Raw genomic sequence first — 222381 nt, 5'->3', positions numbered from 1 at the left:
GGCACCCATTGCCGGCGCCGCTGCCCCGTTGCCTCCCCCCATCCCCGGTGGCATAATTACCTGGGTCGGGTCCGCGCTGCTGCATGCCTCCGGCGTGCGTCCCCTTCGTCGTTGCTATGCGTTGCACGGCGCATGACGTCAGTGCGCTGCGCCGTGCATAGCAACGACACAGGGGACGCACGACGGAGGCCTGCAGCAGCGCGGACCCGACCCAGGTAATTATGCCTGGGATGGGGGGAGGCAATGGGGCAGTGGCGCCGGCAATGGGTGCCGCTGCCCCTTCTCTCCCCCTGGCTATCGGCGCCGGTACCGATAGTCAGGGGGACAGAACGGGCAGCGGCGCCGATAGCCAGGGGGTGAGAAGGGCCGGCAGCAGGGCTCTAGACCCAAGGGAAGGCAGGGGAAGAGAAGCGGGCAGCGACGGCCTCTCTCCCCCTGCCTTTCCTGGGGATGTATTGGGGTATACACGCGCACACACGCACCCTCATTTTACCATGGATATTTGGGTAAAAAACTTTTTTTACCCAAATATCCTTGGTAAAATGAGGGTGTGTGTTATAGGCCGGTGCGTGGTATACCCCGATAAATACGGTAAATATAGTTAATGGACATAACTTACTGGATTGCAGTGGATCTAAATATTTATATTTGTTATGAATAATCCAATCTGGTATAAAGGGATGCATATTTATAATAAATATGTTTAACTGTCTAAAATCCTGCGAGAGGAATAAGGCACAATGCTCAATGGAACAGTCTACCTCAGGAGTTGATCACAGCAGGAACAGTTGTAAGCTTCAAAACAGGGTTACATACATTTCTAATACAAAATAGCATTTACGCACATGCAGAATATAGAATCACATCCTGTCCCCTTCATTTACCCGTACCCCTTCCCTTAGCCTCCTTGCTTGAACTTGATGGACATGTGTCTTTTGTTAACCGTACTAACTATATAACTATGCAATCTTTGGGGGAGATTTATTACTGCCTAGTTCAGTGTTACTAGGTGCACTTATTTAAAGCTCTGGTCAGTTTTATTGCGCTGAATTTACTAAGAGGTGTAAACACCCCATTCTTACTATTTTTTTAATCCCTTCCCAAACCTATAAATGAAAATTTTTGGCTTACGTTTTCTTCCATCTAACCTCCTAAGGCTACTTTCACACTGCAGTTGCGCCCCGTCAAGAATGGGCGTCAAACTCTTTTTTTTTTTAGTTTGACGGCTGTCATTTTGACGTGGCGCAACAGGCAACAGCGTGTTCCGATGGACCCCATTATAGTCAATGGGGTCTGTCGGGTGCCGCTGTTTTTCAGCAGAAGTAGTGTGAAAGTAGCCTAAAACTAATAAAATTTGTATTAGTTGTATTAGGGCTTACTTTTTGTGGAAAAGTTTTGCTTTTCAATGGTACCAATTTTTTTGCCCTATAAAAACTAAATGTTCTTTTCATGACTCGGTTTCTTTTTACATTGTGTTAGCTGTGTACATTTACCAAATGCACTGGGAAGACACTTGGCATATATGTTAAATGTATCCTTAGACCTCCCACATGCCCAACAAAGAACAAAAGAGTGTGATTTGGATCTCTGTTCAGTCAAAACCTCAACAGTTGATAGTGGCTGCATAATTTTGACAGCAATATGGTGCCTTACCGGCAAAGTCGTGCAGCCATTGGCCTGCCCATATGGGTATGGTTTTGCCTGCACACAGTAGGTGCAACATGGGACTGTACTGTACATATTTTCATTCTCAAGAACAAATTAAATACATCGGTGATCATAAACCCATTAAAGAGGTACTCCGCCCCTAGACATCTTATCCCTTATCCTTTGGATAGGGGATAAGAAGTCTGAGCGCTGGGACCCCTCGCGATCTCTGCTGCGACACCCCAGTCACCCGGTGCATGGAGCAAACTTATCTCTGTGCCTTTGCTCCATGCCCGATGACCAGCGATGCAATGCCGGAGGCTCGAGACGTCACGGCCACACCCTCGTGATGGCCACCACGCCCCCTCCCATAGACTTGCATTGAGAGGGTGTGGCGTGATGTCACTAGGGGGCGTGGTCATGATATCACAAGCCTTTTGCGCCACAGCCGGTGTTCTAAATTAACGCCGGGTGCTGCAGGGAGATCGTGGGTGTCCCAGCGGCGGGACCCCCGCGATCAGACATCTTATCCCCTATCCTTTAGATGTTACTCAAACTTTTCAAGAGGTAAAATGAGAAAAAGCACCCAAAATTTGTAACCAAATTTCTCCCAAGCATGGTAACAAACCATATGTGAACGTAAAGTGCTCTGCAGGCACACAGCAGGGTTCAAAAGTAAAAGCGTGCTATTGGGCTTTCGAAGAGGGAATTTGGCTGTACTGGATATTGGAGGCCATGTCGCATTTATAAAGCCCCCATGGTGCCAGAACAGTGGAAATCCCTCATGTAACCTTAATTTTGAAATAACACCCCTAAAGGAACGTAACAAGGGGTGCAGTGAAAACTTACACCCCACAGGTGTTTGACAGATTTTTTAAACAGTGGGCTGTGAAAAGGAAAAAAAATCTTTTTTCCTTTTTTTTTTTTAGCTTTTATGTCAGAACCTCTGCAACGAACAGCCACCCTTGTTCAAATCACTAATTTATTTCAGTGTGTAGTGTAGGTGTAGTGTAGTGCTTTTTTACATTTACTGTAATGCAGTAGGCTTTTTTTGCAGTGCAGTTTTTGTTTTGCCCTTTTTTGAAAGAGTTTGTGGACTGTGCCACCAGCAACTGTTCTGCGCTGTGTGGTCAGACCGCATACTACCCCAAAAACAAATAAAAAAAAACACCTGTACCATGCATGAAGCACAGAGCTGTGTATGTGTATTGTCGTACTTATTGTATGCCCCAAAAATAAATCACTAATGATGTCAGACATTTTTTGATGTGTCCGCCATTTTGTGTATATTCTAAGTACAGTATGCCCAAGTGAGTTTATGGAAAGACCATGGTTTATTCTAAGGTCTATTCTCTACAAATGTGCCAGTCTGAAATCTGAGAGGGGGTACCTCTCTAGTCACTCCAGATTTACGACAGTGATAAGACAGAGGAGTTTAAGTTCTCACTAAAGAATAGAGCCATGTCTGGTATCACCTCTACAACTTACTGTTAGGATTCGGCTAGCTGGATGTGGATCCTCTGTGTCAGTGAGGGATTGGCGTGGACCGTGTCGGTGGACCGGTCCTAGGTTGCTACTGGTTTTAACCAGAGCCCGCCGCAAAGCGGGATGGTCTTGCTGCGGTGGTAGCAACCAGGTCGTATCCACTGGCAACGGCTCAACCTCGCTGACTGCTGAGAAGGCGTGGGACAGAAGGACTAGGCAGAGGCAAGGTCAGAAGGTTGGGGCAGGCGGCAAGGTTCGTAGTCAATAGCAATAGTAGAAGGTCTGCAAACACAGGCTTTGGACAACACTAAAAGGTTTCTCTGGCACAAGGCAACAAGATCCGGCAAGGAAGGAAAGGGGAAGTGAGGTTATATGGACAGGGAGCAGGTGGAAGCTAATTAGACTGATTGGGCCAGGCACCAATCACTGGTGCACTGGCCCTTTAAATCTTAGAGAGCTGGCGCGCGCGCGCCCTAGAGAGCGGAGCCGCGCGCCAGAACATGACAGCCGGGGATCGGGACAGGTAAGTGGCTTAGGATGCGATTCGCGAGCGGGCGCGTCCTGCTATGCGAATCGCATCCCCATCGTGAATGTCAGTGCAGCGCTCCCGGTCAGCGGGTCTGACCGGGGCGCTGCAGAAAGGAGAACGGCGTAACAGTACCCCCCCCCTTAGGTCTCCCCCTCTCTTTGTCTCCTTGTCCCTTTAACTGAGAAGAGAACATAGGGGGCGCCTCTTGAGTTTCCTTCCGGAACAAAAAAAAGTCCTGGGTAGCTACATCAGCGGCCGGTAATCCAGAAGAAGTGGGAATGGGGAGGGGGGCAGAGAGTGAAGCTTGTCATGGGGCAGAGTGTCACCAGGACGGGGGCTATGAGGAGGCACTGCACAGTCCTGATAGGCCTTGGGGAGGCCAGGCACAGGAGGAGACACTGAGGCCCGACAGACGGGACTGGGAGCAGACGTGAGGCATTTCTTGCGGCAAGCAGGACCCCAATTCTTGATCTCCCCGGTGGTCCAGTCAAGGGTGGGAGAATGATGCTGGAGCCATGGCAAGCCGAGGAGGACTTCAGAGGTGCAGTTGGGCAGGACGAAAAATTCAATTTTCTCATGATGCAGTCCAATGCTCATAAGCAAGGGCTCTGTGCGGTAACGCACAGTGCAGTCCAACTTCCCTCCGTTGATCGAAGAAATGTAGAGCGGCTTGACGAGACGGGTCACCGGGATGCAGAAGCTATTCACCAAAGAGGCCAGAATAAAATTTCCAGAAGAACCAGAGTCCAAGAAGGCCACGGCTGAGAAGGAGGAGAAATCCGAACGGGCACAGTGAGACGTGGAGAAGCAGACTTCGTACCAAGAGACGCCACACCCACGTGAGCTGGGTGCGTGCGTGCGTTTCCCAGACGTGGAGGACGAATAGGGCAATCCACCAAGAAATGTTCGGTACTAGCGCAGTACAGACATAAATTTTTATCCCTACGGCGAGTCCTCTCTTCATGGGTCAGGCGAGACCGATACTCTTGCATAGCCTCCTCGGCGGGAGGCACAGGGGTAGATTGCAAAGGATACTGTGAGAGAGGTGCCCAGAGATCAAGGTCTTTTTCCTGGCGGAGCTCCTGGTGTCTTTCAGAAAAACGCATGTCAATGCGGGTGGCCAAATGGATAAGTTCTTGCAGGTTGGCAGGAATCTCTTGTGCGGCCAGCACATCCTTGATGTTACTGGATAGGCCTTTTTTAAAGGTCGTGCAGAGGGCCTCGTTATTCCAAGATAATTCGGAGGCGAGAGTACGAAATTGGATGGCGTACTCGCCTACTGAAGAATTACCCTGGACCAGGTTCAGCAGGGCAGTCTCGGCAGAAGAAGCTCGGGCTGGTTCCTCGAAGACACTACGGACTTCAGCGAAGAAGGACTGGACTGTGGCTGTGGCAGGATCATTGCGGTCCCAGAGCGGTGTGGCCCAAGACAAGGCCTTTCCAGACAGAAGACTCACTACGAACGCCACCTTAGACCGTTCTGTAGAAAATTGGTCCGACAACATCTCCATATGTAGGGAACATTGAGACAGGAAGCCACGGCAGAGTCTAGAGTTCCCATCAAATTTGTTCAGCAGGGACAAGCGGAGGCTAGGAGCGGCCACTCGCTGCGGAGGAGGTGCAGGAGCTGGCGGAGGAGATGGCTGCTGCTGTAGCAGTGGCAGAAGTTGCTGTAACGTGGCGGTCAACTGCGACAGCTGCTGTCCTTGTTGGGCAATTTTCTGCGATTGCTGGGCGACCACCGTGGATAGGTCCGCGAGACTTGGCAGCGGCACCTCAGCGGGATCCATGGCCGGATCTACTGTTAGGATTCGGCTAGCTGGATGTGGATCCTCTGTGTCAGCGAGGGATTGGCGTGGACTGTGTCGGTGGACCGGTTCTAGGTTGCTACTGGTTTTCACCAGAGCCCACCGCAAAGTGGGATGGTCTTGCTGCGGCGGTAGCAACCAGGTCGTATCCACCGGCAACGGCTCAACCTCGCTGACTGCTGAGAAGGCGTGGGACAGAAGGACTAGGCAGAGGCAAGGTCAGACGTAGCAGAAGGTCGGGGCAAGCGGCAAGGTTCGTAGTCAATAGCAATAGCAGAAGGTCTGGAAACACAGGCTTTGGACAACACTAAACGCTTTCTCTGGCACAAGGCAACAAGATACGGCAAGGAAGGAAAGGTGAAGTGAGGTTATATGGACAGGGAACAGGTGGAAGCTAATTAGACTGATTGGGCCAGGCACCAATCACTGGTGCACTGGCCCTTTAAATCTTAGAGAGCTGGCGCGCGCGCGCCCTAGAGAGCGGAGCCGCGCGCGCCAGAACATGACAGCCGGGGACCGGGACGGGTAAGTGGCTTAGGATGCGATTCGCGAGCGGGCACGTCCCGCTATGCGAATCGCATCCCCATCGTGAATGTCAGTGCAGCGCTCCCGGTCAGCGGGTCTGACCAGGGCGCTGCAGAAAGGAGAACGCCGCGAGTGCTCCGGGGAGGAGCAGGGACCCGGAGCGCTCGACGTAACACTTACTATCTGTTGATGGAACGGGAGGGAGGAGGGATATGTCTTATCCAAAAGAACCTTAGTTTCTGATATATAAGGTAATCACTAGGATATATGATATTGTTATATACCGTTAAGTATTGTAAAGGACATCAGTATGTATATCTATTATCTTATATATACGAATCTCACTGAAGAGCGTTGCAGTCATTAGCATCTGTGAACATTCCAGGTGTAAACTGTGACCTCGTCCAAAGTTGTGCCATAAGTATGAGTATGTTCTAACATTAATTGGTAGGAAAAATGAAGTTGTGTCTCCATAGTGAGGAGAGATACACTTGTATGTGTGGCAGACTAGATATTTATCTCTTTCCCATAAATTTGGTCCTCCCTTCTTCTTAGACCCCCTTTCTTCCCCTCCATGCCTCCCTTTCTCTCTCTCCTTCCCCAGCTTTCCCCTTGGCTTTTCCTTTCTTTTATCTTTTTTTCTCATGGAATCGATGAAAGGAAGTGTACAGGTGCTCATTGGGACCATTCTGAGAATGGCATGTGACACAAGGACCATCTGCACGCCACGTGACTACCGTATATACCCGATACGGGTATATACCCCCGTATATACCCCCCTCGGCTTATACTCGAGTGAACTCTCCACCCGCAGTGGTCTTCAACCTGCGGACCTCCAGAGGTTTCAAAACTACAACTCCCAGCAAGCCCGGGCAGCCATCGGCTGTCCGGGCTTGCTGGGAGTTGTAGTTTTGAAACCTCCGGAGGTCCGCAGGTTGAAGACCACTGCGGCCTTCGACATCATCCAGCCCCCTCTCACCCCCTTTAGTTCTGTACAGTACTCGCCTCCGCTCGGCGCTGGTCCGGTGCTGCAGGACTGTCCGGTGAGGAGGTTGTCCGGTGGGATAGTGGTTCCGGGCTGCTATCTTCACCGGGGAGGCCTCTTCTAAGCGCTTCGGACCCGGCCCCAGAATAGTCACGTTGCCTTGACAACGACGCAGAGGTACGTTCATTGCCAACGTACTTCTGCGTCATTGTCAAGGCAACGCCTTTATTCTGGGCCCGAAGCGCGGAGAAGAGGCGCCCCCGGTGAAGATAGCAGCCCGGAACCACTATCCCACCGGACGACCTCCTCACCGGACAGCCCTGCAGCACCGGACCAGCGCCGAGCGGAGGTGAGTACTGTACAGAACTAAAGGGGGGCGAGAGGGGGCTGGATGATGTCGAAGGCCGCAGTGGTCTTCAACCTGCGGACCTCCGGAGGTTTCAAAACTACAACTCCCAGCAAGCCCGGACAGCCGATGGCTGCCCGGGCTTGCTGGGAGTTGTAGTTTTGAAACCTCTGGAGGTCCGCAGGTTGAAGACCACTGCGGGCGGATGATGACAAGAGGATGATGAAGGGGGGGGTGTGGGATGATGAAGGGGGGGTGTGGGATGATGAAGGGGGTGTGTGGGATGATGACAAGGGGATGATGAAGGGGGGGGGTGGTATGATTGCAAGGGGATGATGAAGGGGGGTGGGGATGATGAAGGGGGGTGTGTGGGATGATGATGAAGGGGGGTGGTGATGATGACAAGGGGATGATGAAGGGGGGTGAGGATGATGACAAGGGGATGATGAAGGGGGGGTGTGGGATGATGACAAGGGGATAATGACAGGTGATGATGATGAGGGTCTGGATGATGACGGGGGGGATGATGTATTTCCCACCCTAGGCTTATACTCGAGTCAATAACTTTTCCTGGGATTTTGGGTTGAAATTAGGGGTCTCGGCTTATACTCGGGTCGGCTTATACTCGAGTATATACGGTACATTTCCTTTCAACCCAAACTTGATTGCTTGGCAGCCTCTGTTTTTGTTGGCATTTTGCGCCTCTATGTCTTGTCACACTCAGCAATTGCCTGTAGAGGCTCTTGTTTTATGTAGGTTTTCGCAATGTTTATGCTGACATATTCCGTTTTTCATGTTGACTGCTCCTTGTTGTTAATGCTTAATTATATTGCAAAATAAAAAAAACTTTTTCTTTGAAAAAAAAAATTTGATAGTTGGGAAATGTCTAAGGTTAGGTTCACACTACGGAATCTCCGGGCAGAAAATTTCCACCCAGCACTGACTGAATCAGTAGGCACTAGGACCGCGTGGACACTGTAGTCTCCAATAGACTGCAATGTGTTCCGCGAGTATTTCCGCCTGAAGAATGAGCAACGCCATTCTTCAGGCGGAAATTTCCAAGCGGATTTTCCGTTCACAAATTCTGCTTCACACATTCCGAAGTGTGAATTTGTGAACAGAAACCCATTCACAATACAGTACATTTTAGCAAGTGGAATTTCTGCCTGCAATATATCAATGTTTGCTTTTTTTTCAGTTATTTTTTCTTACAATTTTTTTGCTTATCTGGTTTCAGCCTGTTGATAAATTTTTCACATAAGCAATTTTTTTTTTCCTTTGGTAGTGGCTTTTTCTGCTCCATGTCTGAACTGGAGTAAATTTAGTAGGTTCTTTTTTGTGACTTTTGTACTTGATAAATCTCTGACCACTGCAAGTCAAAAATCACTTTTTGCTTTGGTAAGCAAGTTTCTTTTTTTTTTTTTTTTGCTTAGGGCACTGCACAATCAAAAAGTTGCACAAAAAATAGAGTAGTTGAACATGCGACTTTTTTGCGACAATTTTAAGCAAAAAAAAAACCTACTAAATGCTTTGATAAATGTCATGTTGATTACTTATATGTGTCACAGTTAATTCCTATACTTCTAATTTAGGGATCCATTCTTCATGTGTGGAATGTGGGTTTGAAACTAACTTTGGACGGTTAATCCTTAATGGTAATTATGCTGATTTCCTATGCAATAGCACCCCATATGGCATATGGGTAGTTGACATTACACCAACAGGAAAGGCATTATGGGTGATGTACCCAAATGCATTGTGGGTTAACTTGATGTCATAGTCATTATCATATGAAACCGCCCAACCTACATTCATTGGGGAATTCCAATTTAGGAGGGTTTGTCTAACTGATTAGAACATGGTAATAATAAAAATATCAACAACAAAAAGAACCCAGGGTGGGTTAGGGTAATAATCACCAAGAAACACCTTTGACCCTGGGAAACCCATGGTCACTGATACCCTTATTAAATCCCACCCCTAAAACTTAACTTTTATTTGTATTCAGATTAGAATTAAATAATAAGTGTATATTAAATGATGAGTGTATTCACTTAAAATCACGGGTTGGTGTGCTTAATAATAGTATTTGGATTATATACAGTTAGCCACTGTGTATGTATCAAGTATCCCAGGTGGGCTGCAGTACCACCGTAGATAGCACACCAACTCCCGCTAGTTAAAAGGCTGTAAATGCCCCCTCTACATGTTTCACTACATGCGTAGTGTCTTCAGGAAGGAAAATGGGCATCGACTTCCTGATCCACCATCTCGGTATTTACACCTATTAGGACCACCTACTTACATCATTCCACCTATCATGGCTTCACAGGTTGCAATGCACCTGTGTGCCCGATATTTGGACCAATCCGGTCCTTTTCGCCAAAATTACCTGTGCCACCGTACATCCTATCACCATCCTGGAACGCCGCCTCGTCATCAGCCAACTCAGCGCTGAACTCAGCGCCGGGCGATGACATCAGTGTCACCTGTTCACTGACAGCCAGTCACGCTTCCTTTGCGTTCCAAGAGTCCCTTGTTTGCGCTCCACATCGGAGCGATGGCTCACTGCGCATGCCCGGAAACCGCGGCTGCGCATCAGCCTGTTTGCAGGACTCAGTCGGATATTCACAGAAGGTACTGCGCATGTTCCAATGTTAATCCAACTTCAGAGCCACTCTTCTTCACATTCATGGGTACCTGACCATTATCTAGAGTTGGGATATTTTGATGGTAATGGATTAGGTGTTCACCATAGGGATATTCAGGACTCTATCATCTGTAGAATGTCCAAGATTGAAATAATATTATATGGTATTCACAGTTGTATGTGTGAGATCTCTCAGTACGGGTTTACTATAATTTCTGATATCTATATGAATAGGTGAATAACCACAGATCTGGGTTCACTATATAGATGTTACATGTACCTCCCCTCACATGTGCACAGTGTACCCACAAATTAACTATGGTGTGGCATCAATCCCAATGCTGTGCACCCCGGGTTACATTCCAGGGGGATTGGATTGGGGCATGCTCTTAGCCATATATATTAGTGGTTAGTCATATTATATGAAGAATATATTTATCCCTAGGTTTTATAATTATACAACTGTTTCCTCCCTTAGGTGTGGTGTATCTCCATCTGGCGACCCCATCTGTATTCTAATCTGAATACAAATAAAAGTTAAGTTTTAGGGGTGGGATTTAATAAGGGTATCAGTGACCCTGGGTTTCCCAGGGTCAAAAGGTGTTTCTTGGTGATTATTACCCTAACCCACCTGGGGTCTTTTTGTTGTTGATATGTAAATTTGAGATTTAGTTCTCATACCAACCCCATCTTCAAGTATATTCCCGCGTGATGGCGGGTTTCCTGTCACAACGTATTAACTTAGATAGCCTGGTAACTGAAGCATCCCAGGTTTTCTCGACTAATAGACTTCCCTTGGATTCAAGCAATATACACCTAGCCTTTAAAAATATATCTAAGACCTACAAGAATTGTATAAGATCGTGGTGAAAAGTAGCCAGCCTTGAGTCATATTTGCAACAGAAGTTGGTTTATAGAGGGTTGAGAATACACATAACCCCTAACTCCAACCGCGAGGATACCACATTTATTAAGGGCTGGGAGCAACTGCAAACGGAAAACTCCCTGCGACTTATAGCCTATCTACTTGAGTATGAGAAAAAGTATCTCGTACAAGTAAACACTGAATTAGAAGGACAAGTGAAAGACATTCAGAATCTTGCATCACACCCTGAGTTTGTAATACTTGAGAATAAATTAAAGGTACATCTAGATCAATATAAAACTGAGATTAAAGAGAACAAACATAAAAAATTTGTGAGAGACTATACCGATTTTGCGACCGATCAGGTCTATACATATAAAAGTCAAAATCGTGGCCGCAGTGGATTTCCAACACCTGCGGGACAAAACAACTCTGAGGACCTTCTCTGAATCCGATACCTCGGGGACAGAGGGGTTTACTTCAGACACCAGTGGGGCTTTACGCCCACAAAATAAGAGGAAGGCTAAGTACTATAAAGGTAGACAACAGGGCAACAAGAGAGCACAAACCAAACCATACACAGTGCCCTTTCAACAACAGGCACCCCCACAGCAACGAGTGGCTTATCCAACACCACAGCAATTACAAAGTAATACTTCCTATCAGCCAGTATGTGGAAACTTTGGTGGTGTGGGTGGATCTTTATCTACCAACATAACTGGTGTGGCCACGAATACTGCCCTGAATATGGGGAGCCAGGCGACCCCCACCCGATCAGACAACAGAATGAAGGCTATACCAGCAGGTCTACCGACATTGCCGATGTTTTTGCCACAAGCCACACAAGGACAACCAGGTGGAATGTCTTTTTTAGGGGTGACATCAGCAATTCAGGCGGGGAGGACAGAACAGGCCTAAACGGGAGATTGGAGGATGACCTGAAAGTCATCAATCTATCATCCAAGGTATTAACAAATTTAGAGGAGAACCTGTTACGCAAAGGGTTAACCTTTGCGCCTGTACCCAAATTTGACAAATTTTCCTGGATAAAGGATATAAATCTCTTTGCCAGAAAAGTGGCACTACATAAATGGCATTCTCAGAGTGACCATGATGACAGAAGAACGTTAGAGAGGGATGAAAGAGTACGACATGATCTACATGAACTCTGGTTGGAAAGTGAGGGCCATGAAATACGATTCTCGGCTCCCTTTACGGAATTAAAACCGAAATCACAAACTACTCCGCAATTTTCTCAGTTCCCTAATGTGGAGACATTTGTAGATCTAGTAACACAGGACATTGAGAGAATAAATCCGAGGAGATCATCTACCCCAAGTAATCTGACCCATGAGGAACAGCAAGCCCTTGATTGTCTGAGGGATGATGACTCCATAGTCATCAAGCCCTCAGACAAGGGCGGCAATATTGTCGTCCTGGATAGAACCAAAGTATATAGAAATGGTGATGCGTTTATAGGTGGATAGGGAGAAATATGAGATCTTAAGTTCCGACCCTACGACTACATATCTTGTGGAATATAGGAAGTTATTGATCGAGGCCAGAGATAAGTCACTGATCTCAGAGTCAGAGTTCAAATTCATGCTAAATCCACACCCCACCATAGCCACCTTTTATGCACTCCCTAAAACACACAAGTCCACTGATCCCATCAAGGGTCGCCCCATTGTGTCAGGTAATGATTGCTTGACACAGGGGGCAAGTATTTACCTTGATGAAGTTCTGGCACCTTTTGTCACTACACTACCTTCACACTTACGAGACACTAAAGACACCCTCACTAAGATTCATGATATCACTGTCACAGACTCTATGATTCTAGCCAGCATAGATGTAGAAAGCTTATATAGCAACATTCACCATGAGCTAGGCATGCAAGCGGTCAAACACTTTTTGAGCACAAGGAGCACATATTTTTTGGAGCACAATGAATTTGTTTATTCACTTCTTCAGTTTGTGTTGACACATAATTATTTCATTTTCAACGGTCAATTTTATCACAAAACACAAGGCACAGCAATGGGGGCGTCATGTGCACCTAATTATGCAAACCTTTTTTTAGGGTGGTGGGAGGACACCATGGTTTTGGGGACACCTTAAGCACATACACTGAACACATCTTATTTTGGGGACGTTACATTGATGACGTCCTCATTTTATGGGATGGTGACGGGGCACTATTTAAGGATTTCATTTTGGCACTGAATGATAACAACATTGGTATGATGTTTACCTATGAAATAGGTGGCCGATCAATTAACTTCCTGGACCTTAATATATTTGTAGATGAGAACAACTGTATACAAACCAAGATATATAGAAAACCCACGTCCTCTAATTCATTACTTCATTGGACTAGCTGGCACCCCTGGTCCCTGAAGAAAAGCGTCCCAACTGGCCAATATCTAAGGGCCAGGAGGAACTGCTCAGAGGAAACTTCATTCCAAACTGAGTCTAATGAGTTATTCAGAAGATTCAGACAGAGGGGTTACCCCAGAAGACATCTAAAGGCAGCCTACCATCGTGCGAGAGGTAGTGCTAGATCCGATCTACTGAGAGACTCACGACCAGAGGATGTGACACAGCCGATAAGCTGCATAGGCACATATGATGGCCAAAGCGATAAAATAATGGCGATATTAAATCGTCATTGGCACCTATTATATAGGGATCCTGAACTGAAAGAAGTAATTGGGAAAAAACCCAAGGTCACATTCCGCCAAGGACCCAATCTGCGGAACTTGTTAGTAAATAGTCACTTGAGACAAGAGGATAGACCGACCAACTGGCTAACCAGCAGTGTTATTGGATCCTTCGGCTGTGGGAACTGCAGTTTTTGTAAGTTCTTGCCCAAAACCAAAAAATTTACTAACCCAGTAGATGCACGGGTTTATGAAGTTCGACAGTTTGTAAATTGCAAAACAAAGAATATAGTCTATGCTGCCCAATGCGAATGTCCGAAGCTCTATGTGGGTAAAACCACACAGGAGTTTAGGAGACGCATAAGTCAACATCTAAGCAACATCAGGACGGGAGCAGATACACCTATCTCAAGACACATGCATGTTATGCATGGTAACAATCTGTTTGGTCTAAAGTTCTGGGGCATTTGCAGCCTGAAATTAGGCCAGAGAAAGGGCAACATAGACAGAATGCTTTTAAGGGAAGAAGCCAAGTGGATATATAGACTCAAATGTCTATCACCGAGAGGCCTTAATGAAGGCTTCTCTTATGCGGCGTTCTTGTATTGAAATAATAGACAGGAACATCAATAGCCTTATGTTGATGAGTGAGAATGGAAATGATCACCATGAATAATAGGACAACCCATATAGCATAAAACATCAACCTACCTACATACTTACCTGTAAATGCAGCAACCAATTAAATAAACTCCCTATTGCACAAGCTAGTCACCTTCAGCAATTGGTGGTGAGTGTAATAGAGGCAATAAGTTAAAATAGATTTAACATCTGGAAAAAAAAACATAAGACACTCATCATGTGGGATTTGCGGTCCGAGGTAGGACCTAGAGTTGTGGAGTGGAGGTAGGGCGGTCCGAGATGGGGTCGCCAGATGGAGATACACCACACCTAAGGGAGGAAATAGTTGTATAATTATAAAACCTAGGGATAAATATATTCTTCATATAATATGACTGATCACTAATATATATGGCTAAGAGCATGCCCCAATCCAATCCCCCTGGAATGTAACCCGGGGTGCACAGCGTTGGGATTGATGCCACACCATAGTTAATTTGTGGGTACACTGTGCACATGTGAGGGGAGGTACATGTGACATCTATATGGTGAACCCAGATCTGTGGTTATTCACCTATTCATATAGATATCAGAAATTATAGTAAACCCGTACTGAGAGATCTCACACATACAACTGTGAATACCATATAATATTATTTCAATCTTGGATATTCTACAGATGATAGAGTCCTGAATATCCCTATGGTGAACATCTAATCCATTACCATCAAAATATCCCAACTCTAGATAATGGTCAGGTACCCATGAATGTGAAGAAGAGTGGCTCTGAAGTTGGATTAACATTGGAGCATGCGCAGTACCTTCTGTGAATATCCGACTGAGTCCTGCAAACAGCCGCGGTTTCCGGGCATGCGCAGTGAGCCATCGCTCCGATGTGGAGCGCAAACAAGGGACTCTTGGAACGCAAAGGAAGCGTGACTGGCTGTCAGTGAACAGGTGACACTGACATCATCGCCCGGCGCTGAGTTCAGCGCTGAGTTGGCCATGATGACGAGGCGGCGTTCCAGGATGGTGATAGGATGTACGGTGGCACAGGTAATTTTGGCGAAAAGGACCGGATTGGTCCAAATATCGGGCACACAGGTGCATTGCAACCTGTGAAGCCATGATAGGTGGAATGATGTAAGTAGGTGGTCCTATTAGGTATAAATACCGAGATGGTGGATCAGGAAGTTGATGCCCATTTTCCTTCCTGAAGACGCTACGGATGTAGTGAAACATGTAGAGGGGGCATTTACAGCCTTTTAACTAGCGGGAGTTGGTGTGCTATCTACGGTGGTACTGCAGCCCACCTGGGATACTTGATACATACACAGTGGCTAACTGTATATAATCCAAATACTATTATTAAGCACACCAACCCGTGATTTTAAGTGAATACACTCATCATTTAATATACACTTATTATTTAATTCTAATCTGAATACAAATAAAAGTTAAGTTTTAGGGGTGGGATTTAATAAGGGTATCAGTGACCCTGGGTTTCCCAGGGTCAAAGGTGTAACATGGTAATAAACCGCATGTTTGAGAGACAAGGGACAAAGACAGAAAGAAAGACAGATAACTCTCTCACACACAAAGGAAAGACACACCTAGAGGAAAGAGGGCGACACAGACCTAGAGAAAAGACAGACAAAGACAAAGAAGTCTGCCACTCAAAAGAGGTCCAACAAGCTCAAGCCGGACTGATCACACGGTACTGAACTATGGCTGCCCATGACAATGCAATGATGGACCATCCAGCTTTCCTAGGAACAGAAACGAGATTCTTACATAGACTTGGTAAGAGACACAAAAAATGGTATTCCATTTAATAAAGACTAATTTGGATAATGTGGATGAAATTATATCATTTAGACGAATAATTTAATTTAATTAAAAAAATGATTATGGATATTGTGAGACTTCATTCTACCTGCAGAAGAATCAAGATTCATAATCTATCAAAGCATCAAATTACTGCTTATAGAGATTGATAGAACTCCTACTCGCCAATCTAAGTGTTATAAGTATATTTCCTTCAAGTTCTTCCTCCTGAAATATAGAGCAAGATCATATATTTCTGCTATTAGTCTTAATAGTCTTACCAAGATCATGTGTAGAAAATAGTCCAGAATGGGGCGGAAGTATATCATAGTTCTTCCATGTTTTAAGAAAAGTGGGTATCCCGGCTCAATCCCTGGTCTGGACACTGGGCGCGGAGTGGGTGCGGACCTCACCCAGAGTAGTCACACTGAAAGAGGAACTCCAGCTCAGTTCAGGAAAATATGGCTTTATTCACATCAACGAGGCAACAGGTACAGGGAGGAAGTGACACGTTTCGGCCAGGTGCTGGCCTTAGTCGTACAATGATTAGGAGTTCTAAGAACCCTTATATATGGTTCCGAGAGTGAGGGCAGGTGCTCAGAGACAATCAATTGCCGGCAACTCACATTCACACTCGGATCCATTCTCATAGAGAATGTCACGAATGGGCAGGAAAGGAGTGCTCGCTACACTCACCCGCACCCCTGTCCCTGCCTACTTGTCCGCCTATCCTAAATGATCGGCCGGAAACTGGTCGACAATCCCTTCCTAAATAAGTGAGGGGAGTCAAATGTCAACACAATAAAATACAATCCTGTCAGTTGTCAGGAGCAACAGGGAAACAAGCAACTAACAAAGACAAACTAAACATACACACATAAAGTCGATGTCAGTCAAACCGAGTCAAGCCAGGAGTGGGAAGAGGTGCCAAAATGCTATAACCAAAGAGAAGTCAGATAAGAAGCCAAAAGTCAAGTTGCCGGGTATACAAGAAAATAAGGGATTGCTAGCTACTAGGGTAATGACCGCTTTCACAGGCCTCTTCCCAGTGTCTGATGCCTGGTAATATAGGGAGATGCACATGTGGTCAATCAGTAGCTAGCCACTCAGACAGCAGGGCGTAACCCGGCAACCTTGCAACAACACCTTGTCAGCACCTGTTAACCCTGCTGGTGCTGACAGAGAAAACAAGCTATTTGGAAAATGTACATGTCCATATCGTATAATGTGAATAGATAGTTAAAAAACTTTTTCTTTATTGTCTGTCTAAAATATATGAAAGTACACAATCGATATTAAAATAGATATTATTACGGTGCACGTGAGCAAGGACACATGCAACCTTGCTCAAGTGCACCGTAATGTCTATTTTAATATTGATTGTGTACTTTCATATATTTTAGACAAGAAAAAGTTTTTTTAACTATCTTTTCACATTATACGATATGGACATGTACATTTTCCAAATAGCTTGTTTTCTCTATGTGAATGGATCCGAGTGTGAATGTGAGTTGCCGGCAATTGATTGTCTCTGAGCACCTGCCCTCACTCTCGGAACCATATATAAGGGTTCTTAGAACTCCTAATCATTGTACGACTAAGGCTAAGGCCAGCACCTGGCCGAAACGCGTCACTTCCTCCCTGTACCTGTTGCCTCGTTGATGTGAATAAAGACATATTTTCCTGAACTGAGCTGGAGTTCCTCTCTTTCATTCTTCCATGTTTATATCCTTAGATGGATTTGCCCATTCATGGAGTCATGTTATTTGTAGTTGGTTAGAAGGGGGCGGGGAGTGAATTTAGCATTCCATATTGATATGTGTATTATTAGATATTGCCCATCTTGATATCATGAGGTTTCCTCTGGACAGAGTGATGTATAAACCTTGTTCTTATATGATATCCTGATCTATTAGCTCATCTTTCATTGTAACAAGTTACTCGCATGTATTGTTCTACTGTAATGTAGTCATCTAACAAGCTTGTAATGTTTTACTAATATATCTAATTAATATTAATTTGCATATATATATTTGTGTTTGTTACTCATTTATGTTTATAACCTTATAACCAATAAATCTGTATACTACATATAAAACCTGTGTATTATTGTATATTTCAAAACTACATCCAGCGTTAATGTCATCCCGTCATAAAAAGAACTTGTTGATATCTGAGGAAATAGTCGGACTCAGATGTGAATTGTATTGATTAGGCTTGTCCACAATTCACCAGGTCATAATTTTAACCCCTTGGGGACGGAGGGTTTTTCAATGATTGCACTTTAGTTTTTTCCTCCCTACCTTTTAAAAATCATAACCCTTTAAATTTTGCACTTAAAAATCTATATGATGGCTTATTTTTCGCGCCACCAATTCTACTTTGTCGTTATCGACATCAGTCATTTTACCCAAAAATCTACGGCAAAACGGAAAAAAAAATCATTGTGCAACAAAATTGAAGAAAAAACACAATGTTTTAAGTTTTGGGGGCTTCCGTTTCTATGCAGTACATTTTTCAGTAAAAGTGACACCTTATCTTTATTCTGTAGGTCCATACGATTAAAATGATACCCTACTTATATATGTTTGATTTTGTCGTACTTCTGGAAAAAATCATAATTACCTGCAGGAAAAAGTATACGTTTAAAATTGTCATCTTCTGACCCCTATAACTTTTTATTATTTTTATTTTCCGCGTACGGAGCGGTATGAGGGCTCACTTTTTGTGCCGTGATCTGAAGTTTTTAGCAGTACCATTTTTGGATGGATCTGACTTGTTGATCACTTTTTATTCATTTTTTCATGATATAAAAAGTGACCAAAAATACACTATTTTGGAATTTGGATTTTTTTTTGCACGTACGCCATTGACCGTGCAGTTTAATTAATTACATATTTTTATAATTCAGACACATATGTTTAAATTTTTTTTACACTGCTTTTTTTTTATGGGAAAAGGGGGGTGAAACTTTTATTAGGGAAGGGGTTAAATTATCTTTATTTACTTTTTTTGCAGTGTTATAGCTCTCATAAGGGGCTATAACACTGCACACACAAATCTTTTACATTGATCAATGGTTTCTCATAGTAAACCATTGATCAATGATTCTGCTGCTTGACTGCTCATGCCTGGATCTCAAGCACTGAGCAGTAGGGATGTAAGAAAAAATCGATTCTCGCGATAATCGCGATTTTTTCATTTGCCGATACTGAATCGATTCAAAATATTTTTGAATCGATTCTTTTAGGGATGTGGAATTTTTATCTCCTGACGCCCGGAACAGCATGTCCCGGGCATCAGGAGATAAAAGTTCCACATTTGTGGAGCCGGGCAGGCCGGATCTGACACGGCGTCGCTCTGGGTGTATGGAGCGGGCTCCGACTCGTGCCCGCTCCGTACTATGCGACCCCCGGCTGATTTCAGTAGCCGGGGGCCGCCGCTAATAGCCAGCATGCGGCGATCGCCGCGGCTGGCTATTAAAGGAGTACTCCGGTGCACACTTTTCTCATGTTATGCAAAATAAAAGAAAACGCACTTTATCTTACCTGCCAACGAGCCCGCGGAGCTCCGGTACAGGTGTTCGGTCCCTGGGCTGTATTCTTCTTACTTCCTGTTAGCCCGGCACGTCACATGGAGCTGCAGCCTAACAGGAAGTAAGAAGAATACAGCCCGGGGACCGAACGCCTGTACCGGAGCTCCGCGGGCTCGTTGGCAGGTAAGATAAAGTGCGTTTTCTTTTATTTTGCAGCCCGGACGGGATAAAATGAGAAAAGTGTGCACCGGAGTACTAGATCGCCGCTGTCAAAGCTGACAGCGGCGTCTATTGGGATCTATGAATGCTCCCAGGTGGGCGATTTATCGGGATATATCGCGATGTATCGTCACCTAGACGGTATCGCGATATATCGGGATATATCGAATCGCCACACTGGTATCGCGATTCGAATCGAATCGCCAAATTCTTGGCGATTCACACCCCTACTGAGCAGTCATTTGGTGATCGGACAGCGATGAGGAAGGTAGGGGACACTCCTGCTGACCTACAGCTGTTCAGGGTGCCGCGATTTTGCCATGGCGATCCCGAACAGTCCACTGAGATAGACGGGAGCAGTTTACTTTCATTTTAGACTCTGTAGTATTCAGCAGCTAATAAGTACTAGAAGGATTAATATTTTTTTATAGAAGTAATTTACAAATCTGTTTAACTTTCTGGCACCAGTTGATTTAAAAAAATAAAAGTTTTCCACCGGAGTATCCCTTTAATGTATAAAGTGAGTATGTGTGTATAATAGGTAGAAAAAGGAAGCACAATACAGCTCCGGTAACATTCCGATGTGGAAGTCTTTGTTCTCAAGCTGCAAACTCCAGTTGCACAGAAAACACGTAGTATGGTACAGATAAACAGGAAAGATCCACATCTAGGAGAAGTCCCATGAGGAAAATATCCAGCACATCCAGAGTAATAAAAGTATAAAGTCTTTATTCCAGCTCTGTAGAGATAAAAAGCATATAACAGCAAGCGGTAATGGATAAAAACACTGACATGTTTCGTTAAAGGACAAGTCTCACAGTAAACAATTGTTCAGCTTTTAGTGCAGAAGGTAAAGTTATATAGGTTTGTAAATCACTTCCATTACCAATGCTGCTTAGAAACAAGCTTTATCTGCATTCTTCTGTCTGACAGGAAATTCAGCTGTTCCAGGTTTTCATGACTTTCGACCCCCTATTCAGGCTGTTATCAGCAGCATCCAGGGGCCGTGACGTGACAATTACCCAGAAAACCCCTATGCTGCAGAGAGCTGCCTGAGCTCGGCCTTAGCCCCTCCTATCTGATGAATATTCACACTGTCCTCCCTCTGTTCTGCAGTGATTGGCTGAGCAGCACTGCCTATATGCCGGCTGATTCAGATCATAGTTCTCTCCCCTCTCCTTGCTAATGTTTTTATACTGAGAACGGAGGAGATGGGGGAGGGGAGGGAGCTGCCAGCGTAGGGCTGTCACACTGAGAATGGAGGGGAGGGAGAGTAGAGTTGTCACACTGAGCACTGGGGAGAGAGGAGTGCAGGGCAGAGGAGGGGGGAGGTGATTGTGCCACTGTAAAGCTGTTTCATTGAGAGGAGGAGGGGGAGGGAGTGATTTTACAGTGTAAAACTGCAGCTTCAACTCCAGGGTCACTCACTCTGAGCACTGAGATTACATTTTGTTTCCTCTTGGCCACCCTGCTGTATTGGGCTATGATTGGAGCTCAGTGTTATGTGGGAGAGGCTAGCAGAGCTGTGGGAGTGACTAACATAAGTTAGGGGTGGTAACAAGCTCTCTGCTAAGGCAGCTGAGAGCAGGAAATGTGAGCAGTGCATGCAGGGAAATGTAGTCTTTAAGATCACAGGCATAGCCACCATAACCAGGAAGTAACTGCAATTTATGAGCTGAATAGCTGGTGAATGGGGGGCGGAAAAAAAATCACAAACATGTCAGAGAGGTGGTAGGTGAATATACTATGGAATGGCTAGGTATTTTTTTTTTCTTTGCTGCATGGGATATCTTCTTTAAGTCCTTTGTCAAGGTATAAATGCTATCAACCTTTGGAAACGAACAAATAACAACTTTCTTGGTCCCCGCCTATTCATTTAATTAGGTAACCACCTGTGCACTCGTATTCAAACCCGTGGTTAACCCCACAATTGCCAAGGAGAGTAGTAATGGTATAGTCACTCAATAGAGCAAATGAACACCTGTGTAAACATTCATGTAAGTGCACATGTATGAGAACATTATTTCAGATATGCATGCATATAAAATGTTTAAACTGAACTATATAACACTTATACATTTGTCTGCACAAGAAAAAATAATAGGAATTATCCTGGCTGGATGATCTTCTCCAGCCACTAGTGACTAGCCCTCTGGGGTACATTAGGGATACGAAGGACCTGTTAAATATCATGGATAGTTTAAAATGGGAAGGAGACATGTCATGGGTGTCATTTGATGTAATCTCGCTTTATAGCTGTATGCCTCACAATAGAGCTTTATTTGCACTACAATACCACAAGAACAAATATAGCAATTACTCTGAGGTTTTAAAAAACTACATATTGGATTTAACACGTTTTTTGCTTACAAACAATTTTTCCGCCTTCAAACCAGGGGGTTGTCCGATGGGGACTAAATTCTCACCCTCATTGGCCAACCTCTATATGGGATGGTGGGAGGAAAGATGCATCTTCACCCCGGACTGTCCTTTTCTCCGCCGCATCACCTGGTATGGACGATATATAGATGACGTCCTGGTGGTGTGCCGGGGACCCTGGAATTTTGATTTACAGGACTTATTTTTGGATTATGTTAATACAAATTAAGACAATTAAAAATTTACTGTAGAATCAGATTCCAACACAATTTTGTTTTTGGATGTCACATTTACGGGAAACCCGACAAAAAATGTAAAAGACACTTGTCTATATAGAAAAAATATATCAGGTAATTCATTACTACACACTGAGAGTGCCCACAAAAAGCACACTATAAACAATTTACCATTAGGAGAATTCACCAGAGCCCGTAGATTATGCTCAACTGAAAAAACTTTTTTACAGGAATGCAATATTATTGAAACCAGATTGAGAGACCGGGGATATCCACAGGGTATCATAATCAAGCTAAAAACAGAGTCACAAATAGACCCCGTTCAGATTTCCTACAAGAACGACCTCCAAAAAACAATTCACAAGAAGCTAGAGGACCATCTCGCCCTGTAGTGTCAACTAAATACAGTAGAGAATACACAAAAATTAAAAAACATAGTTAACAAATACTTACCTATACCTATATGTAAAGACGGAAGAATTGTCCGGCACCAGGTATGCTCTAAAAGATTTCTTTTATTCATGCCATAGCAAGGAAACAGACATCACAGGACTGTGGTAATCTGACGCGTTTCGCTCTCTCTTGAGCTTAAACGTAGACTAAATTCAACAGACCAACATGCAAATTTAAAATAGAGACTCGATGGTCACATGATAAAATACCTGACATAGGTAGTGATTATAAAAACCCGGCATGGATATCATCTGTTAGTATTACAGAATGGGTTGGATCCTATCATTAGTGCGTTATTCGCTGTGTGTATATCCTATGAGTGTAAATATACTCCAAATATTCCAAATATTAAGTGCAAAAAACGACAGATATGCACAAAATAGGTTGCGGTATGTTGGTATCGTGCATGTATAAGTCAATAGTAGAATGGGATAATTTATCTCCATAACTAAATAACTCAAAAAAACTACATACATGGATATATATGTGTTAAAATTACATGCATTGGATGGATTACGGCATGTCAATATCACACATGCACGGGTAAATAATGCAAAAGGATAAGCAACCTCTTTATATGTGTAATTCTGTAACCTACGTGCATGTATACATATACTAAAAGATGATATTTATACCATGAATTACTGGATGTACATAAATAAATTGAAACACTGCACAATTTGCTCTGTTTTGGTTTACATATATATCCATTGCGTATTAATACCATAATTTTCAGTAACCGCACTCTAATAGGTATCAAAACACACTAGGCGGAATCACCCTCCCAACCCTCCCACTAAGAGAAATTATTGGTCTACCAAAAATATGAATTGATAAAACATAATAAGGGGCTGCGGCGCTCGGGGCATCTGGGGAGGCATATAACGCTAGACTATATTCTTATGTACAGGTCATGATTAAATCTAAGCGTTTGTTCATTCCCCGCGGGTATCTGGTATCCAAAAGAAATATCCAATATGTCTCTCTATTGAAGAGGCGTTTTCTCGCATCCCCTCCTCTAATACCTATCTTAACCCTTTCTATACCAGACACCCGCAGGGAATCCAACTCCCCCGCGTGCACATCCCGAAAATGGCGTGATAACATGGAAATACCTACTCCTTCACTCCTACTGTCGGAGATATGTCTCCTGATTCTTGTTTTAAGGGTATTAGTAGTGCACCCTACATATTGCATGTTACAATTGGTACATGTGGCCACATAAACTAACATCGTAGTATTGCAGTTAATGTATTGACGTAGTTGGTATGTTTTTTTAGTTACACAAGACATTATTTCTTTAGAGTGGTGCATATATTTGCATGTAATACATCGGTTGTGACCACAACCCCAATTCCCTACAATATCCAACCAATTACCATGTTTAATTTTGTCCTTTGTCCTGTATTCTCCTTTTTTAGAGTTAAATAGACTTGGTGATAGGGAGGAGCCCAATGAGGGTGCTTTTCTGGAGACCGCCATAATGCCCTCTTTAACTACCTCCCTCAATATTGGGTCTCCCTCTAAAACTGGTGTATACTTATGGATTATATTTTTAATTTGGGCAAATTGCGCACTGTATGTGGTAACAAAAACTGCTCTTTTTTGTTTATTTTTGGTATTTTGTGGACTATTAGCCCTTTTTCTTTTTCCAGTATATTGGATCAATTGCTCTCTATTAATGCCTTCTACTCTTTCCTGAGCCTTATTAAGACAGTCCTCTGTATAGCCCCTTCTGACAAATCTGCTTTTTAGCTCTCCTATCTCTTTTTCCCATTGTACAGGATCAGAGCAGTTCCTCTTGGTTCTGCACATCTCCCCAAAGGGGATATTCTGGACCACATGCTTTGGGTGGCAGGAGGATGCCATAAGGACTGAGTTTGTCGCCGTCTCCTTTCTATAGGGGACGACAACAATCTTAGACTCTCTGCTGGATAGGGAGATGTCCAAAAAATTGACTGAGGTGCTACTAAACTGAGCTGTAAATTTCAGATTCAAATGATTATTATTAATATAAGAAATAAACTCAAAAAAACGACATTCTGTGCTCCCCCAAATAATCAATAAATCATCTATGTAACGCCCTATCCAGCAGATGTTCTCAAAAAAAGGGTTACTGGGTGTAAACAAAAATTGCTGCTCCCAATAAAACATGAAAATGTTAGCGAAGGAGGGTGAATATTTGGCACCCATGGACGCTCCCCGGGTCTGAAGGAAGAAATCGCCATCAAACATGAAATAATTGTGCTGCAACAAAAATTCAGTAACCATGACGATAAAATCCTTCAGACCCGGGGAGTAACTACTAAATTGATCCAAATGACATGCCAGGGCAGTAAGACCCGCATCCCATGGGATGGATGGATATAATCCCACTACATCACAGGTAGCCCAAGACCGGCGGGTCCGTGACAGCACAGGTGTGTCGGAGATTCGGCTCCGGAGGTGAGCGGACACCACTGCATTTGGACGTTTACTGTTTCCCGATCGTCCTGCTCCCATTGCTGTGGAGGAGCTACACACCTACGCCAAGCACTAATCATGGAAACACTCTCCACAGGAGGGGGAGAGCTACTAAGTCAAGCGGCACTGGGAGACCGACAAGTATTGGGTCCAGACCGAGCAACAAAAGCACGCTCGGTGTTCCAAGATTTTGCTGCACCTGCTATGAATGTAGCCCCCCCAGACATGCTGACTCTAACCCGGCAGATGGAGGACCTCATGATAAAAGAAATGAGAACATGGTGGGATCACCAAACCTTAACCACGTACCTGGAGAAAAGTTTGGTCCCACGTGGCCTAAGACTGAAAAAAAGACCAGTCAAGAACTATTCCCAGAAATTTATTAACAAATGGGATTTGGCTCTCCTGGATTGCTCTGCGAAACTGATATCCTATATCATTGAAGAAGAGGAATCAGAGCTTCAAACCATGCAAAAGGAGCTAGACACACTAAAGAATCACTGTTGCCATATAAGAATCATGAAGAGTTTGCCAAGTTGGAACAAAGTATCCTCAAGAAATTGGATCTAGTGGAAAGTAATATCATGGAGATCAAAAAAAACGAAATTCCGCAGAGATACGGAGGATTACAATAATGATCAAGTTTTTTCTTGCCACCTTCATAGAGAGGCGCAAGGTGACACCCCGAAATCCATCTTGCGTACTCCACGCTCCAAATCTAGGCGCAGACGCAGGCCAAGCTCAAGATCCCCCAGAAGAGTGAGCTTTTCTGAAATAGGAAGCCCACAAGACGTGGGATCTTCAGCAATGAATACGGATTCCAATGTGAATAGAAACATGGAACAAAGTGCGGCTCCAAAAAACCGATGGGGCCAAAAAGGAGACGAAAAACCAGGAGGGCCGGCCGCCGACATCGGAGGCAAGAGATACGCCTTGAGGTCACTCCTCACTCCGAGGTGAGCACAGTTATTAATTTATCTGCGTGTACCCTCACTACTCCCCAAATTACCCTGCTGAGCAAAGGACTGAACTTTGTACCTACTTGCACATTTAATTTATTTAATACCTTGTTGGATGTCAATAGACTAGCACGAGGATTAACATTACAGAGACACTTTTTTTCATTAGAAGATGATAATCAGCTAGCAAGCTTGGAAGTGGCACCCTCACCATTACAACAGGTGGACTTGTGTATGAGTATGGACTTTAAAGATCAGATGAATATGGTTCACCTGCGCAGTTTGCAATGTGAAAATTATGTGGTTAATGACGCATTGGATGTTCCGTTCCACTCCACCAACCCTGGGTTCTATCCTGTGGCCTCCCGATCGGAGGCCCTGGATAGATTCCAGGAGTTGGTGGAGAGGGACCTTGTGCACTTGCATGAAAAAATAGTGTCAAAACATACACCTGATAATTTGAATAAAGGAGAAAGGATGGCACTAAAACAACTGAGCGAGAATAACTATATTGTCATACGTAATGCAGATAAGGGGGGTAATGTGATAGTGCTTGATTCTGATCTGTATAAACAGTTAAACATAGAGCTCCTTTCAGACGGTGACACCTATAGGAAACTCAGTAGCGATCCAACAAAAACAATTCAAACTAAGTTAAAAAGAGTTTTGGAAGAGGGTGTTGCTATGGGTGTTCTCAGCAGTAAGTTGGCAGAATATCTACATGTAGAGGCCCCAGTAGTTCCTGTGTTTCACTCACTCCCCAAGGTGCATAAAGGGGTATTTCCACCTCCCCTTAGACCGATCGTGGCAGGTATAGGATCGGTCACCGAGCGCCTTGGAGAGTGGGTGGACCACTATTTGCAACCCCTCACTAAAATCACGCCCACTTTTTTACAAGATACTAAACATGTTATTAATATTATAGATCAGAAAGAGTGGGGTGAACATATGTCTTGGGCTACCTGTGATGTAGTGGGATTATATCCATCCATCCCATGGGATGCGGGTCTTACTGCCCTGGCATGTCATTTGGATCAATTTAGTAGTTACTCCCCGGGTCTGAAGGAATTTATCGTCATGGTTACTGAATTTTTGTTGCAGCACAATTATTTCATGTTTGATGGCGATTTCTTCCTTCAGACCCGGGGAGCGTCCATGGGTGCCAAATATTCACCCTCCTTCGCTAACATTTTCATGTTTTATTGGGAGCAGCAATTTTTGTTTACACCCAGTAACCCTTTTTTTGAGAACATCTGCTGGATAGGGCGTTACATAGATGATTTATTGATTATTTGGGGGAGCACAGAATGTCGTTTTTTTGAGTTTATTTCTTATATTAATAATAATCATTTGAATCTGAAATTTACAGCTCAGTTTAATAGCACCTCAGTCAATTTTTTGGACATCTCCCTATCCAGCAGAGAGTCTAAGATTGTTGTCGTCCCCTATAGAAAGGAGACGGCGACAAACTCAGTCCTTATGGCATCCTCCTGCCACCCAAAGCATGTGGTCCAGAATATCCCCTTTGGGGAGATGTGCAGAACCAAGAGGAACTGCTCTGATCCTGTACAATGGGAAAAAGAGATAGGAGAGCTAAAAAGCAGATTTGTCAGAAGGGGCTATACAGAGGACTGTCTTAATAAGGCTCAGGAAAGAGTAGAAGGCATTAATAGAGAGCAATTGATCCAATATACTGGAAAAAGAAAAAGGGCTAATAGTCCACAAAATACCAAAAATAAACAAAAAAGAGCAGTTTTTGTTACCACATACAGTGCGCAATTTGCCCAAATTAAAAATATAATCCATAAGTATACACCAGTTTTAGAGGGAGACCCAATATTGAGGGAGGTAGTTAAAGAGGGCATTATGGCGGTCTCCAGAAAAGCACCCTCATTGGGCTCCTCCCTATCACCAAGTCTATTTAACTCTAAAAAAGGAGAATACAGGACAAAGGACAAAATTAAACATGGTAATTGGTTGGATATTGTAGGGAATTGGGGTTGTGGTCACAACCGATGTATTACATGCAAATATATGCACCACTCTAAAGAAATAATGTCTTGTGTAACTAAAAAAACATACCAACTACGTGAATACATTAACAGCAATACTACGATGTTAGTTTATGTGGCCACATGTACCAAGTGTAACATGCAATATGTAGGGTGCACTACTAATACCCTTAAAACAAGAATCAGGAGACATATCTCCGACAGTAGGAGTGAAGGAGTAGGTATTTCCATGTTATCACGCCATTTTCGGGATGTGCACGCGGGGGAGTTGGATTCCCTGCGGGTGTCTGGTATAGAAAGGGTTAAGATAGGTATTAGAGGAGGGGATGCGAGAAAACGCCTCTTCAATAGAGAGACATATTGGATATTTCTTTTGGATACCAGATACCCGCGGGGAATGAACAAACGCTTAGATTTAATCATGACCTGTACATAAGAATATAGTCTAGCGTTATATGCCTCCCCAGATGCCCCGAGCGCCGCAGCCCCTTATTATGTTTTATCAATTCATATTTTTGGTAGACCAATAATTTCTCTTAGTGCGAGTGTTGGGAGGGTGATTCCGCCTAGTGTGTTTTGAGACCTATTAGAGTGCGGTTACTGAAAATGATGGTATTAATACGCAATGGATATATATGTAAACCAAAACAGAGCAAATTGTGCAGTGTTTCAATTTATTTATGTACATCCAGTAATTCATGGTATAAATATCATCTTTTAGTATATGTATACATGCACGTAGGTTACAGAATTACACATATAAAGAGGTTGCTTATCCTTTTGCATTATTTACCCGTGCATGTGTGATATTGACATGCCGTAATCCATCCAATGCATGTAATTTTAACACATATATATCCATGTATGTAGTTTTTTTGAGTTATTTAGTTATGGAGATAAATTATCCCATTCTACTATTGACCTATACATGCACGATACCAACATACCGCAACCTATTTTGTGCATATCTGTCGTTTTTTGCACTTAATATTTGGAATATTTGGAGTATATTTACACTCATAGGATATACACACAGCGAATAACGCACTAATGATAGGATCCAACCCATTCTGTAATACTAACAGATGATATCCATGCCGGGTTTTTATAATCACTACCTATGTCAGGTATTTTATCATGTGACCATCGAGTCTCTATTTTAAATTTGCATGTTGGTCTGTTGAATTTAGTCTACGTTTAAGCTCAAGAGAGAGCGAAACGCGTCAGATTACCACAGTCCTGTGATGTCTGTTTCCTTGCTATGGCATGAATAAAAGAAATCTTTTAGAGCATACCTGGTGCCGGACAATTCTTCCTTCTATACGCTGTTGAAGCCGGGGCGGGACCGGCGGGTCCGTGACAGCACAGGTGTGTCGGAGATTCGGCTCCGGAGGTGAGCAAACACCACTGCATTTGGACGTTATATGTAAAGACACCACACTTGAAGGTATTCTAAAAGAAGGCTGTAGGTTCGTTGCTAAGAGACACCATACTGTTTTATTAGCTATATGCTTATAATACTGGTAGGTACATATCACTAATACTATTGCTCTTTTTCATTTTTGGAGTAATAAATTATTTATAATAATCTATATATATAAAACTCAGTGTGTGTGTGTATGTTCCAGGATAACGTTCAAACGGCTAAAGATATTAACATAAACCTTGGCACACATGTTACTTATATGTCAACAACAAACATAGGATAGGTGATTTAACCCCTACTCACCCCCATTTGCCAGGGGCAGGGTTTTTGTTTAAGGTCCCATACAAGTCTATGGGAAATGTATGTTCCCACATAACTTCCCTACGGCTGGAGATATTTCCATAATACCTGGTACATATTACTTATATGTCAAATAAAAAGATATGATAGTTAAATGAACCCTTACCTACACCCTTATATAAAAGGTGGGTTTCAAGTCCCATGCAAGTATATGGGACTTCCAGTACCTTACTCCACAAGCTCCATTCTGCATCTCCTGGTGAATGTGTCAATCTGACTTGCAAGCCACACCCCATTTCACAAAGACACGTCCACTGTTTAAGCCCCACCCCTTTTGTTTTCTAACCTTTTTGTGCATCAGTCTGCCTTGCAAATTACGCCCAGTCCCACAAGGCCACGTCCCCTTCTATTTTCAGTTTACAATATCTTCATCACAAATCAGTCCCACCTGAGGACAGGATATGAGGATGGGACATAAGGACAGGATATGAGGTCGGGATATGAAGACGGGATAGGAGGACGGGATAGGAGGTCCAGATAGGAGGGCGGGAAATGAGGTCGAGAAATTAGGACGGGATATGAGGTTGAGATATGAGGTCAGGATATGAAGAGGGGATAGGAGGTTGGGATAGGAGGACGGGATATGAGGTCGAGGTAGGACGGGATAGGAGGTCAGGATATGAGTATAGGATATGAGGTCGAGATAGGAGGTCAGGATATGAGGACGGGATAAGAGGACGGGATATGAGGTTGAGATATGAGGACGGAATATGAGGATGGGATGTTTGGATAGGATATGAGGTTGAGATATGAGGATGGGATATGGGGTTGGGATATGACAACAATACATGAGGATGGGATATAAAGTCAAAAGCTTCCTCCTCTGTTGATTTTCCTCCCCAACAAGGATTAGGAAGGAAAAACCAGGCAACACCGGGTACTCAGCTAGTAAATATATATATCTATATATATTCATAGTGAGTTATGTTATGACCGGATTTCTTGTACAAAATCTTTTTGCAAGTATACATATACTTTTTTGCATTATATATATATATATAGATATATATATATATATTTTTTTTTTTTTTTTCCTTGTATACGTTTTTCCTTTGCCCTATGAATGTAAATTGGATGGATATGACTACTCTGAGCTATATTCACACTTTGCGGTTTTTGATATGATTCATATTTTTTCTTGTGCAGACAAATGTATGTAAGTGTTATATAGTTCAGTTTAAACATTTTATATGCATGCATATCTGAAATAATGTTCTCATACATGTGCACTTATATGACTGTTTACAGGTGTTCATATGCTTTATTGAGTGACTATACCATTGCTACTCTCCTCACGGGTGGGGACCAAGAAAGCTTGTTATCCGTTTCCTAAGGTTGATAGCATTTATACCTTGACAAAGGACATTAACGAAACGCGTCAGTATTTTTATCCATTACCGCTTACTGTTATATGCGTTTTATCTCTACGGAGCTGGAATAAAGACTTTATACTTTTATAACTCTGGATGTGCTGGATATTTTATTCATGGGACTTCTCCTAGAGGTGGAGCTTTCATGTGTGTATAATATATGACGTACAGAGCCGCGTGTGCGTATAATGCATGTATGCAGAGTGCACGTACACTGCTGGCAGTACGGCTGCGCACACGTCAACCACTCTCTGCACAGACTCTCACAACCTACACCAAAGCCCTCCAGTAGCAGAGCCCCGAGACAGACTCCTCCCACTCATGTGACTGATCACATGACCATGACATCACCAAAGGTCCTTTCGCACACTAGGATGTTCCAGACTCTGGCATGTAGCGGAGGCATGGTCGTGACGTCATCACAGGTCCTTTCGCCCAGCAGGCTGTAGGCTGCCACATCTCCTGTCCCAGCCGGCAGTCGCCCGTGCGCCCACGTTGCAGCTGTCGTGATTGTGCAGCTCAGGATCTGCTGACGCCATGGACTGTGACATCATGGAGAATGACATTCTGGAGGCGCTGGAGGATTTAGGGTATGGCTGTGACCTGTATACTGTCATATCACTCAGCTCCCTGCGTCATGGACGGTGCAGTCATCACTGCTGGCCCGGGATCCTGCTGTCCATGTGTTCTCTGCGGGTCTATAGGCTGATCCCGGTGCCGGTGGTGACAGCTGTCATACCCTACAGGACGGACACTTTGCCCCTAAGTCTATATATAGCACTGAACATAGAGATTGCTGGAGATCAGGGTGTATCCTGAGACCTGTGTTACTATAATGGGGTGTCTGGTGCCATCATCCTGTATGTAGATGGCACAGCTGGGGCCCCCTTGGGTGCACAGGTGGCAAAGATGGCTATGGTGCTGAATCATAGCTAATGAAAGTGAATGCGGGCACATTTCCATTCTCTGTGGCCTGAAATCTGTTCTGGATAGACTTCTGCCAAGTGTCAGGTGGCAGCAATGTATGTGCCGCAATATGGTCGCTGTCTACAGCTGTGATCCTGAGGGGGGCACCCTTATCGGTGACCATGGAACCCTAACCTAAGCCAAGAGGGTTTATCAGTAAGCACCCTTTATTCCAGGATGCCTCTGACAGTTGCACTACTACAACTCCCAGCATGCCCGGACAGCCGATGGCTGTCCGGGCATGCTGGAAGTTGTAGTAGTGCAACAGTCAGGGGCAACCTGGTTGGGGTGCATGCACACCACGTTTTTGCAATACAGTTCACGTATCGGGTTCTTGATGGAAAAACGGATTCCTCAAAACCTGACTAAATTGTATCAAAACGTGTGTACAAATGTCAACCCGTATACAGTTAAAAACCGTATACGGTTTGAAAAATGATGTCCGGTTGCATCCGTTTTGTAAGAAAAAAAAGTATACGATTTTAATGTTTCACTCCATTTTGAATAAAGTTTCAATTGTTTGATTGAAATTCCAAGAAAAAAAAACTGTGCAAAGTCAAAATCCATATGGTGAAAACCGGATGGAACCGTATGCACATACGGTTCTGTATGGTTCCCATTGACTCCCATGTAAAAATGTAAAAAAAAGTATATGGTTTAAGCTGCATTCACATCTCGTTTTTGCAATACGGTTGCCGTATCCAGTTTCATTGTAAAAAACGTATCGAACCGTATTGCAAACTGTATATATAGACATTTCATTGTAAACTGTACGCCAACCGTAGCATCAGGTTGTGTATGTTTTGCATCATTTACGTGTTTATATGTTTTTTAACGGTACACCAAACCGTAGTCTACTACGGTTTTGTGTCCCTGTCAAAAACCGTATCCAACCTGTATACGGTTATTTTAAAATGGAGTTCTATGGTAAACATTTAAACCGTATGTGCGTGGAAAAAAAACCAAAAAAACTTTATTTAAAATGTTGACAAACATAAAACCGTATCCGTTTTTTTTCAAGGAAAACTTATTAAAACGTATGCAAACAGACATACGGTTTAAAAACGTGGGGAGGCATATACGGTTGTATACGGTTGCATATGTTTTGGTCCAGTTTGGAGACATACGTTTTTTGTACAGAAACAGGATACGGGACCCGTATTGCAAAAACGAGATGTGAATGCAGCCTTAATACAGTTTTTCACAAAAAAAACGTAGTAGACTACGATTTTGGGTACGGGAAAAAAAACTGACAAAACCGTACAGGATGCAAAACGGACACAACCTGATGCATCTTTTGGCATACGGTTTTCAATGGAGAGTCAATGCATACGGTTTTCACATTGAAAACGTATACGGGAACTGTATTGCAAAAAACGTGGTATGAATGTACCAGTGATCTAATGCCGATGCAAAGCTACAACCCAAAATATGTCCAAATACTGCGTGCCTGAAGCTGTAGTTTACTAGGGAGATGCAGATTAGAGATCACAGGGGAGATTTATCAAAACCTGTCCAGAGAAAAAGTTGCTGAGTTGCCCATAGCAACCAATCAGATTATTTCTTTCATTTATAAAAAGGCCTCTGGAAAATAAAAGAAGCGATCTGATTGGTTGCTATGGGCAACTCAGCAACTTTTCCTCTGGACAGATTTTGATTAATCTTCCCCCACATCCTTACACCGCCCATCTGGGCCGACTGCACGATAGTGATAGAAAATATAAAGCTCATGGGGGGGGGGGATTTATCAAATCCTGTGTATTGGAAAAGTTGACCAGTTGCCCATAGCAACCAATCAGATGGCTTTATTTTTTAAAAAGACCAGAAATCTGATTAGTTGCTATGGGCAACTGGTCAACTTTTCCAATACACAGGATTTGATCAGTCTCCCCTCATGTACACAGACCACTGCAGAAACGATTGATTTATAGGGAACCTGTCGATAGGAGAAATGTTATTAAAACAATACAGAATACCTGTTATAATACAGCGTCTGCCTGGAGAGCTCATCCCGATCCTACTCCATGTTCGGAAAATGAACTTTTAAATTGACCCGCTCTGTATGTCAATGCCCTGTGACTAGTCATCGAGGAGGGCGGCTCCTAAGAACTAGTCGTGATCTCGTGACTGACAAGCCACAGGAGCCCACATCATCCACTAGGCATGCTCAGAGCTCTGGGGGAAAGGAAGTGGGGGACTTAGGAAACTATCTGACTTGTCAGACGTATCTCGGGCAGGATTACGGTTGTGAGGCCGTGACTAGTTCTCGGAATCCGCCTGCCCCAATGACTAGTTATGGGGCATAAGCATACGGCGCAGGACAGTTTCAAAAAGTAAATTTGCTAAATGTCACATGATCAGGCTGAGCTCCCTGGGATATCATTCGGCGCAGTATTATTAGAGGAATTAGGTATTCCTGTTAGTTACATAATGTTTTTCTTAGTGACAAGTTCGCTTTAAATCAGTAATTTCTGCAGTTGTGTGGACACCATGGGGGGAAATTTATCAAAACCTGTGTAGTGGAAAAGTGGGGCAGTTGCCCATAGCAACTAATCAGATCGCTTCTTTCCTTTTTTTAGAGGCCTTTTTATTTTTTTAAATGTAAGAAGCAATCTTATTGTTTCCTATGGGCAATTGCACCACTTTTCCCCTGTACAGTTTTTGTCAGCCCAGATGGGCAGTGTAGCGATGTGATCTCTAATCTGCGGCTCTCTGGCAGCTGAGAAATGACATACCGTATTTTTCGCCCTATAGGACGCACCGGCGTATAAGACACACCCAATTTATAGGTGCAAAATCTAAAAAAATTTAGATTTTGAACCCAATAGTGGTCTTCAACCTACGGACCTCCAGATGTTGCAAAACTACAACTCCCAGCATGCCCGGACAGCCGTTGGCTGTGAGTTGTAGTTTTGCAACATCTGGAGGTCCGCAGGTTGAAAACCACTGGTATAGGAGGTAATACTCACGTGTCCCCGCCGTTCCGGACTCGTCACCGCTGCCCTGGATGTCGCTCCATTGCTGTCGCCGTGTCCCCGTTGCTCCGGAACGTCTCTGCTGCCGGCCGGGTATCCTTGCTCTCCGTCGCCGCCATCACGTCGTTACGCACGCCGACGCACGTACGCGACGACGTGATGACGAGGAAGGAGCGCACCGGCATACAGGGGATCCCTGAACGGAGAAGATACCGAGGAGGCAGGTAAGGTCCCCCCCGGTGTCCTGGAAGCACTAACCCGGCTATTCAGTCGGGCTGTTCGGGACCGCTGCGGTGAAATCGCGGCGGTCCTGAACAGCCCAACTGAACAGCCGGGTTAGTGTCACTTTCCCTTCAGACGCGGCGGTCAGCTTTGATCGCCGCGTCTGAAGGGTTAATACAGGGCATCACCGCGATCGGTGATGTCCTGTATTAGCCGCAGGTCCTGGCCATTGATGGCCGCAGGCGATAGGGGTGTATTCGCCGTATAAGACGCACCGACTTTTCCCCCCCAGTTTTGGGGAAGAAAAAGTGCGTCTTATACGGCGAAAAATACGGTAAGTCATGCAGCATGTGGAGGTTGTAGCTTTGCAACACAACAGCTGGGGATCACTGGTATAAGGGGTACCTGCTGATGCACCCACGAAAACTGTCATCTGTGCACCTACACTGAACCCAATACACTGGGTTATAGTGTGGGTGAACAGGAGACCGGTGAGGGGTTAATGGGTTAAATACATACCTGCTCTCAGGAGATCTGTCCCTCCGAAGATCAGCATCTATCTTCAGTGAATTGCACGCTTGAGGTGGGCCCGCCGGCCCAATTTAAATTATTCATTGTTGCGGGTCATGTGAGCACTCAGTCAGCGCAGCGCTCACATGACCCGTGACAATAAATATTCATATATAGCCGGCGGGCCCGCCTCCAGCTCAGCCTCCAGTTCTCCTCACTGAAGATAGATGCCGCTCTTCGGAGTGCAGGTATGTATTTAACCCCTCATCGGTCTCCTGTTCATCCACACTATAACCCCGTGTATTAGGTTTAGTGTGGGTGAACAGAGAACTGTTTTTCTTTTTAAACTAGGGACAGATGGTCAGAAATGAGGGTGCACCCCTCAGAATCACCACTGTAGAAACTGAAGTTGGTCATGTTGCAGCACTTACATTACTGACATTAGGAAGAAGTCCATCCAGAAGAGCTCTCCTCGACACACGGTTGGGTGCAGTATTAGAAGTATAGGTACTATAGTGGAGATTTATCATTGCATTTAAAGCTTTTTTTCTTTTTCTTACACCGGGTGCACAAAATGTTGCACATCCACCTAAGCATTTTCTTTTTGTGGGTGCACAGATCCAAACAGCCTTACCTGAGCAACTTTTCATTTAGGCATAAAAAAAGTTGAAAAACCCAAATCTGGCTTACAAAACTGCTTTTGAAGGGCACTTTTATTTTATTTATTTTTTTCTTATGTGCGCCAAATTTATCAACCCTTGATACAGTAAAATCTCCCTTAGCGGACACCTCCCAATAGTGGACAGTTTTTAATTCCCCGGCAGAGTCCCATAATACTTAACATATTTGCCCCCTACAAATAGAGAACACGTCCAATAGTGGGCACGCACACTCCCAATAGGGGACAACCAGGCTTATGCTCTGGCCCTACCTTGTACACAGAATCGCTGTCAGGGGGTATAGCCACTACCCCAGTATGGGGCCCAGACTCCCAGGGGGCAGTAGCCCCAGCACACAAGCAGAAGAGCCCTGTTTAAACAGTGGTCTTATGCTTCTGTACATCCACCGGCCACATCATTCACTCCCTCCTTCCCTGATTTCCCCCCCCCCCCCCCCCCCCCGTGCCACATTATTTCCTCTTGATTCCCTCTGTGCTATTTCATTGCCCCTCTATTACTCTCTGGACAAATTCATCACCCCTTCTTTACCACCCCCTGTGCCATTTTTTAACCCCCCCTCCCCCCCCGTGCCATTTCATTCCCCCTTTATCCCCCTTTGCCATTTCATAAAGAGGGGGTGATGAATTTACACAGAGGGTAGTAATGGGGAATGAAATGGCACAGGTGGGATCAAGGGGAAATTATGTGGTACAGGGGGGGCAGGGAATTTGGCACAAGGCATAAGGTTGCACAGGGTATAAAGGGGGATGATTAATCGGCACTGGGAGATTGTACTGTAATATTGCTTTTTATCATGTTTTATAGGTAATTACACTCTGGAGTGAGTACAGTACAGTATTCAGACATTTAGAATGATTTTCGAGCCTTTTTTCCCAATAGCGGACACTTTTTTTATTCCCCATGAGTGTCCACTATTGGGAGATTCTACTGTAGTATGATAAATGTGTCGCACACAAGCAAAACCAAAGCACAAAAAATGACTGCAAAACTCGCTTTTTAAAGACAACAATGATAAATGTCCCCATTGCGTTCTTGTTGGTTTAGTAAAATTTTTCCTGATAACAGCTTCTAAGTAGCGCAATGTACTATTATGTAAGGTGCGGTATTATCTGTGGGATGTGCCAAGTTTATTACCATCTACATTGCTGTCTTCCACAGATACAAAGGTTCCTTGATGGATGAAGGAGCCTTGATCCAAGCTGCCGCCCAAGGAGCTCTTTCCCCAGAATATACCAAGCTGTGTGCTTGGCTTGTAACAGAGCTAAGGTTGTTCTGCAAATTGGAAGAAAACGTAGAAGCAACGAATAGTAAGCAGATAATGTAAAGCATATTGATGTTTATCGGCAGACTAGCTCACATTTGACAGATGCTTTGCTCAGATGTTTTGTCTCTAAAATGTACTGCCATGTGGAAGAGGACACCATGATACAGGGACAGGTCTATTCTTCTTATAAGAAAAAGAAGAAAAAGTTTGTGCCGTTTGGCTGACAGGAGCAAAGAAAGAAAATAATGGACTTATAGTTACCAGTCCAGTGTATTCCTGAGGGGAGGATTCCTCTACCACTTTTAATAGTCATTGGCAGGCTGCTGTATATAGATGTGTGTGTATATAGCCGTATACAAGGAAGTCTGTCAATCACCACTGAAAGAGGCAGGGAGAGTGCTCCCCCTATAGACACACATGAGAATACCTCATCAGTAAAGTCTTCCTTCTTGGACCACCACATGTCCAAGTCTGTGGGATGCTGAACCTGCTTTGGCACTGCTCAAAGATTCTTCTTGTAAATCTAATACCATTCTAAATGCCCCATACACATTAGACATGTGTCGGCCGGCCCCACCATTTCTGTACAGGGCCAGCCTACCATCTAATGTGTATGAGGGCCACACTATTCTCCCCCTAACAGATGTGTTTGAGGAAGAGAAGGATGGGATATGTTGGATTTCAACTGCTGGCTATTTGTCTGCCTTAATATAAATTATATATAAAAAATAAAATAAATATATATATATATAAGTACTTTCTGGTTTTGTTTCTTCTCATTCTTTGTTTTTATTACAGGCCCTGCCGAAGCAGAAGGGTTCCAGTTAGAAATGAGTGGCCTACTGACTGAGATGAACTGTCCATATACATCTTTGACATCTGGAGATGTCACCAAACGTCTTCTCGATAAGACTAACTGTCTTCTCCTCCTGAGTAAGTGATCTAGTTTCTGTTTTATTGTAAGTTAGTTAGCATAGAACAATCATTAGTCTATTATTTAGTGACTGCAACCTGTACTTAAAGGGAACAACCCATTCCAAATGGCTATTAGGGACTCATGCACGAGTTAAAATGTAGCCTGAGACAAACACAGTCAGGTGATGCAAGTCTATGGGACTTCTGGAAATCACCTGATCACATTACTCTCAGGCTACTAGAATTTTAAACATATCCCGAACCTCAGAGCCTGTGTCCTGGTGAGTTAGTGTGGTTGGGTGATGAAAAGGGGGCAGTGGTGATGTACTTAGTACCATGTGAGGGAAAGAAGGGGTCCATCACTACTGGAGCTTTAGGAGACTGGGAAAGCTGTTTAAAAGGCAGTACACAGTGTATGGCTCACTATACTTCCACAGCTTTATGTTTACTGCCTGTCACCCAGCTTTCCTGAAGAGACTGGTGAAGCAGCTATATTGCAGAGACATGAATATTAGTACCAGATGTCACACTATGATTTTACCATTAAGGAAGCTGGGGAAGTACTGTGAGCCCTGCACTAAGACATTGAAATGGCAGAATACTAGTGTGACATTTGAAACAAGGTATTAATACTCCTACTCAGTCTGGAACGACCCCTACCCTCCACTGTTAGCTTGAACAAAGAATATTTTTAAACCTGTAGACTTGGGACAAACATTATTACGTGATCACATGTTCATTTAGACCTAATTCTACAGATATTACTTACCTTTTCCTTGCTACAGTGGCCATCCACTAACTTTCCTGGCAATATCCTCTTGGACATGAAGGTGTCATGCAGTTTACTGCTGTTTAGGGCTGCAACAATTATTCAATAAAATCGATGAAATTCAATAACTGGATTCGTTGTCGATGAATCCCGTTATCGAATAATCGTCCGATTCGTTGTCCGGGCGCCGGCGGTCATGAGGCTGCTACGGGCACGCGGTCAGATGCTAGGCCGCGCCCTCTGTACGTTAAGTCCCACCTTCTGCTGACCCACTGCTCACCAATCACGCGTGCTGCTACTGCTTCTCAACTCCACCCCCTCCCCCACTGCTTGTGGACGCTCTGTACATTGTGCCTCCATTTTATGGAGCCTCGGGCTGGCCTGGACCTCACCTGTACTACTGCCGCCGTTAGGCCAGTTTCCTGCTGTTTAATGCGCCCTGCCACTGTTACTGCCGCATTGCATATTGACATGGGGGGTATCTGCAGAGCATCATCTACAGACACTAGGATGCAATGCTCTGCACATACTACCATGTGTGTATATAGTACACACTTCCACTACTATACACATGGGGTCATGTGCAGAGCATTGCATCCTGGTGTCTGTAGTACAGACACTAGGATGCTATGCTCTGCACATACCCCCATGTTTATAGTAGTGTAAGTGTGTACTACATACATACTGCTATACACTTGGTAGTATGTGCAGAGCATTGCATCCTAGTGTCTGTACTACAGACACCAGGATGCAATGCTCTGCACATACCCCTATTTGTAAAGCAGTGTGTATGTAGTACATATACACTGCTATACACATGGAGGGGTGTGCAGAGCATTGCATCCTAGTGTTTGTACTACAGAGTCTGTACTAGACATGGGTCGGGTGCAATGCTCTGCAGTCTGCACATACCCCCATGTGTATAGGCTTGCTATATAAAAAGTGTAAAGTAAAAAAAAAAAAAAATGTAAATAAACCACTCCTTCAATGAAAATTAGCTCCCCATTTTGCTATTGCTATACAAAAAAAGTAAAACGTGTATTTTTTTATTTTTATATATATATATTTTTTTTTACATATCTGATACTGCCACATGGCTATCTGTCTGAACTATTAAAATTAAATTTTTGTAAATCATTAACATTTTATTTTAATAGTTCAGATAGATACCCATGTGGCAATATCAAATTTAAAGGAGAACTCCAGACCATAAAAATTGGCCCCCATAGTGCTTGCAGTAAAAAAATAAAGATACCTTCCTCCACTCCCCCGGGGCCTCCGGTAACCGACTCCGGCAGGTGCCGGTGTAGTGAAGAATTTTTTGTCCTGAAGTGTTTTCAAACTGCCGCTCAGCCTATCGCCGGCCAAGTCGGATTGCGCTGCGGCTGGTGATTGGCTGATTCATCCGACCACCGGCAACCAGGAAGTGGATCGCGGCAGAGACCGGAGACGGTTACCAGAGGCCCCGGGGGAGCGGAGGAAGGTATGTACATTTATTTTTTTACTGCCGGCAGTATGGGCGACAATTTTTATATTCCGGAATTCTCCCTTATGCTGGTTTCTGTACAGGATCATTAATAATGATCCTGTACAGCAACCGGCGTAAGCATAAAAAAAATAAAAATAAACAAAATAAAAAAAGGCCAAAATTGCTGCTGTTTGGCCACATCACATGCTAGAGCCTTTTAATATGGCCATTGTACATACTTTTTCAAGTAGAATCAGCTTTGGCATTTTGACGTTTTTTTCCGATTAATCGATGAAATAACCGGCAATTAATCGATTATTAAAATAATAGTTAGCTGCAGCCCTACTGCTGTTAACAATGTAAAATATTACGACTTGTGACAACCTTGGTAAATATCTTGGGGATTGTAATGTCAGACTGTTGTATTAGGCTGGGATCACACTGCCATTTCAGTTCAGCTCTCTTTTTGGACCGATGGAGCATAGCAGACACTGCTGGGTCCTGGCAGAGTTGAGCGGAGAAAAGTGTTTTTTTCCTCTGCTCAGTTCCCGTCCTTCCAATGGACTGGGTGTCAGAGCTCCTTTTAGTGAAGCACAGCGGCAGTGTGAACGTAGCATAGGAAAATATTGTTTTAGATATTCTTTGTCTGACTAAGGTAAATATAAGTTTCAATATAATCCTGACTCTCCACAGCGTATTTGATATCGGAACTTGAGGCTGCAAGAATGCTGTGTGTAAATATACCTGCAAAAAAAGAGCAAGATGGTGGCAGTGACGTCTTCAAGGAGCTCAAGACAATATGTATGACTCTCGGAATGTCCAAGCCTCCAGCCAATATAACTATGTTCCAGTTTTTCAGTGGAATTGAGAAAAAAGTAAGTTTTGTCTTACTCTCAAAGGTAATACTTTTATCTTGGCAAATGCTTGAGAGAAACTGGGTGTGTGTTTGTTATTATTGACCATTATGTAGATCACAATGGGCTGTTTAATATGCAGTTGCTGCATGTGGGCGACACCATGTCTGTATGTGATGGCCAATGTATGAAGAATGATGTATGAACAATGATGTATGAACAATGTTGCGACAACAACATTTGTACATTGGTCGCCACATGTGGGAAGTGCTCCTTCCACATGCAGCCATCGCGACATAGAACCTGCCCAACCATCTTATACTGTCCCCTTCATGCCAGGTAAGTAGGTCTTAGCCTGAGAAGAGATCAAAAAGGAAGAGAGCCCCCAGGAAGCGAGGAAAGGTAACCTCTTTTTTTTTTTTTTTTTTTTGCTTTAACCACATATATGCACTACTGCCACCTTTGTACAAACATGGCATTTGTGTTACTGATTCATCTACCACATATTTTGTTTTCTCCTTGGCAATGCTTATTAACCCCTTAACGACCACGGACGTATATATTTACGTCTGTGGCCGGCTCCCGATCTGTGAAGCGCACTCAGAAGCTGTACGTGCTTCGTATCTGCGGGGTCCCGGTTGCTATCAGCAACCAGGACCCGTGACATTGCCGATCGGGCTGATGTCTGGTATTAACCCTTTAGACACTGCGATCAAAGTTGATTGTAGCGTCTAAAATGGGAGAATACACTGCCGGTTAGCTCAGCGGAGCTGTTCGGGACTGCCGCAGGGAAATTGCGGCCTCCCGAACAGCTGAGAGGACAGCGAGAGGTGTCTTACCTTCTTCCCGGCTGTCCGACCGGCATTTCATTGCTCCAAGCCTGAAATCCAGGCTTGCGCAATCAAGCACAGAAAACACTGATCAATGCATTCCTATGGCAGTGCGTTGAACAGTGCCTGCAATCAGTATATGAAATGTTACAGCCCCTAGAGGAGACTATAACACTGCATAAAAAAAGTAAAAAAAAAACTTGTTAATAAATGTGATTTAACCCCTTCCCTAATAAAAATCTGAATCACCCCCGTTTTCCCATTTTAAAAAAAGTGTGTAAATAAAAATAAACATATGTGGTATCGCCGCGTGCGTAAATGTCCGAACCATAAAAATATCCTTAATTAAACCGCACGGTCAATGGTGTATGTGCCAAAAAATTCCAAAGTCCAAAATAGCGTATTTTTGGTCACTTTTTATATCCTAATTTTTTTAAAATAAAAAACGATCAAAAAGTCCAATCAAAAATGGTACCGATCAGATCATGGCACAAAAGTTGAGCCCTCATACTGCCCTATTTGTGAAAAAATTAAAAAGTCATAGGGGTCAGAAGAGGACAATTTTAAACGTATACATTTTCCTGAATGTAGTTATGATTTTTTTTTTTCCAGTAGTACGACAAAATCAAACCTATATGTTGTGTATCATTTTAATCGCATGGACCTACAGAATAAAGATACGGTGTCACTTTTACCAAAAAATGTACTGCGTAGAAACGGAAGCCCCCAAAATTAACAAAATAGCGTTTTTTCAATTTTGTCGCACAATGATATTTTTTTCCATTTCGCAGTAAATTTTAGGGTAAAATGACTAATGTCATTAAAAAGTAGAATTAGTGGCGTAAAAAGAAAGCCATCATATGGACTTTTAGGTGCAAAATTAAAAGATTTATGATTTTTAAAATGTAAGGAGGAAAAAAACAAAAGTGCAAAGACTGAAAAACGCTTGGTCCTTAAGGGGTTAAAGAGAGAGACCTAACACATCCAAAGTTAAGTGGAGGTATTGGACTTCCTAACTGTCTTATCACGTCTGTCTTATTCTAGGCACATTTGTCACTATTTGTCCAGCTATGATTTACTAACGAACAATATATCTTGGTATTTGTTCTCATTGGAGCGAAGCAGTTAAAGGTAATATGTTCATAGGAAAGACTTTTAGGGGTTGGCTACCTTTTTATAAATTTTTTTTTTTTTAATGAACCACTGCAGTAAGTATAATCTATTAATTACACATACTGTGAGCCTTCCATACAGTCCCATTCTCTCACATTACATGGCTCCGCTTCCCCTCTATCCCAAGCCCCTGTATGCAGCCGGTCGGCTCATCATCCCCACATGGCTGCTTATGGAGGAGCATGTGACGATACATGCTATTGTTCTTACTCCATAGCAGTACACTGCTCTTAAGCAAAGATTGCAGCACAGTGACGTGTATTGTCATGTGCTTCTTTATAGGCATCCATGTATGGATTATAAGCTGTCCGGCCGCATACAGGGGCAGGAGCAGAGCCGAGTGATGTGAGATAACAGGCCGCACAGAAGACTCGCAGTATGTGTAAGTAATACTTACTGCAGTGGTTTATTTATAAAAATGTGTGAAAGGCGGCCAACCCCTTTTAACTCATCTAAGAGATGTACCAATAGAAACTGACAATGAATTTGGTAAGCATTAATATGTAAAATGAAAGATTTAGTAGATGAATCAGCAAAGCTGAAGTGACAATGTTTTAAGGTGAATGAAACGGAGAAAAGAAAAGACATCTGACACCACTAGTAGTAAACAGCTTCAATGCTATGCAGTAGTAATAAACAACATTCAGCACGTGTGTCAGTCTTACTTTACTCTGGATCGTGGAGGTGCCCTTATCCCAAGACTGAGAGACTTCAATATAGACAAGTACTGTAGAAAATGAGGACCATGCACTCACCACCAACTTGATAGATGAATGATCCAGACCAGGGGTTGGCAACCCCTGGCACACGTGCCACTCATGGCACGTGGGGCACCGGGTGGAGAGGCACTCACTCTGCTAATAGGGATCCAGGACACTTGTCCCAGATCCCTAGGCGAGCGAGCGCCACTTTAAGCTTTGTGCGCACACACAGCTAAAGCCTCCTCTTGGTGTGAGCCGCAGGACCTGCGGCTTCACTGAGAATAGACCTGTGAACTCTGCCGTCACTCATCGGCGCCTGCACTATAGCAGGAGAAGAGCGCAGCTAGCTTGTGCTGCTGAGGAGATCCCTGCCTGCGTATAGGTGAGTAAAAGTATTTTTTTTTTAATCATCCTGGCATCAGCTGGAGAGGGTAGGTGATGAAAAGTTGTGCAGGTGAGAGGGGGTGATGATGTGGAGGAGGTCAGGGGGGGGGGGGGTTGTGCAGGTGAGAGGGGGAGGGTTATGATGTGGAGGAGTTGAGGGGGGATGATGTGGAGGAGCACTGGATACTTCCCTACCTAGCTACCTACCCAATTACCTGCCTGGCTACTTCACTCCCTGGCTTCCAACCATATTACTTTCCTGGCTATCTGCCTACATAGCAACCTAATTACCTAGCTACCTACCTACATAAATTTGGGCACAGCACTACAAAAATGTTGCCTACCCCTGATCCAGACTTTATTCAACTTGAACATAAGAATACTTCCAAACAGACGGACACACAGGGAGCATAGATGGACAGGTGAGGCGGTGGGGGGGGGGAGGAACAGGGGACCGCCCCCCCCCCCCCCCGCCTCACCTGTCCATCAATGCTCCCTGTGTGTCCGTCTGTTTGGAAGTATTCTTATGTTCAAGTTGAATAAAGTCTGGATCATTCATCTATCAAGTTGGTGGTGAGTGCATTGTCTAATTTTTTACAGTAAATGTTATAAGGTGATCCAAATGGAGGAAAGGGGGGGGGGAACTCCAGCTCCGCAATATGAGTAAAAATTAACCTTTAATGATGCATGGTTAAAAAATTTCCATAGTCCAAAAATTAACAAAAAAGACAGTTAAAACCCACGTCAACCGACGTGTTTCGGACCAACTAAGGGTCCTTAGTCATGGTCCTTAGTCATGGCAGCACCATGACTAAGGACCCTTAGTTGGTCCGAAACACGTTGGTTGACGTGGGTTTTAACTCTCTGAGCACTGTCTGTCTTTTTTGTTAATTTTTGGACTATGGAAATTTTTTAACCATGCATCATTAAAGGTTAATTTTTACTCGTATTGCGGAGCTGGAGTTCCCCCCCCCCCCCCCCCCCCCCCGCCCCCTTTCCTCCATTTGGATTATCCTACTTCACCGAGGATATGGCTCGGCTTTCCTGCTCTCGTGCTCCCTGCAGATGTATCTCCTTGACCTAATGATTTACGGTGAGCTGGAGTCCTTTTTGTTCTTACTTATCTTGCTATGTATAAGGTGACTTACTTTATGATTCCCATGCCAGTGTCATTTCTTTTCTCTCCCTACTATAATATTGCGTATCAATCCAAGGTTGTTTATCCAAGGACTGCCTGCAGCCTGTTGTGCAGCAACAGTAAAAAAAAAAATAAAAAAAATTCTATGTCTGCTTCAGTACATGAAACTACATGTATTCAAAGGGTAGTCATCCAGACAGAAAATCCACTGCGTGACAAGCTAAACTCGCACACTCTACAAAAGTCTAGAAGAAAAACTTAAAAGAAAAAACAGTAACATGATGTTAAAGCCTGATGTATCATGGGAAAAAAATGGTGCAAAAATTATTTCAATAACTGAACGCGAATTTATTTTTTTTATTTTTATTTTTTGAAGCTTAATGAATTTACATTTACTCAACAAAGAATCTGAAAATCTGTCTGGTCTGAAAGGGGGGCTAATGAGCCTGGTCTGGAAGTGGTTAATTCTAGTACAATGTCAATAAAGTTTCTATTTGTACAGGCTTTTTTTGTTTTTTTTACCTAACTTTTATCTTTTATGTTTCATCCTAGTTAAAAGAAACTTTAGCAAAAGTGCCACCTAGTCATTTAGGAAAGCCTCTCCTAAGCAAGACGTTGGGGCCATCTCACTGGGTGAGTACCTTCAATATCCTAATTCAGATGTGTTGTATTGCGAATGAATGGCTGCCAATTTGTTATATTAAACTAAAACATCAGCAAAAGTGCTATCAGCTATGTCCTATTAGGACGTAAGGAAACTTAGATAAGGCTCTTTAGCCTGGAAACCCCTTTATAAGCCATATCTTAGAGCTGCTCTGTATTAGCGGTTCCCATACCAGCGGACTGACATTTGAGTGTTTACCATGTAATACAACATTTTCCCTGCAGTGGCCTCTACAGAGGAAATGCTTGACTGGTCACAACATTCCCCTGCAAAGTAATTGGATTTCTGGGGGTGCCCGAAGGAGACTGATCAGCTGATCTTGCGGGGCTACATTCTGAAAGGGGACATCCCCTTTAATTTTCACAGAGACCTAGTAGTGTCAAGGGAAATTACTATAAGCACAAAACACATTGCTGATATTTTCTATCTAGATTAGAACAGTACTGCAAAAGTTAAGGATACTGTTGGCAAATTCTCAGTCTTAAAAACCCGAGGACTCTTCAAGTGTCCTTCTCTTCTTTGCAATGAATGCCTTTAAGGGGGCCTCCGCCAGTTCTATTCTCATGGTTCATCAGCAGTGTGGATAGTAATGTCTTTTCTTGCCCATGAGCCCATTGTCAAGAATTTAAATTGCACAATTCTAGCCCTGGGAGTAAACAAAAGAAGAATTTCTGTATAATATATATATATATATATATAAATATAATATATTTTTTTTTTTTTATACATGGCCAAAAGTGGTAAATGTTTTTGCTTTGGGTTGAATAAACATTTATATCCTCAATTTGAGATAAGCAAGAGAAGGCTATGTATACACTGGGGTAAATAGTAAAGGGGTTGTCAGGTTTAGAAAACTATTTCCAAGTACCATTTGAGTTCACAGACTGGATCACTCAGTCAGGACCTCCATCATTTGCTCTGAGCTGCAACAGATACAAGGAGCATCTATCTGTTCAGGAGCCTGAGAACATTCATGAATTATAAGCCACCTATATTATTAGTAATGTACAACGTAAACCCATTTATTTCCGAATGTCCCGAAGCAAATATATATAGAAATGAGCGAATAAAAAAAAAAAAAAAATGTTATTCTATCCGAATAAAGTAAGCGATATTTACTGCTGCTCTTCCTAGTGGGTGCCAAACTGCAACTCCCAGCATGCCCAGACAGCCAAAGGCTGTCTGGGCATGCTGGGAGTTGTAGTTTTGCAACATCTGGAGGGTCACAGTTTGGAGACCACTGTTACAGTGGTACCCAAATGGCAGCCCTGCAGATGTTGCCAAACTACAACTCTCAGCATGCCTAGACTGCCCAGGCATGCTGGGAGTTGTAGTTCTGTAACATCTGTCCCTTCAGATTTTGCAATTTTCATGAAATTTTTGAAAATTGCCGCTCTACTTTGAAGCCCTCTAGTTCTTTCAAAAAGTAAAAATATGTCCATTTTATGATGCCAACATAAAGTGGACATATTGTATTTGTGAATAAAAATATAATTTATTTGGAATATCCATTTTCCTTACAAGCAGAGAGCTTCAAAGTTAGAAAAATGCAAAATTTTCCAAATTTTCATGAAATTTGGGGATTTTTCACCAAAAAAGGATGCAAGTAACGCCGAAAATTTACCACCAAAATAAAGTAGAATGTCACGAAAAAACAATCTCTGATTTAGAATATTCGGTAAAAGTGTTTTTAGAGTTATTAATGCGTAAAGTGACGGGGATCAGAATTGCGAAAAAGGGCTCAGTCCTTAAGGTGAAAAAAGGGCTGCGTCCTTAAGGGGTTAATAGACAGATCGCAGTGGGTGTCACTTCTGACACCCGATGTGATCATGCTGTATAATGTATAGATGTGGGCGGCCGGCCGCTCTTCTCTGGTCCCACTGTAGTAGGAGTATCCGCCGTATATATACCTATTATTCATATTTCCCGCAGAGAGCTGTGATTGGCTGGAACCATCTGACTAATCACAGCTCTCTACGGGAAATATGAATAAGTGATGGTAATTCTATTCACATCATTTTTTCTTTAATATGTTTTAGTTAGTACTACTACTCCCAGCGTGGAACACACTGTTCCATGATGGGAGTAGTCTTTCCTGTACTAATAGACAGATTGCCCCGGGTGTCACTCCTGACACCCGATGTGATTATCCATAATATAGCAGAGATGCGGAGCGGCTCTATACAGCACTCCGGGCCGGCCAGTAATGTAAATAGAAATTCACATCACTCATTCATATTTTCTGCCCAGAGTGGGGATTGGCCGCATGGTTGCAGCCAATCCCTGCTTTCAGCTGGAAATATGAATGGTGAGTGGCTGGCCGGAGTACGGAGCAGAGATGCGAGCACAGGAGAAAGCCGCTCCGCATATCAGGAATGAAGGATGATCGCAGCGGGTGTCAGGAGTGACACCCGCTGTGATCTGTCCTTAACTGCAGGTACTACTGCTCCCAACATGGAGCACACTCTGCTCGATGCTGGGAGCTGTAGTACCTGCATTAAAAGACAGACCGCAGCGAATGTCACTCCTGACACCCGCTGTGATCCTCCTGTATAATGTATGGATGCAGGTGGCCGCTCTTCTATGGCCCCCTACACTGACATAAATATGATAGAATACTTTTTCACATATAGCGCTGCGGGGGCACATTATAAATGCACCGGTGGGGGGCACATTATAAATGTGCTGGCGGGGGGGCACATTATAAATGCGCTGGCGGGGGGGTATATATTTATAAATACGCAGGCAGGGGTCATATCTTTATAATTGCGCTGCGGGGAGAATATTATAAATGCATTTGGGGGCTAGATATATAGTGCTATATGTCTGCCCCCCTGCAGCGCTATATATCTTCACCCCCCCACAGCGCTTTTAATATACATATGGCCCCGCTGCGACTCACAATGTTCATTTTAAAAACCCGCCGGGAGCCCTGAATGGCTCCTCTGTATGGGCCATTCAGGGCTCCGGCGGGGGATTTAAAAATGAAAGTAAAAAAACACACGATGCATCGCAGAAGAGCGCAGCATGCGGCCAGCTTCCCTGTTTAATAACTTCTGTCTCAGAAATGAGGCCCGATGCAATCAATCACTCAGCCCCTGTACTACAACCCCCATCATGGAACAAAGTCTGTTCCATGATGGGGGTAGTACAAACACTAATGTAGCCTCCCCAGCAGCTGGCAGACTCCCGCAGCCAGGGAACTACTACTCCCATCATGGAAAGAAGTATATTCCATGATGGGAGTAGGAGTAGCCCCGGCTGCAGGAGTCTACTTACGGATGAAAAACTGGTGCAAATGGATGCAAGTCTCCCACCTAAAAAGATGATGCACAGTTGCTGGTATTTTGGCCCATTCCTCCATGCAGATCTCCTCTAGAGCAGTGATGTTTTGGGGCTGTCGCTGGGCAACGTGGACTTTCAACTCCCTCCAAATGTTTTCTATGGGGTTGAGATCTGGAGACTGGCTAGGCCACTCCAGGACCTTGAATTGCTTCTTACGAAGCCACTCCTTCATTGCCTAGGCGGTGTGTTTGGGCTCATTGTCATGCTGAATGACCCAGCCATGTTTCATCTTCAATGCCCTTGCTGATGGAAGGAGGTTTTCACTCAGAATCTCACGATACATGGCCCCATTCATTCTTTCCTTTACACGGATCAGTTGTCGTGGTCCTTAAGCAGAAAAACACCCCCATGCTTTACAGAAGGTATGGCGTTCTTTGGTTGCAACTCAGGATTCTTTCTCCTCTAAAGACGACAAGTTGAGTTTTTACCAAAAAGTTCTACTTTGGTTTCATCTGATCATATGACATTCTCCCAATATTCTTCTGGATCATCCAAATGCTCTCTAGCAAACTTCAGACGGGCCCGCACATGTACTGGCTTAAGCAGGGGGACACATCTGGCACTGCATGATTTGAGTCCCCAGCAGCGTAGTGTGTTACTGATGGTAGCCTTTGTTACTTTGGTCCCAGCTCTCTGCGGGTCATTCACTAGGCCCCCCCGTGTCGTTCGGGTATTTTTGCTCACTGTTCTTGCGAGCATTTTGACACTATGGGGTGAGATCTTGCGTGAAGCCCCAGATCGAGGGAGATTATAAGTGGCCTTGTATGTCTTACATTTTCTAATAATTGCTCCCACTGTTTATTTCTTCACACCAACCTGCTTGCCTATTGCAGATTCAGTCTCCCCAGCCTGGTACACGTCTACAATTTTGTTTCTGGTGTCCTTCGACAGCTCCTTGGTCTTGGCCATAGTGGAGTTTGGATTGTGACTGTTTGAGGTTGTGGACAGGTGTCTTTTCTCATTATGTCTCTCATAGTTGAGGTATACATATGATGAAAATTACAGGCCTCTCATCTTTTTAAGTGAGAGAACTTGCACAATTGGTGGCTGACTAAATACTTTTTTTGCCCCACTGTAGGTATAATAATAATAATATTTTTTTTTTTTAATTCACCGTGTGCTAACTATAACAGCTATACCAAATTTGTGTAACTTTTTTGTTTTACTATAGGAGAAAATTGAAGCAATTAACCAAGCCATAACCAACGAGTATGAAGTCCGGAGGAAAATGTTAGTGAAACGTCTGGATGTGACCGTGCAGTCTTTTGGCTGGTCAGAAAGGGCAAAGGTAGAACTGTTGTCAACTGCATTATAGTTTTTTTTGTATGTTATCACTGAGGTCACATCATCCTGCTATAAGTAGTGAGGTTTGATGGGCAAATAGTTCATCTTCTTACATAGTGTCTCACATGATTAATGCACCTATCCGGAATGGGTTGGGTTTTTATTTCCACATTTTCAGCCTTGTTTTGTAATTAAAGGAAAACTGTCGCCCTGATGACCCACACTAAACCCAATATGATGGCTTATAGTGTGGGTGACCAGGAATCCAAAGAGGGGTCACCTACTATAATCCGTGCTGTGGTTCCCGAAATATTGGCTGGTGAAGTTCCTTTTCTGAATTCAGGGAGTCGCTCTAAGGAGGCAGGGTCCCGTCGGCTGGCTGCCCCTGCTTCTTTCCGTCTTCTCAGTTAGCCATCCCCCTAGTTAGCATATTCATATTCTGCGACTCCACGTCCTAGTGATGTGAGTTGCATGTCACGTGAGCGTTGCGCTCTGTTGGTAGAGTTCATGCATCGGCAGTTTACATACAGCTCTCATGTCCTGAGCTCTGACTGCTGAAAGCAGTCATGTGAGAGCTGTTGAGCTGCCGGTGCATACACTCTACCGACAGAGCGCAGCACTCACGTGACATGTGACTTACGCCACTAGTATGTGGAGTTGCAGAATATGGTCGCTGGGACCCCCTGCAATCTCCAAGCCGACACTGCGACATTCTGAACACAGAATGCTTGGAGCTTCTGTTTCTGACGTCATGCCATGCCCTCTCCATTCATGTTCACGGCTTCTTCTATAGACATGAATGGAAAGGGTGTGACACTGGTCGCCTGTCATCCGGCATGGAGTGGAGTTTGCTGTGTGCACCGGATGACTGGGGTGTCGCGTCGGAGATTGGGGAGGGTGCCAGCGGCTGGACCCTTGCATTCAGACATCTTATCCCCTATCCTTTGGATAGGGGATAATATGTCAAGGGGCAGACTACCCCTTTAAAGTCCTATTCTATCTTATTTTTATTTTTTCAGTGGGATTTCTTGACAGACTAGTAAATATGCCATATAAGTCTGTGTTGAGAAAATCGCTTTACTACACCACCATTGCAGTTGTTGTGAACATTGTTTTGCTCAGTAAATGTCAGACTTCAGGCAACACACTAAACCACTAGAGAGCGTCAGTGAATGTAATATTATTCATCTGTTCAAAAGACATTCCCAGAAATGCTTCTGTCATCAAATCTTTTAACATTTGGAAACTCATGGATCATTCCCTTCAATAACATCTGAATTGCTTCTTTCATCGTTCACAGAGTCATACTGAAAAGCTGGCAAAGGTTTACCAGCCGAAGCGTGCATCCTTATCATTGAAAAGCTCAATTTCTGTGGCCCACCTGCTGGCAGCTCGGCATGATCTTTCAAAAATCCTGAAAACTAGTAGCGGTTCAATCCGGGAGAAAACTGCTTGTGCCATTAATAAGGTAGGTAGAAAGAGCTAGATCAGAGTCTATGGGGGAGAATTTTCAAACCCCCGATTGCTTCTTTTGATTATTATTTTTCTCTCTTTTTTTTTTTTTTAAATAAAATAAGTGATCTGATTGGTTGTTATGGGCAACTGCGCAATTTTTTTCTCTACGCAGGGTTTAATAAATCTCCCCCTATGTACACATATATGCTAATAAAAGTATATGTATTGGTTATAATACCTTATTTGAAAGATTCAGATAATATAATTGATATTTTTTATGGGATATTATGTTTTTTTGCCTGTTGACTGAATTAGCACAGTTGGGAAGCAGTTACCTAGATGCCATGACTGATGATCAATTTTCCCATACACTATACTTGAAAAAGTCTTGACTTGAATACCTAAAATGCTCTTGCAGTGAATCTGTCAGCTGTATTCGTTGCTTAGGGCTACTGGCAACATTGGATAGCTGTTGGGGAATAAAAGCTAACTGCTTTTCCTGGTGCTGATGGCTGTTGGCAAACTTAACCTCTTAAGGACGCAGGGCATACCAGTACGTCGTGTGCCCAATCCCACGATATAACGCAGGGTCATATCTGGTCGGTCCAGGCATCTAATGGTAGCCGGAACACAGTGCTAATACCGGACATCACCGATCGCGGTAATGTCTGTTATCAACCCTTTAGATTCTACGATCAAAGTTGATCGCCGCATCTAAAGTAAAAAAAAAAAAAGCATTCCCAGCTGCTCAGTCAGGCTGATCGGGACCGCCGCGATGAAACAGTCATGTCCCCTCCCATAGACTTGTATTGAGGGAGTGGAGTCGTTACATCACGATACTCCGGCCCCGTGGTCGTCACGCTACACACTCGGAGCCTCCAGCGCTGGGGAGAGCTCACAAAGGTGAGTACGCTATGACAGTTTGCGGGTATCCCCAGCGGCGGGACCCCCCGCGATCAGACATCTTATCACCTATCCTTCGGATAGGGGATAAGATGTATTAGGGCCAGAGTACCCCTTTAACAGTCAACCTCTAACTAATGCATTGAAAAATATGTGCCTCCACTACTACTGATAAAACTACTCTTCAATCATAGAGGAAGATTATCCCCTTAAAGGGAACAAATCATCAGATTTTACCCTATATAAAGCTTGCGAAATTATAAGGAAATAATTTCTAATTCCCTGGGGAGGTGTATTAATACTTAACTTTTAATAGGTAAAAGTTAAAATATCACCAAATTATAGTGCTCAAATATAACCCAAAACAAAAGATTAAATATACTGGTCGATATAACGCTCTCCGGCATGTGATAAATACAATTTAGTAGGGTGTAGTTCTCATAGCTCTCAACGCGTCTCGGCCACCAGTAAGTGGCGTCTTCAGGAGAGGCAAATCCGCAAAACTCAGATACCCTATAATAATTATTTTCGATATCGAGAGCACCCTGTTAACAAATGGTAGGTGAAAGAATCTTAAAATCACGGCAAAACTGTAGAAGACCACCTGTAATAGAACAGGACATCAGGAGTCCATCTGTAAAGAAAAACAGACACAAGTTCCGATATAATGTGCTGCCTCAATTACACATAAAGGTACTACACTCACTGTTCTGGTGACTGGGTCAAGCGTACCTAAAGGAGAAAACACATATAGGAATCCCCCATCAGTATAATCCGGTTTTGTACCTGAAAAAAAGGTTGTACTCCGCTAAGCGACTACTTACAATTTAGATGCGCCGTTCCCAGGACGGAGCGCACAAACCCGTAGTGACGGGGAGCCTTGCAGTAATTCCGGCTACTGTGCGCTACCGTACCTGGGATCTCGGCCTGTGACGTTATATGCGCTCGCCGCATGACCGCCGCGGTTTGTAAACAATAGGTCACGTGATTGAGGCTATGTAGGGAGATAATGTGGGAAAAAGCCGGTACAATGGAGGCGCTGATCAAGTGGTGAAATTACAGGAATACTCAGGCGTGCAGGATAACAAAATGTTATTGAAAGTATTGGGACAACGCGTTTCGGCATCTGCTGATGCCTTCCTCAGGTCCACTTAACAGTTCCCAAACTCCATTGGTGTTCAATGTGAGAGAGCTGAATAATGATCCTGTCCGGCGTCCGCACCGCTGCTGGTGATTGAGGCTAAAGTCAAAAAGCTTTTATGCATAACCTACAAAGCTCAGCCAGAGCTTCTACTTCTATGCACAGGGAGGAATGCAGAACGCAAGAAAGTAAAATCTAATAAGGATATGTCAGATACATTATATAGAAGTCAGGCTTAATTATAATTTGGCAACTATCTGGTTCACATCTCCACATATCCAAATAATGAACACCAGTGGAGATATGAGTCAAGGCTACAATCTTGATTACTAGATTGCATGAAAACATTGAAAAAGCACAATAATGACAATCTAGGTGCCTCAAAAAACTCAGTGGGCACTCTTGCCATAAAGCTCTATGGATTATGATATGACTTCATAGACAGCCCATATTTGCCCATTAGATAGCTCCAGAAGATAGAAGATTTTAATTGGATAAAACCAATGCTCGGAGATGGATGACCACGCAGAGGAGGGTAGATGTATAGCTCATATAATAGTTAGTGTTTTATGTTTTCTCTTTTGTTTTATCCAAAGAGTGTACATATGGGGTAAAACCCTAGCTAGTACCTCCCTATGTGGGATGGTTCCCTAAACAGGAGGGGGAGGAGAGCAATATAGCAAGGACCTAGGGAGCCTGGACTGACCCTAAGATATATCTATGGGCCCTATCCCTAGGCAGGATGTCCCGCCTTAAAAAGGGCGGACCTGCTCTCGAACCTCCTACTTGCCTCGAGGAGTCCCTGGTATATTGTTGACACTTACTTAAGGCTAGCTACAGCCTCCACTGACTGCCTAAAGTCACCAAGTAGGGAGGTACCCACTAACTACAGAAAACAGGTAAAATTGACTTGATCATTTAGACCCAAGGGGGTACAGGTACCTAGTGTATAGATCCATCTGCACTCCCTCTGTAGCAGGACCCGATCAATATCTCCACCCCTTGGTGACGGCCACACTTTTTCTATTCCCATAAACACCAGGTTGTCTGTCTGTCCGAGATGTTGTTCAGACATATGTCTGGCTAGGGGCTTTTCCCTTCGGTGCCTAATATCCCCCAAATGCTCGAGGATTCTGGTCTTCAGGGCCCACTTGGTCTTACCTACATATAATGCTTGGCAAAGCGTTATATAGAGTAAAATCATTCTCCTCACCATCCCTGGGGGATGCTCTTGCCCCCAGGGATGGTGAAGATATGAAGTTATAAACTGCTCCCCTCCGGCCCCGTAAGTAGTTCCCTGGGCGGGGAGCTCCTCTCACCTAGTCCTGTGTCTTCGGCCGGCAGCGATGCCCCCTCCGCTTGATTGCTCTGCTCCATCTGTTCAGTGAGCAGAGCGATGACATGGGCCGTCAATCAAGCATAGGGGACCACGTACGGGGCCGGTGGGGAGCAGTTTATAAGTTCATCCTCACCATACCTGAGGGCAGTAGCATCCCCCGGGGATGGTGAGGAAAGATTTTACCCTGTATAACGCTTTGCCAGGCGTTATAGAGGGTAAAATCTGATGATTGGTTCCCTTTAAGTTCACAGCCTATTTTGGCCTTAAGGGCACAGCCAATTTTATTTTAGTGTTTTTGTTTTTTCCTCCACGCCTTCTAAGAGCCAAAACTATTTTATATTTCTATCCACAGACCCATATAAGGTTGCAATAAAATCCGGGCTTTATTGTAGAATGTCCATATATAAAACAAGCTTCACCCGGGTGCAGGGAGGGAAGGCAGCCCCAAGCCTGGAGACGGAGTGTATCACTGGAACAACACCACCGTTTCACGTCACAGACGCATCTTCCAGTTCTTGTATATGGACATTCTACAATAAAGTCTGGATTTTATTGCAACGTTATGGTGAGTGCAGACATATTCATTCTTCCTCGTTTTGGATACTTATGTGGAATTGCTTGTTCTACTAGTGTCTAGCACCCCATACATACTTCACCGGGACCTCTTCTATTGGTCTAAATAGAGATGAGTGAAGTTACAGTGATTCGATTCGTCACAAACTTCTCGGCTCGGCAGTTGCCGACTTTAGCCTGCATAAATGAGTTCAGCTTTCAGGTGCTCTGGTGAGCTGGGAAAGGTGGATACAGTCCTAGAAGAGAGTCTCCTAGGACTGTATCCACCTTTTCAAGCCCACTGGAGCACCTGAAAGCTGAACTAATTTATGCAGGCTAAAGTCAGCAACTGCCGAGCCGAGAAGTTTGTGATGAATTGAATTACTGTAACTTCGCTCATCTTTAGTGCTAAATAAGGCTACCACTACTAGTGTTGCAGTGCTCATCCCCCACCTCTATACTATTTGGAGACCAATATAAGGGCTTGTTTTTTTGCCATAAAATTCATGGCAAACCTAAAAAAAATATTTGTATGAGGAAATTGAATACAAAACCGAAACTTTGCAAATTTTGGAGGGTTTTGTTTTCACTCTTGTAAAAATGACAGGGTATTATGTGGGTCAATATGATTAAAATGATTCCCATATTTAAAAACTTTTCTATTATCGTATTGCTTTTATAAAACTCAAACAATTTTCACAAAAGTATGTTTAAAATTTCCCTAATTTGGCCACCTATAACTTTGTTTTTTTTCCCTATACGGGACTGTATGAGGGCTAGTTTTTGGCGCCGAGATCTGTAGTTATTTTGATACCCTTTTTGTGTACATGTGACTGACATTTTATTCTAATTATAATAATTTCTTTATTTCTTTTATTTTTTAGAATGTGATGTGCAATTTTGGACTTTTTGGGGTGAAATAGGAAAAAAGGGACCATTTAAATCTTTATTGCGGGAGGGGCTTTTTAAAAAAAAAATGTTTTAAACTTTTATTTACTAATTTGCTTACACTTTGTATGTCCCCATAGGAGACTATTTTTTGCAGTCTCAGCAGATTTCAGGTGTTAGATGAAATGCAGAGGGATAAAGTAAACTCTCCGTTAAATGTCAACTGTCTAACCAAGGAAAAAGTGCAGATCATCTGGTCCAAATAGCATTCACCTTTGAATTCTGAGGGTAAATGTATGACCCCATATTTGCATGGGTTTATGAGGGATCTCGCGGGCGTCCGCCATTAACCCCTCAGGTGCCGGGATCAATACAGATCCCGGAATCTGCGGCAGTGTGCGATTTGAATGAATGATCGGATCGCCCGCAGCGCTGCTGCGGGGATCCGATCATTCAGAACGCCGCACGGTCATCAAAATAAAGGGATTATAAACGTACTAATTTGGTTAAAAAGTTTGTGATTTTTTTTTTTAAGCACAACAATAATAGAAAAGTATGTAATAATGGGTATCATTTTAATCGTATTGACCCTCAGAATACAGAACACATGTCATTTTTACCATAAATTGTACGGCATGAAAACGAAACCTTCCAAAATTAGCAAAATTGCATTTTTCTTTTTAATTTCCCCACAAAAATAGTGTTTTTTGGTTGCGCCATACATTTTATGATATAATGAGTGATGTCATTACAAAGGACAACTGGTCGCGCAAAAAACAAGCCCTCATACTAGTCTGTGGATGAAAATATAAAAGAGTTATGATTTTTAGAAGGCGAGGAGGAAAAAATGAAAACGTAAAAATTAAATTGTCTGAGTCCTTAAGGCCAAAATGGGCTGAGTCCTTAAGGGGTTAATACGGGAACAGGGCGAATCGCTCGATATAAAACTTGCAGAGGGTTGCAGAACATACATTGGGTCCCGCAAAATCCTGCACACTCCTGTAAAATCTGTGCAGCAGCAGTCTGGGCTGTGATGATGCTCCCTTCCAAACTATGATTGAGCACTGGGAGCAAGTGATCATCACATCCTATTACGTCCTTCCAGTGCTCAGTGACTCATCACAGCCGCGCAGGGGGGATCGGGAGTCAGAAAGTGACAATAGTCACAGACACAGCCCGCTGAGCCCTGGTGTGTGATGAAATGGCTTAAGGGGAAGTGATGAAATGGGCCCAAGTTATTTGTCATGTGTGGCGCTTTACTTTATCTTGACATAAATATGTTTAGCCCTAATATTTGCATAAATTCTTCACTATCTCTAAAAGCTGTAACAGAATGTTTGTGAAAGCGACGGGATTGTACATACATATTGTTGCAGGAGTGGAACACACGTTGGAGGTAATGGTCAGGAATTCAGAAGGAGCGGAATTAAGAAAACCGTCCTGCGGGCTTTACCAACTTACATGGGGAAAAAAGTTAGAAATTTTAGTTGAAATTTAACTGTAGCACCCAGTATCAGTGTTTTATTTATTTTATTTATTTTTTTTTTGTTTTGTTTTGGCCTTATTCTGGATCAACACATTGTAGGCTTAAATGTATGGATTGATGAATGTTTTTTTTTTTTTTACTTCCCCAGCCTTACAAACTATACTATGTTAAGGGCAGTCTCACCTTGGACCCCAGACATCCTGAAGTCTGGATCATAAAGTGTGAATTGAAGTAATAATATTCCCGACACAGACTTATGAGTTTTAATTAACATCTTTTAACTAAGTCTTCTTACTGCTGTGAATTGGTTTCCTGTGTGGGGGGGCATTGGTGTCTGTAATCTGTTAGCATGTGGCATCTAGAATGTATTTGGCTCAAGAATATCTACATAGGTGTACACGTTCTACATTCATTTCGATAATTTGTTATTAGCATACACTAATATGATAACTTTATCAACATCATACAGTTGTAAAAGGAAGACAAAGCAACATGATGCAAGTAAGCCACTGTGTCTAAAAATGACTAGTACTAAAGTATTTAATCCATAACTAATAACTAAGAAATTTTAACAAAAACCTATAAAAATGGCCATATAATCACAGAGTAGGAGTTATTGCTGCAGCCAATGTTTGTTAGTTTAAAGCTATAGCAATGTCAGTAGCAAAGTTACATGCACAAAGTACCTGCAGTTCAATATAAAGAAGGTGTATATACTGTATATAGTGGGGCACTGTATGATTCCCTAAACAGAGCTTTTCAATAGGAATACCTCCTATTGCCATATAGGTTTTCTTTCAGCCACGAACTTGTAGCTGTTTTTTTTATGTAGATCATATGTACAATTTTGAAGGAAAGGCCTTCAATATAAGATTGGTTGAGGTCTGAATCCTGGCACCTCCACTTATTGAAGGAACCACAGTGTTCAGCAAGTGTTTTATTTGTACACAGGTTTAATTTACAATGTAAAAGTTTTGTAACCTTTTATAAGTAATATATGTCTTTATTTGCAGGTTTTAATGGGAAGAGTTCCTGATAGAGGTGGTAGACCAAATGAAATAGAGCCTCCTCCCCCTGAAATGCCCCCTTGGCAGAAGAGACAAGATGGACCCCCACAAGGTGGTAGAGGTGGAGGACGAGGTGGTTATGAACAGTCTTACAGTGGTCGAGGTGGCTATGAACATGGTGGTGGTCGGGGTGGCTATGAACATGGTGGCGGCCGAGGAGGCTATGAACATGGTGGCGGCAGAGGAGGCCATGACCATGGTGGCGGACGAGGTGGCTATGAACATGGTGGTGGTCGAGGAGGCTATGAACAAAGCGGTGGTCGTGGTGGAGGACGTGGAGGCTATGATCAAGGTGGTAACAGAGGAGGAAGAGGAAGCAAAGTTCAAGGAGGATGGACAGATGCTGGTGGCAGTAATACTGGGGGGCACTATCAAGACAGTGGCTATAGAGATTCTGGATTTCAAAGTGGTGGATACCAAGGTAGTGGTGGATACCAAGGTGGTGGTTATCAAAATTCAGGCACTTACCAAGGAGGAGGAGGAGGAGGATACGGTGGCTATCAAGGCTCATCCTACTCTGGAGGTGGATTTCAGGGTGGAGGCTATCAACAAGACAACAGATATCAAGATGGTGGCCATCAAAATGACCGAGGAGGTGGCCGTGGAGGTGGCAGAGGAGGTCGAGGTGGCCGAGGTGGAAGAGGAGGACATGGTGGTGGTTGGGGTGGTCGTGGGGCACAGAGCTATAACCAAGGGGGTCAATTTGAGCAGCACTTTCAGCATGGAGGCTATCAATATAATCAATCTGGTTTTCAACAAGGAAGGCACTACACCAGTTGAGCTTATTCCATCTATGATCACAGTAGAGCTCAGGTAATATGAGTGATGCATTGATCAGAAAAGGTTTTGTTTTTTTCATTCAGATCAGTTGAAATATAGTCAACTGCATGTGTGGAGTAAATAAAATCTCTAAAAAATTAATTTCCTTTTAAAAGTTCTTGATTATATTCAGTCTAAACACACACCTTTCATACAATACAGGATCTGGTGTCAGTTATCAGCCTGCTTTTACTATTTAGCAAACTGCATCAAGTGCAATTATAATTAGCAATGACCCACCTTACATCACAAGACTAAGCTAAGGCCGTGTTCACACACTGCTGCAAATTAGCAGTACCACTAATGCACATTTTTACCATTATTGCTTTTTGGCTGTAGCATGTGAACACAGTCTTAAAGGGTTACTCCGGTGGAAAACATACATTTTTTTTTTAATCAACTGATGCCAGAAAGTTAAACAGATTTTGTAAATTACTTCTATTTAAAAATCTTAATCCCTCCATTACTTATCAGCTGCTGTATGCTCCACAAGAAGTTCTTTTCTTTTTAAATGTCTTTTCTTTCTGACCACAGTGCTCTCTGCTGACACCTCTATGTCAGGAACTGTCCAGAACAGGAGAAAATCCCCATAGCAAACCTATCCTGCTCTGGACAGTTCCTGACATGGACAGAGGTGTCAGCAGAGAGCACTGTAGCCAGACAGGAAAGACATTTAAAAAGAAAATAACCTCTTGCGGAGCATACAGCAGCTGGAAAAAAAATCAAAATAAAATGGAGCATACAGCAGCTAAGTACTGTTTAACTTTCTGGCACCAGTTGATTTAAAAAAAATAGTTTTCCACCGGAGTACCCCTTTTTAAGCTCAGGATCTCTGCTGTCCATACAGGCATATTATGTGCAGGGCTGCATGTGTCTCAGGTGTCGTTTTGCTCTTTATGGCAATAGATCTTCCATGGCTTCCTAATATTTCAGTTGTTTTATTTATTTTTCCAAAACTTGTTGCAACTGGCCTAATATGTTCATCCCTGGTGTAGTACAGTGACTGACAAGTCATTTTGTATAGAATTTTGTTACTGAAAGAGACTGACAACAACTCTACTCCATAGGATCTATTAAAACCTATTTATGTCACAGAAGGGAGACCCCCACCTCGGACTTCCTTCATTAGAGTTAAGAGCTGGTAACAAGAACCTGCTATCTTGAATCTGATCCATCTATGTGTGACTAGCCTGACCATTTTGAAAGGTGAATTGTCCAGGGGTCTCGGGAGCCGAAAACACTAAGAGGAGTTGATCCCAACAGTGACTCTTTATGTTAAAGGTATAATTGTGAATTATTGCAGAACCACATTTTGTTCTTCTTGAAATCTTTGATAATGCCTTAAACCCAATCCGAAGACATTATTAGACACAAATGGACAGAAGGCATTTATTCTTCTGGCTTAGCTCTTTTTGTGGAAAAGAAGCATATTTTTAACACCAAAAAATACATCTCATTGAATAGACTTTTAAATCCACAGAATGAATTGCTCAAAGCACTCATGTCAAAATACATAAAGGAGAACTCCAGTGAAATTATTTTTTTAGCCGCTGTGCGGGCTGCCGGATAATAAACTTTAACTTACCTTTTGTCGCTTCCCTGGTGCCACTGATATTGCCATTCCATCCTCTGTCCCTGGTTTTCTTCCAGCTTTAGGTGCCCGACACATCCTACTGTGCTCAGCTAACTGCCAGCCGCAGTGATGTTCCACCTCAGCCGGTGATTAGCTGAGCCGCAGTGTCATGTAACAGGCCCATCTATCTTGCTGGTGCCTGGGTCTGTTGCGTGACACTGCCATTCAGCCGGACACCGATTGAGGTGGGAGATCACTGCGGCCAACAATTATCTGAGCGCAGTAGGATGTGTCTGGCACCTAAAGCTAGAAGAAGACTGGAGCCGAAGGACAGGATGGCGATATCAGCAGGACTAGGGGGAGCGGTGGAAGGTAAGTTAAAGTTTCTTTTATTCCAGCAGCCCGGGAATAATGGATAAAAAAAAACTTTATCCTTTAAAGGAGTTATCAAGTATAAAAAAAAAACGTATCCTCTATTTGCAGGATAGGGGGATAAGTGTCAGATCAGTGCCTGCGATTTCCCACCTGCTTACCCAGCTTTTTGCATTAATGAAGTGTCCCATATCTTTATGGGAGAGCGGGAGATACACAAACACTGTATCTCCGGCTCTCACATAGAAGTACATTGAGGGGGTGTGGATCGGGCACCGCTTTGTGCTGTGGTTGACACACTTCATTCATGCAGAGAGCCGAGGCGCCCAGCGGTTGGACCCCCCGCGATCTGACACTTATTCCCTATCCTGCAGATAGGAGGATAAGGGTTTTTCTTAGATTTTTTATTTTTTAAAATTTTTTTAAAAAATATTCTGGACTACTTTTAAGTTCAGAATTATGAGGGGTGTTTTGTTGGTCTAATTTTTTCTTTCCATTTCCAGAAAACCTGTGTCCTCTTCAAAAAACAAACATGTGCTGTCTACAGATTTAAGAGCTGTTTTTTTATTTTTCTTAGGTCCTCATTTTTCTAGTTATCAGTGATGTTAAGTTTTCAATGGGGATACCGTCAGGCTCATGTCCGAGGGTCACCACCCCGGTGACAGTCTATGGATATAGTTGCAGTCTGTGTATTGTCAGCGGACAGTCACCACTGCTCTCAATGTGGCATGAACTGGGGGCACTCCTCTTAAAAAAAAAAAAAAAAAAAAAAAAATTGGTCCTCATTGGCATGTCAGGCACTAAAAACTAACACAGCAACGATGATTATTGGACAGATGCAAAGTAAAAAAAAACTAAAAACATGCAGCTTCACAGAGATGGTGACAGTACATGTTTTTTTGAAAAGGCCACAGGTACTCATGACTGATAAACCTTTATTTTTATTATTCCTCCTCTGCAGCCCCTTTCCTTATTTTTGGCTTAATATGCAGAGGGAGTATATGGTTTTAAAATATGCTCCTGTCATTAAGTAAATTCCTTTACTATTTACATCTGTCCCTGGACTTCACTCACAGTTCTCCAGGAGTGTATGTGAGTATTATGGGGATAGTGCTATAGCAGCTAGTAAAAGGCAAATCACAACTAATGCATTTGTGTATGGTGTATTTTCAGCTTTATTTTTTATTGCTTTGTTTTGGCTATTTCTTTTCTGATCAGTTAAACTTTATTACTTGAGCTCTACTGCAGCAAGGCAGTCCAGAAAGTCTCTAAAATGCCATAGGAGACAATGCAATGCTGTGTAACGGTATATTGGTGATCAATTTCAGACTTTAAGTGCAGTTATAAAAAAAAAAAATTTGGTTAATGTTATGTAATGTTACTTGAAAATCTCTCTCAGAAAACTTTGTAGTTTGTCCATTTAGACGAACCAAGTGAGTTGGAGTTGGGTAGAAGTTCACCATTTTGTTTTTTGTTTTTTCCCATCCCTTAAGAAAATCTCAACAATTTGGGTTAAAAAATTCTCTACAAATGCTGCAGGAAATAAAGCCTGTTTGAGTTTGTAATCTTTATTAAGCCTTTACCAAGAGCCACATATTGCTTCTTGCTGGGTTTTCTTTGTACATAACGCATTTTGAAGCTGTGAAAAAAGCCTATTCAGAGAATGCTGATTTGTATGAAAGGTGAGCAATAAAGTTCCTGAATGACTGCTCCCTCTTACTTTTCACATTATTCCATCGTAGTCTATTAGCCAAGACCTTTATATAGGAAATGGACCAGAGGAATTGAAGGGCTACCCCTTCCCTGTTGTGGCTGCCTGACTTTAGTGAGCAGTAAGGAAGAGGCCCAGCACTCACCAAAGTTGCAATGAAGGTGGATCTTTTATTCACATACCTTGATACCAAAGAAACATGACGCTTTTCGGCAGGATGCCTTCCTCTGTTGTTAAGACAGTAGAGGAAGGCATCCTGCCAAAAACGCATCCTGTTTCTTTGGTATCAAGCTATGTGAATAAAAGATCCACCTTCATTGCAACTTTGGTGAGTGCTGGGCCTCTTCCTTACTACTAGTGCTATATTGCCACCCGCACCACCACTACAGAAGTTCTGACCATTACCTTCCTACTTTAGTGAGAAGCAAAGCAGAGTCTGGGGGCTGTATTGCAGCACATCGCAGATTGCACACAGTGTTGTTGAAAGCTCAGGTCCATCCTGTCAGTGTCATGGTGTGGCTGTTCTGATTTGGCGAAGTTTTCATCCCCCACTTCTGTGTGTGTGTTGGCAACTTCCCCCTATTGCCATGCCCTCTCACTTCAGTCCTTAGAAGTGTCATTATTTCTCTGTCCTGGAAGCAAGGAGTTGCAGTGGCATCTGCAGCCTCACACCCTGTGGAATGTATTTTTTTTTCTGGAGTCTGTATGAGTTTTGGGTGGTCAGGCCTGGGGTAAATTTTTTTAGAGGGTCAGGTCTAAGTGTCTAAGGCCTGACACTCATCTGTATACATACCCCAACCACAACTTAGCACACAGGCTTAAAAAGAACACAAAAGTTTGCATAACAAGAAAAGGCTTTAATACATACTATTGTAACCCATCACACCTCTAAACTAAAGAAATGTACACAGCAATATCATTGTTTTTAAATAAAATATATCCAAGATGGTGATACATAAATATTGTTAAAGAGGATAAACGTTGGCCCCCTTCCCTCTAATACCTCCAGCCAGCTGACTAGCTGGTTGGGCTAGCCAGTCAGTCAGCTAGCTACCTATCCACCCACCTTCTGTTCTCTGGTCATCCTCTTCTGGAGGGTCGGGTCAAATAATACACCCACCCTTATGTCTTCATCTAGCTCTTCTATTGCTGTCATGGAGAAATAAGACCTGATGCCACTGCAGCCTTTTATAGGCCCTGAGTGTTCCATGATGACATCATCAGCTGTCATGTCGCAAAGAAATGTTTAGTTTCACCAGTCCAGTATTGAACCCCCATACCTCACCTTGATCAAACCTGTTTACTTCCTGTCTTTTCTAATAGTTATTATTAAAGTGTGACCTCTGGTACCACTTTTTTTTTTTTTTTTTTTTTGCATATTTATAATTTTTTTTTTTTTTTTAATCCTAAAACAAGGCCCCATTTAGCCACTTCAATTAAAAAAAATTGCTTTCACTGCTCAAACGCAGAGGGGGAGATTTATCAAAACCTGTCCAGAGGAAAAGTTGCCCATGGCAACTGGGCTGGAAAAGTTTAGACTTAACCCTTAAGGATTCAGACCATTTTCACCTTAAGGGTCTATTCACACATACAGTATTCTGTGCAGATTTGATGCACAGGATTTCAAGCTGTGTTCAGTCAGTGTTCTGATTTCAGTCAGTTTACATTGAAATCTCCAGCAGAAAATCCTGCACATCAAATCTGCGCAGAATACTGTACGTGAGAATAGACCATAAAGACTCAAAGCAATCTTTGTTTTTGCACTTTTGGTGTTTTTCCTCCTCATCTTCTAAAAATCATAACGCATTAAATTTTACACCTACAGACCCATATATATGCTTTTTTTTTTGCGTCACCAATTGTACTTTGTAATGACATTACTTATTTTATAATATAAAATAACAAATTATTTGTGGGGTGAAATGAGAAAAAAACGCACTTTTGCAGGGTTTAGGGTTTCAGTTTCTACGCAGTTAACATTTCAATACAATTGACACATTAACTTTATTCTGTAGGACCATACGATTACAGGAATACCCAATTTATGTGGGTTTTATTTATTTTACTACTTCAAAAAAATTATTACTACATGCACCAAAATTAGTATGTTTAAAATTGTCATCTTCAGACCCCTATAACTTTTTTATTTTTCCGCTTATGGGGCTATATTAGGGCTTATTTTTTTGCGGCGTGGTCTGTAGTTTTTATCGGTACCATTTTTATTTTGATGGTACTTTTTGATCGCTTTTTATTAATATTTTTATGGTATATGAAGTGACCAAAAATTCACAATTTTGGACTTTGGTATTTTTTTCATGTACGCCATCAACCGTGCAGTTTAGCTAACCTTTATATTTTAATAGTTCGGACATTTACGCACGCGGTGGTACCACATATGATTTTTTTTTTTATTATTATTACATTATTTTATTTGGAAAAGAGAAATGGAGCAGTAGATCGCTGATCAGACGAGGAGGCAGGTGAGGACCCTCCCATCGTCCAGTAAGCTGATCGGGACATTGCGATTCTGTCACTATAGTCAAAATCAGCTCCACTGTTTCAACTTTGAGCACGGCGTCTAAAGGGTTAATGCTGGGCATCGGCCCAGTCGGGGCTGCCCGCAATTAGCCATGGATCCTGGCTGCCCGTAGAAACCGCGGGACCCACAGGGTTTAACCCGTTCTACACTCGTGAGAACAGTTTAAACCCTGTTAGCGGGACTCAGGACGTACAGGTACGTCCTGCGTCCTTAAGAGGTTAAAGGGGTACTCCGCTGGAAAACTTTTTTTTTTTTTTATCAACTGGTGCCAGGAAGTTGAACAGATTTGTAAATTACAATGTGGGTTTGGAGAGGCTCTTGTCAATCAAATAACCATACGACCTGGGCTACCCAATTGTATCACCTATACCCAAGGTGATGAATTAGTTAAATGTAAATAGAAGGTAAATTGGGGCTCAAGGTCTTGAACAAATGGCCATAGAATATAGTTTGATAAAAAACTGTTTATTATATATGTAAAAAACTAGTGGAGATAGGTGTACCACAGGGCCCTTGTGATGACACCACTCCAACAAGTATAACAATAAAATGGTATAGTAAATAATATAAAAATGTGACCACTATAGGAAGGTAGATAAATTCCTCTAAATGATGCGCTCGTTTTTTTCTTTTTCAATTGTCGCAATACTATAAAAATAGCAACTTAAAGGCTGTAACCCGTAGCAACCATATGTGAGACTGTCAGCCGGCAGTAGTAATTCTTAATAAGTTCCTTCAGTCCTTAATCAACGATATATATAAAAAAAGGATATAGAAAATGCTGGCCAGCATAAATATTTCGTTTCAACACACACTTTGAGTTCAAGTCTCTCGCGCAGTCAATTTGTGACAAGTTGTACAGATTTATACTGCTGCAGCAAATAAAGTCTATGATGTTTGTCAACTATGCAAGAGATACTGGCAGTTATGACAGGTAATTTTGTATCTCACCACTCCCGGGTATGTTCGGTTGCGATCACCTCTGCGATCCCTTCTAAGATGCAGTCCTCGCAGTATATTGTATACGCATCAGTGGCGGCGGATGCCGGGTCGCGGACCTGCAGCGCCTGCAAGTGGCGTCAAGACAGCGGTCTCACAGCTCCCACGTCCGGACAGCAGAAGGTGGCGGTGATCGCCAGATGGTGAATCCCCAGATGGTGAATCCGCAGCACCGCCGACAGCAGGTAAGTGGCAATGCTGGTAAGTGGAATGTAGCTATATGAATTCCATATGAAAATGGTCTCAGTGGTCACAGGGGGACACTGGACGCGTTTCAGGACTGTCTCAGTCCTTTCTTCAGCAGCTATATAGATATAGATATATAGCTGCTGAAGAAAGGACTGAGACAGTCCTGAAACGCGTCCAGCATCCCCCTGTGACCACTGAGACCATTTTCATATGGAATTCATATAGCTACATTCCATCTCTAAAGCAACTAGAGAGTAGCGGAGATACCTGTCAATCAACCTACTATCTCTACGCGCGCCTCGCTACCACGAGGACGCTACCAGCATTGCCACTTACCTGCTGTCGGCGGTGCTGCGGATTCACCATCTGGCGATCACCGCCACCTTCTGCTGTCCGGACGTGGGAGCTGTGAGACCGCTGTCTTGACGCCACTTGCAGGCGCTGCAGGTCCGCGACCCGGCATCCGCCGCCACTGATGCGTATACAATATACTGCGAGGACTGCATCTTAGAAGGGTTCGCAGAGGTGATCGCAACCGAACATACCCGGGAGTGGTGAGATACAAAATTACCTGTCATAACTGCCAGTATCTCTTGCATAGTTGACAAACATCATAGACTTTATTTGCTGCAGCAGTATAAATCTGTACAACTTGTCACAAATTGACTGCGCGAGAGACTTGAACTCAAAGTGTGTGTTGAAACGAAATATTTATGCTGGCCAGCATTTTCTATATCCTTTTTTTATATCTATCGTTGATTAAGGACTGAAGGAACTTATTAAGAATTACTACTGCCGGCTGACAGTCTCACATATGGTTGCTACGGGTTACAGCCTTTAAGTTGCTATTTTTTATAGTATTGCGCCAATTGAAAAAGAAAAAAACGAGCGCATCATTTAGAGGAATTTATCTACCTTCCTATAGTGGTCACATTTTTATATTATTTACTATACCATTTTATTGTTATACTTGTTGGAGTGGTGTCATCACAAGGGCCCTGTGGTACACCTATCTCCACTAGTTTTTTACATATATAATAAACAGTTTTTTATCAAACTATATTCTATGGCCATTTGTTCAAGACCTTGAGCCCCAATTTACCTTCTATTTAGATTTGTAAATTACTTTTGATAATCTTAATCCTTTCTGTAATTATCAGCTGCTGTATGCTCCAGCAAATCCGCATAGCAAACCTCTCCTGTTCTGGACAGTTCCTGATATGGACAGAAGTGTCAGCAGAGAGTACTGTGGTCAGACAAAATAAATTTAAAAAGAAAATAACTTCCCGTGGAGCATACAGCAGCTGATACCTACTGGAAGGATTAAGATTTTTAAATAGATTTACAAATCTATAAATAAATATACTATCTTGGTGCTTTCCCATCTGTGGGCGTAAACTGCACTTTCCCTACGATTCTGTGTACCCTTACTGCTGCCGGGTATATACTATGGGTCCCTGTCTACTATAGATGTGTACCGGAGTACTAGTAAAATCAATAAATAATCATATACCAGCGCTGAAAGGGTTAAAAATAGAGAGAACTTTTATTGTTGAATGCTGATGTAATCTACAGATAGTGGTAGTAATCCTCAATGTGTCAACGGTCTAGATAAAAATAAAATGAATGCATGTATAATCGTTAATTTCTAACAATAATTTGTTTTCCCTTAGTCCGAATAGTGGCATAGATGGGATATTCCACCCCCCCCCCCCCCCCTGCAAACTGGTTAGGACAAATGGAAGTTTTATTGAAATAAATCAATTAATTAAACACACCCACAATACCCTGTATAAGTAGGAGGTTCACCCTCTGTCCCCTTGTGTAGTAAAGAAGAACTAAAAGAAAACTAATAATTAACAATAAATAATTAAAAATAATAGAATTAAAACTATTGAAGGAAAATTGTGCTACTGTTAGGACTAAGGGAAAACAAATTATCGTTAGAAATTAACGATTCCCTTACGTCCTAACCAGTAGCACAGATGGGGAAATGGCAGGCAGAAGACCCTATGAGGGAGAGCTCCCATGCCTGGTGGAAGATAATACTGTCTTCCCAAATGAGAAATCGGCCAATCTACTGTCAAGTCTTTAGTGGGTGACAAAAGTGGAGAGTGAACTCCAAAATGCAGCTTTGCATATATGTTCCAAAGGAACAAGACTCCTTTCCGCAAAGGAAGTTGATACAGACCTGGTGGAATGAGCTTTTACAAACTCAGGAGGCTCCATACCTTGGGATACCATGGAAATACGAATGGCATTCTTTACCCATCTGCTGATGGAGGATTTTGAAGCTTTGAAACCTCTCTTGGATCCTGCAAAAAGAATTAAAAGATTTTCATCCTTCCTAAACTCCTTAGATCTCTTCAAGTAGATCTGGAGGCATCTCGAGATATCAAGGCAATGAAGAGCCCTTTCTTCTTCGAAGGATGGATGTGGAGTAAAGACTGGAAGACATATGACTTGGTTTATATTCTGAAAGGATGGAACTTTAGGGATGAAAGTTCCATCCTTTCAGAATATAAAAGATAATAATAATCAAGCAAAAATTTAGTATAAGGCTCATGCGTGGAAAGCGCTTGAAGTTCTCCAATCTTTATGGCTGAAGTAATTGCCAGTAAAAAGGTTATTTTAATGGTGATAAATTTAATGTCCACATCCTTCAAAGGCTCAAAGGGGGAGATGCTAACCCCTTGAGCACCACAGATAAGTCCCATGCAGGGACTGGTTTCACAATTGTAGGTTTTAATCTTGAGGAACCCCTCAAGAAAGTTTTGACTAGTGGGTCTTGAGATAAAGGTTTATTGAGAAAAGCAAAAATGTCTGACACTTGAACATTCTGAGTGGAAGGAGATAGATTCTTGTCAAGTCCTTCTTGGAGAAAGCTGAGGATGGTAGAAACAACTAAATTCAGTCCAGAAACTTGTTTACTGGAGCACCAAGACTGAAAAATTGTCCAAATTCTTCTGTAAGCTTTGTTTCTGGATTCCGCTGTAGAATGCAAAAGAGTATTCAAGACCGCACTAGAAAGCCCTTCTAAATGTGGAAGGGACTGATCAACCTCCAGGCTGTCAGATTGAACATTTGAAGATTTGAGCAGCTGTGAGTGTCTCCCGACACTAGTGCTTGCTCTGGGGGAAGCCTCCAATATTGTCCCTGATTTGTCCCTCATTTGAAGGAGTTGGGTAAACCAAGCTCTCTTGGGCCAAAATGGAATTATGGCTATGACAGAGGCTTCGTCCTGTCTAATTTTCATCAATATTCTCGGGATCAAGGAAATTGGAGGGAAGATGAAGGCCAGCCTGAACCTCAATGGGATTGAGAGAGCATTGATTGATTCTGGGTTGTCTTCCCTGTACAGGGAGCAAAATTTCACAAACTTGGTGTTGAACCTTATTGCCATAAGATCTATTTCTGGCACACCCCATCTAAGCTTTATCTCTGTGAATATTTCTGGGTGGAGAGACCACTCTCCATTTGATGGTCCTCTACTCAGGCGATCAGCAATCACATTGAGAGACCCCTGAATGTGAACTGCTGAAAATTGCCTCTCTGCCCAATCCAAGATCAGACCCCCCTCTTAGGAGGCATTGTGATCGAGTGCCTCCCTGTTTGTTGATATACAGTACAGCCACCATGCTGTAGGATTGAATCTTTACTGCTTTCCCTTGAAGAAGAATAGCAAAGTGGAGGAGTGCTAACCTGATAGCACGAATCTCGAGGAGATTGGAGGTTAACACACTCTCCTGTGGAGACCAAGAACCCTGCACTGTTAGATCCAGGAGATGCGCTCCCAAACCTACAAGGGATGCGTCGGTAATAAGTATGGTCCAAGAGAGTTGGATCATTGATTTGCCGTCCTCAAGGTGAGACCTCTGAATCCTTAGAGGAGCAACTACTGCTACCACAACTTTGGTAAACGTGTGTGTGGGGCTGAAGAAATTCCAAACAGGAGGGCTACAAACTGGAAGTGTTTTAGAACTCCCCCTACCAGAACTGCGATCCTTAGATACTTTCTGGATACAGGATGAATGGGAATATGAAGGTAGGTATCCTTTAAATCAGGGTAGCCAGGTAATCCCCTGGGGTTGACCACAGATTGAATAGTTTCCATACGAAAGCGTTTGCGCTTTACGTACTGATTGAAGTATCTCAGATCTATAACCATTCGCCAGTCTCCTGTTACCTTGGGAACTAGGAATACTGGAGAATAAATTCCCGACCCCCATTCTGCAAAAGGAACTTCCTCTAGAGCATTCTTCTGGATGTATTCCAGAATGTAGGTTTCTAGCGGAGCTTGTTTGATTGGTGGAAGAATTCTTGTCTCCACATACCTGGATAAGGGAATTGATTCAATGTCTATCGAATATCCATCCAAGATTATTCTCAGGACCCAAGGGTCCTGAATGTGGAGAGACCAAGTGCTTAAAAAAATTGTGAAGGCGACCATGGGGGGCAGGATGGGAAACTGGAAAGGTCAAACCGGCAGGGAACCCAGAGCTTTGTAGAAGCCCATAGTCAGAGTTTTTTGTTTAGTTTTTTTCTCTTGAGCCACGGGAGCGCTTACCGCCCCAGTGTTGATTGCCCCAATCTCTTTGAGGTTTGGGAGGATGAGCTGCCCCTAGAACGCTGGCCCCCGATCGCGAAAGGACGAGTAAGGAAGGGACTTGCCCTTCTTGTCCGAAAGCCCTTCCATTATGCGGTCCAAATCTCTCTGCAGAACATTGCACCAGGCATTTCATTTAAGATGCGGATCTGCAGTGCATAGTACCGCAACTACATATCTAGGATTATACTACAGTATAAATGTTAAAAAAAACTAGGGGCCTCCGGAGCAGAAGCTTACCAGCAGAACATTACATCAAGCACTTTATTGAAGGTGCGAATCTGCCTCACATTGCACCGCAACAATAGATCTATGCATACATAGAGGTACTGTAAGCACAAGGTTGTGTAAGTGTATTACATTGTAGATCTTCTTGTAGTTCTACCTGGGCACTACAGCTCATTATACATGTATTCATTTTATTTTTCTCTAGACCATCAACACATTGAGGATTACTACCACTATCTGCAGATTACATCAGCATTCAACAATAAAAGTATCTCTATTTGTTAACCCATTCAGCGCTGGTGTATGATTATTTATTAAATTACAAATCTGTTTAACTTTCTGGCATCAGTTGGTTTAAAAAACAAAGTTTTCCAGCGAAGTACCCTTTTAACAGATTAACATGTATTATTTTCCTATTGTCCCCAGCTGCCTAATAAAATACCAAACACTTTAACTCCTTCCTTCACTCCCTTGTAGCTCCAATATTGGGATGCCCTGTCCACGGCCTGTGACGCTGGTTTCCCAGGAGCTGCAAAGCGTAGGGTCTACAGCTGGAGGAACTGACAGTGCCGATAAGTGGCCGTGGGGGACACCGCTGCGGCTAGTTATTGGCTGAGCGATTCTGTGACATCACATCTACAGCTCCAGCAAGCAGACTGTTTGCTGACACCAGCCAGAGATGGGACGTCCTGATCCCAGAGCTATGAGGAAGCAGAGGAAAGTGAGTATAAGTATTTAATCAAAGGGATAGTAATATGTTTAACCAGACAACCCCTCTTATTCGGGGGTTATCAAGCTGGACAGAGCTCATAGGGCCCTCTGCCCTAAATCTACAATAGCACCCCTTAAGATGTTATCTGCTGTGTGCATGATTTTCAAGTTAAAGGGGTACTACCGTGCTGACAACTTATCCCCTATCTAAAGGATAGGGGATAGTGTTGCCTGATTGCGTGGGGTCCCGCCGCTGGGGACCCCCGCGATCTCGCACGCAGCACCCTGCTCTCATCAGGCCCCGGAGCGAACAACCGCTCCAGGTCTGATGACGGGGCCGGTGATCGTGATGTCACAGCTCTGCCCCCGTGTGACGTCACGCTCCGCCCCTCAATGCAAGTCTATGGCAGGGGGAAAGACAGCTGTCTTGCTCCCTGCCATAAACTTACTTTGAGGGGCGGAGCGTGACATCACATGAGGCGGAGCCGTGACTTCACGATACTCCGGCCCCGTAATCGTCAGTCGTCAGACCTGGAGCGATGTTCGCTCCGGAGCCTGATGAGAGCGGGCTGCTGCGTGCGAGATCGCGGGGGTCCCCAGCGGCGGGACCCCGCGCAATCAGGCAGCTTATCCCCTATCCTTTAGATAGGGGATAAGTTGTCAGCACGGTAGTACCCCTTTAAGGAGGCCTTCATGGCTAAAGCTTGATCCCTGAGGTACTTTGATTTTGACAGGGCCCCTATTCAACTATTCCAAGACCTGTCCTGGCTGACGCTAAGGAAAATATGGATGCTCAAACCCCTCCTGGAGGTCCTACGCTCTCACCAAGTCCCTTATAGGTGGAACTTTCCATTTGCTCTACATGCATGTTGAAATGGATGCTCTGCTGTTTTATGCTCCTTCTCTGAACTCCCGGCCTTCTGCACTACCTTGGACTTGCCGGTACCCCAGATGGTGGACTGGGACCTGACGTCTCCTCCACCTCTGCCTCCAGTGTGGCAGCCTGTCCGGTCCCACTAGCCTGGAACCCAGAGGAAGTCTTCCCCTTGTGACCCTGGGCCCCCCTCCCCTCGTGTTCCCCCTTGAGAGGCCGATTGAGGCCCTTTGTCTCCTCCATGATGCTCCTGGCTTGGGACATTCTTTGGTTCCTGGCCTTTCTCTGAAAACAAAGGAGTGTCTCTTCAATACTGCATTGCCCTGTTGTTGATAATTTCTAATGTTATTGTAACATTGAATTTTTGGTCACCAGTAGTTTATTTTTCCTGTTCAGACTATGTTTTATTTTTGCTGTGGCCTCGGGACTGGGGGGTGGCCTCTTTTGTGGTCGTTCTTTGGTGGTGTCCTTCCATCTCTCCCCTCGAGGCTGTAGCAATGGGCTGCCTATGCTTTGGCTACTGGTCCACTTTGGTGGTCTTGGACTCTGCATTGGCCTCTCGGTCAATGGTTCACATTTTTGCTCAGTATTACACTATGTTTGTGTTATGTTGTCCCATCGGTTTGTTGTCTGTATGTTGGTCTTTATGTTCCCTCTTGTTTCCCTCCCATTTCCGTCCTCTTCTTCCTCTAGGTCACCTCTTCCTGCACTACTTCATCGGCATCCAGGTTCCCCAATCATCTCTCCTTCAGTATGATGTGGTCCTTCCGGGATCCCATGTGAGTATGTCTCTTAATTGGCTATATTCTTCCTCTTATCATCCACCATGGTCAAGTGTGTCTCCATGAATGTTAAGGGCCTGAACTCTCCCTCTAAGAGGCGTTTACTGCAACGGGAGTTGGTCGAGCTGCGGGCTGATATAGTTTTCCTTCAGGAAACACGCTTTGACCGTTCTGGATTCTTTCAATTCCTTCAGTATCTCTTTCCGCAGGCCTACTCTGCTGTTTATGACAGGAAGATGGCTGGGGGTTGCTATTCTTGTCTCTAGATCCTGCCCGCTACAAGTTTTTCTTAGACCCACAGGGGAGCTTTGTGGAGGGGGTCCTGGGTGGACTCCCGCTTCTGCTTTGTAATATTTACGCCCCTAACACTCCCCAAATCCCATTCTTGCGAAAAGTCCTTGCCAAACTTCATAAATACCCTTCCTCTGCCTGGCTGCTTGGGAGAGACTTTAATCTTATCTTTTCTCCTTCTATGGACCGCCACTCTCTTTCTGCTACCCCTGCCCAACTGCGCTTAGCTACCATTTTCCGACGGATTATTAGGGCCTTCTCGTTATGCGACTTATGGCGGATAAAGCATCCGACGGACCGCACTTTTAGCTTTTACTCCCACCCCCATAAATTGCATACGCGCATAGACTATTTCTTTGGCAACCTCCCCATGGTACGCATACTCTCAGCTACCTCGCATGAGCCGATCTCCTGGTCTGACCACTGCCCCATTCTCCTTTCTTTTTCTTCCTCTCCTTCTTCCTTCCGGAGCGGTCACTGGCGGCTTAAGGATTCCCTTCTTAAATCACTGTCTTCTCGGGAGTCGATACAGAAGTGTCTGATTACTTTGCTACCAACAAGGGCTCTGTCTCTTCGCAGGCTGTCCTCCTGGAAGCTCACAAGTCTGTCGTATTGCTCTGGATGCGCGACTTAAGCGTAATGCTCTGACTCGCTCCCAGAAACTTTGTGTGCAGATTGTCCACTTAGAAGCTCTCTTACTGTCCTCCCCCTCTCTATCGACCCTGTGGCGCTTGGTAACTGCCCGTGCTCAGTTGGGTGACCTGGCTCTCCATAGAGTTGAGCGACAGCTGATGTATGCCAAGCAACGTTTTTATGAGGAAGGTAACAAAGCACATACCATGTTTGCCAGGTGCCTACATGACCGTGCAGTTGCTCAATCTCCCTCTGCCCTGAAGAATTCCTCTGGTGTTCTTCACTATCATCCATCTGATATTTCTCACCTCTTTGTTGATTACTACACTGGTCTTTACTCCCTTCAGCTTCCGTCTGATCTGGTGGAGCGTGCAGCTGCCCTAGATTCCTATCTTTCCTGATGCGGCTTACCTACTCTGTCGGGGACCGATCATGAAGTCTTCAATGCACCTATTACTGGGGAGGAACTCCTTGAGGTTCTCAAATCCCTTCCTGTTGGTCACTCCCCCGGCCCAGACAGCCTGTACTATAAGACTTATTCTTCTATACTTGTACCTCAACTTGTTCCTCTTTTTAATTCTTTTATGGGGGAGGGGGTGAGGAGATCCCACAGTCCTTCTTGCACTCCCTAATTACCCTGATACCTAAACCTGGTAAGGATCCTCACGATTGCTCTAGTTACAGGCCCATTGCCTCCTTAATTCTGACTTTTCCAAGGTCTCAGCGGTCAGACTCTGCTCCTTTCTCCCTTCTCCATAAGGATCAGGTTGGGTTTATCCCGTGTCACCAGGGAGGTAACAACACCAGTAGGGTGGTAGACCTTATTGACTTAATCAATCGGAGGTCCGAACAGGCATTAATTCTCAGTTTAGATGCTAAAAAGGCCTTTGATAGACTTTTGAAGGCCGTTTCTTTTTGCAACCCTTCAGAGATTCGGGCAACTTTCTAACTGCACTGCGGGGTCTCTATTCCTCTCCTACTGCCTCTCTCAAACTTCCTCACGCTTCCTCCCCAACCTTACCTTTGTTTAAAGGGGTACTTCTGCACCCCTAGACATCTTATCCCCTATCCAAAGGATAGGGTATAAGATGTCAGGTCACAGGGGTCCTGCTGCTGGGGACCCCCGGCATCTCGGCTGCAGCACCCACCTGTACGGCTTCCTCCTCACACAGGCAATGCTGGAGGCTTCGGATCCCGACCACAATGGCGGAACGTGACGTCAGTGGACCCCATGTCTCGTTCCCCCCTGCCTTTTGACCAATTGATGGCTTGATGGGAGCGCCCCTCGTCTAAGCACTTCCACTATCTACAATTGTAGCATTTTATGTCTTCCATGACTGACTCCGCAGTGGTCTCTCTACCCACCGGCTTCGAAAGGTTGTGCCGAGGTGGGCCTCAGGTGATGGGCCTTCTCTCTGATATTTATTCCTTACTTCCCCAGGCATCTGATGGTGACCCTCCGTAGCACCGTTACATTGACCGTTGGGAGGATGTTCTGAATACCACCATTACCCTGCCTCAGTGGCGTGTTATCTGGGAGAGGGCTTCCGTTTGCATTGCCTATAAGGAAACCCAGTATAAACTGATTATGGGCTGGTATCACACTCTGGAACTATTGAATAGACTAAACCCTGACATCCCTCCTCAATGCTGGCGTTGGGTGGGTGGGGCTGGGTATGGTGTTTCATATTTTCTGGTCCTCTCCTCTCATAGTAGATTATTGGAAAAAAGTGCAGTGCTTAATATCTGACGCCCTAGGTGTTTTGGTCCCTCTGGATCCCCTTGTTTACCTTCTTCACCTCTCTCACCCCTCTCTATCTAAGAAGCCATTTAAGCGTTTCATGCATATTGCCTTGGCCGCTAAAACTTATTGCTAAGTGTTGGAAGAGGACCCTCCCTCTGAGTCCGACCTGTTAACCCATATACGTGAGATCTGCTCCATGGAATCCCTCACGGCCTCTTTAAATAATTCCATCCCCACATTTCTATCTGTTTGGGAACGTTGGGACCGCTTTTCTGATCGACAACCACCTTGATTCTTCTACTTCATCTTCTCTCTCTTTTCCTTCCTCCTCTTCTTTCCCCCCTCTCCTCCTCTCGGGTCTCATGGTTCATTGTGTTTGTCTTTGATGTCCATTTCTGTTTCTATTGTATCCATGAAAAATTCTTAAATAAAAATTACAGTTGAAAAAAAAAAAAAGGCCCCTATTTTGTGCCAGTAGCAAGTGTCCAATAATGTGGAGAGCCAGAAGTCATCACGCTGCCGAATGGTGATAATTTGGCAGTCACTACGGAAGCAAGTGAGCATGCATCGTGCCATTTGTGCAAGTGACTCGGAGGGACTCCCTGCCTCCATCTCCACTGCATACTGTCACTGTGTGTCTGGGTCCTGTGTCTCGCTTTCCTCATGACCCCCTAGCTCCTCTAGCTGCTCCCGCTCCTCCTCTCCTATCAGATGACTAGAAAAACCACCCATGAAACCTAAACTCTGCTCCACTTTGCTCCTCCCCCTCCTCCTCCAGTTCAGCCCTCACAGGGCTTATGTGGCCATGAGATGTAGGCGCCACATCTCCAGTGCCCTGACCAGCCTTCGTTTCCAACAGGTGTTGTAGTAAATGAAGCAGTGGAATGACGTTCATCCCATAATCCTGGCGACTGACTAATAAGGTGGCTTCCTCAAAGGGCCTGAGCAAACGGAAGGTGTCACGTATGAGCTGCCACTGGTTGACATTGAAGTTACACAGAGGAGTCTCCCTATCCACTTGGATCATCAATAAATCAGTGATGGCTTTTCTCTGTTCGTATAGTCGGTCCAACATATGGAGGGTGGAATTCCAACATGTGGAAACGTCTCAAATCAGACTATATTGGGGGAAAACGTTCTGACACTGCAGCTCAAGGAGGGTGTGCTTTAGGGTGTTTGAGTGGCTGAAGTGCATGCAAAGTTACCTTCCCATTGTTAGGATGTCTTACAGATGGGGAGAACGCTTCAGGAACTGCTTGACAACCAGATTTAATACGTGTGCCATGCAGGGCTCATGTCTCAGGCTTCCATGTGAAGATCAGTGTGACACCACCGTGCCCTGCACAGATGGTATGCTGGTGGGGCACTGAGACTTGTCCATGCAGTGGAGGCTGTGGACATGGTGAAGGATGAGGAGGCGGAGTCGCACACTGTCACAGGTAACATGGCCTGAGAGCGTGGAGGCGGAAGCGGTGTGACCTGTCCAAGTTGCTGTTGTGGTTGTGCAGAAACCACATTCACCCAGTGGGCCGTAAAGGACATGACAGTAGTTAGAGCTCAACACGTCGGCACTGCCGTGCACTTTGGTACACACTAACAGGCTTAAGGACTGGCCCACCTTCTGTTCCACAAAATTGTGCAGGGCTGGTACAAATCCCATAATTAAATTTTCCTCCCTTCAGCCACCCCACTCATTGAAACATAAATGAGCTTCATCGATTCAAAAAGACCTGTGGTTTTCAATCAGGGTGCTTACAGCTGTTGCATTTGTTGTAGATTGATCTCCCTCCCACCAAGCGATCCCTCCACCCACTCAAGCAGACAGGCTCCCTGTCATCAGCTGACTAGTGAGTCAGGTCTCGGCCACATTGCAACCTGGGAAAATTCTGAGACAACAGTCATTTTGTATGCTGTTAAAAATAAATATTTGGGTGAAAATCACATAAGAATTGTGAGAAAACCGTCACACACAGGTAAAGACATTATATTATGAACTACACTAACTTTACAGCACCTGTAGCACAGTTAAATAAAAAAAATTCCTGGCAATTTAATTTGAGCAATGATTTATCCGACATATCTAGTTCAGAAGATTATTACTGTTAAAACAGAGAAGTTGGTTCTGATTCTCCCACATGTTTTTCCTTTTTTGATAATGAATAAAATATTAATCCTTTTTATGTAAAAAAAAAAAAAAAAAAAACGAATAGTTACTTAAAGGGAAACTGACAGCAACATCAACCACACTAACGTATTTATACAGGTATATAATGCGGGGGATGCTGAGTGAAATGCTCTTTTCCTGACCAGAATCCGTCCAGCCATTTAGGGGATATCAGCCTTTTGCTTTTATGCAAATTTTCTTATCTGCGCAATAGGTTTAGGGACTTTGTGCAATGTCTACGCCATCCCCTGTGTCCCATTCTTGACGCCCTATTCAAAAATATGCATGCCCTTCTCTCTGTCTCAGGTTGCCATCAGGCAAAAAAAAAAAAGTTATGAATCTTAATGTAATGTAGCGACACTAATTGTTATTTTTGTTTTTTGTTTTTTATAAATGATTCTATTGGGGCAATGAACTGAAATGTAAAAAAAATAAAAACCTTTATAAACCTTTATAACCCTTATTAAATTGGTATTGACATCTCAAAAGTTTTTCCAAATAATCGTTGGAGAAGGTAGTGAAGAGTCTACATCCCTACTGGAAAGCAGGACTTTGCTCCCCTGCGTCACTTCTGGCTGGATGTCCAATCCCTCATTAGTGATGTCGCGAACATAAAATTTTCGGTTCGCGGACCGCGAACGCGATCTTCCGCAAAAGAACTTTCGTGAATCGGGTGAACCGCCATTGACTTCAATGGGCAGGCGAATTTTAAAACCCACAGGGACTCTTTCTGGCCACAATAGTGATTTAAAAGTTGTTTCATGGGGACTAACACCTGGACTGTGGCATGCCGGAGTGGGATCCATGGCAAAACTTCCATGGAAAATTACATAGTTGATGCAGAGTCTGGTTTTAATCCATAAAGGGCCTATTATTCACCTATTATTCCTAAATGGTTTGGAATAACGTGCATTAGCCCCCTTTAGGCATCACATAGTTAGATTCCCCCCTTTAGACAGCACATAGATTACTCCATATTAGGCAGCACATAGTTAGAGCCTCTCTTTAGGCAGCACATAGTTAGATCCCCCCTTTAGGCATCACATAGTTTCCCCCATGTTAGGCAGCACATAGTTAGAGCCCCCCTTGAGGCAGCACATAGTGGGATTTGATCCCAAGGCCCCAGCGCTGCAAGGCAGCAGTGCTAACCTCTGAGCCACCATGCTACCTTTAGCATACATCTAATATCCACGGTTGCTAAAATGGACAGAGATGTCAGCAGAGAGTACCAGAAAAATTAGGCACATGCCTGAAAAATGTGGTATTGTTGCAGCCACTTCTGTAGCAGCGGCCAGAAAAATTGCAGCACCATAACAAGTGCAGCAGCAGAGGCCAGAAAAACTAGGCATGTACACATGGATGAAAAATTGGGTATTGCCGCAGCTGTAGCAGCAGCCAGAAAAATTGCAGCACTAGAAAAAGTGCAGCAGCAGAGGCCAGAAAAATTAGGCATGTACACTTGGCTGGAAAATTTGGTATTGTCGCAGCTGTAGCAGTGGCCATATAAATTGCAGCACCATAACAAGTGCAGCAGCAGAGTCCCGAAAAATTAGGCATGTACACCTGGCTGGAAAATTTGGTATTGTCGCAGCCGCTGCTGTAGCAGCGGCCAGAAACATTTCTGTTTGTTTCGCCAGGCAGAAAGTGCCCTAAAACATTGTGGCTTGAACCCTAGTTGGTGGCGGATAAGTCACGCAAGTCATCCGGCATTCAGAGTTCAAATACAGCAGCTTGTGGACCATTTTTAGCCCAAGGCAGCTCATCTGATCAAGCCTTGTTCAGTCAAATGTATCGCCCATTGTCAGTCCCTTCAGGATCCATCCCTCATTCATCTTAAGAAAGGTGAGGTAATCCAGACTTTTTTGACCAAGGCGACTCCTTTTCTCAGTGACAATACCTCCTGCTGCACTGAAGGTCCTTTCTGACAGGACACTTGAAGTGGGACAAGCCAGAAGTTCTAGCGCAAATTGGGTTAGCTCAGGCCACAGGTCAAGCCGGCACACCCAGTAGTCAAGGGGTTCATTGCTCCTCAGAGTGTCAATATCTGCGGTTAAGGACAGGTAGTCTGCTACCTGTCGGTCAAGTCGTTCTCTGATGGTGGACCCCGAAGGGCTGTGGCGATGCGTAGGACTTAAAAAGCTCCGCATGTCCTCCAACAACAGCATGTCTGTACAGCATCCTGTCCTTGCCGGCGTGTTCGTGGGAGGAGGAGGATGATTACTTTCACCTCTTCCCCTGTTAGATCCCTGTTGTGCTGTGACATGACCCTTATACGCTGTGTACAGCAAATTTCTTAATTTATTTTGGACCTGCTGAATCCTTTCCGCCTTGCTGTAATGCGGTAACATGTCAGGCACTTTATGTTTATACTGGGGGTCTAGTAGCGTGGACACCCAGTACAGGTCGTTCTCCTTCATCCTTTTTATACGAGGGTCCTTCAACAGGCACGACAGCATGAAAGACCCCATTTGCACAAGGACGGATGCCGAGCTCCCTGGGATGCCTGCTGTGGTTGGTCTTCCTCCTCCTCTTCAAAGCCACATTCCTCCTCTGACTCCTCTTCCTTACAATCCTCTTCCAGCGTTGCCGCAGGTCCAGCAAGCGATGCTGATAAGGCTGTTTCTGGTGGTGATGGTGTCCACAACTCTTCCTCTTCACGCTCATCTACTGCCTGATCCAGCACTCTTCGCAGGGCACGCTCCAGGAAGAAAACAAACGGTATGATGTCGCTGATGGTGCCTTCGGTGCTACTGACCAGGTTTGTCACCTCCTCAAAAGGACACATGAGCCTACAGGCATTGCGCATGAGCCTCCAGTAACGTGGCAAAAAAATTTCCAGCTCCGCAGATGATGTCCTAGCACCCCGGTCATACAAATATTCTTTGATGGCTTTTTCTTGTTGGAGCAGGCGATCGAACATTAGGAGTGTTGAATTCCAACGTGTCGGGCTGTCGCAAATCAAGCGCCTCACTGGCATGTTGTTTCGCCGCTGGATATCTGACAAGTGCGCCATGGCCGTGTAGGAACGTCTGAAATGGCCACACACCTTCCTGGACTGCTTCAGGACATCCTGTAAGCCTGGGTACTTGAGCACAAAGTGTTGTACAATCAGATTACACACATGTGCCATGCACGGCACATGTGTCAACTTGCCCAACCTCAATGCTGCCAACAAATTTGTTCCGTTGTCACAAACCACCTTGCCGATCTCCAGTTGGTGTGGAGCCAGGAGCGCTGGTGCGACTCTCCGCTTTGAGGCAAGTCAACCCCAAGATGGCGTGACACTGCCGTATCCGGGATGTGGAATAGCACCTGTGGAGCTGAGGGGGTGCTGGTGGAGCAAGACGCAGCAGTGGAAGAGGACTCGGCCGAGGATGTTATGGAAGAGGATGGAGTAGGAGGAGTAGAGGAGGTGGCAGCAGGCCTGCCTGCAAGTCGTGGCGGTGTCACCAACTCCTCTGCAGAGCCACGCATTCCATGCTTGGCAGCCGTCACCAGGTTTACCCAATGCGCAGTATAGGTGATATACCTGCCCTGACCATGCTTTGCAGACCAGGTATCAGTGGTCAGATGGACCCTTGCCCCTACACTGTGTGCCAGACATGCCATAATTTCCTTTTGCACAATGGAGTAAAGGTTGGGGATTGCCTTTTGTGCAAAAAAAATTTGTCCGAGTACCTTCCACTGCGGTGTCCTAATGGCTACATATTTTTTAAAGGTCTCAGACTCCACCAGCTTGTATGGTAAAAGCTGGCGGGCTAGCAGTTCCGACAAGCCAGCTGTCAGACGCCGGGCTAGGGGGTGACTTTGAGACATTGTCTTCTTGCGCTCAAACATCTCCTTGACAGACACCTGACTGTGGGCAGATGAGCAGGAACTGCTCAAGGCGAGAGACGGAGAGGCAGATGGTTGAGAGGGGGCAAGGAGGGCAGCAGTGGTTGACCTGGCTGAAGATGCTGGACCAGGAGGAGGATGGCGGCTTTGACTTTGTGTGCTGCTTGTACTGACGTGTTGATCCCATTTCATGTGACACAAAGGCTTCGCAAAGCAGTTGTCATGTGCCTTCGCAAAGCAATTGTGCCTAGGTGAGTGTTGGACTTCCCACGATTCAGTTTCTTCTGGCACAGGTTGCAAATGGCCTCGCTGTTGTCAGAGGCAGACACACAAAAAAAAATGCCACACTGCTGAGCTCTGCGATGAAGGCATTCTGGTGGTGGCAATAGCATGCGTTGATTGGCGTCCCGTCTGGCTGACCCCGGGTGCCGATGCATGCTGTCTGACTGTGCCACTAGGTCCTTGCGACGACCTCCTCCTGCTTCCAACTCGTCTCCTCCTCCTCTCTGTCTCCCCATCTGAACTTTCCCCCTCTTCTTCTCTTCTAGCGGGCACCCACGTGGCATCCACGGACACATCGTCATCATCAACACCTTCACCGCTATCTGACACCTCAAGAAAGGAAGCAGCAGTGGGTACAACATCATCATCGCACCGTACGTCCATGTGTGTAATGCTGCCCGACTGAGACATATCCCTGTTAACTACATCCTCTGGCAATAATGGTTGTGCATCACTCATGTCTTCAAACTGATGTGTAAATAACTCCTCTGACTGATCAAGTAAAGCTGCTGCGGTGCTAGTGTTGGTGGTGGTGGCAGGCGGGCAAGTGGTAGCATGAGAGATGCCCGAAGCTAAGTTAGAGGAGGAGAAGGATGGTGCGTCAAGGTTCCGAGCGGAAGCTGTAGTAGATTGGGTGTCATGTGATAGCCAGTCAACTAAGTCCTCAGAACTTTGGGGGTTCAGGGTACATGGCCTTTGAACACTGGCCATTCTAGGGCCAAAGGGAGTCCCAGCACCACGAAGGCCCCTGCGGGGTGGCCTTCCTCTGCCTGTCATTTTTTTTGTAAAATTTGCACAACTGTCACACCTAATGTGATTTGCACTAGGGTGACACAATTTGCCCTGCAGGCAAAAAAAACTGGCAACTGTGACGTAAACTGACAGTGACGACTGATTTTATTTAACAGCCAAAAAAGGTATTTTTTTTTTTAAATTTGCCCAACTGTCACACCTAATGTGATTTGCACTAGGGTGACACAATTTGCCCTGCAGGCAAAAAAAATGGCAACTGTTACGTGAACTGACAGTGACAACTGATTTTATTTAACAGCCAAAAAAGTTTATTTTTTATTTTTATTTGCACAATTGTCACACCGAATGTGATTTTCACTAGTGTGACAGTGATCAAAAAAGCTTGCCAGCGGAGTTCCCCTTTTAAGCAGTGGTCCCCAACCAGGGTGCCTCCAGCTGTTGCAAAACACACGGACTGATATCTTTCAGCCCTTTGAATACTGTAGTAGTTAGTTTCTTGAAGGAACTTAAGTTTGATTCTGGGGTACCCCTTTTAACCAGCTGTTCCCTCCCAACCAGGACTGATATCTTTCAGCCCTAAAAAGGGCTTTATTGGGGGCTGTCCTTAAAGCAGATGTTACACTAGTCCTTTAGAAGTAAACTGGACCCTGAATACACCACCTAGCAGCAACCTAGCTATCGCTTTCCCTATACAGCAGGAGCAGCTTCTCTGACCCTCCACTTCCTAAGCCTGCAGCATGCTGAATGAGGCTAAAATGGTGTTCGTGCAAGAGGTAGGAGGGTCTGGAAGGGAGGGACTGCTTCTGATTGGCTGTAATGTGTCTGCTAACTCTGACTCATAGGGTCAAAGTTTACTGCAATGTTAAAGTATAGGGGGCGGATCGAACTTCACATATGTTCGCCCGGCGATGCGAACGCGAACATGCTAAATTCGCCGGGAACTGTTCGCCGGCGAACAATTCGCGACATCTCTATCCCTCATTAGGAGACTACTTGGAGTGGACATCCCTCTACTCCCAGAGACCTACTTATTGAACCTTTCTCCTCTTAGCCTATCTAATTGCCAGACCAAACTACTTTTGTCTATCTTGACAGCCTCTAAATGCTTAATAGCTCGGTGGTGGAAACGCTCAGACGTCCCATCTCTCCAGATATTAATCAACAGGATTAATGAGGTTAGGATGATGGAATATCTATCTCCTCTGCTATTTCACACTCTAAGTTCCCCCTCTTTCAGAAAATCTGTCTAATGTGGGACTCTATGGATGATAATCAAACCCTATTGGGGGTGACGCCATGCTGACCTGTATTTTTGTTCTTGTTGTTCTTTTTCCTTCCTTTCTCTTAATTCTGTTTTCCGTGTAGACTTGAAGTATACTACCTCTCTCCTAATCGACCTAGCTTGAAGTTTTTGACATACACATCTAACAACCACTACTGCGTTTTAAGTCTTTCTAACTGGCAACCAATGGAATTGTGCTTATGAAAAAGAACAATATCACCAGGTGTGAGTAAATTTAAGTTGTAAAAGACTCTCAGTAAACCTTTTTGTTTAATTTATTTCACATTCTTTACAATATGTTTTTAGCTACTTGCTACACCCATAAAGTGTCCCTTCCTTTTTTTTTTTCTCTCCCTTTTTTTCCCTCATTCCTGACAGCATTAGGCAAAATCTAGGATGGATTGTGACACTGTAATAAAGTGTTTTACATAACATCACTGAAGTCAAGCATATAAATGGTGAAATATGATAAGAAATAAACGGGCAGTCTATTACTGAGACATCTGTAGGCATGTATTTATTTATATATTGTTTCCCCTTTAAAAAAAAAATGGTACTCTTACTTATTTAGGTTTTTTCTGTATGAAAAAAGGGTACAGTCCATCTAAAGTGGTCTGCGTTCTACCAATGTAAAGTTACTATTTAACAGAGTTTTCCCAGCATAGATTTGCTTTGGTGGTTCTGCATCTCTCATTGATTTTTGGATTTCCTGGAACAACTAGCCAATATGCCATGAAAATCTATGATGAGATAACCCCTTTGATGTACCACTATAGGTTTGTTGTGAACATTGTTTTGCTCAGTAAAAGTAGAGCTAAAGATAACAAGACACAAAACTTGTCTTTACCACTAGAGAGCGCCAGTGGATATAAAATTCTGTTCCAAAGACATTTGTGAAAATGTTTTTGTTTGCAAATCTTTTAACATCCAGAAACACTACACATATTCATTCTAGTCAATAAGATCTGCATTAATCGAGTTAACAGAGTCGGTCTAAAAACTGCGACAGATTCACCAGCCTAAGGCTATGTTCACACAAAGGAATTTCTGCTGCAGCAGAGTCTGATTGATTTTAATGAGATTTTTCTGCACTGTTCACAAGGCAGAATTTTGGTGCCATGTTTCTGGTGCAGAAATTCAGATTCCGTCGTCCGCAGAACGAATAATTATGGCTCCTCTATCTGCGGAGTCTGCATGGAAATGCATTGCCGTCTATGAGGCAGCGCATTTCCGAGTTGTCCTAGCGCTAGCATGTTGTGCCAGGGCTTTGCTGTCGATGGAATGTCCGCATGGAAATTTTCCGTTGCAACATTCCACCATAGCCTAAGTATGCAGCTTTGATCAACCGTGCATGATCTGTCAAAAATGCTTATAACTATTAGAGCTGGTTCACACTACGGAAAATCAAGGTGGGATATGTGAGAAATGTCTATTTACAATTAAACTGACTTCAGTGTGTTTTCCGGTACTCAACATAATTTCCATTAGTGTTGAGCGGCATAGGCCATATTCAAATTCGCAATATTTCGCGAATATATGGACGAAAATTTGTCATATATTCGCTAAATTCACATATTCGTAATATTCGCGTTTTATTTTCACATATGCAAAAATTAGCATATAAAAATTAGCATATGCAAAAATCACATATGCGAAAATTAGCATATGCAAATGTTCGCATATGCGAAAATGCGCACGCCGGTCTCACACATTAGTATTAGAGCCTTCTTTATACCACACAAGCTGGAAGCAGAGAGGGATGATCACTGTGAGGTGTACTTAAAAAAAAAAAAGAATATTCATAATTATGAATATATAGTGCTATATTCACAAATATTCGCAAATATGCGATATTCGCGAATAAAATTTGAATGCGAATATTCGCGAGCAACACTAATTTCCATGTGGACATTTCCATGACTGATGTAAATTGCAGCAGAAGTATGAACATGTTAATTCTTCTGTAGGAATTTTCCAATAAAATCCCATAAGGTCAATGAAGACTGCAAATTTCTGTGCTAAATTCTGTAGAAAATTTCTTTGGAAAGTAAGCACCAATTCCACATCCCATGTGCACAGCAGAATCCCGTTGAATTGCTCTGGAATCCAATGTGAAATTCCGCACAGAAATTCAGAGGTGTGAACATGGCCTTAGTTATGTGTTTAATTAGGGCATTTTATTAGTATTTACTGCTGCTAATTCCCCAAATCCTGTTGTATATTGGGCAATTTTACAGCGATCTGCATAATCACCATAACATTGCATTACTCACCGTAAAAATTGCCAAATTTTTACCACGATTTTGAAAAAAGGGGTCGCATTTTTGCAATAGTCAGCTGTGGTACCGCTAATTAAATGCCCTATGTGAACACAGCTTTACTGGCTAAGAAGTGAGCGCAGTTCCGGCGCGCGCATCATAGACTCACTGTACAATGTTACGTACATGTATGTCACTGAACGCTAAGGACCAGGAAGGAGCAACATAAATATGTGTCACATGTTCTTTAGCGGTTATCATAGTTTTGTATGTTTTGTTTATTCAAATGTTGAATATTTATTTACTTTTCCTTTTTTTATATAGTTAAGAATCAGCCTTTTATTAATACATTTAAAAATTGGGGAAAGTGGGCACCAGACATCCTGAAGACTGGCTCATAAAGTGTGAATTGGATTTTCTAATAAGTAATAATATTCCCGGCACAAATTTAGGAGTTTTAATTAACATCTTTTAACTAAGTCTTCTTACTGCTGTGAATTGGTTTCCTGTGTGGGGAGCGTTGGTGTCTGTAAGCTGTTAGCATGTGGCATCTAGAATGTGTTTGGCTCTGAAATATACATAGGTGTACATTGTACATTCATTTTGATCATTTTTGGTAGTATACACTAACAAATTCACAAATATCATGCAGCTGTAGAAGAATGATTCAGAATGAGTAACACAATGCAAAAGAAGCCAGTCAATGTTCAGAAATGAATACAAAGTTACAAGTATTAACCCCTTAAGGACGCAGCCCTTTTTCACCTTAAAGGGGTAGTCCAGTGGTGAAAAACGTATTCCCTATCCTGAGGATAGGGGATAAGTTTGAGATTGCGGGGGGTCCGACCGCTGGGGCCCCCGACGCGATCTCTCTGTATGGGGCCCCGGCTCTCCGCCGAGATAGCAGGTGTCGACCCCCGCATGAGGCGGCGGCCGACACGCCCCCTCAATACATCTCAATGGCAGAGCCGGAGATTGCCGAAGGCAGCGCTTCGGCTCTGCCATAGAGTTGTATTGAGGGGGCGTGTCGGTCGCCGCTTCGTGCGGAGGTCGACACGCCCCCTTCCCGCGGGCTGTCGGGGCTCCGTACAGGAGATCGCGGGGGGCCCCAGGGGTCGGACCCCTCGCGATCTGCAACTTATCCCCTATCCTTAAGATAGGGGATAAGTTGTAAACCACTGAGTCACCACTGGACTACTCCTTTAAGGACTGAGCCCTTTTTCGCAATTATGACCACCGTCACTTTACGAATTAATAACGCGAAAACGCTTTTACCGAATATTCTGATTCTGAGATTGTTTTTTCGTGACATATTCTACTTTATTTTGGTGGTAAATTTTTTGCCTTAATTGCATCCTTTTTTGGTGAAAAATCCCAAAATTTCATGAAAATGTTGAAAATTTGGTATTTTTCTAACTTTGAAGCTCTCTAATTGTAAGGGAAATGGATATTCCAAATACATTTTTATTTTTCTTCACAAACACAATATGTCCACTTTATGTTGGCATCATAAAATGGACATATTTTTGCTTTTTGAAAAAATTTGAGGGCTTCAAAGTAGAGCAGCAATTTTCAAAAATGTCATGAAAATTGCTAAATCTGAAGGGACAGATATTACAGAACTACAACTCCCAGCATGCCTGGGCAGTCAAGGCATGCTGAGAGTTGTAGTTTGGCAACATCTGGAGGGCTACTGTTTTGGCACCACTGTAACAGTGGTCTCCAAACTGTGACCCTCCAGATGTTGCAAAACTACAACTCCCAGCATGCCCAGTCAGCCTTTGGCTGTCTGGGCATGCTGGGAGTTGCAATTTGGCCCCCCTAGTGGTTGCCACAGTAAAGATCGATTTACTTTCACTTTCAAATACCCCCCCCCCCCCCACTGTCGATTCCCTACCTGATCAGGATCCTGCAGGCTCCAGTGAAGATCCCAGGTCCCCAGGCATCTTCTCCTGCAGGTACGGCCTCCATCTTCTTCCCAGAGCCCCTCGACATCCAGGGGCGGGCAGAACGGGGGGTTGCCCTGTCCTGCGCTGCCATTGGTCAGAACTCCGTTCTGAGTAATGGCAGGGGATAGGAGTAGATCGCAGCTTTGCGACCTCACTCCTATCCTTTAGGCTGATCGGGGCTGTTGCTGACAACTCCGATCAGCCCTATTTTCCGGGTGATCGGGTCACCAGAGACCCGATCAGCCCGGAATTGGAGAAAATCGCATGTCTGAATTGACATGTGATTTTCTCCGATCGCCGACATGGATGTGCCAGGGTGCCTGCTGAATGATTTCAGCAGGCATCCGGCTCCGGTCCCCAACCAGCTAGCGGTGGGGACTGGATTTCCCACGGGCGTATGGATACGCCCTCGGTCCTTAAGGACTCGGAATGCAGGGCGTATCCATACGCCCTGTGTCCTGAAGAGGTTAAACATATACACATAATTCCACCTACTACTATGCTGCAATACGAAATAAAGAAAACTGCAGCATTTAGATATATATATATATATATATATATATATATATATATATATATATAAAGCAAAAGTAGTTTACTATAAACCAATTGTGGTTAAAGTTCCTGAATATTGGGCTGTACACAATAGGAAATATATAATCCCCTGTTCCAGTGCAGATTGGCAAAATTGTGCAAAATGCTTTAAGGGACATAGGAATTTGTGCACAATATTTTGCAGAAGCAATACGCTTTCTCAGAAAATTTGCACAATTTTGTCACACTGCACTAATACAGGGAATAATAAAACATATTTCTAAAAATATTTATATATGATTGATTAAAGGTATTTAACCTGTTGGGGACCATGGACGTATGGATCCTGGTACTTAATTTCAATCCAAGCCGGAATTTCAATCCCCTCCGCTAGCCGAACAGGGATCGGAACAGCCTGGGGGGGGGTACTGAGACCCCCCCATGTCGGCGATTCGCCGCAAATCGCCAATCTGAATTGATTGATTCGAGGCTGATCAGGTCTCTGATGACCCGTAAGCCCGCAAAATAGGGATGATCGGAGCTGTCAGAGACAGTTGCCACCTCCTCCTATCCCCTGCAATTGGCCGATAAGGACTGATTGGCGAATCGCAGGGGTGGGGGTGAACGTTAATTTCCCCCGCTCTGCCCGCCCCTGGCTTTTCACCCAATTGAATTAATACTGACTTGATATGAGACTGAAAATTTGTTCCAGGTTGCTAGGGTTCTGGCAAGGTCCTGTAGCTTTCTCGACCAGGCTTGAATTTCTCTATGCAGGAATCCTTGCAGAATGGCTGGATAAGACTTAAAGGGGTTATCCAGCATGAGGTGATTTTAGTACGTACCTGGCAGACAGTAATGCACATGCTTAGGAAGGATCTGCGCTTGTCTTGGGGCTAAATGGCTATGTCATGAGATTACCATAACACTGTGACTAGCTGTTTGTGAACTAGTATTTCCTGTTTGACTTTTCATTTTTTGACTACAAATCCCACAATTCCATCTTCCTCCCTCACAAACATCAGCCACCCCCCATTGAAACATAAATGAGCTGCATCCATTCAAATCAGTGTGGTTTTCAATCAGGTTTCCTACAGCTGTTGCATTAGTTGTAGATCCCAAGCGATCCCTCCACCCATTGAAGCAGACAGGCTCCCTGTCATCAGCTGACTAGTGAGTCAGGTCTCGGCCACATTGCAAGCTGGGAAAAATCTGAGACAACAGTCATTTTGTATGCTGTTAAAAATAAATATTGGGGTGAAAATCACAGAATAATTGTGAGAAAACAGTCACACACACAGGTACAGACACTATATTATGAACTACACTAACTTCACAGCCCCTGTAGCATAGTCAAATAAAAAAAAATCCTGGAATACCCCTTTAAGATTAGATTTGTTCTGGACTTCCCTCAGAGCTTCACCACATACAGCTCACACCTTTACCACACTTGAGCTTAGACTGATCTGGGGTAACTCCTCCTCCACAACTCTATATAGCTAGCAATTTAGGGGTTCCCATTGGGCATACAGGGTCACATGGGCCTGCACTGCTCCTCTCTCTTAAGGGTATAACACATATATAAATAACATGTAACACAGTACTTATGAAAAATGTATTAAAACATTTGATAAAGTGCTTGAACATAATAACTATAACAACCAGTCTTTTAGGGGGCCAAACACCTGTGCCACAGGTCTGCCAGAGGAAGTCTGAAGCCCACAGGACAGCCTTTGGTTCTGGGACACCACACAGTTATGTAGCAGTTTTTTTTTTTAACCAAAGCCAGGAGTGGAATCATAAATAAGAAAAAGTAAAAAATAAAAATGCAGAGATTGAGTCACATTAATACTTTTTTTTAATCTAGTAAATATATGGGGCAGGATAACAAATTTTTTTAAAATATTTTTTAAAATTAAATATTAAATGAGTAAAAAGTTGCCCTCTATGAAGGTATATGGCACCTTCAATATTTATTCCTTCTGATATTCTCTCCCAGGTGTTCACAGTTTTAGAAGGCTTTTAAGTGTAACAGCCCTGAATATAATGGATTGTGACAGAAATGCACGTGGGAACCTACTCCACACTGAACTTGTATTAAAAATAAAATCTTGCTAACAGCAGTGTGGGCTAAAGTGGCATATACTAGAAAAGTGATGCAGGATTTATAAAAAAAAAAAAAAAATAATCAGCTGCAGGCTTATTTTTTTATGTATTTTTGGGGAATAATGGATAATAATAATTTAAGACACAATAAACATAAGGGTTATTTGAAGTGTCTTTATTCTAAAAAAATATTTTTTGAATATTTCTATTTTGCGTGATTAATGGCATGGTGAGACAGTTGCTGAGCTATGTTTCCCCTTATCAGCTGTTAAAAGGGTCATCCGCCCCTAGACATCTTATCCCCTATGCAAAGGATAGGGGACAAGATGTCTGATCACGGGGATCCCACTGCTGGGGACCCCCATGATCTTCCTGCTGCACCCAGCGTTCGTTTAGAGCATCAGGTGCAGTGCCGGAGGCTCGTGGCACCATGGCCACGCCCCGCTTGTGATGTCATGTATGTATGTATGCAGTGACGGAGCATAGCACTAGTGGGACTGGTAGTGGTAGGCATGGTGGGGATACTGTAAGGCATCATGGTGGATGTGCTGAAGGGGAACAAGGTGGCCACGATCACACATCAGAAGTTCTTAACGAGAGGAGTGGTGAGTTTAAATGGGACGATGTCAAGGCCTTTAGGTCTGAGCAGTTCAGGAATAAGTGATGATGTGGTGTCAGGTGAGGGTAATGTGCAATTAACCGTCTTGTGATGCCAGGGCGTGGTTAACCTATACACCACCCAAGGTTGAGTCCGCTTCTCCTGGGCCAGGCACTAGGCAATAAGTACTCCGATCTATCTGACTTTACTGAGGCAGGATAGATGGTAAAAATCTGTTACAGTCCAGATTGGTATAAAGAAAGGTACAAGACGAACCTTGGAAGCTTATCGGCTTACTGCGACTTATAGTTGATTGTGGTGTATATGACTGACTTGCTGTAGGCAACCCAGGCTTAACTTTAGTGAGTTGTATGACTGACTTGACTGACTTGAATTGAATCCCTGGGACTTTAGTCCAGATGCTCTGTGGCAGTGATTCTAATAGTGATGCCTGTAATCTGCATGTCATACTGAATAACAGTATGATTTCCCTAACACAGAACACTCCCTATGTGTGTTAGGACAAGACAAAGTGTTCTACACCCCAATTGAGACTATATGGTCTCCTCATGCTTCCACCACCTCCAGGCTGTGTCATTCAGCCACTATATGGTCTCCTCATGCTGCCGTAAACTCCAGGTTGTGTCATTCAGACACTATATGCTGCCCCAACTCCAGGCTGTGTCATTCAGCCACTATGTGGTCTCCTCATGCTGCCACCACCTCCATGCTGTGTCATTTAGCCACTATATGGTCTCCTCATGCTGCCGCCACCTCAAGGCTATCTCATTCAGCCACTATATGTTCTCATGTTGCCGCCACCTCCACGCTGTCATTCAGCCACTATATGTTCTCCTCATGCTGCCGCAAACTCCAGGCTGTGTCATTCAGCCACTAAATGGTCTCCTCATGCTGCTGCCACCTCCACGCTGTGTCATTCAGCCACTATATGTTCTCCTTATGCTGCCACCACCTCCAGGCTGTGTGATGCAGCCACTAAATGTTCTCCTCATGCTGCCACAAACTCCAGGCGGTGTCATTCAGCCACTATGTGTTGCCACCAACTCCAGGCTGTGTCATTCAGCCACTATGTGGTCTCCTCATGCTGCGGCCAACTCCAGGCTGTGTCATTCAGCCACTATATGGTCTCCTCATACTGATGCCACCTCCAGGCTCTGTCATTGTGCCACTCTGCGACAGTGATACTAATAGCAACGCCTCTGATCTGCATGTCATACTGAATAACAGTATTATTTCACTAACCCATCACACACACAATGCATGTTACAGCAAGGCAAAGTGTTCTACACCCCTATTGAGGCCAGAAATAGCCATTTTTAATAGTGATTCACTGCGAATGAATTCAGACCGAACTACATTTTTTCGGAAAATTAGTCAAATCGGCCAGATCTAATTTTTCAAAAATTCGCTCATCTCTTGTCAAAACCATTTTATTCTGAGACCCTGAGTTTTCAAACCAAAATAGATAAATGAAGGTAGATGGGTGGTAGATGTGGCATACAGTGGGGCAAAAAAGTATTTAGTCAGCCACCAATTCTGCAAGTTCTCACACTTAAAAAGATAAGAGAGGCCTGTAATTTTCATCATAGGTATAACTCAACTATGAAAGACATAATGAGAAAAAAAATCCATAAAATCACATTGTCTGATTTTTAAAGAATTTATTTGGAAATTATGGTGGGAAAATAAATATTTGGTCACCTACAAACAAGCAAGATTTCTGGCTCTCACAGACCTATAACTTCTTCTTTAAAGGGGTACTACGGCACTTAGACATCTTATCCCCTATCCAAAGGATAGGGGATAAGATGTCTGATCGCGGGGTTCCCGCCGCTGGGGACCCCCGCAATATAGCACGCAGCACCCACCTGTTACTGCTTCCGGCAGCGCTGGAGGTTCTGGCTCCAGACCACGGGAACGGAAGATCATGATGTCACGACTCCACCCCCGTGTGACATCATGCCCCGCCAACTCAATGCAAGTCTATGAGAGGGGGAGTGACACATGGGGGCGGAGCCATGACAGCACAATGCTCCGGCCCTGTGATCGACAGTAATCAGACCCGGAGCGAACGCGCTCCGGGGACTGATTATAACAGGGTGCGGCGTGCAAGATCACATGGGTCCCCAGCGGTGGGACCCCCATGATCAGGCATCTTATCCCCTATCCACGATCAGGCATCTTATCCCCCTCCTCTGTCCTCCACTCATTACCTGTATTAATGGCACCTGTTTGAACTTGTTATCAGTATAAAAGACACCTGTCCACAACCTCAAACAGTCATAAACCAAACTCCACTATGGCCAAGACCAAAGAGCTGTCGAAGGACACCAAAAACAAAATTGTAGATCTGCACCAGGCTGGGAAGACTGAATCTGCAATAGGCAAGCAGCTTTGTGTGAGGAAATCAACTGTGGGAGCAATTATTAGAAAATGGAAGACATATCAGACCACTGATAATCTCCCTCGATCTGGAGCTCCACACAAGGTCTCACCCCGTGGTGTCAAAATGATCACAAGGGACCAAAGTAACAAAGGCTACCATCAGTAACACACTACGCCACCAGGGACTCAAATCATGCAGTGCCCGATGTGTCCCCCTGCTTAACCCAGTACATGTCCGGACCCGTCTGCTAGAGAGCATTTGAATGATCCAGAAGAGTATTGTGGAGAATATGTAGGTATGTATGGAGAATGCCATATGGTCAGATGAAACCAAAGTAGAACTTTTTGGTAAAAACTCAACTTTCCGTGTTTGGAGGAGAAAGAATGCTGAGTTGCCTCCAAAGAACACCATACCTACTGTGAAGCATGGGGGTGGAAACGTCATGCTTTGGGGCTGTTTTTCTGCTTATGGACCAGGACGACTGATCCGTGTAAAGGAAAGAATAAATGGGGCCATGTATCATGAAATTTTGCGTGAAAACCTCCTTCCATTATCAAGGGCATTGAAGATGTGTCACGATGCCGGCTGGCAGGTAGTGGATCCTCTGTGCCAGAGAGGGATTGGCGAGGACCGCGCTAGTGGACCGGTTCTAAGTCACTACTGGTTTTCACCAGAGCCCGCCGCAAAGCGGGATGGTCTTGCTGCGGCGGTAGTGACCAGGTCATATCCACTAGCAACGGCTCACCTCTCTGACTGCTGATGATGGGCGAGGTACAAGGGAGTAGACAGAAGCAAGGTCGGACGTAGCAGAAGGTCGGGGGCAGGCGGCAAGGTTCGTATTCAGGGTGGATAGCAGAAGTACTGGTACACAGGCTTTAGACACACAAAACGCTTTCACTAGGCACAAGGGCAACAAGATCCGGCAAGGAAGTGCATGGGAGGAGGTCAGATAAAGGCAGGGAGCAGATGGAAGCCAATCAAGCTAATTGGGCCAGGCACCAATCATTGGTGCACTGGCCCTTTAAGTCTCAGGGAGCTGGCGCGCGCGCGCCCTAGAGAGCGGAGCCGCACGCGCCAGCACATGACAGCAGGGGACGGGAACGGGTAAGTGACCTGGGATGCGATTCGCGAGCGGGCGCGTCCCGCTGTGCGAATCGCATCCCCAACGGCCATGACAGTGCAGCGCTCCCGGTCAGCGGGACTGACCGGGGAGCTGCAGGGAGAAAGACGCCGTGAGCGCTCCGGGGAGGAGCGGGGACCCGGAGCGCTAGGCGTAACAGTACCCCCCCCCCCTTAGGTCTCCCCTTTTTTTTGTCCGGTGACTGCCTCCCCTGGGATGAGGACACCGGGAAGGAATGGATGGTTTCCTCAATGGCAGGCAGTACAGCAGGAGTGGGAATGGGGAGGGAGGGCAGAGGGCGAGGCCTGGCACGGGGCAGTGTGACACCAGGACGAGGGCCATGAGGAGGCACCGAGGCTTGCCTGAGTGGACTGGGAGGGGGGGAGAGGCATTTTCTGTGGCAGGCAGAGTCCCTAACGACCTTAGGGAGACCGGATACAGGAGGAATCACAGGGTCACGGCAGGGAGTACTGGGAACCGGTTTAAGGCAGTCCTTGGAACAAGAGGGACCCCAACTCTTGATCTCCCCAGTGGACCAGTCCAGGGTTGGGGAATGGTGTAGAAGCCAGGGTAGTCCAAGGAGAACTTCAGAAGTGCAATTGGGGAGGACCAAAAACTCAATTTTCTCATGATGAGGTCCGATGCACATTAGGAGGGGCTTCGTGCGGAAACGCACGGTGCAATCCAACCTGGCTCCGTTGACCGCGGAAATGTGGAGTGGCTTGACAAGACGGGTCACCGGGATGCGGAATTTATTCGCCAAGGACTCCCGAATAAAATTCCCAGAGGCACCAGAGTCCAGGCAGGCCACGGCTGAGAGGGAAGAGCTGGCTGAAGAAGAAATCCGTACAGGCACCGTGAGACGTGGAGAAGCAGACTTAGAGCCAAGAGACGCCACACCCACGTGAGCTGGGTGCGTGCGTACGTTTCCCAGGCGTGGAGGACGGATAGGGCAATCCACCAAGAAATGCTCGGTACTGGCACAGTACAGACAAAGATTCTCTTCCTTACGGCGATTCCTCTCTTCCAGGGTCAGGCGAGACCGATCCACTTGCATGGCTTCCTCGGCGGGAGGCCTAGGCGCAGATTGCAGTGGAGACTGTGGGAGAGGTGTCCAGAGATCTAAGTCTTTTTCCTGGCGGAGCTCTTGATGTCTCTCAGAAAAACGCATGTCAATGCGAGTGGCTAGATGAATGAGTTCATGCAGGTTAGCAGGAGTTTCTCGTGCGGCCAGAACATCTTTAATGTTGCTGGATAGGCCTTTTTTAAAGGTCGCGCAGAGGGCCTCATTATTCCAGGATAGTTCAGAAGCAAGAGTACGGAATTGTATGGCGTACTCGCCAACGGAAGAATTACCCTGGACCAGGTTCAGCAGGGCAGTCTCAGCAGAAGAGGCTCGGGCAGGTTCCTCAAAGACACTTCGAATTTCCGAGAAGAAGGAGTGTACAGAGGCAGTGACGGGGTCATTGCGGTCCCAGAGCGGTGTGGCCCATGACAGGGCTTTTCCAGACAGAAGGCTGACTACGAAAGCCACCTTAGACCTTTCAGTAGGAAACTGGTCCGACATCATCTCCATGTGCAGGGAACATTGCGAAAGAAAGCCACGGCAAAACTTAGAGTCCCCATTAAATTTGTCCGGCAAGGACAGGCGGAGGCTAGGAGTGGCCACTCGCTGCGGAAGGGGTGCAGGAGCTGGCGGAGGAGATGATTGCTGCTGAAGTTGTGACTGAAGTTGGTGCACAATGGTGGACATTTCCGACAGCTGGTGGGTTAGATGGGCGATCTGTCGGGATTGCTGAGCGACCACCGTGGTGATATCAGAGATATAAGGCAGAGGGACCTCAGCGGGATCCATGGCCGGATCTACTGTCACGATGCCGGCTGGCAGGTAGTGGATCCTCTGTGCCAGAGAGGGATTGGCGAGGACCGCGCTAGTGGACCGGTTCTAAGTCACTACTGGTTTTCACCAGAGCCCGCCGCAAAGCGGGATGGTCTTGCTGCGGCGGTAGTGACCAGGTCGTATCCACTAGCAACGGCTCACCTCTCTGACTGCTGATGATGGGCGAGGTACAAGGGAGTAGACAGAAGCAAGGTCGGACGTAGCAGAAGGTCGGGGGCAGGCGGCAAGGTTCGTAGTCAGGGTGGATAGCAGAAGTACTGGTACACAGGCTTTAGACACACAAAACGCTTTCACTAGGCACAAGGGCAACAAGATCCGGCAAGGAAGTGCATGGGAGGAGGTCAGATAAAGGCAGGGAGCAGATGGAAGCCAATCAAGCTAATTGGGCCAGGCACCAATCATTGGTGCACTGGCCCTTTAAGTCTCAGGGAGCTGGCGCGCGCGCGCCCTAGAGAGCGGAGCCGCGCGCGCCAGCACATGACAGCAGGGGACGGGAACGGGTAAGTGACCTGGGATGCGATTCGCGAGCGGGCGCGTCCCGCTGTGCGAATCGCATCCCCAACGGCCATGACAGTGCAGCGCTCCCGGTCAGCGGGACTGACCGGGGAGCTGCAGGGAGAAAGACGCCGTGAGCGCTCCGGGGAGGAGCGGGGACCCGGAGCGCTAGGCGTAACAAGATGAAACGTGGCTGGATCTTTCAGGATGACAATGATCCCAAACACACCGCCCGGGCAATGAAAGAGTGACTGCATAAGAAGCATTTCAAGGTTCTGGAGTGGCCCAGCCAGTCTCCAGATCTCAAACCCATAGAAAACCTTTGGAGGGAGTTGAAAGTCCATATTGCCCAGCGACAGCCCCAAAGCATCACTGCTCTAGAGGAGATCTACATGGAGGAATGTGCCAAAATACCAGCAACAGTGTGTGAAAGCCTTGTAAAGACTTACAGAAAACATTTGACCTCTGTTATTGCCAACAAAGGGTATATAACAAAGTATTGAGATGCATTTTTGTTATTGACCAAATTCTTATTTTCCACCATAATTTGCTAATAAATTCTTTAAAAATCAGACAATGGGATTTTATGGATTTTGTTTTTTTCTCACTATGTCTCTCATAGTTGAGGTATACCTATGATAAAAAATTACAGGCCTCTCTCATCTTTTTAAGTGGGAGAACTTGCACAATTGGTGGCTGACTAAATACTTTTTTGCCCCACTGTATACCAAGAATTACATAATCCACACACACATGAGGCCCACAATAAATTAGGTATCTGCAGGTTGACGCAATCAATGGACTGATGACCAGGGCCATCATCTCGATGACAACACTGGCATTGCCTGGGATATAAACTAGGGCATAATGCTGCCCTTTCCTTGCTTTCTGACAAGAGGCACTGCAGAGTCCCACGATTTCTTCCTGACAGTACTGGCACCACACATGGTGCAATCTGTCATTGGTTGCCCCCCAACTTTTTTCCCCTTTAACCCCTTCAGGATGGAGCCCATTTTGGCCTTAAGGACCGGAGCGTTTTTTGCACATCTGACCACTGTCACTTTAAACATTAATAACTCTGGAATGCTTTTAGTTATCATTCTGATTCCGAGATTGTTTTTTCGTGACATATTCTACTTTAACATAGTGGTAAATTTTTGTCGATACTTGCATCCTTTCTTGGTGAAAAATCCGTAAATTTGATGAAAAATTTGAAAATTTAGCATTTTTCTAACTTTGAAGCTCTCTGCTTGTAAGGAAAATGGATATTACGAATACATTTTTTTTGGTTCACATATACAATATGTCTACTTTATGTTTGCATCATAAAATTGACGTGTTTTTACTTTTGGAAGACACCAGAGGGCTTCAACGGTCAGCAGCAATTTTCCGATTTTTCACAAAATTTTCAAACTCAGTATTTTTCAGGGACCAGTTCAGGTTTGAAGTGGATTTGAAGGGTCTTCATATTAGAAATACCCCATAAATGACCCCATTATAAAAACTACACCCCCCAAAGTATTCAAAATGACATTCAGTCAGCGTTTTAACCCTTTAGGTGTTTCACACGAATAGCAGCAAAGTGAAGGAGAAAATTCACAATCTTCATTTTTTACACTCACATGTTCTTGTAGACCCAATTTTTTAATTTTTACAAGGGGTAAAAGGACAAAATTTTTACTTGTATTTGTAGCCCAATTTCTCTCGAGTAAGCACATACCTCATATGTCTATGTAAAGTGTTCGGCGGGCGCAGTAGAGGGCTCAGAAGGGAAGGAGCGACAAGGGGATTTTGGAGAGTACGTTTTTCTGAAATGGTTTTTGGGGGGCATGTTACCTTTAGGAAGCCCTTATGGTGCCAGAACAGCAAAAAAAAAACACATGGCATACCATTTTGGAAACTAGACCCCTCGGGGAATGTAACATGGGATAAAGTGAACCTTAATACCCCACAGGTGTTTCACGACTTTTGCAAATGTAAAAAAAAAAAAAAAAATTTTACCTAAAATGCTTGTTTTCCCCAAATTTTTTTATTTTTAAAAAGGGTAATAGCAGAAAATACCCCTAAAAATTTGAAGCCCAATTTCTCCCGATTCAGAAAACACCCCATATGGGGGTGAAAAGTGCTCTGCTGGCGCACTACAGGTCTCGGAAGAGAAGGAGTCACATTTGGCTTTTTGAACGCAAATTTTTCTCTGGGGGCATGCCGCATTTAGGAAGCCCCTATGGTGCCAGGATAGCAAAAAAAAACCCACATGGCATACCATTTTGGAAACTAGACCCCTCGGGGAACGTAACAAGGGGTTAAGTGAACCTTTATACCCCACAGGTGTTTCACGACTTTTGCATATGTTAAAAAAAAAAAATTTTTTACCTAAAATGCTTGTTTTCCCAAAAATTTTACATTTTTAAAAAGGGTAAAAGCAGAAAATACCCCCCAAAATTTGTAACACAATTTCTCCCGAGTACGGAAATACCCCATATGTGACCCTAAACTGTTGCCTTGAAATACGACAGGGCTCCAAAGTGAGAGCGGCATGCGCATTTGAGGCCTAAATTAGGGATTGCATAGGGGTGGACATAGGGATATTCTACGCCAGTGATTCCCAAACAGGGTGCCTCCAGCTGTTGCAAAACTCCCAGCATGCCTGGACAGTCAACGGCTGTCCGACAATACTGGAAGTTGTTTTGCAACAGCTGGAGGCTCCGTTCTGGAAACAGTGGCGTACCAGACGTTTTTCATTTTTATTGGGGAGGGGAGGGGGGCTGTGTAGGGGTATGTGTATATGTAGTGTTTTTTACTTTTTATTTTATTTTTTGTGGTAGTGTAGTGTAGTATTTTTAGGGTACAGTCACACGGGCGGAGGGTTCACAGTAGTTTCTCGCTGGCAATTTGAGCTGCAGCAGAAAGTTTGCGGCAGCTCAAATTTGCAGCTGGATACTTACTGTAATCCTCCGCCCATGTGAGTGTACCCTGTACGTTCACATTGGGGGGGACATCCAGCTGTTGCATAACTACAACTCCCAGCATGCCCGTTGGCTGTCGGTGACTGCTGAGAGTTGCAGTTTTGCAACAACTGTAGGCACACTGGTTATGTATCACTGAGTTTGTGACCTAACTCAGTGTTTCACAACCAGTGTGCCTCCAGCTGTTGCAAAACTACAACTCCCAGCATGTACGGTGCATGGTGTACGGTGACTGCTGAGAGTTGTAGTTTGCAACAGCTGGAGGCACACCGGTCGTGAAACAATGAGTTAGGTAAAAAAAACTCTGAGTTTCACAACCAGTGTGCCCTCAGCTGTTGCAAAACTACAACTCTCAGCAGTCACCGACAGCCAACGGGCATGCTGGGAGTTGTAGTTATGCAACCAGCAGATGCACCACTACAACTCCCAGCATGCACTTTAGCTGTTTGTGCAAGCTGGGAGTTGTAGTTAGACAACAGCTGAAGGTACACTTTTCCATAGAAAGAATGTGCCTCCAGCTGTTGCAAAACCATAAGTCCCAGCATGCCCATAAGGGAATGCTGGGAGTTGTGGTGGTCTGCCTCCTGCTGTTGCATAACTACAGCTCCCAGCATGCCCTTTTTGCATGCTGGGAGCTGTTGCTAAGCAACAGCAGGAGGCTGTCACTCACCTCCAACGATCCAGACGCTGCAGGTCAGTCCCTCGTCGTCTCCGCCGCCGCAGCTGCTCCTGGGGCCCCGATCCCAACAGGGGCGCTGGGGATCGGGGTCCCCAGCACCCGGGGTGCACGTCCCACACCCGCTCACGTCCTCCGGAAGAGGGGCGGAGCGGGTGCGGGAGTGACACCCGCAGCAGGCGCCCTGATTGGTCGGCCGGTAATCCGGCCGACGAATCAGGGCGATCGTGAGGTGGCACCAGTGCCACCTCACCCCTGCAGGCTCTGGCTGTTCGGGGCCGTCAGAGACGGCCCCGAACAGCCAGTAATTTCGGGTCACCGGGTCACTGGAGACCCGATTGACCCGGAATCGCCGCAGATCGCTGGACTGAATTGTCCAGCGATCTGCGGCGATCGCCGACATGGGGGGGCATAATGACCCCCCTGGGCGATATGCCGGGATGCCTGCTGAACGATTTCAGCAGGCATCCGGCTCCGGTCCCCAACCGGCTAGCGGTGGGGGCCGGAATTCCCACGGGCGTATGGATACGCCCTCGGTCCTTAAGGACTCGGGATTCAGGGCGTATCCATACGCCCTATGTCTTGAAGAGGTTAACAATGGGCACTGCAAGGGTCCCCCTATTTCTGGAGCCACTGGTGTAGTGGTCTCCAAACTATGGACCTCCAGCTGTTGCAAAATGACATCTTCCCGCAATGAAAGCTGTTGGTTGGGAGTTGTAGTGTCACACTAGTGTCTAGGCATCATTTGTCTAACTTCAAACACTGACAAGAAAATTAGCAATTCCATTCCAGTGTCTGACAAATCCAACTCAGGCACACACCTCATTGTACATGATAAGATTCTGTTTAGGTGAATACTAAAACCAAATTTTATTTACATAGACATGAATGGAGGGGGCGTGATGTGATGTTATGGCTCCATCTCGGGAGCAGCGCCCCACACAAATATTCTGGCTTTATTTGCAGAGGAATACAGCGAGCATTATGTTGCTTCCATCCTGAAAATTTCAAAGATGACGGTTCATGAGAACAAGGTCAAGCAAAAGACATTGCAGACAACAAAGCTACAGAGTGTGAAAATAACTGTCCACTGACCGAGATGAGCATCAGCTCAATGGAATGTCATTCAACAATCATAGGATGACATCAAGTGACCTACAAAAAGAATGGCAAACAGCAGTTGGGGTGAAGTGTACCACAAGGACGGTTCACAACAGGCTCCTATGGGCAGGGCTGTAGTTGTACAAAGCCATTTATCAATAATAAACAAATAAGGAGTAAGGTCATCTTTACTGAAAAGCCAAATTTTGAGCTTTCCCAACACTTAGTTGTCTAATGGTTAGATGGAGACCCAGAGAGGCCTACAAGGCACACTGCGGGAGATTTATCAAAACCAGTGCAGAGGAAAACTTGCCGAGTTGCCCATAGCAACCAATCAAATTGCTTCTTTCATTTTTAGCAAGGCCTCTGCAAAATGTAAGAAGCAATCTGATTGGTTGCTATGGGCAAATCAGCAAGTTTTCCTCTAGACGGGTTTTGATAAATCTCCCCTATTGTCTTACACCCACTGTGAAATTTTGTGGAGGATCGCAGGTGATCTGGGGATGCTCCATCAAGGCTGAAATGAGGGAGATTTGTCTTTGTGAAGGATTCATAATTCAGGCCAAGTACAAGGTTACACCTACTTCCTTCTTCTCTGACAATAACCCTTAAAGGGGTACTCCACCCTTAGACATCTTATCCCCTATCCAACATATAAGGTATAAGATGTTGAATCTCGGCTGCAGCACCCCAGACAGGCTTGGAGTGAACCTTGCTCCGTGCCGGATGACTGGTAATTCAGGGCGGAGGCTCATGATGTCAAGGTCACGCCTTGCTCGTGATGTCGTGGCTATGTCCCCTCAAAGACGGCTGTCACGCCCCTTGCCATAGACTTGCATTGAGGGGGAGTGGCCGTGACCTCATGAGCAGACGCAGTCGTGACGTCACGACCCTCCGGCGCTTCACCCAATGCTGTAAATGAACGCCAGGTGCAGCAGGAAGATCGCGGGGGTCCCCAGCTGCAGTCCCGCCCTCTGCTATCAGGCATCTTATCCCCTATCCTTTGGATAGGGGATAAGATGTCTAGGGGCGGAGTACCCCTTTAACTCTTAGCATTTTTTTCATGCCATACAGCCAGGTCAATCAAGATGTGGATAAGGGACTACCAGATCATGACCTTGTCATGGCCAGCACAATCTCCAGACCTGAACCCCAACCTCTGGAATTTGATAAAAAGAAAGATCGATCAAATTTACACAAACCCAAGCCACTTGAACTTTTGGGCCAGAAGTGGCATAAAGTCACTCAACAGCAATGTGACAGATTGGTGGAGAGCATGCCGAGACATATGAAGGCTGTGATTAATAATCAGGGTAATTCCACCAAATAATAATTTCCGAATGTTAAAACATAAGTATTTTGTTGTTGAAAAATCAAGATGTTTGCATTATTTGAGGTGTGAAAACAATGCATCTGTTTTTCCTTAGTTTGACTAGCTGTTATTTTCTACAAATAAATGCTTTAAATTACAATATTTTCATTTAAAATTTTGGGAAAATGTCAGTAGTTTATGGAATAAAGCAAAACTATACATTGTACTCAAACATATGTTTATATGGTTTTTCACACATAATACCTCAGAAGGATGCCATGGAGACATTGCACCTGCTAAAGTCAAATGCAAAAGACAATTTCAGGGATAGTAGGGTTAAATAAAATAGTTATAAATGAATGTTCGGATGTGAGCGGGAAAAGTTGTTTGCCTTGCTACCAGATATGGGATCTAATAGTGAATTGAACATGAATTAAAATTTTAAGCGATAAATTGGGGTATATCACTGGCTTCTCTTCTTAGTCCATAGGACCTTATATGTGTAAATACGAAATGATGAAAACTTTGATTTTCCAGAAAGTAAAACCATTTTAGATTAATATATTTTAAATATATAAAATGTAGGTAAAATAAAAAAAAAATATTTGACCATCTGTTTTTTAATTGCTGTATGTGAAAGTAGAATAAGTTATAATATTAAAAAGTGAATTTAATGTAAAGAAATAAAAGGACATTTAAATACAGTATCTCCTCTTACGAAGATTTATATCTCTTCATAGATAAAAAAAAATGTCAGTATCATGTTGAATAGGATCACTCTCATGGATTTGATGGGACTCCTGTAGATATCTGTCTAATAGCTATCATCTCTAGGGCTCCACAGCGACAATATTTCCTTACTTGGAAAATAGTTGCATAAATTGTTGACCACAAGTGCATCGGCCATAATGTGGTGGTTAGGAACAAAGGATTGGAGAGTCAGCATTTCTCCCTTTCTCACATGATGGCTTTAAACTTTGCGTAATTTCATGTGCATTTTAAAGAAGACAAACAATAAAGTTCAAGGTCACAATTGTAAACCTGAGCAGTAATCCACCTCGCACATTAGCTTCTCGCTTTCTGTGTGATTTTTTTTCTTACAAAAAGCCCTAAAGATTTCACAGTTTGAAGAGTCACACTGAGTATCTAAAAGGCAAACTGATGGCACTTCGGGGAATTGAATTTCTCAGCTACAACATCAGTTTTTCTCTATACTATATATGTAAAAAACATGATATAAAGTAAATATTATTAGATATACATTACTGTAATGTTTATGCATTTAGATTTCTGCAGTGATTTATTTCATATAGTAGTTTGTAGTAATAGTTAAAGAGGTATTCCAGGATTGAATTTTCTTCAGCCTTTGAGCCCATGATCCCAAGTCATAATACTGTGTAATATACTTCTATTACCTCTGTGCACTGCTTTGCCCAATTTTCATGCACAGAACCCACACCCGGAAGTTCTGCAGTCCAAGTATTTTTTTTTTACTATTGTCCCTGACCTTTTCCAGCATTTCATGTGACCAGAGATAATATGTCATAAGTCACATGGTCTCCAGGGAGTGTGGCTATGCTGCAGTTGGTAGACAGCATTACCCGCCAGAATGCACCTACCTTCTGTAGCATAGCAGTATAGTTATATTACACCTGTGCTATACATATAAAGGGAAACCAAAGTAATTTAATACCTTGACTCCCTGGATTAATATTGTATCAATAAAATATAGAATTGCTTTGTAATTTTATCATGGGGGCCAATGTGGTACAGAGGGAGCTGCCGCAGTGACTATAGAAAATGTTATCTGAGGAATAAACTGCCAGGATCAGAGTTATCTCTCATCTTAACCATTCTAATGGAGTGTCAGCTGTAATATACAGCTGACACACGCTGCTCATGGTGTGGGCTCGTAAACTGAGAATGTGCAATGGTTTGCTTGAACTTGTTGGTGGCCGAGTGGCCCAAGGGAGACAGTTTCAGACATTTAGTAACAGGACCTCTACTATTCTAGTCTGTTGAATGCTGGGTAAAAATGCACTCCAATGCAGGGAAGTTGGTAAAAATATGCAGGAAGCAATTTCTATAACAGGAAATTTGTAGCTATATTAAGAGCAATGGTAGTATTATATTGATAAAACTAAGCAAGGGAGTCTTGTCCTGAGAAATTCTCACACTGAAAATCCTGTATACTAAACAACTGACTCAACAATATTGGGAAATTCACCCAGAATGAGTTCACTCACAACAGGTGGAACTCTTGGAGTTTGGCTAATGTAACATATCTATATTGTTTTTCATGTGGATGAGCTTTGTATTTGTACATCAGGTTTGGTCCTTCAATAAACAATAAGAAGCCTGTGCATTGTCTAGTAGATGGCAGACAACAGTGTACAAATTTGAATTTCAAAGAATGACTCCCGTTAATGTCAGACCTAAGGAAATCATGGTTTTAAAAGTTAGAGTTTGGCTTGTCACCAAAGAGAGGGTGTAGTTGGGGAGAGGAAAGGCTTTGGTGACATCAATAAGGCAATTAGTTTATACCAACTTGCATATACACATACTGACAATAATAAAATATTTAATGTGTAAATGTAAGGATGATATATTTAGGAGATTACAATATTAGAATAAAAGGACAGAGCTGTGTGAGAGTTTGTTTTTTGTACTAGCAGACTGTAACTCATAAGTTTTACATGGCAGAAACAGAGGCCTTTAGAAGACCTCAGGCTGCTATGCAAATCAATTAGTTTGAATGCTGATTCGACCACAGATGTGGCTTCTAACTATTCATATGCTGCTGTCAGCATTGAAAGTAGCATTTAGACGGTTAAATAACCAGCATCACACTAGCCCGGATGCTGGTTTCTGACAACCCTTGGAAGCAGCCAACAACCACTGGGTATGGAGCCAGCTCTTGAGTTTGTTCCATTTACACCACAATTATGTGCATTTTTGTCATCATGATGCAAGCATGGGTGCCCTGAATCTTTGAAAAGGAGGAATCTATCATGTGGACTTGCCATAAAGGTAAAGTTGGGGAAAATGCTTGAATCAAGGTTTTTTTTGCTAATGGGATGTCCCAGTAGGCCCTGTCAGGTTGAGTCCCTCAGTGACCTGGGGGCTCCCCTGCAAGGTCTCCCCCTGTTGGTTTTATAAAGGTGTGTGTGTCACTTTAATGCCTAGACAGGAGCCCTATGTATAGTTAGTATAGAGGGCCTGTGGGAGGTCTCAAGGACCTGTGTAAGTTTGTCACATGTTATGTTATGCAGTCACATGATTTGTTGTCACATGTTCTCCCAGAGAGCACCAGCTTAACCTATGACCCGCAGCTTGACCAATGCGCTTTAGTCCAGCCCCCCACTATATAAAGGGGCGGCCATTATAGTTCATGCTCTTTGAGAACAAGTCTTTGCTGAGCCCAGCAACCACCAGAGATCTCAGTGCAAGTGATCAGCATCTGAAACACCCCAAAAGCTACAGTCTCTCCAGTAAGTCTCAAGTCTATGCCTGCTGTCACTGAAACTAGTCAAGTCCTGCACATAGTCAACAAGTATAATTTCAACTCAAGTTAACTACAAGTGTATTGGTCCAGCAAGATGCGAAGTTCCCTTGGTCCTGGCCACCTCTCTGGGGATTCTGGCTTTAGCTGTGAAGATAATTACACCTGTCTTCTACTCAGTAAAGCCTCTGTTTGACCATAACTGGTTGTGGACTCTCATTTCACTTCTAGCAATTGGGATAGCGGAGAATCAGGGCATGTGGTGTTCCGGAACCCGAAAACCACACTGGCGTCACGAACACTAGGGGTTAATACCATCTGATCCCACCACTCACACACCTACACCCGTGGTCCCGCCAATTCACCTGGTGGTCCACCACACTAAACAATTTTTTGTTTAATTTAATTAATCCTGACATTTTGCAACCATCACCCTGGCCACTAATCCTAATAAACTGCTATTTCCTTTTCTGTTGAAAAAAAAATGTTTTAGCAGTCACCTTACATTTAGGATAACAGTTAAAATTGATACCTGTGTTTAGATAAGACAGAATCAGGCCATTCAAAACAGGTAATGGTCAGAGCTCAACCACCCCTCTCCCCTGTACAATGAACTCTATACAGTGATCATAGATCATATCTAGTAAACCCTTCCATAGAAATCAATGAGTCAGCTCCTGTGTATGGAGCTTGCTATAAAGCATATCTCAAAATTTTGTGCAAAAAGTTCATGCAGCATGTCTGCTCCTCCAAAAATGTGTAAAAAATGAAAAAAATGAAAAAAAAATAAATAAATAAAAAATATATATATATACACACCGTATATATTTTAGAAAATATCGAGCTGTGATGCTGAGCCTTGACAAGCGACGCCTAAATGTTTTGTGTGGCTCATGAACTCCAAAATACTCATGAAATACACTTATCTGTGGGGATTGGTGATGCAAAAAATAAGCCATAATATGGATTTTTAGGTGGAAAATTGAAAGGGTTATGATTTTTAAAAGGTAAGGCGGAAAAAACGAAAGTGCAAAAACGGAAAAACCCTGAATCCTTAAGGGGTTAAAGGGCCAGTGCGCCCATTAGTGTAGTACACCTGTGGCTCATTGATAAATTCCTCCTCCTACCACACTTCCCTGCCAGATCTTTGTTGCCTTGAGCCTGAGAGCAAGCATACCTGAGAGTTGCCTTACCGTGTATCTGATCCTTTGCTCTGTGATCTGAACTTGCTGCTCTGCCGCCTTCCTACTGATCTCCTGCTATGTCCTTACTACGCTACTGTGTCGCTGGCCCTCACCTTCTGCTATCCTCACTACGAGCTGCCTTATCCTTCCTGTGCCTCGCATCTCCTCAGTCGCCTGTGTGGCCGAGCCATGCAAAGGGTAGCGACCTGGGTGCCGCCTGCCGCAGCAAGTCCATCCCACTTTGCGGCGGGCTCTGGTGAAAACCAGTGGCACCTTAGACTCCGCTCCCTGGTACGGTCTGAGTCATCTGCCACACAGGTCCAGCGGATCCGCATCCACCAGAGTTCCTGTCTTCTGAAACGTGAGTGTTACAATTTGTTCATTGCATCATAGCCGCACTCTCCACCCGAATCCTCATTTACATTACTTTTTGATGAAAACAACAGTTAAACACTTCTACATAGTTTTAATTTACCAATGTTATTGAACCATAATAGTTTGTAGAGCAAATGGCTTGCTAATACAACAAAAATAAATAGAAATAGTGTGAGCATTGTTGTGCCATTCACATGAGAAGTAGCTACACTATGTTTGGTTGGTACTATGTTCTTTATATTAAACTGTAGTTGATATAACAATGACATTTTGCAGCCGCCTACTGTTGCGCAATGTAGTCATAAAGACTGGAAGAGATCACAATCTAGCAATCGAATTTACATGTTGAGTTTCTGAATATGTTGGCCCCAAGGAGCACCTCTGTACACTGTGATGTTTCTCTCTGTTTGTAACCCCCCCTCCACATACTCCCCCTCCCCATACTCCACCTGTACTTTGCCTCCTGTTCTCATTTTTCTAGAATTACTACTGATATTACTTTGATGCTTAGTGTAATCTGTAATCTTATGTAATCTGATTGACTTGCATGCATTATTATGCCTCTGTAGTTTGCTATTTCTTTAATAAAAAGAGATTTATAATGATGACAATGTGAATTTGAAGTCAAACTTTTAGATGTTCAAAAGGAAAATTTTCAAATGTTCAACTTTCCTGAGCCAGTCTTATGGGAAGACAAAGTCTGTCAAGCGTAGAACATTGACATCTACCACCTTTAGCCTTTCTTGCTATTTAAATGTTTAGGACAGAACTGAGAAGGGTCATTTCCTAATGTGATCCTGACTGTTTGTTTTTTATTTGCACCCAAACTGTGACCTAAAAATCCAAAATCCTAACCAACTCTCCATTTTACTTAGAAAACCTGAAATGGGAGCATGGTCGCTGGGAAAAGGGGAGTGGTTGCTAAAAGAGGACGTGCCCCTGACAGTTGAAATATCCCAACATATTTACCAATGTTCCCACATAAAATGTTTGTAAATACAGTGAAAAATTCTGGGTCATTTACGCATGTTACACTTTTCTGGACTAACAGTTGAAGATCCCCTCCTATATCCCGTCAGCACCCTAAGTGGTAAATAATAAAGTCTGATCTTTCTTTGACTAGTGTGAACGCCCTCTTATCTTGTCACTAGATAGGATGTCATCTACTAACATTAGATTCCATCATGCACCAGCTTTGTGACAAGCACTTTGACTCATAAAACAACAGCATATTGAGATTAACTACTTCTCCTAATAATGATTTTGTTGTGAGCATTCTCTATGTCTCATATGTATAGATTTATCTATTTGACAGCACAACTATATAGGAACGTCTGTGATTCTCCTATGCAAGAATAAGATGATTGATAACTGAATATCACCAACTGGAATCACATGAAATAAAAATTTTAAAAAAATCGAGCTACCTGTAGTATACCTGACACTGCGGACATAGATCCTTGGGTCTTATAATTATTAAATAATATTTAATGACTCTTCACTTGCTCTCCTAAAAATAAATACCAATCACATCTTTATGCACAGTCTCTACAAGCCTAAAGCTGTAATAACACACTGGACTATAAGTGGAGTCTGACACACAAATGGGCCAACTCCAAGATCATATGTGGAAGTCTATTAGTTGTGTCTTCTCTCCAACCGTTGCTACACTTCGTTTTTCAATGAGAAAAGTCCATCTGTAGCTTAAAGACACAAATAGTGCATTTCACCAGACACCTGTGCTATGTCTTTCTTTTCATTACCAGGTGGTCCAGGTCACTTTTCTGCTGTCACTAGCTACTTCGAAGGAATTCCCATCCTCAGCCAGTGCCAATTTCTTTTTCCTTTACAGAAAACCAGAGAATCAACGGTCCTGTGAACATAGTATAAAATAAATATCAAAACATATTTTCATATGGGTATTATAGGACCCAAATTATAATAATAGTTACATAGTAAGTATGGTCGAATAAAGACATACGTCCATCAAGTAATGGGTGGAAACCTTCAGACAATTGAAACAGAGAAGCCCCCAAGCTTTGTGACATGACCACGTTATTCAGTGGCTCTAGAACTGTCAAGCATTTGGATGTGTATAGCCAGCTCTAGACCCATTGGACAGCACCACAATCCAGAAATAGTGTTTCCATGGTCTACTTTGCTTTTTTATTTTTTATAAAGTTAATAGTATGGGACTTTTTCTTTTCTTTTTAGGTTATCAGCTTTCATTCATTAATGATGGTGTCCCAGAATAGCCCATGTATTAAAGGGGTTTTCTGAAACCATATTATGTAAAAAGCCTCAAAGGTGTATTCCACCCCTAGACATCTCATCCCCTATCCAAAGGATAGGGGATAAGATGTCTGATCGCAGGGGTCCCGCCACTGGGGACCCCTGCAATATAGCATGCGGCACCCACCTGTTTCTGCTCTGGAAGCGCTGGAGGGTCTGGGTCCCGACCACCAGAACGGAAGTCCGTGACGTCACGACTCTGCCCCCGTGTGACGTCACGCCCCGTCCCCTCAGTGCAAGTCTATGGGAGGGGGCGTGATGGCCGTATAGTCGAAAAAAGACATACGTCCATCAAGTAATGGGTGGGAACCTTCAGAAAATTGAAACAGAGAAGCCCCCAATCCCCCAAGCTTAGTTATTCAGTGGCTCTAGAACTGTCAAGCATTTGGATGTGTATAGCCAGCTCTAGACCCATGTAGCTGCTAAACGTGTCCGTCACGCCCCCTCCCATAGACTTGCATTGAGGGGACGGGGGCGTGACGTCACACGGGGCGGAGTCGTGATGTCACGGACTTCCGTTCCGGTGGTCGGACCCCGAGACCCTCCAGAGCTTCTGGAGCAGAAACAGGTGGGTGCCGCATGCTATATTGCGGGGGTCCCCAGCGATGGGACCCCCGCGATCAGACATCTTATCCCCTAACCTTTGGGTGGAGTAGCCCTTTAAGATTAGCTTTAGTGAAAACTATGCAATTTGTTCTGGTGAGTTTTTGGAATCTTATAGTGTGTTCTTGTAACAAATTCAATGGGAGCTCAGCTCCTGTTACCACTATATAGTACAATAAATTGTGCAGAGTTTCCAGACACATTCACTGTTTAGCCCAGGGCGCCGATCAGCTGATCTGCGAGAGTGCCAGGTGTTGGCTGTGGATAGACATCAGTAATATTGTTCCAGAAAACCCCATGAACACGGTGCGAATCACTAGAAAAGTAATTGGTTATTCAGCTCAGACATTGTATGACTCCAATCCACAATATAGATATCTAATAGTTATTTTAGTTTGAGCAGATCACTTGTGTATTAATGGTATGGAATAAATATTCAACACTATAACATCTCCTTATGACTCTGATGGTAGAATGCCTTAGTAATGTAGCATCTGAAGAAGCAACTCACAATATTTAAATGATGAGTCCAGCTCCGAAGATTAAATAGCAAAACTTTAATAACTCAACTTAAAAGTTGAAAAAACGAACAAACATTGACATGAAATTCTAACGCATTTCAAGCTTATACAGCTCTTTAACAAGGCATGCCATGATTAAGAGCTGCATAAGCTTTATTTTTATTTTTTATGTTAATCATTAATGTTTTGCTTTTTGTACTCAGGAGCTGGAATCATCATTTGGATGTAGTCTATTAGTTCATATAGAACCTGGTCTGCTGCTTTCTTTGTGCTGCGTATGAATTATCTATGTTCCCTTCTTTTCATAAAGGTGCTGACTTGCAATTTGTTTAAAAATATTTTTGTAACCCATAAAGTTATTTAGGAATAAATATCTCTAACACATGGTGTCAATTAGAACACCATAGGGGCACACAGAGTCCTTGTAGCTTAGTATTATGGAATCTGCCTCGTTATAATAACATCTGACCTGAATAACCATATAACAAAGCTACATGAACTCCATGTGCTACATATTGGCCTAGATTTTATCAATCTGTGTGAGAGAAAAAGTGGAGAGATTTCCCTATAACAACCAATCACAGCTCAGCTTTCACTTTACCAGAGTTTATTAGCTGAGCTGTGATTGGTTGTTATGGGTAAATCTCTCCACTTTTTCTCTCACACAGTTTGATTAATCTGGGCCATTGTGTTACATCTGACCCCATATGTAAGAGGTTTTCTCCCCTAGAAGTAATACTTTAAGGGGACTCCATGTGCAAATGGTCATAACAATACAATTGTAAAATATTATGACTTGAACCATCAGATGCAGGATAAGAAGGGCATTCTTCCCTAGATTATTATTATTTTTTCCTAAATAGAAATATGTATGTGGCACCACAAAGCATAGAGCACCATATAGTGGCACACAAGATGCCTGTAACTCTGTAGTGTGCAGCTGCCTATACATCTGTACAAGGCTCTGATCTGTGTGCATAAAGCTGTGACTATATTTTAATGAACACAGCAGGTAAGCCAGATACATTTGGTTAACTTCTATTTTTTTTAAACATTAAGATTTACAAATTATACCTCAGTACTGCTCAATTCCTCCTTGGTCTCTGTCCCATTGTGGTCTCCATGCTGCTCTAAAATCTGCACTTCCATGATGTCCATATTTGGATGCCTGTTTGGTTTTTCATTCTCCCATTTAGCAAAACCTTTGTTCTTGGTTGATTTACTATAAAATTTGCACTTCATTTTAGGAAATGTATGAGATCCTATATCACTCCAGCCAGAATCCGTCCACTCTGGATCTGTCTGTGTAGCCTGGCTGGTTGTTGACCTCTGTAATCGGACTGAAATTTTTCTAGAAGACCCGGTGACCAAAGTGATTGCTCTTCCATCCAGATCATGACTTTCTCTTCCAGAGGGGGGAAACGCAAACACGTCATCTTGTGCTGCAGACAATGATAGAGTTTTTGTTTAGCATCTCATTGACTTCACCCTTCCCTTCTACATGCATTGCAAAGCTTCCAAGTACAGACAGTAGTGATGCTAGTTTTAGGTATAAGCTGTGACTAAGTATCTATTTATTTGACACACATAACCAACTATATTTCACTTAATTTGGTTGTCCCAAAAGGACAGTTCATACACTATAAGTGTGGCTGCCAAAACCCTTGGTGGTCAGGGAATTTCAAGTGGCCATACATTTCCCTAGCGGTAATAGGACGATGAGATACATGCTTTCACAAGGATACCGCAAAATGGTTACTGTTTATTTCACTGGATATCCCCTCTGGTAAACAAAGGAGGGATTCCAAGTGGGAGAATTCTCTTTTTAACATATATAAGCAATGGATTATCCAGTATAAACAACTATTTTAAGATAAGGTCTTCATGATGACATGTACCATGTCATTTTCTATTAAACCAGCTCCATTATTTGACATTTATTTAATTTCTGTCAATTTTTTTCATTTTACAAGACTAGATGATAGCATTCGGCCTTCTACATATCAGAAATACCTTATATATCTTAGCAGAAAAGAAAAAACCCATAGTAGAACAGGAATTTTTGTGTCTAGATCTTTTTTGTGGGTTGTTCAGTTAAAAAGAATCTTTCAGCAGATTAATGCTGCCCTAACCATATCATACTGATAGGCTACGTGTTTATAAAGAAAGACAACAGTTATAAAAAGAGCTCAGTGGTGAGTGTCTGCTGGGTAGCTTTACTCTGACTTTGCTCTGCCTAGCTTGACATTTCTCTTTCTACTTACATTTAGGCTAGGTTCATTCTACCCTAATATGGTCGTATTTTCTGATTAGATTTCGGCCTCAAGTCCTAGCCCAACCATGGGTCAAATGATGAATTCAAGCATATATCAGGGAAAGTCCACTCACCTCCTCCATTATATATTACGCACATAATGGTTATTCCAATTGAACATGTCACAGCATCAAGCAAGTTTTTTCCAGGCCTCTAGGCAGGCTGTTCACCAGCTTCCAACCTTGGAGCAAACGTAGGGAAGAACTCCACTCTCAGCTCTCTCTGGCAGTGTAAGCTGCAATTAGCAAACATCCCCTCAGCTGGTGAAACAGGTTGCCTCTAAGGCCAACAAAAGGCGGCCTGGATTGTGGGGAATGACCCCCACCCTGCACTTGGTCATTCCCAGTAAGAGCCGTCCCGGATTAGCCTTCCAGCCATACTACGGCCATAGTGTCAGGACCTTGAAAAAGGCTTTGTATGCCGAAATGCGTCGGTCTGGTTTTACCCCATTTTTGTACCCTCTATATGCTTTTAATGGAGGCAAAATAAAGATCATATGTTTTATATACACTCGTGTCCAGAAGGATCCATACTCCTCAGTGAGCGAATCTGGTTTCTTTGGGTCTATTGACCTAAACTGACAGCTGTGAGATTGGGTCATCAGACCCACAGTCGGGCCAAGGATTGCAGCCATAAAATAGATGTTAAATATGTCAATATTAGACTAGTGTGAACCAGTCATAGGGAAAGACCTGAAAGAAAAGCCTCTTTCTAAAATGAAGTTTTCTCCAAAATACTGAAGTTCTTTTGTGGAAGCCTGCCGGAATGTCATTTTGCCCGTGGTTTGGGCAGCATTTATCAGCTGAGAAAGTAATGGTTTCCATAAACAGAACTAAAACCTACAAGTGTTTCTCTTTAAATATTCATGTGCCTTATTGTTTATGAAATATAAAGCATGCTGCTGTCTATAAGAGTGGGATGTGAAGTTATTTTTAACACTTTCTTGTTAACGTGTAAAGTATTGTTTTCACTGTCCTATGTCCTTTATATATACTGTACCTGGAGCTATAGATGGACTGTTGGGAAGGGAACCGTGGCTGCTGCCGATAGATGCTGCTCTGGAGAATTTTCTGCAAGCTAGTACAAGTAGGTCTTTACACTGTTTATGGCAATTGGCTCCACAGTCTGGAAAGGAAGACATTTCAAGTTTAACAATATATCTAGCTATAAACCACAACTCAGTATAGACTTATGGAGTCATTTGATCCTGTGAATCATATCATATGTTACTTGTCTTTTTATGTGATATTATGGAACTTTCACTAAACAAACTGACTTGCTGTGCACTACATTTATTACGTGTTTAGACACTTTTAGCGCCTCCTAAAATAAAGTGCGTGTCAAACAGCCTGAACCTCTGTAATACATGTGGTGCATTCTTAGACTGTCTAATCTAAGTTTACACTGATTATTAAACAGTTTTAGTAAAGATTGATCACAGAAGTGCGCTATTTACTGTTCATTATTTACAAGCCTTTGCATGCAAAATATTAAGCTTAAAGGGGGACTCCAGTGGAAAACATTCTTTTTTTTAAATCAACTGGTGCCAGAAAGTTAAACAGATTTGTAAATGACTTCTATTTAAAAATCGTAACCCTTCCGATACTTATCAGCTGCTGTATGTTACAGAGGAAGTTCTTTTCTCTTTGAATTCCTTTCTGCCTGACCACAGTGCTCTCTGCTGACACCTCTGTCCATGGTAGGAGCCATTCCCCATAGCAAATCTCTCTTGCTCTAGACAGTTCCTGACAAGGACAGAGGTGTCAACAGAGAGCACTGTGGTCAGAAAAGAACTTCCTCTGTAGTATACAGCAGCTTAAATGTACTGGAAGGATTACGATTTTTAAATAGAAGTCATTTACAAATTTGTTCAACTTTCTGGCACCAGTTGATTTAAAAAAATGTTTTCCAAGGGAGTACCCCTTTAACGTAGAATGCAATATACCATTGAAAGACACAATTGTTTCTGACAGGTCAACATGTCATGGGTGACCTGGCAATATGCCGTACAACATGAGGACCCTTAAGATTTACCTTTGCACTTGTATCCTTGTTTGATTATACCCCATAGCTGAAATGAAATATATAGCAGGTTAATGGAAGCAGTAAGGAAAGCCGGGTCAAAAAGAAGGAAGTAGCAATTGCTATACTAACAAAACAGGATATACCAACACCCTTCCTGACATCAACAGCTCCATGTCATGTGAATTCTAACTGAAGTCTTTCCAGATTTCTCACTATGTCCAAGTATGTACTTAGAAATCTTATTTGGTGAGAAAGTTTTGGTCATGGTATTATAATTACAATGATCAGTCATAACATTAAAACCACTAATAAGTGAATGACACTAGTTATCGCTAGGCAATGGCACCTTTTAAAGGATGGGATACATTATGGGACAAATGAACAGTCTGTTCTTGAAGTTGATATCTTTAAAGGGGTACTCCGCTCTAGACTTCTTATCCCCTATCCAAAAATAGGGGATAAGATGTCTGATCGTGGGAATGCCGCAGCTGGGACCCCCGCAATCTCTGTGCAGCACTCAGCGTTCTTTTAGAAAGATGGGTGCCAGCGGTGGGGGTCATGACATCAGGTGGGGGTCATGACGTCACGGCCTCTCCCCCTTGTAATGTTACGCCACGTCCCCTCAATGCAAGTCTATGGGAGGTGGCGTGGTGGTCACCACAACCCCTCCCATAGACTTGCATTGAGGGGGCATGACGTCACGAGGGGGTGTGGTTGTGATGTCACGATCCCCACAGTCGGAACAAAATGTTTTGAATGCTGGGACAGCGGAGTACCCCTTTAAAGCAAAAGTAAACAGCAAGACAAGAGGATGTAAGCAATTTGTAAAAGAGCCAAATTTGGATGGCTAGACAACTGGGTCAGAGCATCGCCAAAACTGCAGGTGTTATGAGTTTTTTTCAGTATGCACTAGTGAGCGCCTACTAATAGTGGTTCAAAGAAGTACTTTCAGTAAACCAGATCTTTGGCCGCATGAGGAGAAAGGCTATCCCATCTTGTCCAGCATGAATTGCTGAAAAGGTTCATGTTGGTTATGAAAGAAAGGTGACAGAACACAGAGGGCATCACTGTCTGCTATTTATCGGGTGACAGAGCCACAGACCAATAAAAGTACATGCTGATCCCTGTTCACTGGATAAAATAAAGCACCTACAATTAATATTAGTTCAGGAAAATGAAGCAATGGAAGAAGAAAGCCTGGTCTGATAAATCAAGTTTTATTCTACATTAAGTGGATAGCCAGGTCCATGGGAGCTCTAGCTAACGGATGAAATGTGATGCTCTAGATTATGTTATGAGAAACCTTGGGTCCTAACATTCATATGGAAATTACTTTGACACATACTACCTACGTAAAGATTGTTGCAGACAAAGTACACCGCTTTATGACAATGGCATTGCATTATCAAAGTGGCCTCTTTCAGCAGGATAATGCACCAAGCCACAGTGCAAAAGGACTGCCACACCCCTTCCATATAGCTATATGGGAGAACCATTCGTCAATCTTCGGCACACCAATAGAACTATATTGAGGGGGCGTGGCGGCCCTCACTTCGGGCGGGGGTTGTGACGTGCCGCTGTAAAGGAGAGCCGGGGTCTAAACAGGAGTTCTCAGGGGGGCCCCATCGCTCGGATACGTTTTTTCACATGATACTTGTCCTTTAATATAGTAGTTAGTCTCTATTATTTGTCACCATGATAACCGTGACAATATCATTTTGGAATCACCAACTTTATGGTCGGAATAATCTGCAGGGCTGCAGAAACAGTGGAATGTAGCACCAGTAACACTGACAATTTTACAAAGCATGAGTTATCAAGAGTGGGTAGGGTGCTAGATATGGCTTACAAGGGGTGTTGCTGGAGTGTGTTTGTATAGATGATAAATGGTCCACAAGACGTAGGTAATTTATACAACTACAGTGTATGCCTTTTCCTGTGCTCTAACAATTGTATTGGATTGGCTTAACATTTTAAATACCATACATCACAGTAGTTTTTTTTAGATATATTATTGAAACTTGTCTACTTTTTCATCACTTTTTTCAGTAACACAATCATGTCTCCATACAGATAAAGATGCCTACGTTCACATTACGTTATTAACTCACTTTATGTCTCAAAAAATGACACAAAAGTTTTTTTCCCCACTGAATTATAGTTTTGGGTCCACACAGATTATTTATGCGTCCGCAAATATATTTTGGAACACTTTGAGGGATGTAAAAGCTCAAAAAAGTCTCTGTTGCAAAGAGCCATTTTGGGGGTTTTAGGCTTAGCTCAAAAAGGCTAAAAAATTTACAGATTTTTTTTACATATACAAAAGAAAATGAACCTCAATAATTTGAATGAACATGTCCTTTACCTCTACGTATTATTAAGGTAAGGAAGCATTTCTCCTTTTCTCTATGGTGGAAACTACAGTGCTGACTATTTTTTAGAATACAAGGTAACATGGTGTACTAATGTCTGACTGTAAACCATACAGTGATCCTCCGACCTATGATGGCCCCGAGATACGATCATCGCAACATACGATGGCCTCTAAGAGGCCATTGCATGTTGAAGGCAGCATCAACATACGATGCTTTTGTATGTCGAGGCCATCGCATAAGCGGCTATCCGGCAGCGCAGACTGCTTCAGCTCCAGCCGGATAGCCATTTAATGTGCCCCATGTGCTCTGGTGAGTGTCACTCACCTGTCCCCGACGTTCTGGACTGTCCTCTTCATGCTCCGCTGCATGGCCTTCACTCTCCTTCGTTGTCATCACTTCGCCGCTCACGCTGTCCCGTCATCCAATAGGAGCGGCATGTGCAGTGACGTGATGACAGCGATGGAGAGCGACGATCCAGGGCAGCGGTGACGGTCCAGAGCGGTGGGGACACCCCGGGGACATGATGTCGGCAACAGAGAGAGACGATCCAGGGCAGCGGTGATGGTCCGGAGCAGCGGGGACACGTGAGTAGAACTTTCTATATTATTATTGCACAGATCCATCAACATATGATTGATTCAAGGAATGATGGAATGAATTACCATCATATGTTGAGGGATCACTGTATTTACAATACAATTAAAAGGAACGTACAAATCCAGCACAGTGCTCGCAGAAGGTCGGCTTTAGATAGTTCATCTCCTGGAAGTTGTGGATAAAGCCTGGTCCCATTTTGCAATGAAACTGAGATTTTGCCCTTAGAAAGTATGCCATCATTTCTTCTTTACTGATTAGACCATCTCTATGGAACAAAATAGAAACACAAGAGAAGTTGTGACGGTGTCCATGATGCTTGCCATAGAGCATATCTGTAAATGCTGTTAAAAACAGCTCAGGACACATAGCTACCCCATTATAATATAAACAGTATGAAATAAAAGATGTATAATTAGAAAACAGATACAGATTGCAAAAATAAAATAAAAAATGCTCCAGTCTCTGACTCTAATCGTAAAAATTATATATAGGTGACACATTCATTTTGAGGACTTTTATATAATAAAAGACCAAAACATCACCTTGTTCCCTGTTACATGGATCTGGGGCAGATTTACTAATAGATAGCATAATTATACAAGGCAGTAAGAAAAGGTGCCAGATTTAACATAACAGCTCAGGTATTTATTTATTTTTTTGTTTGGTGCAAGTTTTGACACTTTTCTAAACTAACTCAGGTTATGTTCCCTAACTACTCCTAACACCCCACCCACTCTTTAAAAAAAAAAAAAACAGAACTTTTTTCTGTAAAGAGAGCTGATAGGGAGACAGGCTGAAGCTGTATCTCACATGATACTCTTTTGGGAGAGTTAGGGAACAAAAGTCCTATGTCACTGATCTATCACTTGCAAACCTTTAGGCATGATAGTAAATGTAAGCCACACTAGGAGAACCATATTCAAGGGCAAATAAGTATCAATACAACCCCAGGAGTTATTTAGCATTTTAAAACCTACTCCAGTGGTTGGACCCCATGTGATCTTCAGAACAGCACCCAAATCTTTTTGTGCACGTGAGGGTTGACATAAACTTTTTGTGAGGGTTGACATACCCTCTCTATGCATCCTCTATTCTAAAAGCCTAAATTGCTTCTTTACGCTTAGTGGTCGTGCTAAATTTTTATCAATTAAAAGCTGTGGTATGACATAAAAAAAGAGTCTGTTTGTTTTCCAGGAACAGTGTCTGTCTTGTCCATTAGTCGGTTGCCCCTGGTTTTGTAACTGAACCACATTAAACCAGGCACAGTTCATGCACAAATGTGGTGTCATTCTGAAAGACAACCTCATTCAACCCCTTTGCATCTGTGGTTTTATGGGAGGGGTGTTGCTGTGTATCACAGAATTATGAAGTATGAAATTGATCAGCAAAGAATTTCGTCCTGAAATATGAAGTTACAATAGAATTACTTTGTCTCACTGAACACCATCAAGATCTATAAAGGCTTAACAAATTTGTGTAGTGATCCAACTCATAAATAGACAAAACATAATAATAATAATAAATTCAGATTCAGATTCTTCCTCTACAATTTACTTTTACAGTAAATAACCCTTATAGCCATATTTTCCATCGGTGTGGTACCATACGTTAGAAAAAGCTGTTTAGTTGATTTAATTTTTTTATGGTTTGGGAAATATTTCATTTTCACTTCTTATGGTAAATTTGAAAAAATAAAGCTTTTCCTATTGTTTTTCTACCTCTTACCAAATAGAATCATGTAATGGCCCCTTGCCAACAATGATATCATTATAGAATTAAACAAAGTGTGAGCCAACTTACTGATCCTTGTCTAAAACGCAGAAGGAGTCCAGAAATGGGAAGTTAGCAGCGATGCTTTCAAAGTCCTCTTGAGAAATATAGCCATCATGATCGTGGTCATAATTTCTGAAAACAGACTAAAAGAATATGTTGAGTTTTAACTGTGTTCAAGTTAAATTTTTGACTTTTTAAAATCATTTTGGACTTTTTCAACTCATTTTTTATTGCTACAATTTTTCTCAAATGAAAAAGGATGCAACTTTCCAAGTATTTCTGATTAAAAATGAAGGAGGGAATTTATTAAGACTGATGTCTTCACTAAAAGTACTCTGGTGTAAAATGCATCATATATATCTCAATAAATCTGTTGCGTCTCTTGAACTGTCCATGCAATGGAGATGCAGCTCTATTAAAAGGGCGTGACTTAAAAAGTGTCAAATATTTGGCCCAATATTCAGGCACAAATCAAGCCAACCTATCAGGGTACGATCACACTAAGTTTCTGCCTCCGTTAAGCCTGGCCTTTGGCCTCCGCCGAAAAGGGGATGCCAACGTATACTGTTCTATGGCCGAAAGGAATTACCTAGTGACTCCTTTCTGAATGTATGCATCATTTCAAAAGCGTAATGGCCCCCATCATGAGTCCGTTAAAAATTGTGCATATGTCCTGAACTGAGTCACTAAGGGTGACTCAGTTCGGTCATAGAAGTGAATGGGGTCTGCTGCTCCCGTTAACAGTATATGCCAGCATGATGTTTCGGGGATGCCGACGGATACGATTAACAGGAGCAGAAACGTAGTGTGGTTGAACCTTAAAGAGGCACTGTCATTGTTAAAAACTTTTCATATATTGCAGGACTCATTATAATATGACATTTCACAATATACAACAGTTAAAAAAAATTACATTTTCACCTGAAATTCAAGCTCAAAATAACCGCCACTAGGGGGTCACCTGTCTTTTATCCAGAAAGACTAGTCTAGATTTTACAGCATACTGGATACCAGCCGTAAAGCATACCGGTATCCAGTATAGGAGATTTCTATTGAGTGTATGCAAAACTAGAGATAAAGGATGTGTGGACATGCTGGGAGCTGTAGTTTTACAACAGCTGGAGGCAACACTGCTCTAACACAGTTATTTACAAACATTGCAGCTTCAGTTGTTACTAAACTACAACTCCCAGCATGCTGAAATAGACAAAGCTTTCTCTGACTCCTGAATGACAAAGAAGTTGATCAGACATTCAGGAGTCTGTGAAAGATGAAGGACACAAATAGTGACAGCTATGCTGATTAGCATCTCGCTTTACTAGGAAAAGATAAAAAAGATAGAAAATGTATTCATAAAAATGCTGTACTTTTATCTAAAAAATCCTTGCACTAATTTTATAAAGATCTATTCTTATATTTATACATTTTATCCTGTTATGAACTTGCCATAATGTCTTAGGAATACTGCAGGCAAGCTCCAAGCATTTTCCTCTGTGTAACATGTACAGCATGAAACCAGAGAGGAAAGGGTTACAGAGTAGAGTGCGGTGATTGGCTGACGGCCCAGGCTCCTCCCTAGACTCAGAGCAGATGAGTCATCACAGTGAGGGAGAGAGACAGACACGCCCCCTCCAGCTTGCACAATGAAAAAGTTACTCACCAGCATATAAATGCTTATATCTCTGGATATATAGGTCCGAGACACATAAAAATGATATGCACATGATCAGTATTGGGTACTGAGTAACATATCCCTTTTTCCCCCTTTTTTTGTACTATGACAGGTGCGCTTTAAGGGGTGTAAAGTTAGACTGATGTGTTTTAAAACATCAAACTTATTAAACTGCATGAGCCACCTTAATAATTCTGGTGCATTTGTAGGCCATGGCAAAATGTTCAAGCTGAATTCCACAGAAATATTCTGCTCAGAAATTCTGCTGCAGTAGAGTCCCATTGATTCTGCTGTACCGAGCATATGGCAGAATTTCCACTACGGAAACTCCTGCCTCAGAAATCCTCTATTTCAGTGTCAGCAGGAACAAGGATATTGTTTCTGCGGATTCTGCTCGGAAATGCACTGCTGTCTATGAAGACAGACCATGTCTAAGCAGCCCCAGGGCTAACAGAACATGCATCGCGTGTTTTCTAGGCAGACATTCTACGCATTTTTTTCACAGTTTGAACATAGCCTTAGACTGTCTACTATAAATTTACAAGTTCTTATTGTAAAACAGTTTTAGTAAATATTCCCCATTGAGTTGTGCCATTCCTCTTAGAAATGTATGATTAGATGCCCTGTAAAAAGGGATTTCTGACTGTGTAAGACAAGGAGAATGCTAACACCCAGTGGGCAATACATATACAAAATAATCACAGAGGGATGTAGAGTTCCAAGAAAAAGTGTCTATGTCAACCGCTTTCCCGGAGCAAACCCCAAACACATTCAGATTACGAGATGTGAACACAGCCCAATTTGAATAAATCATGTTAAGTATAGAAAATAAATTCTTATTATAGTTTAGTCTTTGAATAAATATTTATTTCATCTGTCAAATGTGAGTAACATTTAGCGCTCTCTAAATATACATGTAATCAAATCAAACAAGCAGATTATAATAATATACCGTCAAACCATAATCACACTTATTGAAATATTTTCCTTCAGCTATGTAAATGACTAGAATATTTTATTCCATTGATTTATTTTCAGCCTTATAACATTATGTTCTCTGCCGTGCTTTAGAACTGTGGGATTTCAGCAACTCTGAGGTTGGTAACACAAAGGCTTTATTTTACAGAATCGAAAACACTATGGTTAATTGCTAAATAATGACTGGTTACCCGTGCTCAGAAATGGAATATTTACAATGGAATATTCAGTCATAGGGAGTACCAGAATAAAGAAATGCTACATTATCACGGTGTGATGAGCTGGCCATATCAACACCACAGAACATTCTGCCGGCCACATTTTTATCTTATCATTGGGTGGTAGTACAACACCAGCACCTATTACACCTACACTTTTTTTTCTTTCTATTAATGAGTTTAAGAAAACATTCAGAAGTCATTGGATCCTGTATTAACATATAAATATTAGTTATGTAACTTCTTTATTCAACATAGAAAGCTGACTGGGGATTTAAGAGGAGATTCCTAGGTTTTTCGACAGAGCTATGCATGTTAATCTTGGCCAGAAATAGGGTCCACAAGAGGGTCAGCTGTCACTTGAATATACTGCCCTATGTCAGCGGCAACATATTACAACTACAGATCTATACTAATAGAAAAAAACAGTCTAAGGTTAGGTTTCCAAAAGTTTTTTTTTTCTAGCGTTTTTTTTTGGGGGGGGGAAAACTGCCACCGCAGTTTTTGAGTCAAAGCCAGATGTGTATTTAAAAGGAATGGGGAGTATATAGGAAGGACTTCTATTTCTTCTTCCTACTTGATCCACTTCTGACTTTGGCTCAAAAACCGCAGTGGCAATTTTCCAAAAAAATGCCAGAAAAAACCTATGTGGAAACCTAGCCTAAGGAGGCATTTACACAAGTTGTTTCCAACTCGCAGCGAGTGTGAAAGGGATGGGCTCTCCCCCGGCTTTCCACAGCAGATTTTCAGCAATGGAATATCTGCTGTTGACAATCCGGGACATACCCTATTGACTTCAATGGGGTCTGTGGCAAATTTTTCACAGCAGAGATCCCGCTGTCGAAAATCTGTGAGTCCAACCCTCTTACACTCGCAGTGGGAAACACACTGCGAGATTGAAAGGAAATCCACTTGTGTGGACGAGCTCTTAACCTTTTTTTATAAAAACTTTTATTTTTTTAAATCAACTGATGCCAGAGAGTTTAACGGATTTGTAAATGACTTCTATTTAAAAATCCTAATCCTTCTAGTACTTATCAGCTGCTGTATACAACAGAGGAAGTTCTTTTCTTTTTTAATTTCTTTTCTGTCTGACCACAGTGCTCTCTGCTGACACCTCTATCTATGTTAGGAACTGTCCAGAGCAGCAGAGGTTTGCTATGGGGATTTGCTCCTACTCTGGACAGCTCTGAAAATGGACAGAGGTGTCAGCAGAGAGAACTGTGGTCAGACAGAAAGGAAATTCAAAAAGAAAAGAACTTCCTGCGGAGCAGACAGAAGCTGATAAGTACTGGAAGGATTAAGATTTTTAATTAGAAGTAATTTACAAATCTGTTTAATTTTCTGGCACCAGTTGATTTAAAAAAATATATTTTCCAGCGGAGCACCCCTTCAAGCTTTGGTAATAGGAGCAGTAAAAGCACTGATAACAGTGGACTCCTAGTTATGTGTCTTGTATGCATGAGTACATGATTCTACCGATGACTCCCCATTCTCACCCTTCAGGGCGGTGATTGACAAGCTATATGTGCATATGTCCATCACAGCTAGTTAAGGCCCTTCTACGCGACGCGGCATGATAACAAGCGCCAATCCCAAAGATCCTGAGCTTATTTAATGATCCTTCACATGGGTCAATCATAGGCCGGGCAGCGAATGATGGCTGGATCATTCATACAGCCCTTTAAATTAGTCAATTTCAGTCACATAGAGATAATACTATGGTTCCCATAAAAGCATCTATGTATTATTTTTTTTTTTTGCCATTGCAGTGCTAATAAAATAGCGCTGTCAAAATAGTTATTACAGAAAAATAAATCATCATCATGTTATAGAGCAGGAGGAGTTAGGCAGATTGATTAATAGCTCTGTGGGAAATACTCCAGGATAATTTGTCATTGAAAACTATTCATGGAAAACTCTGCTCTGTAATGTAGTCAAGTGGGCGGTCCTACTCAGTGATTGACAGCTATCTGTGTAGAGGTGCATGTAGAAAGCTGTTCATACCTAGTGTTGCTCGCGAATATTTGCAAATTTTATTCACGAATATCGCATATTCGCGAATTCGCGAATATTCCCGAATATAGCACTATATATTCGTAATTACGAATATTCTTTTTTTTTTTTTTTTCACAGTACACATTACAGTGATCACCCCTCTCTGCTTCCAGCTTGTGTGGTGTAAAGAAGGCTCTAATACTACTGTGTGAGACTGGCGTACGAAATTTAGCATATGCTAATTTTCGCATATGCAAATTTTCATATATGCAAATTTTTCGCATATGCAAATTTGTGCATATGCGAAAATAAAAGGCGAATATTACGAATATGCGAATTTAGCAAATATATGACTAATATCGCAAATTCGAATATGGCCTATGCCGCTCAACACTATTCATAACTAGGACTAACCATTTGTCAGTCTGCTGTGTGCATAAAGACAGTGCGCACCCTTCCTTTTTTCTGCATTGACTTAAGGCCCTTTTACACAGGCTGAATATCTGGCATATGAGTGTTCCTAAGAGCCCTCATTCCCGATTATGGGCCTGTTTAAAAGGGCCAGCGATCAGTTAATGAATGAGAAAAATGATTATTCATCAGCTAAACAGATCTTTTATGCCACCATTAAAATCTTTCCCGGGCACAAATTGCTCTGTGTAAATAGGTAATTTGTGTCTGACAATTATAACTTTTGGGTGGCTCTTGCTGCTCAGTCTGGGCCACTAAAGAAAATACATTTTGTAGGGAGGGATGCCAAAATGAAGCTTTGCTTTTCAACCGTAGTGAGATTATTTGTAGCATATTTTCTTAGAAAGTATGATCCTAAATGACTTTAGTGACATTGGGGGAGATTTATCAAAACCTGTGCAGAGGAAGAGTGGTGCAGTTGCCCATAGCAACCAATCAGATTGCTTCTTTCGTTTTCCACAGGCCTCTTTAGAGGCCTGTGGAAAATGAAAGAAGCAATCTGATTGGTTGCTATGGGCAACTGCACCACTCTTCCTCTGCACAGGTTTTGATAAATCTCCCCCATTATGTTCCAGAATTAAAATAGTCCAGGTACCGCACTACAATGTGAACTGGTCAAGTAGGATCAGAGGAGTCGGTCTGTATATATTCTATGCTTGGGCCCCTCAACCTAGTCTCCAGGGGGCTACTTCATGTGCGCAGCTGCATTCGCTGACAGTACATAATATTGATACACTAAATAATAAATGTATCTTTTAGCTATCAAGCACAAGGTTTATAAATGTTTAATAGCCAGTTATTTTAAAAGAGACCCACAAGTATAAAAGAATAGTAAAAAGAGAAGTCATCTTACCTCAACCAATTTCCTTATATGTTTGCTAATAACTGTAGGATCGGGCTTTGGCGTCACACCAGAAGCCCAATCAAGTGGTACATCAGGTTTAGTAGGAGTTGTGGGGGAAGTTGGCTGTGAATAAAAAAATAACCAAGGATAAGTGTTAAAAACAGGCATAAGGTAAAAGTTCATATTTGGATACATCGCACAAACTGTACTAATCATCCAAATAAGATCATTTTAAAATTTAATACTGACATACATAAATATCAAAGTATCAATTGGCTGAGTGAAACATTAAAAAAAGATGTTTTCACATTAAAGGGGTACTCCCCCCAGGACATCTTATCCCTTATACAAAGGATAGGGGATAAGATGTCAGATCGCGGGGGTCCCGCCGCTGGGGACCCCCGGGATCTCGGCTGAAGCACCCAACATTCATTACTGCACAGAGCAAGCTCGCTCTGTGCGTAATGACGGACGATACAGGGGCCGGAGCATCGTGACGTCACAGCACCGCCCCCTCGTGACATCACAGCCCGCCCCCTTAATGCAAGTCTGTGACGGCCGCTGCCACGCCCCCTCCCATAGACTTGTATTGAGGGGTGGGCCGTGAAGTCACGAGGGGGTGGAGAGGTTTGCTATGGGGATTTGCTCCTACTCTGGACAGTTCCTGACAAAGACAGAGGTGTCAGCAGAGAGCATTGTGGTCAGACTGAAAAGAACAACTCCACTTCCTCTGTATATACAGCAGCTGATAAATACTGTAAGGAATAAGATTTTTTAACAGAAGTAATATACAAATCTGTTTAACTGTCTGGAGCCAGTTGATATGAAAAAAAAAATTGTTTTCCTCCGGAATACCCCTTTAATATAGAGAAAAACTGACACAGAAGAATGATTTTTCCATGTCTTTAGGCACAATAATCCTAGGGATTTCATTTGTTCACCATTGGACTGAATAACTACTGTCGGTCTGTTACTTTTTCTATTACTTTCTGCAACTGTGCAGTATAGAGTATGTACTAATATTTAGTATAATCAAATTGACATTAAAAAAGTTTCCTACCGATTTTGGATTCCGCGGCTCAAGCACCAATGAAAGTTTATAAATATCATCTTCTGTGTGGTATAAATCAAGTGATAACTAAAAGGAAAGTAAATACATTGTATACAATTTAATATAATGTATCAGACTGTAGATGGTAAAAAAAGTATGTTGCAATTTTATTGTTTCTGAAATATTTTCTTCATTACATATCTTGTTAACTCCTGCCCAAGTGACTAATTACAAGCAGTAAACTTGATATATATACACACACATATATATATATATATATATATATATATATATAATATAAAACTCCATGGCCCTCATTTACTAAGAGTGAAGTGTAGGTTTCTTTGTGGGTTTTAATTCCCTACAATTAATTTTTCACGGTATTTACTAAGGTTTCCCTACATTTTCCACTTTCCCTACATTTTGCTTTATTTACACATGCTCTTATATGTCTGGTTTTCCTCAGCTCAAATGCACCACATTTTATGTGGAAACCTTAGTAAATATGTTGGGTTTTTGTGAAAATGTCAGGAACACGCCCCTTTTCAGAGACCACGCCCCCTTTCCCCCGCTGTCATGCCCCTTTTTCGGTTTTTTTTTAGCAAAAGGGAGAGTTAGTCAGGGTTTTTTCAATTCTGGCGCAATTTCTGGCGCAGACAGAATTTTTTCAATCTGGCACAGACAGAATTTCTGGCTCAATGCGACAGAATCTGGCACACAACCCGACAAAACATGTCGGGTTTGCAATAGTAAATGAGGGCCAAAGTGTGTATGTGTGTATGTATGTGTGTTCCACAAAAACGTCCAAACTGCTAAAGATATTAACATGAAACTTGGCCCACGTTACTTATGTCAACAACAAACATAGGATAGGTAATTTAACCCTTACTCACCCCCATTTTTCCAGGGTCGGGGTTTTTGTTTAAAGTCCCATACAAGTCTATGGGAAATATATGTTACTGCATAACTTCCAAACAGCTGGAGATATTTCGATAATACTTGGTCACATGTTACTTATATGTCCACTTAAAATATAGGATAGTTAATTTAACCCTTAACTACCCCCATTTGTGAGGGTTGGGGTTTTTGTTTAAAGTCCCATGCAAATCAATGGGAAATGTATGTTCCCACATAACTTCTGTACGGCTGGAGATATTTCAATACCTGGTACACATATTACAGGTTGGGATATGAGGACGGGATGGAAGGTCGGGATATGAGGTCGGGATAGGAGGTCGAGATATGAGGACGGGATAGGAGGTCGAGATAGGAGATCAGGATATGAGGACGGGATAGGAGGTAGAGATAGGAGGATGGGATAGGAGGTCAGGATAGGAGGTCGGGATAGGAGGTCGAGATAGGAGGTCGGGATAGGAGGACGGGATAGGAGGTTGGGATAGGAGGTTGAGATAGGAGGACGGGATAGGAGGACAGTATAGGAGGTCAGGATAGGAGGTCGGGATAGAAGGTCTAGATAGGAGGTCGGGATAGGAGGATGGGAAAGGAGGTCAGGATAGGAGGTCGGGATAGGAGGTCGGGATAGGAGGACGGGATAGGAGGACGGGATAGGAGGTTGAGATAGGAGGTCGAGATAGGAGGTCGGGATAGGAGGTCGAGATAGGAGGTTGAGATAGGAGGTCAAGATAGGAGGAGGGGATAGGAGGAGAGGATAGGAGGACGGGATAGGAGGTTGGGATAGAAGGTCGGGGTATAAGGACGGCATATGGGGTTGGGATATAACAACAATATATGTGGATGGGATATGAAGTCAAAAGCTTCCTCCTTTGTTGATTTTCCTCCCCAACAAGGATGAGGAAGGAAAAACCGGGCAATGCTGGGTACTCAGCTAGTATATATATATATATATATATATATATTTTTTTTTTTAGAGGTTCTGTTCACATTTTTAGGGTACGTTCACACGGGCGGATTACCTGCGGAATTCCACAGCGTATTTACTGCGGAAAATTCGCAGCAGATTTTGTTACCAGTGACTTTAATGGGTCAGCAGAAAATTCGTAATAGAGGCAGATTTGCAGATTTTTCTTCTGACCCATTTAAGTCAATGGTAGCAAAATCCGCTGCAGATTTTCCGCAGCAAATACGCTTCGAAAGTCTGCAGATAATACGCCCGTGTGAACATTCCCATGAGGTGGTTTTGTTTATCTCAGAGGTCCAGAGGCTCTGTCAGATTCATCTAATGGACACCAGTAGAGTATGAGTAGTTTTTACAAGAACTTTGGCTATTTTCCCCTAAAAACAGAGACTCCTCATGAATATATGAAAAATATTGTATTTCTGTCTAGATACATGACATCTTTGTTGAAAAGGATAATATTAGTGGTACAAATTAAAATACCAAGTACTTCATGTAAGGCTGGGTTCACATCACGTTTTCCCCATACGGGAGTGCATACGGCAGGGGGAAGCTAAACTTTGCGCTCCCGTATGCCTTCATATGCGCTCCCGTATGTCATTCATTTCAATGAGCCGGCTGGAGGGAAACGTTCGGTCCGGTCGGCTCATTTTTGCGCCGTATGCGCTTTTTCCTCGGACCTAAAACTGTGGTCAACCACGGTTTGAGGTCCGGTTGTAAAAGCACATAAGGCGCAAAAATTAGCCGACCGGACCAAACGTTTCACTCCAGCTGGCTCATTGAAATGAATTACATACGGGAGCGCTTACGAAGGCATACGGGAGTGCGAGGTTTTAGCTCCCCCCTGCCGTATGCACTCCCGCATGGGGAAAACGTGATGTGAACCCAGCCTAATATGGAGTACTAATAATGCACTCTATGAAAATCTGTTTATAAGCAATTGTCATTGCATACATTGACAAAAAAAATCTGTAATTTCAACATTAGGATTGCAGGCATTTTTGTAAACACTGACAAAGATTAACTTTTCCATAGACCATAGACCTTCAAAGGGTGAATTATTAGATTAAAAAATGTCAGTTTATTTTTTTTCCATACTTGTTTTATGGCCATATTTTCATATAATTTTACAATGTATGAACCCAGCCGCAGTCTGAACTAAAAATATTTACAACTTTTCCTGTGTTGTGGGCAACATTTGAAAGCATTGTGAAAATATTTGCAGCATTTGAAGAAGCTCTCCAGTTTTGCATATTGTGTAGAGCTGAATACATCTCAGCTATGTGAATCTTTATTTGTTTCTTTAAAATCCAGAGCACACCCCAAACACCATCACCATGCCAGCAAGCAACTCACATGGACGCGTTTCGGACGCATGCGCGTTCTTGATCACCACAACACCTGTGTGCATCCTACCTCCTAAATACCTGATCCAGGAGGGAGAAGCACATGCTTAGTGAAAAAATGTGTAACAAACATTGTTTTTTAAAATTCAACACAAACAGGTATACTTTAAAACTTACTGCTGCATATTCCTAGCTGGGTATCTCCCTTGTCACCTCCCATGTCTCCGGCATAAACTGCCAAACTTGTTAATAAATATCAGAGACTACGGAGGTGACGATTCAGGAGTCGCACTGTGTGAATTCTTACCCAACAGGAGCTGTATTCAAATATGAACACATAACAATATAAAGAACAATGTTTGTTACACATTTTTCACTAAGCATGTGCTCCTCCCTCCTGGATCAGGTATTTAGGAGGTGGGATGCACACAGGTGTTGTGGTGATCAAGAACGCGCATGCGTTCGAAACGCGTCCATGTGAGTTGCTTGTCGGCATGGTGATGGTGTGTGGAGCGTGCTCTGGATTTTAAAGAAACTAATAAAGATTCAACATTTTAAAGGTACTGCTGGACTACCTCGTTCTTCAATTGCTTACACGTATGAAGCCGGGCCAGGCTTGAAGTCCGTGCAGACCGTGGAGGAGGTGAGCTGAAAGAACTTTTTGCTTTCATCTCAGCTATGTGGACTGTTAGTTTTCAGCCAGTTTTACGCCAGCGTAATACGGCAACATTTTTTGTATCCATATTATGGCCACATGTCCCAGCCCAACTGAGGATCTATATAGGATAGTATACTGTGGTGCTCCATACTGTGATTAGCGTGCGTCATTAGATCCGTTGTAGGACCAGGACTTGTGGTAGGGCCAGGACAGGGAGGCAAAAATGTGACTGCAATAAACCTGTGGGCCATTTTCACAAGCATCAAAGAGATCTTTTGTAGAAAAGGCCAGCAATTAAGCAACAAATTCTGAAGCATATGATTAGGGTTTAGTATAAAACTTCTGCTCTATTATTATAGTGCAACACATGTCCATAGTTTGGGTCTACGTTGTGTTAAGTGTGCAGTGAATAGGACAAGGTTGCAATACCACAGAAAACCTACTGTTTTACAGTATAACTCCTCTTTTAACATGATAAAAGTTCAGGTGTAGAGGAGTATTATTGATAAATTGACAAATCGTACCAATGCTGGAAAAATCAATACATACCGTTAAGAGGTTTATTAAATCCATACTGGTTTCTAGGTGATGGGACACACTCTGCAGTGACACCAGTTCATTGAGAGTGACATATAACTGCTGCATCTTTACTGTATTTACTTTATTGTCATCTACCCAGTCGGGGAATATAACATGTACTGCTATTAAGTCTTTTAAGTGAACGCCTAGAATGGGAATCTTGAATCCTTCACACTCTGCAAAGGCTTTACGGTAGTTACAGTAGTTTCCATTAGATGAGACCAACTCAGTCATTTCATCCCACACCTGCAAGGGAAGTGAAAATGTATATTTTAATTGATAAACTATAACGTGTATTATTTATTTATTTCAAAGAATAATAAAAGAGTCTGATCAATTGATTAAAGAAATTGTTAAAATAAAAATAAAACGTGCAATGTCATGTACCATACATTGATATTTGCCTTTATTTTCTTAGGTTTCATGCATACAACTTCATGACAACCCATACAGTCCCTACAGGTCTATATAACATACCTAAGCACCCCATGTGCAACCATTTTGTGCTTTCATGATCAATGCTGTAAGAGCATAATATGGCATGTCTTAGAATGTGACACAAAGGCCCTGCATGTCCAGGTGGTATGGATCAGTGGGCACTATCTTTGCCACTGTATGTAGCTTCTGTACAAAATGATATGCAAAGTGGCTCTCTGGTGCCCCCTTTTGGGAGTACCAACTTTGCATATAATTCCTGGTGGGTGGAGTCTCCACACACCTTTTAGTGCTCTCCCTAAGGAGAAACAATACCTTGATTCTGTAAGGCACTATATCCTTCATACTATAGAAAGTGCTAAAGCAGACCACAAACCTCTGACAGAATCTGTAACAATTCAATTTATTCAAATATAAAAGACAGTCAATGCCTCCATGTCATACTGCTTCCTATGTTATGGCGGATTTTCAATTATATATTATATAAAATACCTTTGTTACATCAGAACTGAGATGCGCGTGCGTATCCTTAAGGCGGGATATAGAACTATGGCTTAGTCCACCAACCACAGACATCAGGGTATTGAAATTCTGGAGGTCCAGGAGTTTCTGCAGTGAAATGAATCAATGAGTAAGAATCGTATTAGTCTTCTATAATGCTGGCCAAAGTAGATATAGCAATGCTATAATATCAGGTAAATGAATACAATAGTCAGAAAATAAGTTTTACCTCAGCCACATTGATGTACTTTGTTATGACTTCTGCTCTTTGTTGTGGGGTTGGCTTACTGAGAACCATGAGCTGAACCCACTTTGAGATTCCATTAAATAAAGCTATAGACCTCTCCAAAGTTGGGTTATCCACTAAACTTCCATGAATTACATAGCTTTGGTAATCTGTAAACTTGGGAACAGAAAAGCATACAATTCAGTGTGTGATATAAAATGAATTAAAGCATTTTAAAGATTTTTGTAAAATTAAAAGATTTAAAAAACAGTAAAACCTAGTCAATGACAAACCTGTAAGCTGATCATAGCGTCCTTACAAGGTCTACCTTTTTACTATTTTTAAGATGCAAATCAAAAAATGTTGTATCTTGTAATACCTTTTTTTATTGGACTAACAGCATTTTGTAGAGACAAGCTTTCGGGATTCCTCCCTTTATCAAGTCCAAAGCAATTCTATGCTCAGAAGCAGAAGACACAGGTTACATCTCACAAATATGCAGGGGTTAAGACAATAGATGTGGAGAATTCACACTAAGATGGGCCATAAATTGTCCTGCTATAGGAACATAGACTAAATAGATAAGGATGAGAAAAAGGGGGAGGGAGCAGGGAGAGACTGGTAATTAAGCAGGACAAAGTGAGAAGAGATTCAGGTATAGCACAGGTTATAAGACATTTTGATAATGAGATAAAAAGCTCAAATCCACATTAAGTCCCCTGTTTTTGGAATAAAAAACAGTATAATTTTAGCTTCAAATATCTTTCTCTCTTGTGTGTTTTTGAAATTCCCTCTCAGTATCTTGATCATAAGGTCATGTATGGAGTGGCCTGTTTGGGTAAAATGATTGTCCTTTTCTTTATGGCGGTTGATGGAATGTCTGTGTAGATTCATCCTTTCGTTGAGTTTCCGACATGTAGCATCCCATGTCACACTTGGTGCATTGTATCATGTAGACCACATTTGGGGATGTGCAGGAGTATAGTCCCCTAATGTTATAGGTCTTGTTGTTGTGGGTGGCTTCCATCTTGGTGCAGATGTGTTGGCAGAGTTTACAGCGAGGTTTTGTGCAGGGTTTGGTCCCATTGTCTGTGTCTGTTCTTTCTGTAGGTAATTTTCGGCTGACCAGCTTTCGTTTTAAATTGTATGGTTGTCTGAAGGCCAAGATGGGAGGTTCAGGGAAGATTTATTTTAGCATCTCACCTTCCGCCAATATCGGCTGCAGGTCTTTGATAATTTAGCGTATTTCTTCAAGGGCCGGATTGTAGATGGCTACCAGTGGTACGCGTGGTGATGGTTGTATCTCTCTTTATTGTAGCAGGTGTTCCCGTGGTGTTTAAAGGGCGAAGTGTATTTTCCTATTGATTATCCTTGGTTTGTATCCTTTTTTGTTTTAATTTCTCAGACAGTGTTTGTAGATGCATTTCTCTGTCATCAGGGTTGGAGCAGATGTGATGGTACCAGTATATAATGCCTTTCTTTGTGTGTGAAGGATGGAAACTGGATTTATGTAGATAGCTGGATCGGTCTGTGGGTTTTTTGTGTGAAGACGTTTGTAGTGTGTTCCTGTTTATTGTGACAGTAGTGTCCAGGAAGTTCACACTTTCTGTAGAGAATTCCATTTTGAGTTTGATAGATGGATTGAATGTGTTAAACGCATCATGAAACTTTCTGAGTTTTTCTTTTCCTTCTGTCCAAATGATGAAAATATCATCAATGTAATAGTATCTGTAGGGTTTGTGAAGTTGTGTGTCTAGAAACTGTTGTTCAAGGTCAGCCATGAATAGGTTGGCATATTGTGGTGCCATCCTGGTCTCCATTGCAGTGCCCATCATTTGTAGATATATGTCACTGTTGAAGCTGAAGTAGTTATGTGTTAGGATGAATTCTATGAGTTTGTTGATGACTCCAGGGCTGTATTTCCGATTGGGGGTTTGGGATGAGAGGAGCAGGCATCAATTCCATCTCTGTGTGGGATGTGCTATACAGGGATTCTACATCCATTGTTACTAATATGGAGTTGTCAGGCAAGTTTGTAATCTGACTGAGTTTGTTTAGAAAGTCAGTGGTGTCCAGTATGAAGCTGCTGGAGTTTTCGACAAAGGGCTTTAATAGGTTTTCTATTAAGCCAGAGATCTATTCCGTTAATGTGTCCATACCTGTTATTATTGGTCTGCCAGGGTTTTGTGGATTTTTGGAAGCATGTAGAATGTCCTCGTTATGGAATTTGTGGGTATGAGTGTCTCTAATCCTTTCTGTGACTCTTTTGGGAAGGATTCGATCAATTTCTTCAATTCCAGAGTGCATTCTTTGGTGGGGTCTTCTGTCAGTTTCTTGTAGTATGTAGTGTCTGACAATTGTCTGTTTCCCTCTTTGATATAATCCTCAGTGTTCATTATCACTACTGCTCCTTCCTTGTCTGCTGGTTTGATTGTTATGGTTTGATTATTCCTTAAGTTTTTAATGTTGTTTGCTTTGGACTTGATAAAGGGAGGAATCCCGAAAGCTTGTCTCTACAAAATTCTGTTAGTCCAATAAAAAAGTTATTACAAGGGGGCATGGCCTGGTAGCCGTGGTGAATGCCCGCTTGAGAGGAGAGCTCCGAGTCCACAGCTCCTACTAACAGCTCATCCTAGCAGTTACCGCCATTAGAATCTGACAGCAACTCTTCTGCATCTCCCTCAACCCTGAATGCCGGTGTGGAGAAAAAAGGCCACCAGACAGGAGAAACTTTCTAAATTCTACTTTTCTTGTGCGCTGACTACCCTGACCGCCCTCTGTCTCCTGCTACGCAGCTTGCTGGAGCTCGCAGCCCGTCGCAGCTTACCTCCCAGCTGCCGTGCCGCTCCACTTCAGACCCGGTATTTCACAGAAGGACAGCTGAAGAATATCGAGATCCTTGCTTTTCGGCTGCTTCTGTGTCCCCAATGAGAAGCGCAAGTGCACTGCAGCAAGCCCAGCACTCTCCATTACCTCATGCCGCAGTTTGGGACTCCCCTGCCGGTACTCCTCTGAACAGCCCTGCTAAACAAAAGCCTCGGATGATGGAACCTGCAAGCTCTCTGGAGGTATGTGACTGGGGCTCACAAAACCCTACCAGCACCCAGGGGGTGGAGAAGCTATCCACCATATCAGTATCTGACAAGTCCCTAATGGATACCAGTATGAAAGAGATGTTACTAGTGCTCCAAAAGGCATTCCTCACTGATATGCATAAAATGGTGGCCCCCCTGAATAACACTGTCGCTGACTTCTCCGGTCAAATACACCATGTTGAATCAAAGTTTGCTGGCTTTGCTGAATCCCACAATGCCCTCATTGATACCATGAATGATATGGCTGACGATGTGGCAGCTCTTAAAGCAAAAGTTGCAGATCTAGAGGACAGGAGCCGTCGCAATATCAAGTTGTGGGGGGGGGGGGTACCAGAAACTGTCCTCCCTGCTGATATTCCCAACTACCAACTATGTGAGATCCCTCCTGAAAGCTACTTTACCCTCTTGCTCTGATCAAGAACTAGAAGTGGACAGAGCACGTAGAATCCAGATCCACTTTTTTACTATTAAGGAAAAGAAAAAACAACGGACTACATGCACCCTTCCATAGAATTTCCATCTATTCAGATCTATCAGCTGCAACGTTGCAAGCCAGCAGAGATCTCCAACCAATTACCATGGCACTCCGGGACACCAAGGTGGCATACCATTGGGGGTTCCCTGTTCGCCTCTTAGTTAAGAGGGGTGACACTATTCATGTTATCTGCATCCATTGCAGAAGGACAGCAGATCCTATCCTCCTGGAACATCCCCATGCAATTAGACTTTGAGTGACTGAATAAAGTTTCCCGCTTTCGCCCTCGAAAAAACCTGACTGCCTTACCTGTTGCTGTGGTGGTGACATTACTTGTCTTTGTAGCTCTTCATCGGAGGAGCTAATTTAGTGGTCCATTTGCTGTAGGCTACAGAGTGGACTTACCCCACCAAAGTTTGCTGGCTCGCACACTTGGAGCCGCATGATCCACCATTTTTGTTGCTCTTTTTTTCTTATTTTTTATGTTTGGTTGTTTTGTTTACCTGCCTATGCACCACTGTCTAATTCTACTGATGTGCTGTCTACTACCATTAAGGAGGGACGTACTGAAGGATGTTCCTTATTGTTGTTATGCTTTAATGTTCATGCTGATTTGTACTTACCTACACTATGGTTATACATATAGCTAGTATTAATGTTAATTGCCTAAACGTGCCTCATAAGCGCTCTCATTTCTGGAGGGAGGTTATCTCCTTAGGTTGTAATTTTATATGTGCTCAGGAATCTCACCTGATCGCCAAGGATGCATTCAGGTTAAAACACCCAGCTTTCCCATATATCTACCAGTCTCATGTTTTTCCAAGTCCAAGGGAGTTCTGATATAGGCATAAAAAACACAGTCTCCTTTCAACTGGAAGAAGTGATATCAGACTCTAGAGGGAGATACCTTATCTCAGTGTTTGCCAACCCAGTCCTCAAGGCACACCAACATTCCGGGTTTTTTCAGTTACTCCATTGGAATAGAACAGGGAAAAATTAAAATCCTGGACTGTTGAGTGCCATGAGGACTGGGTTGGGAAACACTGCCTTATCTTATACTGTACTGTTAATTCCCTGAAACTTAGCTTAGTTTCCCTGTATGCACCAAACTCAGGCCAACTTAGATTTCTCAATTCTTTACTCAGAAAGGTAGAAAAACAGACCTGGGGCCCCCTTCGTTTACGTGGGGATTTTAATGCGGTCATGGACCCTGCGCTAGACTCCTCCTCCCACTCTCGATTATCGGCCACTAGCTTAGCGTCTTAGGCATGGGAGAACAATTTATACGATATGAAGTCTGGTGACTGCAACACCCTGAGGAAAGAGATTTCACCCATTTATCTGCGGTATACAACTCCTATTCCAGACTGGACATGTTTCTTGTGGGAAATGCACTCATAAACTCTGACCAAAAGTCCTGTATCAGCATGATCTCCTGGTTAGATCACGCAAGTGTTTCTCTTAAAATTGCTGACTCTGTATCCTCAAGAGGGGCGTACCTATAGCGTATTAGCCAATTCCTCTTATCCCACAAGAAATATTCCCAGCAACTATCCGCTGATATTTCCGAGTACTTCACTCCTAATGCCCCATCCACGAAGTGCCCTATAACGCTATGGTATTGCCATAAGGCAGTGATCAGAGGTCTATGCATTAAATACAGCACAAATCTAAAACACAAGAGAGAAAAACAAATCTCCTCGACTCTGACCCAACTTAAAAGCCTGGAAGCAGTAAATAAACACCACCCGTCAGAAGTGATAACTTCTAATATAATACCCCTTAGAAGGGAACTACGCTGCCTTATGCTTACTGAATATGAGAAATAATTTTGTAAAACTAAGTTGCTCTACTATTCGCAGGATAACAACGAGGGAAATCGCAGGGAAATGATTAACCCACCTCCTCAAAATAAGATAATTAAACTCGCGCATACCTCTCCTCCACCCCACTGATAATAAAAAAAAACTGCTTACACCTAAAGACATAGCGGATAGATTTCAAGCCTTTTACGCCAATCTTTATAATCTAGAAAGGTCCATCCCTGTCCTTCCTGACACCGAGTCGGCACTCCAAGCCTACGTAGATAAGCTGTTTGTATTATAAAACGTTTAGCTCTCTCCTCTCCCCCCCCCCCCACTTAACTGATTTCTGTACAGTAGCTATGCACACGGGTTCCCTACCCAAAGAAAATCTACAGGCCCTTATAACCACCATCCCCAAACCAGGCAAATCTACTGACTTACCACAAAACTACAGACCCATATCCCTTTTAAGGATTTAAAGACTTTTGCCAAATTGTTAGCCACACGCCTCTCCATCTATATCCCACACTTAATTAAATTAGATCAGTCAGGTTTTGTCTCAGATCATCAAACTTCTGATAACACGAGAAGATTACTCAACATTTTTCATCATGTAGAGTCATGGCATTCCTAGTTTTTGCGTTGGTGTTTTATCGCCTCAAATGGTCTTTTGTCTTCACAGTGCTTAGGAGGTTGGGCTTTGAGGGGAATATTCTTTCCACAATTGCCTCATTATATTTGAATCCAACTGCCAGAGTACTTGCCAATGGGACCCTATCCAATTAATTTTCTATCTCCATTGGATCCAGGCAAGGCTGCCCCCATATATATATATATATATATATATATATATATATATATATATATATATATATATATATATATATCTCTTATCCCTACTGTCTGAGTTTGTTTGGGTGGGAAAGAAGCTGAGAATTGCACCCAAAATCCCCATTGCTGGGTGGATTGGGTTCTCCAGACATAAAAGGTTATTGTCACGATTCGGCTTACAGGTTGTGGATCCACTGTGTCAGCGAGGGATTGGCGTGGACCGTTCTGGTGGACCGGTTCTAAGAGGCTACTGGTGTTCACCAGAGCCCGCCGCAAAGCGGGATGGTCTTGCTGCGGCAGTAGCAACCAGGTCGTATCCACTAGCAACGGCTCAACCTCGCTGACTGCTGAGAAGGCGTGGGACAGAAGGACTAGGCAGAGGCAAGGTCAGACGTAGCAGAAGGTCGGGGCAGGCGGCAAGGTTCGTAGTCAATATGGATAGCAGGAGATCAGGTAACACAGGCTTGGACAACACTAAACACTTTCACTGGCACAAGGCAACAAGATCCGGCAAGGGAGTGCAGGGGAAGTGATGTGATATAGCCAGGGAACAGGTGGAAGCTAATTAAGCTAATTGGGCCAGGCACCAATCATTGGTGCACTGGCCCTTTAAGTCTCAGAGAGCTGGCGCGCGCGCGCCCTAGAGAGCGGAGCCGCGCGCGCCAGCAGATGACAGCCGGGGACCGGGACGGGTAAGTGACTTGGGATGCGATTCGCGAGCGGGCGCGTCCCGCTATGCGAATCGCATCCCCGCCGGCAAAGTCAGTGCAGCGCTCCCGGTCAGCGGGTCTGACTGGGGCGCTGCAGGGAGAGAGACGCCGTGAGTGCTCCGGGGAGGAGCAGGGACCCGGAGCGCTCGGCGTAACAGTACCCCCCCCCTTAGGTCTCCCCCTTTTTTTGTCCGACAACTGCTTTACCTGGTGCGAGGACACCGGGAGTGAATGGAGGGTTTCCTCAAAGGCAGGCAGTACAGCAGGAGTGGGAATGGGGAGGGAGGGCAGAGGGTGAAGCTTGGCACGGGGCAGTGTGTCACCAGGACGGGGGCCATGAGGAGGCACTGAGGCTTGCCTGACGGGAATGAGAGGGGGGGAGAGGCATTTCTTATGGCAAGCAGAGTCCCAGTTCTTGATCTCCCCGGTGGTCCAGTCAAGGGTGGGAGAATGAAGCCGGAGCCACGGCAGACCGAGGAGGACCTCAGAGGTGCAGTTGGGAAGGACGAAGAATTCAATCATTTCGTGATGGGGTCCAATGCACATTAAGAGGGGTTTTGTGCGGTAACGCACGGTGCAATCCAATCTAACTCCGTTGACCGCGGAAATGTAGAGCGGCTTGACGAGACGGGTCACCGGGATGCAGAATTTATTCACCAAAGACTCCAAAATAAAATTCCCAGAGGCACCAGAGTCCAAGCAGGCCACGGCTGAGAGGGAGGAGTTGGGTGAAGGAGAAATCCGCACGGGCACCGTGAGACGTGGAGAAGCAGGCTTTGAACCAAGAGACGCCACACCCACGTGAGCTGGGTGCGTGCGTGCGTTTCCTAGACGTGGAGGACGAATAGGGCAATCCACCAAGAAATGCTTGGTACTGGCACAGTACAGACAAAGATTTTCTTCCCTACGGCGATTCCTCTCTTCCTGGGTCAGGCGAGACCGGTCCACTTGCATGGCCTCCTCGGCGGAAGGCCCAGGCGTAGATTGCAAAGGATACTGTGGGAGAGGTGCCCAGAGATCTAAGTCTTTTTCCTGGCGGAGCTCCTGATGTCTCTCAGAAAAACGCATGTCAATGCGGGTGGCCAAATGGATAAGTTCTTGCAGGTTGGCAGGAATCTCTTGTGCGGCCAGCACATCTTTGATGTTACTGGATAGGCCTTTTTTAAAGGTCACGCAGAGAGCCTCGTTATTCCAAGATAATTCGGACGCAAGAGTACGAAATTGGATGGCGTACTCGCCTACTGAAGAATTGCCCTGGACCAGGTTCAGCAGGGCAGTCTCGGCAGAAGAAGCTCGGGCTGGTTCCTCGAAGACACTACGGACTTCAGCGAAGAAGGACTGGACTGTGGCTGTGGCAGGATCATTGCGGTCCCAGAGCGGTGTGGCCCAAGACAAGGCCTTTCCAGAAAGAAGGCTCACTACGAACGCCACCTTAGACCGTTCTGTAGGAAACAAGTCCGACAACATCTCCATATGCAGGGAACATTGAGACAAAAATCCACGGCAGAGTCTAGAGTCCCCATCAAATTTGTCCGGCAGGGACAAGCGGAGGCTAGGAGCGGCCACTCGCTGCGGAGGAGGTGCAGGAGCTGGCGGAGGAGATGGTTGCTGCTGTAGCAGAGGCAGAAGTTGCTGTAACATGGCGGTCAACTGCGACAGCTGCTGTCCTTGTTGGGCAATCTGCTGCGATTGCTGAGCGACCACCGTGGGAAGGTCAGCGAGACTTTGCAGCGGCACCTCAGCGGGATCCATGGCCGGATCTACTGTCACGATTCGGCTTACAGGTTGTGGATCCACTGTGTCAGCGAGGGATTGGCGTGGACCGTGCTGGTGGACCGGTTCTAAGAGGCTACTGGTGTTCACCAGAGCCCGCCGCAAAGCGGGATGGTCTTGCTGCGGCAGTAGCAACCAGGTCATATCCACTAGCAACGGCTCAACCTCGCTGACTGCTGAGAAGGCGTGGGACAGAAGGACTAGGCAGAGGCAAGGTCAGACGTAGCAAAAGGTCGGGGCAGGTGGCAAGGTTCGTAGTCAATATGGATAGCAGGAGATCAGGTAACACAGGCTTGGACAACACTAAACGCTTTCACTGGCACAAGGCAACAAGATCCGGCAAGGGAGTGCAGGGGAAGTGATGTGATATAGCCAGGGAACAGGTGGAAGCTAATTAAGCTAATTGGGCCAGGCACCAATCATTGGTGCACTGGCCCTTTAAGTCTCAGAGAGCTGGCGCGCGCGCCCTAGAGAGCGGAGCCGCGCGCGCCAGCAGATGACAGCCGGGGACCGGGACGGGTAAGTGACTTGGGATGCGATTCGCGAGCGGGCGCGTCCCGCTATGCGAATCGCATCCCCGCCGGCAAAGTCAGTGCAGCGCTCCCGGTCAGCGGGTCTGACCGGGGCGCTGCAGGGAGAGAGACGCCGTGAGCGCTCCGGGGAGGAGCAGGGACCCGGAGCGCTCGGCGTAACAGTTATTACATATCTACACTGCTCACACAATTGAAACATTGGTGAGATGTGGACTCCCCCCTCCCCTGGGTACAAATGGAACAAGCTTCTTTGTCTTATTGTGCCCTTCATGACCTCCTGCTTCTACCCACATGGAATCTATCGATTTCACCACTATCGAATCCATTAGTCAAACTGTCCTTGGTCACCTGGACTTACTTCCTGACTAACCAACATGCTCCACCTCACATAAACCTCGATAGTTTACCGCTCTCGCTCTCACAACACATACTTAAGCCTCCACAACTGGATATCAAATGGCATAACTAATATAGGCTTTCTCTATGATAACTCCTCCCTAGTGCCTTTTAGTACCAAACAACGTGTCTATAATATTCCTAGAACAGACTTCTATAAATATTTACACTTGAAACATCTTCTCACTATTGTTGAACCCGCCCAACTAGGCGTAGACGAATCCCTCAATGGTCTTAAATACAGTTATAAATCCCTGATACAATCAGATAAATGTATTAAAAGCTACCCTCTCAGAATGTGGGATAGCGACTTAGCAGTTAATATAGACATTGTTGATTGGCTGGACGCTTTTAGAATCATTAATAAAGCCTTCCAATGATCTTCTTACAGAGAATATGCTTATAAAACCCTACTCAGATGGTATTTCACCCCTGATAAAAATAGCTAGAGCGTACCCCGGAGCCTCCATTCAGTGTTGGCGAAATTGTGGTTGTAGAGGCACCCTATTTCATATATTGTGGACCTGCCCTGTAACACTCCCCTTTTGGAAGCAATGTCACACTCTACTGGCTAGTATCTTCCGTTCCCATTGGTCTGGTCGCCTCAATCGGTTTTGCTATTTCTCCACCTAGGATATATACCCCCCCTCATTGAGACCTTTTCTGTATCATCTGTATAATAAAAAAAAAACTCTTCTTGTGAGATGGTGGAAAACTACTACAATTCCAACCCTAGAAGTATTGATCAACAAAGTTAATACAACTTATTCCTATGAGAAAATAATTGCAATGGTTTATTTGGAAAATTTTAACGTAGATGGGAATTCTGGATCTCCTCCCCACTATGTACAGACATCTAATACTTGTTATTTACTCCCCTCCAACTGCACTATAGCTATGGCACCTTGGCCACACCTGTCTATAATTTCTGATATTTGCTCAGCTAGTAAGCGTAGGTAATGCACATACTCACCCATTCTCCTCTTTTTAATATACTAGAACGAGACTCTCACTTATAGTTCTTGCCTGTAAATTTACTCGCATTCCACAAGAGGCAGATTGTTTTGGTTTTCTTTGTTGTTCTATGTTCCTTTGTTATTTCTAATTATCAATGGAACCATTGTATGATGATTCTGTTCAATATGTCTTTTACATTTGGACAGCTGAGCCTGTCACTGTCATGTCTCTGTTTTTGACTTCTACTACAAAAATGTAAATAAAAACTATTGAACGTAAAAAAGGTATTACAAGATACTGCAACATTTTTTGATTTGCATCTGCATCCCTGGACTAATATGGCTACTCAAATTTACAACTATTTTTAAGATATCTTCATGCTATCAGGTTCTTTGAGCATCACACGCATATTCATTGGTCCCATCAGAGGAGTTTATTTTAAGGGACAACCTACTTTTTGTAAATCCACTTCAAAGTATTAATTTCATACTCAGGGTCTTATATTAGGGGTACATTTCTATGTCACAGCTTGAGCCCATCTTAGGACCCTGTGACACTCTTATGGGCCAGCCTTACCTTTGATTTTTTGAAAACCTTGGTTTTAATGTCTATATCCTACCATCCCTCAGAACCAAGATATGCTGCCATAAACTGTGCACTATTATTGTAAATCGACTTATACTTTTGGGATTGGTGGATGAGGCTACATCCTACATGCTACTGCTACTTGAACTGTTACTGAGCAAGTTCTTTCATGCTAGTTGTGTATTACCTTTTTTGACATGTTTCTGCCCCCTTGTATAGTGGATTGTAGTAACTGATTTCAATAAAAGAGACACTTTACGCATAAACCTTTATTACAGTAAATCCTAGATAGATGATATTTTAGTTAACCAAAACTTAGACTGATAATTATGTTTTGTTGATTTTTTTTCTTATAGTGATATTAACATATAAGAAGTCAATAAGTGCAATTGAAAATCACATGTTCCATTTTTGTTTATTTCACACATCTGTACTTGTTCCATTTTTTATATTGGTATTTCAGCAAAATTACCAAAACTGCAAAAAGAAAAAAATGGAATAAATATGGATGAAAAACGGACAACTTATAACAAAACAGTCCAAAAACATCCAATATGGAAATAAAAAAAAAAAATACATGTTGGGCTGGGTTCACATATGTCTGGTGTCCGGCATTGTTTTCCTCTGGCGTGCATCGGAGGGAAACTAATGCTAAAACTGATCCCATTCATTTGAATGGGACAGTTCACAATAATTCGGCATCTTAATTTTGGCGCCGGATGGTTGGACACACCAGAAGGCACTGGACAGGGGAACGTAGCTTGCTTTGTTCTCCTGTCTAGCGTCCAGTGAATACCAGATGCCATACCACTGATGATAACTAATGCACGTTGTCATCAGTTATAGATTCAGTTGCGTCAACATCTAGGCTGAGTTCATCTATGCCAGATGCCGGATATATGTGAACCCAGTCTTACACATCCATGTTTGATCTCTATTCTCATACAGAAGTGTGAATGGTGCCTTAACAAATTTGGCAATACTTCTTGTCATGCTTGCAAAAATGGCTGCCATAACTTACTAGAAAAATTTCAATATCTCTATAAATAGATAAAACATAATTATGTGCTACTGTGAAGTGCAGGATTTAGAAATCTGGACACTCTAACTAACTGTAGGGACTTTCCTCTGACTGACTAGACTGCCCCGGAGTAAAGCTACGAGATGTTTACTTTACTTTGCCTTAGCTAGACGACTGAACTGTTTTTTTTTTTGTTTGGGTTAAGCCCTCTGGAGAGAGGGAGTTGGAGTAAGGACTCGTTCTTAAGCCTTTCTGAAAACTTCTACTTAGAAGGGGACTTAGGAGTATATCATGTGACCAATGAATCACTCATCTGAGACAGAATATGCAAATCTTTAACACTTACACAGTTATAAATCCTCAGTTTTACAAGTGAACTCATGATGCCCCAAACACAGATTTGGGTTGCTAGGAAAGGGTTTTCTCAGCCACACCACAACTTTTTGTAGCTGGGACACAAGTACCAAAACACTGCTATTACCAATAATTAACTATTTACTACTCATTGACTAAAATATAGATATTTTTAGATTTTGGTTTGATATAATCTATTGATATTTTTAGATAATAGAAATTTTTAAGGCTTAAAATTATTGGGTTTGTATGATTGTTCTTCATGATGTCAACTAAAATTATTTATCTCATAGTAAAAAAAAACATTATCAAATCCAAAAACAGCAAAAGAAGTAAATAAATGTGTGCCACCATATTGAAAACATTGTCTGCAGTTATAGTAGTTGTGCTAGTTTTGGCTGTGCAAACAAAATATCCTTTTCTAGAATTTAAATTTACACCCTATGTAAATGCAAATACAATAAAAAGTAAATAAAATAGCACACATCCTTACCGATATCCTTCGGAATGCTTTGTATTCAAGAAATGTTAGGTGCTCTGCCAGCTCCACAGGCTCCAGATGGTCGAACAGAAGGCAAACCTTTCCCTTCTTTGATGTTTTTTTCCTCTGTGTGACTCTTCGCATCCAGTCATAAGATGGGCTGAAAACAAAAGTGACAACACAGACTGTCACCACAAAATGCTGAAACCAATAAACAATAAACAATGATCTTGTTGTGGTGCCTCCATTTCCTTGTGTCCCTTTGAGCTATTTTTTTTTACTTCCAACAAGAGGCATAAAACAGACCCGTTTACCCATTGCCGTCTGTATTATTTGGTTGTAGTTTCCAATACTAGTTCTATCATACTATCTATGTACTATCATAATCTGATAATACAATGCAGCATGCATCCTGACCATGTGTGATATTATTGTAAAGTGCTGCTTTAAGATTAGCTTCTTGTCAAATAAGACAGACATGCACACTCTTTTCTTCTTTCTTTTCCATTCTAAACCTCCCATCCCATTATGTGGATGGAGTTAGTGTTGCTCGCGAATATTCGCAATTCAAATTTTATTCGTGAATATCGCATATTCGCGAATTCGCGAAAATTCGCGAAAATAGCGCTATAAATTCGTAATTACGAATATTCGTTTTTTCTTTTTTTTTTTTTTTTTTCACAGTACACATCACAGTGATCATCCCTCTCTGCTTCTAGCTTATGTAGTGTAAAAAGGCTCTAATACTACTGTGTGAGACCGACGTGCGAATTTTCGTTTATGCTAATTTTGTATATGCGATTTTTCGCATATGTTTATTTTCGCACACGCGAATATACGCATATGCGAAAATAAAATGAGCATATTACGAATATGCGAATATTCGCGAATACAACGAATATTCGTCCATATATTCGCGAATATTCGCGAATTCGAATATGGCCTATTCCGCTCAACACTAGATGGAGTACGTATATTGCATTAGTGCCCTATTATTGGGCCTTTACTATATGTTATAGTCAATGTTGCACATAATAGTTTACTGTTTGCTTTCTTTACTGTAAGTTACAAGTAAAGGACTCTTTTTTTCATTTGTTTTCATCCAAGTGCTAATATTATTTATAACTCAAATGACAAGCCCCTCTTTACTAGAGTTTTGAAACAGCAACATCTTGGCACTTAAGACCCCACTGATCACACATTGGTGACTTATCCTCAAGATGGACTCCTCAGAGCCCCTAAAGTCTGTAATGTTGGTTATTAATGTTATCTTATGCCAGTGTAAGTAAAAGGAAGACAATGATAGATTACACAATGAATGTTTAGGACAGTGATTCCCAACCGGGGTTCCCATTTTTAATTTTTTTTTATTTCCCATCGCGGCCTTCCCCAGCACCGCAGGGAGAGGGAAGTTTGTGTGCACTGTGTGAGCTTTGCTGTGCATGTGTGCATCTCTCAGCATCCCCCTCCCCCTGTGGACCAGTGAGTGAGTGCCCTGAAGGAGAGGGGAAGAACGCGGGAGCTGCGCCAGGCCAGTGTAGTGACCCGTGCCCCAGCGTCCCCCTCCCCCCTGCGGCACAGTGAATGAGTGCCCTGCTGGAGCCCTGAGTCTGTGCCCTGACGGAGAGGGGAAGAATGGGGAAGGAAAATGGCTTGCTTAAGGTACTGTACCATGTCCACATCCCCCTGCTTTCTGACACCCTTGTCCATCCCCTCCTCTCACCCATGTCCATTCCCCCCCTCTCACCCATGTCCATCCCCCCTCTACCCCTGTCCATCCCCACCCTCTCACCCATGTCCATCCCCACCCTCTCACCCATGTCCATCCCCACCCTCTCACCCATGTCCATCCCCCCCTCTCACCCATGTCCATCCCCTCCCTCACCCATGTCCACCCCCTTCACCAATGTCCACCCTCCTGTCATCCATGTCCACCTTGTCCACCCCCCTGTCCCTCCATATCACCCATGTTGACCTCCCGAGTCTACCCCCTGTCACCCATGTTCACCCCCTGTCCACACCCCAGTCTACCCCCTGTCACCCATGTCCACCCCCTATTCACCCCTCTGTCCCTTTGTCACCCCTCTTTTATCTTCCTTGTCATCCTTGTCCACCCTCCTGTCATCCCTGTATACCCCCATATCTCCCCTGTCCACGTTCCTGTCATCCATGTCCACCTTGGCCACCCCTCTGTCACCCATGTCCATCGCCACTGTCCACCCCTCTGACCACCCCCCAGTCTACACCAGTTACCTATGTCCACCCCCCCATTCACCAATCTCTCCCTTTGTCACCTCAGTCCACCCCTCTCTGTCACCCTTGTTCACCCCTCTGACCCCCTGTCTCCCATGTCCACCCTCCTGTCATCCATGTTCACCTTGGACATTCCCCTATCCACCCCTCTGTCATCCCTTTCCATCCCCGTGTCACCCATGTTCACCCCCCATTGTCCATCCCTCTGACCACATCCTTGTCATCCATGTTCACCCCCCTGTCCCTTTGTCACCCCTGTCCACCCCTGTTACCGCCTTGTCACTCCTGTCCATCCCTGTCACCCATGTGCACTCTTCTAAACCCCTCTGTCATCCATGTACACCCCTGTCACCCATGTACACCCCTCTGCCACCCATATACACCCCTTTACACCCCTCTGCCACTCATGTACACCCCTCTGCCACCCATGTACACCCCTTTACACCCCTCTGCCACCCATGTACATTCCTCTACACCCCTCTGCCACCCATGTACACTCTTCTACACCCATCTGTCATCCATGTACACTCCTCTACACCCCTCTGCCACCCGTGTATACTCCTCTACACCCCTCTGCCACTCATGTACACCCCTCTGCCACCCATGTACACCCCTTTACACCCCTCTGCCACCCAAGTACATTCCTCTACACCCCTCTGCCACCCATGTACACTCTTCTACATCCCTCTGCCACCCATATACACTCTTCTACACCCATCTGTCACTCCTCTACACCCCTCTCTCACCCATGTACACCCCTCTGCCACCCATGTACACTCCTCTGCCACCCATGTACACTCTTCTACACCCCTCTGTCAGCCAGGTACACCCCTCTGTTACCCATATCCACTCCTCTACATCCCTCTGCCACCCATGTACACTCCTACACCCCTCTGCCACCCATGTACACCCCTTTACACCCCTCTGCCATCCATGTACACTCCTCTACACCCCTCTGCCACCCATGTACATTCCTCTACATCCCTCTGCCACCCATGTATACTCTTCTACACCTATCTGTCACTCATCTACACCCCTCTGTCACCCATGTACACCCCTCTGTTACCCATGTACACTCCTCTACATCCCTCTGCCACCCATGTACACTCCTACACCCCTCTGCCACCCATGTACACTCCTCTACACCCCTCTGCCACCATGTATACTCCTCTACACCCCTCTGCCACCCATGTACACTCTTCTACACCCATCTGTCACTCCTCTACAGCCCTCTGTCACCCATGTACACCCCTATATTACCTATGTACACTCCTCTACACCCCTCTGCCACCCATGTACACTCCTATACCCCTCTGCCACCCTTGTACACTCCTCTACATCCCTCTGTCACCCATGTAAACCCCTCTATCACCCCCTACACCCCTCTGTCACCCATGTAAACCCCTCTGTCACCCATGTGCACTCCTCAACACACCTGTCTCCCATGTACACCTTTCTGCACCCCTCTGTTACCCCTTTACACCTATACACCCCTGTATTCCTCTTCACTTGTAAAAGGGGAATCTGGAGGGTAATGTTGGTAAAGTGCTGAGCCTAATAGATTTGTTTTGCAGGTTTAATGGTGAAGAATTGTGGCTGGAAGAAATGGTCAGGACTGTCCAAACCAGACAAAGGAGAACAGGGAACGATGCTGATCAGAGAAGACATCACTTGTGAGTTGCTGTATAAAGCAGCACTTTAAACTACATACCCACTGATAAGATATTGGATATTGTGCATTGCGGCCTCTTTTTCCTTTTTTTCTGCTCGTCAACTTCGGTAGGGGTGCCCCATGATTTTTCCCCACGGGGTGCCCTGAGCCGAAAAAGGTTGGGAAACACTGTTTAGGATAACCCATTAGAAAAGCTGACAGGAATATAATTATAGGGGGTCGCAAAAGGTAGCAGCTTCACCTAGGACTTAGGGCCTGAAGGACTCAATGGTCTCCTCCCATCTCAGGATTATCTATCAAATAAAATAAGTGGAGGGCCCTCTTATAAATTTTGCAGGTCAGTAAGTTAGGCCTGCATCTGCCACATACTGTATCAAACTATAAAGGACTGGTTGAGGCTAATTTACACATAAATTCTCAGTGTTCTAGTCAAATCCAGAAGACTGCAATCCCCCTAAAGGTGTCTAGATAGATAGATGGTAGAGCAAAATAATTAGAACATCGCTATTTATACATAATTAGTTGAACTCTTCCTGACACACCTGCTATCACCAGAAATGCCTTTTTTTCTCAATCATGTATTATATATCACTGTTGATAAACTTTCTTACATGTGCTGTTCTAAAAAATATGTTTATTTGCTTAGGGGTTTGGTATGTCAAACCTTACAGAAACCTGTGTCAAACCTGTGACCCAAGTTGCTAAGTTGATGTGTTAGGTCTTCTGTTTCCTTGATAACATCTCATTATGCAAAGACCAGCAAAACATCTGAAGACAGAGATAACTGTAGTCGAAAGTCTTGATAAAACGCTTGATAAAGACCTTATAGTTAGGTCGAAACGTTGCATCACTTGTAAGTTTTGGGACCAATAAAACCCACTTATTTTGGACACCTATCGGAGTGCTGTCTTCCTATGTGTTTATATTGTAGTCGAAAGTCAATGCTTTTTAAATGCAAGTTTACAGGCACCAGTATGAGCAAAACCGTCAAGTGTGCGCTGCAGAAAGATGACATCAATGGCAGAGCTGCAATAGCTAAACCATTACCACATGTCATGTCATACAACATGTTCAATGGCACAAAGACCGTAAAAAAAGACATGTGATCTTCTGTATGAAGCCCCGGCTTTCCTCCAGACCAGCGCGTCAAGACCTCCAAAGTGGGGGCCACCATGCCTCCTTCATATAGCTCTTTAGGAGAGCTGAATATAGCCAAATGGCTATATGGAGGGGGCGTGGCGGCCCCGCTTCTGGCAGGGGTTGCGACACGCCGCTCTGAGGGAGAGTCGGGGCTCCATACAGAAGATATGATGGGGGCAGCAGTCGGACCCCCTGTAACCTAAAACTTATCCCCTTTCCTGCAGATAGGAGATACATTTTTTACCACAAGACTTCTCCTCCATCCTTTATTAATAAAAAATAAAAATAAAAAAAAGGAGGGGATCTGTACTGTTCGGGTTATTTTGCCCAACTCCTAGATAAATAGAATAATAGTATTGAAGCTCTACAATATTACTATATTCTGATAAAGTCTCCTAACAGATCATTTTTCCACTTTATGAAGTCATATGAAGAATGGGCTCACACACAGCATTTTGGTCAGTATTTTTAGTCAAAACAAAGTTGAGCTAACACAGAGAACATTATAACAGAAATGTTTGCATCTTTTTCTGTGTTTTTAACTTATTCCTTTTTTTTGTTTTCCTGTTTTTATAGAACTTTTTAGTGACCAAAACTTTGCTTACAAACACAGGAAACCCCAACTGGCAAAGTATTCAAAAATAACTTATAATGCTATTTATGATAACACTTTAATTGGCTTATTTTTCTTTGTCTGTTTTTACTAAAATCTGCAAAACAAGAAGATTTTTCAATTATTGATGAAAGACGACACAAAAAAATATGCCTGTGCTGTTCATGCGATTTAAACATAGCCTAATAAAGGTTTTGATCAAATTGTCTGTTTTATGCTTATTAAAGATGCCAAGATATTTTGCATATTTTAAATTTATATGTTATGATTTAGAGATAATAGGAGGTATATATGTATATGTACTAAAAAGTACAAAGCATGACATGCCATTTCAAAATACAAACTATACAAGGGCATCTGTCATATAAATCGTACACAGACATCTGGTTTAAGATGTTAGATCACCAGTTTCCGGCGCAGCGTTTCTAAATATAAAGCTATGCTTGCAAGAAGTGTGTATTGTGTGCACAATCCCACAACAGAGTCTGTGATGCAATTCATGGCAAAAAAATACATTGTAAAAGTGAATTCCATAGACAAGGGAGAAGTAACTCTGCTGTTTCTTAGTCACGTTTTAAGAGGGAGATGCACGTAAGACTTACACCTTCTTTAGACCAGGAATCCATTTTTTTAAAGGGGTACTCCGCCCCTAGACATCTTATCCCCTATCCAAAGGATAGGGGATAAGATGTCTGATCGGGGGGGTCCATGCTGCACCCAGCGTTCATGTAGGGTGTCGGGTGCAGTGCCAAAAGCTCATGACATTACGGCCATGCCCCTTCAATGCAAGTCCATGGGAGGGGGTTTGACGGCCGTCATGCCCGCTCCCATAGACTTGCATTGAGGGGACGTGGCCATAACATCACGAACCTTTGCCCCACATCGCCAGTCATCCGACACAGAGCAAACTTCGCCGAAGCCGAGATCGCGGGGCTCCCCAGTGGCGGGACCCCCCCTATTCTTTGGATAGGGAATAAGATGTCTAGGGGCTGAGTACCCCTTTAATGCCATTAGACAATTTATTAACCGGAGCTCCATTGTCTTTGTGTTTTTAATCCTTCTGGAGATTAAAAGTAGTTTTTAGGTCAATATTCACTCAGCATTTGTCTTTCAAGTGATTTTTGCAAAACTGACTTGGTAGACGTTTTCACTGGTTGTGCATGCAGTGGTCAAAAATTTTTCAAGTTTGAATTTCGCAAATATACACCACACAGCACAGAAAAATTTCCAAATCTACGCCACCCCAAGCAGAGCTCTAAAAAAAGGCTTTTTTACATGTTTGTAAAGGAGTAGTCCAGTATAAAAAAAACTGCATGAATGCAGTGTGTCAACCTCGGCACAAAGCTGTGGCAGACATGCTCCCACCATGCAACTCTACGGGAGAGCCGGAGATACATGAAAGCTGTATCTCCGGCTCTCCCATAGAGATGCATGGAGGAGGCATGTTGGCCTTAGCTTTGTGCAGTGGTTGACACGCCTCTATTCATGCAAAGAGCCAGGGCGCATGGCGGGAGATTGCGGGGGGTCTCAGTGTTTGGTCCCCCCCTCGATCTGACACTTATCCACTGTCCTGCGGATAGGGGATAAGTTTTGTTGTACTGCAGAACTCCACCCCAACATCAATATTGTGGGATTAGTCAGTGCTGTCTTCTTTGTTTTTGTTTGAGCATCACTGCATCCATTTTTATTCTGTTGGGCTTTAGAGGTGCCATTGTCTGATGAAGAGAAGCAGACATAGACCCAGGCTTTTGGCATTATAAATTGCTACTCAATTCATATGTTGGAAGTTCTGTAGCCAATCCTCCGAAGTAAATCCAGATTCAGCTGAAAGAATGAACATGTTCATTCTGTCGGCCTATTGTCAATGGGGCTTTGAATTGAAGGGAATAATTTTGCCTGCAAATTCTGTGCAAAATTAACCTCGATTCCAGGTAGCATGAATACGAAATTTACGGAGGAAATACTTGGCTGAAATTCCATTGTGTGCATGTGCCTTAAAGGGATACTCCGGTGAAAACCTTTTTTCTTTTCAATCAACTGGTGGCAGAAAGTTAAACATATTTGTAAATTAATTCTATTAAAAAATCTTAATCCTTCCTGTACTTATTAGCTGCTGAATACTACAGAGGAAATTCTTTTCTTTTTGGAATGCTCTCTGATGACATCACGACCACAGTTCTCTCTGCTGACGTTCTTATAATAATAATAACACTTTATTTATTGTTGTCCTTAGTGGGATTTGAACCCAAGTCCCCAGCACTGCAAGGCAGCAGTGCTAACCACTAAGCCACCATGCTGCCATTAGCATACATCTGCTATGCATCTGCTATGCATCTTTGCTAAAATGGACAGAGACGTCAGCAGAGAGCACTGTGTTCGTGATGTCATCAGTGTTCCAAAAAGAAAGGAATTTCCTCTGTAGCATTCCCCAGCTAATAAGTACTTGGAAGGATTAAGATTTTTTAATAGAAGTAATTTACAAATATGTTTAACTTTCTGCCACCAGTTGATTTAAAAGAAAAAAGGTTTTCACCGGTGTACCCCTTTAAGAGATCTACCAGAATTTTACTTGGATTTCCCAAGAAGTGTTAGATGCAACTGCAGGTGTCCATAATCCTGTGTGTGATCTAATCTAGGAGTCCCTTTGTGAGCCTTAAATATGGCACATAACTCTGGGAGAATATAGCGTCACAAAGGTGCTCTAATTTAGAGTGCCAATAGGGGGGATTTATCAAAACCTGTGCAGAGGAAAAGATGACCAGTTGCACATAGCAACCAATCAGATAATTTACTTCATTTTTGAAAAGGCCTCTGAAAAATGAAAGACACAATCTGATTGGATGCTATAGGTCAACTTTTCCTCTGCACATGTTTTGATAAATCTCCATAAACCACACTGTAAGGACCTTGGGTGCTTTGTGCATACAGCCTCACTTCATTTTATAATGTACAAAAATGCATCATGTTCCCAAAGAAAAAAACTTTGTGCACAATGAATCTATAAAAGACTCACATGCTGGAGATGTCTATTAGATTAATGTGTTCTTCATAACCCAGCTGGTGTGCCAGTTCTCTAAATTCCTCTGTCAGTTGTATCAATCCCAAATCCAGATTAAACTCTGCAGGAAATTCCAGGATCCAGTATCTAGAACATACAGAAGGGTCATCATGACTTTTTGATCTCATAAAAGGGCACATCTTTGATGATATTTTAATTACATAGCTGCCCATTGATCATACATTCCTCCTACCCAACATAAGCCTAAAAATCAATAGTTTAAATGACAACTGAGGTTTTAGGATTAGCTATAAACCAAGAACCTAAGGGTGCCATAACTTGTGCCATTTTTATTTTATTTTTTGCAGTTTATATGCAGTTCTGGAAGGCAAAACTAGAAGTGAACTTACAAAAAGAGCACATTTAGAATCACACAAGGATGGACTGTTGGTTGAAATTTTGGAATAAAGACATTCCTAAGAAACAAAATGTTTAATTTGGCCATTGTTTTATTTACAAAAAAAAAAAAAAAACCCATGTTAACTTTTTTATTTCTCCTTTATTACTAACTAGCCGAATACCCGGCGTTGCCCGTTTTTCCTTCCTAATCCTTGTTGGGGAGGAAAATAAACAAAGGAGGAAGCTTTTGACTTCATATCCCGTCTTCATATATTGTTGTCATATCCCAACCCCATATCCTGTCCTCATATCCTGACCTCCTATCCCATCATCATATCCAAACCTCATATCCCATCCTCACATCCCGACCTCCTATCCCGTCCTCCTATCCTGACCTCCTATCCCGTCCTCCCATCCTGACCTCCTATCTCGACCTCCTATCCCGACCTCCTATCCTGTCCTCCTATCCCGACCTCCTATCTCAACCCCCTATCCCGTCCTCCTATTTCCACCTCTTATCCAGACCTCCTATCCTGACCTCCTATCTCAACCTCCTATCCCGTTCTCCTATCCCGTCCTCCTATCCCATCCTCCTATCTCCACCTCATATCCAGTCCTCATATCCCGACCTCCTAACTCGACCTCCTATCCCGACCATCCCGTCCTCCTATCTTGACCTCCTATCTTGACCTCCTATCTCGACCTCCCATCCCATCCTCATATTCCGACCTGTAATATGTGTACCAGGTATTGAAATATCTCCAGCCGTACAGAAGTTATGTGAGAACATACATTTCCCATTGATGTGCATGGGACTTTAAACAAAACTCCCGACCCCCACAAATGGGGGTAGCTAAGGGTTAAATTAACTATCCTATATTTTAAGTGGACATATAAGTAACATGTGACCAAGTATTATCGAAATATCTCCAGCCGTTTGGAAGTTATGCAGTAACATATATTTCCCATAGACTTGTATAAGACTTTAAACATAAATCCCGCCCCTGGCAAATTGGGGTAAGTAAGGGTTAAATCACCTAGCCTATGTTTGTTGTTGACATATAAGTAACATGTGTGCCAAGTTTCATGTTAATATCTTTAGCCATTTGGAAGTTTTTGTGGAACATACACACACACACACGTTGAGTTTTATATATATATATATATAGATTTCACCAACCAGGTTTTGATGTAAACACAAATACCCTTAATCTCCCTATTTACAGAAGACATATCTTGTAATACCGGTGGTTGGCATATGGCGGTTGGCATCCACTGGCATATTGTGTGTCCTGGCACTCACTGGCACTTAGCTGCATTCTCTGCTCTATGCCTAACTTAAAGGGTCAGAGTGCAATTCGCTATAAGTTTCTAACACCAATCCCTGTCTTGGATAACATATATATGCTTCCTCCACCAGGTGCCTCAGCAATATTGTAGTTTGTTTACAATATTAATTACAAAAGGTATCTGTTTTGATCTACTGTGTTCCTATGTTCCTGACCCAAGCCTGTATGGCTCTATGCAAAATGTGGCACAGCAGGCCCAGAGCCACTGGGGCGTTACATATCTCCTTTTCTCTATGTAGACATATGGAGAATGTTATATATATAGTGGGTTGGTAGCAGTAGTAATATTGATTCCATACATCTTACTTTACCTCATAAAGTGACATGTTTTTAAGCGGAAGGTATCGCAGTTCTCATCGCTGGCATTTCTATATGTGCATAGGTTAAAGAAGTTATATCACAACAATTACAAAATTTAAGTAGCAATATGTTTCAATATGGTCCAGATCCTACTCTTTGAAGCTGTGGGATAAAAAAAAAAAGTGCTGACGCCTGTATTGTTTCCTTTTGGACGAAACCATTGAAAGAGGTGTATGTTCCCTATGGGGTAAACCGATGAAATGTGTCTGTTAATTGGAGCTAAATAATCTAAGGGAAGATGTTCTGATTTTTTTTTTAATGACCAGTCTTTTTATACTACATATAACCTTTTATTTTAAGTTATTGTTCCATTAGGAAAACCTTTGTTTTTGTTCAGTATTAGGATCATTTAAGCTGCTGTATGCTCCAGAGGAAGTTCTTTTCATTTAGAATTTATTTTCTGTCTGACCACAGTGCTCTCTGCTGACACCTCAGTCCATGTCAGGAATTGCCCAGTACAAGAAAACCCCTTAGCAAACCTCTCCTGCTCTGGATAGTTCCTGATACGGACAAAGGTGTCAGCAGAGAGCACTGTGGTTGGAGTGAAATGAACTCCGGAAAGAAATATAATGTCCTCTGTAGTATACAGCAGCTGATAAGTACTGGAGGGACTAAGATTTTTAAATAGAAGCTATTTACAAATCTGTTTAACTTTCTTGCACCAGTTGATTTAAAAAAAAAATTCCACTAAAGTACCCCTTTAAAGGGAACCAAGCATTAGAGTTTACCATATATAATGCTTGGCAACATGTTATATTTGTCAATATCTTTATCTTCACCATCCCCAGGGGACAGTTTTGCCCCCAGGGATGGTGAGCTTATGAAGTTTGTAAGTAACCCCTGTCACCCTGTAAATAGTCCCCTGGGCGGGGAGCTATACTCACCTAGTCCTGCCGTGATGCCTCGTCGGTGTGATTGACGGCCCGCGTTGTCGCTCTGTTCCTTAAGGCTCCTTTCACACTATACTGTTGCTCCGTTACAAAGACCCGTTACAATGTCCTGTTAAGAAATCCCTTAAAAAGGCCGTTAAAAAAAGCACATTCATGTCTATGGGATTTTTTGATTATCCATTCTCACCCGGACGTTATTTGTGACGGGAGAAAAATTAGTGCATGTGACGTTTTTTCTCCCATCACAAAGAATGGATAATCAAAAAATCCCATAGACATGAATAGGATTTTTAAAAGCCGTTTTTAAGGGTTTTCTTAATGGGACATTGTAACAGGTCTTTGTAATGGAGCAACAGTATAGTGTGAAAGGAGCCTAAGCAGACGGAACAGAGTGGTGACATCAAGGTGGCCTCACTATGGCCTGAGCGACGGGATTCGGTAAGTATAGCTCCCCGCCCAGAAGACTACTTATGGGACAGTGGGAGTAACTTACAAACTTCATATCCTCACCATCCCTGGGAGAAAAATGTCCCCCAAGGATGATGAGGATAAATTAATTTCTTGGTTCCCTCTAAAGGGGGTATCCACTGTTTTACAATAAATGGATATGGTGCTGGAGAAGGGGGGGCAATAGAAAGAAACCTAGCCCTGTTTCCCCACAGCTCATGTTCTTCTCTGTGTGGTCCGGATGGATGGAAGAAGACAGGAGCTGTGGGAGATCAGTGGGGGATCGGTGCTAGGAATATGTATTTTTTTTCTTCTATTTTTCCCTACAACAGCAGCATATTAGTTTTTGTTAAACTGTGGATAACCCTTTAAATGTGCGGCCATTCATTGTGTCCTCTGTTACCTGCTGTGACAATAACATGCACACACAGAGTTGATATTAACATATTAGTAGAAGTATGAGTATTACATAGAAGCTACGTAAACCATTACTATGCTTAGTATATATTAATAGCTTTGCACTCTGGCTTATAAAGTGGGGTCTTCAGTGGGGATTAGATGATGCCTATATCCCCTTATACGCTATATATAAAGTAAGTGTCCAGTTGGGTTTGACCTGCCTCTACCTTACTGTGCATGTGCAATGAATAAGTTTACACATGTAAATTGTGTCTTTTCTTGTTTCATAAAGGATATATAGATAGAATTTTTCCAGCAAGTTCAGTAGAAGACAGATACCAGCGATGCATCAATAACACAGTCCTCGGCAGTAGGTTGTTATTGTTCAGATCACCTTTCTCATCTGAAAAAATAAATATCAGATTATCATTTCAGCCTTAGTATCCATGAAATGTATTCTTAATACTCATATTTTCTATAAACTTTGGCCCGTTGTTCTTAGCAGGTCTGCAAATAAAAAGTAAAAATAGATATGCTCACCTAATAATATATAGCTGTGAATGATACAGACGCGACTTAGTGCTCTCTCCAGATGATGAAGTGTGAAGTACAAGCTCCAAATAACACTCATTGTAGATTTCACAGTTTTACTGTTAAATATAAGGCTGTATGACATGCTAAAGGAACACTGTGTGCAAAAGTATGTGGAGAGCTTCACGAATATTGGAGTGCATGAGATCCAGAACACTCCCCAGAGCACCAACCCTTTCCTTTTCCATCAGAATTGTACACCAATTAGCTTTTTTTGAAAATTTTTAAAGTGGACATAACCCACAAAGTGTAAGGGTGTGTCTGTCTATTGTTCTGTTTGTAGTTCCACATTTCTGTCTTCAGTTGTGTCATCGCCCATTGCCATGATGGCGCCTATCCCAACCAGGAGGCTTGAACTTACTCAAAATAGAGACTGCTGTCCAATTAAGGATCCGTTGTTTAGGGCCGATGTTCAGGTAGGCAGAGCTGCACGCACCTGAATGTGGGCTGTCACGAAACTGGATGTGGATCCTCTACCTGTGTGGCTGATGACTCGGACCATATGGCGGAGCGGAATCTAAGGTGCCACTGGTCTTCACCAGAGCCCGCTGCAAAGCAGGATGGATTTGCTGCGGCAGGCGACACCCAGGTCGCTACTCCCGACATGGCTCGACCACACAGGTAACTGGACAAAGCGGGGTACGGGAGGATGAGGCAGAGGTTTAGTCAACGTAACAGAAGGTCTAGGCAGGCGGCAAAGGTTCGGAGTCAAAAAAATTAGCAGGAAGGTCAGGAAACACGGGTAGGCAAAACAGGCAATGGGACGCTTTCTCTTAGGCAATAAGCACTGAAGATCCAGTAGGGGGGCGTGTGAGGTGCAAATAACTTATAACATGGTGACAGGTGAATTCACTAATTATGGGCGCACTGGCCCTTTAAATTTCAAAGCTCTGGCGCATGCGCGCCCTAAGGGATGGGAACATGCACGCCGGGGCTGAGAGGAAGCAGTTGCAGGAGCGGAGTAAGTAAGTAAGAGACGGGCCGGGATTCGCATGGGGGGGGGCGTCCCGCGATGCGAATTCCGACCCCGCCGGCAGTCAGGGACACGGGGATGCTGCGCTCACGGCTGGTGTCTGTGGCCGGAGCGCAGCATGTCACACCTGCTCAATGTGATACAAAGGCCAACATGACAATTATGGTACTTAGGCATTCTTTGGTGTGAGTTGTAGATTGAATGACAAAACACCATATGAAGGGGCTCCATTCCCTGTGGTCTGATAAAGGTGTTACCCTGATAGCTTGTCATGTAACAGTTAAATTTGAGTTTTGAAGGCAGCAGAAATTATTCAAAACCTTTTATTTTCAACCAAATGTAAAGGGGTACTCCGGTGAAAACCTTTTTTCTTTTAAATGAACTGGTGCCAGAAAGTTAAACATATTTGTAAATTACTTCTATTAAAAAATCTTAATCCTTCCAGTACTTATTAGCTGCTGAATGCTACAGAGGAAATTCCTTTCTTTTTGGAACACTGATGACATCACGAGCACAGTGCTCTCTGCTGACATCTCTGTCCATTTTAGCAACCGTGCATAGCAGATGCATGCTAAGGGCAGCATGGTGGCTTAGTGGTTCGCACTGCTTCCTTGCAGTGCTGGGGCCTTGGGTTCAAATCCCACTAAGGACAGCAATAAATAAATAAAGACTTATTATTATAATAGCGTCAGCAGTGAGCACTGTGCTCGTGATGTCATCAGAGAGCATTCCAAAAAGAAAAGAATTTCCTCTGTAGCATTAAGCAGCTAATAAGTACAGGAAGGATTAAGTTTTAATAGAATTAATTTATAAATCTGTTTAACTTTCCGAAGTCAGTTGATTTAAAAGAAAAAAGGTTTTCACCGGAGTACCCCTTTAAAAGTAGCCGGACAAGTAATAGCATTGGGATCGGGCAGATATCATTCTTTTGCAAATAGATGGCAGAGTTGGTCCACCTCACCTCAATGTATTGATATTTAAACGCTTTAGAGCTTGCTCTTGTTCCTTGTAATTGTCTTGGAAGAGGTTTGGTATACTTTTCTTACTACATAAGTTTTCATAATGGTGGTATATCTGAGGTATATCAACACAAATAACTTACCTAACAGATGGAATACTTCAGACCAGAGCATACATTGGACAAAAAAGGATAATGTACTATTTTGTTTTAACTCCTGACAAAGTAGGCAATGAGATGCAGACCAACCATGTTGAATCTCCGGGCTTTAATTGTGAACTATATTGAGATGTCTAGAGATCAAACAATCTTTATTGTTTTTATTTTTATTTTTGTATGTTTTTGTTAATTTGGCGCTATGTTCAGCACTACTTGTTATGTATTGTATTGTTGTTATATGATAAAACTTCAATAAAAACATTGAACGAGAAAAGTAGCCGGACAATGTTTAAGCCTGAAGAAGGCTTTATACCAGGCAATAGGCAATACTGGCAGTAAAAAAAACATATACCATATTATAGGCAATACTGGCAGTAAAAAAACATATACCATATTATAGGCAATACCGGCAGTAAAAAAATTAAAATAAAAAAAAGGCCTTTTTAGTGCTGAAAAGCTGCCTGGTTGATTTTTGTGCCTGGATAAAAATAACATGGCCTCTCTGGGATACTGTGATTTGGATGAAAATAAAAGCAAAGCTATAGAAGACTTAGAAGACAATATGAATTTTATTCGCGAATATCGCATATTCGCAAATTTGCGAATATTCGCGAATATAGCACTATATATTCGTAATTACGAATATTCGTTTTTTTTTTTGTTTTTTTCACAGTACACATCACAGTGATCATCCCTTTCTGCTTCCAGCTTGTGTGGTGTAAAGAAGGCTCTAATACTACTGTGTGAGACCGGCGTGCGAATTTTCGCATATGCGAATTTTCAACTATGTTAATTTTTGTATATGTTAACTTTCGCATGCGTGAATTTTCGTGTATGCGAAAATAAAAAGAATATTATGAATATGCGAATATTCGCGAATATATGACGAATATTCGTCCATATATTCGCGAATATTCGCGAATTCGAATATGGCCTATGCCGCTGAACACTATAGAAGACTTCTGGTACCTTGGAGACTGTACATTTGTAAATCTTATAGTGGACACCAACAGAAATAACCTGTAAAACCAATTTTCTACTATTTATACATCTTGTATACTATTATCATAAAATGAATTGTCACTTAAATTGAGGTTGAGTTCCAGTAACAACATTCCATCTTTGGCATTTGCTGTTATCAGAATAGCTATAAATAGAACTTTATCAAACGTACCAAACATCTCAATACAGGCATACAGAAGTTCATCCAGCGTGGCTGCCTTTCGAAATGTACTGGATCCCATTGTTTGGTCATTAAAAATGTATACCTTTCCAGATAACCATATTTCACATGAAGTTGTTCCTATTGTAGGTGACCTGCAAAAATATGGCAAAAGATATTTTTAACACATAATAGAAAAAGAAAACTCTTTAAAAAAAAACATGAAAGGTTTCAAGAACTCTTAAAAATAAATGTCGAACTTCAAAGAAACAGAAATCACTTTATATGTTCTGGCATAGAGAATGTAAATACATTATTTGTCCTTCTTTGGTAAGCTGAGGCTTTTAAAACATTTAAAATATTTATAGAGCATTATTATAGACACAGTTCAGTCACTGACTGTGGGGGGGAATTCTGCCTGACTGCTTCTCCTTCTTGTCTTTGAGAAGAACCTATAAACAATAATTCTGTATTAGGTTGCATTTTTAAAGGGGTATTCCAGGCAAAAACATTTTATCCCCTATCCCCATGATGGCCGTCACGCCCCCTCCCATAGACATGAATGGAGGGGGCGTGGCGTGACGTCACGTCCGTGATGAGCGGCATAGGCCATATTCGAATTTGAGATATTTCACGAATATATGCGCGAATATTCATCATATATTCGCTAAATTTGCATATTCGTTATATTGCCCTTTGGATAGGGGATAAAAGATTTTGCCCGGAATACCCCTTTAAGAATGTTAGGCATTACTAGTAATCTAGGTTTAAGCCAGTAATTTTTTGGCTACATTTTTTTAGGTGTTGCATTTCAATTTCAATTGGAAAAGTATTCCTGGATATTCCTATTGGAAGCCAACACTACCTGGTCGGTGGCTGCTGCACAAATCTAGCATTGGTATGAATGGGTCTATTCACATTGTGGAATTTCAGTGGCGGAAGATTTTGCAAGAGAAACTAACGCGTGGAAAGAATAAAAATGTTCATTCTTTTGTCGGAATTACATGCAGACTGCATTGCTGCCAAAGGTGGATTTTGGCAGCAGCCACTCAAACATAATGTCCGACCAGGAAAATCTCTAGCCGGAGATTCCCCAGTGTTAATATACTCTAAGGATATGTTGACACAGCAGAATTTCCGAGCAGAATTCCGCAAGGGGTTCTGCTGCACTGTGCACATGGCTAAATTTCCACGGCAGATGTTTTTGCCATGGAAATCCCGATTCCGGCGTCTGCAGAAACATTGAACCTGTTAGAGGGGTATTCCAAGATTTTTTTTTCATTTGACTAAGCTATAGGGGCTGTAAAGATAGTGTAGTTTATAATATAATGTCTGTACCTGTGTTTGATGGTGGTTTCGCAATTCTTCTGTGATTTTTGCCCCAATGTTTATATTTAACAGTATACAAAATGAGTGTCCTCCCAGGTTTTCCCAGATTGCAGTATGGTCCGAGACATATCAACACTAGTCAGGTGTGCAAAGGGAGCCTGTCCTGCTTGAATAGGTGGAGCAACTGCTGGGTGGAAGGAAGATCATTCTGCAAGGAATTTTACTTTTGCAACACCTGGAAGCACCCTGGTTAGAAAACACTGGTCTATTGCATGAAAGGGGCTCAGGTGTGTTTCAATGGGTGGGGTTCACGAAAGGGGGGAGAAGAAATCTCCCGATAAAGCGGTGGCTATAATGGCGCTCTCCTCCAGAAGATCGGTGTCTCGGTTGGCGCAATTAACCGACCAAAACGGACTGCCACAATCCCTTCTGGTGGATTCAGTGTCAACTGTTTATATTCGGCCATCAGCCGTTTCAGCGCTGTTTATATTTAATATAAACGGCGCTGAAACGGCTGATGGACGAATATAAACAGTTGACACTGAATCCACCTGAAGGGATTGTGGCAGTCCGTTATGGCCGGTTAATTGCCACAACAGAGACACCGATCTTCGGAGGAGAGCGCCACTATAGCCACCGTTTTATCAGGAGATTTCTTCTCCCCCCTTTTGTGATTTCCTAAGACCATCCTCTGCCAGCTGTGAACGGAACCGGTGCCGGCTGCACTCCATTCTGAACCACAGCAAGTGGTATCAAGTCTACTATGGTGTTGTGCTCAAAGTACAACACCACCAGGTGAGCAAACCTATTTCCACAACACACGTTGTATTTTTAAAAAAAGGATAATTGCGCTTAGATGCGCATCTGTTCTTTTCTATTTTTTCTTCCACATATTGCTGTCAATGGGTGGGGTGGCTGATGTGTGGGAGGGAGAAAATTGACCTCACACTTACAAACAAGGAATCATGGGACTTGTATTTGGATGGAACTTCAACAGGAAAAAGCCAGTTCACAAAAAGATAGCCACAGCATTATGATAATCTCACAACATAGCCATTTAGCCCCAAGAAAAGCATGGATCTTTCCTAAGCATGTCCATTACTGTCTGGCAGGTAAGTACTAAAATCACCTTATTGTGGACAATCCTGTCAGGCCCAAGGCCTCATTATTAAAATCCTATGTGTGTATTATAAGTCATGACTGTGTGTGATGGATTGTCCAGGACATGGATGAGAGGTCATTCGGATGGTGTGTCCTTTTGTGTATTGCATTTTATTGGGGGGTCTGGCTGTTTGTTTCTATCTCCTTTGAAGTCATGCACTCTGGTCTCATCATATAATCAAAGAGATAAGGGGCCAGGAAGAGAGAAGACCCCCTGGTGGGATCAGAGGGGAGGGGGGAATGGAGTCTCCCTCCCAAAAGGCAGATATATAATATTTAACAATGCTAGACTCAGGGTGTTCAAGGCTGTGCAACAAGCTGACAAGACCATCCTAAGAACAGCACTCTCACTGAAGGACTGCTATACCATCATGCTGTAAGAACTTCATCTTTTGTTTTCTAAACTTGTCTTGCAAAACTCTTTTATATATTGCTATACCTGTATGTCATTTGTTCCTGTATTTTTATATATTTAGCACTGTAATAACTTTTATCAGATTAAATGTTTAATTAGTCAGCTCTGGTCTTTGATCTCTAAATATATGAGCTCACCTTTCTGAAGGCAGCTCTGGTGGAAACACGTTTGTCTCAGGGTTAATTTGGTGACTTGCTGGGACTAGTAGTGGATACCCAGAGGTCTGGCGGCTTTAACCCTTGCACCATCACACTCTCTTTAGCGTCTTGGCTGGACCGATAGGGTGTGATCGTGACAACTGGTGGCAGCGTCGGGATATATTTAGAGATTTTTAGTGCTTGCTTGATTTTACCTGTAAGGAAATCTTAGCACTAAAAAAGAAATTGCATACATCTTCTTGTGTGTAAATTCCAAAGACAGAGCTCAGTGCTGGTTTAAAAGACATACAAAAAGAGTGCAAGACAGTTCTGTCCTCCCCATCTCCTGTTTTACCTCCTCTGTCTCATCTTGGAAATATGGAGGCATATCGCAAGCAGTCCAAGCCTGCACTGGAGCTAATGTGCCAAGAAAAGGACACCCCTACTGCAGGAAAGAACAAGGAACAACTTATTGCTGATCTTGTGGAGTATGATGCCCGTGCAGAAGAGCTGAGTGACATGAGGCAAAGTCCTACAGCTGGAACTGCCATCCAAGGACTGATATCTCCTGGGGAATATAACATTACTCCCCATGAGGACAGTACTCCACATGAGGCCTTGGACTCTTATATGCCTTACAACACCTTGGGAATGTGGATGCCAATATGAAACTCCAACTGTTTCTCCAGTACCAAACTGCAGAGAGAGAGAGGCACAGGCTGCAGAGAGAAAGGCACAGATACGAGCTGCAGAGAGAGAGGCCCAGGCACGAGCCGCAGAGAGAGAGGCCCAGACACGAGCCGCAGAAAGAGAGGCCCAGGCACAAGCCGCAGAAAGAGAGGCCCAGCGAAGGCATGAACTGGAGGTTCTGAGGCTGAGAGGGGATGCTTTATCTGCACACAGTGATGTGCAGGATCAAGGAGACCACAAACCCCGCTTGGAACATTTCCCCATGTTGGAGAAAGATGGTGATATGGATGTGTTCCTGAGGGGATTTGAAAAGGTTTGCCGGGAGTTCCATCTACCTAAGGAACGGTGGGGACCATATCTAACCCCACGGTTGCGAGGGAAAGCTCTGAAAGTGACTAGGACTATGAGGCAATAAAATCTGCCCTGCTAAAAAGTTTTAATCTGACTCCAGAGGCTTATCGGAAAAGATTTATGACTTTGCAACAAAGCGCCACAGAAAGCTGCACTGAACATGCAGGTCAGCTAAGGACTGCATTCAGGCAATGGACTGGGGGCCTACAAGTCACTACCTATGAGGCCCTGGAGGACTTGATGGTCCTGGATCAGTTTCTCCAAACACGGAGCTTCAAAGCCAGAGAGTGGATTTTGGACCGCAAGCCCTAGACAGCAATGGAAGCAGCAGAACTAGGAGATGACTTTGCCAATAACCGGGCGCCAGCAGCAAAGCGTGGATCTGCACAAGCAGGAGCAAGTACCTGGAGGGGAGCCACACACCCACAGAGCACCACCAGGCCAGCCAGGAAATTCTTGCCATCATCCCCAAAAGCAACAGGAGCCACATTGGATCAGGGGGACACCCGCAGATGTTACAGATGCAACAATATTGGGCACCTGAGTCCCACTTGCCCCAACAAGAAGAATTCTCCACCGGCAGCTGGAGGTTACACAGCCATTCTTCTGGTGTCTGGAGCGGTGGAGAAAAGAGGGGATAACCGACAGAGTGTAACTGTGGGTGACCGGGTGACAGTGGGGTTACGAGATTCTGGAGCCTCATTTGCCTTTGTGCGGCCTGAAGTGGTGGATACAGAGGACATCATCCCTGGAAGAACCATGGCATTAAAAGGAATTGGAGGTGTGCGGCCTGCTGTGCCCATGGCCCGTGTGTACCTGGATTGGGGTACAGGCAAAGGTTTGCGGAAGGTGGGGGTCTCTGAGGACATCCCTGTTAATGTTCTGCTGGGGAATGATTTGGGTCGGATGCTCTGTCATTATGCTCCAGAGGACCCTACCTGCACAACGGATGGGCTAGGAGAGAGCCCTGTTCATTCTGAGGTACTGTGCAAGACTTTGGGAGACACTGTGAACTGTGGTAACTGGGAGGGAGTGCAGGGGATTGATAAATGTTTACCTGTGACTGAACCAGTAATGTTTTCCAAAAGTGAAATGGGGTGTATTGTAAAATGTGGTGACAATGAATTTCCAGTGCCAAAACCTAGTGGAGATGGGCTAGGGGGAGGGGTTGGGGTGCCCCTGGTGACATGTAAGGATGAGGGACCAGCAGTGAGTGATATGTCCCAATCCTGTGAGCCTAAGGAGGAGGAGGGAAGGAGTGATAGCCCTGTGTATGATGCCTGTATTTTTATGTCTGGAACTGAGAGAGAGGAAGGTAAACCCCAGGGAGGAATACCAATGGTGGCAGTGATAACGCATGAGCAGCATGCCAGGGCTGCAGCTTTAAAAAGAAGGGAGGATGGTGATGCAAGGGGCAAGCTGTGTGACATGCAAGCCATAGCAGAGGAAGGTGGAGATGCTAGTTCACCTGGGGGAAATGTGCTCCCTGATACCACGAGATGGGGGGAGGGAAATGAGCATTTCCGGGAAGCTCTGCGCAGTGACCCTTCCCTTGAAGGGCTGAGACAACGTGCTGAACATACAGGTGTTGACACAGATGGGCATCAGGTATATTGGGAAAACGATATCTTGTACTGAGAGTCCCTTTCCAAAGGCATGCTAGGGGCCCAGGAGAGAGAAAGGCAGTTAGTGGTTCCTAGGCAGTACAGGAAAGAACTGCTAAGGTTAGCCCATGAGACCCCCCTGGCAGGACATTTGGGAGTGGCCAAGACAAAGTCCAGGTTGGCACACAATTTCTGTTGGCCAGGTATGGGTACTGCTGTTGCAAATTACTGTAGATCCTGTCATGTCTGCCAAAGGGTGGGTAAGTCTGGGGATGTAACTCATGTTCCCCTAGTGCCCCTACCAGTCATATCTGTACCTTTTGAACGAATTGCAGTGGATATTGTGGGGCCTCTGGCTATACCCAGCAGCACAGGGAAACAATTTATTCTTACTGCTGTAGATTATGCAACCAGGTACCCTTAGGCTGTTGCCTTATCCTCCGTCCGAGCAGATAAGGTGGCAGATGCTCTGATCAGTATTTTCTGCAGGGTAGGGTTCCCCAGAGAAATGCTCACTGATCAGGGCACACAGTTCATGTCCAATCTCATGAAAAGTCTCTGTAAGAAGGTGAATGTACAGCACTTGGTAGCATGCCCATACCACCCCCAAACAAATGGTCTTTGTGAGAGGTTCAATGGGACCTTGAAACAAATGCTGAAAACCTTTGTAGAATCAGAGGGCAGGGACTGGGAGAAGTATTTACCCCATCTGTTATTCGCTTACAGGGAGGTACCCCAAGAGTCTACAGGTTTCTCGCCCTTTGTATTATTGTATGGTCGCAAAGTGCGGGGACCCCTAGATTTAGTAAGAGGGGAATGGGAAGGGGGGCTACATGCCCCTGAGACTTCTGTGGTGGAGTATGTTCTGAGATATAGGGACAGGATGCAGGCATTGACGGGGCTGGTACATGACAACCTCACAGCAGCACAGTCCAGGCAGAAGTACTGGTATGATCGCAATGCAAGGGACCGGGTCTATGAAGTGGGACAGAAGGTAATGGTTCTGAACCCCATCAGGCAGAATAAGTTGCAGGCCGCCTGGGAGGGTCCCTTCCCCATTTTGCAGTGCCTAAAACCCACCACATATGTACTTGCCCTTGATGAGAAAGGTCAGAGGCAGAGACAGTGCTACATTAATATCGTATACTATGACCCTGAGAAGGTGGTACTTAGTGTATGTAGTGCACCAGAGGAAGGGCTGGGTAGTGATCCCCTACTGGACCTAGTGGAGGAAGCTCAGAGCCAGGGATCCCTTCAGGATGTGGAGATCAAACCACAGCTCTCAGAGGAAAGAAAAAGGCAGCTAAATGAGGAAATAGGCCCCTTCAGTGCCATCTTTGCCTGGGAATGCAGGGCCTGTGGTGTCAAGAAGAGAAATAGATGGTTAAGGGAGACAGATCTATCAGCCTGGATAGGCAAGATCTCTCTGTCCCCATCTTAAGGGGGAGGTGTCAGGCCCAAGGCCTGATTATTAAAATCCTATATGTGTATTATAAGTGATGACTGTGTGTGATGGATTGTCCAGGACATGGGTGAGAGGTCATTCGGACGGTGTGTCCTTTTGTGTATTGCATTTTATTGGGGGGTCTGGCTGTTTGTTTGTATCTCCTTTGAAGTCATGCACTCTGGTCTCATCATATAATCAAAGAGAAAAGGGGCCAGGAAGAGAGAAGACCCCCTGGTGGGATCAGAGGGGAGGGGGGAATGGAATCTCCCTCCAAAAAGGCAGATATATAATATTTAAATGGGCACTGTCACCAACTTTATTTTTTGATATGTTGTAGTACTTATGTACTACAACATATCTCTAATATACTTTTATTATTATTATTTTTTTTATTAAAATGGTTTAATTTACATTTGAAAACCGGCCACTAGGGGTCTCCCTCCTAGTGGCCGGCTGCAGCCTGGCATGACGTCACGCCTGAAAAAGGACTGATTTTGGCCTGGCAATCAGTCCTTTTTCAGTTAGGCTGCACTCGCTCCCTGCCTGTCAATCAGAGACAGGGAGCGAGCGCATTGGCTCCCCGGCCACTGGCTGGGAGGCCACTCCTCCCGCACATCGCCGCCGCCGCCTCGTCGCCGCCGCTGTCCCTGCACGCCCGCTGCCGGACTTTGCAGTAAGTGTAATGAGGGAGCGGGGTATGCGGGAGGGGGGTTTGTGATGGAGGGAAAGGGGTATGGCACGGGGGGGGGGAACGGAGGGAACGGGCTAGCGCCGCAGCGCCGCAGCACCGTATGTAACTAACTAATAGTTTATCTACACAGGGTGCCTCCAGCTGTTTCAATATTACATCTCCCAGCATGCCCTGACGGCCAATAGATGTCAGGGCAAGCTGGGAGTTGTAGTGGTGAAACAGCTGGAGGCACCCTGTGTAGATGAACTAAGGGTGGAAGTCCCCCCCCAGTAGGCATCAGTGACGTGGTGCCTGCTGGGGAAGTCTGCCTGGTAGTGAGCATACTACCAGGCAGAAAAAAAGTTATTTTTACTATAGTAAAAATTAAAAGCAGGGAGGGGGTTAGGGATAGATTGGCAATAGGCAGGGACAGAAAAAAAAAATAGGATGGTGGGAGCTACCCTTTAACAATGCTAGACTCAGGGTGTTCAAAGCTGTGCAACAAGCTAACAAGACCATCCTAAGAACAGCACTCTCACTGAAGGACTGCTATACCATCATGCTGTAAGAACTTCATCTTTTGTTTTCTGAACTTGCCTTGCTAAACTCTTTCATATTTTTGTAACTGTATGTCATTTGTTCCTGTATTTTTATATATATTTTGCACTGTGATACCTTTTGTCAGATTAAATGTTTAATTAATCAGCTCTGGTCTTTGATCTCTAAATATATGAGCTCACCTTCCTGAAGGAGGCTCTGGTAAAACACGTTTATCTAAGGGTTAATTTGGCGACTTGCTGGGACTAGTAGTGGATACCCAGAGGTCTGGCGGCTTTAACCCTTGCACCATCACACTCTCTCTAGCGTCTTGGCTGGACCGATAGGGTGTGATCGTGACAAACCCCTTTAAATGTTTCTGTGGATTCTGCTCAGAATGCATTGCTATCTATGAAGACTGTGCATTTCCGAGCAGTTCTAGTGCCGCATAATCAAGTTAACATGCGGAATGTCCATATTTTTCTGCCGCTTGAACATGTGCAAAATGTTAAAGGGTTACTGCAGAGAAAAGTAACTTATCCCCTATCCACAAGACCGGGACCCCTCGCCATCTCTCGGACTCTCTAAGAAGATCATGTGCTGGAGTCAGCATGCTCTTCATTCATTTCTATGGGAGCGCCGGAGATGCTCAAGTACCACACTCGGGTCTATAGAGAATGAATGGAGTGTGTGCTGACCCCAGCATGCGCTCCTTTCAGAAAGATGGGCCCGTTCCAGAGATTGCTGGGGTCCTTGCTAGTTAGAAGCGGGTAAATGTACCCCAAAGTGTTGCTCTTAGTTTAGGGTACTCGGCTATCTCCAGCAGCTCCATAGATACGTCACCTATTCATTTAAAACAAAGAATATATATAGGAAATAGCAGAATCCTACATGCCCTAAATTTGAAGGCTCAGTGTTAGCCCAGGAGAGGCATACAGGTGAAACTCGAAAAGTTTGAATATTGTGCAAAAGTTCATTGTATTTGATTAATGCAACTTAACCCCTTAAGGACTCAGGGTTTTTCAGTTTTTGCACTTTCGTTTTTTCCTCCTTACCTTTTAAAAATCATAACCCTTTCAATTTTCCACCTAAAAATCCATATTATGGCTTATTTTTCACGTCACTAATTCTACTTTGCAGTGACATTAGTCATTTTACCCAAAAATTCACGGCGAAACGGAAAAAAAATCATTGTGCGACAAAATCGAAGAAAAAACGCCATTTTGTAACTTTTGGGGGCTTCCGTTTCTACGCAGTGCATATTTCTGTAAAAATGACATCTTATCATTATTCTGTAGGTCCATATGGTTAAAATGATACCCTACTTATATAGGTTTGATTTTGTCGAAAAAATCATAACTACATGCAGGAAAATTTATACGTTTAAAAATGTCATTTTCTGACCCCTATAACTTTTTAATTTTTCCACGTAAAGGGCGGTATGAGGACTCATTTTTTGCGCCGTGATCTGAAGTATTTTTTGGTAAGATTTTTGTTTTGATCGGACTTTTTGATCACTTTTTATTCATTTTTTAATGGTATAAAAAGTGACCAAAAATGCGCTTTTTTGGACTTTGGAATTTTTTTGCGCGTACGCCATTGACCGTGTGGTTAAATTAATGATATATTTTTATAGTTCGGACATTTACGCACGCGGCGATACCACATATGTTTATTTTGTTTTTATTTACACTGTTTTATTTTTTTATGCGAAAAAGGGGGTGATTCAAACTTTTATTAGGGAAGGGGTTAAATGACCTTTATTAACACATCTTTTTAACTTTTTTTTTGCAGTGTTATAGGTCCCATAGGGACCTATAACACTGCACATGCTGATCTTTTACACAGATCGCAGGTGTGTATTAACATGCCTGTGATCAGTGTTATCGGCGCTTGACTGCTCCTGCCTGGATCTCAGGCACGGAGCAGTAATTCGTCGATCGGACACCGAGGAGGCAGGTAAGGGCCCTCCCGGTGTCCTGTAAGCTGTTCGGGACGCCGCGATTTCACCGCGGCGGTCCCGAACAGCCCTACTGACTAGCCGGGATAGTTTCACTTTTGCTTTAGAAGCAGCAGTCAGCTTTGACCGCCGCTTCTAAAGGGTTAATACCGCACATTGCCGCGATGTGTGGTATTATCCGCGGGTCCCGGCCGTTGATGAGCGCCAGGACCGACGCGATGTGATGCGGGGTCGCAGCGCGACCCCGCTTCATATCGCGGGATCCGGCGCAGGACGTAAATATACGTCCTGCGTCGTTAAGGGGTTAAAAGGAAAGGAAGCATGAAGTGCTCCAAAATCTACCGGTAGACAGAAGTGTTGACCCTGGACTTAATGAAGCACAGTGACCAACACCAGCAGATGACATGGCTCCCCAAATAGTAATTGGGGGGGGGGGGGCTTTGGGGTTTTCATGAACTGTAACCATAATCATCACAATTATGACAAATCACGGCATGAACTATCTTGCTTTGCATGTAATGAGTCTCTCTCATTTATTAGTTTCACCTTTAACTCCTTAAGGACCGAGCCCTTTTTCACCTTAAGGACCGGAGCGTTTTTTGCAATTCTGACCACTGTCACTTTAAACATTAATAACTCTGGAATGCTTTTAGTTATCATTCTGATTCCGAGATTGTTTTTTTGTGACATATTCTACTTTAACTTAGTGGTAAAATTTTATGGTAACTTGCATCCTTTCTTGGTGAAAAATCACCAAATTTGATGAAAAAAATGAAAATTTAGCATTTTTCTAACTTTGAAGCTCTCTGCTTGTAAGGAAAATGGATATTCAAAATATATTTTTTTTGGGTTCACATATACAATATGTCTACTTTATGTTTGCATCATAAAATTTATGAGTTTTTACTTTTGGAAGACACCAGAGGGCTTCAAAGTTCAGCAGCAATTTTGAAATTTTTCACAAAATTTTCAAACTCGCTATTTTTCATGGACCAGTTCACGTTTGAAGTGGATTTGAAGGGCCTTCATATTAGAAATGCTCCATAAAAGACCCCATTATAAAAACTACACCCCCCAAAGTATTCAAAATGACATTCAGTAAGTGTATTAACCCTTTAGGTGTTTCACAGGAATAGCAGCAAAGTGAAGGAGAAAATTCAAAATCTTCATTTTTTACACTCGCATTTTCTTGTAGACCCAATTTTTGAATTTTTGAAAGGGGTAAAAAGGAGAAAATTTTTACTTGTATTTGAAACCCAATTTCTCTCGAGTAAGCACATACCTCATATGTCTATGTTAATTGTTCAGCGGGCGCAGTAGAGGGCTCAGAAGGGAAGGAGCGTCAAATGGTTTTTGGGGGGCATGTCACCTTTAGGAAGCCCCTATGGTGCCAGAACAGCAAAAAAACACACATGGCATACCATTTTGGAAACTAGACTCCTCAGGGAACGTAACAAGGGGTAAAGTGAACCTTAATACCCCACAGGTGTTTCACGACTTTAGCATATGTAAAAAAAATAATTTTTTTTTTACCTAAAATGCTTGGTTTCCCAAAAAATTTTACATTTTTAAAAAGTGTAATAGCAGAAAATACCCCCCAAAATTTGAAACCCAATTTCTCCCGATTCAGAAAACACCCCATATGGGGGTGAAAATTGCTATGCTGGCGCACTACAGGTCTCAGAAGAGAAGGAGTCACATTTGGCTTTTTGAAAGCAAATTTTGCTCTGGGGGCATGCCGCATTTAGGAAGCCCCTATGGTGCCAGAAAAGCAAAAAAAAAACACATGGCATACCATTTTGGAAACTAGACCCCTCGGGGAACATAACAAGGGGTAATGTGAACCTTAATACCCTACAGGTGTTTCACGACTTTTGCATATGTGAACATTTTTTATTTTTTTTTACCTAAAATGCTTGGTTTCCCAAAATTTTTACATTTTTAAAAAGGGTAATAGCAGAAAACACCCCCCAAAATTTGAAGCCCAATTTCTCCCGATTCAGAAAACACCCCTTATGGGGGTGAAAAGTGCTCTGCTGGCGCACTACAGGTCTCAGAAGAGAAGGAGTCACGTTTGGCTTTTTGAAAGCAAATTTTGCTCTGGGGGCATGCCGCATTTAGGAAGCCCCTATGGTGCCAGGACAGCAAAAAAAAAAACACATGGCATACCATTTTGGAAACTAGACCCCTCGGGGAACGTAACAAGGGGTTAAGTGAACCTTTATACCCCACAGGTGTTTTATGACTTTTGTATATGTAAAAAATAAAAAAAAAATTTACCTAAAATGCTTGTTTTCCCAAAAATTTTACATTTTTAAAAAGGGTAATAGCAAAAAATACCCCACAAAATTTGAAGCCCAATTTCTCCCGAGTACGGCGATACCCCATATGTGGCCCTAAACTGTTGCCTTGAAATACGACAGGGCTCCAAAGTGAGAGTGCCATGCGCATTTGAGGCCTAAATTAGGGATTGCATAGGGGTGGACATAGGGGTATTCTACGCCAGTGATTCCCAAACAGGGGGCCTCCAGCTGTTGTAAAACTCCCAGCATGCCTGGACAGTCAGTGGCTATCTGGCAATACTGGGAGTAGTTGTTTTGCAACAGCTGGAGGCTCCGTTCTGGAAACAGTGGCGTACCAGACGTTTTTCATTTTTATTGGGGAGGGGAGGGGGGCTGTGTAGGGGTATGTGTATATGTAGTGTTTTTTTACTTTTTATTTTATTTTGTGGTAGTGTAGTGTAGTGTATTTAGGGTACAGTCACACGAGCGGGGGTTCACAGTAGTTTCTCGCTGGCAGTTTGAGCTGCGGCAGAAAATTTGACGCAGCTCAAACTTGCAGCCGGATACTTACTGTAATCCTCCGCCCATGTGAGTGTACCCTGTACGTTCACATTGGGGGGGGGGGAACATCCAGCTGTTGCAAAACTACAACTCCCAGCATGGACAGTCTATCAGTGCATGATGGGAGTTGTAGTTTTGCAACCGCTGGAGGCTCCGTTTTGGAAACAGTGACGTACCAGACGTTTTTCATTTTTATTGGGGAGGGGAGGGGGGCTGTGTAGGGGTATGTGTATATGTAGTGTTTTTTACTTTTTATTTTATTTTGTGTTAGTGTAGTGTAGTGTTTTTAGGGTACAGTCGCACGGGCGGGGGGTTCACAGTAGTTTCTCGCTGGCAGTTTGAGCTGCGACAGAAAATTTGCCGCAGCTCAAACTTGCAGCCGGATACTTACTGTAATCCTCCGCCCATGTGAGTGTACCCTGTACGTTCACATTGGGGGGGGGGGGGAGAAACTGGAGACCCGATTGACCCGGAATCTGCCGCAGATCGCTGGACTGAATTGTCCAGCGATCTGCGGCAATCGCCGACATGGGGGGACATAATGACCCCCCTGGGCGATATGCCGGGATGCCTGCTGAACGATTTCAGCAGGCATCCGGCTCCGGCTCCCCTCCGGCTAGCGGTGGGGGCCGGAAATGCTCAGGGCGTATCCATACGCCCTCGGTCCTTAAGGACTTGGAAACGGGGGCGTATGGATACGCCCTATGTCCTTAAGGGGTTAAGTAGCATTACTGAAAGAATTTTTCGAGTTTCACCTGTACTTGCTATAAGTTTCTGCCAGATGCGATAGAATAGGATGATGATAACTTGAAGCCATGCATGCAGATAATGTATACCATCTTAAAAGCGGTTTTCTTTCCAATAGCCTTTGTCCACACTCATCCAAACTGCATAAAAACAAACACAGTCATCTGTATAAGAATATGCTGTGACCACATGGCACACTACCAGTTCCTATTAGTACATGTGAATACCCTCTTATTGGGCTTACGGTTTCAGCTTGAAAGTGATTGCCGTCCATCATTTACTTGATATATTTTTTGGTTATAACTGCCCCAGCATTCGAAACACTGGGTGCGGGCTGCAGGGGGTCGTGACATCATGGCCATGCCCCCTCAATGCAAGTCTATGGGAGTCTATAGACTTGCATTGAGTGGGCGTGGCCATGACATCATGACCCCCTGCAGCCTGCACCCAGCGTTTGGAACAAAATGTTCCGAAAGCTGGGGCAGTGGCGTACCTCTTTAAACATGAAGACCATTGAAAAGTTTAGATTGTGTTTTCATATACTGTAGCTATTTCATTTCCCCCTTAGAACTGGGCCCATTTTGACCTTAAGGGCTTGTTTTTTACATGGCCAATTGAACTTTGTAATGACGCCTCTCATTTTACCATAAAATGTACGGCAAACCCCAAAAATTATTTTTTTGTGAGGATATTTAAATGAAAACCACAATTTTGCACATTTTGGAGGGCTTCATTTTCACACTGTACAAATGACATGTTTTCTTTATTCTGTGGGTCAATATGATTAAAATATCAAACTTTTTGTACAAAATCAGTATGCTTAAAATTGTCTTATTTAGACCACCTATAACTTTTTAATTTTTTTGTATACACGGCTGTATGAGGGTTCATTTTTTGCACCATGATCTGTACGTTTTTTTGTGTATATGAAACTTTTAAATCACTTTTTATAATTTTTTTAAAATAAAATGTGACAAAAAAGCTGCATATTTGTTTTTTTTTTTTTTTTTTTTTTTTTTTTACATATACGCCGCTCACCATACAGGATCATTTACATTATATTTTGATAGTTCAGATGCGGGCGATACGATCATCCATTTAAACATGCGCATTGCCGCAGATGCCGTGATTGATCACGCAATCTGAAGGGTTAATGGTGGACATCAGCATGATAGCTGACAGCAGGCGGGATGCTCCGATGCTCGCGGTCATGTACAGGACGTAATTGTACAAAGCACAAAGTACCTCCGCACCAAGACGTACATTTACATCCGTGGTCGTTAAGGGGCTACACACCTAAGTTCGAGCCTGCTGTAGACCAATCTCAGACTGGAATCTGGACCTAATCCCCAGGACGACTAGTGACAAAATACCCCCAAAGCTTCTAAGATTCCCAACAAGATTTCACATGGATATTCTATGGCACAGGTGTGAGATTTACAAACAGGGATCGGTTTCCAGCTGTCAATCAAGCAGAGACAGGTAAGAGAGGGGAAGCGAGGAGATGTTTCAGATTGAGAACTCCCCTTTGACTCTTTGCACCAGAGAAATGAAGCATTTTTCCAAGTTTTGGAAACACAGGCAGATATGTGAAAGGTACCATGTGGCACTTGCTCTTACAGTTTCAGGATTTTTGAATTGCGGCTAACAGATTCCCTGTAACAACTGGGCATACACATAATGGGGGGGGGGGGGGGGCTCAATCAGGACAAATATTGGATAAACACACAAGAATCACAAAGAGGAACATTACTACTGTAAAAAGCTAAAATGACATAGGGGTGCTGCTGTATGGAGGTTTTAATAAAGGGCATTTCTGCTCTATAAAGAAAAAACACCCAAGGAGACACTATTATTGCATGGGGCACTATTACTATGTGAGATAATAAGTAAAGCACTATTATTGTGTGGTGTCTAAAGAAGGCAATATTTCTGTGTGGAACAAATGTATTGCACATTGTATTGCAAATTGCACCATGAAAAATAAAATACATTAGGTTTCAAAGTTTATTTGTGTTTTTCGAGAATGTAAAATGTTCCGAGTTCATTGGAGACATGCTGTTTTTGGTGCTAAATTTTAAACCACTTTCCTTCATCTACCAGCCATCTACACTCAATTTCCCATTGCCTTCCACCCTCCCCCTTCATCATAGCATAAAGAAAAAAAATATTCCCAGCATGTTTAGCATGAAATTCATTCATTCTGCAAATTTGTCCATTCATGCATCTTACAATATGGTTATTCATTCCCTCACTGTTTGCTCAATTATGTTCAGAACCCCAATAGAAAATGAATGGAGTACTGTTTGCTCCAGTTATTTGGAGGACATTTGCCCTCCGTTCTTAGGAATGTTAAGGGTCCCAGCAGTTGGACTCCAATGCACTAGTTGTCTCCCCACCTAACCTTAACCATGTTATATTGATAAAAATACACTGCTCATAAAAATAAAGGGAACACTAAGATAACACATCCTAGATTTGAGTGAATGAACTAATCGTATGAAATACTTTCGTATTTACATAGTTGAATGTGCTGACAACAAAATTACACAAAAATTATCAATGGCAATCAAATTTATCAACCCACGGAGGTCTGGATATGGAGTCACACTCAAAATCAAAGTGGAAAACCACACTACAGGCTGATCCAACTTTGATGTAATGTCCTTAAAACAAGTCAAAATGAGGCTCAGTAGTGTGTGTGGCCTCCACGTGCCCGTATGACCTCCCTACAACACCTGGGCATGCTCCTGATGAGGTGGCCTCCTAGGGATGTCCTCCAAGACCTGGACTAAAGCATCTGCCCACTCCTGGACAGTCTGTGGTGCAACGTGGCATTGGTGGATGGAGCGAGACATGATGTCCCAAATGTGCTCAATAGAATTCAGGTCTGGGGAATCAGCGGGCCAGTCCGTAGCATCAATGCCTTCCTCTTGCAGGAACTGCTGACACACTCCAGCCACATGAGACCTTGCTTTGTATTGCATTATGAGGAACCCTGGGTCAACCGCACCAGGGGTCTGAGGATCTCATCTCAGTACATAATGGCAGTCAGGCTACCTCTGGCAAGCACATGGAGGACTGTGCGGCCCACAAAGAAATGCCACCCCGTACTTACTGACCCACCGCCAAACTGGTCATGCTGGAGGATGTTGCAGGCAGCAGAACGTTCTCCACGGCCTCTCCAGACTCAATTCAAGTCTGTCACATGTACTCAGTGTGAACCTGCTTTCATCTGTGAAGAGCACAGGGCGCCAGTGGTGAATTTGCCAATCTTGGTGTTCTCTGGCAAATGCCAAATGTTCTGCACAGTGTTGGGCTGTAAGCACAACCCCACCTGTGGACGTCAGGCCCTCATACCACCCTCATGGAATCTGTTTCTGACCGTTTGAGTGGACACATGCATATTTGTGGCCTGCTGGAGGTCATTTTGCAGGGCTCTGGCAGTGCTTCTCCTTGCACAAAGGTGGAGGTAGCAGTCCTGCTGATGAGTTGTTGCCCTCCTACGGCCTACTCCATGTCTCCTGATGTACTGGCCTGTCTCCTGGTAGCGCCTCCATGCTCTGGACACTACGCTGACAGACACAGCAAACCTTCTTGCCACAGCTCGCATTAATGTGCCATCCTGGATGAGCTGCACTACCTGAGCCACTTGTGTGGGTTGTAGACTCTGTCTCATGCTACCACTAGAGTGAAAGCACCACCAGCATTCAAAAGTGACAAAAACATCAGCCAGGAAGCATAGGAACTGAGAAGTGATCTGTGGTCGCCACCTGCAGAACCACTCCTTTATTGGGAGTGTTTTGCTAATTGCCTATAATTTCCACCTGTTGACTGTTCCATTTGCACAACAGCATGTGAAATTGATTGTCAATCAGTGTTGCTTCCTTAGTGGACAGTGTGATTTCACAGAAGTGTGATTAACTTTGAGTTACATTGTGTTGTTTAAGTGTTCCCTTTACATATTCAGTATACTTCTACTATAGTCTCGACTGCTGAAGGGCTCTAAAAAGGTTGAATAAAATATTCTACAAAAAGATTGATAATTCAAATCTGTGCAATTATAAACTAATGGAAAAAACTTCATGAATGCAGATAATAAAAAAAAAACTAAAGCTGAATGTAAACAGAGATAACAATGGATTTCTAAAAGCAGCAATACATTTACACAATGCTCAACTTACATAGATGAGAGAGAATTACAGGGCAAGTATCAAAATGGACTCCATATTATGGTGACAGGTTTTGCCTCCCATCCCTGGTGTTATATATTATGGAGTCCATTTTGATTCTTGCCCATTATCCCTTGCTTGCTAGCAATTCTTCTGGTGAAAGGGGTTCTCCACCAGTTTTTGTCACCCATTGACAAAGTGATTGAAAAAAAAAATAAAAATCAGGCATCTCTCGCCAGGGGTCCCATAGGCTGCCACGATGACAGATGTGACATTGAAAATATAGATATTTAAAGGGGTTATCCAGGGGAAAACTTTTTTTTTATATATCAACTGGCTGCAGAAAGTTAAACAGATTTGTAAATTACTTCTATTAAAAAAATCTTAATCCTTTCAGTACTTATGAGCTTCTGAAGTTTAGGTTGTTCTTTTCTGTCTAAGTAATCTCTGATGACACGTGTCTCGGGAACCGCCCAGTTTAGAAGAGGTTTGCTATGGGGATTTGCTTCTAAACTGGGCGGTTTCCGAGACAGGTGTCATCAGAGATTACTTAGACAGAAAAGAACAACCCTAACTTCAGAAGCTCATAAGTACTGAAAGGATTAAGATTAATAGAAGTCATTTACAAATCTGTTTAACTTTCTGGAGCCAGTTGATATATATAAAAAAAGTTTTTTCCTGGAATACCCCTTTAATGTGTATATTTAATTAATCACTAAATAAGACTAACTTCTCTTTGTTACACCCTAAGGTTCATGTGACTGTCAAATGACCGACAACTGTGCCTGAGAGAGTCCATCGAGAAGATTAACAAAAAATGTCTAATTCTGAGAAAGTCTAAAATCGCCCCAAGTTTAGTTATTTAGTAACAGCAATTTAATTGTCTACATTTCCATAGCTACTTTATTAACAAAGTTATGGGGGGAAAAAACTTTCTTAAAGTTTTCGTTTTTTATTTCAAACTCTATCCATCATGAATATTATATGTCACCACAGGGTGAAATGTTTTCAGGTTACCTAAACAATTAATAATTACAGTTTCTCAGTAAAATTACACAGAAAGAAATGTTGCAACATGTTATTACTCAGATTCCTGCCAAAAAGAAACATTTATTTAGTATTTAGTTATATTTAGTTGTAATATAATTATGCCAGCTTATACAATCATACCTTTTGAACAACGTTATTTGTTTTAATAGGTTATCACAATTTTAGTTTGTGTAGAAAAGGTGTTCTTTTTATTAGATGTGGTATACAGAACACACTATGTTCCTCTTGTATTAGGTTTCCAAGAACAGCAGTTATATGGGTTTTTTAGAGGCTTGATTGAAGCGCAGAATACAGCTTTGTATATTTCAATAAAATATACAAATTAATGTCAAAAAGCGATATTAATATATTTGTTGATGTAGATCTGGGCTGATAAATAGAAACAGAAAGCCTTGGGATACTGTAGGGTTGCAATACAGGCCCAATTTGCTGTGCATAAACACCCAGGCTTCCAAGGGTTAAACTGTTGATTATGGTTTTGTAATCATTAACGAAAGAAAAGGAATTTTTACGTCAATTATTTAAAAGCAACAATTTGATAGTTTACATGTCCAAAGCTATGAACAAAACAGTATTAAAGGGGTACTCCCGTGGAAAACTTTATTTTTTTTTTTAATTAACTGGTACCAGAAAGTTAAACAGATTTGTAAATTACTTCTATAAGAAAATCTTAATCTTTCCAGTACTTTTTAGGGTCTGTATACTACAGAGGAAATGGTTTTCTTTTTGGAACACAGAGCTCTCTGCTGACATCATGACCACAGTGCTCTCTGCTGACATCTCTGTCCATTTTAGGAACTGTCCAGAGCAGCATATGTTTGCTATGGGAATTTTCTCCTACTCTGGACAGTTCTCAAAATGGACAGAGATGTCAGCAGAGAGCACTGTGGTCATGGTGTCAGCAGAGAGCTCTGTGTTCCAAAAAGAAAACCATTTCCTCTGTAGTATTCAGCAGCTAATAAATACTGGAAGGCTTAAGTTTCTTTAATAGAAGTGATTTACAAATTTGTTTAACTTTCATGCACCAGTTGATTTTTTAAAAAAGGTTTTCCACGGGAGTACCCCTTTAATGTTTTTTTTGTTTATTTCATCCACCATGAATTGTACGTCTCCACAAGAGGGGAAAAAAAACACAAACTGGAACACAAGAAATAGAAGAGAAAAGGGGGGGGGGGGGGGCAGCAATCTGCCAGAAAACAAGTAAATGTTGTGACTTGCTAAAAGAATCATTGTTAGCTACGCATCTCCCTGAGTAATCGGGGGGGGGGTGCGGCTTTAAATGAGCACCAATCTACAAGATCAGCGCTTGTTTGCACTACACTTTGGTGCATGTGATGGGGCACTATCAATTAACAATTTCAGCATGGAAAGAAACGCCCAAGTAGTGTTTTCTTAATATTCCTCGAACAGAACAACTGACTGCTTTGATCAGTCTTATGAGCCACCAGTTCCTCCTTGTAGCAAGTCTCCGGGAAAGCATATTATCGCTCTGCCTTGGAATGTAAAGTATGGAAATGTCCCTATTGGGAATAACCAGGTAGGCTACCCGAATAACCAAATGAAAAATACCCTTCTTCAAAGCAGAATTTAGCCTGAGTATATTAAAAGGAGGGCAACAGCAGGAGACCACTGCAATAGTTCTGCACATATGTTACTATATATTACTATGGTGGCTAATATTTAATAATCTTAAGCCTTCTTGTACTTATCAGCTGCTTTATGATCCGGAGAAAGTTGTGTAGTTCTTTCCACAGTGCTCTCTGCTGACACCTCTGTACGTGTCAAGAACTGTCCAGAGCAGGAGAGGTTTTCTATGAGTATTTGCTTCTGCTCTGGACAGTTCCTGACACAGACAGAGGTGGCAGCAGAGAGCACCGTGGTCAGACTGGAAAAAAACTACACAACTTCCTCTGGAGCTGTATGCTCCAAGGGAAGTTGTGTAGTTTTTTTTCCAGCTGATAAGTACAAGAAGTACAAGAAGGCTTAGATGGGCACTGTCATGAACTTTTTTTTATATGTTGTATGTAGTACTGATGTACTACAACATATTTCTAATAAACTTATTTTTTTTTTATTACAACACTTTATTTTTATTTTTAAATCCGGACACTAGGGGTCTCCCTCCTAGTGGCCGGCTGTAGCCTGGCGTGATGTCGAATTCATTCAGCCTGCTCTCACTCCCTGCCTGTCAATCAAACAGGCGGGAGCGAGTGCTGAGAACGCATTGGCTCCCTGGTCTCACATGCCGGCCCGCCTCCTGATGCTGCCTCAGGAAGGACTCAGGACTCACTTCGGTATGTCTGTTTCGGGTGGGGATGGGGGGATTTTAGCGCCGTGGCCATGAAATGTATTGCTTCCAGCAGCGGGGGGGGGGGGGGGGCTTGCGGGGGTAGCTGCAGGGGTTGCGCCACTGCCATATAATTTATTGCTTTCAGCAGGGGGGGGGGCATTGCGGGGGTAGCACCATGGCCATAGCAAAGTTATTGTTTTCACCACAGGGTGCCTCCCGTTGTTTTGCCACTACAACTCCCAGCAAGCCCTGACAGCCAATAGATGTCAGGGTAAGCTGGGAGTTGTAGTGGTGAAACAGCTGGAGGCACCCTGTATAGGTGAACTAAGGGTGGAAGTCCCCCCCCCCCCCCCCCAACAGGCATCTATTTCATAATATAGTGTCTGTGACGGTTTTCTCACAATTTTACTCCAATATTTATTTTTAGAAGCATACAAAATGACTGATGTCTCAGATTTTTCCCAGCTTGCAATGTGGCCGAGACCTGACTCACTAGTCAGCTGATGACAGGGAGCCTGTCTGCTTCAATAGGTGGAGTAATCGCTTGGTGGGAGAAAGATCAATCTGCAACTAATGCAACAGCTGTAGGCACCCTGATTGAAAACCACATGCATGCAGCTCATTTATGATTCAATGGGTGGGGTGGCTGATGAGTGGGAGGGAGCAATATGGAATTGTGGGATTTGTAGTCAAAAAAAGAAAAGTCAATCAGGAAATACTAGTTAACAAAAAGCTAGCCACAGTGTTATGGTAATCTCACAACATAGCCATTTAGCCCCAAGACAAGTGCAGATCCTTCCTAAGAATGTCCATTATTGCCTGCCAGGTACATACTAAAATCACCTTATGGTGGATAACCCCTTTAATTGACCTAAAAGATAAAATGTGTAGTTTGAAAGACTTTAAGGTATATGTCAACTTATGACTTCAATTGTATATATTTGCCTCTGGGGTGCAGTCATCCCTCATCAATGTAGTATGTTTGTGATTGTACAGTATGGCTTTTTTGTGGATGTTTTTTATAATCCTTACAGCAAAGACACAAAGAAAAATAGAAGTAACTACAAAATCAGTGAGAAATAAATTATCAATAAGTTGCATCAGTCACATTTTAGGAGATTTAGGTCATGGAAATACAGGAAAGATTTCCTCCCCCCACAAAAGTTTGATTCTTATTATGGGGATTTACAATTGAATATAACTAAACTGATACTAAAAATAATACATTTAAATCCATCTAAAGTCAGCCATTTACAGGAGTTTCAAATTGTTATCACTAAGTTCTTCATGGCTCAGACAAATGCACATATTGGCCCTTATGTACTATTGGAGTTTTGTACAAATTGTGTTAAAATTTTTTATGGGGAAATGCATTTCACTTTATTTATAAAGTCATGCACCAAACATAGAAAAAGGGGGATTCAGCTCACCACCGTGCGGTATTGGATACAGGAGCTCCGTAGTTGCAGGAGAGGAAGGCAGGCAAGGCGCGGGTCGTGTCCCGGAGAACAATGGAATAAGAAAGCACACGTGCAGGGGGGCCTCCAGCTGCTCCAAAAAGTCCAATTAGAAAATTTAAACTTCACCTTTAATGTAGCATGTTTAAAAACAAAGGATATCCATGATAGAAAATAAAAAGAAGAAAGGTAAACCAACGCGTTTCGAGCCTATACTGGCTCTTAGTCGTGGCACATAGTATAGCGGGCAAGTGCTCCCTTTTATAGTGTAACTCCAAATGACCCCAAACGGAAACCAGGAAACCCAGATCCCGCAAGGACAATGACATAGATCAATGGTAAAAACACCTGTAAAACCTGGACTGGATAGATGGTCATGTGCAAGGTGAGTATATGACATTCAACAGTACGTACATCATGGCCATTTTCATTCATGTGAATTGATATTGGCAGCATAGCATGGCTCATGTGTAGGCGCTGTTACTCAGACATATTGGGGTTGCTAACCGGTTATACATATATGGAAGGGTCATATGTGGGACATCAATTAAACAAAACCGCACCTAAAAACGCATGGTGTGAATACTCTGTTATATGTAAGTATGGTATTAGGATAATAGTCCAAAATTAAACCAGCGATAACTATTCATATGCGGAGCTGTACTGTTCTATTACAGGTCTATAGATGTAATTATATCACATATTCATACACATGTAAACAGTGTGTACCAAGCACATATACCACAAGTATCCAATATAATAATGTATGTGGCAACGTCCACACATAATTATCTTCAAACCGCTGTGTGCCTTTAAATCATAATGAATAAACCACAATGTAAAACATGACAGATTATTACGTGGATATACACTGTAGCTGGATAATGTGTCAAAGTAACATATGTTGCAGAAAAACCGCAACAATGAACGGTTCCCAAAGAAAATAAACGGAACATCTAAAAAAAAATGCCACATGTCTACAATGGCATAGTATCAATCCCATCATATCAGGGGGACCAGAAAAAGGAAAATCTGTAAGAATATTCTACCATTAGCTGTTAGTCAGATATTATAGTATTCATGACAAGTCCCATATTACATTCCCGGTATCGTAGTATGAATCATACAGAAACCGCATCTCTACCTAATTATAGTGGCAGCACATGAGCAATATCTACCAGAGAACCTACGTTAAGTAAAGGGGGAGGGGGGGGAGGGACGGAAGAATAGGGGGGATTACGGGGGTGTACCCATATCATAACTGGAATATTTGAAATATGACATCCTCAGCTAGGACACACCTTTAGTAAATGTACATGAGGTCATGTTTTGTGTTCATGCCGGTTGGGAAGCGGGAATCCAATACAAGGATCCAATATGCTTCACGGGACCTAAGTTTAGCCATTCTATCTCCTCCCCTTCGGCATGAAAACACCTGTTCTATCGCTGCAACTCTAAAACCTCTTGAGTCGTTCTGATGTTGCTCTCGGAGATGTCTGGTTAATCCGGATACAGAGCGATTACTCATGAGGGTATTAGTAGTGCACCGGAAATGTTCGACAATACGTGTTTTTAGCTTCCCCGCTGTACTGCCTACATATTGTTTCTGACAGCTGGTGCATGTGACCAGGTACACTACATATGTGGAGTTGCAGTTGATTAGGGTTTTAATTGGATATGTCCTATTTGTAACGGTTGATGTGAAAGTGGATCCATTAAACATGAGGCTGCAACATGTGCATCTGGTGGCGTTGCATTTGTAGCAACCAATGGTTGATAGCCAATTCTTGGTAGTCTCTCTAGATGCAAATTCACTAGGAGAAAGAAGGTCCCTGAGAGATACTCCTTTCTTCGCTACAAAACGAGTGCCGTGTTCCAGGAGGTGGGCTGTAGTTTCATCTTGGAAAAGGACAGGTAAATGTTTTCTCAAAATAGTACATATCTCCTGAAAGTCACTGCTGTATGGTGTAGAGAAAGTAACCATGTGTATAGGTTCAGTCTCTCGGATTGTGTTGTGTGTTCTTCTAGGTACATTTCCCTGTTTTTGGAGTCTACTATACACTGTGCCCTCTTTAAGGTGGATTGTATGTAGCCTCTCTTTTTGAGACGGTTTCCAATGTCCCTGCAGCTGGATTCATATGCCGATGTTGTTGAAGAAGCCCTTTTAGCTCTTATTAGCTCCCCAATAGGGAGATTGCGGATAGTATATTTTGGGTGGGTGCTCTCGGCTTGCAAAATACTATTGCCCGCAGTGGGCTTTCTGTACATTCTGGTATGGACCAGATTTCGCTCCGCATCTCCTGTTAGGGTGACATCTAGGAAATTGGTTTCTGTGTGGTCTAGTACATATGTGAATTTCAAATTATGTGAATTTTGGTTAAGGTAATTCACAAATGAAACGGCTTCTTCACCCGATCCCCGCCACACTAGGAGGAGGTCGTCCATATACCTGCCATACCACCCCACAAGGGGGTGATAGATGTTATTGGCTGTATATAGATAGACCTCCTCCCAGTGGGCCATGTATAGATTGGCTAGAGACGGGGAGAATTTAGCCCCCATTGGGCATCCAGTAATTTGGAAAAAGAATTGTCCATCAAAAGAGAAAAAGTTATGCTTCAGCACAAAGAGTAATACATTGAGTATATATTGTTTAAGGTCATTACTATAGTTAGAGTATTTATTAAGATGGAATTCCACTGCTGACAGGGCGAACTCATAGGACATGCTAGTATATAGGGCAGTGACGTCACATGAAAGCCACTTGTCTTGTTTGTTCCATGTGAGAGATTTGGAGGCTAGCAGAAGGGTTTTCGTGTCTCGAATGAATCCCATCATTCTGGGGACAAGCGGCTGTAAGAGATGATCCAACCATTCACCCAGATGTTCCTGTGGAGATCCGATTCCCGCAACTATTGGGCGGAGCAGGGGGGGGGGGGGGGAATGTGTTTTTATGGGTCTTAGGGAAGCCGTGAAAGATAGGACATATAGGGAATTTCGGTATCATATACTGCTTTTGTTTGTTGTTTATAATGCCCATCTGTACTCCTTCCTCCAGTAGTTTTTCTAGTTTTTTTTTTAACCACTGCGGTGGGATTGATAGAGATTTTTCTGTACGTAGTAGTGTCTTCCAATTGTTGTAAAATTCGTTTTTTTATATAGCATTTTGTCCAGTATCACCACTGAGCCCCCTTTATCTGCCTGTCATATAATGATGTTGTCATTTTTAATAAATTTTTGTAGGTCCGAGTTTTGTGATTTACTGATATTGGGGGTAGTAGTTTCAGGTGATTGGAACAATGTCTTCAAGTCCTTTTCCACTCTGGATTGGAAAACATCCATAGAATCCGCCCTAGAACTGACAGGCTAAAAATGTGGATTACTGGTACTAAAGCTGTCTTTTGTTTCAGTAATTTCCGGTACTCCCTGGCTGGAAAGAGGGAGGTCTTGTAGTTCCATAAGTGTAAGTAAATTGAGTGGATCCTGGAAGGAGGATGACAATGGGAGTGTGACGTTCCCTATAGGGTTTAGAGATTTAGTTGCAGACTGTAGTTCTTCTGTATGTATGAACTCTTCTGAAATTGAAGGGTCCATTGTCTGGTCATTTACAAAATGTCTCTTCACAGTGAGCGTTCTAATAAATCTATTCACGTCTTTTATGGTCTGATATAGGTCCCCTCTTCTGGTTGGAACAAACATGAGTCCCTTGTTCAGTATGGATATTTGTCTTCCACTTAATATGGTAGCTGACAAGTTAACAACTGAAAAATTATTTTTCCAAATTACTGGATGCCCAATGGGGGCTAAATTCTCCCCGTCTCTAGCCAATCTATACATGGCCCACTGGGAGGAGGTCTATCTATATACAGCCAATAACATCTACCACCCCCTTGTGAGGTGGTATGGCAGGTATATGGACAACCTCCTCCTAGTGTGGCGGGGATCGGATGAAGAAGCAGTTTCATTTGTGAATTACCTTAACCAAAATTCACATAATTTGAAATTCACATATGTACTAGACCACCCAAAACATACTATCCGCAATCTCCCTATTGGGGAGCTAATAAGAGCTAAAAGGGCTTCTTCAACAACATCGGCATATGAATCCAGCTGCAGGGACATTGGAAACCGTCTGAAAAAGAGAGGCTACACACAATCCACCTTAAAGAGAGCACAGTGTATAGTAGACTCCAAAAACAGGGAAATGTACATAGAAGAACACAAAACACAATCCCGAGAGACTGAACCTATACACATGGTTACTTTCTCTACACCATACAGCAGTGACTTTCAGGAGATATGTACTATTTTGAGAAAACATTTACCTGTCCTTTTCCAAGATGAAACTACAGCCCACCTCCTGGAACACGGCACTCGTTTTGTAGCGAAGAAAGGAGTATCTCTCAGGGACCTTCTTTCTCCTAGTGAATTTGCATCTAGAGAGACTACCAAGAATTGGCTATCAACCATTGGTTGCTACAAATGCAACGCCACCAGATGCGCATGTTGCAGCCTCATGTTTAATGGATCCACTTTCACATCAACCGTTACAAATAGGACATATCCCATTAAAACACTAATCAACTGCAACTCCACATATGTAGTGTGCCTGGTCACATGCACCAGCTGTCAGAAACAATATGTAGGCAGTACAGCGAGGAAGCTAAAAACACGTATTGCCGAACATTTCCGGTGCACTACTAATACCCTCATGAGTAATCGCTCTGTATCCGGATTATCCAGACATCTCCGAAAGCAACATCAGAACGACTCAAAAGGTTTTAGAGTTGCAGCGATAGAACAGGTGTTTTCATGCCGAAGGGGAGGACATAGAATGGCTAAACTTAGGTCCTGTGAAGCATATTGGATCCTTGTATTGGATTCTCGCTTCCCAACCGGCATGAACACAAAACATTATCTCATGTACATTTACTAAAGGTGTCCTAGCTGAGGATGTCATATTTCAAATATTCCAGTTATGATATGGGTACACCCCCGTAATCCCCCCTATTCTTCTGTCCCTCCCCCCCCCCCCCCCCCTCCTCCCCTTTTACTTTGATGTAGGTTCTCTGGTAGATATTGCTCATGTGCTACCACTATAATTAGGTAGAGATGCGGTTTCTGTATGATTCACACAACGATACCGGGAATGTAATATGGGACTAGTCATGAATACTATAATATCTGACTAACAACTAATGGTAGAATATTCTAAAGCATGTACTACTTTAACTTACAGGTTTTCCTTTTTCTGGTCCCCCTGATATGATGGGATTGATACTATGCCATTGTAGACATGTGGCATTTTTTTAGATGTTCCGTTTATTTTCTTTGGGAACCGTTCATTGTTGCGTTTTTTCTGCAACATATGTTACTTTGACACATTATCCAGCTACAGTGTATATCCACTTCATAATCTGTCATGTTTTACATTTGGTTTATTCATTATGATTTAAAGAGTACCTCTCATCAAATAAACTTTTGATATATTTTAGATTAATGAATGTTGAATAACTTTCCAATAGCATGTTAATGAAAAATGTACTTCTTTCTATTGTATTTTTCCCAATCAGTCCTGTCAGCAAGCATTTCTGACTCATGCTGGAGTCTTAAACACTCAGAGCTGCCAGCCTGCTTTGTTCACAGCCAAACAGGCTGTGAACAAAGCAGGCTGGCAGCTCTGAGTGTTCTCCTTTGTGAACAAAGCAGACTGGCAGCTCGTAGTGTTTAGGACTCCAGCATGAGTCTGAAATGCTTGCTGCCAGGACTGGTAGGGAGACCCCTAGTGGTCATTTCTTCAAAGTGGAAAATTAAATAGAAAGAAGCATATTGTTTAATAACATGCAATTGTAAAGTTATTCTGCATACATTAATCTATAATATATCAAAAGTTTTTTTGATGAGAGGTACCCTTTAAAGGCACACTGCGGTTTGAAGATAATTATGTGTGGACGTTGCCACATACATTATTCCATTGGATACTTGTGGTATATGTCCTTGGTACACACTGTTTATGTGTATGGATATGTGATATAATTACATCTATAGACCTGTAATAGAACAGTACAGCTCCGCATTTGAATAGTTATCTCTGGTTTCATTTTGGACTATTATCCTAGTACCATACTTACATATAACAGAGTATTCACACCATGCGTTTTTAGGTGCGGTTTTGTTTAATTGATGTCCCATATATGACCCTTCCATATATGTATAACCGGTTAGCAACCCCAATATGTCTGAGTAACAGCGCCTACACATGAGCCATGCAATGCTGCCAATATCAATTCACATGAATGAAAATGGCCATGATGTACGTACTGTTGAATGTCATATACTCACTTGCACATGACCATCTATCCAGTCCAGGTTTTACAGGTGTTTTTACCATTGATCTATGTCATTGTCCTTCCGGGATCCGGGGTCATTTGGAGTTACACTATAAAAGGGGGCACTTGCCCGCTATACTATGTGCCACGACTAAGAGCCAGTATAGGCTCAAAATGCGTCGGTTACCTTTCTTCTTTTTATTTTCTATCATGGATATCCTTCATTTTTAAACATGCTACATTAAAGGTGAAGTTTTAATTTTCTAATTGGACTTTTTGGAGCAGCTGGAGGCCCCCCTGCACGTGTGCTTTCTTTTTCCATGAACCAAACATGCATGAAATTTTCCTTTTGAGATGACAGACAGCCTTTAAGTAACAGCTTCTTTTCTGGAGCATGAAATCAACACAAAAAGGAAAGTAAAAGTGAAACATAAACCCACCTAACTACAAGGTGAAAACTGGTGTTACTTTTTCGGTCTGGGAGAAGGGTATGCTACCACTATACAAACACAAGATAGAAAGCCAATAATACTGCCATACAGTGACCATACAGTGGTCTATAATAGGTGAACACAAGCGATCCACAGTGCATCACTCTGCAATACAAGAGTGTATACTAGTGATCAGACAGAATATGCAGAATACATACCCAATAAAGAAGTCCATTGCATCTAAATGGTACTTGTAAAGTTGAATTTCCACCCGTTCCTTAGGTCAGACATGGAGAGATGCAGTCCACGCTGGGCGGTCAGGTTGCTGAGGCAAACGTAGGACATCCAGTAAGTAACATGCACACAAGTCCTATTAAATGTTATCTTGCTTGTGTGTGGAAATTACTAGACATCATACAGCTGACATGACAAACCAATTGCCCATAGTGAAATGTCTTGCTCCTCATTGATCAGAAGAAGTTCAGCTTTACTGGTACACTTTAATTTCACAATAACATTCAACTGAAAAACATGGCAGTTTCTTACAACCCAAGAAACAGCCCCAAAAAACTGTATGCGTATGCACTGCATATGGTGATGTTAATTTACGCAAACCTGTGAAAGTGGGAAACTGTGTATACAAAATACAACTCTTGTGCTAACACTATTACTGTGCATTAATAGCATTGTAGTACATAAAAAGGTCCCTGATACTGCAATGTATTGTTATGACACAGGGTGGCAAGGGGTTAAAGGGTTTTGTTTTTACAATCAACCTTTAGAAGAAGTAAAAAAACAGAAAGACAGAAGAACAGTGCCTCATGTGTTACCCTTGGACAGTGAAGATCCTCTTTTAGGGGTCTGGAAAAGAAAAGGGGGTGGGGGGGGATTAACTCTCAAGATGGCAAGAAAGAAATGGTGCTATTTCCCCTATGGGGTGGAGGAAAATGTTGAGCCCAGAGGGTTCAGTACAGGACAAAGGCATCTACGGTATATATTTTTCATAACTAAACACTAACTGACTCCCTGCTGTTGCTTGCTTTGTTGCTCGTTTCACAGGCATTAGCACTGCCCATATTGGGTGAATACACATGCAAGAGAGTTAAGTTTACACTCATTACCACCACCAGTGGCCCAAGGGAGCAAGGTACTGTCTTGAGCAGCCAGAAGAGGAATATGATTCTGCCTGAAAGCCCAGTAAGGGCAGGAGAGTAAGGTGGAATCAGTGCTCTTAGGGGATCGAACCATATTGATCCATGTACAAAACTGACTAACACTGGCCGGCATGAGGATCATATGTAAGCTAGTGTTAGGAACTTGTGTGCCAAGCTTGGGCTGGCAATTCACGATGTGACCTAGAATAGCACAACAGGAAAGTGCCCAATAGGGCAGATTGTCATTTGAGGGTTAAACTGATTATCAAATGTTCCAGCTTCTGAACACGATGATCATAACCTAGAAGTTATGCAGACAATTGGTTGTCCAGAACAAAGGAAAGTCTTTTGGCAAAATAAAAATGGATCTTATAGGCACTTGCAGAAGAGTTGTTACAACAGAGAAATTCACAAAAAGGAGAAGAAAATGAAATCATCTGATTCTGGTTCCCTATTAAAAAAAAACAATATTTTTATATTTCCAAACAACTTCTCATTTCTCTAAATAAATAGTGAAACTTAATAATGTGTTCTTGTGTCACCTTCAATGCTTCATTATGAAGGGAACCTGTTTAGACCTCAGACCATTGCAAAGAACCCACTTTTTCAGCTGCACAATACAATAACTTTATTTAAAACATTTGGCTTAAGTCATCAGGCAGGATTTGGCCACTTGCCTAGGCCTTTGCGTGTGCAATGATTCTCATTAATACGTAAGTTGCTGTGCTGTTTTTGTTTTGGTCCTGGTGAACAGTACTTCAGAGTTACAGATTTCCTGTTTTTAGAGCATTATGCAGATTGCATTTATTTATAGGCCACTATTATCCCAGTTGGAGGTTTCTGAAAAACGTTATTTTATTTCAGGATTCATAATGCGTTAAAGCACCGATGCACATTAGATACAAATTGCTAAAAGCAGATGTGTTCATCTAAAATGATCATTGGGCAGATGAAATGTAACAAATAACCATCATTTTAGCCAATTTTTATCCAATAAACACTACTATGATGCTCCCAGAATATTCTCAGAAAGATTATTCAACCTTTGCCCATACACCTTAGTTGATGATTGGACTATTTCAACCAAAATTTTGTGTGATATGTAACAACAGCCATTTTAGCCGACCAAAGACAGACTGTTATTTTCAGAACGGTCACAGAATATTCTCAGAAAGATGGTTCATCCTTCACTCTGTGTCATTGATCATGTATGGCCAGTTTGGACAACTTTGACAGCCAATATGGACTAAAATGTGAATGCCTGCATCTGTGAAATGATCGTTCATCAGATGATCCTTAGTTCAATGGTTGTTCAGTCATTAACCTACTTTTATCTAATGTATATGGCCACCTTAATAAAGACAATAGACTAAGATGTGTATTGCTCCTTTTGTGAAACAATCTTTTACAAGAAAATCCTTTGGCTGTGGTATTAGGTAAACACACCCCTCAATGGAAAACATTCCCACCCCCTGACTGTATAATCCCACCCATAATGCGATACTCACTCCATTTAAAATTAAGCTCATGCCCATCTGAGTCCATGAATTGTTAGACAAAACTATAAACCCTCATATATCTGGACTAAAGGACATATGAAGAAACTGTAAAAACATGTTAGATAAGGGCACCCTATAATCTCATTTTCTGGGTGGGCCACGTGTCCTCTTTCAGACTATGAGGTCTATATCATAGAGTGCCATTGGACTTTGAGTAATTACATAAATATGTCTCAGTTTCCTCTACATGGCTTGGCTAAGTTTTGGACATAACTACCAGCAATTAGAGCTGCTATAGCTGATGACTATAGGAGATTCAGAAGGATATCTGTAGAATAGATATAGAGGATTTTGTAATACAACACACTTTTAATGGGGAGGGGGATCTGTAAGCACCCATATTCACTCACTACAAAGTATTTTTTTTTTAGCGGTGATGCATTGTACTGAAGTATTGTCATAATTGCTTGAATGAGACAGCGAGCAATAACTTGCAACACCACTACAAAAATATGGTGTTTGCAAAGTACCAACCACACGGAGATCGATGTAAACACTGAACTGGCTGCAGCACTAAAAATAGTCACAACCTTAGTGGTATGAACACACAGTCCATTACACACCTTCTTCCTCCTGGCCTATATTTCAATAGTAAATAAACATGTGGGACACACAATGCTTCTTTTTTCAATTGCTCATTATATTATGTAAAATTTTCCAAAACAATATTGTCAGCCGCCAAAAGATGTGAAGTATCCATCCAAAGAACAAAACAGTTTTGATACAGAGCAATAACGTACAATAGAGTCTTATCAGAGTCGGCATGCACTGTGGCCCCTTTAATTAACTGTGCTAGGAGTCAGCCCCCATCTATTTAGTATTGATGGTCTTAGTCTTAAAAATGTTTCTACGACAATCTGCAAAAGTTCAGTATATTATCTTGTTCTAGACCGCAAAAAAACATAATGCTAAAGAACATATTTGAAGATGTTTGCTCATGGGTAGCAAGAAGAGACAAAAGGAAAAGTAAAAGTGGTCATACACATTAAATAGACGCCTGTTGATTTTGGTAGGACTGGGACTGGCCAACAATCTAATATGCATGGGAGTGTTCTGTCTTCCTCTCAACATGGCAAATGTTAGGGGAATTGTAATAGCATACAGTAGAGTGTTAAGAGGAGGGCACTGACCTAAACCGAGATTATTTATCTCAATGCATACTGAGGTGGAGCCGCAGCTGAAGCAAACTGCATGTGCAGGGACGGACTGACAACACTCAGGGCCCCCGGACCAAAAAAAGTAAGGGCCCCCTGCGATGCTTTGCAGCTTGTCACACTTCTGCCCATATGCCAGCCAAATCCCTCCACCACCCCATCACACAAAATAAACAAAATTTTATATATAGTAACATAGTTCATAAGGTTGAAAAAAGACCAGAGTCCATCAAGTTCAACCTATAACCCTAATGAGTCCCTATTGAGTTGATTCAGAGGAAGACAAAAAACCCTCATACTAGAGGTAAAAATTCCTTCCCGACTCCAAATATGGCAGTCAGAATAAATCCCTGGGTCAACCTTCTGTACCTATAAATCTAATATAAATAACCAGCGATGTTATTATTCTCCAAAAATGCATCCAGACCCCTTTTAAATTCTTTTACAGAGTTCACCATGACCACCTCCTCCGGGAGAGAATTCCAGTCTCACTGCTCTTACAGTAAAGAACCCTCATCTGTGCTGGAGTACAAACCTTCTTTCCTCTAAACGTAGAGGATGTCCCCTTGTTATAGATACAGTCCTGGGTATGAATAGAGCATGGGAAAGATCTATGTACTGTCCCCTGATATATTTATACATTGTTATTAGGTCTCCCCTAAGCCTTCTTTTTTCTAATCTAAATAACCCTAATTCTGATCATGTTTCTGCGTACTGTAATCCTTCCATTCCCCGTATTACACTGGTTGCCCGTCTTTGAACCCTCTCCAGCTCCACTATATCTTTCTTGTACACTGGTGCCCAGTACTGTACACAGTATTTTATGTGTGGTCTGACTAATGATTTGTACAGTGGTAGAATTATTTCCTTGTCATGGGCATCTATGCACCTATTGATGCACCCCATTATTTTATTTGCCTTGGCAGCAGCTGCCCGACACTGGTCACTACAGCTAAATTTACTGTTAACAAAGACTCCCAAGTCCTTTTCCACGTCAGTCGTCCAAGTGTGCTCCCATTTAATACATAATCCCAGCCTGGATTTTTCCTCCCCATGTGCATTACCTTACATTTATCAGTGTTGAACCTCATCTGCCACTTCCCAGCCCAAACCTCCAACCTATCCAGATCCATTTGTAACAGTGCACTGTCCTCTATTGTGTTTACCGCTTTACAGAGTTTTGTATCATCTGCAAATATTGCTACTTTACTATTCAACCCCTCTACAAGGTCATTAATGAATATATTAAATAGGACAGGACCCAAGAATGACCCCTATGGTACCCCACTAGTAACAGTCACCCAATCAGAATAAGTACCATTAATAACCACCCTCTGTTTCCTATCACTGAACCAGGTACTTACCCACTTACACACATTCTCCCCCAGCCCAATCCTTCTCATTTTATGCACCAACCGTTTATGTGGCACCGTATCAAATGCTTTGGAAAAATCCAGATATGCGACATCCAGCGATTCCCCCTGGTCCAGTCTGGAGCTCACCTCCTCATAAAAGCTGAGCAGGTTAGTTTGACACGAACAATCCCTCATAAAGCCATGCTGATATGGAGTCATGCATTTATTTTTATCAAGATATTAAAAAATGGCATCTCATAGAAAACCCTCAAACAATTTACATACAACAGAGGTTAAACTAACAGGTCTATAATTTCCTGGGTCACCTTTTGTCCCCGTTTTTAAATATTGGCACCACATTTGCCATGTGCCAGTCCTGGGGATCAGTCCCTGTTACTATAGAGTCCCTGAATATTAAAAATAGGGGTCTTTCTATTACATTACTTAAAGGAGAACTACGGGATTTAACATTTTATCCCCCATCCTAAGGATAGGGGATAAGTTTCAGATCGCGGGGGGTCCGACCGCTAAGGCCCCCCACGATCTCCCGTACGGGGCCGCGGCTCTCTGCATAGAGAGCGTGTGTCGACCACCGCATGAGGCAGCGGCTGACACGCCCCCTCCATTTACTGCTATGGGAGAGCCGAACCGCTGCCTTCTGCATTTTCCGGCTCTCCCATAGCAGTGTATGGAGGGGGTGTGTCGGCTGCTGCTTCGTGCGGTGGTCAACACGCCCTCTCTAACCAGAGAGCCGGGGCCCCGTACGGGAGATCGTGGGGGGCCCCAGTGGTCGGACCCCCCGCGATCTGAAACTTATCCCCTATCCTTAGGATAGGGGATAAAACGTTAAATCCCGTAGTTCTTCTTTAATTCCTTTAGAACATAGGGGGGAATGCCATCTGGACCTGGCGATTTGTCTATTTTGATCTTTTGTAGGCGGCACTGTACTTCTTCCTGGGTTAGACAGGTGACCTGTATTGGGGAGTTCACCTTTTCTCGCTGTATTTCACCTGGCATTTCACTTTCCTCGGTGAATTCAGTGGAGAAGAATTTGTTTAATATATTTGCTTTTTGTCTGAACCCCGTTTATAATTTCTACTTTATCGTTTTTTAAAGGGCCATCACTTTCATTTTTGACCTTTTTGTTATTTATATAGTTAACCCCTTAAGGACTCAGCCCATTTTGGCCTTAAGGACTCAGACAATTTAATTTTTACGTTTTCATTTTTTCCTCCTCGCCTTCTAAAAATCATAACTCTTTTATATTTTCATCCACAGACTAGTATGAGGGCTTGTTTTTTGCGCGACCAGTTGTCCTTTGTAATGACATCACTCATTATATCATAAAATGTATGGCGCAACCAAAAAACACTATTTTTGTGGGGAAATTAAAACGAAAAATGCTATTTTGCTAATTTTGGAATGTTTTGTTTTCACGCCGTACAATTTATGGTAAAAATGACGTGTGTTCTTTATTCTGAGGGTTAATACGATTAAAATGATACCCATTATTATATACTTTTATATTATTGTTGCGCTTAAAAAAAATCACAAACTTTTTAACCAAATTAGTACGTTTATAATCCCTTTATTTTGATGACCTATAACTTTTTTATTTTTCCGTATAAGCGGCGGTATGGGGGCTCATTTTTTGCATCATGATCTGTACTTTGTTTTAAAACCACATTTGCATATAAAAAACTTTTAATACATTTTTTAATATTTTTTTTTTAATAAAATGTATTAAAAAAGTTGGAATTTTGGACTTTTTAATTTTTTTTCGTTCACGCCGTTAACCGTACGGGATCATTAACATTTTATTTTAATAGTTCGGACATTTACGCACGTGGCAATACCAAATATGTCTCAAAAAAATTTTTTTACGCTTTTTGGGGGTAAAATAGGAAAAAACGGACGTTTTACTTTTTTATATGGGGAGGGGATTTTTTCACTTTTTTTTTACTTTTACTTTTACATTTTTTTACATTTTTTTTTACACTTGAATAGTCCCCATAGGGGACTATTCATAGCAATACCATGATTGCTAATACTGATCTGTTCTATGTATAGGACATAGAACAGATCAGTGTTTTCGGTAATCTTCTGCTCTGGTCTGCTCGATCACAGACCAGAGCAGGAGATGCCGGGAGCCGCACGGAGGAAGGAGAGGGGACCTCCGTGCGGCGATATGAACGATCGGATCCCCGCAGCAGCGCTGCGGGCGATCCGATCGTTCATTTAAATCGCGAACTGCCGCAGATGCCGGGATCTGTATTGATCCCGGCACCTGAGGGGTTAATGGCGGACGCCCGCGAGATCGCGGGCGTCGGCCATTGCCGGCGGGTCCCTGGCTGCGATCAGCAGCCGGGATCAGCCGCGCATGACACGGGCATCGCTCCGATGCCCGCGGTTATGCTTAGGACGTAAATGTACGTCCTGGTGCGTTAAGTACCACTCTCTTTGGAAATGAGTCTTTCTTTCTCTATTTTTGTGGCTTTTATCTGTTTTTTACATATATTACATTTTTCTCTATAGCTTTTTAATGCTTCCTCACTGCCGTCCTCTTTTAGTAGTTTAAATGCTTTATTATTATAATGTATTGCCCCCTTAACATTTTTATTCATCCATATTGGTTTTCTTTTATTTCTGACCCTTTTATTCCCATAAGGTATAAACATCTTACAGTGAGTGTTTAAAGGGGTACTTTGCCCCTAGACATCTTATCCCGTATCCAAAGGATAGGGGATAAGATGTCAGATCACGGGGGTCCCGCCGCTGGGAATCAAGACGTCACGATCTCCCGTCACCGTGGTCGTGAGCCATTAGGATGAGAGCCTCCAGCGCTGCCGGAAGCCGCAACAGGTGGGTGCTGCAGCCGAGATCCCGGGGGTCCCCAGTGGCAGGACCCCCGCGATCTGACATCTTATCCCCTATCCTTTCGATAGGGGATAAGATGTCTAGGGGCGGAGTACCCCTTTAAGATATTTTTTATAAGTCTCCCATTTAGTGTCAGTATTGCTGTTTTTGAGGACATTATCCCATTTTATATTGTAAAGGGCTTCTTTGAGTTGGTCAAACTTTGCCTTCCTAAAGTTCATTGTTTCTGTGGCTCCTCGAGAGATTCCCTTATGAACAAGTTATAATGTATTATATTATGATCACTATTTCCTAGGTGTCCTTCTACTTGCACATTAATTACTCTATCAGGTCTGTTGGTTAATATTAAGTCTAGCATGGCGCCCCCTCTGGTCGGGCCCTGCACCATTTGGGACAGATAATTGTCTTAAGCTATAATCAGAAACCTGTTTCCTTTATGAGATTCACAGTCTCCCAATTTATATCAGGATAGTTAAAGTCCCCCATTATTATCACTTCATTCTGATTTGCTGTCATGTTTATTTGTCTCATTAATTGATCTTCTGACTCTTCCATTATGTTTGGTGGCTTATAGTAAACACCTATCAGAATTTTTTTATTTTTATCTCCATATATTTCTACCCATATTGACGCCACATTATCGTTTTCCTCACATATATCCTCCCGCAGTCCGGCCTTCAGACTGGACTTTACATGAAGACAGACTCCTCCCCCTTTCTGTTTTGTCCGATCCTTCCTGATTAGACTATAACCCTGTATGTTGACCGCCCAGTCACAGGTATCGTCCAACCAAGTCTCTGTTATACCCACTATGTCATAATTCTCCTCAGACATCAACCAGTCCAGTTCATCTGTTTTATTTGTCAGACTTCTGGCATAAGTCAACATGCAATTCAATGGTGTATGTTTTTTTCTTCCTTTGAAGCCTATCCCTATTAACTATTCTAACCCGTTCCTCCGCTCCACCCCCAGATACATTAATAAGTCTCCCCTCTCTATCCACACTATCTTCCCACTCTACGTTGTACGTTCCCTCCCCCCCAGTCCCTAGTTTAAACACTCCCCCACCCATATAGCCATCTTCTCCCCAAGCAACGCTCCACCCCCAGATACATTAATAAATCTCCCCTCTCTATCCACAGTATCTTCCCACTCTACGTTGTACGTTCCCTCCCCCCAGTCCCTAGTGTAAACACTCCTCCACCCTTATAGCCATCTTCTCCCCAAGCACAGCTGCACCCTCCCTAATGAGGTGCAGCCCGTCCCTACGGTAGAGCCGGTAACCGACAGCGAAGTTGGCCCAGTTCTCCATGAACCCAAACCCCTCCTTCCTACACCAGCTTCTGAGTCACTTGTTTACCTCCCTGATCTCCCACTGCCTCTCTGGTGTGGCTCATGGTACAGGTAATATTTCTGAAAATATTACCTTGGAGGTCCTTGTCTTAAGCTTGCGGCCTAAGTCCCTGAAATCATTTTTAAGGACACTCCACCTACCTCTTACTTTGTCATTGGTGCCAATATGTACCATGACGGCTGGGTCCTCTCCAGCCCCACCCAGCAACCTGTCAACCCGATCCGTGATGTGCCGAACTCGAGCGCCAGGAAGACAACACACTGTTCGGCAATCCCGGTCTTTGTGACAGATCGCCCTGTCGGTCCCCCTAATAATTGAGTCCCCCACTACCAGTACCTGTCTGGCCTGCCCTGCACTCCTCCCTCCCTCCTTACTGGAGCAGACACCCCCCTGGCGCTCAGAGGCAGAGTCTTGCTGCAGTACTGCTAGCTCTGAAATGGCATCCCCCTCATCTGTCAGCTGGGCAAACTTGTTGGGGTGTACCAGATGAGGACAAGCCTCCCTGACCCTTTTCCCTTTACCCCGTTTTCTAACTGTAACCCAGCTTGCTGCCTGACTGTCCTGCACCTCTGGACAGAAAAAATTTAAGGTAGGTAAAATAATTTTCCATGATAAATAATACCAGTATACAATGAGTAAATATATACCACCACACAATAACTGGATAATACCACCATACTGTACTGAATAAACCACTATACACAGACCCCAATACAAAAGTGAATGTTTAGCACTAGGTGATCAGATGAAAATTCTTGGCTCTTTATTGGGATCAACAGGATACAAACAGCATGATAAAAACCTTGTGCTGTTTGTATCCTGTTGATCCCAATAAAGAGCCAAGAATTTGCATATGATCACCTAGTGCTGGACATTTGTTTTTGTATTGGATTCTGCCTTGAAGCCGGGGCAGTGCCGGCGGGTCCAAGGCACAGGTGTATTCAGTGGGCTAGGAGTGGAGCTGTACAACTTCCAGCATTACTATACACAGAGCAGTATACTATACAGAATCTGCATACTATATAAATGATTATACACAGTGCCCATATAGCGGTAGATACCAGCTGTACAGAGATCTGTGTACAATTTAAGTGATTATATACAAGACCATATGGCAGTAGATACCAGCTGTATAGAGATCTGTGTACAATTTAAGTGATTATATATAGGTCCATATGGCAGTAGATATCAGCTGTACCATGTCAATCTCTTAACATCTGCAGGACAAACATGTTACAAACATGCATTTTTCCAGTGCCCTCCCCCTACATAATCTTTCCATCTATAAGCCCTTAAAGGGGTACTCCGGTGCTTATACATCTTTTCCCCTATCCAAAGGATAAGGGATAAGATGCCTGATCGCGGAAGTCCCGCAGCTGGGGACCCCCGGGATCATGAACACGGCACCCCGTTTGTAATCAGTCCCCGGAGCTGTCACGCCCCCTCCTGTAGGCTTGCATTGAGGGGCGGAGCGTGATGTCACACGGGGGCGGAGGCGTGACGTCACACGCCGCCGGCCCGGTGGTCGTCCGTAATCAGACCCGGAGCGAACACGCTCCGGGGACTGATTACAAACGGGTGATCCCGGGGGTCCCCAGCCGCAGGACTCCCGCGATCAAGCATCTTATCCCCTATCCTTTGGATAGGGGAAAATATGTATAAGTCCCGGAGTACCCCTTTAACAATGCCCTCCTTTGTGTCCTGCACAGTAAAAGAGCAGGTAGGTAGGTAGCCAGGTAAATAGTTAACTAGGTAGATCAGGAAGCCAGATATGTAAATAGGTGACTAGCCAGGTAGGAAATTAGGCAGCCATGTATGAAGGCCAGGTATGTACATAGTTAGGTAGCCAGGTATGCAGGTAGTTAGAGAGGATATGTAGGTAGGTATTTAGGCAGCCAGGTATGTAGGTGGTTAGATAGCCAGGTATAAAGGTAATTAGTTAGGCATCTAGGTACACAGTTAGGTAGCCAGGGAGCTAGTTAGTCAATTAGGAAGCCACCACCCCCTCCACCCAGTGCCCCCAGAAGGGGCATTATGAAAACCCCCTATAGAAGTAGTAGTTCCTTTTAGTTTAGTAGTTTGTCCCCATATTAGCTAGGCATGAACATAGTAGATAGTCCCTCACATTAGGTGTAGGCAGCAGAGTTCCCCATAGTAGGTGTAGGAAGCAGATCCCCCCATAGTGGGTGTAGGCAGCAGAGTTCCCCCAAAGTGGATGTAGGCGGCAGAGTTCCCCCACAGTGGGTGTAGGCAGCAGAGTTACCCCACAATGGGTGTAGGCAGCAGAGTTGCCCCACAGTGGGTATAGGCAGCAGACTTCCCCCACAGTAGGTGTAGGCAGCAGAGTTTCCTCACAGTAGGTGTAGGCAGCAGAGTTAGAGTCCCCACTGTAGATGTAGACAGCAGAGTTAAAGTCCCCCTAGTAGGTGTAGGCAGCAGAGATAGAGCCCCCCAGAAGGTGTAGACAGCAGAGATAGAGTTCCCCCCAGTTGGTGCAGGCAGCCCCCTTCCCAGGTTGAAAATAAAAAAAATTACGCTCACTTGATGTCCCACGCAGCGTTCTTTCCTCAGCAGCAGGGGCCCGTGTCTTTCTTCCTACACAGTGCCGATGCCGATAAGTGACATCATCGGTGCCTGCACTGCGTAAGGGCGGAAGTCACGTCTCCTGTGTAAATCGCAGATGTGACTCACACAGAGGGGACGCCTTTTCCTGTATGTGCATGTACCGCACATACAGGAGAAGGCCGGGCTGCCTGCTGGGGATCCGGGACAAGTGTCCTTAATCCTCAGTAGCGGCAGCAGTGGGCCCCTTACCCAGCCGGGCTCTCAGACAATGTCTGATTGGACTGGCCGGTCAGTCCGCCCCTGTGCATATGTATGACGGTGCTGTTACTCTAAGCATTGAAGAGAGGGAATAATGGTGGTGGTGATTATAATGATAAATAAATAAATAATGTGCTGCACTCTTCCCCACCCCCTCAGCCCAACCCTATATAAGTAGTAGTTAGCTATATATGGGCCATTTCTTTCCTAGCAGCCTCCCAGTCTGACTGGGAGAGCATGGTAAGTGAGCTATTACATCCCTGTTCACACTGGTGTGGTACTGTGCGGTGTCCGTTGCTGCCGTGGCGCCGTGTCTGCGGGGGGGTGCGGCCCATAGACTGGTTTGAGTGGCATTGGTGCCGCTCTGCCGGTGGGTCATTCCCCCCTGTGGGCATTGGTGTCGCGGCGGTGGTGGTCGCCGCCCGATGCTGCGCCATTTTATGCTAGGGACGTTAGGGACCCACTCTGGATAGGTGGCCTTGACGTGGCGAGTGGGCTTGTACTTTTTGATCAAAAATGTATACTAACAACCTGTTAGTTTTGATATTATGCTGAGAAGCAATCAGATCATTATACAAGATTGTAGATGTGCACCATGTCTGTTTTTCTACCCGAATTCACACTGTGATTATAATGATGATTGGGGGGGGGTTAATGGTGCTTGTGATTCTGATGATGATGATGATGGGCCTTGGGGAGAGGGAATAATGGTGGTCGTGATGATGATGATGGGCCTGGGGGAGAGGGAATAATGGTGGTGGTGATAATGATGATGATTGGGTGGGTTAAAGGGGTACTCCGCCGTTCAGCATTTGGAACAAAATGTTCTGAACGCTTAGAGCAGGCGCCGAGAGCTCGTGACCTCATAGCCCACCCCCACATGACCTTACACCGCGCCACCTCAATCCAAGTCTATGGGAGAGGGCGTGTCAGCCATCAACCCCCTCCCATAGACTTGCATTGAAGGGGCGTGATGTCATGAGGGGGCGGAGCTATAATGTCACTGCTCTAAGCATTCGGAAGATTTTGTTCCAAACGCTGAGCAGCAGAGTACCCCTTTAATGGTGCTTGTTGTACTGATGATGATGATGGGCCTGGGGGAGAGGGAATAATGGTGGTGGTGATGATGATGATTACGAGGGAATGGTGCTTGTGATTCTGATAAATGTGATGATGAGCCTGGGGAGAGCAACCATTCTCGCGCCAGACGTTTTTGACCACTACAAAGGTAAGCTTTTTTTTCTCATTTGAAGTGCTACAATGCTACTAATTATATAAGTGTACTGTATACTACTTAAATTTACTTTTTTGGAGGCGTTTTTCGTGGTTTTTTTGTTTGGTGTGCCCCACAGGAAAAAAAAAGGTTGGGAAACACTGTATTAGGGTATAAGGGCAAACTGTACCCTTCCTAGACCTGATGGTGGTTATCAAAGTCAGAAAATGACGGGGGGGTTCTCAGTCAAGTGTCAAGGAGGTCGAGCCGAGCTGCTAAAGTGTCACAGCCTGGCACAACTCCTAACTTGCCATCTCCCAGCCCCTCTTTGATTGATAGAAAGAGCCCTGTATGTCAGCCAATGAGGGGTTGGGGGGTGAAGGCAAGCAAGAAGGTGAGCCCAGCTGTAGCACTTGGATGAAAATAAAAAGGCAATTTTATAAATTTGGCAACCACTATCAGCTCCAGAAAAGGTACAGCTTGCTTTTATACCCTTATAGCTATACAATGGTGTCTGCAACTCTTAGTGGCAAATACAGCTGACAGATTCCCTTTAAGACCTATCTGTATAATGAGACTATACATGGTTTGTTTGCATTCTGTAACCATTAGGACTTATAGGTCTGCATAGGAACTGTGTGCATGTCTATTTTGCTTGTGTAAAGGAACATAATAATAAGTGCCTCACATATGAAAATTAGAGCTAATTTCTCATTACTATAAATGACCAGGAGATTTTTTTTTTATTCTGATACAGGTTAAACATGATACTCTACTTGTACTAGCAAAAATAGCTTATATGCAACAGAGAGTCTGAATTTTTTCTATTGCTAGTTTCCACATGAAACATCTATATAAAATGTACATTTTTAGAAATGAAGGGCCTTTTACTTATTAACCTTAAAAAACAACTTAGTCTTGAGGAATTTTTTACTTTTTTTTACCATTCTGATATTCGCACCTTTCCCAAGTTTAGACTCTCCAAAATGTTGAGATATTTGCAGAACAATATACATTCTTAGGACAAGAAAAAAAGAAGAATAGCAGTGAAATAGGTTAAAAAATCAGCAGTGTTTGTATGTAATAATGTGTTCAAAATCTATGAAAAAGCAACAATTAGTGCACACATTGGCCCTCATTTACTATGGCAAACCAGACATGTTTTGTCGGTTTGTGTGCCACAAATTCTGTCTGCGCCAGAGTTGAAAAATCCCAGACTAACTCTCCATTTTGATAAGAAAACCCGAAAAAGAGGAGTGGCCATTGGGAAAAGGGGGCGTTGTCACTGAAAAGGTGCGTGTTCCTGACATTGTCACTAAAACCCAACATATTTACTAAGGTTTCCACAGAAAATGTGGTGGATTTCAGCTGAGGAAAACCAGACAGATCAGAGCATAAAAAATGCTTAGTGTAGGGAAAGGGGAAAATGTAGGGAAACCTTAGAAAATACCATGGAAAATAAATTGTAGGGAATTAAAACCCACAAATAAACCTACACCCCACTCTTAAGGGCCATTGTGTAAAAAAGACGTCAGTAATTACAATAACATTTGTGCACCGATGGCTGCTTTTCCATAGACTTTAAGAGAAGGCATTATTACATTTTTAAAAACTGCTGCTTTTTTTGTACTCGTTTTACAATATGTAGAGAATGTACATTGGCCCTCATTTACTATTCTAAACCCGAGTTTTTTTGTCTGTTTTTTTTGGCGTATCTTAGTCTGCGACATGTCGCAGACATCGTGCGCCAGTCTGCGACACGATGCAAAATTTTTTCCCAACGGACCCAATGTGGATTCTCCCAAACCCGAAAAAGGGGCATAACCCGACATTTTTAAGCTTTCCCACGTATTTATAAAGATTTCCAACCCGAATTTGTTGAATTGTTGTGGATTTTTTCCCGACAACTCAGAGGAGTTGCAAACCAAAACCAACAAAACCCACGTGCGACAAACAGGATGCGACATAATAATAAATACCAGGGGAAAAAAGCAGTCGGGTAAGAAAGCAACATAGACTTACAACCCGATTTTCTAAGTAAATGAGGGCCATTGTTTTTTTAAAAATTAGTGCCTGGTTTCCACATTTTGGAGAGTCTAAACTGTTGAAACTATTTATTCCAAGTACCTTTTAGATGTGGGCATAGTGTTTTGATGCTGTGCCCATAAGCTTCCTCTGATGCCAAACAGTTTAATCACTGTTCCTTGCCGCCGGGTAAGAACCGGAGACAGAGCCGCAACGCATTTAATCACACTGCCCACACTCTCCTTACAGCCACTCATGCTTGACTGATACATCGAGATCTTCATACAAAGCCTGGCATTCAGTGTGTTAATCAAGTGTGAGGGGTGTAAGTTTGTTTTAGGGTAGGCCACAAAGGACACTGTAGTAGCAGTCTCTGGCCTCCTTACAGCAGGAAATCTCAACATTAGGATTGGGCATGTTGGATTTTTATTGCCCAATCCTTTTCATTTCAGTGAGTTAAGTCTCCACTAGAGGAGTCTGGGGTCAGATTTCTTTCCCATCCCCTTTCAGAACACATACATTCTCAAGTGAGCCAAACATGTGTATGGGGAAGCTGTCAGCTGACAGTATGGCCAACGTAAGAGACGTAAGATCTCCTTAATTCGTTCACAAGTGAGGAAGAAGCAAGATTTCAAAAATATTTATGAGCTGGAAGTAGTAGGAGATTGTAAGGTCTCGGGGCTGTGGTCTATGGTCTGTGTGACTGGCAGAGCAAGTACTGTCACCTTTAAAACATCATGTATTTAAAGGTAGATGAAGAGATTCATTTCAAATAACTAGCAGTTTTTAAAATGACACTTTACTATTACATCTATCTGGAACTATTAATGTATTCTTTAATTCAATAATTCAATTTATTTTAACTTTTGTAAATATTCCCAACCATTGTACACCCAGATAGCAATCGGACAAAATAATTGTTGTCTGCTTCCTGCATGTCATTGCTGGACAACAGGCTATTTAAGTAATACTTGGGTTTGTACAGTAAAATGACTACAGGGAAAAAGTGGTGAATGTCAATATTATATGCTTAAGTTATATTTAAAATAGATAAGCATTGTATAACCCCTTAAGGACTCTGGGATTTTACATTTTTGCACTTCCGTGTTTTCCTCCTCACCTGTCATTACACTTTCAATTTTCCACCTACAGACCCATAGGAGGGCTTGTTTTTTGCACCATGAATTGTACTTTGTAATGACATCATTCATCTAACTGCAACTTTTTGAGACTTTTTCTAAGTAGTGCCCTTTTTGGTAAAAAAAAAAAGGACACTTTATCTTTATTCTGTAGGTCCATTGGATTACGATGATACACAATTTATATAACTTTTATTTTATTTTACTACTTTTAGAAAATTTGAACTTTTTGTGAGACAATGAGTGTGCTTAAAATTGTCCTCTTCTGACCCCTATAACACTATTATTTTTCTGTATATTGGGCTGTATGATTTGTCGTTTTTATTGGTATAATTTTAGTTTTGATGGTATTTTTTTGATCACTTATGAAGTGAAGGTTAATGAAGTGATTCTGGACTTTGGTATGTATTTATGTATACGCAATTGATCGTGCATTTTAATTAAAGGGCTACTCTGCTTCTCAGCATATTGAACAAATTGTTCCAAACACTGGAGCCTGCGCCGGGAGCTTGTGACATCATAGCCTTGCCCCCTCAATGCAAGTCTATTGGAGGGGGCGTGACGCCCCCTCCCATAGACTTGCATTTAGGGGGTGGGGGTGACTTCATGAGAGGGCAGGGCTATGAAGTCACAAGCTCCGGGTTTGTTCCGAACGCTGAGCAGCGGAGTACCCCTTTAATGTTATATTTTAATAGTTCAGACACCTGTGCACACGGCAGTACCATATATGTATTTTTTATTTTGGTTTACATAATTTTATTTGAAAAATAGGAAAAGGGAGAGGGGGTTACAACTTTTATAAGGGAAGGGGGCTAATTCACATTGATGAAGTTTTTTTTTTTTATTCACTATACATTTTATTCACTATATTATATTCCCCATAGGGGACACTATTAATTGCAATTTTTCGATTGCGTACACTGAATAATGCTTTGCCATTAAACAATGCTGTGATTGGACAGGATGGAAAAAGGACAGGAGATCCTATGTCCATCCTCTCAGCTGATCGAGACCCCATGATTTTGTCAGGGTGGTTCCAATCCCTCAGCTGCCAACATTTTATTTTTGGCACTTTTAGACCCTGAAATCTTTGTGGCTACTAAAGGGTTAATGCCAGAGATTGCCTTGAACATTGATGTCTAACATTAGCGGTGGGTTCAGCTCCTGAGTGTGCTTCATAGACCGGGAGCGGACAGAGGGCGTAAATTTACACCATGTGTTCTCTAGAGGTCAATACTCCACTGTCTTATGTAGGATTATTTATCCGCAGAAAGAATAAACATGCATCTCAGAGTGGTCCTAGCGCTGGCTGGTTCTATCTATTGGCACCTGGTTCTATCTGCAGTGTGAATGGGGCCTAGCAGCTCCAATTCTTCAATCCCACTCATTTAACTCTTTCAATGCAGCAGTCTGTGAGTATGGCATGGTCAAAGGAGACTTCCCTCTTTGATTGGGTTTCCCTGGCCCACCTGGGCCCACTAGATGTGTCTATGTTTGTATATTCATTTTGTATTGTCTATACATTATATGTGTTGAGGCTCTTAACCCCATAAGGACCAAGGACGTACGCATACATATTAGCTACCTGGTAGTTAAGGACCAAGGATGTATGCGTAAGTCCATGGGAATTTCGCGGGGACCGGACCAGGGTGACTGCTGATATCTATCAGTAGGCACCCCGTGCAAATGCCCAAGTGGTCATCAGACCCCCCCCCCATGTCAGCGATACACACCAGCGATTTGCTGCGATTTTGGGTCATACGGGTCTACGGTGACCTGGAAAATAAGGGGGATCGGGGTTGTCCAAGACACCCACGATCCCCCTGAAGGGATAGGAGTGAGGTGACAGGGGTGCCCCTCCTATCCTTGCTATTGGTCGTCAAGAAGCAACGACCAATAACAGATCGGGGGCGGGGGATTAACTTTCGGTTTCCCCATTCTGCCCACCCACAGTAGGCCGGGCACAATGGGGAAACCAACGAGGACTGGCGCCGAAGTCCACTTACCCATCGGCGGCAGCAGTGGGCGGCAATCGCCAGCGGTGATCGGTGGCAGAACAGGACGGCGATGCGGCTCCCTGGATCCTACGGAAGCCGGTGAGTTGCCTAGCAACATCTGGAGGGCTAAAGTTTGAGACCACTATACAGTGGTCTCTAAACTGTAGCCCTCCAGATGTTGCAAAACTACAACTCCCAGCATGCCCAGACAGCTGTTTGGGCATGCTGGGATTTGCAGTTTTGCAACAGCTGGAGAGCTACAGTTTGGAGATCACTGTGCATTGATCTCTAAACTGTGGCCCTCTATATCTGGCAAAACTACAACTCCCAGCATGCCCACACAGCAGTTTGCTATCTGGGCATGCTGAGATTTGAGTTTTACAACATCTAGAGGGCCACAGTTTGGAGGTCACTGTGCAGTGGTCTCTAAACTGTAGCCCTCCAGAAGTTGCAAATCCCAGCATGCCCAAACAGCAAACAGCTGTCTCAGCATGCTGGGAGTTGTAGTTGCGTACCCCCAGCTGTTGCATAACTACATTTCCCAACATACCCTAACGCTGGCTGGTTCTATTTATTGACATACATGCTGGGAGTTGTAGTTTTGCAACAGCTGGAGGCACACTGGTTTGAAAATACTGAGTTAGCTAAAAGGTACAGGGTACATTCACATGGGCAGGTTTACAGTGAGTTTCCTGCTTCAAGTATGAGCAGCGACAAATTTTCCGCTGCAGCGCAAACTCCTAGCGGGAAGCTCACTGTAAACCTCCGCCCGTGTGAATGTATCCTAAAAACACTACACTATACTACTACATAATAAAGGGTAAAACACTACATATACACCCCCCTACACTGACCCCCCCAATTAAAATGAAAAACCTATTGTACGGCAGTGTTTCCAAAACGGAGCCTCCAGCTGTTGCAAAATAAAAATTCCCAGCATTTCCAGACAGCCACTGACTGTCCAGGCATGCTGGGAGTTTAGCAACAGCTGGAGGCACCCTGTTTGGGAATCACTGGTGTAAAAATACCCCTATGTCCACCCCTATGCAATCTCTAATTTAGTCCTCAAATGCGCTTGGCGCTCTTACTTCGGAGCCCTGTCGTATTTCAAGGAAACAGTTTAGGGCCACATATAGAGTATTTCACTACTCAGGAGAAATTGCACTACAAATTTTGGGTGGCTTTTTCTCCTTTTACCCTTTATGAAAAGGAAAAGTTAGGGGCTACACCAGCCTGTTAGTGTAAAAAAATTAATTTTTACATGAACATGCTGGTGTTGCCCCATACTTTTTATTTTCACAAGCGGTAATAGGAAAAAAAAAAGACCCCCAAAATTTGTAACATAATCTCTCCTGAGTACGGAAATACCCCATATGTGGACGTAAAATGCTCTGTGGACGCACAACAAGGCTCAGAAGTGAAAGCGTACTATGTACATTTGAGGTCTAAATTGGTGATTTGCACAGGGGTGGCTGATTTTACAGCGGTTCTGACATAAACGCAAAAACATAAATACCCACATGTGACCCCATTTTGGAAACTACACCCCTCACAGAACGTAACAAGGGGTATAGTGAGCCTTAATACCCCACAGGTGTTTGACGAATTTTCATTAAAGTTGGATGGGAAAACGAAAAAATATATATTTTTCACAAAAATGCTGGTGTTACCCTAAATTTTTCATTTTCACAAGGAAAAATAGGAAAAAAGCCCCCCAAAATTTGTAACCCCATTCCTTCTGAGAAAGAAAAAAACTATATGTGGATGTAAAGTGCTCTGCGGGCGAACTACAATGCTCAGAAGAGAGGGAGCGCCATTGGGCTTTTGGAGAGAAAATTTGTCCGGAATTGAAGGCCATGTGTGTTTACAAAGCCCTCAGAGTGCCAGAACAATGGACCCCCCCCCCACATGTGACCCCATTTTGGAAACTACTCCCCTCATGTAATGTAATAAGGGGTACAGTGAGCATTTACACCCCACAGGTGTCTGACAGATATTTGGAACAGTGGTCTGTGAAAATGAAAAATTAAATTTTTAATTCGCACAGCCCATTGTTCCAAGGATCTGTCAAATACCAGTGGGGTGTAAATACTCACTGCACTACTTATTACATTTTGTGAGGGGTGTAGTTTCCAAAATGGGGTCACGTGTGGGGGGGGGGTCCACTGTGCTTGCACCACGGGGGCTTTGTAAATGCACATGGCCCCCGACTTCCATTCCAAACAAATTCTCTTTCCAAAAGCTCAATGGGGCTCCTCCTCTTCTGAGCATTGTAGTGCGCCAGCAGAGCACTTGACATCCATACATGGGGTATTTCCATACTCAGAAGAGATGGGGTTACAATTTTAGATGGTATTTTTCTCCTATTACCCCTTGTAAAAATTTAAAATTTTGGGGAAAACCAGCATTTTTGTGAAAAAATTTTTTTTTTTCATTTACACATCCAACTTTAACAAAAAGTCGTCAAACACCTATGAGGTGTTAAGGCTCCCTGTACCCCTTGTTTCATTCCTTTAGGGGTGTAGTTTCCAAAATAGTTTGCCATGTGGGGTATTTTTTGCTGTTCTGGCACCATAGGGGCTTCCTAAATGCGACATGCCCCCCAAAAACCATTTCAGCTAAATTTGCTTTCCAGAAGCCAAATGTGACTCCTTCTCTTCTGAGCATTGTAGTTCGCCCGCAGAGCATTTTACATCCTAACATGGGGTATTTCCATACTCAGAAAAGATGGTGTTACAAATTTTGTGGGGCATTTTCTCCCATTACCCTTTGTAAAAATGGTAAATTTGGGGGAAAAACTGCACTTTAGTGAAAAAATTTGTTTTTTTCATTTACACATGCAACTTTAACAAAAAGTCCTCAAACACCTGTGGGGTGTTAAGGCTCACTGGACCCCTTGTTACGTGCCTTGAGGGGTGTAGTTTCCAAAATTGTATGCCATGTGGGGGGATTTCTGCTGTTCTGACACCATAGGGGCTTCCTAAATGTGGCATGCCCCCCAAAAACCATTTCAGAAAAACTCCCTCTCCAAAATCCCATTGTCGCTTCTTCCCTTCTGAACCCTCTACTGTGCCCGTTGAACACTTGACATACACATAATGAGGTATTTCCTTACTCAATAGAAATTGGGTTACAAATTTTTAGAGGATTTTTCTCCTTTTACCCCTTGTAAAAAGTCAAAAACTGGGTCTATAAGAACATGTGAGTGTAAAAAACAGATACTGTTTGCACTGTCCCATTGCCCCACTTTCATTGTCTCATTGTCCAATTAGTGAAGTGCAATACCACTGTGTATATTTTATATTTTTAGCATTTTATACCATTGTAACCATTTTATCTAGTGACCAGTCTGCGACAAGGGCCCTGCCGCAGACCTCACATCATTTTTCCAAATAAATGTTATCATTTTATGCTATTTTAGACACGTTTTCTTTTTTCTCTCTCTCTTTCTTCAAATTTTTGACCTTATATCTTTTACTCTGACCTAGCCTAGCAGGACTGCCTCCCCTTTTTACACTATTAGTACTCTTTCTTGGCACATGGGTATGTGCAACGCAATATCCTCGGTATAGGTTTTCTCTTTTTACGTTGAGCTCCCACATTTTTTTAAATATATTTTCTAACCTAACTCGTGCCAGAAATTGGAGTAAGTTATGGTTAAAATGCTCATAGCTGGAGTAGATTTCTAAGTCTGGTGCACAGATTCCTATAGTGAGAGATGTGCATATGGTGCTTGAGATGTCATAAATTTGGTGCAAGTAAGTCATATGACATGAGTGTAAGACACCGATCCTAATAAATACCCCCTGTATATTTTGTGTGTATGTGCCTTTTTGTCAGCTGATAATTGTACTCTTTGTAAAAGGCCAAGAACTAAACTTAATGGCAAATACTAAGGAATACTACTACTACTACTTTGACTAAAAACTGCTAATTTGTCCTACTTCTAGGAGTGCTGTATGAGATAATCTTATGTAAGAGGAAATATAGTCAGTTGTTTCCCTGAGCAAAAAAAAACGGCCTACAGGGAGCAATATATAAGTTGACATTCACTGCCTAACAGGGCTGCCACTATATCAGTTAACTTAGGGCTCTATTAGACAGGGTGAATATGAATAAACCCATATTGCGTTGTGTAATGGGCCCAGCTACCAGCTGACAAACGAACATTTCAGCAGGCCTAGATATTTCTGAGTAAGCCGGGAATGTATGGCTGACAGTGATGGGAGTGAAGGGCCACAAGAGCCATCCAGCAGTCATTCATGTGTCCTTGCCTATACAGTAACAGCTTTCCCCAGCAATAATGGCTGATAACTAGTGGTTCAATCACTAGGGGTTCCTTCAGCTTGAAATGCCAATCGTTGGCCCCTGCTGATGTTCAGCATGTCCTGGCAGCCCGGTCCACGTGCCCCCCTTCTATGCTTCACCTATCCACTGTCTGCTCCAAGAAGATAAGTTTTGCAACCAGAAGTGAGATAAAGGGTGAAAACCAAAAGGGACTCAGCTCCTAAGTCAAACCGGTAAGGTAACACAGAGGGTCCACACCCTTTGGGACATTACAATCTGCAGTGGTCAGCTCATTGCCAGGGGTTCCAGATGTCAGACCTGCATTGGTCAGCTAACAGTCAGGTTAGTAACATACAGAATAGGATTTGTCTATATTAATCAACTCTTATAATTAGTTTCGTGCAAATAAAGTTTGAGTGCAGATACAGTAATGCTAAAGCTTTTCTACACGTTGTCTTTCACAATGCCATTTACAAGGTTCCTCACATCTATACAAATAAACATACATGAGATTAAGCTAAGCATACAGGAGAAGATCTTTTACTACTCACTGCATACTTCCTGTTCCTTAATTCCAATAGAAGCATCCTGTGTTTAGCCTCTTCCCATAGACAACTGATAACACAGATGACTACATTGTACTCTAACACAATGTTAAATATATGAAGTTGGGTCACTGACTGTATCCAAAATATATTTATAAATCTTACTTTCAGCCAATGCAAAACACTTCTGGGTCATCGCCTGTGCCATTTGTTCTAATGGACCAAGGTCAAAGCAATAAACTTTTTAAAGTATGGTCTTTTCTGAGTATATATACATAAAGACTATCATTATCAAGTCATGTTAAGGCACCATAAAGGAATATTAAATTAGTTGTTTATGGAATATCCCCAGGACAGATGCAGGTCCCACCTCTGGGACCCACACCTATGTGGTGGGCAGTTCTGGTTGTCACAGCAGGACCAAGAACAAATGGAGACAGAGGCGTAACTTGTAGCTTCTGGGCCCCAATCTGTAAACTGTAACATGACTCCCATATCTACCATGTGCCATTTATATTGATGATTTCTTCTCTCAAGGCAGAGGCGACTTGGTTCTCCTCAAACACTAAGACCCCGATCCAACTCCTACCTCTGTACCCCCAATAGTTAACCGCCCCCCCCCCCCCCCCCCAACGGAAAGGCGTATGCATGGTTCTCTTCATTCACTAGTAAGGCAAAAATGGAAACAAGCAAGCAAGACTACTTATTGGAACATATGCAACTGTTCTCAATAAATAAAGGTCAATTACACTCAAGGCCTCCATAATGGAAAGAACATCCATTCCATGCAGATTATCATCAGATTATCCAGGCAATAAAGCAGAAAAAACACTACTGATAAGATCTACTGTTGGAATTCAATTGAGTTATCTAAATTTATCAGAAGGATGTGGTAACCAAGTCTTCTGTCTAGAGTCGAGTGTCTCTAGGATCTAGTATATTTTACATATCACGTAACATTTGTGCACCAGTAGGAGTAGGAGTCGTCAAGATATCCAGTAATGCTATACTAATGACAATATTCCAGGTTCACTTGGTATATAGGGGTTGGAAGATTGCTTAGCATTGAACTGAATCAATATATTGGAGGCATTTTACCAGATACAGGGCACAGGGGGTATATACTTTTTTGTGACACTGACAGCGCAGTGTAATGTAAGGCTAGTTTAAAATCTGTGCCAGATGCATGACAGACGCCAATGAATCCAGAAAGACCCAGCTGACCAGGTTTCTGTCTGGTGCCCATCATTTTGCCAGATTACTCTCGAGACATAACAAATATGGCATGCAGCATACTTTTTGTCCCATTATTAAAATAAAATCTGCAATAATGGTGCAAAGCAAAGCTTTCGATGAATATGTAAATGAAGCCTAAATATATTTTTGTTTAGGGCAGTCAGTCAGTTGATGTAGTTGTTATATATGTTGAAGCACTAGTGATATAAAATAATTCAAAACTCCCAGCTCATAGCAATAAAAACAAAGAATAGTAACTTTATTGGCTGGATTGATTTTGAATAGAATTTTTAGCTACTCCAATTGTGTGTGAATTGTGTGACAAATCTACTTTAGACATTGCACAGTATATTATTTTTGCAGTGTAATTTATATTTTATTTATAATGAAGTTTATAAAATTAGATATTATGTTGTATTGTTATTTGTAAACAATATGCTTACATGGAATATAGGATAAGGGTCTCCTTTATAAGGTACCATACAGGGGGCGCCATTCCTATGCACACCTGGCCCTTGTCTTGTATACAGCCTGTGGCTGATAAGGGGGATGGTTTATTTACATGTCCCTCTATGGACATTGCTATAGAGGGCGGAACTTCAAACATAGAAATCAATATGCAGAGCTCCATCCTTAAAGCCACATGCATAGTCATGGCATATAAACTTCTCCGGCCCATTCCGAATCAGGCTCAGAAATATATGGCATATAATAGTACAGTGCCAAACATGCTTTTAAGCTATTTCTATACAGCGTGTACAGTAACGCAGCCTCACAATTAACCAAAAGGACCTTTAGTTTGCTAAGAAATAACAGCGTAAATTTCATTTACAGTACATTGCTTTCCAGGCTATGTGTTGACGTTAACTTTTTGTGAAAACCTCCACTGCTCACAGTATGGACTAAAATAGCAACATATTCTTAATACGTAATCTTTAATTCTCAAGCGACAAAACTCATTTAGCCATGGAGAAGTCAGTACACAAGTCTCTCTCACCAAGTTTTATTGACAAACCATTATTTTACTATTTATATTTATACATTTCTAAGGATGAATTAAGTTATTTTGATGCGAAATGAATTGAGTTCAGTTTCTATATCCTGTTTCTATGGAATGGCAATGTTTTTGTAAGCAGAATCATGAGACAGCCTCAAGCTCTTGGTATCCAGCATGATTAGCAGACAAAAAACTCATATGACTTGTTAAGAATGTAGTGTTGTAAGCAGCCCAGAGGTACCGTGAGCCGACCTTAGCCTACTTCGCTGATCGCAACAGCAAAGATCCTGCTTTCCAGATGAAAACCTGAATTTACCACTAGTTTAACTTGTTTGCAGACATTGCCTATAAGGGTGAAAACACACTCAGGATGCGCCAAGGTTCCATTGTGGTTTGTACCCCGGTAGGTAGTAGTAGCACCCCTCATCGCTATATTAAAAACTTCATTGTGTGCTTTCACCCCAAAGGCATAGATAAGTAAAAGTTTCTGCATCAAAGTTGGCAAACTGTGCCAAAATTAGACACACATTCAGCTAAAAATAGTTTGCGGTTGTTCACTGCAGAATTGCATCCTTTGTCACATTAACTAGTTCACAACCAAGCATATTGATAACAATTCTATACAACATGTATCTGCTCTTAACACATTCATTTCCCTGTGGCTGCAATGTTCTGGATGAGTGTGGGAACACAATAGGCAAAGGACAGAAAGAATACCACCCGCGCAGGACATAACAACAGGAAAATGCCTGGGTTACTTACTGTAATTCTCAGTGCGGAGGTATTCCACAAACATCCCTGCTTCTTGCTCACTTGCCAAGTGCTAATGTATGAAATGAGCAGCTGTTTCCTTTGAGCTTGTGCTGTGTCTTACCAAGTCACATGCCCCTCCTCTGATAAATCTAGCTGTAGACTTTGCCAGGAGGTCAACATTTTGAAATTTTTTTTTTCTTTAAAGATTGTTTTATTTTTAGATGGTTTTGACCTGAGCAGCGGCACGGCACAATTTTAAACAAAAACAAAATAAAGTCAGAATAAATCAAGAAAGGGGTTTAGAATGACATTTAAGTCATGAGCACCTGATATGTGGAATTCATGAGGCTAAAATTGTC

The 222381-nt window shown here is 43.1% G+C and overlaps 2 protein-coding genes and 1 long non-coding RNA gene across 8 annotated transcripts; 1 reads left to right on the top strand and 2 right to left on the bottom strand.

Annotated features, from left to right (window-relative positions):
• Positions 1-31701: 31701 nt before the first annotated feature.
• Positions 31702-61257, top strand: FAM98A (family with sequence similarity 98 member A). Its single transcript, XM_056567414.1, has 8 exons — positions 31702-31953; positions 37875-38023; positions 38779-38913; positions 41826-42007; positions 46765-46845; positions 51393-51509; positions 52806-52973; positions 60283-61257. Exons 1-8 carry the CDS (start codon positions 31901-31903, stop codon positions 61114-61116), a joined length of 1719 nt encoding a protein of 572 aa, XP_056423389.1. The 5' UTR covers positions 31702-31900; the 3' UTR covers positions 61117-61257.
• Positions 46877-53432, bottom strand: LOC130362617 (uncharacterized). The gene is made up of 3 exons (XR_008891492.1): positions 53362-53432; positions 47339-47522; positions 46877-47246 (listed from the first exon to the last, which is right to left on the bottom strand). It is a non-coding gene; the product is annotated as an uncharacterized LOC130362617 (long non-coding RNA).
• Positions 61258-111357: 50100 nt separating the features above from the next.
• Positions 111358-222163, bottom strand: RASGRP3 (RAS guanyl releasing protein 3). Of its 6 annotated transcripts, XM_056567410.1 has the most exons (18): positions 222032-222053; positions 195773-195879; positions 165947-166089; positions 162389-162494; positions 160307-160369; positions 158263-158394; positions 149584-149731; positions 136559-136732; positions 136321-136437; positions 135364-135639; positions 130944-131021; positions 129893-130006; positions 123730-123845; positions 122047-122194; positions 118967-119003; positions 117932-118057; positions 115693-116060; positions 111358-113075 (listed from the first exon to the last, which is right to left on the bottom strand). In XM_056567410.1, exons 2-18 carry the CDS (start codon positions 195787-195789, stop codon positions 113067-113069), a joined length of 2172 nt encoding a protein of 723 aa, XP_056423385.1. In that variant the 5' UTR covers positions 195790-195879; positions 222032-222053; the 3' UTR covers positions 111358-113066. The 6 variants fall into 6 exon arrangements, with proteins under 6 accessions (XP_056423385.1, XP_056423386.1, XP_056423387.1 ...); XM_056567411.1 differs by lacking the exon at positions 195773-195879 and having other exon boundaries at positions 222032-222163; XM_056567412.1 differs by lacking the exons at positions 195773-195879; positions 222032-222053 and adding an exon at positions 188768-188859.
• Positions 222164-222381: the final 218 nt, after the last annotated feature.

This window comes from Hyla sarda, chromosome 3 (genome assembly GCF_029499605.1).
Source record: "Hyla sarda isolate aHylSar1 chromosome 3, aHylSar1.hap1, whole genome shotgun sequence".
Lineage (NCBI taxonomy): Eukaryota > Metazoa > Chordata > Amphibia > Anura > Hylidae > Hyla > Hyla sarda.
This window is presented reverse-complemented; position numbering and strand designations above follow the sequence as displayed.

Coding starts and splice junctions, on each gene's coding strand:
- FAM98A (XM_056567414.1), top strand. CDS start 31,901: ATGGACTGTGACATCATGGAGAATGACATTCTGGAGGCGCTGGAGGAT. Junction 31,954..37,874: donor GAGGCGCTGGAGGATTTAGG/GTATGGCTGTGA, acceptor TGTCTTCCACAG/ATACAAAGGTTCCTTGATGG. Junction 51,510..52,805: donor GCTGGTCAGAAAGGGCAAAG/GTAGAACTGTTG, acceptor CATCGTTCACAG/AGTCATACTGAAAAGCTGGC.
- RASGRP3 (XM_056567410.1), bottom strand. Junction 160,370..162,388: donor GCTGGAAAAATTCTATCTAT/ATATCCTTTATG, acceptor TAACCTATGCAC/ATATAGAAATGCCAGCGATG. Junction 123,846..129,892: donor ATATAAGGAAATTGGTTGAG/GTAAGATGACTT, acceptor ATATTCTTTTAG/TCTGTTTTCAGAAATTATGA.